This window comes from Mixophyes fleayi, chromosome 2, assembly GCF_038048845.1.
Source record: "Mixophyes fleayi isolate aMixFle1 chromosome 2, aMixFle1.hap1, whole genome shotgun sequence".
NCBI classification, from domain to species: domain Eukaryota; kingdom Metazoa; phylum Chordata; class Amphibia; order Anura; family Limnodynastidae; genus Mixophyes; species Mixophyes fleayi.
In genome coordinates, this window is record NC_134403.1 from 309,453,305 (window position 1) to 309,741,662 (window position 288,358).

The 288,358-nt window shown below is 40.1% G+C and overlaps 2 protein-coding genes across 8 annotated transcripts; both read right to left on the bottom strand.

The window, feature by feature from the left end:
* Positions 1 to 353: 353 nt before the first annotated feature.
* PHKA2 (phosphorylase kinase regulatory subunit alpha 2) lies at positions 354 to 62,504 on the bottom strand. Of its 3 annotated transcripts, XM_075196528.1 has the most exons (34): positions 62,257 to 62,504; positions 61,680 to 61,969; positions 46,993 to 47,151; positions 43,710 to 43,757; positions 42,541 to 42,709; positions 41,929 to 42,011; positions 40,833 to 40,913; positions 39,999 to 40,097; positions 38,810 to 38,956; positions 38,376 to 38,429; positions 38,014 to 38,136; positions 37,007 to 37,102; positions 36,712 to 36,819; positions 34,653 to 34,731; positions 33,923 to 34,057; positions 32,369 to 32,478; positions 27,284 to 27,428; positions 25,442 to 25,520; positions 23,676 to 23,851; positions 22,648 to 22,824; positions 21,368 to 21,456; positions 20,549 to 20,682; positions 17,726 to 17,882; positions 17,563 to 17,642; positions 16,709 to 16,787; positions 15,573 to 15,702; positions 15,249 to 15,350; positions 14,343 to 14,461; positions 12,062 to 12,091; positions 10,785 to 10,835; positions 6,576 to 6,749; positions 6,010 to 6,063; positions 5,438 to 5,638; positions 354 to 4,168 (listed from the first exon to the last, which is right to left on the bottom strand). In XM_075196528.1, exons 2-34 carry the CDS (start codon positions 61,755 to 61,757, stop codon positions 3,995 to 3,997), a joined length of 3,720 nt encoding a protein of 1,239 aa, XP_075052629.1. In that variant the 5' UTR covers positions 61,758 to 61,969; positions 62,257 to 62,504; the 3' UTR covers positions 354 to 3,994. The 3 variants fall into 3 exon arrangements, with proteins under 3 accessions (XP_075052629.1, XP_075052630.1, XP_075052631.1); XM_075196529.1 differs by lacking the exon at positions 10,785 to 10,835; XM_075196530.1 differs by lacking the exons at positions 10,785 to 10,835; positions 12,062 to 12,091.
* A 13,001-nt stretch (positions 62,505 to 75,505) lies between these two features.
* Positions 75,506 to 230,296, bottom strand: ADGRG2 (adhesion G protein-coupled receptor G2). 5 transcript variants are annotated; one of them, XM_075196531.1, is made up of 34 exons: positions 229,831 to 230,296; positions 210,020 to 210,138; positions 203,674 to 204,273; positions 175,293 to 175,322; positions 160,332 to 160,382; positions 141,641 to 141,718; positions 140,517 to 140,579; positions 136,321 to 136,377; positions 135,957 to 136,013; positions 130,355 to 130,387; positions 128,456 to 128,494; positions 127,504 to 127,542; positions 125,696 to 125,734; positions 123,888 to 123,926; positions 119,662 to 119,700; positions 117,690 to 117,712; positions 116,166 to 116,206; positions 114,963 to 114,998; positions 113,738 to 113,859; positions 113,087 to 113,120; positions 111,329 to 111,837; positions 107,967 to 108,156; positions 106,682 to 106,838; positions 105,209 to 105,352; positions 101,719 to 101,847; positions 100,767 to 100,809; positions 100,037 to 100,146; positions 97,910 to 98,034; positions 97,180 to 97,451; positions 95,344 to 95,443; positions 94,510 to 94,790; positions 84,928 to 85,029; positions 80,914 to 81,066; positions 75,506 to 76,999 (listed from the first exon to the last, which is right to left on the bottom strand). In XM_075196531.1, exons 2-34 carry the CDS (start codon positions 210,135 to 210,137, stop codon positions 76,833 to 76,835), a joined length of 4,020 nt encoding a protein of 1,339 aa, XP_075052632.1. In that variant the 5' UTR covers position 210,138; positions 229,831 to 230,296; the 3' UTR covers positions 75,506 to 76,832. The 5 variants fall into 5 exon arrangements, with proteins under 5 accessions (XP_075052632.1, XP_075052637.1, XP_075052635.1 ...); XM_075196536.1 differs by lacking the exon at positions 210,020 to 210,138; XM_075196534.1 differs by lacking the exon at positions 160,332 to 160,382.
* Positions 230,297 to 288,358: the final 58,062 nt, after the last annotated feature.

Sequence of the window (288,358 nt, forward strand, 5' to 3'; positions counted from 1 at the left end):
ATGAAACGCCGGTATGTGACCAAGTTTGTTCTAATACGTTTGGATCATACAAGTGCAGCTGCTGGCCAGGGTACAGCCTTGCAGAAGACTCACTGAGATGTATTTTCTATAGGTAACTTTGTTAATCGTTATAAAATATCAAAATCATTGTGATTTAATATAATGTGTTGTATATATGCATATTAATATACATGTTCTTGTTTGGAGTGCATGACGTTAGGTCTCAGGAAGAACCTCCACACCACCAAACATCTCAATGATGACAATATTTTACTTCTTTAAATGTTACTGTGCATCATTTTTTATCAGCGACAAACAAATTAAGAGACATGATTTATAGAAACACAGACACCTAATGTAATATAGCTTTTATTAAATGGTAAGAAAAAAAGAAATACGTCCAAAAAAACAAACATACATAATCTGTTGCTGTTAAATGAAAAACAAGATTTATATGCCGGCCATATGAAATGTGCAGAATACATCTGTTTGTTTCTACATGTGTTCATACATTCAATACAGTACATGTAGCTCTTTCAACTAATGTTTTACATTCAGTCCTGACTGCAGGACGTACACTGAGTTCTCATCAGTAAATACAGAAGCTTATACATCGCTGACAGTATTTTAAGAACAATATGCCAGTGTAGATATAATTTATTTTTCTAGTGGGGGGGGGGGGGGGGGGGTCTATAAATAAAGTACATTAAGATGGACTTCAAATGCAAACTCTACTAGGTAGATACCCCAAGCAAAGCTCTATTGTGAGCTCCTGATAAGTTAGACAACACTCTCATTAAGGTTAGGGACAAGGCTTCACCTAGGGTTTGAAAATAGGTTCTGCGTTTAGTTATAGGCTCTTTGATCCAGTTACTGTTACTGATTACTCTGTGGGTTTTGGTGGGGATTGGTTGAAGCTAGCTTTGCCATTTCCAATAAGCAAGCTCTTATCTCTAACCGTAGTGATGGGATTTTCCTTAAAGCAGAACCCATGGAAAGCTGAAATGCTAAGTTAAGGGAGACAATGCACACTGCTGTAGCCTCTTTTTTGTAACCTGTAAATAAGTATATAACTAGTTAATGCCACACTTCCATCTTCCAGCTAATTTTACTACTGAATCCTATTGGTCAGAGGATCCCAGCTTAGACCCCAAACTCCATTTTTATATAAAAGAAACAACATAAAAGTATTAAACAAGTACATGCTAAACAAATATTGACATTATAATAAACATAAATCTACTGTTGTAATATAATTTATTCTGGTAATTGAAATGATTAAATATAATATTTACATTGCTGTCAAATAAATAATACAATCAAACATGGTAAATAGAAGTTATCAGCATGCAGACAGGACTTCAAGGATACTGTCCATTTGTATATAGTGTAACATGTTAGGCACGGAGTACATATTTACCATGAAATTTCCATAGAGATCTAGCAAAGGAAAAATATTGCTTGAATAAAGCATTTCTTCTGAAAAATCACATTCATGATGCTTCAGTATATAAGATGGCTTTTCTAACAAGATCCAAAAATGCCACTTCCCAGACATGTATTTATCTGCATTAATTATTTTTATCCATTATGAGACATTATAGTTCAGACCTAATGTCATTTGTGCATTCACTTGTAAGTGCACTAATGTCTGGCATTGGAAAAGCAGATGTATAAAAAATGCACGAAACATTTGTACACTTAAAATACGTATGGCTTAAGCTCTATTCAATAACACCCCGTTCCTTGTAAAACGCTGCCATTAAGACACTGTGCTATATTCATAGTGATTTCAGTATTATATACTGTGATGTCCGTATGAAACTAAAGTGATACATTCAATTTGTTATATTTGCTATAAATATAAAATTGAAAAGGCATCATAAAAAAATTTAATTTAAAGGGATATTATACTTATACATTATATTTAAAAATAATATTGTGTAGAGATCTTCTTGATGAATAAAACAAGGATACACACAAAACTAATAAATGTTTCAATCAAAAGTTATTACTTGGTAAAGGTAAACAAGTAGTATACCATTTACCGGGAAAAACCAGTCACTTGGGAACATTGTACTGATGAAATCTATGAGTAGTGTTTCATCACAGCAAAGGAAGCCATACGGTAGCTCCCACTCATACACATATGCCTAGAAAACATACTAGCCCACTCTCCTGGAATGTCCGAGACTTCCGAATTTGGGGAGTCCTCCTGTACATCAGGTCATCCTCTTGTATCTTTCCCACTTCCTAGTGACATGGGCAGGACGGGGGCCTCGATTACACGTTTTGCTTTATTTTAGCATCGCGGCGCGATGAAACAATTGTGGGAATGGGCCGCAGGGCCAAAATGATGCGATTCACAACGACATGTCTCCCCACCACCGCGCTGGGCTCTTGTCTTGGGGTTTGCTAAGGCTGGAAAGTATGATAGAAAATGTAAGTCTATCTTATAACAGACCCATTAACAAGTTAAGAGTGCCATTAAGCAGGCAGTAAGTGGCATCCAAGTTCAGATATTTTTCATTAACCTACATCTTCTCACTACTTACACTTAAGCTGATGTGTTACCATTGACATTACAAGAAAACAATTCTACAGGCTCATTATCAGTAATAGGACTGCAGTATTGTACTCAGCATGACACAACAAGCCCTACTGCAAAAGCAAAGTGATTTAGAAGGAATAGTTTGCTACTGGGAAAATGCCATCTGTGCACAAACAAAGGTGTTCTTTCTGGGGTGACATTGCTGGTTAGTAAGGTAGTTAGATTAATAGGCTTATCATGTCAGCTGCAAGCTCTATTGGAGATCTTTCATAGCACAGGCTAAGAAAATTGTAATCTCTTTTAAGTTACTAGTCCTATGTTGTTCAAAGCTGCATGTGTTAACAATGTGTTGATGTGACTGAAGAAAATAGAGGAAAATGATCTTATAGCACTTGGAAATAACTATTAATATACGTTGGAATAACTGAGCTTTAATATCAGTAGCCTGACAGGCCTAAAGAACCAAGGTTGTCTCACTGGAGATTGCACCCTTAATTTAACAATATATTATACTTCTATAATATAATTTATAAAGAGAATGTACATGGCTAAAAATGGTCCAACTTCATCATTATGTTGAGTCTGTTAAATATATAACCCGCCCCTTTTATTGTATGCATAAATGATATTTGCCATTAAAGTGTAAATTGAACAGAAAAACATTTAAGCAATTAATTAAAATGTAATGATCAGATTCTGCAATGTGCTACCTCTATTCAATTTTACTTGGCTGAGCCTCTGCTCCACTATTTGAGGAGCATTTGTTTTGTGATTGGAAGGGTCTTGTAATTTATGGAAGTCAAACTAGTATAATAATAATAAAATATGCTAATAAAATATAGCTTATAATAAATAAGGAGAGCAAATAATAAAAAAGAGTAACTTTTGCACCTGGGCAAAACCATGTTGCTTTGGAGCGAGAGGTAAATTTAAAATGTGGGGAGAAATTTATAGCTGGGATAGGGCATGTTCTAGATCAACTTTAAGTTTCAGTGTAAAAATAAAGCTATCAAGTATTTATGTGCTACATGAAAAAACAGCCAGCATTTAACTTATGTGCAAAATAATAAACTCATTTGTACCCATTGCATTGTAACATGGTTTGTCCCAGAGAACATTTACTCCTTGTTTTTGCCTTACTTTCCTTAAATGACTCAGGCCCTATGTCTATATTTATTTGCAAAATTCCCACAACCCAACAGAAGGCTGAAATTTTACAAGAATGCTTCCAAGGTTAACCTATAATTAGAAGATTCCAGCCATAATAACAAACAGCAGGTAATTGAGTTGAATGCTTTTGAGTCTGCAGTAACAGCTGAACACTGAATACCACAATACTTTATGGTCGTTGGGGAAGATGAACAGTGTGACACCTGTAATGGGTGATGCCAATAAATAAGAGCGAATCATCTGATACGATACTTTGCATTGCACTCTGACATTTCATTGCATCAAACAACTTGTACTGGGTAAAAAGTCCTGCAGGTAAGTGGCCACAGCTTTGGTCAGGTAAGTCATTGTGCCAAAGGCCCCACTTGGAGCACTATCATAGAAAAAGCTGCAGATCCCAGTTGCTGGATCCTGCTCGAGGTAAAAATCTCCTGCTCCAAGGGCTTTCTGTGAAACAAAACACATATATAGGTTTGCATTCCAGATACAGTTAAAATATGTTTACTAAGTGAGACAATTATGTTTCTCAGAAATATCCTAAATATTTCCTGGAGGTTAGAGCTGCACTATCACCTATTGAAAAGTGTTATGAACCCTACAATCAGCAACTAATAACCTCTATACAGAACCTATGGTGCAGGATGTTTTTCACCATTAGCAACCACAATGTTCACTGGTGCCCGGATGCCCCCTGGACTTGATGCAGGTTCTAGCCAATCAGCTGCTGGGTAGAAATCATGTGAGCAGCAAGTGTTACTGATCAACTACTGGGTAGAAATCATGTGAGCAGCAAGTGGGACTGACCAACTACTGGGTAGAAATCATGTGAGCAGCAAGTGGGAATGATCATCTGCTGGGTAGAAATCATGTGAGCAGCAAGTGGGAATGATCATCTGCTGGGTAGAAAGCATGTGAGCAGCAAGTGGGAATGATCATCTGCTGGGTAGAAAGCATGTGAGCAGAGAATAATGAATGCTCATCTGTTAAGTGATGAGTCTAGCAAGAGCTGGTAATCATCTGCAATGTGGAATCCTTCTTAGCAGCTCAGGAAGCAAGGTGAGTACGGTTGCTCAGCAACTGACACAAAACAACTCTAAAATTCAGCAAAATGTTAAATGGATCTCTAAGACAGAGCAGAAAACAAAACACAGAGCAGCAAAAACATAACAAAAAGATTTTACAGACATGCCCCCGGCTAGCCACAGCCCCGATGGCTGTTACATGCAGCTGCTTTTCCCAATGCTCTGCTGTGTTTGGAATACAGAACGGGCAAATCAATTTATCCCACCACTTTTAAATGCCATTGAAGGTTGTTGTGTGCGTGCAGGAGGACTGAAGCCACAGCCTTTTTATCAGATAAATGGCTGCCTGTAGGGCCCCGGCTAGAGGGATGAAGCACATCCTAGGTGATACTGCAGCTTTAAACATACAGTTTTAATAATTAATGAATGTTTTTCAGTATCTGAAACGGTCATGTGTGGTTAACAGACACACATGTCAAACATTTATAAAGCCGTCACAATAAATCAGCTCACTGTACTTTCTGTAAACACCACACTGCACTAACATTTGCACAACACACAACAGGCAATAATATATTGAATTTAGGACACTTCCTGGAAAGAAAAACTGTTTTAAAAAAAAAAGAGAACTGGTGAATTTATGTGAAAAAGTGAATGGCTCCAATGGGGAGTTAGAAGATGTAGGATTCCATACCTGGTCCTGAAGAAATAGGTCACTGGCCATATGCACAATACGATCCACATGGATAATGCCACCAATACTATCCACTTCCATATCTGACACAAGTGTGAGCACATGTATTGCCTCCACTAGCAGCTGCCTGTACTCGGGTTGAGGAACGTGGTTGAGGACAGACTCAACGTGGACGGCAAACTTGATCTCACAAGCAGTCATCTGGTAACAGTCAAACACATTCTTGTCATATCAATCATTTTAAAAGATTGTGAAATGTCGTTTTGGAGCAAACTTAAACAAATGCAAGCATGGAGCAAAACAAAAACCATTTTTTTGTAAACTGTGGTATCCAATCACATTGTATTTGACACCTGACAAAACTGGTGTAAACAAATATGTTATTAGATACTATCTAGTTTAAGGCACACAGTAGAAGTAGCAAGCTTAAAAACAGAGTTATGTGACTTGCCTCATCCGCTCTAGCTTTGCACCATGGTAGTATATCATAATTTTTGGAGTAATAATTATAATAAGTTCCACATATATGTATGTATAATATATATATATGCACGTTAAATATTTGATGTTACCTCTCTTGTGCTTGAGGAGGGAAGAACATACCCATCAATAGACAAACCATGGCACTGTAGAAATAAATATAAATTATTCCAGAAATTAAAATCATATTTGTAAAACCCCGTATAAAGTAGGTAATTGTTAAAAAACAACGACTGGGCATACAATGCAACTTGACATAAAATACAATTCAATAAAAAAGTCTTGTAATATCCAGAAATCGTTGTGTAAAAGTTCTTCTATTGCAAGATTAGACTAGGGGAGATGGGAGACAGATGGGACATTCATTTGGTTGACATACAAAATCCTGCATGATATATTGGTGGGATGTGACATTGACAATCCTCATTCTTTCAATTACAAATGCAGACTGCACTGTGCATGCACATGATCAGAGGCGTCGAACGTTAGCATCACAAGACATCATAAAAACCTGTACTGTTTTACATGATGTCTTGCAATGTAAGCACCCATCCAAGGAGTACTTCAATGAGCCTCGTTAGATTCGAAACATAATGTGCAAAAAAAAAGAACACCCAAAAATGCTAATAAAGATGCATAGTCCATTTTAATGACTCACTTTCTGGAGAAGAGTCCACACTTTCTGGTAGAACCCCATGGGCACCCGGTTGATAGCTCCATCAAGTCTTCTTCTCCTAAGCCACTGGCCTTGGTGATCATCCCAAACAAGTTGAGGTCCACTGACAGCTACTGGAGACAATGTCCCTGTTGGAGATGATGGGCTACTGCATCTCTGTAAGAAGACATGAAAACCCCCTAAGCAAATGCAGGTAGATTTATTTTCCATAATTAGGGATTAGCATAGCGGTCCAGGATTAGTTTCCCAGTAAATAGCGGTATGAGTAATTATTTTCAGGAAGCCAAAAAGAGAAAACAAATAGGAAGAATAAGAAGATTAAAACCTAATTTCTCTGCAGCTGATTATGTAATATTGTACTAATGAACTATGCAAACTGTGACTTTCAAGATGCCGAGGAACTACATGCCCTGTCAAATTTATTTTTAAATAAACCAAATCATCAAAATTCAGTATATATCAGTATATTTCTGAACACCTCTCCACCCACAGATATTTAATAGCGCTGATTGATAATACACATATTAGGTCAGATTTTATTCACAATGTTATGATGAATTAAACTTTATGCAATTAATGTTTTTTTTTATTAACATGGAAGCATTACTGTCCACAGTCAGCCTGTAAAAAAATAAACACTAATGGCCTGAGTCATTAAGGAGAGCAAAACATAAAAAAGGAGTAACTTTTTACCTGGGCAAAACCAAGTTGCATTGGAGGGGCAGGTAAATTTAAAATCATCATCTATTTATATAGCGCCACCAATTCTGCAGCGCTGTACAGAGAACTCACTCACATCAGTCCCTGCCCCATTGGAGCTTGCAGTCTAAATTCCCTAACATACACACACTGAGAGGGACTAAGGTCAATTTAATAGCAGTCAATTAACTTACCAGTATGTTTTTGGAGTGTGGAAAATGTGAGGACAGATTTATAGTTGTAGCAAGGCATGACCTAGATCAACTTTAAATTTCAGTGTAAAAATAAAGCTATCAAGTATTTGTGTGCTAGATGAAACAACAGCCAGTATTTAACTTATGTGCATAATAATAAACTAATTTGCACCCCTTGCATTGTAACATGGTTTGTCCCGGAGAACATTTAATCCTTTTTTTTGCCTTACTTACTCCTTAATGACTCGGGCCCTTAGCTTTTTAGTTTTTAATAGGTATTGATATTTTAAAATACTTTGACATACTGGCGCTGCCCATAAAGCAAATGTACATGATAGTAAATTGAGGTACTGAAAACATACAATAAAAGAGCCTCCAAGTATATATTTAGAGGAACATGAAAGGAAAACTAAACCTCAAAGCTGCATCTGGGTGTTTGATGTTTGTGTATTGCTGACAAAAATCTCCATTTTCATTCTCTTTCTTCCTGTTTAGCCTAGTGCAAACTGTTTGATTACAATTCCAGACTTTTTCTACTTGGCTAAGTCAAGGATAGTAGTATTTTTCTAAGCCAATCAAGGGACAGTAATATTTTTCTAAGCAAATCAAGGGACGGTAATATTTTATAAAAACAAAATGTGTTCAATTTCAAATAACAATCTTGCAAATGAGACGATCATGTTGGCTATGCAGATCATTAGCACACACCCAGAGGAAGGAAGAGGTTTGTAAGGTTTTACAAAAATGTTCATTAGGCCATTAAATATCAAATAAAAAAACTAGTACCTTCTATTTAAGAAATTAACCTTTCATGCACCATGATTTAAAAGGAATTTTTCTTGTATGCAAGTGAAAGATACTGGAACACTGCAGTTGTAGCAATCATTTAGCACTTGACTACAAAAAATGTAAGTGCTCTCATTTTATTAAATTGTGTGTTGTTTTACTACAGAGTCTTGACATTTCACACTGTGACTTATTTCAGCAATAAATTATGAAAGTTTAGAGCTCAGATTTCTATCATTAATAGTATAACCCAGGGTTTCCCAAACCCAGTCCTCAGGGCTCCCTAACAGTGCAGGTTTTTTGGATCACATGTGACATAATTAGGACCACCTGTGGATCTGTTACAATGTGTCAGTCAGTAATGACTACACCTGTGCTCCAGCAAGGAGATATGGAAAACCTGCACTGTTGGGGAGCCCTGAGGACTGGGTTTGGGAAACCCTGGTATAGACACTGAAAAACATGAAATGCTTTTCTACTGTAGCTTTCGATTTTTTACAAAGAATTTTTATCAGTACAAATACGATATTCACATAAGCTTAAGATAATGATATTTTATTTTAAAAAATGCCAGCCTCCCTATATGGTATGCAAGCTTATAAATATATCTTTATACATAACGACTTTCATCCTAATACAGTGTTTCCCAAACCCAGTCCTCAGGACCCCTAACAGTGCAGGTTTTCCAGGTCACAAGTGAAATAATTAGTACAACCTGTGGTTCTTTCAAAATGTGTCAGTCAGTAATGAATACACCTGTGCTCCAGAAAGGAGATACGGAAAACCTGCACTGTTAGGGGATCCTGAGGACTGGGTTTGGGAAACACTGTCCTAATACATGTATTTCCCTAGAAACCATGGAGACTTTAGGCTTTTATGTAGATGACATGATGATTCTTTTTCTAAGAGACCTCTCTAAGTATGCTACACGCAAATCCTTTATAACAAATGGTCTAAGATAGATGTTAATAAATAATAATAATAATAATAATAATAATAAATAGAATTTGGCCCATATTCTGGGTTATTCATGGCAGGAATCTGGCAAAAAAATTTATATTCCTACAGATCTTTACTACCTATTGGGATATCACAGGGGGACATTCAAATCCCCCCAGAATACTGCAGCAGAAAGCCTATTACCGTTAATACAGTAATTTTAACCCTGCTTTCTGCTCACGGCTCAAGGAGCTGCGAGCAAAAAGCCGGCACTGAAGTTACCGTATTAACAGTAATTATGCGCACTATTACCGAAATATTGTTAATTATGCGCACTATTACCGTAATATTGTTAATTGTGCGCACTATTACCGTAATATTGGTAATTATGCGCACTATTAACGTAATATCAGTAATAGTGCGCAGGCCACGTTACTTTTTACATTAACGCGGCCAATTAAATTCCCCCCATAGAGTTTAAGTATCTGGGCATACTTACTAATAAATTGTTCTCCAAATTCCAGTCAGTCAACATTTTTTTTTCTTTACAATAATTCAGGCTAAATTCCAGAGCTGGAAAAACTCTGATAGACAGAGTTAACATAGTAGAAAATATACCACTTACCATAATATTATATGTCCTTCAGTATATTATGGTCAATGTCAGAATCTAGTTTTTATATAGGCCATATAAAGGAACCTTATAGCCTTCTTTATGTGGGACACAAACATGGCCAAGTCTAAGCTTTCTACATTACAGAGACCTAGTTTCCAGATAGAAATTCCCCCTACGTAAGTTCCTACACTTGAGGCTCCTTCATTCAAGGCCTCCTTTTTATCAATACCTAAACCAACTAACCAATTACTTGTATTCTTAAGGCACAGAGGGCACAGGGACTGGCAATCAGTTTGTATAAAAATATCTTCCCAGCACCTCACTGTTGTTAACAGTTGGCCAGCCGTCCTTCCATCTGGACTGAAGGCAGAACAATGGGTTGATATATTTGAGTCACCTCTTCTGTTTCCTCCCCTGCAGCAGGCTTATACAACTAAACATAATAACCTAAACCTAAGTTCAGTAAGGTTGCACAAGGCCAAATTGTTCTCTACCATAAAGTGTAACAAACATTGATCTCTACCATAAAGTATCACAAACATGGTGTCAGACTTTTAGCCCTTGAATGAGTTTGCCCAAAAGTCTCACCCTTTTTTGCAGAGGTGATGACTATTTAAAAAAAAAATATTAAATTTTTCCAAACACATTAACACCATTTATGCCTATTTGATATCTTAGATGAGATGTGGCAGCATCATATACATTATATATTATATTATATTACAACAATATACATTACTTACCAGCTCAGAAGAAAACAGTTTGGCCTAACAATATATGATAAATGTGCATATAGGGCATTTTGGGTGAATTATTTACAGATTTTGATATTTAAGTAAAAGAACAACACTTTGCTTATCAGGCAAATTGTCTTACAACAACACTCGGGAATACAGAACATGGGATGTATATGAGGAGTTGTGACAGAAAGTACATTGAGACAAATGATGGATTTACCGTAGACCTTGATGAATGGATACTGCTGCTTACAGAATGCCCATACAAACACTACAGGAGAACACAGAAGACAAAGCTTGTAAATAATATTCCTACTAAGCATGCAATGGATCCAAACACATGAAAGAAGATGGGTGAAGGGAGCTGAGGCAGTTAGTAAGCATTTGTATATTAGCAACAATATTCCATCTCTTGTTCTATTGAAAGTCACAAATCATTATATATAATTGATCCTTCAGAGAGCAGTCAGCTGTGTTATACTTGATAATATACCATTATCGGGGCAAACATTATACTTCATACCAGCTGACACAGCGTATGTGTAAAACTAATGCCAGTAATCCAACACTGTCCATGGAAGATTGGATAATTCTTAATACCATGAATCTAAAGTATATTCTGATTATCATTTTCACCTCTAGCTAAAGAGATATAGCTAAAGTACATCTGTAGCTAAAGTACAGAGTAAAAAGCATTGAGTCGGAGCCAGTTTGGGCCAGGACTGCAGTAATTGAACGTGTTTGCTATCCCACAAAGTTTAATGTATTAGACCTCATCCAAGAATGCCTGAATAATCAATGATAAATTGGATAACTATAACTTTAATAAGGTGTCTGAGCCCCTCTCTTCATTTGGGTGATGTTAGCAGGAGGTGAAGAAGATGAAACACTGAAATTCCTGAGAGATTTAAATAACTTTCCGGAAGTTACAATCGCAGTTTGTGTCCTGTGAAAAACACTTGGGTAAGTGACAGTAGTGCAAGATGAGATCACGGCAAGGGGCAGCTTAATATAGATATAAAGAGGAAAATAAACTGATTTTCTTTTGTGTGGCTGATAAACAAAGGCCACAAAACAAGCAAACCAACAATCTGTTGCTCCATTCCTCCATTTAGAAGCAATGCTCTGAACTACTGCAACAAACAGACACAGTTCTAGAAAAAGAGACAGGTATATGGAGAGAAATATTATATAGTAGCTAGGAGACCTGGAAGTAAAAGGTTAGCCAAGCTGGATGAAAGCAGATAATCCCAGATATGGAGTAATGTGTTACTGCATATTCAGCATTTTAGACAACTGTATTTTAATAGTATGCAGATTGTGATTTATAGTTGGTAAGTTTATGATTTTTCTGTATGTGTTGTAAATGATAGCTACCTTAACAGACAGCTGTATAGGGATTATTTATGGAAAGGTATAATTAAAAATCTGCAATTCAGCACTATAAAGCGTTAAATAGTTAAGCAGACTATAGATGAGATCCCAATCATTGTTCACCTGATCGTCTGCACTAAATCTCCTATCCATCTGAAACCAGAAATAAATGATATCGTGATTGCAAAAAAGCAAAATAAAGCAAATAAACAGACATGACTTATAACAATCCCAGCAATGACGAAAATAACAGATGTGAAATTTCCAGAGGATGTATAGATTGAAATAATAAACTTGCTACATATTTTACATTAGATTGTCAAGAGACGGATTTAATTTCTGCAACTTATTTACTGATGCATTTCTATAGGTACATTTATTTACACTAGATTTGAGCCTAGTGCACTATGTCAGTGTAAAAAACAGGAGAGCACATAAATAATGTGTACTCTATATACACATACAGGGATTAGTGTGAGAGGTGTCCGGCATATTATTCTGTAATCACTTCAGGAAAACTGTCTTTATTCAGCTGTGATATAAGAAGGCAACTGCCCGGGAAAAAGTATAGAGCAATTTGCAGAATTAATATTACTTGGAGATTCCTGTAGGGTGCTCCCTTTCTTTATGTTTGTTTCCAAGACACACGCACAAAAAAACAATAGCTTAAAAATGACTAGTCCTCTTTAATAACCAGCTGTGAAAATGGTTATTTACAGCAATAGTAGTGGACTATGGAATGAATGAATGAATGAAGTAAACTATGTAATGCATTCCCATAAGAAACTATTAAAAATACATCTATCGAAAAGAAAAATACAGATCTGCTGTCATTAATACTCACATGTATGATGTGCTGCACCAGGGAGTAGTCTATGTATGTTGTATCTGATAAATATATGTATTGTTTCCACCTAAATAGCTAAATAACAGTGTAATTAAATCTCTCTGCTATTATACAGTACATATGTTGTCTGTATGATAATAGCAAAGTTGTGCATAATGTGATAATATATATATAGAATTAAGATATATCTAATGTAATGAAGTCATATAGACAAGAGAGAATAATGTCATGACGGTGTTATTAAACAATGGGAAGGCACAATTAAAAATGAAATTATGTTTACCTAGATTTGACCATTCAAATATCTGAGTTCACTAATACCCTGTTCGTAATATGTTATGTAGATAAGGGAAATACTCTAGAATTAGACACGGGTCGAACGTTTTTCGATGGCTATCCGATCACCCGGTATAAATGTACACTGATACAAGCGATAAGGTTAGTTAGTTTGGATGTTCTTTATTTGTTTTACTTTGTGTTGTATAAAAAACTCAATAAAAAGACTTTATTTAAAAAAACAAAACAATATGTGAAATCAAATTAAACTCAAACATCTGTTTTTTTCGCCTTTAAAAATACTTTCCTATTGAATTCCAAATTGATATATAAAGTAATGTGAATTGACAAACGGGACTTCGACAGGGCTAGTGCTAGTGCGGGTCGTCATCATCATCATCATCATCAGTGTGTCTCGTTGCACCAGCCCTAACCAGCACCTGCAAGAGATACTCCTCCTCATAGGAGCATATGCCTATATGTATGGGAATAGGATGCGCTCATGCATAAAAGGTTATATTGGTCAGGGAGAGCAGCTTTGTTTCTATTCTGCATATGCCTATATGTCCTAATCAACCTCAGTTGCAATTACACAAAAACACCCTGATGGCAGACAGCCTATGTTCGCCCCTCCGCCCCTTTCTATCGTTTCTCCTCTTCAGTTGTAAGGAGTTGCAGGTGTAAGATGTGACTAAATCTGCACACAGATGTATGAGTCCAAATCTATATGAGGCCCGTTTTCCATAAATGTAACAATTGCCACAATTCACAACTGGATCAGGAGACTCTAAGGGGCATATTCAATTGTCGTCGGAAACGCAGATAATCTCGCGCTCATCGCACTATTACCGTTACTACGGTAATAGTGCGCGTAAAAACAGTTAATACGGTAATTTTCTAGCTGGATTTCAGCTCGCAGCTCCCTGAGCCGCGAGCTGAAATCCAGCTACATATTACCGTATTAACGGTACTAGTTTTTCCGCGGCGCGGAAAACTAACAATTGAATATGCCCCTAAGAGCCTGTAGGTAAGCTATGTCAATCAAAAGCATATAATGGAAGGGGGGGCATTTACTTGTGACAGAGGACCCTGGACACCTAGCAAACACAGGTACTGATTTTTACCCCTTTTGCAACACTACAGAAACTATAATGAAAACGAACAACAACGGTTCTATATGGGGAGGGAACTTGATAGAATAAAAAAAAATTGGTGGGTTAAGATACCAGTTAACTTCTCTTATTAATGTTTGACACTTATCAAGGAGTAACAGGAACTTACATGCTTCATTTCACTACGTAGCTTATTAATACCAGTCCTTTCAGTCTTGGTGGCTCCTGTGTGCCCCATCTCGTGAATAGAAATCGCTGGACTGGTGGCACATGACTCAATTGGACGCACTTAAGAAACAACAAAGAAAATGAAGAATAATACATTTGCTATACACTTGTTCTCTATTGTAGGACACTGTTGATACTAGAATATTGTTTCAATCGAGTGACTTCCCCTCCCCCCTGCGTGGTGGCTTCCCATATGTCTTCCCTTGAATGACCCTCCCTTTCCCCCTTTTTTTTTCTCTGTACCCCATATACCCCTGAAAATTTCAATAAAAATTATTGACGATAAAAAAAAGAAACAACAAAGTATGTCAGTACTATTACATGTCCTTTTACTTGAATGTACATTTAACAAAATAATAAAAAAGCCAGAAAGTTATATTTTATAGCAAAGCAATCAGTCATCACCTTGTCACAATTCTTCCCTAATATAAGAGCATTTATGGATTTTCAGAAAGGCCACACCCAGTCCTAGGCTGACCAACCTGCCACTACAAGGGGCTACTCCTTGTTTCAACATTTTGCTATTTTAAAGAAAAAAATCCTCAACTACCATTCTAATCCCTCATAGTAGACATTCAGCATGCAGTTTCCAAGGCTAATGGAAAGGCGCATACCAGTTCATTTTAACGTTCACTGGGAGTGCTCCTTTTTAACCCCATAGACGGTGTGATAAATACACTCCGGGACAAATGTCTCTTACTTCTCACCCCTGCTTTAGGCTCAGAGAGAACAGTTCCTCTAGTGAACAACATATTATAACAATAAAAGAACACGTGTGACTTTTAAGAACATTAAAACTACATATAATGATTTATGCTCTGATTATAAAACATTCAGATTCACTTACAACTACGTTCCACTCCAAACTCTTTCCCACTCAGAATATGGTGAAGTAGATTCTTCATGTCAAAAGGACTAAGACTCATCAAACTTTCAGAGGCTTCTTCACCTAAATATACAAGTTTTGGTGCAGGTTCAAATAACATGTAAAAATTAGATTATGTCTTATTAATGTCAATTTTGTGAGTCAAATTTAGGTGAAATATTTTAGATTTAAAAATGCAGTTATACTTTGTTATCTGATGAAATGTACAACATGCGAAGCCGGCAAACATTATTCTATAATAGTAGCGGATTCTGGTACGTTGCAGGATGGAGGTCTACAACTAACCTGAGCAGTTTAAGCTCCTGGCGAGCTCAGTGGCCATCACCTGTATGATGAGACCAATGCGGAGCCTGAGCATCTCTCCAAAGAGACTGGGCTGAGACCGGACATACATTGCTAGATACAGCATTATCTCCTAGAACAGGAACACATACAGGCATTTATAAATATGGAAACTAATGGAGGAAAACAAAATCTTGGATGACCATATACAATTTTGCATTTATTCTGTGCTTTTTTTCACTTCGGATCTAAGAATTGTTGTCATAGGCATGTAGCCCTTTTAAATAGGATAACCCATACTTAACAACTTTTAAATAGTGAAGTCTGGGATATCATGGATAGGGGGCGTGGCTGACGGGCAGGAGGGGGTGTGGTGTAGTCAATCACGTCATTTTGGCCCTGCCCCCGCGACTGGAGCGTCATTTTGTAGCAGGGGGCGGGGACAAAATGACGCGATTCACCACAAATCGCATAATTTTGGCAAGCAAATTGCAGGATGCGGGAGAACTTGCCTGCTCTCCTGGGAGTCCGAGATCTACCCGGATTTCGGGAGTCTCCCGGACATTCCAGGAGAGTTGGCAAGTATGGGATAACAACCGCATTATTTTCAGAACTTATAGTGAAAGAAACCATATATACATTTTTGTTATCATTTTGCTTTTTAGTTAATGTGCCTTTTTATCTGTCCCTCCATCCTTGCTAATTCCATTAAGTGAATGGCATCCCATGTGAGATAGAATAATTAGTGGAGACAGATTCACTGTATAAGTTTAAAAAAAAAATGGCTGCCACCGTAGCTGTGGGAATATATAGGTTATTTTAAGACTTTCAGTAAAGAATGTATTGAATATAGTTTGCAGTGTACTGCCAATTTTCAAATAAAAGTACACTTGGCCTAATTTAAGAAAGTGTAATTGATGTGCACTGCAAAACTAAATTGGTTTTGCTCATAATAAGCTGCAGTTATATATACAGGTCCAATTTACACTTAAAGCAATGTTTTAGATATGGTTGAGTGTATGGCTGCGTACTCCTTTAGACATTCATACAATTACAGAATTGTATTAACATTTATGATAACTAATCCAGGTTTGTTTTTTCACTAGTGTCATGCAAGCAATTCTCCCATCAAGTCTTACCTGTGTGAGCACAGCAATACTAATATCTTGTCCACTTGCTTCATAGATTAGATCAGCCAATTCCTCTGGAGGCAAAGGCCTATGGGATGAAAAGGCAATATTACATACATGTATTTACCACAGTCACCCTCTTTCTTTAGTGAAAACAGTGATTTAATTTAAGCAAATCTATTCCTAAATTAAACAGCAAATCCAGAGGTGCATATGACCTTTGTAAAGCCAACCCTCATCCATTTACAACAAAATTAATTCATAATACTGCACTTATATGCATCACAAGACCAGATATATGTAGAAGACATGTCACCATTTTCTCAACTGTGCTATTGTTGTTTTGAAAGTGTAATTAGCCACAAATATATTATACAATAATATACAATAAAAATTCCACCTGGCCCCTTGTGACATATCTGAAAAGAACAAAATTTTGTCATGTAAAGGACTTTATTCTAATTATACAGCATTGTACATTAAAACATGAAAGATCCTCACAATGACTTCCTCTCAGTATATTGGAGAGAGAGTCACCTGAATAGTTGTACTTATTTTAACCAGGTCTCTCAGATACCTCAAACAATAATACATTAAGGGGGGAATTCAATTGTCAGCGATGTGGCGGGCAGACATGGCGGCATGCACATTGACGGCAATTACAGTAGAAATCTCCCGCTCATTTTGCGAGTAAAAATGAGTAGATATTTCTGGCAAATCTTCGCCGTGAAGTGTCTCACGGATGTTCCGCAGATACTTTGTGGCTAATTGAATCCCCCCCCCCCCTAATTCTTGTTTTTGCTTTACTTTTCTGCGTTAGTTTAGAGAACATGGTGATATTATTAGTAATGACTAGCACTTACGCTGTAATGGTTTGTTCCCGAGGTTCGGGGGGCAGACCGACCGTCAGCTGCTTCTGGTGTGACAGGATATCAGTGCATGCCTAGAGGAAAGGAATAGTGGTGCCGCGATTTATCATCTTTACGGTCACAAGAAATCATTTGTCAGCGAGTATATATATTGTACCTCGGCAAGCACTTCCACCCTCTTCTTCAGTAGCCCAGAGATGTATCGGATTAGCCCCCACTCTCGGTTGAGGCCAGCTTTGCCGTACAGCTCATTGAGCAGACAGTGCACTGTGACTCCACACTGCTCATTGACATTAGTGTCCCACTCAAGTCCCCTATGCACATAAGGATTAAAACCTGTTATAACATCAACTATTTTCATCAGATACTTCATAAAGTAAATTATTTATGCTTGCAAAAACAGTCATTGTAACACAACGTTGTTCACCAATATATGTATTTATATTTTACTTAAGAAATACCCCATTTAATGTACTATTTATTCAGGGTTTCTAAGGATCTACTCTACAATTCACATAATGGGCAAAAGGGATGTGGCCTTTACAGAGCGGATATTACATCTCCTTTGTCCCACAATGGATACATTTGGTTGTTCAGGGGTATTTTAGTCAGTCAACTACACTAGTATTCAACCACATTATCTTTAGTCCAAATTAAAAAACTGTAGGAGATTTTGAATGGGCAGAACAATCGCTGGAGGTCAACTGTTGTTCATACATGTGGTGATGTCAGGCAGATTCGGATAAATATGCATATTAACGTGTATGATCAGCGATAATAAGGTAAACTAAGCACTGAATACAGCAATAAAACCTCAAATCATTTGCATTTATATGGCTCATCCAGACAACTGCTTCTGCAGGAAGTTCTTCTGTCATCATCATCACCATTTATTTATATAGCGCCACTGATTCCGCAGCGCTGTACAGAGAACTTATTCACATCAGTCCCTGCCCCATTGGAGCTTACAGTCGGTTTCAAAACTTCCTGATAAACTGCTTGTCTAAACAAACGGTCGATGTTAAACAGTACTTAACACAACACACATCTATATCAATGTATTATGGTTTTTTTTTAATACAGGCTCTACAAAAAAAAATTATAAAAAAGTTATTATTTATTAAATATCAACTGAGTTCTATAACATGAATACTGCTATGACTAATATTCATACATTATGGTGGGTGGATAATTTTTAGTTTCTATTAATCATAAAATCCCAACAATGTAGAGATAACAATCTATGCTGCAGAGACCCAATCAAGTAGACTAATATCACAGATTATCAGCACAGAAAGGGAATACAATCTCCCAGGTAACTTGCTGACCACATAGTCCTCCCACAAACAAGGAATTTCCACTGTGTGGCTTTACAAAAACAATACATGTCAATACCTTAAAGTGGACATGTCACCAGGCCTTCTGCCATTATGGGCCTGGTTCGTTAAAGAACGTAAACGCCAATACATGCCCTATTTTGAGTAAAATCGCACTGCACATGCCCAGAAATGGACTAAGTGTATCCAATTAATCTTCGACACTTCAGACAACCTACGATTTCATGGGCGGCTTGAGGAGGTGAAGAAGCGTATGTACGTAGTCAATTTACAGTAAGGGCGTAACAAGCTTAGGGCATTTCTCAGGTACATGTTTTTCAGTCATATTACTTGCACCAGCTACATATCCGGTATAAGTTCTGAGTGATAGTGATTACAGTCACGTATACATGCTAGAACATGTGTTTGCAATCAAGAGCAACTGTAAAATGAATTTTATGTACAGTAGACATTAATAACATCATGATAAATGTGTTTCATGGGGGGAAATTTAAAAAAACTTTTTTCTTTTTAAAAAAAAATAAAAATCTTTCATTAATGGCTATGGGCCTGATTCATTAAGGAAAGTTAAGTAAAAATATTGAGTAAGTAGTCTCCTGGACAAAACCATGTTATAATGCAAGGGGTGCAAATTAGTTTTCTATTTTGCACACAAGTTAAATACTGTCTGTTTTTTCATGTAGCACACAAATATCAACATTACATCAGTGTACAAATAAACTTTCAAGTATTTGTGTGCTACATCAAAAAATAGACAGTTTTTAACTTATGTGCAAAATAGAAAACTAATTTGCACCCCTTGTATTGTAACATGGTTTTGTCCAGGAGACTACTTACTCAATTTTGTTACTTAACTTTCCTTAATGAATCAGGCCCATATTAACAGGTGACAATGATTGAATACTTTATTTTCCTGTGCGTTCTGCTGGGACTTTATATTCCACATAAGTATTGTAGGTGTCTGTTGTGCCTGTCTCAATACGGCAAGTGCCATATAGGGGTTTCTTCAGATCCGCCGATAGTTGTACTTATGTGTGTTTTTTTAAAAAACGCACAATACGCTTATTTTGAGATCTTTACTGAATCAGGCCTTATATGTTTGTTTTACTGCATCATGCGCTATATAGTATAAAAGAACAGGGGAAAAGGCACTATGTAACAAAGCATTAATAGTGCTCTGCTTTAAGGTGCTCAGTTAAAGTTAGATGTATATCTGTTTGTATCCCGTAAGATTCACATTTCCATACTGCTCAAGCACAGCAAATATGTCTACACATACATCCATATGTAGTTTTTTGCATATTGGTGAATTGCACTTCTTTACACTTAGAAAAATGGAACGAGGCAAGCATTGGCGGGTAAGAGTTTGATTCCTGACCATGGTTTTATCTGTCTGGAGTTTGCGTGGGTTTCCTCCGGGTGCTCCAGTTTCCTCCCACACTCCAAACACATACTGGTAGGTGAATTGGCTGCTATCAAATTGACCCGTGTGTGTGTGTGTGTGTGTGTTAGGGAATTTAGACTGTAAGCTCCAATGTGGCAGGGACTGATGTGAGTGAGTTCTCTGTACAGCGCTGCGGAATCAGTGGCGCTATATAACTGCTTCCATAATATAAATATAAAAGTAGACTGCTGTCACTCACTTTATAACATACAATATGTACAGTATATCAGCCTGGTCCTGAAGTGTAGGGCATTCCTTAAGCTGCTCCACTAATCTTTCACAGTCGACGTTACCGTGTGAGTCCTTGGGCAAATTTAACTCAGTTTCTTTATTCTGTGGGGCATAATATAAGAATTACATCTGTCCAGCATGCAGCCAAAGTCACTGCCATATTAACAGAATAAGTTATTGGATGTTACATTAAACAGTATATGCCACATAATGATTATTGCTTTGATTGTACAAGATAAAAATAAGTATTGGTCATTTTAAAATAAAAAGATTAAAATATAAAATTAGCTACATGTACTTATCAAGTATAGAAGTTGTTCTGGGAAATTAAGTTTCGGATTATATTAATGTAATATTACAATCATCATCACCATCAGCTATTTATACAATCCCACACAATTAACAGAAATACCATCCCCAATGTTTTTTTAGTCAGCAACGGCCGATATATTATATTGTATCTGCTGTCTACACATTTTGGAGGCAGCTATTTTGATCAAGAGAATTAACTGAGAACCAGTGACATTACAGAGAATGTTGTTGCATCCACAAAATGGCTTCCTCACTTTGTAGGTGAACTGTGCACTTTAAGCAAGTGAGGAATCAATGCATCATTTTGCTTACACATATTCCCATTATTAGACATCTTCCAACAACTCACACTCACTTCATAGATATTTTGATAATGAACCACTAGTAAACTCATCCCTAAATGTTCACCACCAGTATTTGTAAACTGGGGTACATAATTAATAAAATTCAATGTATGTCAGGAAAGTACTTTTACCTTAGACTTGTGAAGTTGAGGAACGTCTAAGAGATTTAAAGACCTCCGGTGACCACTTAAGTTTTTAGTGGGTAAAAACAGTGAAGAATCTGAAATGCAATACAATTGGGAAGATTGTTAATGATACAAAATACAGCTATACATTTATTGCATATGCACAATCAGAACAGTGTCTCCTATAAATACTATTTTGAGGACCCCATGATTCTGGAAAATAGGGCATACAAAAAACCTTTAAAGGCAAGTTGTACTCATGAGTTGGGCCTATGCCACCCTTAATAGGAAAGACATTGGGGGGTATTCAATTGTCAGCGACTTTTTTTTTTTGACAGCGTTAAGTTATTTTAATGCAGTTTTTTTATCATTTTCGAGCTGATTAATTTTACCCGCAATTCAATTCCATTTTTAACGCTACGTTTTTTTTCCTCAAACGGTCCTCTCGCGCTCCAGTAGAAGGTCTATTGAAAGTATAGGGTGTGCAAGAGGCAGCCGCGTTAAAAGCTATTCAATTGTTTTTTAACGCAGCGGGTAAAACAGGCTAATATGCAGTTTTATCTCGCACCTCCTTGGGGTGTGTTAAAAATAAAAACCTCTGAAAAGTATTTGAAATCATGTAAAAATGTGGAAAAAAAGTTAAATTTACGTTTATCACTAATGCTTAACTTGTGTAAGTTAATTTTCTTGTGAAAAAATAATTAAATAAAAAAATAATTATAAAAATAAATAAATAAAATCACTAATTTATATTTATGTATGTTTTTGGTACAAATATGAACGTAGTAATGTGTTTTGACATGGTATAGATGATTGTATGGTAAAAAAAAGTTCAATTAAAATATATGCTAAAGAAAGTACTGTAATGTAGATATTATCAATGTGTAATGCAATCTAATGTATGGAAATGTATGCAAAACCTTTTTTTTGTGTTATAGATGACCGCGTTAAAACTACCCTTCACTCCCCTAAAATCTCGCAAACACAATTTTTAACGTGCGGGAGCAGCGTTCCCTCTTCTTTAATTGAATTGCACGAGTTTTCCCGTTGCGCTAACTCAAAACGGTCGTTATTGCCGTCAAAAACCCACGGGAGATTTTTTTTTTTTCACACTGCGGGGGGAAAAAAAAACTCGCTAACAATTGAATACCCCCCCAATGAGTGAAAGACTGGCAGCTGTTTTTGTACATGTATGCAAGAATGTCATTGCCTAAATATTAGTTTTATCACCAGCAAACGTATAAACAGAAAGCTATTTTCCTCATTACTCCTACACATTTACTTACTAGGTACTTCCAGTCCTTTTGATTTGGCCATCAAGGAGAGTATATCGCGGGTGGAATGAAGGGAACTAAAAGCATGGTACTGTGATGAGCTGGCGCATGTAGGGGGCAAGTGTGTGGTAGAAGCCACGCTTTGCTGTAGTTGGTTTATGTACTGATCGAGTTCATCTTGTACTTCATCTGAAGAGAAGCATAAAACATATAGATTAACCATGGTGCTGTCTAGAAGCACATTTACCTCTGAGAAACACAAATGATTGATGATTACAGGACTGTAAGTTTTAACATTTCTATTTATTTATGGTGAGTTAGAAATTCTACATTAAACTCATTTGTATACATTGACAGCAATATCATATACATTATAATACAAACAAAGTAATTTATCTAATGATTTTAGGGTTGTATTTAATTCAAACATGTAATTATAAATGGGGGAAAGATGAAGGGCCTGATTCATTAAGGAACTTAAATTAAGAAGTTTCTTATTTAAGTCTCCTGGACAAAACAATGTTACAATGCAAGGGGTGCAAATTAGTTTTCTGTTTTGCACATAAGTTAAATACTGACTGTTTTTTCATGTAGCACACAAATATCAACTTTAAATTTCAGTATACAAATAAGCTATCAAGTATTTGTGTGCTACATGAAAAAACAGTCAGTATTTAACTTGTGTGCAAAACAGAAAACTAATTTGCACCCCTTGCATTGTAGCAAGTTTCTTAAGTTAAGATCCTTAATGAATCAGGCCCGAAATGTATAAAGCTGAATTTATTTTGTCGCTTTTGAAGCTGCCACACATTGCCAACAATTTTCACTGGACAACACATTGGAGGTTAAGAGGGTCCAAACTAATTGCCAATTGGTGATGTGTGTCGATTTCAAAATACCTAAACAGCCGGCGGTTTAGTCAAAATTGACAGAAAGTATGACGTAGACCTGCTTCTGATAGGCTACATAGCTCAAACAGAATCATTTTACATGTAGCATTGGCCAAAAGTAACATCATTTCTTAAATTCCTTTTTCCTACCATTTTCATTATGATCCACTTGAAATCCTCCTAATTCATATTCATAGTCAGTGTCTGGGCTATAGTAGCCCTCATTATTTTCATCGAAAAGCTTTTCATCACAGTCGGCATCCAGAAAACTTAGGTGAGTAAAGAATGATGTAGTAAGGAAATCAGACAGCTTTCCCATTTTCACTCTAAAAAAGAAGCACATTGGTTGATTACAAGATTGGAATATTGCAGATATTTAATCCCACAGCCCTGGTTATATGCTTCTTATGATAAGATCACCCATATAAAATAACATGGTAAACTGCAGTTGATTAGGACTGAAGATGGGGAACAATATTTAGAAAGTATTACTTATAACTCAGTAAAAATAAATCTTCAAAATATTTAAATGAATGCAACAATGTGAAAAGTAGGACCAAGATTTTATGAGGCCCGAGGCAAGGAGCCACTTTCCACAGAAACCAACCACTGCAACATCCCAATACCAGCCACTTTACACACACCCTACTATCATATTGTACAGATCCTATTGTCAGCCAAAAGTCTGCATATCGCATAGACTACATAATATAACTCTGCATTATACACATCTCATAAACTGCACTAATGAACCCGGCATTACAATTATCTGCTCTGAGGGGATAGTAGACTGTGCCCCAGTGGTGCAACGTTGGCCTATACCATGGATTGTCATTTGCGGGGTGCGGAAGGCTCATGTGTCATACTTGCCATGTGTGTCTCTACATTAAGTACCAAACAGAGACAGACTTCTGCCTGCAACCTCACAAATAGCACATCCAGCATTAGTATTACTCACAACACCTCACAGCTGGGTCCATGGGGCCTCTGTGCACTCTCCACGGTACCACTAGATTTAGGCCCCTGCAGCTCTATTATGACTTGACAACTGTGCCTACACCTTCCTTGCTACTGGTTTGGGCGCTGCATCTTGGGTCCTAGAAAGCACCTATGGTGCCTTGCCGATAATCTGCACTGTTATTATGTATACATTTGCCCTAAAATTCAGAATATTGGATTATTAGATATGTTATTTAAACCTCTGCAAGCTCTTCTTGTGCACCTGCCATGCATTCTAGGTGAAAAGTCATGTCAAATCACAAGTACCACTGCATTAGAGAATTGCAAAGAACTATAGTGTAGCTGTTTACATCATTTTGTTCATTAACTCATGGAAGTAAGAATAGAAAGATGTTGTTTCTATTGAATACTTTATGTTGGAAAATGAAAAGGTTTTAATTATACTGTTTCCCAGTTTGTCTAAATATGAACCAAGACTACCTACACATATAGGGACTGTCTCTGTGTTTGTCTAATCAATAACCTTTTTTACTTATTTAAATATCAGGGTTATAACGCAATCATTTTGTCTTTTAGGTTGAACAGGTGCAACAAATGCACCTATTTCGGATATGGCTAAGGATTGCCCAGAATCCTTTGCGTGTTATAACATCTTGGTGTATGTTTACTAAACTGCGGGTTTGAAAAAGTGGAGATGTTGCCTATAGCAACCAAACAGACTCAGTTGTCATTTTGTAGAATGTACTAAATAAATAACAGCTAGAACCTGATTGGTTGCTATAGGCAACATCTCCACTTTTTCAAACCCGCAGTTTAGTAAACATACACCCATGTCTCCAATGCTAATGTTATTCTGTCTAACAAATAAACTGAATTATACACGTTATAATAACATAAAAAATAGCATGTTTTGAAATACCTTTGTGCAATTTAATACATGATTATAAGATAAGTACCTTGCGCCTCCTAAATATCCGTCATCAAGTTTTCTAATTGTAGAAAGAATAGCTGGATCTATGTCAGAGCCTTCCTCATCTACAATACAAATTCATTAATATCACTTGACTTAATAATGTACAGGAAAACATGGTTGAAATGATCACAAACTACAAGGATTTACACAAAATTTAATTTATATTGCGCTGAAAAATAGTAAATAAAATAGTTTGTCAGAATCAGCTCTTCAAATTGTACTTATCACTTTACCTTTAAAGCAGTTAACATTTTTTTGTGCTAATGGCAATACAGGCATATATTACTAAAGGCTACTCATAAAGCTTACACTGCACCAGTCCAGGTTTACCAGCAGTCAGTAAATGTACTTACAGTCAGTAAAAAAAAGGTCACATTTCGTCTGTCAGTATATTTTGCTCAAAATGGAGGCAGCCATTTTGTAAACAAATATCTGTGAGAAAGAAGCCTATCAACTTATTAGGACTAGAGAACCTCACTGACCCCTGTGAACTGGTTTTGGATCTAGATTAGCTTCGTGATTTGGTTTTGAATTTTTTAGAAAAAATCCTAAAATATGCTAAAAGCACATAATTTTGCTCTTTTTTTCCCCTACATTATTATTAACCTCAATAATACTAATTTCAAGTCAGTTGCAGTCAATTTTGACCACCTCACAGGTCACAATATTATTTTCATACACTTTCGGGCAAATACTGCAGCGACCTGGCTGGATGCTAAGCGACAGAGCAATGACACAAACACACTGCAGTTCCTAGCACATTTAGGACACATTGGCACACAGCAGGGGCAGAAAAGACAAATGGGGGTCCGCTCTCCCTCCCACCCCTCGCTATGTTGGATCTAAAAAAAGGAATTCAAAACTCGTGAGGTCTGAGACGTGACAACGTCACAATGACGTTTTGCCTCGTTTAGATTCCAAGGGCGCGCGACAGTACTGAGCCAAAATTCAGGTGTGTTCGTTTCTCCAGGAACTGAGCCTGAGCATCTCTAATGAGGACACATACAAATTAGTCAAGTCATGGAGTTACAGTGATGTCACTGTTTCCTAGTACACTGACAGGTCACAATCTCAGGAATGCGGGTAAGACCAAAAATAGTGCTAAAATAATATATACGGACAATAAAACTGATATTTGCAATGTAAAAAAATACACTTTAATGTGTTTTTATGTTAAAATCATGGGTGTCCTGCACCATATCATGCTACCTCCACCCTATTCCTCCATTGTTTCGGTCACATGCACTATGTAATAACTCATTGTAGGTAGAGATGTAATTGCTGTCTTAGCAGAATTAGGGGAGTAGCTGCAGGAGAGGAGGTCATTAAGACAGTGGTTATAGAAGGAAGAACAGAAGACTAGTGTTACCCTGTACTGCTTCCTGCAATCAATTTACTGCAAGTTAGGAGCTAAGAGGTGTGGTGAGAAACTAGTCTCTCCCACCCCATTTTAGATGAGGTTCTCTCATGGGAGGAATGGACTTTATTATAATGGACCAAGTCATCTACAGCATTGTGTTGCCAACAGATATATTTTGTCTAAGTCTAGAAGACTGTCAAAAGTTAATTAATCAATTTGTTATGTTTAATAATCAGCCATTTTTACACATAACAAATTGATGATAACTGATTGCAACTCGGATCAGGTTACAACCACGATCACCAAGAGATTGTAATAGAGATACTTCTGGCTTGACATACACCGAGCTGATGCAAGGAGCATCGAAAATGAGTCTCTATGTCAATCTAATATTTATATCATGGCAGCAGTGGACACAGTGCAGGATAATCCTAGTGTCAATATACAATACAAAGAGCAACATACTGAGCATGAAGTGAGTGATGGGGAACGTGAGGGTTGGTCTGCCAGTCATTCTCCAACAAGAACTCAGGTAGGACAACTCAGTCCTGAGCATCTCCACAATCATCCTGCTGTCCAGAGCGAGGTAGAAGTGGTGCTGGTCTGTGAACTAGGGGAGGAAGCATAGGATTGTGGAAACAATGGTCATATTTTATGAAATTACTATATTACACGTCATTTTATAAACAAACAAACAGAGAAAGCTGAGAGGACACAGAAACCTTCCTTAGAAGATCAATTCATTGAAAACGAAAGTTATTTTCTAGAAAAAGAAGCCATTGGAAAAATAAAAAAAATGTTTATGAAAAAAGCATCTGTAATAGAAACAAGGATATAACCATATTTGAATAAACTGTGAAGGTGGGGGAAACATTTTTATATGCACAAAACACTTGGGGCCTGAATCATTAAGGAACGTAATGTCAATATGTTGCATATTTTGCGTAAAAATGCTCAGCAGCGTCCAATTCATCTAAAAACGCAAAGGACACTTACGACAGCTAGCGATTTCAGGGGCGGAACCAGGTGCGGAAAAAGGCTGATGCATGTAGTTAATGTACAGTAAAGGTGTTCCTCAGCAGATACATGCGAGTCAAGCTCGAGTGCACACAGAAGTACAGTTTTTCAGACGTAGGGTTTGCTCCTGCTCAAGGTCAAGTGTACCTCACAGATGATAGTGGTGACCAGACACAGCATACTACAATTAATTGAAAATTGACTATTCACCTGCCCTATGCACACACTCATCTCGTTGTACAACACTATATAAGACCAACAGAGGGAGAATACTATGGTGTCTTTTCATCAGTGAGAATTATAGGATTGTGATATACCAAAGGGTATACCATAAAGTATAAATATATATATACAAGCACTGCATACTTGTGCGAATGCTGAAATTGTCTCTGCTATTCAAATTATTTTCATATATTTTTAACATAGTGCAAACATTACCAGTGCTTGTCTGTTTTAAAATGTTATGTGTGTGTTGTTTAGTTCCTACACGCTTGTATACATTTGCATTGTGGTTGTGTACTTCAAAAGTTAATCTTGCCTATGTCGTCTACTACATATGCCTAAGTAGAAGGATACATTTGAAATTTTGTTTTATAATTTAAATTGTTTCATAAATTTCATGTCATGCTTACTTTTACATATTTTCGGACTATATTACAGAAACTTTGAGATGAACATGAATAGTTCCATGCTAGTTGTACGTGTGTCTACAATGTATAATGTACAGGGAGACTACAAAATCTGCAAGCCATTAGAATTATTTTTGTTTTTTTATCAATCTTTCTCACATATAGCCAGGTATGGGCTTGGTGGAAGACCAGGATCTGAAGGACCACAGTTATCGTCCCCTCCGAAAACCAAAAGTCTGGCTCTTTGGGATGTCTAATGCTGAAGTGGTCTGTTGCTATCAGCTACCACCTCATTTCATTATAGACACTCTGCGCATTGTGACCTAGATCCTGTGCGCAAAATCTTGGCCGTTTATTGTCCTAAATACATTGGTATACTATATCCTTTATGATACTTCAGAATCAGTATGTGAAGATACTTCCCCTTGTAGCGGCGCCATTACCAGAACGCACTGTCTTTTCTTATAGTACTGCTGACCTGAACCAGTGCAGCCAGACTGAATTTGTCGGATTCTGGTGGTCGCACACCACCTTGTCGGGGACAGATCCCCATGGCTATTAGGTATTACCATTAAGCCTTCTTCTTAGGGCTAATTGTCACCCCACTTGTGGTTGCCATAAGCTCGGACGCCCATCAGTTTTGACTCCCATCTTGGATGTGCTGTATAACGATCTAACTGAGTTCCTTTTCTACTATATGGACCTGTATGATGAACCTCTTGGGATCAGCTTTAGCTATTCCTGCATTGCTCAGTGACTTACTACTATTGTGAGGACTCCAGGTGACAAAATCTAATTACATTGCACTGGGAGAGTCTCCGCAAAGGAAGCTGATATAAGCTGTAATATAAACAGTCTGTATTATATGTATTTGGAGGTGCTTGTACAACGATATTTACTGGGGACACCTGGTACGCAGTTCTATCTGTCATTTATTGTTTTACCTCACTCAATCAAAACCTTTCTCACTTACTTTTCTCCTTATATATCCTGCGATTTTACTGACACCCAGTGGTGTTCCAGGACACTACAGCTTTATTTTTGATCTTCCTCCTCTGTATTGCAAAGCTCCCAGTTTGACATAAATTGCTGTCTATAAGATCTTACTGTTTTACCTATTGTTCCTTTTCAACTACCGCCCCCCTATTACATTTCTAATCAATGTTGTTTAATGGCTCATCAATGGTATGAACATTGTAACCTACTTTCCTGACTTGTTTGGTCATATCTGCTAAGATGAACAACTAACATATCTAAGAAATCACTGAGACTCAGTTACATTTAGTGTCTTTAACGGTATTTATTCTCATCTGCTGGCTGCAGTACTTATCTGCTGGAATGGAGACATATATAAAACCACCACCGACTGGCAAGCAGCAGCATGTAAAGGAGGAGAGCTCTAATAAGGGCTCGTCTGTTACTGCGGTGGAGAAGACTCTTCTGGACAAGCAAACTGATAATATCCAACCGTCTGTCTCTTCAGCACCAGCATCCTATCTGGACGTTGTCAAAGCCATAAGGGAGACAATGGAACCTATGTTCTAGGAACAAGCCAGTTGATTCACAACTGCGGACCAAGAATTGAAAAGTCAAATCCTACAAACTTCCCAACGAGTCCGAATTAATGAACAGAGAATTAGTGAGACTTTTCTAGTTGTTGTGCGACTTAAGCTACAATCGTTGGTAGTTAGCAAGGTGCATAAAAATAACTGTGGAATAGAGTTGATGATCTCGAAAATAGATTGAAGAGGAGCAATCTTCGCTTTGTTGGCCTTCCAGGATCAGCAAAGGGCTCGTCTCTTACTCAGTTCTTATCAACGACCTTACCAAAAAATGGACGGCACCGGATTTCAGATACTTTATTACATTTTCTGAAAACTAAAATTCAGAATCTGATTCCTATATAAGGATTTATTACATACAAACAATAATCGGCTTTGGAAACTTACACTCCAAAATTGGCGCACAGATATACCTTCTATTGCCAGCTTGGGTACCTTGTTAAGTACTGAATATTGAAATGCTTGACCTCAGCTAAATTTCAGGAAGAACATCTGAAAACGCTTCATAGAACGTACATATCACAGTCACAAAGGAGGCATTTCATAGCTGACGAACAGGGTATTTGTCCAAAATGTTGAAAAGAATCTGCCAATTTTTACAATAAATTCTGGGAATGCGGGAAAATATCCCAATTCTGGATTAAGTACCTGGCTTACACTATGTAAGGACCCCATCCCACTACTCCTAGGTAACTTTGAAATCTGGAAAGGTTGTCAGCCTCCTAATAATATAAAACCAATTCTGACAGTTATATTAATGGATGCTAAAAAAGTGATACTACAGTACTGGATATCTATCTTTCTCTCATCCCTTTTTAAATGAAATCAAAATTGTTAGAAATAATTTCCTTTGATATAAAAGCAGCACTTCCAGATATCGAAAAAAGGGGTACTTAAATTCTATTCCAAGTGGGCACCATATATAAATGATGATGATGATGAAGTGGGCACCATATATAGAATTGTTGGCCAGTGATAAGCAGATAATATCCTTCAAGTGTTTGAATGGACTAATTGGTTTCTTTACAGGCAACTGGGTACAGACACCTCAGTTCCCAACAGTATTTTATAACTATGTTCTCTTATTTTGGTTTTCCACAAATACTGCATGAACCAATTGTGTTGGTGTCGGACTCTGCATTATTTTGTGGTTCTCAATGCTCCTCTCTTGCGTTGTCTGATTGTCTTGATAGAACATGCTCTTATGTACATATATATTATTGCCTATATATGCTTGAATACGTATTGGACAAAAGACATTTATTCAGATACGCTTGTAGTATTAGGACATATGTATGATCGATGTACGTGTGTTATGTTCCCTTTGCTCTTCATTGATGAATGAAGCCCTTGATGTCTAAAAACCTACTGAAGCACAGCCTCAAATTTTTTCTACTAAACATGTAGAAATAATAATGTTTATTACAGTATTATTCTAAGAATGTGTTTCCTGATGCATCATAGATCAGTTTCAAAGCACAAAACAGCCACTCTGCAGCGCAAATTAAGCTTAAAGACCCAGCATGCACCTTGATTTATGTAAGTGCGCTTAGATTATACTTGGGACACAAGAAGGGCACATTTGCAAGCTGCAGTTTGCACAGGCAGTGGGTGAGTACGGAGTTGGTGAACCGATTTGCAACACAGAGGCAAGATTTCTGTTTATGGAGCAATATTTATTAAATGAAGTAAAGAGCTGGAAACGGTGCGTTTTCAGGTGGAGATCGTATCTCAGCCAATACTTTTAATTAAACACAATTTGAATTTGAGTAAATAACGAACAAAGGTTTTGTGGAGTCTGGAGTCTTTTATTAAAGTTTATACAAAATTATGTGTGTGTGATTTTGTTTGTTTTATTTATGTGGCATAACGGAGAACTTATCTCTGATCCTTTTGATATGCCTATAGGGAAGGCTTTTTAAATTAATAGAAGCATCTATACTGACATTGAAAATAAGTTTTTTTTTAAGCTGCAAATAAAGAAAAAAAAATCCCTGTAGTAAGGCAAGTACAGGGCACCATGTCTTAGAACAATACTTGTCGTGGGTGGAGAAAGTTGTCAACTAGCGGTTTTCAGTGTAAAATATAATAACTATTAGGACTTCACCAGAATGAACAACAAATAAATCATATAAAACCTATTGTCTAGTAAGGACTACTACCAAAAAATGCATTATCAAAAAAAAGAATGATACATTCCCTTTCCAAGTGCAGGGCCAGTCTACACTTCTTTGTATCAAAATTATAATAGCTCTGACTAACAGCGGGGTTCTTTACAAAAAGACACATGACAGTGGATATAAACAGAGTATGACATTAGTGATGTGATTGTTTCCACCCACCTGGGGAGTAAAAGTAAAGATCTGATCCCTAATTGTGTACAGCTTAGATGTTCCCAGTACTCCGATGTGACGATACGGGCGCCCACTCAGCTTCATGGCTTTATTAATTCCTGGAAACATGCAAATATTTTTAATTTTTTTTGAGCATTATTATTGTAGATTAGAGACATGAACACAGTAGTTCCCCAGCTGTTGTGGAACTACAAGTACAAGCATGTCTTGTCACCCTATGCCGATAGGGCACGTTGGGGTCTGTAGCTCAATAACTGGGGAAGGAATTACCGGACATGCAGAGGAGTGGAAAAATGAATTGCTTTGGGGAAACAGTGAACTGCATGATTGGGAGAGAGTATGGCGGGAAATTAATTGCATAGGAAGCATAAAAAAGTAGAGAAATTAACTGCAAAGTGGGAAATTAATTACAGGGTGGGTCAAATTTTGTGACTCAGTCATGATGTTTCGCACAATCAGGACTTTGCACCAACTGTGGGGCGGTATGTCCTCCCACATTGTGTTGGAAAGATAGAGAGATAGATAGATAAATAGATAGACAGACAGACAGACAGAGAGAGAGAGATAGGTGTTGGAAAGATAGATAGACAGATAGATAGATAGATAGATAGATAGATAGATAGATAGATAGATAGATAGACAGATAGAGAGATAGGATAGACAGACAGACAGACAGACAGACAGACAGATAGAGAGATAGGATAGACAGACAGACAGACAGACAGATAGAGAGATAGATAGATAGATAGATAGATAGATAGATAGATAGATAGATAGATAGATAGATAGACAGACAGATCGAGAGATAGGTGTTGGAAAGATAGATAGATAAACAGATAGATAGACAGATAGAAAGATAGATAGATAGATAGATAGATAGATAGATAGATAGATAGATAGATAGATAGATAGATAGATAGATAGATAAACAGAAAGATAGATAGATAGATAGATAGATAGATAGATAGATAGATAGATAGATAGATAGATAGATAGACAGATAGAGAGATAGATAGATAGATAGATAGATAGATAGATAGATAGATAGATAGATAGATAGATAGACAGATAGAGAGATAGGATAGACAGACAGACAGACAGACAGACAGATAGATATATAGATAGATAGATAAACCAGGATGGTGTCATACCGCCCAGCCACTCTATGTAGTTGGGACAAAGTCCAGGTAGACTATATATGTGTCACAGTAAATCTATATCTTCAGTTCAAAGAAAAGTTCAGTTAATGTGCTCTCACGTGGATTTCCGGGTATAACTGTACATAAAATGATCAGTATGTTTTATGTACTCTAACATTGCATCACTTGAGTGTCCGACGGGACTTTGCCAGTAATTGAATCGGCCCCACAATGTCAAACATATTCTATCATGATAAAAGAAGTCTTACGTATACATTTATGAATGATTCCAGATACGCTGTAATGTACTTTAAGATTAGTAACCCTTTAGCAGGTTGAACTGACAGACTGAACTGTGCACAGCTAGTTATTGTAAGGCATTGCTTTGGATCGCTGCCCTTACCGAGTTTTGCATAGAGGTGACTCAAAATTCTAGCAGGCTGCACACGGAACGGCCTGATATCATTGAAGCTCTGAACATCTATTTCATGTTTCTTTAACATTTTCTTAATTTCTTTAGATTCTGCCAGAACTGAAACTGAAAAAATAAAGAGAACATAAAAGGCATTAACAACATTGAATATTGATCACTGAAATGTTTTATTGCTGACAGCAAGTAACAAGTGTACTTTCTGTGTAACAGAATGGGGAGTCAAATCAGGAAGCTGATGTATGCCTATCCAGTATGCCAAATATTATGTGGTTACCATTGTGTAGCATGAAAGCAATGATCTATTTTCTGAATTTCAACAAAAACTAAATTGTTTACTTTAAAAGTAATAAAACAGCTGAAAAACATGTTAAAAACAGTTGGTGCTTGAAAAATGTTAGATGTGTGTCTGAAGTTAAGCAATCAAAAGCAACTGCAATTTGAAATTGTCCAAATACATTAAAAAAACAACCTAACATTCTAAAAAGGAAAAGTGGAGGTGTTGCCCATAGCAACCAAGCAGGTTCTGTTATTTTTTAGACTGTACAAGATAAATAATAGCAAGATTCTGATTGGATGGGCAACATCTCCACTGTTCTTTTTTGGAAGGTTTAATAAATATACCCCTACGAGCACATCAAAGAACCATATAAAAAGGTGCACATTAAAAACTGCAAGCACTCCAAATGTACTGACTACATACCTTGTACTACAATATCAGGCTTAAAACCAGTTGAAAATCTTCTATTTAAGGGATCAATTTCTCCAGCTGCTAAAAATCCCTGTAAAGCAAAAAAAACAACAAATAAAACAGAAAATTGTCCCAAAGTGATTGCAAATAATCTGTTAAATAAAACATAATATATCCGGGTATTGTACCTTTTGATTTTATAACAATCTTTTAAAAGATGGACGCATATGCCCTCCGAATGTACGTATGGAAAAGAAGCAAGTAAAACGCGCACCAGTTGAAAAACAGTAGCTTTTGCGCCAGGTGTACAGCAAGCATACAAGTGTGTATACTTACACCCCACAACAGCATAGAGAAAGTTTAGAGCTGTAGCTTAACAGTGCCAATAGTAAATGCTAAAGTCACATTACCCTATTTGTACACAATATAGTAATATAATAAAGTGTTATACACATAAGAGAGAATGTTGTCTTGACAGTGTTATTAATAAATGCTAAATTTGTTATTAAGTATAGCCACAATACAAAATACAAGTAAACACAAACATTTGTTGCTTTTCCCTTTCAAAAACAAATGAGAACCTTCTTTCTTGCAATAGTACAGATAGAAACATCAATTGATGTGAGTGAGTTCTCTGTACGGCGCTGCGAATTAGTGGCGCTATATAAATAAATGATGATGATGATGAAGTAATGCGAATAGACGGCAGTGACATCACATAATATAGCCGCAACTCTAGTGAATTCATTGCTATCAACTGAGGAGGAGGGAGGCGGGGTCAATACACAACCAGCCAATCAAAGTCACTAAGCTAGTACTGCTAATAGTCATCACCACCAATGCGTATTATTGCACCAGCCTTCCAGAAACTGCAAGAGTTATGGCTCCTAGAAGGTGAATCTGTGGATGAGTCCACATCTGTGTCCCAAACACGTGAACACACATTGTCCTCCCCCATTTCGCCTCTCCAGGCGTAAGGAAATGCAAGTTTACAATAAGCAAACGTCTACATATGGAGGTAATGTGTACCTTACACCCAATGATCTATGTATACTTGCATAATGATATGACAGATGCCAAATATGTACAGTAGAAGAATTATGCCTCACACCCACCGGCTCAAATTTTGTGCATTATATTTACTGCAGGTGGATGCATTGTGGGAGCCTAAGGAACCTCCTGTGACTTTTAGCAACCGCATGTCAAGGCACAGGTATATGAGAAAGCTGTGATACAAAGTTAATAAGGAAGATGGGAGCTGGTTGATTGTTGTGTTTAAATCACGCTAGAAATATATTTTAAGAAGGCTGTAAGGTCTGACATTTGTTATTATTATTATTAATTTTTATCTATAGGGCGCCACTAGGTAGCGCCGTACAGGGACAGACAGAAACACGGTACAGGGTGAGACAGCACGGAACAGTTGACAAAAAAGCACAGTAACTCGGAAGCTCAAAGTACAGCTAGATGAGAGAGCCCCATCGGGGTAGAGAGAGGGGTAGAAGTGCAGGAGGACCTCACGGAAGAGACAAGGAGCTGGAGAGCAGAGTTAAGGTGGCGGAGAACAGGAGGAAAGTACTTTGATTTTCTCTTTTTTAAATATGTATTCAGTAATTAAACCCTAGATGATGGAGCCTGTAAATAAACACCTAAGCAATTAAGCAATATGCATTGTTAGCAATTATCCTACTCGTCCTTCAATGTGACCTCATGGACTTTCATTTATGTAAATGCTTCAGGCAAAATGATTATAGTGTTACTAGGTAATCAGTTAACCACCACTCAGTACTAACAATTTATACAGATATGCAGAGAAGCATGTCTAAAATAAATATATAAAAATGACTAAATAAATCAATAGATTATTTAGAATAATTTGACTATTAAATTAGTAGTCATTGCCCATCAGTAATTACATTTTGTTGTTTAATATCATTAAAGACACTATTTATTATATAATATTGTTGTTAATACAAGCCGATCACACTGGATAGAAAACAAGGACTTTATCAAATGAAAGTGGTCATTCAATTTGCTTAAATACTTTCTCCTCTCAAAATATATTTCATACCTCAGCGAGCAGAGCTCCGAGGACATACAGTGATTGTCCCCACAAATGCGGCATCTTTCCCAAAGCAATACGGTCAACAGTATGCGGGTTATGATACTCTTCTTCAATCTAAGGGCATAGCAAGAAGGACATAACAAATGTGTTATGTGGTGATGCGTAATTGAGACATATTATATGTTTATAGTGTATAAATTATATTGTAGTGCATATTATTATATAAATAACAGCATGTATATATATATATACTGTTGTGTGCATAATATGAAAGGGGATAATCCCACCACAATGTAGTTACCTTGTCATGTGGGACAGCATACAACTCTGGCACAAGGTGAATCCCATTTTTTCCTCTGATTATTACTCCTTCCAGGGCCTCTCTGTACTCTTGTACCTGAAAATACAACAGAGAATAAAGCATGAATGAGATGAATTGTCAACTCTTAGGACATATAATGTTTATAACTATACACTCAGTGGCAACTCCATTAGTTCTAGTGCCTCCAGAACAGCCAGAATACTTTGTGGCATGAATTGGGCAGCACGGTAACAGTACGGTGACAGCACGGTGGCTCAGTGGTTAGCACTTCTGCCTTACAGCACTGGGGTCATGAGTTCAATTCCCAACCATGTCCTTATCTGTGAGTAGTTTGTATGTTCTCCCCGTGTTTGTGTGGGTTTCCTCCGGGTGCTCCGGTTTCCTCCCACACTCCAGAAACATACTAGTAGGTTAATTGGCTGCTATCAAAATTGACCCTAGTCTCTCTCTCTGTCTGTCTGTCTGTCTGTGTGTGTGTGTGTTACGGAATTTAGCCTGTAAGCTCCAATGGGGAAGGGACTGATGTGAGTGAGTTCTCTGTACAGCGCTGCGGAATCAGGGGCGCTATATAAATAAATGGTGATGATGATGATGATGGATTCAACAAGGCGCTGGAAACATTCCTTAGACTCTGGTCCATGTTGCTATGACAGCATCACACAGTTGCTGCAGATTTGCTGGCTCCACATTCATGCTGCAAATCTCCCGTTCCAACACATCCCAAAGGTGCTCTATTGGATTAAGATCTGGTGACTGTGGAGACCATTGGAGTACACAGAACTCATCGTCATGTTCCTGGAACCAGCTGGAGATGATATGTGCTTTGTAACATGGTGTTTTATCCTGCAGAATCCAAGCCAAAAAGCCCATGATCCTATATAGGTGAGTCAGGTTCATATAACAGGATAACTAAGGTTGTGTGTTAAGAGTTTTGAAGCAGCAATGTGCGGTCTGTATAGAGAGGCTGAGGAATGATTTACATTTACCTGAACTTGTTCCCCATTAAAAATTCCATCAATGACTAGGTACGTCCAGAAGACGGGCCACTCGCATTCAATGTTCTCAAACAACTTCAGCTCCGTTGAGTCGTAGTGTAACCTATTTGGGTCCTGGGAAATGGAACATTAAAGGAACTCTTATCAAAACTGCTAACTGTTTATATAGTTTAATTATCTTTAAAGCTGTTATTTGATTTATTTTGCACAAAAGTATCAATGGCTACTGATGTATTGCACAGTGCAAATTTGTGCAATTCACGCAAACTGGCACAAGTTCAACTCAGCATCAGGACACATGTCTGTAAATACATAACACATTACTAATACTAATAATAATTGCATTATTTTACCTCTCTGGGGGTTCTATAACCATCTCTGAGAAATCTACAGCAGCCATACCGTCCCTTAAAGAAAAATAAAGCATCGTTGATAAGCATGTAAATACAATAAGTATGATATATTTAATTATTTGACAGGTTGATTGATGTGACTTCCCGGGAGAGAGGAAAGCAGGAATTTATAAGGCAGTGAAATGTATATTAGGCAGAATTATGTAAATCCAATAGTGGAAGCAATGTCTCAGTAGCATATCCACCACTGTCTGCACAATGTTATAGTAACAGTAATATAATAAACAAGTGAAGTTACTATATTGCACAATTACTGCACATGATATCCATATAAACGGAGAGTGGTGATGTCAGCATTCACTCCAGCATTTTAGTTATAACGTACAGAGTAATGTTCAGTTCATTACAGATTGAATATAGAACATAAATCATACTTGTAGCTTTGTGATGATTTCATTTTTGGTAACATTAACCAGGTTTAAATCTTCCACAGCAAATGCCGGATATGAAATGATAGAGAGGAGACCGGCGTCAATCTCTTTGGAGGTGGACGCTCGTGGTAACATGGAGTAAAGGATTGACTGTAACGATAAGAACACACAAGTCTACGCCGGTATTCCAGGTACTGTATATATTCATTCATATTACATTATTGCTAACATATATAGGACAAAATACAATAAAAACACTAAAGCTGGTTAGTTAGAGCTACATGAATAGTAATCATTTTTACTAGGAGGCCACATAAGGTTATTGTTATCCACTCACGTCTGACTGCAATTTCATAAAGTGACAGATGTTGCTTAGCAACACCTAACATAATGTCCGACAGCTGGTGGAAGAGATCGGACCTTGCTGCCAAGTACATTACTGGTGTGTTTTGCATGTACCATTCATTTGAGCGGCATATTAACTAGAGCTAGCAAGTGTGAAATCAAATGTTAGGTTTCTCAGTTTAATGCCACCTTCTTCAGCAGGAAAGTAACAGACTACAAGCAACATACTTGTGAATAGATAAGTTGCACATTCAGCTACATTTTTATTGTTTAAATAAGTGTGTTCATATTAAAAGCCCAGGCCCAGGTGTAGTATTAAACGTATTAGGCCAGTGCATCAGAGCGACAGAGACTGAATGCAGCTTGTTTCTGGCAAAAATGTATGGCCAGGTTTTTCCAGCAGCAAAATTAACGGAGGTGGAGACATTTTGGACAAACCTGGTGCTGGAGGCTATACTAGAGGAACACGAGATGATTTGTGCAGGATAGTGTCAGTATATTCTGCTATAGGATAGAATCTGTAAGGCTACAGAACGTTATAAGAAAGAGGGAGCAGGATCTGGCTGCCTAAAATCACTAGTGACTACACACAGCCCTACCTTGACCTGGCATTTAACAAATCCTTTTTACTTCCCTGATAGATGAATATATTACTTGTCATTAATTACCTGATGGCACTGTGACCTCTCTGCAGGCCTTAAGACTTGAAATTGTATAAGCATTGTAATACATAAAATACAACCTGTGTTTTTTATTTGCTCATACGAGGCAAAAATGGGCATAGAAGGTAATAAATACACTATAATTCATATGATTCCTAGACAAGCACAAATTCTGTGATCCTCACCTGACAATGCTCTACGTCATCAGGCAGGACATGAATCACTGATTTAGGACCACCATGAGCGCCAAACAGGTCAAGTTCATCAATAGCTTCCAGAGCAGCCTTTAAACAAACAGAAACTCGTCATCATCATCATCACCATTTCTTTACATAGCGCCACCAATTCCACAGCGCTGTACAGAGAATATTTGTCACTCACATCACTTCCTGCCCCATTGGAGCTTACAGTCTAAATTCCCTAATACACACATGTTCATTTTGTTAGAAGCCAATTAACCTATCAGTATGTTTTTGGGAGAGAGCATACAGCCGCCACACAGATAAGGCCATGGTCGGGAATCGAACTCATGAACCCAATGTTGTGAGGCAGAAGTGCTAACCTGAGCCATTGTGCTGCCCAAACTCCTTGTTTTATCAATGAACTATGCTTATATGTTCACTAGATTGTTCCTTCTAAAGTGCATGGTTATTACATTTTTACATTGCAGGTGAGTGCAATGTAGGTAGTGCTCAATCATATGATCCAACAATAATGGCTCAGCACCACGTGTGGGTCTAATAAGATCTTTCTGACATTGGCATGTTGTCCAACCACACAACTATGATCCTTCTGTTATCCAGGTTGTATGAACCAACAGCCAAATGGACACTCATGTGTAATTTGGCCCACCATGTGTGGCCACAGAGGACTGTATGTCCAGTTTCAGGACGGGTGGTACATAAGAGTAAGTCTATATTGGACGGGTGAAACATAAGTCAACAATAGTTATTTGTGATGCATGTATACAGTGCCAGTGTACTGAGTGGTAATGTCACACTATACAATACTCATCTTACTTTGGCCATTCCCACAGAGCTGGCGTTGAGCTCAGGAATTCCTTGATTCGTTTTGTCTCCTCGCTCCCACATTCCATAATCCTGAGCGTGAAACACAACAACTAAGAAAATGGGCTATATAATTTAGAACTCACGACTTTGATTCTATTTTATAAATGAATTTACAAAGAATGCAAAATTAATATTTTACCAATATTTATGATCTTTTATTTACATAGCACTTACATATTATATATATATACATATATATATATATATATATATATATATATATATATATATACATATATATATATATATATATATATATATATATATATATATATATATCTATCTATCACATAGCACTTTACAGAAAATGTTTGATCATTTACTGGTCCATTGGAGCCTACAGTCTAAATTCTATTCCACGTAAACACACACACACACTAACATTAAACTACCAGTGTCTTTTTGGATGCGTGGAGGACACCAAGGATCAGACAAAGCGCTATGATGATTTAGGCCCCGCCCCTTTCTAACATCTTAGGCTGCTGACGGCTGCACACTATGTGCAGGACCGTCCAGCCGTGACAGGCAGGGACAGTGTGCTGCCCGGCTGCTCTGATTGTGTTTTAAACACAGTCAGAGCAGCCGGGCAGCACACTGTCCCTGCCTGTCACGGCTGGACGGACCTGCACATACTGTGCAGCCGTCGGCAGCAAGTGTCTGCTAGGGGGGGCGATCGCCCCGATCGCCCCCCCCCCTGGATCCGCCACTGTCCGGGAGTCCGGGAATACTCTCCGAAATTCGGGAGCCTCCCGGGAATTCTGGGAGAGCAGGCAAGTATGATGTAAAGGAAGTTACACTGTAAGGATTTATATTTACATCTGTTATATAACTGAGCGCATGTTATTGTTCTCTATTAATCAGTCATTTCTACATCTTTCAGAAGATGATCTCATACACAGGTTATCTTCTGAATGCATTTATTTACCAACATATCCGATAATATTCCCAAACAATTTTGATGGCATTACTATCAGTCATGTTTCACGTTATTCAAATAATACAGTAGATAAATATATATTGTAAAGCTTTGAAATGATTTACTTACAGCAACTTTATAAGCAGCTTCTATATAAAACACAACATTCTGTATGAAGGCCACTTCATCCAGTGTAAACACGATGCGGAGTCCTATAGGGTGCAATATATGTACAAGTTAATGGTTAGACATCGATCTGGTGATATATAAAGATTCCTAGGGTTCCCCCATGTGCCTTCTATTATTTACCATTAGCATTAGGTCATTTTAGGAATGTTACTTTACAGAAAAAAAACACAACACAAAGACTTACCTAAAATTAGCTTAGTGAACAGTTAATACCTTAACGTGGTATTTCACATTTTAGAATACACAGTCTATCATCAAGTTTTAAAAATCGTTTCATTTTAAGCATTAAGAGGGAGCTTAGTTCAACTTTCTATGTAGAAATGGAGTATGACATTTTTCAAGTAATTTAAAACAATTGTGTCTGTGTCCTTAACTACTTGATAACTGAAGGGTTTCTGTCCCGTTAGAATTCATTTCCTGGGAATCTGTCAGTTTCTATGAGCAGAACTGTTTAACATTTCAGTTCTGATGTCAGGTAAAAAAATCAGCCAGAACAAGAGACAGACACAATATGAATAACAAACTTTTTCAATTAAGTTTTATTCATGCTACCTGCAGCCGTCATTTGTGCCAGGCAAAGCAGGAAGAGCGAGGTAGCATCAACTTGTAAATGTCCCCATTGGTCGTCGCCAACGACGGTGCCGCAGGTAGCGGTGTTGTACTTTGCATGAAGACAATCTTTTGGACTCTGAGTGTGTTTGAATTTTTCAACTTTATCAACCTATAAACACAAACAGCAATACTCCATAAATATGGCAAAATTTTCTGCTGCATTAGAAGGGTAATATAACATGTGATAACAGATACTATTCTCCCTAACCTTTCAATGCACTCAGTCGATGACTGTTTATTTAAAGGAGCACCATCATTAAAATACATTAGATGCTAAGAAATATTAAAGCTGCACTACCGCTTAGTAAAAGGCAGCCTCCCTGTTCACCCACCTGGAACCTGGCGAGATATCCCTGGAGCTCACTCACTTCTCTTACAGCCCTGACCGAAGACTGTCAGAGGGATGTGAGCAGGCAAATGAGGTGGGCAGCACGGTGGCAAAGTGGTTAGCACTTCTGCCTCACAGCGCTGGGGTCATGAGTTCAATTCCCAACCATGGCATTATCTGTGTGGAGTTTGTATGTTCTCCCCGTGTTTGCGTGGGTTTCCTCCAGGCGCTCCTGTTTCCTCCCACACTCCAAGTAGGTTAATTGGCTGCTATCAAAAATTTACCTTAGTCTCTGTGTCTATCTGTGTGTGTGTGTGTGTGTGTGTGTATATGTTAGGGAACTTAGACTGTAAGCTCCAATGGGGCATGAACTGATGTGAGTGAGTTCTCTGTACAGCGCTACGGATTCAGTGGCGCTATATAAATAAATGGTGATGATGATGATGATGATAGTGCAGCCTTAAATGCTTTGTTATTATATTATGAAATGTATTTCATTTGAAAATGAAAATGTGGAAAGTACCATCAGGTAGAACAACAAGTAATAAGCTTCCCACCACGGGGGACAATTGTCCCAAGGTCTCCTCACACTGAGCTCTCACAGGTTTTGGCCCAGTAAGTGACCCTGCTCTGAATACAGACATAAGGACAATAAAGGAAACAGAATATTCTTCCTACAATGAAGAAGAGCATAGACACGATGCTATTTTCATATAATACATTTTGCCAAAGTTATCTAAAATAATTTGATCTTAAACTGAAGAAAATAGAAGCACATTACCTGTCTCATCATGCAGTGTAAGACTCCCCGCATCAGCTTCACAACACTCTGGAAGTGGGAAAAAGGATGGTACAATATAACACATAATACTCCTATTACATGATAATTATTGCACACATGCAAATACCTAAACATTCAGCTTATCCGAAAATCACTGTCAACAGATCAGATAACACATTTAATCTTTCTACAGTACAGTAAACTGTCATCTAACAAACTAAAGTACTGAGTAATCCCGATGCACCCCACGAGTAAATTTATCAAGCTGCAAGTTTCCGGCGGGTTTGAAAAGTGGAGATGTTGCCTATAGCAACCAATCCTACCCCCTGTCACATGACTTGGGGGAGAAGTTTTGAAAGTTGGCATGTATGAGTATAAATGATTGGTTACTGCAGATGTCAATAATGAACACAGCTTTAGGAAGCAGTCTATCAATTCACTAAGAACCAGGGGCCTGTCTGTTTTTTCATGTAGCACACAAATACTTGATAGCTTATTTGTACACTGAAATTTAAAGTTGATATTTGTGTGCTACATGAAAATACAGTCAGTATTTAACTTATGTGCAAAACAGAAGGCTAAATTGCACCCCTTGCATTGTAACATGGTTTTGTCCAGGAGACTGAAATAAGAAGTTTCTGAAGTTAAGATCCTTAATGAATCAGGCCCCAGATCATCACTGAGGCAGGTTTTTATTTTCTTGAGCCCACACAATGAATGAATCTTCGTTGTGAAGGCAACACAAGGGGCTTAAGGGAATTATTTCTACCATACCAGCGGATTGATGGAGGTAAATGATTTTTGCAGCACCATAAAAATGACAGCCTTATCAATAAAAGCATAAAATAAGAATTCTAAAGGTCTCACCTGCCTGATATTTAGAAATACATTAAGCCTATGTAATTAAAATAATTTTGTTTCCTCATTTGCAACAAATATTTTCAAAGCTGCCCTCATTTCATTGATAAGTAAGCAACAGAGTAAAACAAACAACAATGATACTTTGTCAATTACCTATAAATACAATAAAAATAGAAAAAGTGAAAAAAATGTACATAGAAATGTACAAAGAAGAATGGAATAACAAAATATAATGCAAATTACTATTCAGCACAATAAAACAATATACTGAGATAAGGTACAAATTATAAGAACACTACATGGTCATTTCTTCTTACAAAAAATAATTTTTATATAACTGGTCTTTGTGTCCAAGGCTCCCAAATCCCAAAACATTTTACATGGGAAACTCTATGACAATTAAAGTCACATTACCCTATTCGCACACAATATAATGTAATGAAGTGTTGTACACACGAGAGGGAATAGTGTCAGTGATATTAATAAATGCAAAAACTGCATTTTCAATAAAATGAATGTAATTAAATACAAACAACCCGTATCTGTTTTTTACTGCTATATAAATCTTAAGGGAATCATCTTTCCTGCAGTAGACCAAATGGAAATGAGAAATAAGAAATCCGAAAAGACATCTGCAACATGACATAATATAGCCGCAGCTATAATAAGTACCCAGAGGGAGGGGTCAATATGCAAACAGCCAATCAGCTAGATAGTGCTGCCAGGGTCATCACCATCACCACGTATCTTTACACCAGGCCACCTGTACCTGCCAAAGACACGCTGGTAATGGTATTTACTATACTGTAAACACAACAGTGTTTACAGCTACATAATTATTACAAAACTGAACACATCGACATGGAAAAAATACCTACTTTCCTGTAAACAGACACAGCCCAGATCCGATATCAGGAGAGGGCGACACTTCCAAATGACGTCACTTTCAACCGTGACTTGGACATTTTGGGTTTTAAAGCTGCAACGCACGGACCTATGTAAGTACTACCTTTTTGTTAGTGCTTAGGGTTAGGGAGCGGGTTAGGGTTAGGTTTAGGCTGCGGGTTAGGGATAGGAATACAATTAACATTACCATGAAATGACTCAGTGCGTTTCCGCTTTAAAAAAAAAAAATCCAAGTCGCGGTTGCAAGTGACATCATTTGGAAGTGTCGCCCTCTCCTCACATCGGATCTGATCTGTGAGGAGATTGGCAAAGTGAGAGCATTCCTTGCTTGATATGGAGTAGGTGCTGCTAGGTTTGCAGAGCAGTGCAAAAATGAAATTTTATTATTGAAATAAGATAAAGGAGTGGAGAAGGTGCATTGCTCTGGGGGCTCCTCACTGTGCAGATGGGACCCCTCTAAAAATGCACAAACTAAAAGTATACCAAAGTGTGTTGAATGGCGGTAACATCTTCCATAAAGTAAATGTCCAACCTCCTATCACTTTAGAGACACCTCTTTCATTAACTAACATAATCCCATTTTATTACTGAAATAGTACTCAGTGCAGCCTCTTGGAGTGCAGGATCCCAACATCCACCAGCTCAGAACTAGTGCAAAACTCAAGTCCTTCTGCTCCCCACCACAACACGAGGAACACCTCTATCTCATTAAATCTCGATTGGACACTTGGTTAGATTTTGATTCTAGGCAAACAAGATTTTCTTCCCGATTTTCCAATATGAGAATGCACTGCTGGAATTACTGGTGAGAGATTCTAGCTATGAGAAAAACTATCTACAAAACGCAGATAGAGCAAACACTCTACACACCTCAGAGTAAGATGCAAAGTGCTTCCATGAAGCTAAAAAACTCATATTATAAAATCAGTTTTCATTTTTGAACAGGAACACCAGCCAACACATATTTGAAAATATGACAAACACCCTCACAATGCATATTTCAGCCCTCAGCAAAAATGTTCTAAACAACATTCTTGCTGCAGTACACTCACACCCTAAAAGGCTAACACAGTTATCAATATAGTCTGCCAATATCAACAGAGGGACCTCACACACAAAGTGACACAGGGGTCATGTTATTGAGGGACAAGCACAGTGATAACATAGAAAGCAGAAACGGACAGGTTTTGGCTGTAGTCATTTCTTTCCAGAGAAAGTGAAAGAGTCAACCAAATATTTAGAACTTTACAGTCTTTTGCTCAAGTTCTATTGACAAATTATACACATGTATTAAACTCACTCACTTGTTTTACACTATGTAGACGACCTTTATGGAAAATAGGATTATCAATGGGTCAGTGAAGTATTACATTTTAATTATCATAGGAGAATTAAATGGTCGTATTCCTTTAATATCCTAAAAACACATTTTTAATGAGCTACTTAAGACATTCTGATGGATCTATTTCTTCCTGTATAATGAAGCTTTTCTTGTAAGTAAACATGTATATTGTACCTGTTCTAATTCATAGGCCTTAGCTTTGTCCTCATCCCGATCAGCATTTTTCCTGTACGCCATCCCCAAGCCCCAAACCGCCAGGACGCTGTACACGTTGTCTCGAACCCAGGCATCTTTCTGTTCCTTACTGGCAGGGAGCAGTCCAGTGACCGGGTTCTAAAGAGAGAAAAGCGGTTATTATTAAACAAGTAATTACTAAATAGTGATACAAATAAACACACCTAACTATGTCTACTTGAGCAAATCTGTCAACATTATAACAAACACCCTGTAACAAAACCAAATGCTTATAATGTAAACCGTAGTTAATAATATATAGCATGTGTGTACAACTGGTGGCCCGCTGGCCAGATGCGGCTCTCAAAAGTGTCCTTGTGGCCACCATCTTCTCTGTAAGCTCATTAGATTCTGATGGATGACACAATTTTTATTTTATTATTAATTTGCCCATGGACATGTAGATTAAACAGAAATGTCTTCTTCATACTAGTACGTGGACAGCACCGATACAGACAGAAGCTGCAATATTTTTGTTCAATATCCACATCTTGTATCATCCAAAATTCCTATATTGTATACTGAAAGTTTTATGTTTTTTCTTTTCTGCAGAGATGAATACAATGAGCAAGTTCTAATTCCTGTTCCAATGACTTCCCCCAACAAAGTAGAATTCCCAGGCTTCTATAATAACCTTACTGACCTTAAAAGATTAAATCAATACATTGCAAGCTTGCGAGCAGGGCCCTCTTACCTCTCTGTCTGTATGTATTACTCAGTATTGTTTTATTAGTGTTTGTTCCCAATTGTAAAGCGCTACGAAATTTGCTGGCGCTATATAAATAAATGTTGATGATGATGATGAATATACACTCATTTCCTTCTGCTCAGAGATGACAATCTAGTTTATGAACTACAGACCTGTTAATAATGTACTACATTTTGTCAGGCACATTTTCCATGATTACAATTTTGGTGACTGTTTTTTCAATTTGAAAAAAAGAATTGTTACTTCCTAACAAGTGCCTCTGTGTCATTCCTTTGTAAACGATGTTGTAATGACCAATGGGCCAATCCTTCACTTATGCAATAAAAGCTGAAAAAAACTTGCACAAGGGACGGATAAATGTACATAAGAAACAGTAGTCAACAGAGTGTGTTGTACCATAAAGAGCCCCATATCTCAAAATACTGAGATCGTATCAGATCATTATTGGGCATAAACCCAGTTGTCAGATGTCCTCAATCAGTTTGTGTGTGCGGTTACCTTTTGATCAAACTGATAGGCCCCAATGTCTTCTGTACAGGCAACTCGCCATGCTCTGGCCCTCCTCAACATCAGTCTCATTCATCTTTGTACAAATTAGACCGATCATTTGTCAGAGAGAAAACAAACATCAGCACTGAAGTCCGGAGTGTGTTACTATAAAAGCCGCCTGCAGTGTGTCTGATGCTAGGTGCAGGGCCTGCCCTTGGAACAAAGCTACTTAAATGCTGGTGGTACTGGAGGAGCTGGGAAGGGATCTGAGGACGGAAAAGGTAATGTGGATGGAGGTCCTGGAAGAGGCCCAGTATATCATCCATGGGATTCTGCACTCTGCTTTGAGGTGCAGGTAAAAACAACTGGGATTTGTCATTGTTTGCCATAGGTGCTTATGTATGGGCCTAGGTCTGCAAGGATTGAGAGTGTTACTGCACATCACGCTGCATAGAGATTTACTGGTATGTAAGTGTATAGGTGTGAAAAATGTGTTTAACTGCACTCGTGTATGTCCTGTCATTTCAAACTGTACATTATATGCTGGTGTCAGCGTATTTGGCCTGTATATACATATTTATGTATATAGATATATATATATATATATATATATATATATATATATATATATATATATATACATATATATATATATATATATATATATATATATATATATATACACATTACAATGCTATACTCCTCTTCTCTTTGGACAGAACGATCCCTTAAATGTTAGGAGTAATTTTAATACACAGAGAAATATGTAGTGTGACTACAGCATCAAGAAGTGATCCAGCTGGCCAACTCGAGTGATGAGTGTCTGGACCACGTCTAGATTGGCCACCAATATGACCGTGAGTGTAGCAGGCACACGTTAGCAAAGCAATCAATGACCATCATGCATGCTGCTTGTCTTCATATTTCATGTAGAATGCACTGGAGGAAAACTAGGCCAAAATGCTGGTCAAGATCTTAGTCTGTCAAATAAGCTTATTGTATTTAACCCTCGCAAATTGGTAGATCCCTGTCTTCTGTGCTCATTTCACCTCTAACTCAAATCTGTAATCTCTCACTCTCTACTGGCATCTTTCCATCACTATACAAGCATGCAGTGATTACTCCTATTCTAAAAAAAAAAAACTCCGACCCAAACTCTCTCTCAAATTACCGTCCCATCTCTCAGCTCCCTTGCCCCTCCAAGCTTCTAGAGAGACTTGCCTACACTCGCCTCACACGCTTTCTTTCCGCAAACAACCTGTTGGATCCTCTTCAGTCTGGCTTTCGTTCTCAACACTCCACAGAGACTGCGCTGACCAAGGTTGTTAATGATCTGATCACTGCTAAGACTGAACGCCATTACTCTCTCCTAATTCTCCTTGATCTCTCGGCTGCATTTGACACCGTTGACCACTCTCTTCTCATACAAACGCTGCAATCCCTAGGTCTTCAAGACACAGTTCTATCCTGGTTCTCATCTTACCTCTCTAATCGCTCTTTCACTGTTAATTTCTCTGGAGCCACCTCTGCTCCGCTTCCCCTATCAGTTGGAGTACCACAAGGCTCGGTGCTAGGTCCTCTGCTGTTCTCTATCTATACCGCTTCTCTTGGAAATCTAATAAGTTCCTTTGGCTTTCAGTATCATCTCTATGCGGATGATACCCAAATCTATCTATCCTCTCCTGATATCTCGACATCTGTGTTGTCCCGTGTAACTGACTGTCTTTCTGCCATTTCATCTTGGATGGCCTCTCGTCAACTCAAACTTAATCTTTCTAAAACAGAGTTAATAATATTCCCACCCGCCAACAAGAGCATACCTGACATTTCTATCTCTGTTGATAACATGACCATAAATCCCACCCCACAAGCTCGCTGCCTAGGTGTAATCCTTGATTCACACCTATCCTTTGTTCCCCACATTGACTCTATATCTAAATCATGTTACATACATCTAAAGAACATTTCCAGAATCCGCACATATCTCACACAAGACACTGCTAAAACCTTAATTCATGCACTAATCATCTCCCGCATTGACTATTGCAATTCCCTCCTTACTGGTCTTCCCAAAAACAGACTCAAACCCCTAAAATCTATTTTGCATGCTTCGGCAAGACTGATTTTCCTTGCAAATAGCTATTCCTCTGTTGAATCACTCTGTATGTCTCTACACTGGCTGCCTGTCTTCTACCGAATCCAATATAAAATACTTTTACTAACCTACAAGGCCATCAACAAAGCTGCACCAACATACATCTCCTCTCTTGTCTCAAAATATCTCCCAACTCGGCAACTCCGTTCTGCAAAAGATCTGCGTCTCTCATCCACCCTCATTACATCCTCCCATTCCCGGTTACAGGACTTTTTTCGGGCTGCACCCACTCTATGGAACTCTCTCCCTCGCACAATAAGACTCTCCTCTGTTCTACAAACTTTCAAGCGTTCTCTGAAAACCTACCTATTCAGACAAGCTTATAATATTCCTCAACCACCATCTTAACCTCACTACCTTTAGCCTGTTACACAATTTCACACAAGACAACTACCCCCGGAATAACATTGTTGTGTGACAGGATCATTTAGCTTATGAGTCACCCTACCTTTGCAGTCTGGCTGGGCCAAGATGCAAAATGTATACTTAACCTCATGTGTCAATCTCCCATTGTCCCATAGATTGTAAGCTTGCGAGCAGGGCCTTCTCACCTCTTTGTCTGTTTTACCCAGTTTGTTTATTAGTTTATTACGTTTGTCCCCAATTGTAAAGCGCTACGGAATATGTTGGCGCTATATAAATAAATGATGATGATGATGATGATGATGATCATCCAAATGCATTTTGCTATTTTCACAAAAAAGTTATTGCACTATAAACAGATTATATAACTTTAGGGTATTTTAGATTTCCCTTTTCCACAGAAAACAAACAAATCCAGCTATGAGTCTCAACAACTAAAGCTGGGTTCACACCGCACAATGCAATTAATGTGCAGATCACATGATTCACGACCATTTGGTCAGATATTGCAAGAGTGTGTACACTCTTACGATCATGTTTTATCAGACCAAAACACATCGCATCTATTCATTTGGTTTTACAAACGAATACTTGCCAATCTTTGAAAAGTTAATTCCTGGAGATCCCGGGCAGGGGGCGTGGTTAGAGGGCGGGGCACGGTCAATCTGGTCATTTTGACCCCGCCCTGCGACAGAAACGATGTTTTGTCACAGGGCCAAAATGACGCGATTCGACGCTATCACATCATTTTGACGAGTAAGTGGCAGTATGCGGGATACTTGCCTGCTCTCCCGCGGGAAACCTACCCGAATTTCGGGAGTCTCCCGGACATTCCGGGAGAGTTGGCAAGTATGTATAAACATCCTAAAAATCACGATCAACAATGGAACGATATATTTTCAGCAGATGGTTCACAGATCGATGAAGATCACAGATCTAAAGGTAAATTGTGTAAGTGTGTACACATGAATTGGCATGCTCATCTGGACTTTCAATTGTTGGTGAAATCATTAGAAATTGCATTGAAGTATGATTACATAGGTGTATACCCAGCTTTATTCTGACAACAAATAAGCAAATTCTGCTAGATGCAGGGGCAAACGCAGGACTTGTAGAGGGGGGTTTCCACACCACGCCGGCAGTGGGCGTGAGCAGCATGCATGGGGGCGTGGCTATAATTTTAGACAGTGCTTGGCTGCTCTCCAGCTCTTCCTATCCCCATAATATACATGGGTAATGCTGCCTGCACTACTGTTAGGTGCACGCAGCTCTCCCTTTTCAAGCAGAGCTGTGTGAAGCGGGGGCAGGGTCCAGCCACCTCAATTATACAGTGCTCCGGGCTTGGAGGGGGGTTTACAGGCACTAGTAAACCCCCCCTCGGTTTGCCTATGAGATGGTCTAAGCCAGGGGTGGGCAAACCTGTCCTCAAGGGCCATATCCAGTTCATGTTTTTAGGATTTCTTTAATCATGTACAGCTGAGTTAATCTATTTGGCTGGGCCAGTAATTATCCCACCTGTTTCTACATACAGAAATCCTAAAAACATGAACTGGATATGGCCCTTGAGGACAGGTTTGCCCACCCCTGGTCTAAGCACATGTCCAACCATCAATGTCCACTTTAGCCATACACATACCCTGCCAGCACAGGGCCCAAACAGCCAAGGTCACTTTGTGTTACACTGGTCCTTTTAGCATAATTCAGCATAATTCAAAACGGCAGTGCGTTTAAGGCAAAACTTGCCTTAAACCCATTGCCGTTTTAATCTAGACTGGCAAAGCCACAGAATGCCGATGATTTGCTAGTATCGCTAGTTAATACATTTACCCTCAGATAACAGAAAAACAGACCAATCAGAATCCATGTTTTGTTTATGTATAGCAAATCTGTTACCATAATAAAGATCATCATTTTAATTACTGAATTCTACACAGAGTTCAACAATGATACAGAAAGTAGAGTGGATAGTATATTGGGAAATGGTTCAAGATACCCACCCCCAGCTGCCTAAAAGCTGTCTAAAATACCCCTGGGCTTAGTCAACACCTCCTGAAAAATGATATCTACTGCTTGCACTTTACAGAACTATGATAGGATCAAAGAAAACACAAGCTATTTTTAGCAGTGTCCTCACATGTAATAAGTGGAGCAGTTATTATCATTGTAAATATCTATTTATATATGGTTAACTGTTATTTACAGCTACACATTATAATTTATTCTGTACACTAAGTCTAGAAAGAGGCAGTGAGTATTGGAATTAGGCTGGCTGCCCACATGCAGATCCATTTATTTCACACCTAAAATTGTCAATCCAGACAAATTGCACAGATTAGACCAGTGGTTCCCAAACATTTGCAGTTCGCGGCACCCTTAGAGTCTCCATAATTTTTTCAAGGCACCCCTCCAAAATAATTACAGAGCAGTCCCGTTTTATAAGTAGTCAAAAAACGTAATAAGTATTTAGGTCAGGACAGAAATACTTATTTAGTTGTATGCAAAAATAATACACATAAATCCAAGGGAAAATAATATTTGTACCTATTTTTTTCAATTATATTTCTGTCAAAGAATAATTTACAGCTAACTCACACTGTAACCCTTCATCCACACGCACTGTGAACTCCTTCATTTCCACACACTCTGTGCCCTCCTTCATCTCCACATTCTGTGCCCTCTGCATCCACACACACTGTGCCCTCCTTCATCTCTACACACTCTGTGCCCCCTTCATCCACACACTCTTTGCCCTGCTTCATCTCCATAACAATCTGTGCCCTCCTTCATCCACACACTATGTGCCCTCTGCATCCACACACTCTGTGCCCCCTTCATCCACACACTGTGCTCTACTGCATCCACACACTCTGTGCCCTCCTTCATCCACACACTCTGTGCCCCCTGCATTCACACACTCTGTGCTCCCTGCATCCACACACTCGTGCCCCCTTCATCCACACACTCGTGCCCCCTTCATCCACACACTCTGTGCCCTCTGCATCCACACACTCTGTGCCCTCCTTCATCCACACACTGTGCCCTGCTGCACCCACACAGTCTGTGCCCTGCTGCATCCACACAATCTGTGCCCCCTGCATCCACACACTCGTGCCCCCTTCATCCACACACTTTGTGCCCTCTGCATCCACACACTCTGTGCCCCCTTCATCCACACACTCTGTGCCCCCTGCATCCACACACTCTGTGCCCTCTGCATCCACACACTCTGTGCCCTCTGCATCCACACACTCTGCCCCCTCTGCATCCACACACTCTGCCCCCTCTGCATCCACACACTCTGTCCCCTCTGCATCCACACACTCTGTGCCCTCTGCATCCACATACTCTGTGCCCCCTGCATCCACACACTCTGTGTCCTCTGCATCAACACACTCTGCCCCCTCTGCATCCACACACTCTGCCCCCTCTGCATCCACACACTCTGCCCCCTCTGCATCCACACACTCTGCCCCCTCTGAATCCACACACTCTGCGCCCTCTGCATCCCCTCACTCTGCCCCCTCTGCATCCTCCCTCTGCATCTGCCCACTCTGCATCCTCGCTCTGCACCCTCTGCATCCTCGCTCTGCCCCCTTCTTCATTCTTTTGCCCCTCCATTGCTGTTTCCTAGCAGCATTCCCCTCCGTTTCTTTACTTATCATACTTGACCTTCTTCTATTTCTTCTGTCTCTTCTTCAGTTTTCTTACCAATTCGGCGGTGCCCGGGACCCAGCATCCTCTCTCCTGCCGCTTGTCACTGAATGTCGGGTGTGATGACGTCACTCCCGAAATTCAGTGAGAAGCGAGGAGGGAGGAGGATGCTGGGTCCCAGGCGCCGCCGGATTGGTAAGTTTTTTTTGTTTTGTTTGTTTTTTCTCTTCCTGGCCACGGCACCCCTGTGGAAGCGCCGTGGCACCCCTGGGAGCCGCGGCACACACTTTGGGAACTGTAGAATTAGGCTACAGCAGAGCACCTTCATCAGTAATCTATGGCCAACATTAGAGAGAGAAACCTCTTTCAACCAAATTTATTTGAGAGTAGGCAGACTTGAGCTACTAAGTATTTTATTTTTCTTGGTATTTGGGACTCCAATATGAAACACATATCCCCAGTAAGACACTGAATGACTGCGGCTAACATTATTGTTAATCATGTTCTAAATTACACAGGATAGAAAACAAGGTTTAACAATGAGAAATTCACTATTATTCTGTTATGTTGCTCGCCACACAGCATTCAACCACAAACACAATGTCGATCATTCATCACCATAAATCACTTATCACTTTTGAATTGGCCTTTGGGAGATCCCAGATGGGTGGTGCAGTGTGAGGACAAGGGGACGTCATTTCGCTGCGCGGGGAGGGTGGGGGTGTGTTCGTAATGGAGACTCCCACCCTGCCCACTTTAAGTAGGCCGGATGTAGCAGTATAGCCTGCCGAGAATTTGGGAGTCCCTCGGATATTCCGGGAGAGTGGGAGAGTATAGATCACTGACAGTCAACTTGATATACTTCAGGGGCCGCAAGGGCAGACCTCTAACCTTCAAAAGAGCTACATATTATCCTTAATCTCAATAATAAATGAAACCAATAAATGTTATCAAACAAATCAACACCTATCTGTAATAACATACATGCATTTAAATAAGTGTTACAAGTTATAACAAACAAATCTGACAACAAAGAAGGAAGAAGATGGTGGCCGCATGCAACCCTAGAGCTGTCTACTGCTCATTACTGCCATAGATGCAAAAGTTCAATTACCCATAACAACAATTATCAATGAACTTTGAGTTACCTTCTGAGAGATCAAAAGATAATGGCTGCCAGCACAGGGGAGGGGCCCTGTGATCCAGTCATTCAGCTCTGTAAGTGATCGATCTGCGCATATCAGCTCATCATGTCTGTCTGTCTGTGACCAGCTTTACACTACTTTCCCTATGTACCACACTGTGTTTTATAAATAGAAAATCACTAAAAACACACAAAAGTAATTTAATTATTGTGATAATTGAGCACTTCATGCTTTGTTTACAAAACCTCATTAACTGCCTAATTAATCAAGGAACACAAAACGAACATATTGCGCTTTTTTTTTTTCAAATGCACATATATCAGTCATATACACATCTGTATTCAACGAGGAGCGGATCTGAAGATACGTCTATGATGAATATGGGTCTAAGTCTGTTGAGCCCTAACAGATAAGACACTGCAGGATATGTCCAATACAGATGTGGAATATGAAGTCACAAAAGAATGCACAATAATATAGTCATTAATGACTGTAGTGAACATAGAGGAATTACAGTTATAGGGATTAACCCATAACATAATTGTTGGGAATAAGGCCTAATCATAACTGCAGTGTAAATATGGTATATCAAATTAATCCATTGATACATTGAGCTACTAAGATGTAAAATGCCAAGTCAGAGGGTCTTGGTGGTTCTGCCCACCACTATGTTAACATAACAGCATCACGTTCAGGGGAAGCTGAGGAGCTTCAAAGGCCCCTGGGGTGAGCTACATCCTGACATAGGAGAGTTTTTGCTGCCTAATGAGACTTTGATCAGCCGGGAGGGAGCCGTTGACAGTTTGTGGTCTTACACAAGGAGACTATTGATGAATGGCTATATTTTGTATAGGCAAATATATTTCAGTTTCCAAAATACCACTTAAAATCAATAAAAGTAGTGATCAACCACATATTCATCAATAGCATGATGAAGGGGAGCCCATACGTCAAATAAAGCATGCTGTCACACAGAGAAGTGGAGCGTATAAGCTCAACTAATACACTGGAGCTAGGCCTGTTTGGTATCAATAAATTGGTAAATTCATAGCGTATCTATTTATTTATTATTTTATAATAAAATTGGCCTATTATTGGACCTGATTCATTAAGGATCTTAACTGAAGAATCTTCTTATTTCAGTCTCCTGGACAAAACCATGTTACAATGCAAGGGGTGCAAATTAGCATTCTGTTTTGCACATAAGTTAAATACTGACTGATTTTTCATGTAGCACACAAATACTTGATTGCTTATTTGTACACTGAAATTTAAAGTTGATATTTCTGAATGAATAAAGAAATGAGTCTTGAAGGCACGGTTGAAACCTTTGAGAGTAGGTGATAACCTGATGGAACGTGGAAGATCGTTCCACAGCTGGGGAGCAGCCCGGGTAAAGTTCTGGAGACGGGAGTGAGAAGAGGTGATCAGTGAAGTAGTGAGGCTGCGGTCACAGGCAGAGCGAAGGGGGGGGCGGTAAGGAGTGTAGGTAGAGATGAGATTGGAGATGTAAGGAGGGGAGGATTGATTAAGAGCTTTAAAGGTGAGGGTGAGGAGTTTAAATTTAATTCTGTATGCCATGGGGAGCCAATGTAGTGACTGTTGGAGGGAGACAGCAGAGATAGAGCGGCGGGAGAGAAAAATGAGGCGGCAGCAGCATTGAGGATAGACTTGAGTGGGTCAAGGTGAGAGTCAGGTAGGCCAGAGAGAAGGAGGTTACAGTAGTCAAGGCGAGAGATTACAAGCGAGTGAACAAGCGTAGGCCTAGTTGTTAGCACTTCTGCCTCACACACTGGGGTTATGAGTTTGATTCCCGACCATGGTCTTATCTGTGTGGAGTTTGTATGTTCTCCCTGTGTATGCGTGGGTTTCCTTCGGGTGCTCCAGTTTCCTCCCACACTCCAAAAACATACTAGTAGGCTAATTGGCTGCTATCAAAAGTTGACCCTAGTCTCTCTCTCTCTCTCTCTCTCTCTGTCTGTCTTTCTGTGTCTATGTTAGGGAATTTAGACTGTAAGCTCCAATGGGGCAGGGACTGATGTGAATGAGTTCTCTGTACAGCGCTGCAGAATTAGTGGCGCTATATAAATAACTGATGATGATGATAATAAAAATGGGTCTGTGTGATGCTCCACAGGAAAGTTAGGTCACATAGTAGAATTAGGTACTAAATCAGGCAACAAGCAAATTGTGACCACCCTATTAGCAAAAGCAGCTTGGCGTGGTGGGTGGCTTCAACATACATTTGCAAATGTGTGCAACTGAGACTTTTGCATTTTTATCTACAGTAGAAATAGCAGATCTGTTGCTGGCTATAGCAGTGTGCTGGGGGTATTTGTCTCTGCTTTTTCCTTTTAGTATAACCCCACCCTTTCATGCACCTGTTATAGCCTATAAATTGATTTGAGCAACTACCAGTTTTTTATTTGTCTGAGAGGCATGTTGGTGTCAGTAGCTGAGGGGGAGTACTGAAATTGGATTGCTATTTGGAGGTCTCTGGGGTACCTCTTTGGTAAGTTAGCTCTCAATTTAAAAACACATATGTATGGCCCAAATATATGGGACTCTCATTGTTTAGAGTAGGACCACCCTATTAGCAAAAGCACCTTGGCATGGTGGGTGGCTTCAACATACATTTGCAAATGTGTGCAACTAAGACTTTTGCATTTTTATCTACAGTAGAAATAGCAGATCTGTTGCTGGCTATAGCAGTGTGCTGGGGGTATTTGTCTCTGTTTTGTCCTTTTAGGATAACCCCACCCTTTCATGCACCTGTTATAGCCTATAAATTGATTTGAGTAACTACCAGTTTTTTATTTTTAAATTGTGATTGTAAACAGTTTCACAGACCACAAACCCTGGGGTTGGGTTGAAAGTGTGCAAGTGTCTTTTAAAAAGCTGAAACCAGTTACAGGAATTTGTCAGTCTTTTAGGAAATCAATCATCATTGATAAGCTGTCCATCTACAAGCCAATTTCCCTTGGCGCAGAATATACAACTTGCCTGTAAGTTATACTCTGAATTGAATCTCTTTATTTTAAATCTGTTTTGCTTATGTATGTCATGTAAATTGGTTCTTCATCATTTTTATATAACCTGTAAGCATTGTACTTTTTTATATTAAATCTAAAATTTAATTAGTGATGTCCTTACTGCTCTAAACGAATTCACTGCCTGTTTAGAAGAGATAGATAGCTTGGTTGGGTTATCCCTTTAGATACCAGTGTGTAAAGTGTTAACTGTGTAGCTACCAGAACACAGAGTGTGCGCAATTGGTTAATTCATAGGTTTGCTGCAGGCCTTATACGTAGCTGGTGGCAGTTTGCGGAGAGGTGTGGAAGCGGGTGTTTGTGTTGGGAAAGGGACCAGCTAAATCTAGTCTGAAACAGAGGTGAGTGTGAGGTTTAGGCTGGAATCCTGTGTGTTCCCTTGCAGTAAGCTTCCAAGTCACGAGTGCACAGACTGCGGTATGTGACTGGTAAAGCTAGTCAAGAGAGGTTTCCTGACAAAATAGAGGTGACATATTGTTTAACTGTATGAAGATAGGATAAGATATTAAATCAGGGAGTGGCAAGAGATGTCTATTCCTGACAATGACAAAACATAATTTTTTTAACAAAAAAAAAAGTGTGTGGGTGGGGTTTATCTTTTTTCCCATAAAAAAACCATTTATGATGGTGTTATTAATGCCTACTGTACATAAAAAACATTTTTACAGTTGGTCATAATTACAAACACATGCTCTAGCCTGCATACACAGCCGTCATCATTAGTAATCCGCACTTACACCAGACCTGTAGCTGGTGCAAGCGATACCACTGAAACACATGTACATTTGTGATGCCCATAGCTTGAACTGGGCGCTGCTGCATGCGCTCGAGCTTGGCACACTCATACTGTACATTGACTGCATGCATACACCCAGTCCCTCCTAGTTCCACCCCTGAATTCGTAGGCTGTAGTAAGGGTTCATTGTAGTAGAAGATTAATTATACGTTGCTGCGTTCTCTGGAGTGTGTTTTTTTTGGGGGAATGCGCAAAGCAATTTTACACAAAATATGGCACATATCGGCATTTACATACATTAATGAATCAGGCCCTAAGGGATTAGACTTGGAAGCTCCGGAGGGATGAGTGATTCTGCATGGAGCAATCACAAAACAAAGGAAAGGTTGTTTTTTTAACCAACCACTTGTACGGTTTCCAAATGTTTTATTCCATGCTTACTAAAGCTCTCCAAACAAGCTGCAATATCGTAGCCAACATTACAGAGTTTGAGGTCCAAAATGACCCAGTTGCCTTATAATAATGCAATGAAAATGGAGTAAGTGTGGTCAGATGGGAAAGGGATTTTTTTTTAGCATTTGTAACAATATAATAAACACATTCAAATGTGATGCATGTAGTACAGACAATCCCGATGTCTCCTTGCTCTCACTGTCATTTGATGATTTGAATGAGGATAAGTGATATCACTTTACACTACTTTCATTAAGCTAAGAGTTTCCACCAGGACATACACTCCTGTAAACAGCAGTTATAACTCCTGCAGAGGCTTTCAATTGTCACAACTGGTATGTGTGCCCCCACTTAAACAGCCCAAGGCGGATAGGCCATTGGCACAAAATGAAACGCATTGTGGTGGCACATTTTTTACACTTTACAATAAGGTATTATTCAGCATATTTACCCTTCAAAAAATAAAAGGGGTTAGCTAATAACCTAGTGCTATGTGAACAAATTTTATGTAGCCCACAGCAATCTAAACAATTATTTAATCTAAACTGCTCTATATGCTGTATATGAACATTAGATTCTGACCCATGGTTACAGCACAAATATGCTATAAGTAGCAAGTTTCTATTAAAAATATATGAGCCACTAGCTTACTATTTAATCTTCCAGTAAAGCTACAAATACAGCATTCATCATGTCCTCGAGTAACCTTACAGGTTCTTGGCTCTTAAAGTACCAAGCTAAATCATAACAAATTATACTGAATGCAATATGCACAGTCCTAATCTGACTACATATCACACATCTAAACAACATAAAAAGGCTTTGTGGGCAATACACAATTTGCAGACCCAGATTTAACATTTTGCCACCCAAGGCCACTTTTACTGCCCAACCTCCTCCTGTCCCATCACCACAGAACTGCATAGCACCATTTTATACCATGTATTCTACCACTAATTAAAGGGATTACTTTTTTTCATTATGTTGGTAGTCTTATAAGGAAAAAAACATCCACCCTGCAATTCTGTCACCTGTGTCCTTCCCACAAATATGGGCCAGGCAATGCACATATGTGGTAACAATGGGGAAGGAGGCAAGGACAAAGTCTCAAACTATGGATGGGCCAGTTACTGGTGATGTACCTATACTGTAGTAATAAAAAACATTACAGTAAAGCGATATGGCCTTTTTTTTATTACCACAGTATAACTGGCCTCTTTTGAGGTTTTTTTTAGGTTTTTAATCGTTGCAGTAATTCCATGATGTAACGTCAGTGTCAAGCCGTCTGTGCCAATGTTTCAGCCAGTTAGTGAAATTCTTCAGGTCAGGAAGCGCAGGTCACTAGCTGGCCACAACAATGGTACACACTGCTTGACACTGTTGGGGAGTAAACCTCCTTTTGATTGTATTTTTTGATTATATTTTTTCTACAAACTGGATAGTTATTGTGATATATGTCATTAGCACACTACATTTCTCAATATTGTTATCATGTGAAAATTGTTGTTGTTGGCCAAGGCAACCTCCAACTTCCCAAATAAGTGTAGTGTCACATGGAGGCTTTCTGCACCCAGCATATAACTGCCTTGGGCATTTATCACATTAAATGTTCCATATGACACTTGTGTCTTATGCAGGTGCATGATAATAAATGAAGATAAATAAAATAAAAAAAATAAGTAAATGAGCTACTCAGCTGCAAAAGCAAATAATGGGTACACACACACACATACATTTATTTATTTATTAATGCACATATATATATATAACTAAACCTGCTTTCCCATATCATCCAACATACATGTTTATTATATATGGTACTGAAGCTCAGGCTGAGCTGCGGAATATATCTGCTTTTCATCTGCTGGTAACATACCTGGTGGCACAGTATGGTTTGCTGAATAAGCCTGGCATATCCATCCAGTCGAACCCCTGAATTACTCCTGCTTCTCATGTTGTCTGGCACCCAGTGCTGTCAGCCAGATCTGCCAGGGGTCAGCTGCAGAGATAGGCCTGGTCTCCTCCGCCTCTCAGACCTGTTCCCATTCATTCAAGTATCAATGACAGTGGGAGGCAGCTGGCGACCTTCTCCAAAATACACAGATCTGTCAGAGGCCCGGATTAGTAGAGGGGCTGTACGTGCAGCCCGGTAATCGCTACGTCCGCCTGTAACATATGGGATATTCTTAGAAAGTAAACTACTGGTACGTGTGCAACATGTATTTAGTTGACTGCAGTTATAAATAATGATTTGCATTTATAAATAATACGATTTGCAGTTATAAATAATTGTCATGTCACCATACAAGTCATTCATGCACCGGACCATGCAAATAATATATTTACAAATATATTATCAATTATTGACATTGAAATGCATCACTGTATAAATAAGATTAATATTTCGATAAGTAGCTTTTTGCATATGTCGATTCTAGAGATGAACGTCTTACCTGTCACCGGTCTCTGTGAATTGTACAATAGATTGTCACCCACAAGACTCAGCTGTCATTTCTCTCCTTAGTGCAGCACAAATGTATACATGCATCAGTACGACCCAAAGGGATTTTACATCGCTGTGTCGTCATCGAGAAAATATAGATTAACCCCCTTTCCCAGTTAAGAAGCGATCGGTGTCTTCCTTGTTATTGAATAACACTATGGCCGCTGTACTCAGTTATGTATTAGCTCAGATGCAGAACAGCGGTTGGTAATCAGTGCAATCCCTCCGATCCCCAGATGGGGGCAGTCGTCCAACCAAAACACCTCTGACAATGTATATTGCCAGGTCCTGAAAGGACGGTAAAGTGTTGTATAATAGAACGTCGGTGTTACTGTATCATGATATAACGTTCTGTGCACGTTACACGGTCACTGTATCCATGGGGCCAGTTATCTGGGGGTGTTTCAGTAATACAGATACACGACGTTCCTAGCACGGTGTATACTGTGATAAGGAGTGTGTCATTAGTCACCAGATTCCAAACTTGAGAGACCGTGAAATCTATTTGTTATCACTATAAATACAGACAGCGCACGTCTTGAAATGAAAACCCCTAAATATTTATATTGTAGTGAAGGGTGAACAGTGCTATTTAATGTATCCCAAAATATCACATTGTCTCAGGCAATGAATCCATCATAAGCTGCTAACTGCCTACTGCCACATTTCCGTAACTAAACTACTCTAGTTGATGGGTTTTTTTCTTTATAGAGAGAGGTGGGGCAGAGTATCTCCACTATCATAGCTGCCAACATTAAAATACAAAAAGTTTCCAGGGGAGGGGAAGTGCTGTCTAATAGAAAACAATGAATGAACCACTGCTGCTGCCTCTGGGGAGAACCCCTTCACTGTTATGGTAGAATAAATTATGATATGGAGAAGCCAATGCATAGGGAATACTGCTTTACCATAGATTACAAGCCTGTGAGCAGGGCCTTCTTCTCTGTCTGTACTACCCAATATTGTTTTATTATTGTAAAGCACTATGGAATTTTCAGGCACTATATAAATAAATGATGATGATTATCCTAACCCAGGCGCTGGCTGGGAGGCAGGGGGGCAGCCCCAGGCCAGTACCATATTGGGTCAGGTCAGTCAGTTTCCAACATTTTTTCTCTTAAACTGTTCTCAATAAGCTGCTGAGCAGAGTATTGCCCCCAAACTAAAATGTGCCAGTTAGCCCCTGTCCCATCTACAATGAAATGGCCCACCTAATCTAATGTTTGTATTTATGACAGATTAAATGTCATTAGGGTAGCAGTATTCCCGGTGTGTTCGTAGCATTCTCTTTTGATTATCTGCAAATGTTTTTTGGTATTGGTGTGCGTTCTTTATAATATGTCTTGTTTTATGGCTCTGTGGGGGGTATTCAATTGTTAGCGTTAACGCAAAAAAACGATCGCTCAAAAAATATTACCGTTTATACGGTAATATTGCGCGTGAAAAGCGTTAATACGGTAGTTTACTCACGGAATTTCAGCTCGCCGCTCAGGGAGCGGCGAGCTGAAATTCCGCGAGTAATTACCGCATTAACGCTAAGATTTTTTGAGAGCTCGTTTGAGAGCGTTAACGCTAACATTTGAATACCCCCCTGTAAGTGCTAAGTTTTCTTTTTACTATTAGAAATAAATTTGACACACCTGGGGGTATATTTACTAAACGGCGGGTTTGAAAAAGTGGAGATGTTGCCTATAGCAACCAATCCTATTCAAGCTATCATTTATTTAGTGCATTCTACAAAACGAAAGCTATAATCTGATTGGTTGCTATAGGCAACATCTCCACTTTTTCAAACCTGCAGTTTAGTAAATCTAGCCCTTGATCTATTGGAACATTTATTGTTTTTTTTCCAATGCTCTGCCTTCTCTATATCAGCATTTTAAAATAGGTTCTAGGGGCACTTGGCTGCAAAGATTCTGTAATAGATGGTACAAACTGAATTCCACATTTAGAAAAACATGCATTTTATTGTGCAGTAATGACCTATCCAGGGGGATAAAATCCAGAGACAAATTCTTTAAATCCCGGGATTGTCACTGGACATTAGTGACAGTACAGTGTCAGTACTGCCCACTGTAAGCAGCCATATTGCTGTGAAGGAAATAAAAAAACACACTACAATATTATATATCTTTTGGTTTTCCCTTGCTTATAAATGGCTAGTTGGAGCAGAGCACGTCTGAGGCAGGTCCCTGCATGTAATGGGTAGTGACCCTATGGTATTGTACAACTTACTGTATATGTTAGTTAATTTCCTTTTTCTATCTGTTGTGGTTTTTATATGGTCACATACCCTGATTGCTTATCATAAATGTCAAGTATTCTGATCCAGTGAATTCTCTCTGGGTATAGACAACTTTCCATTTTCTCAGGAAAAATATGTTTTATTTATTATAAAGTGAAATGAAAATGGGGGTCATTTACTACATCTTCTGTACTGCTAATATCTTTCACTGTATGCACTGTCACAAGTAAAAAGCTACTTTAAAACTGCACTTCCACCTAGGAAAAAATATCCTGAGATTCCCCCTCCCTAGTGACAACACTATCGCCATTGTAAAGGGTGTGGTGGCTATGGGGCAACGAGGTCGGGGGCCAGCAATGCCGGCCCATTTTCAGCTTAAGTCAAGGTTGAGGTTAGTATGTTTTTAAACACATTTGTTCTTTATAATATCATCTGGGTCAAATTCTTTGAAAGGGTGGACTCCTCCCTTTGAAGCAGTGAGTCTTTTGCTCCCAAAGACACCTTAGGGTCTTTAATATTCAGGCTACATTACCATAATTGTCAAGTGTCCCACAGTCAGCACATTCGTATGTCTCTGCTCACAGGAGACAAGTGCCACTGAAGCATGGGGCAATTTATGGATGTTGGAAGAGACATTGGGGTGACCTAGGAATTCACAAGTGCTAGGCATGACCCCTGAAGGGTGTGGTCACGTCCTAATGGGACACGATCATTCCCTCTTTTAGGAGGAGACCTTATTCTGATTTGGACTTTTCCAATGTTGGGAGATACGCATTACTAGAAAGTTTAAAGATGGACTCCCTGTCATAGTACTTAAGACTCATTTCTTTATTCAAGTCTATCAGTCCTCCTAACTGCCTTGTCCTGGCTCTCTCCCTTAGTTAGTACCACCCTTTATGTGTCTCCCCCTCCCTTTAGGTTGTTAGCTCTCATGAGCAGGGCCCTCTTTCCTTGTGTGCTCCTTCTACTGTTCCTTCACCCTCTGTACCTCTTGGCCTGCTTCCCTAGCCCTCTTTTACCTGTTTTATTAAGCTTCGGTCTTCTTCCTGCTGATTTCTACCATGCCTTTCACTATCTGTCAGATATAATCTGATTTGCTTTACCCTGTCACCTGTGTTTGTATATATTTGTGTATCATGTTGTGTCTTTGTTCTGTTCTCTGTATATGTAATGTACGGCGCTGCGGACCCTTTATGGCGCCTTATAAGTCAAAGATAATAATAATAATAATAGTACGCCAAGGGGAAATTGCCTTTTTGCTTTCTTATTAAAATGGCCCTGGTGATACATTTATTGTTGTAGATTTACTCTTCTTTTTCCTTCTCATTCAACCAGTGCAGTTTTTTTTGTTTTCTGCTGTTAAAGGTTTGTGGCTTTTCAGGGCACATGGTGGTGACATACTGATCAAAAATTGAGTGTAGCTATTGGAATATTTTTGTGGCTCAAAAAAAAAGATATTGAAGTATTACCACAAATAACCAAGCATAGAACAGGAATAAGCGGCTCTCCCGGAGGAGGAAATGTGACACAAAATTTTCACAAAGATTCCACTTATGTGTCACTAATACCACTTTCATACTGCCGCCCCGGCAATATCCCGGGTTGTTAACCCGGGATATTGCCGGGCACAGGGCAGTATAGATAAGAAGAATCCCGGGTCGGGCGGGTTCATACTGCACCTGCCCGACCCGGGTTTTAGAAAAAAAAAAGTGAAAAAAAAGATTTTAATTACTGAAAAATACATAACAAATGTTTACTTAACTTATTTTCAGCCAGCGGTGTCTCCGGTGCGTTGCCGGCTGTCAGGGGGACCTCTGGGTACTAAAATGACGGCATTTCTAGTCCATTAGAAATGACGTCATTTTAGTACCCAGAGGTCCCCCTGACAGCCGGCAACACACCGGAGACACCGCTGGCTGAAAATAAGTTAAGTAAACATTTCTTATGTATTTTTTATTAATTAAAATCTTTTTTTTATATTTTTTTTTTTACAGTATGATTGGTTAGACCCGGGAATTACACGGGTTGCACCATTCATACTGCAGGTTAGTGGGGTCCAACCCGGGAATTACCCCTCGCAAAATCCCGGGTCTAAGTCCCGGGATTTTAGACCCGGGATTTTGTGGTTGGACTATTCATACTGCACCAAGACCCGGGTTTTTCAGCGTGCCTCTGCAAAAAGCCGGGTTTTTGGTGCAGTATAAATGGGGTATTAGTGAAGAGAACCTCTTTCCATACAAAAGTCTGTCTGCCATATTTTTGCTGTAAGTTCAGATTTAAGAGATGATACCCAATGATTATATTATATGCAGGGCTGGATTAATAATTGTCCTGATGGGACTTCAGCCCCAGTGCTCCTTATTGAAACAGGTACAGGACATCAGTGACTACTTCTTTTTATTTAGCCACTGATCTGTGCAATGATTACATCGCATCCGGGCAGGCCTCTTGGACGGACCCTTTAGTTATATAGCTTATGTGCCTCCAGTTCCATCAATGGCTTCTCCTGGTTTTCCCACCAACTCAAGGGACAACGAGGAGGTGAGCTCCAGTGAGTGCATTAAACACAGCAGCCTTGAGGTTGGTGCTTGGGAGCGGTGGCAGCTATCTACTCGGCCCAGCCTCCACACTGTGGTTAATGGTGCTGTCCACATCTGATGAGCATGTATTCAGCACCTGAACCACAGACCACAGGCTCTTCAGTCTACTAAACCTCACCTTCCTGTTGTCACCCCAATACCTTCTCCAGAGCTATAACATTGGACCAAGTCTGCACTTGCATGATGTATCAAATCCCTCACAGCCATACAGTAGCCATTATCATGGAATGCACTACAGCCCACCCCACGGCCTACCTTGCAACCAGACCGCCAATACATAAACAATCACTGTGACACTTATGTGGTGGATGCACCTAACTGCCCTAGATGAACTGCAACTCTCGATCACCCGACATTCACTCTTTAGTGAGGTCTACTAAATGCCAGGGCCTTCTAGGTTCCATACCTGCCAGGCTTTTTGCTCAGCCTGGGTTATATTTGATCTACCCACTACTAGGTGCACAATTTAGGTTTATCTACCATCTGACTATATATGCATATAATTACACAGGTCTGAAATGAAAAAGCTTTTTTAACAAATTTTAAGTGATACTTATAGATTTTTCTGAACACGAAAATGACTCCCAATTTTGCATATCACATCATGTTTTTCTGCAAAATGTGTATTTATGAATAAGTCATTTTTTTCATATTCTTTAAATTAAATGTATTCTGCCTACATTTATTATAAAACATTGTCTTAAATGAATTCAGTAGGCAGGGCCATCTTAACAACATTGTGGGCCCCCGGGCAAAGTAGTGCACCAGGGCCCCTACACACACACACACACACACACACACACACACACATATATATATATATATATATATATAGATAGATAGAGAGCGAGAGAGAGATATAGATGTATAGAGATATAGATATATAGAGATAGAGATAGATGTACTTGCTCAGTGACCCTTGAAGGTTTTTTTTTCAGGTTTTTTTTTTTCAGGATTATTTATTCTAATTAAGAGCCCTGCCTATGGGGCCCCCTTGTCCGTGGGCCCCCCGGGCACCTGCCTATCGTGCCCAATGGAAAAGATGGCCCTGTCAGTAGGTAGTATAGAACATTGCAATTCAGTTCTCATCATAAAACTTCCCCCTGTCCAGTGCCAGATTAAGGTCCACATGGGCCTGGAGCTGAAATTTACAAAGGACCTAAACCCCATACTGTCTAAAGGAACATTGCACACCCACAACAACTACAACTACAAGGTGAGCTGGCGAAGGTGGAACCAAATACAACAGATGCAACACAGTTTTGCCCTGTGCCGGCTCATCTTAAACCCTGCCTACCACCACATACACACACACAGTACACACTACACACACACAGTACATTCATAGATTCTTCAAAAATAAGTTTAAAAGCTATTTTATTGCATAATGGCAACACATACGTGTCAATACCATTAGCACATTCAGTCTATCTTAAAGAAACATGAAAATTTGAAAACTGTTTTGGAACTGATTGGGTATGCAGGACACAACTGGTTAATATGTGGAGATCTTTAAATTGTATGCATGGTACTTGGCCAGCACCAAGGTTTTACCAAATTCCCATGTTTTCTCTGTGAATGGGATAGCAGAGTTAAAAATTTACATTGGCAAAAAGAACAATTGGCCAGTTCGAAAAAGTTTAGAAATTGGAAAAAATAATGTCATCAAATCCAGTTTAGTAGATCCAAATAAAGTTTTACTTCCACCTCTACATATAAAATTAGGACTGATGAAACAGTTGTAAAAGCACTGCCTAAAGATGAACTTTTATATATCTTTGCACCAAATTCCCTAACATATCTGATGCTAAACTGAAGGAAGGCATTTTTACAGGCCCTGACATTAGAAAGTTAATAAAAGATGAACATTTCTGGTGTGTAATGAATATTGTGGAACTTTCGGTCTGGACTTCGTTCAAGCAAGTGATTTCAAAATTTTTAGGCAATGTCAAGGATCCAAACTACAAAGAAACTGTCAGGGAAATGCTTAATACAGTGGTTCCCAAACTTTTGCAGTTCGCGGCACCCTTAGAGCCTCCAAATTTTTTCACGGCACCCCTCCAAAATAATTACCGAGCAGTCCTGTTTTAGAAGTAGTTGGGTCAAAAAATTGTAATAAGTATTTACGTCAGGACAGAAATACTTATTTAGTTGTATGCAAAAATGCCCCCTCTGCATCCAGACACTCTGCCCTCAGGCACTCTGTCCCCTCTACATCCAGACACACTGCCCCCTCTGCATCCAGACACACTGCCCTCTCTCACACTGCCCCCTATCACGCTGTCCCCCCTCCTCTGATCTCTGTCACGCTGTCCCCCTCCTCTGCCCTCTCACACGCTGTCCTCCTCCTCTGCCCTCTCTCACGCTGTCCCCCCTCCTCTGCCCTCTCTCACGATGTCCCCCCTCCTCTGCACTCTGTCCCCCTCCTCTGCCCTCTCAAACGCTGTCCTCCTCCTCTGCCCTCTCTCACGCTGTGTCCCCCTCCACTGCCCCTTTCACGCTGTGTCCCCCTCCGCTGCCTCTGCCCCTCTCCACTGCCCCTATCACGCTGTGTACCTCCTCTGCCCCGCTGTCACCCTCCTCTGCCCCGCTGTCACCCTCCTCAGCACTGCTGTGCCCCTCCTCTGGCCCGCTGTCACCCTCCTCTGGCCCGCTGTCACCCTCCTCTGGCCCGCTGTCACACTCCCTCTGCCCACTGCCACACTCCCCTCCCTCTGCAGCGCTGTCACACTCTCCTCTGCAGCGCTGTCACGATCCCTCTCACTCCTCTCCCGCGCGCCAGATATATAAAAAAAAAAAAAAGAACACATAAACTTACCAATCCGCCGGGCGCCGGGACCCAGCAGCCTCCTCTCTCACTGACGTCGATATTCAGTGACAGCTGTGGGAGAGAGGAGTCTGCTGGGTCCCGGCGCCCGGCGGATTGGTAAGTTTATGTGTTTTTTTTTTTTATATATCTGGCGCGCGGCACCCCAGTGACAGCGCCGCGGCACCCCTGCGAGCCGCGGCGCACACTTTGGGAACCGCCGGCTTAATAGTTACAGAAACCTTGGCTGCAATAAAGGTACATTTTTTGAATTCCCATATTGAGCATTTCCCGAATAATCTCGGAGACTGCAGTGAAGAACAGGGTGAACATTAAAGATATAGAAAGAAGATACCAGGGTCGTTGGGACGTCCGCATGATGGCTGCCTACTGCTGGATGATACACAGAGACGACATTTATAACTTAAAACTTATAAGCAAAAAGTGACAAAACGAAGTTTGAAGACAAAAAAAAAATCAAGATATTAACGATTTTTTTCAATGATTATGGTTTTGTTTCTATTATTGTTTGATTTTATTGTTATTTTATTATGTAATTAAGGCAAAAACACAGTGATGTCATCTACACTTTTTCGTATTTCACAATAAATATGTCAAAAACAATTAAACTTCTTGTTTTTTCTTAAAAATGTATGTAACACCCTTATAGGTAAAGGTGATGTGGTAATTTTCTTTGAATACTATTTCTTGATGTACGCAGGAGTATAATTAAGAATATAAAAGTATTATTAAAAAAACTTTCAATACCTTAAATTTCACAGACCTGTGTTATTACTGATCTCTGATGAATGCGTGCTATACTATTATTTGAAGTGTTCATTAATATTCATTTGTGTTGTTTATATCATGCATACTTGCAGCATGGCACATTTTTATATGGAGTGACATGCATTTTACAATCAGTTTCCATAAGATTCACCTCTCTCCACCTCTCTGCCTTGACTCCCTCTGAACTGCCTGCCAGCACACCATCACCATGCTAGCTGCCAGGTACTGGCATTAGCAGGTAGCTGCTAGGAAACTTGGGTCATCATCATCACCATTTATTTATGTAGCGCCACTAACTCCGCAGTGCTGTACAGAGAGCTCATTCACGTCAGTCCCTGCCCCATTGGAGCCCACAGTCTAAATTTCCAAACACTCACACACACATACAGACACTAGGGTCAGTTTTTTGATAGCAGCCAATTAACCTACTAGTATGTTTTTTTTGGAGTGTGGAAGGAAACCGGAGCACCCGGAGAAAACCCACGCAAACACGGGGAGAACATGCAAACTCCACACAGATAAGACCATGGTCGGGACTTGAACTCATGACCACAGTGCTGTGAGGCAGAAGTGCTAACCACTACGCCACTGTGCTGCCCATGGTCATCTAACATCACAATACTACAACGCTGCAGTGATCTACTATCCACTCATCACTCAATCCAGCAGAGCACCCTGTCTGCTGCCCTCATTTCATGTTGAGGCCTACTTACCACCACACCATCATGGCCATTTCCTTGGTACCTTAACTACCTGCACCACGACTAAGTAGCTCTATCTTGGTCACAACTCTCCATGTCTCTCCGCACTGATTTATACTTTAAACCTTACCAGTACCCATGTCGAAAAAAAGAAGAGCGCTGATTACAGATAAATACTAATTTATTAAATTAACAAATGCAACAATATATAACACTGTATGGAATGTCAGAAATTATTTGCCTCATTAACCATAGTATATAAAAGCTAATAATACACGACAAATAGGCTATGAAACAACGGCAAGTATTGTACTTGTATAATAATCTCTCTAATTGTAGCTCAATAGAGAAGAAAGTTCACAGCCCTCTCATTGGAAAGAAATCAGTGTAATGTCACCAAAATATGGGTATATAGGTTTCCTCTCTTCTTTATAACTCCAAGAAGCTGTGCAGGGAATCCTTGCTTATATGGGAAGAGATCACAGCACATTCAACAATACTGCAGTGACTACAGGAATAGTACTTTTAATAACAGCTTGCAATGTCCATGGAGGTATTAACATCAAAGAGCTGGCCCTCCTTATTTTCCACTTAAGGTATCTGAAGAAGTATTAAGGAAAAATTCCAAATAAACCATGCAATGAATATTATGAGCTTTGCTGATCCCAATGATGGATAACAAATCCTGTGGAGTTAAATATGCAAAAACTGCAATACTCTGCCGACAGTGCAGACTTACACGTTTCTCCGTCCACCAAGGCGGTTTCATTAGAGGCAATAAGGACCCATGAGTTACCTATAATTGTCAACTCTATCCCTCCAGGAGATCCCAGAGGGGAGATAAGAAGGTGGGTGGGTGGAAGGGGGAGGGGCATGGTGAATCGCATTGTTTTGGTTCTGCCTGCCACAGAAGGATAATTTTGTTGCAGGCGAGGGGGGCAAAATAACATGATTCACCGCAAATTGCATCATGGGGACCCCCATTCTTCCCAGGATGCGGGACAATGACCTGACATTCTGGGAGAGTGGGCGAGTATGCCTTTACCATCTTTTCACCCAGTCCATAACACATACCTAACTATCTCTTCACCCGGCCCATACCCAGATTTAACTGTCCCAGTTGATCTTACTGTCTCTTTACTCCAACCCCCTTACAATGCAAGTATTACGCATTTCACCAGTTTAGTTCCATTCTGATCCTTATGTACATTGGTTTCCCTTGGTTACTGCTATCTGTTGTACAGCCTGGAGTTCCTCTATCCTCGGACGCAATCTTGCTAAGTATTCTGCACATGCGCAATCCTGGGAACCTTTAAAACTTTTGCTTCGCGGTGATTGGATGATCACCAGCCAATTCCCTTTATAAGGGTCCTCCTCCTGGTTATGGATGTCAAATCATCAGGTCTCCCTACCTGATGGGAAGCATTACCTCTGACTGCTGTTCCTGACCTAGTGGGTTAGGTCGTTCATTCATTGGTTGCTGCGTCACTCGTTATCGGTCCTGTTCCACCTGTGTGGATCTCAGTGCTTCGGTTCTCTGCAGTTCAACGGTTGACAGCATTACCGGTTCAGCTTATTCCACAGTCAAAACCCGTGGCCTCACTGCAGAGCATCGCTCATCATCGGTCCTGTTCCAGAGTTATAACACCTGTGTGGATCTCAGTGCTTAGGCTCTCTGCACTTCATCGCTTCACAGTATTACCTGTTCAGCTTATTCCACAGTCAAGACCTGTGGCCTCACCACCTCACAGTTACGCCAGTTCAGCCTAACCTGCTGTTAAGACCTGTGACTATTGAGCTTCGCTCAGCATTCATCCTGTTCCTGAATTACTACACTAGCGTATACCTCAGTTCTTCTGAGTCCGGCAGCTCATCGCTTCACAGTAATACCAGCTCAGCCTAGTCCACTGTGGAGACCCGTGGCTATACTGCTGATCATCGCACCACATCCGTCCAGTTCCTGAATTTCCATATATCTGAGGCTACATTCCATTCTGCCTTACAGCTACTTCGTGGTTCTCCAAATTATCTACTCTGCATCCCCTAAAGGACCGGGACCTGTGGATGAGAGCACCTAAGACCATATTTCCTCTCGGGAATCCCTGGTGAATGCCTCTCAACCCGTTAGACTCCGCACCTCTCTGGGGGTAAACTGTCCCTCAAGCAGAGATCAAAACCATTCCCACTATCTGGCTTTCGTGACAGTAAGCTCTCACGGGCAGAAGACTCTGTACCTTATGTCTCATGTTTGTCCGCCATCCATATACTTCATTCTTCCTCTTTTGCTGTCTGATGCAGAATCTTTCTGTATACCTAGTTTGTTCTGATAATTACATCAATGATTCTATTATTCTGCTAATTGTACCCATGTATGCCTACTGTTTTTATGTCTGTTATTTATGTTAATTATATTAGGCGCCAGAGAATCTGTGGCTCTATACAAATAAATTATGATGATGGTGGCTGGCTGGCTGGCTTCGGAGGAGGGCCCCTTTGTGGTGGAATCACAGGCACCTTGCCACCACTTACTGGGTATCAAAGCGTGAGAAGAGAAGGAAGGAGGACCAGTGTCACACAGTGCACCGCGGCTGCAGGACTCTCTGATAGCCCAGTCATATTAGGACTTTTCCACCCAGCTTTAATTTTCTTCGCCAGTGTTTGTGCTTCTGTGTGAGTTGCTTATATTATACAAGTCCATTAGTGTTGTGTTATATTGTTCTGTTCTGCTATTTTTGGAAATTTGATCATATTATATCTGATTTTGTAAGTTGTATTTCCCTTTGGGTGTTGCGTTATTATACACCTAGCAAACTTGTTGTGTGAATACAAAACTATTTAACACACCTGAGGGAGAAATAAAGGAAGTGTGATTCGTAAATGTGTAGCATTGAAATATAAGGAATCACTGATATGTAATGTAGGTTCTAGTGGCTACTAAATTTTCCTTGTAATAGATTTGGAATAAAAGGTTAATAACTTAGAATTAGCACACAATATACCAATTAGATGAATCCCTTTTTCCAAACGTGCTGATGACCCCAACTCAAAACTGCTAGTGTTTAACAGTCAGTCTTTCTGGAGGACGTGTGGGCCTATTTTGGAGGGTCTGATTGGCATGTGGTAAAATTTTGGAGCAAGTGAGGGTCATGTGGGGGACATTTGTGATGACTGATGTGGATGTGCAGAGGTTTTCAGGTTATTTTTTCAAAATGAAGGTCAATGTGCGGTCTCTCTCTCTCTGTGTGACTTGCTAAACCTTTATATTATTATCCTTTATTTGTTAGGCGCCACAAGGTTTCCGCAGCGCCGTACACAGTACAAACAGTAGACTAAACAGGGTAAAACAGTACAAACCAATAAACAGAAATACCAATGCTTCAGAAACTCCAGGCTGGCTGATGTAGTAAACAAGGAGCAGAAGAACGGTAAGGAGACAGGAGGGAAGAGGGCCCTGCTCATGTGAGCTTACATCCTAAGACTATAGGGTACTTTGAACAAATTTACACACATACTTAGTATAAACAAACATACTTAAGGGGGTACTTGGAAAACATTTACCGTCACACAGAGCACATGATAAAAAGCCCTGCTTTAGAGCCTTTTAGAAATCCAGATATATTTCTGTTATCTATCAGGGGTTGTACACGGCATTACATTGCAAAGGCGAATAAAAGTATGTTACTCATTCTTCTGTTACATGTTCTGTTCTGAGTATAGATTTTAATTATATGAAAACATCCACACAGAGCCGGATTTAGACCTCATGGGCCCTAGGCAAAATACTGGTTTGGAGCCCCCTCCCTTAAAAAATCCATAGCACTACAGTTTTTTAGCATAACATATACATATATATATCAGGGGCTGGCTGGCAGACTTTAGCCCAGGGAGACAAGCATATAGCACTGGCCCATAAGTAGTGGCCCATTTTTAAAGGGTGGTCTCACCGCCGGCCCTGGGAGGGCTCTCTGGGGACCGCTGGGCCCTAGGCAATTGCCTACGTTGCCTAGTGGTAAATCCGGCCCTGCATTCACACATACAGATTTACTGACTTTAATCCAGACACTTAAAGGATTATTTATTCTGCAGCAATAGGAACCAAAACATTTTATTAAAAAATAAGAATTTAAATTGCTAGAGATATGTACATTGTGCTAAAATGACAAACTTGCTACGGTAAATTATACAAAAATTCAATCCAGCTATTTTTATCTATGCGATAGTGAACAATTGTAGTCCTTTAGATATTTTTTTCAGCCAACATAACATGCATATCCAACTGCAAGACCATGCCAAAATATATATTAAAGGGTTCTGGTGTAGAGTTTCTTATATCGAAAGTGTAATTGTCTTTTTTCCAGAAACACAAGACAAAACTGTAGACTGTAGATTACATTTGGACAGTCGAGTAAATGTGTGAGCAATTCCTGGTAATTAAACTAGTATTTCAAAACATAGTCACTTTAAAAATATCTAAAATATAAATAAAATAGGATACAACTTCAGAAAAGTTTTAGTTCAATTTCTATTTTCATTTACATAATTTTATCTGGTCTGTCACTGATTAACTGGGTTTGTCTTTGAATACAAGACCTTTTTTGCATCTGTGTAGTATACTGAAGGATTTGGTGCTATTGCTGTTGCTATCTTTGTAGCGCTTTTATGTACACCTGCAATATGAAAGGCCATAGATAGATGAAAATTTGCAAATATGGATTTGTATTATCTGCACACAAAATACTAAATAATAAATGCATACAGTAAACATTATTTTTAGTACCAATATCTTTTGGGCTGAACCCAAGATTTTGCACGACCTCTTAATGATAACAATGTAAAATTGTCTTCTAATCAGATTCTTAGGAAAACAGAAAATATATTCTAGCCTATGGCAGTGTTGTTTTTTTTGCAACATTCAATCACTGCAATGAAGAGCAAAAAAGAAAACCACCAATGGCCTACATTTCATCACTAAACAATATTACAAGTAAGCTTAAACTATTTAATACATCTCACAGACCTAGTTTTCAACATGAATTTACATTTATATTAAAATTGAAAATATATAAATTAAATATATAAAATACAGTAAAGAAGAGTATATATCATGAGTTGAACAATACATCAAACAAGTTGCTAAGACACAAAGACATGTCTTGTGTTATTTTTCACGCGTTCCATTGCACGTCTCCCGTTCCAACTTTGGCTAACTTCATTAAAGTATTATTAGAAAACGAACGACTCTCCTATCAGTTGTAAGCTAATTTCAGCCGTGCTTAACAGTCCAAGGAAGCTACGTTCAATCAGTGTTGAAATATGCAAGCCAAAACATTTCACACGTCTAGGGTGCAGGATTCCCATAGTTTGTCATAGAAGCGAAAGCTCAAACTATATCTGATCGATGAAATGCACGCTGCCTCTATTGGAAGTCCTTCTCAAGGAAGTCTGCTTTGCATTACCATTCCTAGTGGATGGTCTCCCAGGGAATTCTTGAAGCTGCATCTCACCATTCTGCAGCTGCCAGGAAACTCCATTTCTTTCTTTGAAAACATTACCTTAAAAAATAGAAATGTATATTATTAGATAACTAAGAACAAACCAGATCTTCTACAAAAATGTGACTCATATATATATATATATTTATATATCTATATATATCTAATATATATAAGCCTAGTGGCGTGTGTTAGTCTGTGTGTGAAAAAAAACAAAACAAGCTGCAGCGCCACCTGCTGGGCGGAGTTATACACTGACCTACTAAATTCTTAGTGTGTGTGTGGGGAAAAAAACTCAGAAAGGGCTGAAATTTGGTATACTAAGATGTTTTCAAATTGTTAATTTAATTTGTTAATTGTTAAAAGTGTTTATAAAGATTTAAAAAAAATATATATCTATTTCTTGAAGGAGAAGTGACAGTTGGGAGTGGTTGGTGGTTGCCGGGGGTGACAGTTGGGAGTGGTTGCCAGGGGTGACAGTTGGGAGTGGTTGGGGGTTGCCGGGGGTGACAGTTGGGAGTGGTTGGTGGTTGCCGGGGGTGACAGTTGGGAGTGGTTGGTGGTTGCCGGGGGTGACAGTTGGGAGTGGTTGGTGGTTGCCGGGGGTGACAGTGGGGAGTGGTTGGTGGTTGCCGGGGGTGACAGCGGTCCTGAGTATCACACTCCTCTCGCTCTGAGAGAGATCCCTGTGTCTGGATAGACATCTGGATAGATGTGGCGATACAAATGAAGGATGAGGTGATGGAGAAAAATTATGAGGTGGTGACATGTGGACAAAACCACGTTAAAAAAGGGCGCTTGCGTCGGGAAGTAACGCTCTTCCCCTGAGGAGGCCTGGGCTAGGCCCAAATGCATGACAAGAACCTTTTTAACACCTTAAGTAGCTTGATTTGACTAGAATGCATGAGTATCATGCACGGGTTAACTTGTATAAATATATATACATATATATATATATATATATATATATATATATATATATATATATATATATATATATATATATGTATATATAGAGAGAGAGAGAGAGAGCAGCTAGCTTAGCAAGGTAGCACATTATTTTGGATGATATCTCCTGTATGATTTAAAAAAACTAAATTGTGACACAGGGTGGTGCAGAACAGCATATTGTTTCACAACATTGTGGTTGAAAGGTAGAGCCTGGTCGCAAAACAAATCTTTGGAATAAGGTTAAATATGGAGCATACAGAGAGGAACATTTATAACAACTATTCTACAGGTAGTTGGGCAGGCACTTAGTGTCTCAAAGGTTTTGTGCTCACAGGCTCTAAGCATGGTTTTGCTACCTGGTCATAGAGGGTACAGCAGCTTTTTTCTAGCCAACTTTTGGAAACATGTCGTGGATTGGGGTGACTTCAGGCAGCTGTAAATTGTTTGGTATCTTTGCCTTATATGCTGAAATACCTTCTATCCGGAACTGTTCAAGATATGAGAAAGCAACGCATCTTTTTTTGCTACAGCGAAGATAGTAAATTATATGAGTCTCCAAAAGAGGAGGTGTGTGCAATAACATCCCTGCACCAATGACATGTGTGCAAATATTTAAATTAAACTAACAGTGTGAGTGATAGATGGTGACTGTTTCTTGCTAAATCATATTCAGTGTTTGTTTGGATCTCCCATATCCAGTGCTTGTAAAGATAAGGACAAGGAGAATGGGGGGTAGTCACACCAATTGTTAAGGAGTGGTTATACCCTCCTAGTAAAACAGTTTCATAGGTAGTTATATCCTTATTGTCTGATTTAAAGGGGTGCATCAAAACCTCTAGTAAAATAGAAGGGAAAAGGAAAGGAAAATAGATTGGTAAGATGCACTAAGTACTCCACTAATAGGTAATTATGGATAACTAGGGATTCGTCGATATAAAACTTAACCTTTATTGTATTTAATATTAAAATTAAAATTCTTCTAAAACAGCGAAATATATAACAGAATAAAAAAGATTAATGAAAATGTAAATAAAAGCTGGTCACATCTTATGAGTCTTAAATACATTAATCATATGGGGCAGTTAGATTAAGTACAGTCTTAATATATAATAACTGTTGTAATATTCCCTCTAGAAAATGTAAGAGCAGTCCACATATTTGACGTAATCTAATTATTGATATAAGCAGACCTGTTGAAAACCCTGTGATAGTGGGTTTCTTGTTCACTCAATATAACGCATATGACAATGCTATTGTAGTTTCAGTGTGGCAGGAATATAGTCTATGAGTTACTAAAAGCACAGTGGAATGAGTTAAATGTTCTTTTATAGAACTCTTGTAACACTGCTACTATAGTATCAATTGTAGCAGATTTGTATCTTATAAACTATTCAAATCACACGGAGAAATAATAATAAAGCAGACAAAATTTAAATAACATCTACAATCTGATAAGGCTAATACATCATTATATAATGCTTAATATTTTCAATAAGAAACGATCTTCCCAAATGTGCTGTAGTATATATTGTCTCTTATAACTATAAAGCATGATACTCCCCGCTATACCCGATTTTGGATTAATCTCAGGTGGATATCCTGGGCTTGATACTAGCTACACTCTATCACTAATGGATATTTATTTCATTCAGATATATCTAGAACACCAGTATTGGGATACATCAATCTCAGATTGTAGATGTTATTTAAACTTTGTCTGCTTTATTATTATTTCTCCGTGTGATTTGAATAGTTTATAAGATACAATTCTGCTACAATTGATACTACAGTAGCAGTGTTACAAGAGTTCTATAAAAAAACATTTAACTCATTCCACTGTGCTTTTAGTAACTCATAGACTATATTCCTGCCACACTGAAACTACAATAGCATTGTCATATGAGTTATATTGAGTGAACAATAAACCCACTATCACAGGGTTTTCAACAGGTCTGCTTATATCAATAATTAGATCACATCAAATATATGGACTGCTCTTACATTTTCTAGAGGGAATATTACAACTGTTATTATATATTAAGAATGTACTTAATCTAACTGCCCCATATGATTAATGTATTTGAGACTCATAAGATGTGACCAGCTTTTATTTACATTTTCATTAATCTTTTTTATTCTGTTATATATTTCGCTGTTTCAGAAGAATTTTAATTTTAATATTAAATACAATAAAGGTTAAGTTTTATACCGACCAATCCCTAGTTATCCATAATGACCTATTAGTGGAGTACTTAGTGCATCTTACCAACCTATTTTCCTTTCCTTTTCCCTTCTATACATCCAGTGCTGCCAAGTTTAATTAGTCTTATGACAAGTCATTATTCAACATACACTGAACGACAGTATGTGTTTGTCTATGCTGATAAATGTTCTATACAATTTTGTATTGCCACTGATAGTTACATCTGACTGCACACATTGGAAATATTCAGAGAGCAATGTCAGAGCATCTGCTAAAGATCACAGAATGAGTTTACAGCTTGCTAACTGACAGCACAAAATAAGACTGGGTACACACTAGAGGGGTTTCAGCCGATTATCGGGCCAATCACATGAGGAACGGCCATTCGGCCAGATATCGCATTAGTGTATACGTTCCAACTATGAACGATCATCATTTTAAAGCACATTGTATCGTTTCAATGGATTTTTAAACTAGACTAAAAATCTTATTCAATGATGGTACAATGTTGTTCCAATTCAATTCTGCAGTGTGTATGCACTCACAACCGGCAGTGTCCATAGATCTCTATGGAGTGTGCAGAGTCACAATCTTTTCAGTCGATGGCTATGACAGATGAAGAGCACAAATCTGAAGGTAAATCTTGTAAAACGTGTATAATGTGTACACATGCATCGGCAGGCTGATTGGGGCTTTTTTTTTTTTTCAGTCGTTGGTAAAATTGTTAATGATATCGCATCGGGAGAAATTTTCTGTAGTGTGTACCGAGCTTAAGCTAATAAGTTAATCGCACAATAGAAAGACAACATAAAAAGCTCACCATTCCCATTGGGGTGCAGCGAGTACTCATTGGACACTAGTAGTGTTGTAGAGTTTGAATTACTTGTTGATTGAATAGAGTTGCTGGAATTGCTGGATACTCCTTGTTTTGAAGTCTGTTTCTTTAGTTTATTGGTAGCTGTTTTACTCCAGTCTAAACATGAACAGTAATATGATTTATATAAACAATAGCAATGGGACCATAACGACATACAAGTGTTACTTTTAAAATGAAATTGTGGCATTTAATTGTATGATCTATGACTTAAATGCCACAGTGAAATATAGAAGATGCCATAATTCATCACTTATAAAAAGTGCACATTTTTCTTAAATGTTCTAAATTGTGCTTTTACATCTTTGCACTAATTTCTATTCTATTATTCATCATACTATTTTTTTCATGTTCAAACTAATTATTTTGATACTAAGCCTAAAACACAAATCTCAAAACAGTCACCTGTCCCATTCATAAATTAATATGCATGTAAAGTTCCCATGATGTACCATTTACATAAATATCTTTTATATGTACTCTTGTGATCTAGCCAAGTGCAGTTTACTGTGCTCTGTTGTGCATAGGGCTCTGGCTAGGCTAAGTAGATGTCATCATTGTAACAGACCTCTCTCTGGATGCACCCCTGAGCTGATCATGAGGGTGCACATGTTGGCGTATAACTGCATTCAGTCATTAAATGTTAGTTTTAGATATACTCCTGTTGTCCAGCAACTTATTATGCTCTGTATTTAACAACTTAGGGTCTGAGTCATTAAGGCAAAAAAGGAGTAAATGTTCACTGGGACAAACCATGTTACAATTCAAGGGGTGCAAATGAGTTTATTATTTTGCACATAAGTTAAATACTAGCAGTTTTTTCATCTAGCACACAAATACTTGATAGCTTTATAATTACACTGAAATTTAAAGTTGATCTAGGACATGTCCTACCCCAACTATAAATATGTCCCCACATTTTAAATTTACCTCCCCCTCCAATGCAACATGGTTTTGCCCAGGTGCAAATGTTACTCCTTTTTTATGCTATGCTCTCCTTAATGACTCAGGCCCTTAGTCTCTAACTGACCCTGGTAATTATATGTATATCTACTAGGGGAGGGCAGTTAAGGCTTAGGATGACAAATCATTCCCGTTTTAATAGTGGTGTCCTCAAATCGTGACTGGGACATGTCTGAAGAAGGAGATACAGGGCCTGATTCATATTAGAACACAAAAACCACAAGTAACTTGTACACACATACATCCATATTCAAATACAAGCAGATCTCAATAAACATTTCCATTTCAATCTGGGTATAAGTACGCCCTGGCTATACGGTACTTGCCGTATGTAGACAGACAGCACAGTGCAGGATAGGCACAGGCATATTCGCAATATAAAGTCCCATCAGAACATATTCAAAAATAAATACATTATAAACTACATTACAACTCTTAATACTATAATCATTAATAAAAATAGATGGGGTTTTAACACACACACATTATATATATATATATATATATATATATATATATATATATATATATATATATATATCTTACACGAAATACATAAATCAAGATGTTCTTATTGCGTACTGCCACTTTCACCTGCTCTGTAGCTGATGCAAATTAAAAGGCTATAAAACACGTACTTAAGAGATTCCCTGAACTTGAATCTGCCACATCTGTGTAGGAACGCCCTCAACACGCCCTTACTGTACATTGCCTACATGTGTCCATCCCTTCCCACCCCCTGTTCCGCCCTTCACGTCATTGGCGGTAGTAAGTACCAGCTGCATTTGGATATGAATTGCATATAGTTGCATTTATTGTTTTAAGTCCCATTTGGTACATACGCAATGATTTTTCACACAAGATACAGCACACAAATGGACTGTAGATGAAGATGAACCATTCATTTTAATGAGCAAATTCCTGGGCATTACTGTTACTGATGAGCAAACTGAGCATCACTGGCTGTTGATGGAGAAATTACTATCCAATGAGCAAATTGGGCTACTACTGTTATGTATATAACCTGCTATTATTACTAATGGGTATCTTAGCAGGTACTACTGCTTTTTATAAACATCTTAATGGACATAAGTACTATTGCTGTGCATGTACCTGGCCAGTAATTCCTATTGGGTATATCCATTCAATAGTACTATTGGACAACTTACTGGGCATTACTGTTACAGATGGCCATCTTAATGGTCAATGCTACTCATATTGAGCATATACTGAGCATTATTAATACTGGGGAAATTACTGGGCATTACCGCTTACTTATAAATGGACATTACTACTACTGATGGGCATTTTACAAGGATTATCACTAGCATATTATATCTTGCTATACATTATAAGTGGTACATTGAATCTTTCTTGACAGTATCACTGGCAAATTAGATTTCGGAGCATTCTCACTGGCATATTAGATTACGTTGGCATTAACAATTACATATAAGGTATTGATGGCATATGAGCTCTAGCTGGGCATTTGTAATAGCATATTCATTCTGATGCCCATTATTACTTCGATCTGGATAGCCATTTTTACTGGTATAGTATATAATGCTGGGTATTACCAAAGACCTGCTATATCTTTAGAAGCATTATCACTGTTATATTACAGTTTGCTTATGGCATATAAGGTTATGTTTTTAGATTTTCTTGTTCTACACCACAGCCTCAATGGAAACCCTCTCTGGGCATTAGTAACTGGCCAAAAGAGAACTGCCATAAGACAACTGAGACATGTACAGTTGTGACTTTATTTACTTGGCATATGTGTTTTGTATGTCATTGTGGTTTTTTTTTATTTAGTTTATATGAATCTTAAATTCAATAAATTCTAGTTTGTTTAGAACCTATATTACTGTTATAGTAATAATAAAAGTGCCATAGATTGTGGTGGACATAAAAAGGGGGTGGTATGTAGAGTGAGTTACAGGTTGAGATAAAAGAAGGGTATTGGGCTCATACACTATAATGTCATTATCTATAGAACCCTACCTATGCAGTGTCCTTCAACAGACCTACAGCTGGAAAAATGTGTTGCCCTTTGATTGGAGCTTGTTTAAACCAGTTTCCATTTGAATGTTACTAATAACTCTTTTATAAAAATCAACTTCCATTTTCACTCCAGCTATAAAAGTAACTGGTGCTCCATTTGTTATATCAGGTCCTATTTACAACATTGCTCTATGTGGAGTTCTTGAATCAGACATTCCTGGCAGATCTGGCATATGTTTTTAATATTTTATGAAACAAAAGCCACCTGGTTACTACTCATTAATCTTTTGTACTAAAAAAGTTGCTTAATGTCATGTGACATTGGTGTGCAGACAAGGATTTCACCTGAAAGTATCCATCCATCTAATGTCATGCACAAACTTACCTGTGCCAAAGGATGTCCCAAATGTGCCATATAGGAGTGTTACTGACCAACCACTTGCTGATATGTTCCATTGGACTTATCGCCAAAGAAATGGTTCTGTGTTCTATATGGCTACACACGTAACAGGCTAAATAGATCAGTTGGTTCAGCAACTAGGTTGACCGGATCATGCCAATATAATGTAGCATGTGTGTATGGATACCACCATGACAAAAATGGTCTTATTGATCCTGAATTAATTTTATTTGAATTTTTTCGGTGCACTTGGAGCAAGATTGGGCAATTTGGTTTGTAAACTGATTGTAAACTGATTTGATTGTCCAACATCTATGTGCTATGTTGGGCTAAAATATCACAATTAAGGAAGATAAGGGAATGCTAGAACCATAGATATATAAACATATTTTCATTTAATTTAAACAAGTATCACAATGAGATCACACTTATGTGGGCATAATGGGGTTAATTGAATCTATTTTGTAATGTCACATGGATTTATCCTCTATCATATAAATGTTAATAAATAGGTAAAACCCCTAAAAATGAACTTTCTTTGGAAACTAAGTGCTATAATCTTGGATGCTAATTTAGTTATTTAAGAACATTACCAGAGTTTTCAGCCAGTCTGAATCTTCCACAGCACAGATAGCGCCTCCACTGCTTGCGGACATTTTCCTTCGCTACACAGTAGAATAAAAATATGAAGAAACCTGGGGGGAAAAAAATATATATGCTCTTTAGAGTCTGATGACAAATATCAACTGCAATGTTATACATTCTGTCCAACATTATACTTCAGTGTACAATGATCGCAGGAGAGGGGACTACAACTGGGTAACAATGTAGCTTACTTATGGGCAGCACGGTGGCTTAGTGTTCGCACTTCTGCCTCACATTACTGGGGTCTTTAAATTGACTTTAGTCTCTCTTGGTCTGTGTGTATGTTAGGGAAATTAGACTGTAAGTTCCAATGGGGCAGGGACTGAAGAGTTCTCTGTACAGTGCTGCGGAATTAGTGGTGCTATATAAATAGCTGATGATGATGATGCCTGACATGAGACACATATATAAGACAAAGCTATTGTATGACATTATGCCAGATCCCTTAACAATGACAACTTAATCACCAAATATTTTCACCTTAAACTAACATTTAATTCTATTTAGAATTATGCTCGCACTTCATATTTTTCTACTCAATAACCTATACTGTGTAACACAAGATATCTGCACCTGCAGTATAAGTGCAGACTTGCACAGTTGGAAACAATGCTGGACTTACAAGCACACAGAGAACATGTCCATATATTATTCAGTAGTCCACTAGGGTGCTACTACCCCAAGTCATTACAAGTATATATGGTTCAAAACCAGCAAACCATAGACGCTGGTGTCCTAAACACAATTTCTGGTCTCAGCAAGTGTGACTTGTGAGCACATGATCATTATTTGGTAATTGGTAGGATTTTCAGCAACTGCTATAACACAGTTCACTTAATATGCACTTGAGCCATTTCAAAATATGAACAAGATAGATTATTTTTGTATAGATGCTGCTTTAGGGATAAAACATAGTTAATCCCTCTGAATGTACTTGTTACATTGCGATTGTGTGATTAGACAAGAAAAACTAGTTTAACTAAAGTAATTTCTCCATACTCATTCTCCTGGACCTCTCTGCTGCTTTTGATACTGTTGAACACCCTCTTCTCCCTCACACGTTTCACTCCATTGGCCTTCGTGACACAGTTCTTTCCTGGTTCACTTCCTACCTATCGAACTGCTCCTTTAGTGTTTCTACCTCTGACATATCCTCCCATCCACTCCCACTATCTGTCAGGGTCCCCCAAGGCTCTGTTCTTGGTTCTTTACTTTTTTCATTGTACACCTCTTCTCTTGGGGCACTAATTTGCTCATTCATCCTCCAATATCACCTCTACGCTGATGACACCCAAATCTATATCTCTTCTCCTGACCTCTCTCCTTCTGTACTATCTTGTGTAACCAACTGTCTTTCTGCTATCTCCACATGGATGTCCCAACGCTACCTAAAGCTCATCATGTCCAAAACAGAGCTTATTAGCTTCCCTCCTGCCGTCAAATCTCCCTCACTGTCAATAACACCACAATTTCCTCAGTCTCCCAAGCCTTAGTGTCACACTTGACTCTGCTCTCTGCTTTATTCCTCACATCCAGACTCTCTCCCAGTCCTGTCGACTCCACATTAAAAACATCAGAATAGGGGGGCGTGGCTTGGCGGCCATTCGAGCTGGACGTGTTAGGAGTGAGCTCCTGCTCCAACATACAACATACCCCTCAATACTTCAAGTTGGGGGTGCGCTCACCAACTATATTCGGGCAGAACTGCACCAGGGAACACCTAAGCTGCATTTTGAGCCCTCAAACACACGTGAACCTGTCATATAGCCGAGTGTCGGGAGCGCGGCCTAGATCTCCACGTGGCTATCAAGGAGCCTCCACCACATCCCCACCCCCATCCCAAGGTTGAACATCACCAGCGGGCCCATACATATCCAGATCTGGGGCTTACCTATTTGGCGGGCATCCAATCGTCCCCGCTTGTCAGGATCCCTCTTGGCGGGGCAGCTTAGCAGGCGCGGCAGCCTGTCAGCCACAAGCGGACGGAGAGCTCCTTCTGCACACAGGATTGTGTCTGGAGGTACGGAGGAGAGATTGTGGGTGGTTGCGGCGGCGCCGCTGGGAATCCCCAACGTCAATCAGTGGTCTGGATTAAACGGGGCAGCCCCGGCCCCCCCCCTGCATACTAGCACTCAAACGCCCGTTGCAGCACAAAACAGATCCCTCAGCTGCTGATACTTTGGCCTCGCTGACGCCGCGAGACACCAAAATAAGGTACAAGCTGTTTGTATGTCTGGGATGCCTGGAGGAGAGAAGTTGGCTTCCTACAGATAGCAGGGCTGTAATATAGAACCCTTACAGAAAGGAATAATCACCTGCTAAATACCAGGCCACATCCAGTGGAAATATTTCTGCTCAGATTTAACGTGTAACAGACCTGGATTGAGTCTTTCTGATGTAGCAACACTGACATCCGGTGGCAGACTCTCGCTACTACACTACATTATTCAACCTAAGTTTACAAAGTCAACTAGTATATAAATTCTCCAAGTCTGCCCTTGGGAAGCTGGCTCTTTGGCCAGAATAAGGCCGCACTGGACACATGGTAATATTCCTTTAAACAGACCACGGATCGCGTCCTGCGAGATGGCCGCCTAGACCAATCATGAGGAGTGGTGGATAGCGGCAGTCTTACCTCAACATTATGTACTACCTGCAATGAGTATTATACCTTGAACAAATTGCTGAACACACATAGAATCGTCTTGATGGGCAAAGACCGTAAAAACTCAGCTAAGAAAAATCAAGGAAAATCCCAAGAGACCCCTCAACGTTCTGACCTTCGCTCATATTTAAAAACCCCTGTGGCCACGGAAGAACCAGAAATGGCATCTCCTTCCGTTGCTTCTGGATCAACATCACCTGACCCACGACAGGACGAAACACGTCGCCAGAAGGGGACTGGGATAACAGAGCAACCCGATTTGTCACAAGTTTTAAGGATGCTTAAGTCCCTCCCAACTAAGCAAGAGCTACCCTCTAAAAAAGATTTTGAAGCGTTAGAAGCAAAATTACAAGAGATTGTACACCAAGAAGTGGCCACACTGCAAGCAGATATCGCCCACCGTGGCCATCGATTGGTTGCACTTGAGGAACACAAAGAAAAAGGTGATGAACGTGTTACAGCTCTAGAAAAGACGGTGGCGGAACAGGCAAAGGCCTTGCAGGGATTCCAGCAAAAGATGGACGATCTAGACAATCGAGGTCGCCGTATTAATCTGCGGATACGGGGTTTGCCGGAAGACGTCCCCCCACAGGGCCTTATTGATGCTTTGACAAAGATGTTTAATGAGGTCCTAGAATTACCATCCGACAATATAATCGTATTTGACAGGGCGCATAGAGCATTACGCCCAAGGGGGGCCCCAACGGAAAGGCCTAGAGATATTATATGCCGTCTCCACTATTACACACAGAAGGATGAAATCGTCCGCAAGCTAAGGGGTCTCCAAGGAGTGGAGTTCAACGGTCAGGAAATCCACATATTCCAAGATCTATCTTGGCAAACCCTACAATTTCGGAGGTTACTTAAACCCCTTACGGAGGAGCTCCGGAAAAAATCGATTAAATACAGATGGGGCATCCCGCTCCAACTGCAAGTTACACATGAAGGGAAACTGGTGGTTCTCAGGATTCCACCAGACTTGCCAGACTTCTGTACCACTTTGAACATTCCTTTAATCACTCTAGCTGAATGGCAGGAGTCCCATCAACGTTTGTATCCGGTAATGGAGGCCCAACACGATGATAGGTTCCAATTTCCAAGTAGATCCAAGCGGTCACCCCAAAAGCGTCTGAATCAGCAGGCACAAGGGAACACTTGAATATGCACAAATGAGTGCGAGACTTCACCCTTTGGAGGAGAACCTCTCATAAGACCCAACTAAAGACCTGCTACCGTGAATAGCTTCCCTTGGGCGAGAATATTCCTATCCTACCTTTGCCTACTTTATCCCCTTCATCTCTGATATGCTATTTACAACTGCTAGTGTCCAATATGGATCTGCTTAGCTCATCAATATTTTTCTAAAAGTTTTTCTATAGATTTCTAAGGTTATAGTGTTATAATGTTTTCCAATATTATAATGTTCAAGTATTTTCGATTAGCTGTGTGTTCATGCATAGTTGTTTGTTGTTCTCTTTACAAAAATTGAATATGTTAGTACATATAAGTAACAGAGGTCCTACGCCTCCCTGGAAGATAGGGACCTGGGCTGAGAATACCCGGGACCCTGCTGAGGACGAGATGTGGACCATCTATCTATGTTTGTTTGATTGTCGCTGTTTACTGCCCTCCTCAGGGCTCCAAGACCGAGTGCTATATTCCGGACCATGTTTGGATCACGATCCTATATGGTGTGTCGGAACGGTCTTACAAAATTGCCAATGATTAGTAGCTCTTTGCTGATACTGATACTTCAGTCTAAGCACTTATGGTTTCCTGACCCTCTTCCCTCCCCCCTCATTCCTACTTTCTTCAATTCCCCCCCACTACAATTCACCTATGGGTTCATACACACTTTCCCCTTGTGGTGGTACACAGGTAAATACCTAGAACTGCTTGGTAATGGTGGGTAGACTTAAATGCGTTACCCTTAACGTTAAGGGTCTAAATGTCCCGGAAAAGCGGTCCCGTTTATTGCGCGACCTTATGGCCAAAAAAATTGACGTAGCCTTTTTACAGGAAACTCATTTCAAGCAAGGTTCTGCTCCTAGGTTGAGCAGCCGCCAATTCCCACATGTCTTTACGAGCAATAATGCGGAAAATAAGTCCCTGGGAGTGGCAATTCTCATGTCCAGTCGTTTGCCTGTTCAGGACATAGACACACATACATTACAGGAAGGCAGAGGTTTGGCAGTGACATGTATGATATCCACCCAAATGTATACCTTTGTTAATATTTATGGTCCGAACTCTAATCAACCTGTATTTCTAGAAAAGCTTCTGGACAAAGTGTAATCGATAAAGAAGGGCATCACTGTAATGGGCGGAGATTTCAACTGGGTTCTACATCCTCCGACGGACTCATCTTCGGGATCCGCTAGACTGGCCGGTAAGCTATATCGAAGGGTGAGACGTACTATGCACGAACACCAGCTGGTTGACGCGTGGCGTCTTAAACATCCCACAGACCGTGACTATACTTTCTTCTCGCACCCACATAACACGTATTCGAGACTGGACTATTTCTTCCTTACTCATAACCATTTGCCTCTGATTTCAGAGGTAGCTATAGGCCAGATCACATGGTCAGACCACGCGCCGGTGTACCTGACGCTCTCTATTTCTAAGACAGTTAAGAGACCTTTCACCTGGAGGCTAAACGAACTCCTAATTCAAGAAGCGCAAAACAAGACCGTGATAGAAGAGGCCATCACGGACTATGTCCAAACCAACGACACACCCGACATTTCGAAGATTTCCTTATGGGAAGCTCATAAATGCGTTATACGGGGTAAACTTATTGAAATGGGTGCGGTTAGAAAGCAAGAAAAAATTGCCCATAGGGACTCGCTCCTAGAAAAAATAAAGACACTTGAAATGCGACACAAATCAGACCTGGATCCCTCTGTTATGACAGAACTGACAGAAACCAGGAAGGCCTTAAATCAACTAATGTCAGATAAAATTAAATATGACCTCCGTAGATGTCAGAACCAATTTTATCAGTGGGGAGATAAGCCAGGAAAGCTTCTGGCCCGTGCTCTGCGCAAACAGAGAGCTCAACTATATGTTCCCCAGATCAAGACAGACGCAGGGTCCACACTAGTTCACACTTCTGATATCGCTGGGGCGTTCCGGGACTATTACACCAAGCTTTATAATCTGTTTGACACATCTAACACATCTTGCCTCCCGACCAAACAGACCCGCATAGCAGAATACCTTGAACGCATAGATTTTCCCACGCTAGATGAGGATTCTGTACAACTGTTAGAAGAACCCTTTACGACTGAGGAACTAGAGGAGGCGATCAAGACGACGCCATCAGGGAAGAGCCCGGGGCCGGACGGTTTTACCACTCTTTACTACAAAACTTTCAAAACACAATTAGTACCTCTTTTGCTGCAGGCCTTTAACTCTGTCTCTGCCCAGAAACACTTTTCCCCTCAAACACTAGCTGCCCAGATTACTGTATTGCCAAAAGAAGGGAAAGATCCAGCTTCATGTGCTAGTTATAGACCCATCTCTCTACTTAATGGGGACATTAAACTTTACGCTAAACTGATTGCAAATAGACTAAAACCATATCTGACCCAAATCATTCATTCTGATCAGGTGGGGTTTGTTCCGGGAAGGGAGGCAAGGGACAATACCACTAAGATAATTAATTTGGTACAATACGCACACACCGCCAACATCCCTACGGTTTTACTATCCACAGATGCCGAAAAGGCGTTTGATAGAGTGGACTGGGAATTTATGAGGGGGGTCCTTAGTCATCTGGGTTTAGGCCCTTTGAGTATGGCCCGAATAGATGCTTTATATATGAAACCAACGGCAAGAGTCCGGGTTAACGGGGAACTATCAGAACCCATTGTAATATCCAACGGTACCAGACAGGGATGCCCCTTGTCTCCGTTGATCTTTATCTTGTGTATAGAAGCATTGGCTCGATCCATCCGGGCAAACCCTGATATCTCTGGTCTACGGTTAGAAGACAAAAGCTTTAAATTGGCACTTTTCGCGGATGACCTCCTGGCAATCCTCACTAATCCTGTGGTTTCAATTCCTAATTTAGTGTCAGAATTTCAGCAGTTTGGCGAGCTGTCTGGCTTTAAAATAAACTATTCAAAATCGGTAGCACTCAACATCTCTGCGACCGAGGCAGTGGTTGAAGGCCTGAAGCCAGCATTCTCATTCACGTGGCATTCCTCACGACTTAAATATCTGGGGGTGTTTATCAATAAGGACAACAAAAAGATTTTTGAGGACAATTTTATCCCCATCACCAATACAATTAGTAGAGACCTGAAAAACTGGTGTCCAAAAGGCTTTTCTCTGATAGGCAGAGTCAACGTGGTCAAGATGAATGTATTACCACGGATTCTCTACTTGCTCCAAACTCTCCCCATACACCTTCCCACCTCCTGGTTCAAGACGCTACATAAAGCAGTTAGGGATTTTGTATGGAACGTTTTAAACATGACATTTTATATATGCGGAAACGCGCTGGGGGGCTACAATTACCCAACTACGCATTATACTACGATGCGGTCATACTAAATAGAGTGGTGGACTGGACAAGGCAGAGACTGGACAAGCAGTGGGTCTGGATAGAGAGTTACGTCGCAGGCAAGGCCCTTAAGTTCTCATCATGGCTACACTCACTCCCTAAAATCATCCACCCGACTGTTTCGCCAACTCTAGCTAGATGGGCCAAATTACGCGCGGCTCCTCATATTTCCTCACGACACTCGCCTTTGACCCCGATATTTGACAATCCAGAGTTTCCTCCAGGACTTACTAGACAGACATTCAGATGTTGAATTGGGGCAGGACTCCGCAGGGCGGGCCAGCTGGTGGACGCGTCTGGGGTCTTATCCTTCACCATTCTCCAAGCTAAATGGGAACTACCAAATGCGGAGATCTGGCGATATATACAGCTCCGCCATTTTCTGGGGTCTTCGGAGGTTCGAGAGTCGGTGGGGAGGTCGCTTACCCAGTTTGAATCTATATGTACCACTGCATTATATCCTAACCATACTTTGTCTCTCATTTACAGTATTCTCATTGAACATGCTTATAACAAACAACCTAACTTCATTAGAGAATGGGAAAGGGAGCTGGCTTGCACGATACCTGAGCAAGATTGGAAAAATATCCTCTTACGCACTCAGTCAAGCTCGGTCAGTGTACGGGTGGTGGAGACACAATATAAAATTTTGACTAGGTGGTATAGATGCCCTAACCTGCTGGCTAAGATGGTGCCTGGGATGTCAAACATGTGTTGGCGATGTAGGTCAGCGCCATGTACTCCGTTGCATATATGGTGGGAGTGCATAGCTCTTAGATCTTTTTGGGACGCAGTTCTTTTGATTTCAAAAGAAATAATGGGCGTTAAACCACCTAATTGCCCCAAATACTGGTTATTGAATCTTAATAAATTGACCATCTCAAAATATAAAAAATCAACAATTAAAAACCTTAGCACCGCGGCAAAGGCCGTGATCCCGGTGCATTGGAGATCACAGAATATTCCTACCATCAAAGAGTGGTTTGCCTGTCTAGAATCCTACAGAATAATGGATGACATGCTCTATTCATCAAGAGACAAATATAGGGAGTATTACTATATATGGTTCAAGTGGCTTGAATTTAAGGATTTGCCACTATATTCTCAGTGGAATAGGTGAACCCCCCCTCCCCTTTCCCCTCTCTCTCATCTCTGATCTATCCCTCCTTCCCTGTCTGTATTCCTCTTGACCTTTCCCCCATCCCTACATGATGTATTATAGTATACTAAATGGTACTTTGTTTTTTATACTGGTGCACTGACACACCTCATTCGTGTAACTGTATCTTTATATGCAATGTTTATTAATGACTTTAATGCATCGTTCTATGCAAAACAGATATATTTGTAAAAGCTGTTTAATTTTCTTTTCAATAAAAAAAAGAATTTAAAAAAACAAAAAAAAATCATCAGAATACACCCTTTTCTTACTCAACATGCTACCAAAACTCTTATCCATTCTCTCATCATCTCTCGTCTTGAGTATTGCAAACTCCTGCTATCTGACATTCCTAACACCCATATATCAACACTTCAATCCATCCTAAGTGCTTCCGCAGGACTGATCTTCCTCTCTCACCACTCCACATCTGCTGCACCACTTTGCAAATCCCTACACTGGCTCCCTGTGTCCTCTAGAATCAAATTCAAATTATTCACCCTTACCTACAAAGCCATCAACAACACCCCTGTATACATCTCAAATCTCATATCAAAATACTTTCCTTCCCGCACTCCCGTGCTGCTCCCCACTTATGGAATTCCCTACCACACTTTTTTAGAGGTGACCTTATCCTCGATAACATTATTCACACTAATGCACTCTCACAACTGTCCCAATCTCCACTCTGAGACGCACTCGCTCCTCTTGTTTCAGCTGTGCCCTCTTCCACTTAGAATGTAAGCACTCTAATGAGCAGGGTCCTTCATACCCGTAGTTTTCATGTCTGCATTTATTTTGTCTGCCTTGTATGTCCCTGTTTTATGTATGTATTGTATTCCCTACTCTATGGCGCTGCGGAGCACTCTACAGTAATAATAATAAAACTATCTTACATTCAGTTCTGCTGTTATATAGCTTATCCTGTCAGCAAGTGCTAAAGGCAAATAGTTACAAATTAATTTATTGCCCATATTGGGAGACCCACCAAAACCTCGGGAAGTCTGGACTCAGTAGTTTTCAGTTTTAGTTTATTACTTATTAAACTCTTTACTTATGAACGTTAGTTGTGGATAGAGCTATAATTCGTAACAGATATGTCTCCTTATTCTATAAAGTATACTGGGACTAACCTTGCAATGTGTTGAATATAGTGAACAGGTACATTATGGCCACTTTTCCTGGCCCAAAGGAAAAGAAGCCCAGGCCCCATGTTATACCCAGCAGGAAAGTAATGCCAGCCACACTACGCAGGTCTTGGAGAGTGGTTTTCCTCTGGTAACCCAGCTGTTTCTGTTTCTTGATGCGACACAGCTGTATGAGAACCACTACAAACATGCTGACATTCAGCAGGAATATTAAGCCAAAGTACCCGACCACTGTGATCCAGAATATCATGTCGTCCATCCAGCAGCTGAAGTGAGAGAAGAGGATGAATGTGAGTTGTCATAGTATACAAAAACTATGAACAGATGAGACTACTTAGCAACATGTATTTCTAATGCTACACAAATGTTAAATGTTTGCAATAACACTGTTTTCAGGTCCTTCTCTTGCACCCCTTGTAAAGAGTGCTGTTATACGTGATAAAGGGTTCGTATGTGTGCAATACAGGTGGTTTTAGAGGCTATTATATATCGTATATTGTTTTGTCACTTATCAGTAATTTATCGTATTGTATCACAATGCCAGGACACTGCAGCCAGGTTGCATAGGCAATTGGAGTACATACAAGTGGTGTGATGGGTTTTCTATGGGTGAAGTGTAATAATGAGTAGTAATCTAGGTGCCAAAAGAGGGGAAAAAATTATGAAAAAAATAAAAGCAGATTTTTTCACTATCCAGGCAGTGAATTTACTGTGTCTCTCCCATAAGATTTCAACATTCAAATAGTTTTTCTATTAAATGCAACATATTTACATCAACAGTAATTTTCCTAAAAGTAAAACTTGATTGTCTCCACTTACAAATAATCTGCTGATCCATTTGGATATGTTCCGCTTAATCTGAGTTTATACAAGTCTTTATTAACAGCAAGTATAATTGCCACTACCACAGCAGGAGCTCCTGGCGTGAAACAAAAAATAGGAATTGTAAGATGTATGCCAAATATGCAACATATGAAATTAAATTGAGTTATTGTAAAACATTGCGATCTCCTAAAATATTTTTGAATAATGTGTCTTTAGGATTATAGTAAATAACGATGTAAAGCCACTGTAGGTGGTATTAGAGCTCTAACAGTGGATGGATACCGGCTGAATCACAGTATTTATTGCAAGGCTCAGCAACAGCAATGCGTACCTGGCTAAACTTCTGTCACATGACTGAATGTGAGCATCATGTGATCAGATTACATCAAGTAATAAGGCGCCGTCTTTGAGACAAGTACGCATTGCTGCTGCTGAGCTTCCCAGATGGGCACAATAAATATTTATATGCAACTGGTGGTATCCATTCCCCTTTAAAAAGGGCATGTTAGTTTTAAGGAGACATTATTATTCAAATAATTACTTTTTTGCTTTTTGTATTATGCATTGCATATTTTTTGACATATAGGATTTTGCCCTGTTACCAATATCACAATAATAAGATGTCAAGTTAAGTCAATTTCGAACAACCCCTGCTACTAAGGGACACTCCCTGATGTACTGCTTCATTGGGGATGTCCCCTGTGAAAATCCATTGGTGCCAGAATGCAGCCAAATATTAACAGTAGTAAGGTATTTGAGCTGCCAGCACTAGTAGAAACAGCCGGCCATAGCTGTTCCAGAAGTTATGACAGAGAGAGTGAAGTAACCAAGGCTCCTGATAACATTGCCATAGCAGCAGTCCAATCAGAAACTGTATACAATTCGAGAGGGAGTTTACATTAAATTTTTCTGTCAATCATGACAGCTCTCTCCTCCCCTGGCTCTCAGTGCTGATACTGAAGGGCAAGATTGAAGAAGTGTCCCCTAAATAGCAGGTGTACAACCCACTTAATATACTTGTGTTTTTACAAAAGCAGCTATGTCTACCAGTCATGCAAAAAGGCTATCCATTAATTAGTGACAATACTAAGCACCTATTGTTTGCAACATTTTAAAAAGTGACAACTCATCGAAACTATGGGCCTCATTTATACTTAGGAGCAAATCCAAGGATGCATAGTTGCACCTGGACAAACCATGCTGGAATGCAAGGGGTGCAAATGCCATTTGGTTTTCCATGAAGGGAAAATACTGTTTGTTTTTGCATGTAGTACATTAATACTGAGCAGCTTTATTTTTATAATGAGATTTAGAGTTTGGCTAGGATACCCCCATCCCAACTTGCCACCCCCCTGCAGAGGAACATGGTTTACCAAGGTGCAAAATTGTACCTTGTAGCTGACTATACTCCATATTTGCTCCATCCTCCCACAATGTACAGGAGACTCCCGAATTACAGGCAGGTCTCCCGGGAGAACAGGCCATTCTCCCGCATCCTGTCCATATCCTAGTTCACACTGAATCATGTCATTTTGGCCCTTCCCCCAAGGTAAAATGAAGAAATAGTAGCAAAAAAGCTTCTACTACAACAGAAATAGACTTTGTGCCACATTGTATACATAAAATATAACAATATCCAAAGTATAACATTATCTAACAGTCATGTTTAAATCTAAATTTTAATTATAATATAATCTTGTTTCTTATTAAAGTTTATACTAAGGAGATACCAACTCACATCACAGATAGTCTTTACTCTTCTCATTGTGAAAAATATTAGCTTACACCTACTTTTAGTGCAATTAAAAATACAGATCAAAGAATACATACCCCAAGCAACAATGCAGAACTTTAAAATGTATTTCCGTACATAAGTATTAAATACTTTCACAAGAGAGAGATACATGTGGAAAGCTTCAAGACCCATCCAAGTAATGGAAACCAAGACAAAGTAATGTAGAAATGCAGCAACAGAGATGCAGAGTCCAGGGATGTTGTTGTACAGAGCAATCCAGGGGTTCAGAAGGAACGTGAGGTTTAGGCAAACCAATGCCGCACACAGCTGGATAAGGATCTTAGATGGGTAGTCCCTCCGTATTTTTCTTGAAAGTAAACACAAACAATATTCTATATTTATATACATATTGACCCCTTATAAGGACATAAGAAGTCAGCAAGAAATTACATGACCACTTAGACAAAGGTGCATCTATCAGGGTGAAAAGACTTCAATATTTATATCATAGGGTACAATATTCCCAATAGTTCCAATTTTCCTGTTGCAGATAATTACCATTTTCAATACTGTATTTAAAAAAATTACATATGTGCCAATCGAACACAAACACAAATAAAATGCAGATAAATAGCTCTAAACAGTCAATTTGACAAACCCTTACTTTTTTTTTAAACACACCAGTGTTGTTTTAAGTGGTAATCACAAGCCCAGCTTACTAAATATTAAAATGATTAATATTTACAGGACACAATCATAACATAAATATTACTCATAAGTATATAATCATTTTAAATTCTTGGCTAGATAGATTTGTGGACATACTCGAAAGCTATGTAGGTTATGAGAGTCACAGAGAGGAATATCGAAGAAAGACCACATCCAATATATGTGATAAAAGTCAGAATCAAAGTGTCTTCTGGATTAACTGGATCATTAGGAGTTACATCCTAAAAAGACAAAAAAAAGCAATAAATAAAATAAGCAATACCTTTAACAAATAACCTTTATGTCAATTTCTATTCCACGACAGTGGTGAAAATGGAAATTTAGAAGTGCTGGTATGTAACTGTCACTTTGAAAAGAAAGGCTGTGGGCCACCTAGAGCCCCAGAAGGTTTAGGAGTTTTGATAGAGTGAAATTAATTTTAGATCATCATCATCTATTTATATAGCGCCACTAATTCCGCAGCGCTGTACAAAGAACTCTCATCAGTCCCTGCCCCATTGGGGCTTACAGTCTAAATTCCCTAAGACACATACACACACAGGCACAGACACAGACACAGACAGACTAGGGTCAATTTTGTTAGCAGCCAATTAATTTACCAATATGTTTTTTTGGAGTGTGGGGGGAAACCGAAGCACCCGGAGGAAACCCACGCAAACACGGGGGAGAACATACAAACTCCCCACAGATAAGGCCATGGTCGGGAATTGAACTCATGACGCCAGTGCTGTAAGGCAGAAGTGCTAACCACTGAGCCACTGTGCTGCCCATCAAAATGCATCATAGATGCATTTTAACACTATTTAGATATTAACATATTATATGATACAAGGCTATCCACCCTGTGTCCCCCCACCCCTCCTGTATCCAATTACATTTCCTCCGTTTCCCTCCACCTCCCGCTCATGTCTCCTTTGTGTACTTACATTTTCCCTCATGTCTCCATAATATTCAAATAAAACTTTCAAAATAGCTCAGCTTTATATCTTTCATGTTACCCTGTATCTTTCCCTTATCTGTTTCCTTTCTCTGTTCCTATGTGTCCCTATCTTTTTTGCGGTTATCCTCCCCTCTCTTCCTCCCTACCTACTCTCCCCTGTGCCTAACATCCTGCTTCTCTTGCTCCTCCCTTACTCCTTGAGTCTCTCAAGAAATCCCTGTTCCTGCTCCTATTATTCCCTATCACTAGTGAATTCACACTTTTACCCCTCCTTCATCACACTGTGCCCCCTTCTTCATCATACTGCAGCCTCCTTCATCATCATACTGCAGCCTCCATCACACTGCAGCCTCCTTCATCACACTGCAGCCGCCTTCATCACAATGCAGCCGCCTTCATCACAATGCAGCCGCCTTCATCACAATGCAGCCGCCTTCATCACAATGCAGCCGCCTTCATCACAATGCAGCCTCCTTCATCACACTGTGCACCCTCCTTCGTCACACTGTGCCACCTCCTTCGTCACCCTGTGCCCTCTCCATAACGCTTTTGCCATTTCATCACATTGTGCCTCCTTCATTACACTTCTGCCCCCTTCATCACTCTGACCCTTAATCACTGTACAACCTTCATCACTGTGTTCCCTTCATTAAACTGCTGCCCCCTCCTTTCTTTACTTACCTTTTTATGACCTTTTCTTCTGATTTCTTCCCTTCCGCTTCTTCCTTTCTTCGATCTTCTGGCTCCTCACTGCGCCACTCCTCACTGACAGTGTTGGGATGTGATGATGACTTCACACCCAACACAGTCAGTGAGAAGGAAGCCGCCGCCAGCACCAAGTAATTATTTTACAGGGCCGGTGAACAAGTAAGGAAGGTAAGGTGCCCCCGACCTTGCTAGCCTGTGTTCCGCCGGCCCTGGCTGCCTGTAAGGAAGTGGGGCAAAGAAGTGCTGGTATATCATTCTAGCACAGCACATACCGCCCCACTTAGAGCACTGCTTACGACATATTTTTGAAATATTTCACCATATTTTCACTTTGAAGCATAGAAAATGTTAAGAAACATATTTACCTATGGTAGAATACCTTAGTGGTTAATCAATTAGGGCTTAATTAAGGGTTATTCAGGGACAGAGCAAGAAGTGTATTTCCCTTTAAGCTTCATGCATTAACTAACATTTGTAGTCATTTGTTAATAAAAAAAAGTTCAGATTATAATAGGACAATCACAGAGATAATGTCCCCCGCCCCCGTGTTTGTCAGTAGTATATATTTTTCTTACCATCAATATGGCAAAGCTGGTAAGATGATTGCATGTACAGACTGTTTCATTTGTATCTTGTATTATATTGGCTACCATACAGCCATATGATGACCAGCCACCGTTTTCATCTGTTGAGGAAAGATTCAATAATCTAAATGACTATAAAGATCTAATTCCTGAACCTGGTGTTTAGAAATACATTGACCATGTAATTCCTTAAGTTCCTTTAAAGCAGTCAGTAATTCTAAGGCAAGGAAACCCATACATTACACAAGATGTTATATTTCTTAATACATTGTATCATACTCACAAGCAAAAGCCGTAACAAATCCACATAGCACAAGTGGACACTCACCAGACATAGAATAGGTAACAGACGCTTAAATAATACGAATCACAATAAAGCCTTCTCCATGTCCCAAGTTCAACTAACAACTATCTGAATATGGAAAATTTGTCCCAAACTGAATTAGATTGTGCCAAACATTGTGTACACTCTGGCATAACTTATAACTTATTTTATTAAAACTACTTACAAAGCCTAAAAAAATAGACCAAGGGGTAAATGTATCATACCCCTTTTTTTCATCTCGCTGGAGATCGGCGTATTCGCAGCTAAAATTTAAAGGAGCGGTGGCTTGTAAAGGCAAACTTGCCAATTTTCCATGTCATGGCATGGAAAATTCAAAAGACCCCCTTTGGGCAAACAGTTGTTTCAATTCCAAATCACTTGAAGTGAAATACTTACTATTTTTAGTGAAGTCCCAAAATACACACTTCAATACAAAATTCTGAAACACAAATGAAAATATAAACTTTTTCAGCTTAATAAAGATATATTTCTATATCTTATTTATGGCAGTCTAATATATTTAATTGTATTTATTAAAGCATATACTACAAAGATTAATAATATTTAGTATAAATGATTGTCAATACAATTTTTATATTATTATCGTGGCTGTGATAAGCCTCTGGTTTTGTCCTGTCAATTGAAGAACAGTGGTAAATGGCATAAAAAATGCTTTTGTGTTGGCCACCATGTGTAGGACTACCACTGTAGGGATCCTAAGAAAAGAGACTTAACTTAATGTTGGGTCACTTTGGCCCACAATGTAACAGCTCATCTTAGTGCCCTTTTTAAGACTTTATGCTGCCTTACTATTGCAACCCTATACATTACAAATTTGGGGTTCCCACTATCTACAAACAATCACTTCTGCTTTTAGTCGACTCCTAGTTGACTCCTTCTCAGCGGTTTGCTAACTCATATGCTTCATACATATCACAGCAGTGTCAAAAACTATGGGAGCCCTATAGGTGAGTGAGCGTGGGCCTACAGGCAGTTACACAGAGCAGCAGATACATTGGTGCACAGGAGCTGAAAACTGGCACTATAGGCAGAAGTTTACAGACCCTCAGGCCAGGCGCAAATTTTAGCCCGGTGGGTGAGACTCGGCTCAGCAGCCTATTAGGAACATTTAAAAGGTAAACAAAATGCAGGTAGCCCAGTGACCCAGCCCAATGTAGCCCACTATGGGAGCAGCCCGGGGGGCACGAGCCCCCATGTCCCCCAACCCAGCCAGCCCCTTCATCAAGTATGCCAGTACTTCACAAGTATGCTAATATGAAAAAACAAGTAACATTTTAAGGGACTCATATTAGCTTTAGTACACAAAAGAAAAAAAAAACATACTTACTGAGTCATTCTGGGGGAAAGTCTTCAGTGTCACAGTGACATTTTCCTTTAAATTAGCGATTGTGATGTTTGCAAAACTTGATGATATGACTTTGCTCACCAAGGACTGATTTATTGTGAGGGATGAGTCCTAATATATATGTAAAACAGAAATACATGCAAAATATTAAACAGAAATCTCATAACAGTAATCTATTTAAACAAAATGTGCGGTGCACGCATTATTAATGTTACTACGGTAATCTTAACGCAGATTTTTGCTCACATCTCATGCAGCTATTACCGTAGTAATAGTAATAGTGCGCGTGAGGAATTGAATCTGCCCCAATGTGTGATGGTAAAAATGATTTTATCTTAAATTTCATCTGCTTTTGGCATAATGACACCAAGATTTAAGGCACTATAGGCTCATGCAAATACACTGTTTTCTACTATAGTGCAGGACATAATAAAGTAGTGGTGTTGTAATTTGTCAGATTCCTGTGGACAGTGCTGGGTTACCTTGACTAAGCCAGCTTCCCAGGGGGTAGACCACACTAAGTTTAAGCTTGGTTTGTTGCCCTGTTCCATCTAAATGTAGCTTGGACTGTATTATCTAAGTCATCTTCAGTTTAAGTTTAGCAGGAAGAGCCAGCTAAGCAACATCCCCCTGCTATACTAGGTAGCCGGCAGGAACTTCAACAGATGCAGACTTAGGCTAGGTACACACTGGAGCTTTTTCGTCCAATAATCTTACTAATCAACTGATATGCGATCATGTGTATGAATTTACGACCAATTCCACGACCAACTGCCAATGGTTCCTCAAACTCCGACTCCTTTCGGGGACATGTGTATGTAAATTTCTGATGTCTGTAGCTGTGTCACATGGTGCGTTGTCCGCACGTCAGTCAATTGTCAATTAGGTGCTTGTAACGGAAAAGCAATAGAAGCTGTCTATTGCATTTATGTGTATAGCATATGTTTGCTTGCCTAATTATACATTGTTTGCACAGATTACAAGAAAAGGACATATCTAAGGCTGGGTACACACTACACTGTTTTCAGCAGATTATCGGGCCAATCAGACAATAAACTACTGATTGGCCAGATATCTTGTGAGTGTGTATACTTACACGATGATCGAAAGTCGTCCCAAAGTGCCGATCATCGTCTCATTTGGTTGGTCGTACTGTTTTGATTTTTGCCGTTCCGATCAGCTTCCGATCCAGCAGTGTGTATGCATCCTCACGACTGTCGTCCAGAAAGGTGAGGAGAGGACCCTTCATTCTGGGCTGTGACAGCGGATGTAATAGATAATCCACTGGACAGCTCAGAGTGTGTTGCAGTGATTTATAACAAAGACTGTGCACAAAGGAGGGGTGCTGCTGGCTGGAGATGTACCTGCTGCTGTTTCTGATCACTGGGTAGTGGCTGCCCACAGCTCAAAGTGCTGCTGCCAAAGACCTGGCCTGCCAAGAGATCACTGTACCTCTGTGTAACGGCATCGGCTACAACTACATGCCCGCCTGATCTGAAATTCTACCTGTGCAGGATGTACCCTCCGATCTGCCTGGAGAACTACAAAAAGCCGCTGTCATCCTTCTGAAGTATGTGTGAAATGGTCTATGCAGGCTGCACTCTACTTATGCGCCAGTTCGGCTTTTGGAAAATACGATGGCCCCTTTCCTGAGCGGCACCCGCATCTAGCACGGACCCCGCATTGTACCTGTCATGCTACAAACGGCTATCCCCTGATCACACTAGTTCCCAACACAGTTCCAAGCTGCTGTGTTAAACAGAAGTTTTAAACCATTTCTGCTGCTGCGGAGCCTGGCTGCCCTGTGGGCTGTTACAGGAATGGAGCATGAGACGCATCTGGAGCATAGACCTGGCTAACAGGAGGATGTTATTAAGAGTGGAGGATTACGATGTAATGTACATGATAGGTTCGGGGTCCTATGGGAAGTGCCAGATGATTCATAGGAGAGGGGACGGGAAGCTGTTGGTAGGGAAAGAGCTGGACTATGGTACCATGAGTGAGGCAGAGAAACAGATGCTGGTCTCTGAAGTGAGCCTGTAGCGGGACCTGAAGCATCCAAACATTCTCCGCTACTATGACCGTATCATTGATTGAACAAATACTACTCTTTACAAATACTATTCGTTTTGCTAAAACATTTGTTGGCACTCCATACTACATGTCTCCTGAGCAAATAAATAGGATGTCCAAGAATGAGAACTCGGATATATGGTCTCTGAGTTGCCTTCTGTATGAACTTTGTACACTTTCACAAACAGCACTTATATGTCCCCAAGCGCACTTGTATACACACATATAGCAAGCATCAGAACGAATCATGCACAGTGTGTGTTTCATGCATATTATGGAATGTAAGGTGTACATAAAAATATAGACTCTTTCATGGGACCAACGAAAGTCTGAGGGAGTTGGGCGCTTAATGGCAGAACTGTCATTTAGATCAGTTAGCGTTTCAAGGGAAAGAATGTGATTGTTCCGGTGGTGTCTCACCTCCGAGAATGCTCTGCTGCCAACACTGTGCAAAAGGCTGTTTGATGTGTTTAGCTGGTTCCCAGGAGAGGACACTATGCTGCTACTTTTCAGTCAATGGTTATGACAGACGACAGCACAGATCTGGAGGTAATCGGGTGTAGTGTGTGGAATGCCTTATAGGGACTTTTTTTTTTTTGTCGTTAGTTAAATTGGTAAAGGTATTGTATTGTTAGTATTTTGTTGTAGTGTGCATCTAGATGTGTGTTAGATCTGTTTGCTTGCATAATTATACACCTGTGTACATCTAGTGATGAACAAAAGCTGATAAGAATGTAATTAGTAGATTAGTAAGTCTGTACTTGCAGTCTTCTGGCCATAGCAAGTAGCAAAAGAGCAGTAACTTACTGTTCTTCAGCAGTATCCATAGTATTAAAATAAATTGCTTCTGTGCAGTTGCAAACGAACGTACACTGTACACAATGAAGTGTTATAGAATAAATATAGAAGATGTGTTTCCTTTTCCTCTTAAGAGTTTTATGGAGGTTCTTAACGTAGATGTTCTGCTCTTTATTTAAATTTCTTGGCACTATTGCTGCAGGGACGTCATATGTCTTTTTAGCATGTATGAAATCAAAATCTTTCAACACGACAATATGGCTGTGAAAAGTCACTGCCCGGACGGTCAGTCTTTTTTGTTAATCGTTTTAAACGTGTTTAGTGTGTATGCGTGACTTGCCCGAGCGATCGGACCTTCAGTCGTAGGTACAATCGTTGTAGATAAAAACATCAGTCAGAAAAAATTCTCTAGTGTGTACCTAGACTTATTTGGCTTCAATATACTGTACTTCATATCTAAATGACCAATAATGACAATATTAAATACATTAATATGCTATAAATGTAGATGTGTAACATTTTACGTATCAAATGATGTTACCATTGTTTCGCTATATACTACCAACTTTGTACTGCATTAAGACAAATGTCACAGTCTTACCATGAATAATGAAGTTTTATCAAAGTAGTTGAACTGTGTTCTGGTAGCAACATTTTTGTCATCAGTTGGCAATTGATTCAGTAACGACGCAGGAAGATGAATGGATCCGTCACTGTTTATTGTTGCTTGAGAACCCAAAGAAACCTTTTAAACAAACAAACGGTAATATGGATATTGATAGGGAGGTATCATTTTAAAATCATATGTGCTGTAGAACTTTAGCTAAAAATGAAAAATAAGAAATTCCAATAGCTGGAAGATGTTTGGATGAACCTGTGTTCAAATGTTATGCAAAAATCTAAAACACATTAGACTGTTCATGACTGGAGGTATTTCGTTCTTTTGTGGACAACCCTCTGTGTTGGTTAAACCAAGGATATTTTTGAACTGCTTTGTGTATCCTAATAAATTCCTTATTGTATTTCTTGCTGGGGGAAGGGAGAGATGGTATTTTTTGAAAATACATTGAAATAAATAACTTTTTGGATTGAGTGCTTTATAAAGTGAAAAACAGGCACAATTATAATAAACTAAAAACACAACTTGCTGTGATGCTACCCATAGTTACTTTAACACAATTAGTGCAACTCCACATCAGTTGTAACTGCATTTTAATGGTGTTTAAAGCATATAGGTCAGTTTAGGACTTGCTTATAATGAGGTGCCTTTGACGTCGGGATTCAGGCTTAAATGTTTTGATCAAATATAAACCAATACCTCATGTTTTCATTTTGCTAGATACTCACAGATATGCAGTGTTAAGGATAAGCGCTGACAATAAATATTTACCTGACAATGCAATTAATTGCATAACAGGAGTTTCCTAGCTGCTTTTGACTGACTAACAATAAAACACTGCTTCTCTCTGCTTAATAACAATGCTATACTACTTGTGCATTCACTCAATGAACTCTCAGGGACATCATGTAGGCACATCAGCAGCTATGGTGGCTGCCCAGAAGCTTCTTCTCCGCTTTAGCACTAACAACCTCATCGGATGACCAGAAGTTCTGGAGCACAGCCAGATGCAGGTCATAGAGTCTGCAAGGAGAACATTTAAATTAACTGCGCAACAAATCTAGTCACCTGTAAGCATTTTCTATTTGCTTTGGTGACAAGCATTAGTCCAAACCTGATTTAATGAGAGCAATTGGAGGAGTGGCACTCAGACAAACGCAAACATCCACCATGGGTATTAGCAACACTCATCCCACTACAGGTCTCGTGCAGGGTTGAGAATGTCTACAAATGCCCATAAGAATATTAAAAATCAGGTTTTATAGCAGGTAAATTATGAAATTACATGGTACCCTTCATGTGAGAAAGTAGTTGAATGAAATAAAAATTACAAAAAATTGACACTGCCCAGTTAGAGCCACTAAAACTTTTTGTCAAGTTTAGTTATTGATATGCTCAAGGATGAGATTCCATGTGATGTGTCATTTATAATGGACTTGGAAAAAAGAAACCTACCTGCAGACCAGATGAAGATGTAACACCAAATGATGTTCCATTGAAAGAGCTGGCATTGACTTTGCTCACTGCCAGTGCAAAGGCTTGAGATGTGAAATGTATGGACTGTTCTGAAAAGGTCAGCTTTAAACCAATTTTATTCACTATCAGAAGTAACCTGTGAAAAATTAAAAAAAATAAAAAAATTGAGACACTATAACAGGTGACAGGAATATTAGGACACTATACTCAAAGAAAGATTATTTAGAAACAACACATTTGCTATAGATATTATCTGTTTATTTCTGGATAAAACAAGAATTCTATCATCTTTGTTCGGAAGTGATAACTCCTAACACTATAAATATCCTAAGGCCTTTTGTTAAGCTTACCTCTTATTTAATATTTTAACAGTTCTTTGGGAGATATAGATGTATATAGTAGACATTCTGAAAGTGTAATTAAAAACAGTATATACCTGCCCATCTCACTATGTCTCATTGCACAAACTTACTGGCTTTACTTTGAACCAAAAATTTTTAATACAGGTTACAGAAACTGCATTCTTTAAGTTTCAGGAGTTGTCCACAACTGTGGCATGAAAGGATGCTCTGACAGTAAACTTTCTATTTACTTTTCATAGACTTGCCTTTCACCATATATACTTATATTGTGAAAGATAAAATGTATATTTTATAATGTTCTTTATTTTGCCAGTGACATGTAATGCAATGGCAGAGACAATAGGTAGTCAGCAGGAATTCTAAAAAAAAAAAGATAGACACTAGCTAAGAGATTATAAATCAAAACAAGTAATTATTGTTTACACAACGTACCTATACAACTTTGTTTTTGCTTTTAACACACAGTCAGTAAAACCTTTTTTTCTATTTAAAAAATGAAAACAAAAATCTATTCCCTTTAACTGTTCTAGTATTTTGCTCATACATGTCTCTATACCCCAAATTATTTGTTAGATGTGTTTCTTTTGTTCATGGCTGTGGATGAACACTTAGCACTACAGCATAGATCCACTACTGCAGATGGACCATGAGTATTATATGCCCTGTTAATGTCAAGTTAACACATGTGTTTAAAATCAGTCAATTAAAGGATGACATTGGGCAGGGACTGATGTAAGTTTTCTGTACAGCGCTGTGGAATTAGTGGTGCGATATAAATAAATGATGATGATGATGCTAATATGTATGATGTAGGTTTTTTGGAGACTCAAAAGACATGACTATTAAGTTAACCCCCATTAAAACAGACTTAACTTACACAACTAGGCAGATGGCTCAAATACCTTTTGGAGACAGGTGCAAGAAGATTCTGAGAAACATTTAAAAAAGAGTTCAAGATTCCAATCAATATACGAGCAGTATCAATAGTCACTTCTCCAGTCAACAGGTCTTCTAGACGTGAAACTATTTTATTCACAGTGGTTGAATTAAGATTACTAGAACTCAGGAGCTTTATAAATCCATTCAAGTCATCTATGTGAAGAAATGTATATACACAATTAATTCAAATTTAATCCTCATACAATAAAATACCTTTATGATGTTAATGGGATATATAACAAAATTAGAATGTATTAAACTCCATGGGTGATATTTCAAAGTATTTAATGCTCAAAGCCTGTTAAATGCACTTTGACATTGATAGCCCCAAAATAATGTAAGTGAATGGACCAATACACACACACTTTCTGCAAGTTATTACTTCGATTAGTTTCATATCAATTTTGATGTTGCCTGCAGCATTGAAGAGCATTAACGCGCTATAAAAATACAATCATGTTTTATGTTCTATTAAGAGCACAGCACAGTATGCTGCAGGAAAGCTTTGAGAACATGCACTGAACGCTCTATTAAAACTAAGGAAAAATTGAATGTTTGGCTATGCTTTTGTCTATGCATTAACTAGTGTTTTTCTATGTCCATTTGTATCCTTTATTTATAAAGCACTGATATATGACGCAGCACTATGCATTACGGGACCAAGACAAAACAAATTACATACAATTACAGGAAATAGAAGGGAAACATGAACTAATGCATAGCAGGGGGACCCCATACCTCCCAACATTTGGATAGGTGACATTGGGACGGGGGCGTTACCAAGCCACAATGGGGGTGTGGTAACAGTTTTTTGGGGAGTACATGGTTTTTTTTTTGGGGGGGGGGGGGTTTATATTTGTTAGAGCCCTTTAAACCGAATGTTTTCTCTAAATATTTAGCAAATTTGGCATATTTTCACCCCAAAATCCTGCTCTGTCATGTTAAATAAAAATAACCCTAAAGCTGTTCTTCTTTAGCAATAAAAAAAAAAAACAATAATTGCTGACATAAGTGTTCACCCCTTTATGGCAAGGATAAACATAAATAATCTGATGCAATCAGTTGTCTTAAGAGGTCATATAATGAATTAATTGGGGTTCACAATGTATATATAAAATATTTATTGTTGGTGATAATTAATGACATATTTATTATTTCCAGGGAAAGGCAGACACCATGCAAGGAAATAAGTATTTAATGGAGAATTCCATAGATTTTTCATTTTATTTTTGCAACTACTAGAACCACCTGTTTCCCATGCTAGGACTTCTGCAGTTTGGGAGAAACTCGACCGGGACTTTGAAAGTAAAATCCCTGCAGTTGAATGCATGTCTGCGTGCCGGAGCCCTGCTAGATCTCAGGGGGGTGGTTTATTCAAAAACAAGATACAAATATTCCATGCAGTTCTTTAAATATTTTGCTTTTCACTCAGTCAAGCATTTTCAATCTAAAATCTAAAATCTATGTATGATTCAGTACTTCCACACAATCGCCACATAACGGGATCTGAATGCAATTTGGCCATAACATGACAAAGGCAACTTGCCACATATATGGCCATCTGGTGGGCAGGTCAAACAACAGGATCAGGGGTGCAATCTTTCTGCGATGACCTCAAACATTCACCATGGTGGTCATTAGCTGATGGCACTTTGGGCTTTGTTACTCTGTTCTGGTCATATAATGTGGGCCAACAAATGCAGTAAAATCAGTCTTAGGAAAATATCTTGACCAGTGACTGATTTACATTTTAATTGTCCTAAGGCAGGAACTAAGAAACCTAAATTGAACAGGTTAACAGTAAACATCTGAAAGGTTACAGATTCAATATGTAAGCCTATTTTCAAACAATCATTTTGGGAAGGGTGAAGAGGCTAAATTTCTGTTGTAACCCCCACCCCCCTTTTATCTTTTTATTTCTGTGTCTGTACCATGTGTGGTCCAGTGCCTGAACATGCAACAATGTGACACTAACTGCTGGAGTTCCTTCAGCAGCTGCAGCCAGTGTAACATAGTGTGAACTGTGTATTGGTGGCAAAGATATAAAGTATTATCTATTTGTGCTCTGAGCCAGGGCATCCACACATACCATCTAAGCACGTTGAAATCCACAATCATGAAAAGTTTAGTGAATTTAATTGTAGCATTTTTTTTATATTTTAAATACTCCTCCTCAGTATTAATTCCAGAAAATAAGAATTAATGGTAACTGCATTTAACACTACAAAAGATGAACATTATTAAGAGTTGGTGATTACTGAAAAACAGGAATGTTTTCAGAGACAAATCTTTAAAACCTGGGACAGTCCGTAGAAATTAGGTAGAGTTGGCAACTACAAGCTAAACATCTTGTAAATATTGTCTATTAATGGGGAAAAGTGTATTGTAAGGTGATTGAATTATATACAATAATTGGGAATTGTGTATTATATAATATACACGATAGAGGGCTCTATATTGTATGATGGATATCACTTGGACGGTCATACATTATACAATGTACATCAAGAGGACCTGTGCAATTACAATGCAAATCAACAGGTGGCTCTAGTTATTGTGTATTGGACAATAGATAGCTTGGCATGGTATAATAATTAGATGGGAATACAATGAATTATAATAGACAACAGGGCAAACAATGTTCCCAGGATGATGTCTCTGCAGTATATATGACTGATCATTGAACTCTGCTTTGGGCCCCATTTACTCTAACCTGGGCCATGGTTACTAATGTTATGAATGACACTTTGGTAAGAACAATAAGGGAATGCGGGCATGGTTTAGAAACTGATGGAGCAAGACATCTAGCCGCTGAACTCCCACTAGCTCCTACTTCTGAGTGTTAAATTTGTACCTTGCAACCCCTACTGGTAAGGGGACAAACCGTTTTGCCAAAAGAAAAATACAGCAGCACAACTGGAAGTCAGCTCCTTTTTTGTAAAAAAAAAAGGCCGTAACAAGGCCACAATTTGGTGGTAAATATGGAAGCCCACCAGATGCTGAACAAGGCATTGAGAACGTGCCCGCATCTAAGATAGATATGGAGCACCTGGAGGAACTATTATAAGAAATTAAGCAAATTTTTGGTAACAATGCAATATTTCTTATAGTTCTCTTGTACCCACATTTAGTTTTAATCTACTTCTTACATTGTTAGTGTTTTATTATATATTCAAATTATTTTTCAAAACCAATTGTGACCAATATAAAAGCCTACTATGACTACTAATATTGTTATCATTCAGTGGGGACAATATCCGATGTATGCATGCAGTCATAAAAATAAGCATTTATTCATATAAATAAACAAATATTTAATGCCTACCTGTAATATTCGATGATTTTGTTATGGAAGGTGACTTGCTGGATTCACTGTTATTAGTAACATTTGTAATGCTAAAAGTTGTTGTATATCCACTGTTACGTGTTGAATAAGACCCAGTTTTAGCAGTAGCATCAGAACCATTATTAGTTGTAGCAGTTCCACTGTTGTTTGTAGTTGAAATAAGTGCATCGGTAACAGTTGTATTAGAGCCTTTATTAGTTGTAGCAGTTCCACTTTTGTTTGTAGTTGAAATAAGTGCATCGGTAACAGTTGTTTTAGATGGGTGGTTTACAGGTAAAGTAAATCCACTATTACCTGATGTATTAGATTCACTATAAGCTACTGAAGTAAATCCACTATTAACATCTGTATTCGATTTATTGTTAGAAGTAGTACCATATCCATTACTAAAACTGGTGACGATACTGTTGTTGGTTGTGATTTGAGATCCTCCAGAATTTCCACTTCCACCTCCCCCAATTCCACACATTGATGTATTGTTTCTTATGCTGCAAGAAGCAAGAAAATGACTTCTATTGGAAAATATATGACTAGCAATAGAGAAGTTTATATATATATCACCTGCTATTCAGTATATGGGTATGTGAGTGTATATGTTACATTTTTACCTATATATTATAATCTATCTCCTGTAGCTATTTGTTGCAAAACACAGTTTCATTTTATGGAAATAAAAGGAATGAGACAGATTCAACAGGCTTTCTAGAAGTAAAAAGGATGTGTCCTTTTGTCACTGTGCTGGTGAAAAGGATAAAAATTACAATTTTATGACCGTTTTGTTTTATAAATCTTTTCAAATGAAAATGTAATCTTCGGTGCGAGCAGACCTCAGGCATGTTTTGCATAGGGAAGCTCCTAATTTCCTATAATGTTTTGATACCGTCATACTGCTACATTTAAAGTTAAGAGTAAATCCAGCTAGTAGGAGCAATTCTGCAGGGGAGCACATTTAAACTGATCTAAAGATGGGAGAGAGTGTGTGTCCTAGCTCAACTCTAAAACACAATGTTAAAATATAGATGCCCATAATTTGTGTGCTCCAGACAAATACCAGTAGGACAAAAAAAATTAATTTGCACCCCTTGCACCTCAAAATGGTTTGTCCATGTGCTAATTGGCACGCTATTTGCTCCTAAATTTAAATGAGACCCATAGGGGCATATTCAATTGGCTTGGCGATCCTTTGCACCCCATAGGTTTGCGAAGGGAAATCCACAGTCTTGCGGTACCGTATTACTTTGAGTAAAGTGCAGAGGCCGCATAATCGCAGACCATCAAGCTAACTGAATAGGCCCCATAGGGGGGGTATTCAATTGTCGGCGGAAACGCCGAAAATCCCTCGGTCCGCCCACTATTACCATTATTACGGCAATAGTGTGCAGAAAAAACGTTACTACGGTAATTTTCTCGCTGGATTTCAGCTCGCAGCTCCCTGAGCCGCGAGCTGAAATCCAGCTAACTACTAGTAGTTTTTACACGGCGGGATTTCATAACAATTGAATACCCCCCCATAGTGTTTATAGGACATCTGCATCAGCACATGAAGTTAAATGCATGTGTGTATATAAATATTGTTTCCAGCTGTATATATCTGTAGAATACTAATAATATACTGCCCAGTTTTCTCTAGGATTTAATCTCTGACTGACTTTTTGTCTTGAATAGAAACATTTTTCTTATGACACTCTTTTTTTTATAGTAAATGATGAAGTAATTGAATGAGTTGTTAGTACTCACCAGTACAGCGGACACCCAGAACAGCAGCAGTAATCTAAAAGTTGAATACCAGAAATTATTGGCAATTAATATTTCTGCTTACTCCAAATCTTTAGGGACTTTTAGGCACATGAAAATATATTCAGACGACAAAAGGAGCATGGGTGTAGCACAGGCAGACTGATGTATGATTTTGACAGATTTGAGGTATATTCTTTCGATTTAGATTTATGCTCTCCCTGGGCAGACTACAAGTAAACTTGATATGTCTGCCACTTATTTGCCTGCTTTCTGTGATGTTTTCAGTCCTTTATATGTCTAACCACAGCTTTGTGATGTCATACCCTGCCCCAATGAAGTCACATATATCCCTTGACACAAGACCACAACCCTTAAATATTGCATTGTATTCTCGAAAGAATATACTACTGGCTTTCACATCATCATCAAACCAAACAAGGTTTTACAGCTAGACATATAAAATACATTCTGCCAAATGTATGCAAGTTTTACTAAAATTGATAACTATTTTTATGAAGCCATTATAACAAATGTGTAAAATATATTGCTATACCTTTATTCAAGCTAATATCTGAAGTCCACAAAATATATAAAGGTGGTAAATACATTATTTTATAGACTTGACCAAATATGTGAAAAGGGCCTACTTACCAACTTTATTCACTTCTGCTATATTCAAAGCTATGTTCTTTGGAAGGTTCTTTTTCAAGAAATTACAAATGTAAGTGACAGAACCATTGAATCTGTATACCAGGGCTGTGCAATTTGTTTGGCTAAAAAAGGGGAAAAAAAAGAATCATATATATATATATATATAAATATATTATTTTCATTGTGCTCTGTAGTTTATTTTCACGTACATTTAGTTTATTCATACCACCACACCATTAAAACTCTATATGGTATGTCACTGTGAAATCCATAATGTCATCCAGCAAATTCCAAGAGTCAATTTAATTACTATCTGGGGCAGGTTCAATTGGCCACGAGTTGCAGCCTCGATGTCCGGCGGGCACACATTGCCAACCGATACGGTAACAAATCTCTGCTCATTTTCTCCTTGCATCTCTATGGGACATGAGGGAAAATGAGCGGAGATATGAGTAAAAACATTGAGGCGTCATATCACAATCAACCTTTACTCGGATTCTGACCGGTTCTGCACGTGTGACCGGTCTTCCAGTCTAAACCGCCACCACAACCAAGATATGACTCTACTCACGTGAAATACTCCTTTCGCTTCTTTTTGCATCCCTGCCTGACCTTCTCTTACCCCCACAATGCTATATTGCCTCTCTCTCTCCCCTTTATAGAACTTCCTTGCAGTTCACATCCAGCACACGGCACGCTTCATAATGTAAGGGCGCCATTGGGGTATGATCATTGATGACTTCATGAATCGCACCTCAAACTGCAATATGTCCCATACCTCTCTGCATATTATTGTTGCTGGATATTTGGCAAATTTCTATGTTCATTTTTTTAATGAGGTTGATAAAAAACAGTATTTAAAAAAACAAACAAAAAAACCCATTGAGGCAATGTATTTCCAGGGACTGTTCCGGAGACACATCACGGCACTTCACATCGAACTGAACCTGCCCCTCTGGCTGGACACAGGCAGGCTATATTATTAAGGTTCTTTTTGCATTGAAAGTGTAAAGTAAGCTGTGCAGATTAGTGATAAAAATCCTACTTCCCACATTCTGAATTTACTCTATAAATCACGAAGGAGAAAAAGGGCGAGAAGACCACCTCTCTACTGTTGCCTATTTTATTGGATAAATGTATACTTTAGGTTCCATGGTTCTTTACAGCAGGCTGGGAAGGTAAAACAACTGCAGAAGACAGTAATACACAGTAGAAGTATACATACTTGTATTCAGTATAATTGTCGATTGACTGCAGGTAACTAAAAAAAAAAAAAAAAAAAGAAATTAAGGAATTAGTGATACTATCTTTAGTGCTATTAAAAAACCATTTGTCAAACCTTAGTTACATATTAATAATGCACATTGCAGGTAAAAACAATAATTAATATATAATAATCTGGCCACAATTTCCAATTTTACATAAAAATAGCCATGGACATTATTCTGTATTACAGTATTTAACCTTCCCTCATAACTGACTCAAAACAAAAGTTTTTGTTGCAATTATATTTCCTCTTTAAAACACACTTATAATCACCATAAACTAATTTAGCATATACAAAGACATTAAAACTCTGTTTTTAATGTATTTAATACTTTATCATTAACTGTGCCACTAGTTTGTTAAAATTTTGTAAAAGTGACTTAGTCATGCACATAGAGGTCCAGATTTAGAGTTTCACGAAAAACAGACAAAGTGCTAGATTTACAAAACTGCGGGTTTGAAAAAGTGGAGGTGTTGCCTATAGCAACCAATCAGATTCTAGCTTTCATTTATTTAGTGCATTCTACAAAATGACAGCTAGAATCTGATTGGTTGCTATAAGAAACACCTCCACTTTTTCAAATCCGCAGTTTAGTAAATATTCCCCAAAGTGTTTAATGGTGGAAGGAGCAGGGTTCTCCAAAAGCACAGCACATTGTATATAAATCTTGTTCGGGAACAATGAACATGAAACAAAGATCACATATCCAACTCGGTTTACAAACCGAGGTTAAGTCGACCTATATTTCAGTAGCCGTCAGTGCATTTATTGATGGTTTGTGTGTAACCATGGTCAAGGGGGAAGGTGCTTCATATAATTATATATATATATATATATATATATATATATATATATATATATATATATATATATATATATATATATATATATATATATATATATATACATACACACATATACACACACACACACACTAATTAATTAAAATATTACTGGCTTTTATACTCTAAATCTGTCTCCACCTTTTACATGTACCCCCTCTGCAGTGCTACAAAATTGCACCTTCCAGGTGGAGTTATTCCTAACTTAAAATTATGCCCATAGTATTTACTTTGTTTTCTGATCCCACTGTGGTAATGGGGACAAACCTGTTGTACAGAATAAAATAAAAACCCCCACAGACTGAACAATGATACTTACTTCAACAACAGTTGTCCGGTTTCTGAACAATTCTGTACATTCTGTAAATACAGTTACAAACAGTACACTAATAAGTATATTCAGTGTAAGTTTATATAAGAATTAGTTATTCATACATAACTGAGAGACTAATGAAAGCATTTAAAGAGACACTGTCAATAAAATATGTTTTCTAGGTCTAATGCTTTTATACATTTTAAATGTTTTTTTTCAATGTTACTACTCTGGAATGACTGCATGTTGAAACCCAGTAAGGCTATTTACAAAGAGCAAACATGCAGAGCAAATGTAGTTTTATGATAGTGGCAGAAATGTCACTTATGTTATGAGGAGCTTGGTGGATTGGGGGTGTTCCTTACTAAATGTGTGGACTAGGCAATTCCTAGTTCTGCAAAGGTTTACACAGTTTCCTCTGACCCACGGCAAAAGGACTTTATTTTTCCACGTCCTTTGAGGTGGTGGAGATCAGATCTTGGTCTAGACTTGAGTCTTTCAATGGCATTTTCATTTACATTTTTACGGGAAAGGGAATTTCCAGATGCATTTAACACATTAATACGTGCATGAAAACTGCATAAGAGTCAGTGAGGTTAAAACTGTGTTGAACATGTTAAAAGATGACCTTACCTATTTTCCATGAGTTAATATGCACAACCAGTACAATAAATAGCAATGAACAGAAAGTTAAAATCAAAGTGTATTTTTAAAGTGGTAGTAGATTGGACTTTAAAGAGATATTTAACGGTTTCCACCAAGCACATTATTCAAGTGGATCTGCAAACCTGCATAAGTAGACACATCTTCCTTATATTTATAACAATCTGAAACCCTTCAAGCACTGGTCAATGTCTTTACACATATCATAAAATAATAAATTATACTTATATTGTTTGTGATGACACTCTCTGAGTTAAAGGCCCGATATTATCATATATGATATATATAGAAAAAAAAATCACAATAGTATAGTATTGTTTGACATATATGAATATATCACAAATTCCCATATAAAGTTCTTATAATTCAAAATCCACAATTTCTTCTTAGCCTTTGTAGGAAAATGACACATCAATCAATGATTTTTCTTTATATTCTTCCTCCAAAAATATCCAGATACATCATGAGGCTCTAACCATCATTACATAAACTAAAGAGAAAATAAAGTGCATCTAGTGTGATATTGCTTTGTTAAGAATATTATCATTTTATTCACACAAACTGATACACTCACATTTTCTCTAATAAAACAATCATAAAATCCAAATAAAAAAATGGTCATACATTCCTACTGAAAAAATTAGGATATCTTTGCAGATAGTAAATCTTTCCACAAAGATCCCGGGACATCACATAAAGTGGAACACCAAAGAAGTCCCTGTTCAGCGGAAGAGGTGCAGACTGTACTGTATACAGCAATGTAAGATCACAATCCGCTTCATGTTGTAACTGTCCACTATTACGTTCTAATGTTAATTTAGTACACAAAACTTGCAATGACAAAAAGGAATGGAAAAACACACTTACATCCTTAAAAGTGATCTCGTAAGCTGTTGAGAAAGAATAACACAGGAGTTAAAGTTAGTATACTAAAAAAATGCTTTACTTTAAAAAACAAAATATGATTTGTTTGTTTATTTTTCTGGAAAAATAAAACAAGGGGAATCCAGCTATTGTTGTAAAACTTACAGTCACAATGAAACCTCCCTTTAGTTAGTTAGTGCTTCATATTAAAACAGCAATTAAAGATAATAAAAATGTCTATTTTTTAAGGAACCACTCTTTTTTTAAAGAATTTAATAAAGGAAAGAATGCATTTTTATATAATAAAGAATTTATAAAATATCATGTAAAAACATGTAAAATTAATATGGTATAAAATAGTTGCTCCTATAGAGAATATATTCATATTCGTCCACGGTCATAGAATATTCCACAGCATAACACTCAATATTTTTTTTTATAGGTTCCTTATAGAATAGGCTCCTACATATATCTGATAAGAACTATAGAAGCACCAACCTTTTTAGAAGTTACAGGAGGCTTTTAAATTATTTTAAAAGTACTGTACTATGACTTTACCACATATCACTTCCACAACCAATCAGACATGGTGTATTTTTCAATTTGCTTATCTTGATTCATATGATTTACCTTTTATTATTTATTATTATCTTTAATTTATAAGGCGCCACAAAGGGTCCGCAGCGCCGTACGTGACATATACAGAAAACAGTGACCCAAATTATTTCTAGGACAATGAGTGAAAGTGATGGTAGAAATCAGTGAGAAGTAGGCCGAAGCTTAAGAAAACAGGGCTAGGGAAGCAAGCCAAGAGGTACAGAGGGTGAAGGAACAGCAGAAGGAGCACACAAGGAAAGAGGGCTCTGCTCCTGAGAGCTTACATCCTAAAGGAGAGGGAGAGACACAAATAGGGTGGTACTAACTGGGGGAGAAGGCCAGGACAAGGGAGTTAGGAGGAGGTCTGATAGTCTTGAATAAAGAAGTGAGTCTTAAGAGCACGCTTGAAGCCTCTGAGAGGGAACGTGGAATAACATTTCTCAAATTTAGTAGGAAGCCTAATAGTTAAAGAGTGAAAATGTTGAGGTAAATAGATGTCTTACTTGTAAGACTGAAAAACAATCATTGGGGCATATTCAATTGTCCGTGTTACTCGCAACACAGCGTTAAAAGTATTACCGTTATTATGGTAATTCTAAGCCGGATTTCAGCTCGCAGCTTCCTGAACTGTGAGCTGAAAGCCGGCATTAAAGGTACCGTAATAACAATAATTACGTGCACTATTACCGTAATAACGGTAATAGTGCGCAAGCCGCGTTACTTTTGCGAGTAACGCGGACAATTGAATATGCCCCATTGTTTGGGGCATATTAACTAACTATAACTAACAGTGGTCATTTCAATGCAGGGTCATGATAGCAGATATGACATTTTTTAGGGTCATTTTCATAAAATTTATGGTTGAATGCCTTTTCAGCGTCTAGGGCCAGTAATAACGCTAGAACCTTGGCAATATAGGTGTGTAAAAAATGTGTCTAGTATTATGTGTTGTCTGGGGGTTGGCTTCTGGATGTAAAGCCTGATTGGTCTGAATTTAGTTTGGGGAGAAGAGCAATAAACCTTAAGAAGGGATAAGCAGACAGTGTTAAATATCTGTAATGTTTACAAAATGTATCTGTGTATTTTTGCCAACATGACACTTAGTTAACAAACAGCAACATTTCATTAATTTATAGTATCTGTATGGCTATTCACCGGAATGTTTTTTAATTGAATTATAAATATCCATAGTATCTGCACAGTCTATTTTCAAATTTGTTTGTATTCTGCTTTCCATCCATTCAAATGAGCAAATGAATAGGAACAATGAAATGTTTTGGTTTGCATATTAAGAATAAATGTAAAAAAGAGTTGAAATACATCAACATATCAAATACTCTGTTAGATATGAAACTAAATAAAGTATTCAAAAACGTACCCGAACCGTTACAGGATGAATTGCAGGCATCAGTTAGCCCTGTGAATGGAAATTGCACATATTGATTAGAATTTCAAAATCTTACAGAAGTTAACTTTTTAACAGCTGTCCTATAGAAAATATAATCAGCAGCATTTTTGCTGCAATCCTCATTAAACCTGTCCATGCAGCCGAATGGACAAACTATGGTTGTGATTTGTTGATAATTGTTTAGGTCATTGGGGCTCATGTAGAGTTGGAGATACATTTGTTTTGCGTAAAAATATGCATTTCTATACAGCGCATGTGCACAAACATTTTGTAAGCTTGCATAAATAAACTATGATGATGAGGTCCATATGCAAAATGGGGACTCAGCTGCAAGTGTAGGTCAAGTACATTAAGGGCATGTTCACATAACTGCGGCCCATTCAGAGAAGGAGGCAGCCACAGATACGCCTGTCTGTGGCGGGTACTCAGCCCCTAGCTCAAGATCCATGCCAATAATTATCCATTGTCGTGTGTAAAAAAAGAAAATAAATAATTTAAGAAACTTTAGACACCTCCCCTCCCACACACACAAAAAAAGTGCTCCAAGCACCAGTGCTCATAGCCTAATCCTGGTTTGCGGCTTTTATGGAAGGACCCTATGCTATTCATCTCCCCTCAAAATCTGCAAGTGTTGTGAAACTACAAATCCCAGCACACCTTTCCAGCTATTGGCTGGCTATCAACTAGCAAAGCATGCAGGGTCTTGTAATTTCACAACACCTGGAGAGCCACAGGTTAGCTAAGAAAGCCGTAGGAGAATCGGACCTACAAAAAATATACGGATCAGAAAAAGAACAGCTTTATGCAGTAAGAACTAGGGCTCTTCTCACACCTTTACCCAGTGGGTGCTGGGGTAAAAATAGTTAAAATGAAGAAATCAGCATTTTGTTTCTGTTGCACAACTGTTCCTAGCAAGCCCTGGCAGCCATAACTGCTTGAGTATCTTAAAGTTTTGTTATACATAAGGAAAAAAAACAAAACCCTATAGACAGTCAATGAAAATGAAATAATCAACTTCACATTTGAGCATAATCGTTCTCTCTCTCTCATCTCTTCGTTACGTATACTTGCTCCATGACATCTACTTATGTTCAAATTTGTTCATTAGAGATTATAATACATAAATGTATATGTGAACAATGTTTGACATGGAATACACACAAAAAAAACCCAAGAGATTATTAAACTAATAAAATCCTACTATCCTACTATCCTTTTCAATTATTCAGCTTTGGCAAAGTTACATAAACAGTAAAATCAATGAGCTTGAGGTGGAAAATTTGAATGTGCTGATTAAGAAAAGCAAGGGGGGCAACCATATTTAAAAAGTATCAATCTCTCGGATATGATTATACAATCCATTTATTCAAGTTAAAGTTACATTTGGGTAATTTGTTAGACAATGCTTTGCTTTGTCCATCTCATTGACTTAATCCAAATTTGGAAAAAAGTGGGAAAGAGAGATTACCCCGTGATTGAGTGATGGCCTGCCTTGCAGTATTAAAAACCTGGTTGAGTTAGTAAAGGTCTTGAAAGATAATAAGGTATTTTAAGCTAAAAATTGCAAACATGGGCAGGATATCATAGGGCAGTTGAGAACCCAATAGTGAGCTTAATTGGATGTTTGAGAATTTGTTAATAAGATAGAAGACACATTGGCATCAATTTAGAGCAATAATATAAAATATGTTAAGGAACCTATATAATTGAATTTTCTGCAACATAAGTTTGAGAGGCATTGCATATTACAAAGTTGGTAATTAGTACCATTTATATATACTAAATAATAATCCTGCTCTGCAGTTGTCTAAGATCAAATTTATAAGTGTGTCAAATATCCTTTTAAAAAAGAAAAGTCAAAATATTACAAGACTCACTTCCAGACTTGATTCAGGGAGAATCTCTTTTATATCCCAAAGTTATTATACATCATCAAGCAATGGTTTTCGTCATTATTTTCAGAGAATTAATGCAGCCGAATAGAGAAATTTCATATGACACCCATTAGTTTAATGTTTGATGATTTGTTTTCATTATGGAAATGTAATTCATCATCATCATTTATATATATATATATATATATATATATATATATATATATATATATATATATATATATATATTTACGAGGTGCCACAGATTCCGCAGCGCTGGACAGTCAGCTTTACACAAACAGAACACAATACAAATAAATTTTAAAGCAAGAGAACAAACAATAGTAGAAGAGACAACTTAGATCATAAAAAAACCTTTACAAGAGGACAGGAGATGGATGTAGAAAGGGCCCTGCTCATGAGAGCTAACATTCTAGATAGGTGAGGAAACAAAAGGAGGCAATGGGGTTTTGGGATAGTAGTGGAATGGGCAGGTGACTACTGAGTTGTTTTAGAATGTGGCGGGTTAGGCATGGGGCTAGGAGTGGCAAAAGTGGGAAGTCCTGCAGGCGTGAGTGTGTGCTATTAATAGGAGAGGAGCAGAGTGGAGTGGGGGCGTGTAGGGGAGTATTTCCTGACAAATTCAGAGATGTAGGAGGGGTAGACATTAAAGAGGGCTTTATAGTTGCGGGTAAGCAACTTGAATTTTATTCAGGATTGAATGGTCAATGGAGGGCTTTGCAGAGAGACACAGTGGAAAAGGAATGTCAGTAGAGGAAGATTAGATGTGACGCCGCTTTCAGGACAGACTGCTGAGGGTACAGATGCCGCTCAAGCAGGTCAGAGATGAGGAGATGGGAGATGACAAGAGTGTGGACAGTGGTCTCGGTGACATGCAAGGAGAGTAAAAGACAGACCTTGGCAATGTTGCGAAGGTGAAGGCAACAGGATTTTGCGAGGGACAGTATGTGGGGAGTGAAGTTGAGGAGTCAACTATGCTCCCTAGGCAGTGTGCAAGGGTAACAGGGGCGAGGGTCACATGACCAATTCTGAGAGAAATGTAAGGAGGGGATCTGACATTGAGAGATGAAAAATGACAAGCTCAGTTTTGGATATGTTGAGATTGAAGTAGCATTTAGCTATCCAAGTGGAGATGGCAGAGAGGCAGTTGGATACATGGTAGTGGAGAGATGGAGAGATGTCAGATGAGGAAAGGTGTCATTGGCATAGAGTTGACCAAGTCAGTAGATGCAAAGGGAGAGAAGCTATGGGCCAAGGACAAAGCCTTGGGGGACCCCAACAGATAGAGGAAGAGGGGGGGGGAGCAAGTGTATAAGGAAGAGAAGCTGAAGGAATAATCATAGAGATAGTAGGTAAGTCAGGAAAGAACAGTGAAGGGAGTGAAGGGGGTCAAGGAGGAGAAGGTGATCAACTGTGTCAAAAGCAGCAAACAGCAACGGCAGAGAGAAGTAGGCCTTCGATTTAGCGAAGAGCAGATTTGTCAGTCTCGATGCACTGGAGAAGCCCATGTGTAAAGGGTCAAGGATAGAGTGAACAGTGAGAAAGTGTGTTAAACAGCTGTAGACTAGTTGTTTGAGAAGTTTAGATAGGAATGGGAGTAGGGATATGGGGTGGCAGCTGGAAAGAGAGACAGGTGGGGTTGGTTTCTTGGTTTCTTGACAATGGGAGTGATGAGAACATGTTTGAAGGTGGAAGAGAAGATGTCAGTAGAGAGGGACAGATTGAAGTGGTGGACTGGTAATTAAGAGATATTACAATATTTGGATATATAGGCAAATGAATCCCAACATATTTGATAAATGAAACCTGAATAAGTCACAGTTGGTGTGTAAATGTAGTGTCATGATAGCAAATATAAAAAAGTGTGAAAGGCCAATTTGTTTTAGGCTAAGTCTCATAAATAACCAATTTATAGTTGAAAGCTTTTTTTCATCATCTAGGACAAGTAATAATACTGGAACCTTGGCAATATAGGTGTGTGATATGTAAAAAATGTGTCTAATATTATCTGGGGGTTGGCTTCTGGATGTATTTTTACCAGCATAACAATTAGCTAAAAATACATTTATTGGAATTATTTTTAAATTAATTATAAACATCTATAATATTTGTACAGTCTGTTATCAAATATGTTATTATTATCCTGTATTCCATCCATTAATAGGAACAAATTAATAGGAACAAAGAAATGTTTTGGTCCAGGTATCATATTAAGAAGAAAACTTAAAAAAAACTATGAATAAATCAATGTATTATAAGCTCTGTAAGATATTAAACCAAAGGCAGAGTTCAAAAAGTTACCTGAAGCGTTACAGGATGAATTACAGGCATCCGTTAGCCCTGTAAATGCAAATTGCACATATTGATTAGACTTATTACTGAAATTCAAAATCCCACAGACAGCTTAAATATTAACAGCTGTCCTATAGAAAATATAGTCAGCAGCTTTGTTGCTGCAATCCTCATTAATCATGTCCATGCAGCCGGTTGGACAAGCTATGGTTGTGGTTTGTTGAAAACTGTTCAGGTCATTGGAGCTCATGTAGAGTTGCACATACGTTATTTTTGCGCAATATATGCATTTCTATACTGCGCATGTGCACGAACAATGTGCAAGCTTGTATAAATAGACTATAATGAGGATTATGTCTAATGTAGACTCAGCCGCAAGCATAGGACAATTACAGTAAGGGCAAGTTCACGTGATTTGCGGGACATGATTAGTTAGTATAATGTGGGATTTAGCCGCAATGAACTACATTGATACATCTTTTTTTATTCTACATTAACCCACCAGTCATTATCATCATGAAATTGATGATGATGCATGGCATCTCTGCCACATCATGACACGATTAATGTAACATATAATACGCTTAAAGCCCGAGGCTTAGAATGCTGAGCTGTTAGAGAATTTATGGGAGGGGCCTTTTTTTATAAAGTGGTACTTTATTGTAATACAAGCGAGAGAGGTCAGGTGAGGAAAGGTGTCATTGGCATAGAGTTGACTAAGAGAGTAGGTGCAGAGGGAGAAAAGCTATTGGCCAAGAACAAAGCCTTGGGGGACCCCAACAGATAGAAGAAGAGGAGGAGAGCAAGTGCCTGAGGAAGAGAAGCTTAAAGAATGATTATAGAGGTAGGATGTAAGCCAGGAAAGGAGAGTGATGTCATGGTGAAGGGAGTGAAGGGAATCAAGGAGGAGAGGGTGATCAAGTGTGTCAAACGTAGCAAACAGCAAGAGTAGAGAGAAATAGGCCTTCCTTTTTAGAAAGTAATAGATCTGTCAGTCCCAATGCACTGGAGAAGGCAGAAGCCCATGTGTAAAGGGTAAAGGACAAAGTGAACAGTGAGAAAGTGTGTTAAACAGCTGTAGATTAGCCGTTTGAGAAGTTTAGAAAGGAACAGGAGTAGGGATATGGCGTGGTAGCTGGAGAGAGGGAAGTGGGGTTGGGTGATGGTTTCTTGACAATGGGAGTGATGAGAACATGCTTCAAGGTGGAAGGGAAGATGGCATTAGAGAGGGACAGATTGAAGTAGTGGACTGGTGATACATAAATATTACAATATTTGGATATATAGGCAAATGGATCCCAACATACTTGAGAGATGAAACCTGAATAATTAACAGTTGGTGTGTAAATGTAGTGTCATGATAGCAAATATAAAAAAGTGTGAAAGGCCAATTTGTTTTAGGCTAAGTCTCATAAATAACCAATTTATAGTTGAAAGCTTTTTTTCCATCATCTAGGACAAGTAATAATACTGGAACCTTGGCAATATAGGTGTGTGATATGTAAAAAATGTGTCTAATATTATCTGGGGGTTGGCTTCTGGATGTATTTTTACCAGCATAACAATTAGCTAAAAATACATTTATTGGAATTATTTTTAAATTAATTATAAACATCTATAATATTTGTACAGTCTGTTATCAAATATGTTATTATTATCCTGTATTCCATCCATTAATAGGAACAAATTAATAGGAACAAAGAAATGTTTTGGTCCAGGTATCATATTAAGAAGAAAACGTAAAAAAAACTATGAATAAATCAATGTATTATAAGCTCTGTAAGATATTAAACCAAAGGCAGAGTTCAAAAAGTTACCTGAAGCGTTACAGGATGAATTACAGGCATCCGTTAGCCCTGTAAATGCAAATTGCACATATTGATTAGACTTATTACTGAAATTCAAAATCCCACAGACAGCTTAAATATTAACAGCTGTCCTATAGAAAATATAGTCAGCAGCTTTGTTGCTGCAATCCTCATTAATCATGTCCATGCAGCCGGTTGGACAAGCTATGGTTGTGGTTTGTTGAAAACTGTTCAGGTCATTGGAGCTCATGTAGAGTTGCACATACGTTATTTTTGCGCAATATATGCATTTCTATACTGCGCATGTGCACGAACAATGTGCAAGCTTGTATAAATAGACTATAATGAGGATTATGTCTAATGTAGACTCAGCCGCAAGCATAGGACAATTACAGTAAGGGCAAGTTCACGTGATTTGCGGGACATGATTAGTTAGTATAATGTGGGATTTAGCCGCAATGAACTACATTGATACATCTTTTTTTATTCTACATTAACCCACCAGTCATTATCATCATGAAATTGATGATGATGAATGGCATCTCTGCCACATCATGACACGATTAATGTAACATATAATACGCTTAAAGCCCGAGGCTTAGAATGCTGAGCTGTTAGAGAATTTATGGGAGGGGCCTTTTTTTATAAAGTGGTACTTTATTGTAATACAAGCGAGAGAGGTCAGGTGAGGAAAGGTGTCATTGGCATAGAGTTGACTAAGAGAGTAGGTGCAGAGGGAGAAAAGCTATTGGCCAAGAACAAAGCCTTGGGGGACCCCAACAGATAGAAGAAGAGGAGGAGAGCAAGTGCCTGAGGAAGAGAAGCTTAAAGAATGATTATAGAGGTAGGATGTAAGCCAGGAAAGGAGAGTTATGTCATGGTGAAGGGAGTGAAGGGAATCAAGGAGGAGAGGGTGATCAAGTGTGTCAAACGTAGCAAACAGCAAGAGTAGAGAGAAATAGGCCTTCCTTTTTAGAAAGTAATAGATCTGTCAGTCCCAATGCACTGGAGAAGGCAGAAGCCCATGTGTAAAGGGTAAAGGACAAAGTGAACAGTGAGAAAGTGTGTTAAACAGCTGTAGATTAGCCGTTTGAGAAGTTTAGAAAGGAACAGGAGTAGGGATATGGCGTGGTAGCTGGAGAGAGGGAAGTGGGGTTGGGTGATGGTTTCTTGACAATGGGAGTGATGAGAACATGCTTCAAGGTGGAAGGGAAGATGGCATTAGAGAGGGACAGATTGAAGTAGTGGACTGGTGATACATAAATATTACAATATTTGGATATATAGGCAAATGGATCCCAACATACTTGAGAGATGAAACCTGAATAATTAACAGTTGGTGTGTAAATGTAGTGCCCTGATAACAAATATAAAAAAGTGTGAAAGGCCAATTTGTTTTAGGCTGAGTCTCATAAATAACCAATTTATAGTTGAAAGCTTTTTTTCATCATCTAGGACAAGTAATAATACTGGAACCTTGGCAATATAGGTGTGTGATATGTAAAAAATGTGTCTAATATTATCTGGGGTTTGGCTTCTGGATGTATTTTTACCAGCATAAAAAATAGTTAAAAAATACTTTACTGGAATTATTTTTAAATTAATTATAAACATCTATAATATCTGCACAGTCTGTTCTCAAATATGTTATTATTATCCTGTATTCCATCCATTAATAGGAACAAATTAATATGTACAAAGAAATGTTTTGGTCCAGGTATCATATTAAGAAGAAAATTTAAAAAAAACCTATGAATAAATCAATGTATTATAAGCTCTGTAAGATATGAAACCAAAGGCAGAGTTCAAAAAGTTACCTGAAGCGTTACAGGATGAATTGCAGGCATCCGTTAGCCCTGTAAATGGAAATTGCACATATTGATTAGACGTATTACTAAGGGCAAGTTCACGTGATTTGCGGGACATGATTAGTTAGTATAATGTGGGATTTAGCCGCAATGAACTACATTGATACATTTTTTTTATTCTACATTAACCCACCAGTCATTATCATCATGAAATTGATGATGATGAATGGCATCTCTGCCACATCATGACACGATTAATGTAACGTATAATACGCTTAAAGCCCGAGGCTTAGAATGCTGAGCTGTTAGAGAATTTATGGGAGGGGCCTTTTTTTATAAAGTGGTACTTTATTGTAATACAAGCGAGAGAGGTCAGGTGAGGAAAGGTGTCATTGGCATAGAGTTGACCAAGAGAGTAGGTGCAGAGGGAGAAAATAATTACAATATTTGGATATATAGGCAAATGGATCCCAACATACTTGAGAGATGAAACCTGAATAATTAACAGTTGGTGTGTAAATGTAGTGTCATGATAGCAAATATAAAAAAGTGTGAAAGGCCAATTTGTTTTAGGCTAAGTCTCATAAATAACCAATTTATAGTTGAAAGCTTTTTTTCATCATCTAGGACAAGTAATAATACTGGAACCTTGGCAATATAGGTGTGTGATATGTAAAAAATGTGTCTAATATTATCTGGGGGTTGGCTTTTGGATGTATTTTTACCAGCATAACAATTAGCTAAAAATACATTTATTGGAATTATTTTTAAATTAATTATAAACATCTATAATATCTGCACAGTCTGTTCTCAAATATGTTATTATCCTGTTTTCTATCCATTAGTAGGGAAAAATTAATAGGTATCATATTAAGAAGAAAACTTAAAAAAAACTACGAATAAATCAATGTATTATAAGCTCTGTAAGATATAAAACCAAAGGCAGAGTTCAAAAAGTTACCTGAAGCGTTACAGGATGAATTACAGGCATCCGTTAGCCCTGTAAATGCAAATTGCACACATTGATTAGACTTATTACTGAAATTCAAAATCCCACAGACAGCTTAAATATTAACAGCTGTCCTATAGAAAATATAAACAGCAGCTTTGTTGCTGCAATCCTCATTAATCCTGTCCATGCAGCCGGTTGGACAAGCTATGGTTCTGGTTTGTTGAAAACTGTTCAGGTCATTGGAGCTCATGTAGAGGTGAACATACATTATTTTCGCGTAATATATGCATTTCTATACTGCGCATGTGCACGAACAATGCACAAGCTTGTATAAATAGACTATAATGAGAATTATGTATATATGTAGGGTAGGTCAAGTACAGTCAGGGCATGTTCACATATTTCGCGGCAAACAAATGGTTAGTACAATGTGGGATTTAAATCACAATGAACTACATTGATACATCTTTTTTAATTCTACATTGAAACACCAGTCATCAGACGCGGGCTGGCTGAGTTCAGCCTGGGGGGCGGCCACATCACATGACACGCGATGCAGCCGCGTCCAATGACGCGGCCGCATCTCGTGTCATGTGATGCGGCCACCTGTGTGCTGACGCGGCCACATCCCGTGTCATGGGATGCGGCCGCCGTTAAAAAGCAGCCAAAATTGCCTCCGGGGGGTGGCCGTAACAGCAGTGAGAATTAACGAGCCACCCCGCCCCTGCCAGTCATCAAACTGATGATGATGACTGGCGTCTGCAGCTTCATGACACGATTAATGCTTATAATATGTTTAAAGCCTGATGCTGAGAAGGCTGAGCTGTTAGAGAATTTATGGGAGGGGCCTTTTCTTTTTTTTAACTGTACTTGAATGTAATAAAGTGAGCCTGGCAAGAGGGTTCCTGTCAGGCTGGGCACAGTAAACCTTGCCAGGGCTCCAATTATGCAGATCGTAAAGTAAAACCAGATGTAAAAAATGATGTTTACAATGCGGTTTTAGCCAAAACCATCTATGGTTTATAAGTTTGCAAACCACCACACATGAGATGCGATCTGAGTTTTCATCATCCAAACCATAGGTTGTCAATTCCTGTGGTTTGCATACTAAACCGCCCTTAGTAAATTTAACACTTCTCTGTTTTTATTATACAGTGTATCATGCAGTAGTTATAACAGAAGTAAAATGTATTAGGTTAGTGCAAAGGATCACTTTATTTCTACTGTCACAACCTTAACAGCACGGTGGGCCTCTCTTGTGGTATCTCAAAGGACCACGGCACAGCTGAAACCAGTCTTTGGAGGTGCTGTGCACCTTTATTTCCTCACGTCTAGGTGGATGAAAGCATTTTCCTCTAAGTATCGAGTGCACTTCTTGAATAACCTTCTATGTGTTCCTCAAAGTATAATTTGGTGTATGTCACAGAACCATATGTGCAGGGATTTAGCAACACAGGTGGCAACCACAATGGTGCCCCAGAACCACAACCTCAATTTGCTACCCAGGCTCAGTGCTGCTTGCTTCTTTCTCCCTCTTTTAAACAAGGAACCACCAGTATGGCCAGTTCAAAAGATGTAGGAGGTTTTCTACATCGTGAGCAGGGGTGTACCTATAATAAGGCAATTTGAGTCAGCTGTCTCTGGCAGTAAGATGAAGGACAAGAATTTTAAAAATGTATTTATGCAAATGTCTAAATTTATGGTATTTACCCGTTGGCAGATATTATAATGACTATAAAAATAATATGTGTCTTTTAAAGTGCACAGAACTTACACACACTCACATTAGACAGCATCTATTAAACGGGGTATGACAATGTTTTTGCATGTCAGTGAGGCCCTGATTTAGATTTTGTACCAGGATGAAGGGGTGTTTAGTTATGCCACTGCATGTGTCCAAATACTTACAAGTCTGAATCCAGCTGCTGCAATTCATACTTTCTGCAAAAAAAGTTAATTACAATGAGGAAATATTGAAATCCTATTTATGCTAGTCTCATAAGTTGCCCACATCTTATTCGCCTATGGCATTAAAGTCTTTAATGGATTTTCCAGCCAAGATAATACTTTTTCCTCTCCACTCATTTATGATTCCCCAAAAATGATTATTATTTTCTTATCTGGTAATTCTAACCTATCTGGAGATAGAGTGGCATATAAAACAGTGTACATTGGGCAGTTGCCTGGATGGACGCAATCTTATTGGTCTGAATAACCACATTCCATATTACTGTAATGTACTTATATTTCATATCACACTATATAGTGCTAGGATTTACTGCATGGACACAAGAGTCATGAGATCCGTGCAGGCTTGGAGCAGAAACATAAATTGGGGCAGCACGGTGGCTTAGTGGTTAACACTTCTGCCTATGAGTTCGATTCCTAACCACTGCCTAATCTGTGTGGAGTTTGTATGTTCTCTCCGTGTTTGCGTGGGTTTGCTCCAGGTTCCCTGTCAGAGTGTTAGATCGGGATGGTTGCCGTTTAATCAGAATGCCCTTTCTTTACCTTGCCCATTTCCGAGCCAACCTTTTGGTTTTTCTCCTTGCCATCCCCCTCTCTCTGCCTATGGCCCATATTTTGCTGTTCACACATGTCAAAGCAATTTGTTATATAACACAAGTGCTCCTTCTTCAACAGCTATATCCTCTTTAGTGTTAACGGAGTCAGATGTATCGCAGGCAGCTGCTTTCACCCCATCAGTATCATGGGCCAATAGTAATGTGCAGTTGGCTGCTGGCTGTGCAGGTCATGGGCTGGGTTGTGCATCCACCCTGGTGGCTCCACTGGTTACTTCCTGCATGGTTGCTTCAAATTTACCTAGTACGGATCAGCAACCAGCTCAGCCGGGTCGAACTTGTTAGAGTCCAATCCGTTATTGACTACCTCAACACGGTCAGTTGTCTCTAGGAGTGCTGCGCTTGGTCCTGCGAGCTCTGTTTTTGTTTACTCCTCAGCAGGTTCGACTGGGCATATGGCATCAAGACGCGGGAACAGGTGCGCTTCTAATGCGGAGGCCGTATCCACATTTGCTCAAGGATCATCGTTGCAATTGGTTGGTGATAGTAGAGGGTCTGTTGCAGCCTTTAAGCATAGCAGCAATGTTTCTGGTGGTAACTCGGAGTCAGGCTCTTCTTCCTCTGAGAGTGAGGTTCCCAGAAGATCCAGAAGTAAGGGCAAAAAGTTAGTAAGGCTGCTGGAGAGAAAGTTGGGCGATGCCTGCCGCCGTGCTGGGGATGCAAGTTAAAGCTCCCAAGGCAGAATAGCGAGTGATGATGTGGTGCGCTCTTCCTATACAGCCATCCTTAGGGACATTAGAAGTAAGGTGCTTTGTAAGATCTGCACAGGGAGTTTTGTGGATAAGTTTACCATCCCAAATAAGGCAAAGGACGCTTTAGCTGCAGCAAAGTCACGCTCTGGTATCGGTGAGGAAGCCTATCAAAGTTTTTCAAACTGGTTAGAGGGCATCTTTGTCTTTGCTGGGTGTTATCTAGAAAGCAGGCCGGAGGAACATATGAATGTCTTAAAATACATTTACTTGATTCAAGGAATGTACACTCACTCTAGAGGTAATATGTGGAGGTGTTATGACGAGGCATTCCACAGAAAGCAGGATGCGTTGCTTGCTATGGATCTTGGATGTAAGGAAGTGGAAGTGTGGCTTGAAGTAACGCAACCTAGAACAGGAGTGTATAATGTGGGTGTGACGAGACAGAACAAAATCCAAATAGATATGGGCCGTTCTATCGGGGTAGATGTTTTGCCTATAGCGGAGGTCAATGTGACAGAAGGGCAGCCTGTAGATATAAGCATGCCTGTTCCGCGTCTGGGGGGGGGGGGGGGACATCCTAGGGGAGAGTACAATAAGAAGCCTTTTCACCTATAAATTTGTGTTAATTGCGTAAATGGTTGGGCTGGTATCCCAATAGGACGGCCTCAACATTTGTACCGGATGGCTTTGTTAATTGGTTTAAGTTGTCAGTTAGTGGGAAAGTGCACGTTGGCTCACCTAGAAATTTGAAATCAGGTATTGATATGCCGTTAATTGTGCAGGAGAAAGTGAATAAGGAGGTGTCATTGGGTAGAATGTGCAGCCCTTTTCCTTCCCCTCCTTTACAAGGTCTGATTCTTTCACCAGTGGACGTGGTTACAGGAAAGGAATTCGGCAAATTCAGGCTAATCCAACATTTGTCACATCCGCCTGGTATGTCTGTGAATGACGCAATTGCAAAATCTGAATGCTCGGTTGTGTATCCATCTTTTGAGGAGGCTTTGTTGATAGTGCAGCGGTGTAGGTCAGGCGCGTTGCTGGCAAAACTTGATATTGAATCAGCATTTAGACTTCTGCCATTACATCCATCTTCATTTAGACATATAGGGTTTCGTTTACCAGGCGGTTATTATGTGGACAAATATTTGCCTATGAGATGTTCGGTGTCATGTTCATTTTTTGAGTGTTTTAGTAGTTTTCTTCATTGGTGTATTATTGCCGGTTCTGGGCGTCAGGGTGTGGTCCATTATTTGGATGATTTTCTATTTATTGGTCCAAGTGGTTTTACAGTCTGTCAGGAATTGTTGTTTTCTGCCCGATCATTGTTTAGGGTCATGGGGGGCCTCACAGTAAAATTATCGCATTCAGGTATTGAGATTGACACTCAGGCTGGGTGTTGTAGCTACCAAATGAAAAACTGGGTAAGTTGCAGAGTATTCTGAATTTGTTTCATGGAGTCCATAGGGTGAAGCTAAAGCAAGTTCAATCACTGCTTGGCCTTTTTAATTTTGCCTGTCGTGTTATTCCAATGGGAAAGGCATTTTGTCGTAAGGTGATGTGGCGCCTTTTTCTGACTAATTTAAATGGGGTTTGTTTGTGGACTTCTCCTCCAAATAATGTTGAGCTTCAACTTTTTAATGATGGTGCAGGCTCTTCTGGGTTTGGGGCTTATTTGGATGGTGAGTGGTGCGCTGCCGCTTGGCCCCTTTCTCGGGAGCAGGAGAATCTCACAAAGAATCTTTTGTTGTTAGAATTGTTTCCAATTATTGTTGGGGTGCAATTGTGGGGTCATCGCCTTAGGGATAGGAACATAAATTTCTGGTGTGATAATTTGTGGGCTGTACATGCTATCAATAATCAAAGAGCCACCTCCCCTCCTATTTTGTGGTTACCGAGACATTTGATTTATAAATGTTGAACATTTAACATTGTTTTAAAGGCAAGACATGTGCCTGGGTCTTCTAATGGGATTGCAAATTGTGGATGCCTTGTCAAGATTTGATTGGCGGAAGTTTCATTATCTAGCCCCTGATGCTAACGATGTTGGTGGTCCATGCCCTGATTTTGTCTGGCAGATTATAAGTCTGGTATAGAAGACCTTACAAAAAATGCGGTAGCCCTGGGTACTTTGAAGAAATATAAGAAGGCCTGGTCAGCTTGGGTAGGGTTTTGTTCGTCAAAGAAGGCCGCAGGTAAGACTGATGAACAGCGCATTTGGTCCTTTGTATGGCATTGTTTTACTGTTGGAAAATGTAAAGCATACATGGTGATGGCCCTGTCAGGCATCTCCTTTTTCTTGCAGCTTAAAGGTTTTAGTGATGTCACTAAGATTGTTCTAGTTCGCAAGGTGTTGGGCTAGATTTTCTACAATGGTAGAAGATAGAAGGAAGCCTATTGATAGGGGGAATGTTAGTTCATTTGTTGGATGTCGTGTCAGAATTCGCTACTGATATGTTTGAAGCATCCTTATTTCATGTAGCTGTCTCAATGCCCTTTTTCGGAGCTTTTGGAATAAGTGAGTTAATCGCTTCTTCTAAATTGGCTATTGGTTTGGAGTTACTTCATAAAAATGTTATCGTCAAGAGTGATAGCATAGTTTTAAGATTCATAGATCTAAGACTGACCCGCTAGGTAAAGGACGGTGGATCAATTTCCAATGCAGTCAGGATCTTGTATCGGAATATGGGTTCGGCCTCTGGTAGTAACTGGCTCAGGCACCATGATGGCTATTCTCTAACGAAGTTTCACTTTGCTGCTGTTTTTAAGAATTGTATATCTAAACTTGATCTGAGTAGTGCAGATTATGGGACACATTCTTTTAGAATAGGTGCAGCTACAGTAGAGGCTGAGAAGCTAGTTTCCGAGAAAAATATTATGGCTTTGGGTAGATGGAAGTCGAAGTGTTTCAAAAGGTATATTAGGCCGTCTATAGCTCTCTAAACTTACTTTTAATGCTAATTGTGAGGCTGACCCATGGCATGCGTCGCTTGTCTTGTTAAAAGGAGGCACAGAGGGATTTTCCATTATTTTTTAAAGGGGGCCTCATTGGCTGGTGGCACCCCGATGTTTTCGGTTTTACCTTTGTATGGGTCATCCTGCATTGCGTACGTCTGGCGCTGTGTTAGCTATCTGTTTATATGTTTTTAGTATTTGTTGTTGTTTTATGCCTACTCTCACTCCATGTTACAGGTCCTCAGCGGGATGTCAAGATGGTTTGATTGGTTGGCCATTCATTTGTATTTTGGGCCAGTAAAAGTGGCCCCGCTCGTTACTCGAGCATTTTTCCCTGTGCTAATTTAGTTAGATGGTTAGGCTTTAGAGGGCTATGCTGAGCGTCATGTTTACAGATTATTTTTTATAGCGAGGCTAAGTTTGGCCGCCCAGACATTCTGATACTTCATTTGGGGGGGGGGGGGCTATTTGGATAAGTTGAAAGGTTTGGACCTCATTGCCCATATTAAAGCAGATGTGGAGGTCATTAAATCACATTGGCCAGCAGTACACTTAATTTGGTCAGATATCATCCATATAATTATTTGGAGAGGAGCTGATAAACCAGCCCGTATTGAAAAGGCTTGCTCAAAAGTTAATAGAGCAGTGAGGAAAATATTCATGGATTTTGGTGGCAAAGTAATCAGTTATCCTGAAATCAAGGCCCGTTTCACGCAGTTCTCTAGGGCAGATGGTGTGCACTTGTCGGATGTGTTGAGTATCATATTTTGTTGAGCAGATTTTTCATTCGGCTGTGAGAGGTCAGTTGGTGGTGGGCTTAAGTTCCTGGGGAGTGGGAACCTAGCTGTGCCGGAAAGCAGTCCAATCAGCGGCCATTAGGACACATTTGAATGGTGTGTTAGGCACTCTCCCCTAAAAGTGAGAAACCTCCATTGGGGTTATGGGGCTCCGCTTGGGCGGGCGGGCCTCAGCTAATGAGCCAAATGGAGTATATTTGGCCTCTAATGCTTGTGGGTGTGGTCTAAGGCTGATTGGTCTGTTATATTTGCCATCATTTAGATACATTTAATCTTTCAATAAATTTTTGACCTTTCATTTCGCCAAACAAGTGTCTTATGTTGTTATTTATAGTGGTAAAATAACTTTTGTTAGATGTAAGATTTTTAGGAAAGAAACACATCAACTTCTAAGTGGATTATGGAATCTCCAAGTTATTTGAGCAGACAGCCCTAGGTTATTTATGTAGCAGTAAATTGAGGTTCTAAGATATCACAATTTACATACCTATGGTCACACTTGTTGTTGTTGCACTTGGAGTGATAGATGTCCAATTACTGGATACTGTGTAGATACAAATGATAGAAATGTATTCAATGTTCCAAGCATAAAGCAAAACATATAATGAATTTAAACTGCACACATAATTATCAATGAACTCCGTGAAATAACACCAATATATAGAGTATATGCCATGAAAAAAGTTGTGGAAATACAGATTTATGTGGCAATCTATAGAACATACACCTACACCCAATAGAAGAAATCCCATCATTATATATAAGTGTTTTGCAACAGAAGCTAATGGAATCACTGAGTTATTTCAGCACATGACCCTTGGTTATTTATGTAGCAGTAGCAATTTACATACCTATGGTCACATTTGTTGCTGTTGCACTTGGAGTAATAGATGTTTCATTACTGAATACTGTGTAGATACAAATAGTAGAAGAGTATCATCATTACCATTTATTTATACAGCTTCTCCAATTCCACACCGCTGTACAGAGAATATTTGTCATTCACATCAGTCCCTGCTCCAGAGATAATGCTCTCAAACTCATGACCCCAGCGCTGTGTATGCAATGTTCCACCCATACAAAACAACATTTAATGAAATTAAGCTGCACATATAAATAGCAAGAATCTCTGTGAAATTAAACCAATATATAGAGAGATTTATGTTATGAAAATAGTGGTAAAAATACAGATTTATTTGGTAATCTCCATGTATATAGAACATTCACCTACACCAAGAAGAAATCCCATCATTATATATAGGCAGTGCTTTTTTTGTCATAGAACTCACCGGAACTGAGTTCCGGCACCATTTTTCACTGGATTTTCCAAGTTTTAAAAGTAACTTTTGAACATTTGATGTTTGGTCGTAGACTTGATTCGCCCTGTCGAGTGTAGCAGGTCGGAGGCAAAATCATTAAAACGGTGCATGCAGGCTGCTTGTGTGTGGAGTCCGATGCATGCGTACTTCGTCCGCGCTGGTTGTGTTGGCACTGCTTGGCTTGTGGCGCTACTCGCTTCTTACTGGGGGCGGCGACCGTTGTGTTTCGTTACAAAACTGACGTGTGTGGGTGTATGTACAGTGATTGACAGCATGATGTGAGTTCTGGCACCCTTTTTCTTACAAAAAAAGCACTGTATATAGGTGTCTCAGAAGCTAATGAAATCTCTAAGTTATTGAGCAGACAGCCCCAGCTTCTTTATGTCACAGTAAATTAATGTTCTAATATAATACAAAGGCAAAAATGAGGAAAAGATAACATTGAAGTATAGCTAATATAATTGTATAGCCTACCTAATATATATGCCACTAGCATTCACATTTCTTAAAATATGCTTTTGTCTGATTTGTCAAATAGTTTAACCTGTATCCTGGAAGTGTTGTGAATATAGTATTTCAAAGCTGTAACATCTAAGAGGAGGGAGTAAAATACAGGTCTTTTGTCAAATTGAAAGACAAAGCATTGTCTATTCCTGTGAAAAAGAAGTGTTATTTGGACCTTTTGCAAGCGTGAATGATACATGTTGCTTTACAATTTTGGCTCCTATTGAGGAGGAGCATTGAAGGATCACTGAGTCCCGGAACATCAGTTCCCTGCTCAAAAATAGTTATATTAGTGTTCCAGAATTGTTGAATAACAGAACTCTCCCACCAAATATCAAGAAATGTGCCAACACCGCCCCATTAGTCAAAAGGGGTAAATGCGGTGGATTTTTTCTGACACAAACCATGTTGTATATATTTTATCAGAATTCTCATGAATTCCAAGTTTGGCGGAGGCTTTAGCAGTACGTTTTTTAATGATAGAAATTTCCTCATTGTCCAGTGACACCCCAAAGTCCCTTTCCCATTCTACCTCATGAGATTCCCATAAAGGTGGTACAGGTGCAAAGATTGAATGATAAATAATACAAATTTTACCCTTTCTAGCAAGATAATAAAGAGAAAAGGGGGGTTTTACAGAGGGTCTTTGAATGAGACTGAGATTGAAAAAAGCCACAAGTATTGAAATATAAGGGAAAGAGTGATATATCAGCATAGGCAGATGGCACAAATTCTCTCAAAATATGGATACATCTATCAATGTTTCTGTCTTGCAGGGTGCAATTATTCTGTTGGTATTCCCTGGTGGGAATAATGGGTGTTTCCAAATTGGATTTAATGGTGAGGGATATGGTGCTAAAAAAAGTGCTAAAAAAAGTTGTTTGCCTTAACTCAGGATGAAAGAGAGAATTGAATAGTTGGGTTATCATAGTCCAAGACTGGTCTTTTCCCGTGCAGCCCCATATTTTGTGGGTTATACAAATGATCAAGTTTATTGTAGAATCCTTTAAAATGCAGTACTTTCATAGCTGACAGTGCTAATTGTTCATCTCTATTACAACCTATAGACCACAGGAATCTGGAGTGTGAGAGACTGTGGCCAACATATTACTCATATTACTTACTGTACATTGACGGGATCGTGATATAAACAAACATAGAATGACAGATAATAGAAGGCAAAGATGACCTTCTGAAGATAATCTGAGTTGTGGTTGAACTGTGTTCCCTGGCAGGATTTCTCAGTGGAGATCAACAATTCTGTGACAGGGCACCACAAGTACTAATTAGCATAAGTAATAAAGCTGGCAGTATGGCACAGTGCCAAAAGTATTTACAAAATAGCAGTGCTAACTTTCAACAACAAAGTAAGTGCAATTGTTTAACAAGACCTATCTGCTATTATTATTATTAATATTATTATAGTAGATTTGTAAGGCACCAGAGTGCTCCACAACACCATAAAGTAGGGAAAATGGGACATACAATGTAGATGAAAAAGTAGACATGAAAACAAAGGGTAGAGCCCTGCTCATAGAAAGATTACATTCTAATTGGAAGAGGGCAGAGCTGAAACAAGAGTGAGTGTGGCTTAGAGTGGAGATTGGGATAGTTGTGAGGTGCACTAGTGTGAACTTTATCGGCGGGAGTAGGGTAAGCTGTAATAAAGAAATGGGTTTTTCAGAGACAGTGTAAAGATTTGAAGGCTGTGGGAAAGTGTGTTTGGCCATGGTAGGAAATTCTATAAGTGAAAAAGTTGGTTTGCAGGGAGAGGTGGTTGCCAGAGACGAGACGAGACACAGGTCAGAGGTAGATCAAAGAGGGTGAGAGGGAAAGTATTTTGAAATGAGATTTGATGTATGAAGGTGTTGAGTGCTTTGTAGGTAAGAGTGAGTAAATTGAAATAGATTCTATAGGACTCTGTGTAGGGATTTTCCAAAGTGAGAAGGCGCATATAAACGGTGAGAGAGAAAGATCAGTTTTGCTGCATCACTTAAGATGGATTGAGGAGGGGATAGATTGGTGAGTGGAATTCCAGAAAGCAAGAGGTTGCAGTCATTAAGGCCAGAGATGATGAGTGAAAGGATAAGAGTTTTGGTATTATCTTGGGTAAGAAAAGGACATATTCTGACAATAATTCTGAGGTATAGGCAACAGGACTGGGAGAGAGATTGGATGTGAGGAATAAAGCAGAGAGTGGAATCAAGTGCGACACTATGGCAGCAGGCTTGGGAGACTGAGGAAACTGTGATGTAATTGATGGTGAGGGAGATTTTAGGGGAGATGGTGACTCTAAGAGGAGGAGCAAAGATGGTAAGTTCTGTTTTAGACATGTTGAGCTTTGGGTAGCATTGCGACATCCATGTGGAGATAACAGAGAGACAGTTGGGTACACAAAGTGGACAGGTCAGGGAAGGAGAGGTAGATTTGGGGGTCATCAGTGTAGAGGTGACACTGGAGGCTGAATGAGCAAATTAATTTCCCAAGTAAAGAGATGTACAGAGAGTAAAGTAGAGGGCCAAGAACAGATCCTTGTGGGACCCCAACAGATAGTGGTAATGAAGACGAATTAGTGCAAGAGGTCGAGACACTAAAGGAGAGATTTGATAGGCAGGAAGTGAACCAGGAAAAAATTGTGTCACCAAGATCAATGGAGTATAAAGCATGTAGGAGAAGAGGGTGATTAACAGTGTCAAAAGCAGCAGAGGTCCAGAAGGATAATTATGGAGAAATGATCCTTAGGCTTTCTTCTAGGTACATTATTTATCACTTTTGTGAGTGCAATTTCAGTGGAATGTTGGAGTGAGAGGAAAGAAGTGAGATAGGTGGTTGAACAAAAAATGCTCACGTAGTTTTGAGAAATAGGGTGGTAGTTCGAGAGAGAGGCTGGGTAAAAAAATGGTTTCTTTAGAATTGGTGTGATGAGCGCATGTTTAATAGAGGATGTAAATGTGCCAGTGTAGAGAGAATGGTTGAATAAGTGCGCTAGATGTGGGCATGCAGTACGGGAGTTACTAGAGAATTTGAATAGGGTGGAGGGGACAGGATGGAGGGTGACATGTCGCGATGAGTGCAAAGACATTGTCTTCAGTTACTGGAGAGAATGAACTGAGGTTTGGTTGGGGAGTATAGGAGAAGGTAGAATTTAGCTAAATGACAACTATTAACATCATCATATTACTAACTACTAAGTAAAATAAATTAATAAAGTCCTTTTTACTCACCATTTGTTGTATTTTTTGAAAATGATGTTGTCAAAGATGTAGTACTTGAATAATTATTCGTTTCTGCAGTAAATAAAAACATCAAAGATTTAAAGAGATTGCACAAAATGTTAACACTACACACGTTTTGTAATTTCTAATAAATCTAATCTGCAATGAAAATAATCTACACAGTGCATCATTTTCTTTTTACAGGTGATTAATATTGCAGCTACAGCAAGTTGTCGCAGAACAGAAGCTTACACATATGGAAAAACATATGGGGACAGTGTGATAATGAAAGGTGGGGAAACAATGTGATAATGAAGGGTGGGGAAACAATGTGATAATGAAGGCTGGGGAAACAATGTGATAATGAAGGGTGGGGAAACAATGTGATAATGAAGGCTGGGGAAACAATGTGATAATGAATAGGAGGAGCGAACAGTGTCATAATGAAGGGGGAGGGGGAACAGAAGGTGGGGGCAGTGTGATGATGATGGGGGAAAACAGTGGGATAATGTTCGAGGGCACAGTATAATGAAGAAAAATGATGAAGGGACAAAAGTGTGGTGAAGGAGGGAGACACAGGGGTAAATGTATCAAGCTGAGAGTTTTCCGGCGGGTTTGAAAAGTGGAGATGTTGCCTATAGCAACCAATCAGATTCTAGCTATCATTTTGTATGAAAGAGGGGACACAGTGTGATGATGAACCAGCTCACCAAATTAATTTGCCAAAAATGTAAAATTTTATTACAAAGAATACATATTCTTCATTACTATTCTACTATTCATTACTTTATTACTATTCATATAACAATAAATGTTACCTGTTAAATGTATTTATTTGTATTACTCTATTTATTTATTTATTTATAAGTTTTTATATGATTTGTATTAAAAGAAAAAAGCATTATTGAATGAACAAATAATTTATAAAAGAGGAGGGCACAAATATTTGTTTGCAGGGGGGCGCCAGACATGCTAGCACCGGCCCTGTACATGATTATAGGGTAGTTAATTTCAGCAATATAATCTCATTTAAAGTAATCTCTGTACTATGTTCCAGTGATGCACTCTGTCAAAACATTGCTGTAATACATCTCTATATTGTCAGCACAAAACAGTAAGAGAAACATGCTTACCACTGTTAAAGTTTGTGGTTGTTAATGATGTCCAGAATGTATCGCTAATGGATGTGCTAACATTAGATTGAGAAGTCACTGTAATAATAGGAGAAAATTAAACATATAATTTTTCAGAACAGAATGAATATCAATTAACTATAATATTAAAAACACACTTGATAATCTGAGATGAGTAAAAAAAATGTGGTAATGTGAGATTTCAATTCGTTAAGTCAATATGCAGAAATTGTGATCATGTGCACCAGGATCCATGTGCCCTTTTGCATATGGCAAATTATGTACACACCTTGACACATATATATTCGTACCAGTATATCTATTTAAAGTCTAGGCCTGAATTCTCTCACACCCATGTTATTGGTAGCTCTTCTCAATTAGCATCATCTGCATTAAACCTTTCCCTTATTTTATCTTGACAATATATTTTTTTGATGATATGGTACCTCTTTCCTTTGTCCTGGTATCTGATCTACTGGCTTGGACCTTGCTTCATGTTGTTACCACTATTCAAAGCAGTATCTTCAGACCTTATAAGTAGGGATGAGCGCGCTCGGATTTCTGAAATCCGAGCCCACCCGAACGTTGCGGATCCGAGTCGGATCCGAGACAGATCCGGGTATTGGCGCCAAATTCAAAAGTGAAACTGAGGCTCTGACTCATAATCCCGTTGTCGGATCTCGCGATACTCGGATCCTATAAATTCCCCGCTAGTCGCCGCCATCTTCACTCGGGCATTGATCAGGGTAGAGGGAGGGTGTGTTAGGTGGTCCTCTGTGCTGTTTAGTTCTGTGCTGTTTAGTTCTGTGCTGTTTAGTGCTGTGCTGTTTAGTGCTGTGCTGTGCTGTGCTGTGCTGTGTTCTGCAGTATCAGTCCAGTGGTGCTGTGTGCTGTGCTCTGTCCTTCTGAGGTCAGTGGTGCTGCTGGGTCCTGTGCTGTGTCCTGTTCAGTCCAGTGGTGCTGTGTCCTGTGCTCTGTGCTTCTAAGGGCATAGTTATTTCCCCAATATTCCCCTGTGTTTAAAAAAATAAAAAAAAGTTTTTTTTATAAAATACCAAAAACTACTTTAATATTTTTTAATTACCACAAAATTTTCACAACCAATCCTGCAGTATAAGCCCATTGGTACTGCAATATTACCAAGTTCACACATTCAGCAGTAAAAGTCCAGTGGTACTGCAATATTACAAAGTTTACACATTCTGCAGTATCAGTCCAGTGGTGCTGTGTCCTGTGCTCTGTCCTGCTGAGTTCCGTAGTGCTGCTGGGTCCTGTGCCGTGTCCTGTTCAGTCCAGTGGTGCTGTGTCCTGTGCTCTGTGCTTCTAAGGGCATAGTTATTTCCCCATTATTCCCAAGTTTGTAAAAAATAAAAAAAAAGTAAAAAAAAATAAAAAAATTAAAAAAAAAAAAAAATATATAATAATTATAACCAAATTTGCAAAACCAATCCAGCATTATAAGTCCATTGGTACTGCAATATTACCAAGTTCACACATTCAGCAGTAAAAGTCCAGTGGTACTGCAATATTACAAAGTTTACACATTCTGCAGTATCAGTCCAGTGGTGCTGTGTCCTGTGCTCTGTCCTGCTGAGTTCCGTAGTGCTGCTGGGTCCTGTGCCGTGTCCTGTTCAGTCCAGTGGTGCTGTGTCCTGTGCTCTGTGCTTCTAAGGGCATAGTTATTTCCCCATTATTCCCAAGTTTGTAAAAAATAAAAAAAAAGTAAAAAAAAATAAAAAATTAAAAAAAAAAAAAATATATATAATAATTATAACCAAATTTGCAAAACCAATCCAGCATTATAAGTCCATTGGTACTGCAATATTACCAAGTTCACACATTCAGCAGTAAAAGTCCAGTGGTACTGCAATATTACAAAGTTTACACATTCTGCAGTATCAGTCCAGTGGTGCTGTGTCCTGTGCTCTGTCCTGCTGAGTTCCGTAGTGCTGCTGGGTCCTGTGCCGTGTCCTGTTCAGTCCAGTGGTGCTGTGTCCTGTGCTCTGTGCTTCTAAGGGCATAGTTATTTCCCCATTATTCCCAAGTTTGTAAAAAATAAAAAAAAAGTAAAAAAAAATAAAAAATTTAAAAAAAAAAAAATATATATAATAATTATAACCAAATTTGCAAAACCAATCCAGCATTATAAGTCCATTGGTACTGCAATATTACCAAGTTCACACATTCTGCAGTATCTTGTGCTACATATAATGGAGACCAAAAATTTGGAGGATAAAGTAGGGAAAGATCAAGACCCACTTCCTCCTAATGCTGAAGCTGCTGCCACTAGTCATGACATAGACGATGAAATGCCATCAACGTCGTCTTCCAAGCCCGATGCCCAATCTCGTAGTACCGGGCATGTAAAATCCAAAAAGCCCAAGTTAAGAAAAAGTAGCAAAAAGAGAAACTTAAAATCATCTGAGGAGAAACGTAAAGTTGCCAATATGCCATTTACGACACGGAGTGGCAAGGAACGGCTTAGGCCCTGGCCCGTGTTCATGACTAGTGGTTCAGCTTCACCCACGGATCTTAGCCCTCCTCCTCCTCCCCCCCCCTACAAAAAATTGAAGAGAGTTATGCTGTCAGCAACAAAACAGCAAACAACTCTGCCTTCTAAAGAGAAATTATCACAAATCCCCAAGGCGAGTCCAAGCGTGTTGGTGGTTGTCAAGCCTGACCTTCCCATCACTGTACGGGAAGAGGTGGCTCGGGAGGAGGCTATTGATGATGTAGCTGGCGCTGTGGAGGAACTTGATGATGAGGATGGTGATGTGGTTATTGTAAATGAGGCACCAGGGGGGGAAACAGCTGATGTCCATGGGATGAAAAAGCCCATCGTCATGCCTGGTCAGAAGACCAAAAAATGCACCTCTTCGGTCTGGAGTTATTTTTATCCAAATCCAGACAACCAATGTATGGCAATATGTAGCTTATGTAAAGCTCAAATAAGCAGGGGTAAGGATCTTGCCCACCTAGGAACATCCTCCCTTATACGTCACCTGAATAACCTTCATAGTTCAGTGGTTAGTTCAGGAACTGGGGCTAGGACCCTCATCGGTACAGGGACACCTAAATCCCGTGGTCCAGTTGGATACACACCAGCAACACCCTCCTCGTCAACTTCCTCCACAATCTCCATCAGATTCAGTCCTGCAGCCCAAGTCACCAGCCAGACTGAGTCCTCCTCAATACGGGATTCATCCGAGGAATCCTGCAGCGGTACGCCTACTACTGCCACTGCTGCTGTTGCTGCTGTTAGTCGGTCATCTTCCCAGAGGGGAAGTCGTAAGACCGCTAAGTCTTTCACCAAACAATTGACCGTCCAACAGTCGTTTGCCATGACCACCAAATACGATAGTAGTCACCCTATTGCAAAGCGTATAACTGCGGCTGTAACTGCAATGTTGGTGTTAGACGTGCGCCCGGTGTCCGCCATCAGTGGAGTGGGATTTAGAGGGTTGATGGAGGTATTGTGTCCCCGGTATCAAATTGGGTACCGGGGCCACCCCACTATGCAGTCCAGATACTTGTTTGGTGGAATTCCGACACGTGGAGGGTTTTTTAATTATATTGTGGCCTCGGTACCAAATTGTGTACCGGGGCCACCACACTACGCAGTCAAGATACTTGTTTGGTGGAATTCAGACCAGTTGAGGGTTTTATTATTATATTGTGTGGACCACTCTATCTATACCACACTACAACTCTATACCACTCTATTTCCTACTTTAATTCTATTTAATTCTATTTCCTACTTTAATTCTATTACTAATTAATTAACATAAAGAGGAACCAAAAAAACCAATTTTACCAAAAGTATAATATGACTTAGACTTACAAACACTACACTTGAAAGATCGTGCCTTTAAATGAAAAAGTAAGTCTTCATTGCACGACTATGTGCAACAGGGACAGTTTTTTTCTTTACAAAGTCAACTAATAACACTTGGACCCTGTCTGTCTTTAACATACTTAATGGGATCTCAATGACGAATTGTCTGTAGCATGTTTGGAGGAGGTATTGTGGCCCCGGTATCAAGTTGGGTACCGGGGCCACCCCACTACGCAGTCCAGATACTTGTTTGGTGGAATTCTGACACGTGGAGGGTGTATTTATTTTATTGTGGCCCCGGTATCAAGTTGGGTACCGGGGCCACCCCACTACGCAGTCCAGATACTTGTTTGGTGGAATTCTGACACGTGGAGGGTGTATTTATTTTATTGTGGCCCCGGTATCAAGTTGGGTACCGGGGCCACCCCACTACGCAGTCCAGATACTTGTTTGGTGGAATTCTGACACGTGGAGGGTGTATTTATTTTATTGTGGCCCCGGTATCAAGTTGGGTACCGGGGCCACCCCACTACGCAGTCCAGATACTTGTTTGGTGGAATTCTGACACGTGGAGGGTGTATTTATTTTATTGTGGCCCCGGTATCAAGTTGGGTACCGGGGCCACCCCACTACGCAGTCCAGATACTTGTTTGGTGGAATTCTGACACGTGGAGGGTGTATTTATTTTATTGTGGCCCCGGTATCAAGTTGGGTACCGGGGCCACCCCACTACGCAGTCCAGATACTTGTTTGGTGGAATTCTGACACGTGGAGGGTGTATTTATTTTATTGTGGCCCCGGTATCAAGTTGGGTACCGGGGCCACCCCACTACGCAGTCCAGATACTTGTTTGGTGGAATTCTGACACGTGGAGGGTGTATTTATTTTATTGTGGCCCCGGTATCAAGTTGGGTACCGGGGCCACCCCACTACGCAGTCCAGATACTTGTTTGGTGGAATTCTGACACGTGGAGGGTGTATTTATTTTATTGTGGCCCCGGTATCAAGTTGGGTACCGGGGCCACCCCACTACGCAGTCCAGATACTTGTTTGGTGGAATTCTGACACGTGGAGGGTGTATTTATTTTATTGTGGCCCCGGTACCAAATTGTGTACCGGGGCCACCACACTACGCAGTCAAGATAGATAGATGCGTATCATAGATAAAGTACATTCAGTGGTGTGGGGCAAATTGAAAAATATTCAAAATGCACTGACATTATCAAAAACAAGAGGTTGTCACATGCTAAAACTCCAACATGTATATGATGGAGAGGATGGAGGAGCAGCCGTATGTGTAGTGTAATGCAGACCTGTTGAAGGTTTTTTATATATTTTATTGTGGTGCCCAGTGCCCACTCCTCTACGCAGTCCAGGTACATTTATTGGTGCGAATCAAACAAGTTGATGGTTTTCTTATTATATATATTGTGGTGACCCACTCCTCTACGCAGTCCAGGTACATTTATTGGTGCGAATCAAACAAGTTGATGGTTTTCTTATTATATATATTGTGGTGACCCACTCCTCTACGCAGTCCAGGTACATTTATTGGTGCGATTCATAAAAGTTCAGGGTTTTTAAGATATTGTGGTGACCCACTCCTCTACGCAGTCCAGGTACATTTATTGGTGCGATTCATAAAAGTTCAGGGTTTTTAATATATTGTGGTGACCCACTCCTCTACGCAGTCCAGGTACATTTATTGGTGCGAATCAAACAAGTTGATGGTTTTCTTATTATATATATTGTGGTGACCCACTCCTCTACGCAGTCCAGGTACATTTATTGGTGCGATTCATAAAAGTTCAGGGTTTTTAAGATATTGTGGTGACCCACTCCTCTACGCAGTCCAGGTACATTTATTGGTGCGAATCAAACAAGTTGATGGTTTTCTTATTATATATATTGTGGTGACCCACTCCTCTACGCAGTCCAGGTACATTTATTGGTGCGATTCATAAAAGTTCAGGGTTTTTAATATATTGTGGTGACCCACTCCTCTACGCAGTCCAGGTACATTTATTGGTGCGAATCAAACCAGTTGATGGTTTTCTTATTATATATATTGTGGTGACCCACTCCTCTACGCAGTCCAGGTACATTTATTGGTGCGATTCATAAAAGTTCAGGGTTTTTAATATATTGTGGTGACCCACTCCTCTACGCAGTCCAGGTACATTTATTGGTGCGAATCAAACAAGTTGATGGTTTTCTTATTATATATATTGTGGTGACCCACTCCTCTACGCAGTCCAGGTACATTTATTGGTGCGATTCATAAAAGTTCAGGGTTTTTAAGATATTGTGGTGACCCACTCCTCTACGCAGTCCAGGTACATTTATTGGTGCGAATCAAACAAGTTGATGGTTTTCTTATTATATATATTGTGGTGACCCACTCCTCTACGCAGTCCAGGTACATTTATTGGTGCGATTCATAAAAGTTCAGGGTTTTTAATATATTGTGGTGACCCACTCCTCTACGCAGTCCAGGTACATTTATTGGTGCGAATCAAACCAGTTGATGGTTTTCTTATTATATATATTGTGGTGACCCACTCCTCTACGCAGTCCAGGTACATTTATTGGTGCGATTCATAAAAGTTCAGGGTTTTTAATATATTGTGGTGACCCACTCCTCTACGCAGTCCAGGTACAATTATTGGTGCGAATCATAAAAGTTCAGGGTTTTTAATATATATTGTGGTGACCCACTCCTCTACGCAGTCCAGAAAGATACCTTGTTGCAACGTTTTGGACTAATAACTATATTGTGAGGTGTTCAGAATACACTGTAAATTAGTGGAAATGCTTGTTATTGAATGTTATTGAGGTTAATAATAGCCTAGGAGTGAAAATAAGCCCAAAAACTTGATTTTTAAACTTTTTATGTTTTTTTCAAAAAAAATCCGAATCCAATACCTTAAATCCGAACCGAGACCTTTCGTCAAGTGTTTTGCGAGACAAATCCGAACCTCAAAAATAACGAAAATCCGGATCCAAAACACAAAACACGAGACCTCAAAAGTCGCCGGTGCACATCCCTACTTATAAGTCATTTCTAGGTTGCCTCAAATTTATATTATTCTCAGTGTGAGAGGTCGGAGCTGTGAGAGTGGGACAAGTGTTGCCAGACTGCAGCACCAGCTGGTGGGCGATGCCTTGGTGACATCATCAGGCAACACACCAGTCACACAATGCCCAGCCATAGCTCTGCCCCCTGTATCTGGGTGGGCTTTTCAAAGAGAAAAAGGAATGAGAACAAGGATCAGTATTAGTTTATTGTGGGACACAGAGAGAGACACAAGCGCAGCTCAGAAGCAGGAGCTGTAGCACACAGAGGAGACCCCAGAAGAGAAGTGTTTTCCTACAGACAAAGGGAAAACAGGCAGCAAAGGAGTGCCCTACTAGCAACAGCCCCAAGGGAAGGAAGAAGACTGTACAGTCGGTCTACAGGAGGACTTTCAGCAATCTGCCTGTGTGTGTGCCACAGTGTAGTCCCAGGCCTCCACCCCTAGCCCCCATCCGTAGCCTCCTAACTCTTAGGCTGGCCGTCCCTAGTCTCCTCTCCCTTAAGCTTGGTCCTAGGCCTCATCTACCCACAGGCAACAGCTAGGCCTCTCCCAGCTCCAGGCAACAGCTAGGCCTCTCCCAGCTCCAGGCAACAGCTAGGCCTCTCCCAGCTCCAGGCAACAGCTAGGCCTCTCCCAGCTCCAGGCAACAGCTAGGCCTCTCCCAGCTCCAGGCAACAGCTAGGCCTCTCCCAGCTCCAGGCAACAGCTAGGCCTCTCCCAGCTCCAGGCAACAGCTAGGCCTCTCCCAGCTCCAGGCAACAGCTAGGCCTCTCCCAGCTCCACGCAACAGCTAGGCCTCTCCCAGCTCCACGCAACAGCTAGGCCTCTCCCAGCTCCAGACAACAGCTAGGCCTCTCCCAGCTCCAGACAACAGCTAGGCCTCTCCCAGCTCCACGCAACAGCTAGGCCTCTCCCAGCTCCACGCAACAGCTAGGCCTCTCCCAGCTCCAGACAACAGCTAGGCCTCTCCCAGCCCCAGACAACAGCTAGGCCTCTCCCAGCCCCAGACAACAGCTAGGCCTCTCCCAGCCCCAGACAACAGCTAGGCCTCTCCCAGCCCCAGACAACAGCTAGGCCTCTCCCAGCCCCAAGCAACATCTAGGCCTCCCCCAGCCCCAGATAACAGCTTGGCCTCTCCCAGTCCCAGACACCAGTTAGGCTTTACCCAGCCCTAAGCAACAGCTAGGCCTCTCCTAGTCCCAAGCAACAGCAAGGCCTCACCCACCTCCAGGCAGCAACTAGGCCTCACCCAGCCCCAGGCAGCAACTAGGCCTCACCCAGCCCCAGGCAGCCCCGAGATTAACAGGTACCAAGGGAGTCGCCGTAGAGGTCCAGCTTCCGTGAGTATAGTCCAGCGAGGGCTGTTCCCCGTGGTACACTCACTTTGCGGAACTGTCCTCCCCGTATTTCACCCCAAAATGAATGAGTGCCCGACATCTGAAACAAGGTGCTCTCTCTACTGTTGCATTCGGGTACTCGGACACCCCCCCCCCTCCACGCAGACACCATCGAAGAGAGGGGAGACTCTTCCGAAGACGACCAGAGACCATCCCAGGCACCATCCATAACCCCACCTTACAGAGCTATGGCAGTACTTGATAGCTGGCTAATAAAAATAAAGACAAATGCCTGAGCAGGATCCTAAATGTTTGAAAAGTTTTGGTGTCAGACATTACATTATATACAATAGCATAAGACAGCCCAATATCAATTTCCTTCTACCCGGAGATTGCAATCGCTACTGTCCCTTGCAAATCATTCATAATATTACTGTAACTTATCCACACATCTTACCATTCATTTTATCTCTTCTCTATCACTACCTACAAAGATTTCTCATAACTTTGTTAATAAAACTGTGTTATATTCTGACAGAGCCAACCCTTCTAGCTTCCACATCACAACAAGTTACCATTATACATATACAAGAAATGCTAACTTCTTCACCTGCTGAAGGCTGCAAAGATATTAAAACCAGTCAGTTTCAAAAAAGTCTAGAATCCCTACAATCAAGGAATACGTGTGTAGGGTAAAAATGTTAACATGGAAAACCACAACATGATTTCCACTGCTAATAATTGTGCTAAAATGCATACCTCCGAATATAGTTTTTGCCTATTGCATCACCTTACATTTGGAGAGGCAGAATGGGCAGGCAGGGACAAGTAAGCATAGGCTGAGTACATTAAGGATGTGGTCACATCGTTGCAATACACAGATACACCTTAAAGGAGGATGAGCGCCTATATATAGCAAAGTGATTGCAGATACATTATTGAGAGAATTCACCCTGGGATCTAAGTGATGTGGAAAGCGCAGTCTCAACAATCCAAGAAGCATATAGATCTAAAATCAGCTAATCACCCATAAATACATTTCTGTCTGTGGTTTTAACAAAAATTAATTCAAAAGTCTTTGTACTTTCTTGAATAGATGTGGTTAGCAAGTAACAGTCATAAGACATAAGAAAAACACAGAAAGCGGTTCGCTAAGCATATTGTATATTGCATACACTTGTAACAAGCTGAGCTGTGATTTTCCATCCACATTGTTTCTGAGACCCCAGGACTGACTCTATACTCTACACCAGATGGTAGTATGATTTGTACATTTTTTTTACTTTTTCCACATCATGATTTACTAAGTGAAAACATTAATTGACCTTTGTATTTTTGTTCCTTTCACTAAGCGAGAAAATCTTTAAAAATAAATTACTGTACATCATACTTGCCAAGTCTCCCAGAATGTCCGGGAGACTCCCGCATTTTGCGAGAGTCTCCCGGGCGAGTGTGGCAATCTCCCGAATTCTGCCCACTTCACTAGGAAGTACCCACTTCCTAGTGAAGTGGGCAGAATTAGGTCCCAAACGCCACGATTCCCGGTGAATCACAGCGTTTGGCCACCCACTGTCAAATGACGCGTTCACGTCATTACGTCACAGGGGGCGGGGCCAAAATGACGCGATTTTTAGTGACCTGTCCCCTTACGACTACCTCCACTGGCAGGCTCCCGGAAGAGAGCTGAACAAAGTTGGTAAGTATGCTGTACTTTTTCTCTTTGAAATGATTAACCTCTGAAGAAAGTGCAATTTGATTTGAACTGCATTTTTTTTTTATTTGCATTTTCAAACATGAAATACATACGGTAGTTGATATTCAGCATATGGTTCTCAAATAGCAACATACATCATAAACAAGGGACATATGCATCAGATAATCATGTAGCAATATGAAAAGAGAGAAATAAGAAATACAAATTGAAGGAATATCTACTCAGACAAAACAGACAAACATAAATTTACATAACCAGAACCAAAATCAAAGCATCAGGCATCCATCGCTCATCTCTCTATATTACTTAAATTGTGCTTTGTATTTAGTAATTTGTATTTTGTGTCATTTATTACGTATTGGCGGAGGGGGTGAAAATGGAGGAGGGGGAGGGGGAAAGTAACATCACGTATGCTGAGTTACCAAAGATAAGGCATTACATCAAACTATGTATGGGGAACTAAAGAAATTAGTCAGCAGGAGCCATTATTAGTCTGAGAACAGGCGCCTATACAAGGACCACTTTGAGGATATCAACTTGTTGGGACTTTGGTAAAAACACCACATAGGGAACCCATTTAGAAGAAAATTTAAAGTTCCTATGCTCGTGAGGCCCCCGGGCAACTGACCAGCGTGCCCATGTGTTAAGACGGCTCTGAGTGTGTACTGGCACCACTATCATGGCATGTACCAGATGTGGACTGACTAAGATAGCAGCTCACTGGCTAACCTGGGGTGCAGAGATTAATGGGACACTATTTACCAGAAACCCCTGAAAGCTGTTAATGGACTTTGCTGCAGGGATTCCATAAGTCACGGACCCCAGGCTGGCCTAGCCAGAAAGCTGATGACAGACCAGAGAATGATATACATCTAGTTATAAGATCCAAGGTCAAAAATAGAGAGGGGCTGTCTAGGGATCCAGGTGCACACGCAGGGGTGGTTTCCTAGTCTCTGGAAATCCCTGTCCTGCCTGGTGTGCCTGACTTTTTTTTTTCTCCCCACCCACCGGGTGCGGGAAGGAGGGGGGGGGGGTGTGCGGGGGTTCCGCAAGCTGGGGAGGGGGGGTGTGGAGGTGCCGCAAGCGGGGGGGGGGGGGGAGGGGCGAGTATGAAATCATTGGTGGTCAGTGGCAGCAACAGGCAGCCAATCGTGAGGCTGCCTGTTGCTGATTGGCCTCAGACAGGAAGTGCTCACTTCACTTCCTGTCTGAACAGTGAGGGGCAATGCAGCAGAGGTGCACTTAAAGGTAAGTGAGAGGTGTGTGTGTGTGTGTGTTGACAAGGGGGCTTGTGGAAATATAGTGTGTGTGATGGCATGGGGCTTATGGAAATGTAATGTGTGTGATGGCACAGGGGGCTTGTGGCAATGTAGTGTGTGTGCGTGTGATGGCACAGGAGGCTTGTGGGAATGTAGTGTGTGTGTGTGATGGCACGGGGCTTGTAGCAATGTAGTGTGTGTGTGATGGCACAGGAGGCTTGTGGCAATGTAGTGTGTGTGTAGTGGCACAGGGGGCTTGTGGCAATGTAGTGTGTGTGTAGTGGCACAGGGGGCTTGTGGCAATGTAGTGTGTGTGTAGTGGCACAGGGGGCTTGTGGCAATGTAGTGTGTGTGTAGTGGCACAGGGGGCTTGTGGCAATGTAGTGTGTGTGTAGTGGCACAGGGGGCTTGTGGCAATGTAGTGTGTGTGTGATGGCACAAGGGGCTTGTGGCAATGTAGTGTGTGTGTGATGGCATGGGGCTTGTGGCAATGTAGTGTGTGTGTGAAGGCACGGGGCTTGTGGCAATGTAGTGTGTGTGTGATGGCACGGGGCTTGTGGCAATGTAGTGTGTGTGTGATGGCACAAGGGGCTTGTGGCAATGTAGTGTGTGTGATGGCACAGGAGGGTGGTAGGCAATGTAGTATGTGTGATGGCACAAGGAGCTTGTGGCAATGTAGTGTCTGTGTGATGACACAGGAGGGTTGTAGGTAATGTAGTGTGTGTGATGGCACAAGGAGCTTGTGGCAATGTAGTGTCTGTGTGATGGCACAGGAGGGTGGTAGGCAATGTAGTATGTGTGATGGCACAAGGAGCTTGTGGCAATGTAGTGTCTGTGTGATGGCACAGGAGGGTTGTAGGTAATGTAGTGTGTGTGATGGCACAAGGAGCTTGTGGCAATGTAGTGTGTGTTTGATGGCACAAGGGGCTTGTGGCAATGTAGTGTCTGTGTGATGGCACAGGAGGGTGGTAGGCAATGTAGTGTGTGTGTGATGCACAGGGGGCTTGCGGAAATGTAATGTGTGAGGTAGGTGGTGTCTAATTAATGGGTGTTATTTTGTTTGTGGGGTTAAGGTGGGGCAATTTAATTTAATAGTGGTGTTGGTGCAGACATATTAATGTAGGGTGGGATGATTCATTTAATGTTGGGGTGGTTTGGGCGCTAGTAATTAAATGTGTAGCAGAGTTTTGGAAAAAGGATTTCTATTTCTTAAAAGTGAATGCAAGTTATTTAATGTATGGTAGGAAATTTAATAAATGTAATAAATGTGATTACAATTAATGTTGGGGTTGTTTGGGGGAAATAGGTCTTTTTATTAAAGGTGAATAAAATTATTTTACAGTCGGGCTGGTTACAAGAAAGATGCACTAATAATAAAACATGAGTTGTTTTGATTTAATGTCAGACTGCATAGAGGCAGGGAGGCATACTGTGTTAACTCATTGCTGGTATTTCTATATCTCATGTACCTATTCTATTTCCAAACAGGGACCCAACATAACAGAATCCAGACAAGCACAACTGAGCTTAGAACACGAGCAGCAGCAACAAGTATTGAAAGCAGGAAGAACAGGTAGGAGAGAGCAGGACAGTCTGCCAACTGTCCTGATTCTGGTGGGGCAGTCCTGAGTTTGGGGACTGACCCACTCAGTCAGGACTTTGTCCCGACTACAGGGACAGTTGGGAGGTATGTCCTACTTCACACTGCTCTGCTCATGAAGGGGAACTGCATGCACCTAACAGGTAGTGCACGCAGCATAGTTCGTGTATTTAAAGGGGGAACTTAAATTGGAAGAGTTGGAGAGCTACCTAGCACTGTCTAAAATTATAGACACGCCATTGTTGGACACACCCAGTGGTGGTGTGCCGTGGAAACCCCCCTCCTCAAATCCTGCGTTTGCCCCTGGGATCATAGAAATAAAGGCAGAAAATACTGTAACCAACTTTATTTTAACTAATTATTTTATTATTTTCTTTTTTTCTCACTAAATTCTTTTTGGTATTTTAAAATATGTTGCCCCCTTAAAAGGTGAACATACTCACCTTGTAATTTTAAGGTATAACTAATAAAGACAGATGTCTTCATCAGTTTTTTGTGGGTTCCTAAGTGCACCACTATTCGATAACACCTTTCTCCTTTTTGTCCAAAGTATGTTATACTTTAGTTATGTTATAGTGACAGCCAGGGTCGGACTGGCCTGCCGGGCAGCCGGGATAACCCTAGGTAGGCCCCGACTCCTGATAACTCTGCCCCCTTCGTTGGTGGGGGGAGCAGGTACTTTTAAAGAAAAAAAATAAAAAATAAATAAATAAATATATAAATATATATATATATATATATATATATATTTACCTCGTCGCTGCGCTGGCATCCCTCTTCCCTGCTCCGTTCGCATTGAATGTCGGGCGTGATGTCACGCCCGACATTCAGTGAGGAGTAGCGCTGAGAGGACCCAGCACGCAAGAAGAAAGAAGACAGAAGACAAGAAGAGATGAAAAGGGATGAAAGAAGTCAATATGAAGGTAAGTAAAGGAACAGAGACAAGTTGATGGAGGCAGAAAGGGACAGAGTGATTAAGAAGGAGGGGGAGGGGGCAGAAATGCACAGAGTAATGAAGACGGGAGGAAAGAAGCATGGCACATACTGATGAAGGGGGGGGCACATAGTGATGAAGAAGAGGGGGGGGAAGCACAGAGTGATGAAGTGGGGAGGGCAGAAAGACACAGAGTGGTGAAGAAGAGGGGGGGAATGCACAGAGTGATGAAGTGGGGGGGAACAGAAAGGCACAGAGTGATGAAGAGCGGGCAGAGCAGAAAGGCACAGAATGATGAAGGGGGGCACAGGGTGATGAAGAAGAAGGGGGCACAGTGATGAAGAAGAAGGTGGGAGGCACAGTGATGAAGAGGGAGGAAGCAGTGCACAGTGTGATGAAGGGGGGCCTGGTGAAGGGGAAAAGAAGCTTGGAGGGTGCAGTGTGTTCATAAGGGGACACAGCGTGGTGATCATACGGTGGCACAGTGTAATCATAAGGAGGCATAGCATGGTGATGATGAAGAGGCACAGTAATGTGTGTGATGGCACAGGGGGCTTGTGGCAATGTAATGTGTGTGATGGCACAGGGGGCTTGTGGCAATGTAATGTGTGTGTAGTAGGTGGCGGCTAATTAATGGGTGCTATTTTGTTTCTGGGGTGATGGTGGGGAAATTTAATAGTGGGGACTATTAATTTAAGATGGGGTGGTTTGGGGGCTATTAATTAAATGTGGAGCTGAGTTTGAGGAGCATGAGGTCTGATTATTAAATGTGAATATGAATTATTTAATGGCAGTGACGGTTGCGTTAAATTGGTATATTGTTCGTAAATGCTATTCATTTATTGCTGGGGCTGTTTGGAGGAAGGGAAATAGGTTTATTTATTAAATGGGAATACTATTACTTTAATGTTGGGGCTGGAGGAAGGCCTATGTATTAATTGTGGGTCCTATTGATTTAATGCGGGGACTGGTTGGAATTTTCTAAATGTACCCATTTTTTTCCAAATAGGGCCCCCAACATTCTAGGATCCAGACAAGCCGCAACTAAAGAAACCAGCAGCCACAGGTGATCAAAGTGACAAGAACAGGTAGGTGAGAGCAGGACAGTCTGTCAAATGTTCTGATTCTAGTGGGACAATCCCAATTTTTAGTGACTGTTCTGCCCAATATAAGGGACAGGTCATGACTGTGTACTCTTTATATACACACTGCATTCTTTATATACTACACTATGGTGCTAGCTGTCCTTCATGGGCTGACCACTCCCCCTCTAGTGTCTGGTCTCACCTCTATGATGGCTGGTCACACCCCCTCTGGTGGGCCCCTAGTGTTGTAGTCCCCCAATGGGCCCTTCATGCCCCAGTCTGATACTGGTGACAGCCTATGATGTTTGAAGCAAGGTTAAGAGGACACTAATAAAACCCATAGGAGAAGAAACCCCATTTTATAAATTTAATTTAATAGTAAGGAAAGTGACAAAGCTAAGACATAGTAATCAAAAGGGCAAAATGGTTTGAATAGAAGCCTGGTCAATGTCATTGACAAGCATAAAGCTCACATTTCCTGGCACTGGGGTTTTGTTTTGTATGTGTTACAAGCAGTATGGTGGGACTTCTTAGATCCCTAAGGCCATGTTTAGAGATGGTAAGTAGTCATGGATTTTCCGTGTCTCAACACTAACTACATGTCACAGGCAAAGTAGAATGGTTGTTTAAAAAACAATTAAATGTAGAATGTAAAATGTTTATATAAGATACATAAAAGTAATTACATTGTTAATGTTTCCCAATTTTCAACTACAGCAGTCATATAAATGTAAACTGCTACACACGTGGCCTCCAAATCCGCAAAAGAGCCATTCTTTTAAAAATGTAGTGATGCCCAGTAATATGCAGTGCAGTATTATTTATGCCCAGTAATATGTCAGCACTAGTATCTTAAGATACATGCGACTCGGAATAACATGCAAAATGCTTACATTTTCATTAGATACTTTTTAAGCGTTTCCTACGCATCAGCCCCTATGGGGCAATTAAATAAATATTTGAATAATAAAATAAAAAATGGGGACCCCACAAAAACATAATCAGGGCTAGTGCTGCCAGTCAAGGCTGATTCTGGCAGAATAGAGGACACCCACAAATTTACCAGTACTAGCACTAAGCTATGTGAGCCTGGGCTGATGGCAGTATAGCAGGAAATCCTGCAGTATGGGATCCCACTGCCATAAGGCCAAGCTAGCCCTAGGCTGGTCAGGGAGCTTAATTCCCTATGGGGATCGGGTCTGCAAAAGTTTAACCAGTACTGTGCTGAATAGGGTGGACGGAGTGGGTTAATTTGTTAACAAATAGAATTTAAAAAAATTTCTGTGGTGGACCACAGGTCCCTTCTTGCCCTGACCACCATTAAGTGTCAGCATGTCCTGGCACCCAGCTCTGCTAGGAGCTGTAGTGAACCGGGGAAAAATGTCAATAATACATGCACCGGTTTTAAAAAAAAAACATTTATTTGAAATAAAAACACCCGTACAATGCTCTAATTCACCCTCTTTATTTCTCACTCAGATCCATGCTGGCACCCCTGGCATCCTCTTCTGGAAGACTACATCCAGGTCAGGGCAAAATAACAAACTATATTTAAAGTAGCAGTACCAGGTCCTTTAAGACCCCACACTTTTTGTCCCCAGAATTTTGCCAGTACCAACCTATGCTGATTAGGATTTTTTTTGGGGGGGGGGGAGGGGATTTGGAGAGTTTGTTGGCCCATGAGGTCATCTAGAGAGTTTGTTGACAGTATAAAAAGAGTTGTGCCTGAAGTGTACAAAACATTCTATGCAGCTGTATGCAGCATTAATACAACAGTATAAAAATACATATACACATACTGGACTTGAGCAAAGCATGTCAATTTTTTGGCCAAGTTACTTCTCCCCTCTAAAATAATGGAGTCAGGTTTCTACAACAATCTAGCATTGCTCCTGCTTGTCATGAAATAAGGAGAAGCCACCAAACAAAATGCAGATGCTAATGTCATTAATGTTACTACCGCTCTCTTGGTCCAGGCATAAACGTGGTCTGGCAAATGTTGTAAGTGTTTAAGCAGTGTGCGGTTAAAGATATTCGTTTAGGGATAATACATACAAAAGCGTCAATAGCCTATATACTGAATTTATCCAATTGCATGAATCCAGGTGAAAGGCCAGCAAACAACCTCTCACTGTTACATTCCTAGAAAGATCTGGCAACCTTAGTGTTAAAAGATATTACTTTTTTACATTCCTTGAAATTGTGCAACACTTCAAAGTTCTTTATGTATATTTTACCCTACCTCACTCGTTTTTTTTTGGTGGACCCCACTCCCTAGAGAATCCAGCCCAGCGCTGAACAGCCTGGGGTTGGTTTGTCATTATGGCAGGGGGACCCCTGCCGAGTGTCCCCCTGCTATAGTGCCACTCACCCGGCTGGTTTGCCTAGTGCTGGTCATTTGAAAATCGGGGGGCCCCCACGCAATTTTTTTCCCCGATTTTCAAGTAATCAGCAGTAAGCTGGCAGCACTAGGGTTAATAGTGGCCAGGCAGGGGGACCCCACGCTTTTTTTTTAATAAAAACTTTTATTTATTTTTACACATTTGACAGCTGCCGGACCTCCGGCTGTACAGGCAGGGGCAGTGTAACAGTGATGTGTTTACAAATCACACAGGAAACACAGGAGAGTTAGCTAAAGACAGAAGTGTTTGACATCGCAGCAAATTGCCAGAGATTGTTGCTGTTATAAGATACATTAATTGAATAATTTCCTACATTGCACCTTTTAATAACTTAGCTATTTGTGTTTTGGATAAAACAAAGGTATTTGGTAATGCCAAGCATGTGTTTAGTCATTGTTCAAATCGTTTGTTCCAATGATGTCTTTGGAGAATATTTTCTTTTAGCTGATCAAAGGACATGATGTTGATAAATGCAAGTACAGTACAGAGAATAATATATGTTCTACTGAATATCTGTAGAAAAAGAAATATAAACCCTTCCTATTAAATGGGATTTAGACCTTCAATGTTGTCTTTGGTACTCAGCTTCTCACAATACATCCGCAGTCACTGCTGTATGTCATAAACTATGCTCGGCTAGGACGTATTGTAGGAGTACATGTTGTACATTGACAACTTCATAGGTTCTGAGTATGTCATAACAATGAGGCTGTACATGCCTTATGCCCATACATGCCAACTTAAGATTTCTCCCCCGGGAGATCCGGGGGAGAAGTCATGTGACATGGGGTAGGAGGAGGGCGAGGGTAACATTGTCGCATCACCATAGCCCTGCCCCCACTATAAAAAGCCGAAATTCACAGCATTGAATGGAGGGGACGGAGCTTAATTAATCGATTAAGCCCCGCCCCCTCTGTTCACTTATGTGAATTTCGGCAAATGCGGGAGCTTTGCCTACTCTTCCGGGAGTCCGTGAGGACTCCCCGAAATTCGGGAGCCTCCCGGGAATTCTGGGAGAGTAGGCAAGTATGCTTATGCCCCTTAACAACTGGTGTAAGAATCATGCTTTTTCTAGTGCTTTTTCAACGCTTGTAAAAACATGTAAATGGATAAGGGAAAGAAACTTTTTGACCATTACCCACTTGCACTTGCTGCCAGGAGCGTTTGCTATACAGCAGCGTATTTTGGATGCTGCCTACTCTATTTACTTGCATTCACTACAAGTAAACACACTGGGGTCAATAGAATGTCCTCTATTGATTCCACTGTGCTCCCGACTGCAAATGCAAGCACTGGCTACCACTAGCATGCAATGCAACTGGCATTTTCTTAATGCCAGTGGGTAACCAGTTTTAAGTGTGTTCTTTGTGACACTAATATGAGTAAGAAGCAGATAGATATAAAATTCACTGTAATTAATATAGAAATAAGTAGCATAGATTTATTACCGTCTGTAGCAGATCTTTTGTAAAACATGTGAATGTTATTGTTGTTCTGACCTGTTTCATTAAGGAATAAAAAAAGGAAAATATTAGATTTTGATTGGATAGCTAGGTTTCTGCAGATTGTTTTTTTTCTTTTGCATAATCAGATTAATTATCAAGGCTGATCACTTGAGAAAAAATAGACATTAGTAGGTTTTTGTTGATTAGGTGAACACTGCTGCAACAAGATCTTAATGCAAAAACGAACATGCCTTAATATGAAAGTTTAGGGCGTTTATGTATAAGCATATGCAGCCTAGGGGTGGCGCATGCAGCTTATTATATAAATATTATTTTTTATTTATAAAGCGCCAACATATTACGCAGAGTTGATCATTGGGGCAGTGGTAGAACTACCGCAGATGCAAGGGGTTGGGCCACTATGGGGCTCGGAGGTGAGGAAGACCGGAGTTAGGCCTGTCCACACCCTAAGACCCCCCTGGATTAGTCTTCTTTGCATGCGTAGGGGCAGGCACATGCGTAGTGAAGTCACTGCTCATACACCAGTCACTGCTGAGCTCCACTCTTGATTTAGGAGATCATGATAAAACAAATTACATACAATGACCTTGCCCAAATAAGCTTACAATCTAAGTAGAATATCAATTGTAGTTACTGTGTGTGGCTACTGTAAACCAGAATCATTATTAGTCACTAATATAGTAGCCATTTGCGACTGCCATTTTTTTATGCAGCTACTGGTTGCATGGTATGGTTTGAATGAGTAAACATGAAATATAGGGGTGTGCACCGGCCACTTTTAGTGTTTTGGGTTTTGGGTTCTGATTAGCTTGAGGTTTTGGGTTCTGATTTGTTTTGCCAAAACACCTGACGAAAGGTTTTGGTTCTGATTTAGGGTTTTGGGTTCTGATTTATTTTTAAAAAAGCATAAAAAGTCCATAAAATCCAGTTTTTTTGTTTTTTTTCACTCCTACGCTATTATTACCCTCAATAACATTCAATAATAATCATTTCCACTAATTTCCAGTCTATTCAGAACACCTCACACCTCACAATATTGTTTTTAGTCCAAAACGTTGCACCGAGGTAGCTGGATGTCTAAGCTAAGCGACACAAGTGGGAGGCACAAACACGTGGCCCATCGTAGGTCGCTGTGTAGGCTTGAATGGCCTTTTTCTGCTCCTCCATCCTCCTCCAACTGGTCTGAATTCCACTGCACAGATGGCTGCTCCTACATCCTCTGCAGCATATAGAGGGTGTAGTTCTAGCACGTCACTACCTCTTGTTTTCGATGATGACAGGGCATTTTCATTATTTTTGGATTTGGCAGCAACAGTGAACATAGTTTAATATCTGATACGCAGCTATCTGGACTGCGTAGTAGAGTGGCCCCGGTACCCAATTTGGTACCGGGGCCACAATACCTCCTTCAACTAGTCTAAATTCCACTGCACAGATGGCGGACACCGGACGCACGTCTAACACCAACATAGCTGTGCCGGTGACATGGCCTGCAGGAATATCTCTGATGGAGATAGAACTAGGCCCCAAAGAGCACATAATGCCAAAAAAAGAGTTGCAAGATGGAATTGTCCTTGGGCCCTCCCACCCACCCTGATGTTGTTGAAATAGGACATGCGCACTTTAACAAACCAATCATTTCAGCGGCAGGGCCTACCAAACTACTGTGGCTGAAATGATTGGTTTGTTTGGGCCCCCACACAAAAAAAGCTATTCATCTCTCCCTGTACAAACTAAACTGGCTCTACTGAGGCAAGATGTCGTCCTCATCCTCAGATTCCTGGCCCGCTTCAGTGTGTACTTCCTCATCCTCACACATTATCAATTCGTCCCCGCTGGACTCCACAACCACAGGTCAGTGCTGTACTTGATTGAGGTATTGATAATTCATTTTTATGAACATCATTTTTTCTACGTTTTGCGGAAGCAACCTCCTTCGCCGCTCACTGACCAGGTTCCCCGCTGCACTAAAAACTCTTTCGGAATACACACTGGAGTGTGGACAACTCAGGTAAAATAGTTTGTACAGGGGCTTCCAAACTGGCTTTTTTTCCTGCCAGTAAGAATATGGACTGTCTGACATGTCTACTTGGATGGTGTCAGCAAAGTAATCCTCCACCATTTTTTCAATTGTGACAGCATCCAATGCAGCTGCAGTAGACATGTCTGCAATGGTTAACAGGTCCTTCAGTCCGGACCAGATGTTCTCAGCATCTGTGCCAGCGGGTCTTTTAGGAAAACTGAGCTTTTTCCTCGCAGCCACAGGTGTTGAAGAAAATGAAGGAGGAGCTGTTGGCATGTCACGGTCCTCTTCAGAGGACAATCTCCTGACCAGCAGGTCTTTGCACCGTTGTAGACTTGTGTCCGCGGGAAACAGAGACACACCATACGCTTTAAACCGAGGATTGAGCGCGGTGGCTAGAATGTATACCTCTGACTTTAAAAGAGTGACCACCCTTGGATCCTGGCAAAGCGTACGAAGGGCTTCATCCACAAGAGCTACATGCTTTGTTGTATCGCAATGGTTTACCAGCTCCTCCCTCACTTTCTCCAGCTGCTTCTGCAACAGCCTGATCAGAGGAATCACCTGACTCAAGCTGGCAGTGTCGGAACTGACTTCTCGTGTGGCAAGTTCAAACGGCTGCAGAACCTTGCACAACACGGAAATCAGTCTCCAGTGCGCTTGACTCAGGCGCATCCCCACTCCTTTTCCTATGTCGTAGGTGGCTGTGTAGGCTTGAATGGCCTTTTGCTGCTCCTCCATCCTCTGCAGCATATAGAGGGTGAAGTTCCAGCGCGTCACAACCTCTTGTTTGAGGTGATGGCAGGGCAGGTTCAGACTTTTTTGATGTTGCTCGAGTCTGCGGTAGGCACTGGCTGAATGCCGAAAGTGTCCAGCAATTTTGCGGGCCACCGCAAGCATCTCCTGCACACCCCTGTCACTCTTCAGGTAATGCTGCACCACCAAATTAATGGTGTGGGCAAAACATGGGACGTGCTGGAAATTGCCCATATATAATGCCCGCACAATGTTACTGGCGTTGTCTGACACCACAAATCCCCAGGACAGTCTAAGTGGGGTAAGCCACTGTGAGATTATTTCCCTCAGTTTCTCTAAGAGGTTGTCAGCGTTGTGCCTCTTATTAAAACCTGTGATACACAATGTTGCCTGCCTTGGCACGAGCAGCCGTTGTGGAGATGCTGCTACTGATGCAGCTGCTGCGGAAGGCGATGCATCTACCCAGTGGGCTGTCACAGTCATATAGTCCTTCGTTTGCCCTGAACCACTTGTCCACATGTCCGTGGTTAAGTGGACAGTGGGTACAACCACATTTTTCAGAGCACTGAGGACACTTGTTCGTACTTCTCTGTACATCTTTGGTATCGCCTGCCTAGTGAAGTGGAATCTCGACGGGATTTGGTACCGGGGACACAATACCTCCATCAACCGTCTAAATCCCACTCCACTGATGGCGGACACCGGACGCACGTCTAACACCAACATAGCAGTTACTGCCGCAGTTATCCGCTTTGCAATAGGGTGACTACTGTCGTACTTTGTGCTCATGGCAAACGACTGTTGGACGGTCAACTGTTTGGTGAAAGACGTAGCGTTTTTATGACCTCCCCTCTGGGAAGATGGCCGACTACCAGCAGCAACAGCAGCAGCGGCAGTAGTAGGCGTACCGCTGCAGGATTCCTCGGATGAATCCCGGATTGAAGAGGACTCAGTCTGGCTGGTGACATGGCCTGCAGGACTAAATCTGATGGAGATCGTGGAGGAAGTTGACGAGGAGGGTGTTGGTGGTGTGTATCCAACAGGACCAAGGGATTTAGGTGTCCCTGGACTGATGACGGTCCTAGCCCCAGTTCCTGAACTAATCACTGAACTATGAAGGTTATTCAGGTGACGTATAAGGGAGGATGTCCCTAGGTGGCCAAGATCCTTACCCCTGCTTATTTGAGCTTTACATAAGCTACATATGGCCATACATTTGTTATCCGGATTGGGATAAAAATAACTCCAGACCGAAGAGGTGCATTTCTTGGTCTTCTGACCAGGCATGACAATGGGCTTTTTCATCCCATGGACATCAACTTTTTCCCCCCCTGGTGCCTCATTTAAAATAACCACATCAGCATCCTCCTCGTCAAGTTCCTCCTCAGCGCCAGCTACATCAATAGCCTCCTCCCGGTGTACAACATTGACACCTTGATTATCCAAATCTGGATCTACACTGTGGGTGATCCTTCCAGCATATGCAGAAGGTGTGCTGCAAATGGTGGATGGAGTCACCTCTTCCCATACAGTGATGGGAAGGTCAGGCTTCGCAACCACCAACACCCTTGGACTCGCCTTGGGGATTTGTGATGTCATCTGTTTAGAAGGCAGAGTTGTTTGCTGTGTTGTTGCTGACAGCATAACTCTTAAAATTTTTTGAGGGGGAGGGAGGAGGAGGGCTTAGATCCTTGGGTGAAGCTGAACCTCTAGTCCTGAACATGGGCCAGGGCCTAAGCCGTTCCTTGCCACTCCGTGTCGTAAATGGCATATTGGCAAGTTTACGTTTCTCCTCAGATGTTTTCAATTTTCTTTTTTTGCTAATTTTAGTGAACTTTGGGTTTTTGGATTTTACATGCCCTCTACTAGGAGATTGGGCATCGCCCTTGCCAGACGACGTTGATGGCATTTCATCGTCTATGTCATGACTAGTGGCAGCAGCTTCAGCATTAGGAGGAAGTGGGTCTTGATCTTTCCCTACTTTATCCTCCAAATTTTTGTACTCCATTATATGCAGCACAAGAGAGCGTACCCCTAAACCACACACACTTTGGGACTGCTGAAACATTGAACGTAGTAATATTGATTGCAGTTCCTATTTTTTGGACTGCAGAAACAGTGAACGTAGTAATATAGATTGCAGTTCCTATTTTTTGGGACTGCTTAAACAGTGAACGTAGTAATATAGATTGCAGTTCCTATTTTTTGGACTGCTTAAACAGTGAACGTAGTAATATAGATTGCAGTTCCTATTTTTTGGACTGCTTAAACAGTGAACGTGGTAATATAGATTGCAGTTCCTATTTTTTGGGACTGCAGAAACAGTGAACGTAGTAATATTGATTGCAGTTCCTATTTTTTGGGATTGCTTAAACAGTGAACGTACGAATATAGATTGCAGTTCCTATTTTTTGGGACTGCTTAAACAGTGAACGTACTAATATAGATTGCAGTTCCTATTTTTTGGGACTGCAGAAACAGTGAACGTAGTAATATTGATTGCAGTTCCTATTTTTTGGGATTGCTTAAACAGTGAACGTACGAATATAGATTGCAGTTCCTATTTTTTGGGACTGCTTAAACAGTGAACGTAGTAATATAGATTACAGTTCCTATTTTTTGGGACTGCAGAAACAGTGAACGTAGTAATATAGATTGCAGTTCCTATTTTTTGGGACTGCAGAAACAGTGAACATAGTAATCTAGTTTGCAGTACCTATTTTTTGGGACTGCAATAATATATTGCTCTATAATATTTTTTATTTTTTTTTATTTTTTTGGGGGTATTTATTTATTTTTAATTTGTTTAAGATTTTTAGATAATTATCAAATTACTATGGACTTAGCAGAAAAAAATACAGGACAAAGGCACCACTGGACTCAGCAGGACAGACACTGGCCAAAGCACCACTGGAATCAGCAGGACAGAGCACTGGACAAAGTACTACTGGACTCAGCAGGACAGAGCACCACTTGACTAAAATAATCAGCAGGACAGAGCACTGGACAAAGTACTACTGGACTCAGCAGGACAAAGCACCACTTGACTAATAAACTAATCAGCAGGACAGAGCACAGGATCAGAAACAACCTCCCTCTTCCACTAACCACAGGGAGAATGAAGATGGCGGCCGCGAGCGGGGCATTTATGACATCCGAGTCTCGCGAGATCCGACGCCAGACTTGAATGTCATAGACTCGTTTTCGAGTCCTTGGGCAGCCGGAAGTACCCGAACAGTGCTCGGATCCCGTCGGATCCTCACTGTTTGGGTGGGCTCGGATTAGCAAAATCCAAGCCCGCTCATCTCTAATGAAATATAAACTAGTCTTTGCATAAATCTTGAGACAGTCAGCTACTGAACCTTCATCTGGAGAAGGTTCTCTCTTTTGTGCTACTTGGGCATGTTTGTGGTCATTCACCAGCTTGGAGTAGCAAAGTACCCAGTATATTTCTTTGGCATCATGCTCACTGCTTGACACACACAGCCAAGACACTTGTTCCCCATTATTGCTGGAGTTGTGGCAACAGCTGCTATCATTGAGGAGGCCTCGGACATCACCACAGGAGAAAGAAATATGGCAACAAAAATGACAGTTAAAATCACTGGGTCCAGCAGCTGAACTTCGATGGCGTTTCAGCAGATCTTCAACAAACATGTCCTTGTTGTGATGACACTCATCTGTGATACTCTATAATTTCCCACTGCCTACACAAATTTGTAACGGCTTTATATGTGTGAATTGTGAAAGAGGTAGGACACAGATGATATAAAGTGCAGCCATCGCTAACTGCCATTCACATTCCACTAGGTGGGGCCACAAGAAATGGCTGCATAGGGGCCCAAGATTCCTCTATACAGCCCTGCTCATACCACCTGCAGAAACAGTAAACTATCGACACATTGGGAGGGAATATAATATAATAAAAATAACTAATAGGATGACAGTTATAGATGATGTCTTTCTATTATGATTATTTCACCTACAACTGTTATCCTATTAAGGATGATTTCATATAGAACTGTTAGCCTATTAAGAATTTTATTTATGTTATTTCCACTCTATCTGCACTGTTACTTTGCAGGGTCTTTGCTAGTGCAGCTGCTTGGGGTGCAGCTTTTTCTCTGCATTGCTTGCAAAATCAGTATTTTGTCTGCATCTGATGGCTATGATGAGGTCAGTAGAGATGAGCACTTTGGCAGCAATTCAAATCACAAAGAGATTTGACTAATTTCAATACTAATACAGTTGGCAAAATTGCTGACATCTAGTGAGTATAGCATACTTGCTGATTCTCCCGGAATGTCTGGGAGACTCCTGAATTCCGTAATTTTTGACAGGCCCCCCACGGTAAAATGATGCGTTTGCGCCATTGCACGGCGCCCCAGAATAGCCTAAATTGTTCTGCAGTCAGCAGGGATATAGTATGAGCCCACAGGATAAGTTATTCATTTGGATCGCCACCAGGGTCGGTTTATAAAGCCACCAGAGATTTGGGGTCTGCATAGTAAACTTTGGAGTGGGCAACAGAGGTTTGAACATAAGCTGCAAGGCAATGTATCTCTCTACTACAGCGGCCAATTCCTCTAATGTCTGGAGGTCTGCCTGCAGTGCTCACCTTTATAGCCAACGGTCCATACCTCAGATAAGATGATCGATAGCCTGAATTTCGATTATTCTAACGGCAGTGTTCTTTTCTGGCTGCAACCACTTTTTAACTGTTTTACAAAGTTCAGCAAGCTGAGCACGAACCAGCAAATCTTTGGACAGTCTCCACTCATGATACCGTTGGGCTTCGCCCACTCTGGTGACTCCAATCCACGCCAGGATAGTGGTTTTCAGCTGCTGATGGTTCCCAGCCTGGTCCTTGTCCAGGTTTCTATAGGTACGCTGAACTTCCCCCGAAAGATAGGAAGCTAGATGTAGCCCAACTCTCAGGTGGCGTCACGTTCAAACGCTACAAGATAGCATTCCCACAGGGAAATATCAAAACTCCTCTGTACAGGGTTTTTTTTTGGACCACATCCAACTCACAACTTAGTGTATCAGCAGTTGTTGCACTACAATAAACAGCAGTTTTTAAAACTTTTGCTCTTGAAAGCCAAACAGGTGCTTTTGCAACCCACACAGGAAAATAGCAAAACCTTTTTTTCTTTTTTTTATTGCACAAGGTTTTTCTTGGACCACACCCAACACACAGCTAAATGGATTAACACTGTGTGCCTACAATAACTAGTATTTATTGAAACTTTTTTTTTGCAAAACAGACGGCTGCTTCCCAAATCACCAGTTTATTGCTTTTTCTCTGCCTCTCCACAGACAATAATGTTTTGCTTTCTCTGCAAAACAGCAATTTTTCCCCACTGCAACTTACAACTGTATAACAGTTTGTTACTTGATAGCATACTTGCCAACTCTCCCGGAATGTCCGGGAGACTCCCGCATTTTGTGAGAGTCTCCCGGACTCCCAGGCGAGTGTGGCAATCTCCCGAATTCTGCCCACTTCACTAGGAAGTGCCCACTTCCTAGTGAAGTGGGCAGAATTAGATCCCAAAGGCCGCGATTCCCGGTGAATCGCGGTGTTTGGCCCCGCCCCCTGCTGTCAAATGACGCTTGCATCATGACATCATAGGGGGGGACCAAAATGACGCGATTTTGGACTTCCCACCCCTCTCACGCCCCCCTCCACTGCCTGGCTCCCGGAAGGGAGCTGAAGAAAGTAGGCAAGTATGCTTGATAGTGGTATTGAACATATTTCACTCACCACCATTGCATCTGGTTGGTTGGATGGACAGCAGGATCTAGCTGTCCTCTGTAATCACACAATAACACCACTGTGAAATTGACATCCGGCAGATGACAGACACAAACAACTTCTTGCTTGTAAAAACTGTGCTTTTTATAGTTCACATCACAAGCAACACCACAGACAGGGTGACAAGAGGAGACCCTCGTGCTAGCTAGACATAGTTCATCTACCTAGTCACTGGCCAACTAGTTGGCATTGGTTACCCAAGCACTACAAACCAATCAAAGAAAACAACAAACCAATTACACCCATGTGGTACACCTGTGTGTTTGTTTGCTGCATGAGAAACAAAGGAGGGAATTTAACCTTGTCGCAGCCTGTTCCTGCAGACTCCTTGGGGTTTTACCTATCCCTATACAAGAGAGGTATGGCAAATAAGCCTCTTTGTCATAAAAGCTTCAAACACACAAAAGAGATGCATGCAATAAAGATAGTTCCAATTTCCTTTTACTCTTATGGTTAACTTAAAACATAAAAGAAGCTAAATCAAATACTAATTAGGTGAAAATGGAAATGTAAAATTCAATAAAGGGTGCAGTCCTAAAGTGGAAGTAGGGTGCTCTTTGATGTGACTTCTTTACTGTTTCCACCCTGTGCATTTTCTGAAGCCATGGACTGGGTATGCACCTTGAACTTTGCTTGGTGGACAGTTAGCCACATATACAATGCACAAAAGCACCATGAATACACAGTTTATGCAGTTTGTAACAAATGACCTTTAGTAATCCTCATCTTCTCACTTCCTTCAAATCACATTTCTTTTACTGTTTGGCTATAGTACAGCAAGATGAAAAAGCTGAAAGACTAGCAGGGCAAACAGCATTAAAAAACTAGTAAATAAATGAAAAAATCTGTTCATTTCCATTGATAAATCATACTGCTTATAATCAAAAATAGCCACAATTAACTGTGGATTATCCTGGCAATATGATGCCATCTCTAATGCTTACAGTTTTCCCAGTCACAAACAGGGGCTGCGGATAATCAGTGCCTCCTAATGATTATATTCCTAAACTCTAAACCCATGATGCAGCAGGATAAACAGAAGTAATGTGAATAGCCACATAAACAGTTTTATTACACTTAGGACTCAAGAGGTACCGGAGACAATGCCCCCTTAGTACCATAAGCTATTGGATATATTAATGATGATATCAAGCCAAATTTTTAAAGCGAGTAAGGCAAGTCTAAACAAATTAAGGGGGTGGTAGAAATGTAAAAGTAGGCAGTGCTATGGGGAGACTTTCACTTCTGCAGTCATGGAGCAACATCTATAAAGTAGTTTACAGTCTGCACAAACAGTCTATGAGAATGCACAATGGGGACTTATATATATGCACTTTGAAATAGAGATGGGCGAATCTGCCTGAACTTTAGGTATCCGAGTACCGAGCTCTCCCGCCTATTCGGAATTCAAAACGTCATTGTGATGTCGTTGGATCTCGGAGCTCGGTTCTCGTGATGTTTCAAATGCATAAATATCTGCCTCCACAGCAATCCAGTGCCATTTGACAGAGGGAGAGAGAAGGGTTAGGTCGCAGCATTAGAGCCGGGAGAGAACAGTTATTACAGCACTTATTACAGCACTTATTACAGTAGGAAGAGAGCAGTTATTAGATCAGGAAGAGAGGATGATAGAGGAGGCATTTTTGCAAACATTACAAACTGTTTGGGGTGTCATATTCCCTCCTAAAGAAACTATTTTCTGCCTGCAGAAATAGTAATATACCAGCAGTATATATTTCTGAATTTGCACTACAAGTGCTTGGGGTGTCAGATATTCCCCAGTCCTAAAAAAGCAATTTTCTAGTGTTGAAATTACTATATACCAGCAGTATATATTTCTGAATTTGCACTACAAGTGCTTGGGGTGTCAGATATTCCCCTCTTTGAAAAAAAACTAATTTTCTGGTGCTGAAATTATTATATACCAGCACTATATATTTCTGAATTTGCACTACAAGTGCTTTGGGTCTCATTAAAATGGATTCACAGCAGTCCACATATGAGCAGGATCAGCAAGCAGCTGCTGGCACCAGTCCTGATGGTAGTCTTCCCTGTACATCATCTGGTAAAGCCTCTGTAAAAGTACATATTCTTTTTAAGTCAGGGAAAAAAACACACCAAAAAAAACCTTTTACCGTGTTGAAGAGAAAAAGAGCTGTAACTGATGAAAAGTTAACTGCCGAGAAAAAAGAAATTGCCAACATGCCATTCTACACACGCATTGGCAAAGAAAGAATGAGGCCTTCGCCTTTCTCTATTAGTGTGAGATCTAAAAATGTTACAAAGCCTTCTTCTTGTAAGGTCACTCGTGACCAAGCAAGACCAAGTAATTTGGAGTCCAAAAGTGGTGCATAACTACTGTTACATGTGAAAACCGAGCTGCAAGAAAGCAGTAAGGCATTAGAGGAAAATGTATGCTCAGAGTCAGAAATGACACCAATCCCTGAGGAGAGTCCATCCACGAGTGGTATGTGTAATCCTGACCATTCTGATAGTGTAGCCATAAAGAAGGGCCCTTTCAGCATTTCTGCTGATGTGTGCCTGCACAGCCCGAGTGTAGCTGGTGATACACTAATTGAGGATGCCACTTTTGAATTCGAAGAGGATGAGGTGGAGATTTGTGTAGGCGACGAGGGCACTAATGAGGATTTTGATGAGGATGAGGTTGTTTGTGTAAGTCCTGCACCAGTGGCAGCAGTTCTGGCATGTGACAAGAAAAAGGCCATTGTCATACCTGGGCATAAAACAAAAAAATCCACTTCTTATGTGTGGAATTACTTCTACCCAAATCCTGACAACAGTTGTATAGCCATTTGTAGCGTAGGCCAAGCCACAGTCAGTCAAGGGAGGGACCTTAACCATCTTGGTAACTCATCCATGTTACGCCATTTGACGAGAGTTCATGGCAAGGTTTTGGGAAAAGCTGAAATTTATGGCAAAAAAATAACAAGCACTCCATCATCAGCTAGGACCCTTCTGTCACCTAAATCCCGACGGCTGCAATCTACACCCACAACACCGTCCTCATCAATATCCTCAGTAGTGATGGGAGTTAGCCCTGCATCCCACTTGGTAAGGCTCGATCACTCCTGCACTATAATTGATTCCTCTGAAGAATGTTTAAGCGTTAGTCCCACTGCTGCTGCTGTTACTGCTGCTGGGGGTGAATCTTCCTCCCATAAGAAGGCCAAGAAAAAGAGCACTACTACTTTACAACAATTAACCATGAAACAATCTTTTGTTAGAGGAGGCAAATATGACAGCAGTCACCCAGTCGCCAAGCAGATCACAGACACCATGGCTACTATGCTAGTGTTAGATATGCGTCCAATATCCACAATAAATGCAGCTGGTTTTTCACAGTTAATTGATGTTATGTGTCCCCGTTACAAAATGCTATCACAACACCATTTTTCCTGTAAAGCTATTCCGCAACTATACCAAAAAGTTTGTAAAAATGTAGTAATTGTGCTCAAAAATGCCATTCTGCCCACTGTACACTTAACCACAGATATGTGGACAAGTGGAAGTGGGCAAACCAAATACTATATGACTGTGACAGCCCACTGGGTTGGTCATTCGCCTATACCAGCAGGAACAGCAGCAGCATGTACACCACTACTTAACATTGTCACAGGCAGGCTACTTTTTGTATCATCGGCTTCACTAACAGGCATAGAGCTGATAATTTGTTACGAAAACTAAGGGATGTCATTAATACATGGCTTCTACTACTTGGACTCTCTCCAGGATATGTCACTTCTGATAACGCCAACAACATAGTGCGAGCATTACAGCTGGGTGAATTCCATCACATTCCCTGTTTTGCTCACACAATAAACTTGGTGGTGCAAAGCTTCCTGAGAAATAACCGTGAGGTGCAGGAGATGCTTTCGGTGGCCCGTAAAATTTCGGGACATTTCCGGCATTCTGCCACAGCATGTAGGCGATTGCAGCAGCTCGAAGAACAATTTAACTTGCACTGCCACCAACTTAAGCAAGAGGTGTTGACAAGGTGGAATTCCACCCTGTACATGCTTCAGAGGATGGAGGAACAGCGCAAAGCCATCCAAGCGTATTGCACACGTCATGACATTGGGAAAGGAGGGGGAATCTATTTCACTCTTGCACAGTGGGGAATCCTTTCTGTGCTGTGCAAGGTGCTGAAACCATTTGAAGTTGTGACGTGTGAAGTGAGTTCAGACTCTGCTAGCTTGAGCCAAGTCATTCCCTTAATTCGACTATTGGAAAAGCAGCTTGACAAACTGAAGGAGGAGATGAAAGAAAGCAATTCCGCAAAGTATGTTGACCTTGTAGATCACAAGTACTTAATTTGCTTCGCAATGATCCAAGAGTCATTAAAATCTTGAACTCGGATCACTACGTTTTGGCGACTGTGCTTGATCCTAGGTTTAAGACCTACATTGATTCTTTGCTTCAAAATGACCGAGATGTGAACCTTTGCAAGGAGCTATTGGTCAGCAAGTTGTCCGCTGAACTGGGCCTTGGCTTGACGACGTCTCCTACTTCAGTTTCTCAAGCAGCTGCTGCTCGGAAAAAATTTAACTTATCAAAGCGAAGCAGGGATGACGCAGGGGGCAGACCACAACAGTTTGACATCTGCGCTGGTTTGAAAGATTTTACCAAAAAATGTGTGACCTTGCCCATAACTCCATCCAATCCTACTATTAACATGCAAAGGATGGTGGATTATTTTCAAGAGGTAATTGATATGGAAATGTCAGACAGTCCCTTTCCTTACTGGGAAGAAAAACAAGCCATTTGGAAACCCATGTACAAACTTGCTTTGCAATACCTAAGCTGCCCAGCCTCCAGTGTGTACTCTGAAAGAGTATTCAGCACAGCCGGGAACCTTGTCAGTGATCGACGTAGGAGGTTACTTCCAAAAAATGTGGAAAAGATGATGTTCATCATAATGAACTACATCTTCCAGGAGGAAGGCCTTTACCATCAAAGACATCCAAGTACTGACAGTTCTCTAATGGCGGATTCCAGCGGAGATGAATTAATAGTCTGTGATGATGATGTACACACTGATGAGGGTGAGGATGATGCCGAAGATGATGACAACAACATCTTTTAAAACTTTCACTCTAAAGGTAGGGTGTAATCTACCCCCAAACAGGAAAAGGACTTGGGGCATTTCTATTTAACGTACAGTCTTTAAAGGCTGCTGTTTTGTCAATTTCACTACAAGTGTAGGGTGTCATACACAGACAGACACCAAACTGCCTTTGTCCATTTCTATTTTATTGTACAGTCTATGCAGGCTGGGTTTTTTTCTATTTAACTACAAGTGGAGGGTGTGAGATACAGACAGACACCAAACTGCCTGTGTCCATTTCTATTTTATTGTACAGTCTATGCAGGCTGTTTTTTTTTATATTTAACTACAAGTGGAGGGTGTGAGATACAGACAGACACTAAACTGCCTTTGTCCATTTCTATTTTATTGTGCAGTCTATGCAGGCTGTTTTTTTTTCTATTTAACTATAAGTGTAGGGTGTAATATACACCCAAAGACGATGGCTACATTGCCAATAGTCAAACATGGAGAGGAAGACAAGCAGGCTTGTCTGTTAAATTTGCAGGCAAGTGTTAGAATTAATGACGGCTTACCAGGGATTAAACTGTATTTTTCCTAATTTGCACTAATAAGGTTTGGGTGTACACTAGAGCCAAACAGAAAAGATGCTTTGGGCATTTCTATTGATCGTACCGTGTTTGCAGGCTGCTTTTTTTCTATTTAACTATAACTGTAGTGTGTAATATACAGATAGACACCAAACTGCCTTTTTTGCTCTGAATTTCGATCGCTCTTTTTAATGTGTTGTCGGCAGCGCTCATTGACATTTATTAGCTGTAGAATTACCTCACTTATCCAAGAAACAGATGGAGCACTAAATTATGTTATTTTAGCCAAAAAAATACGTAATTTTTTAACAAATTGCAAAACAAAACCAAACGAAACCAAAACCAAAACACGCAAGGGCGGTTTTGCCAAAACCAAAACCAAAACACGAAGGTAATCCAGATCCAAAACCAAAACCAAAACACGGGGCTCAGTGACCATCTCTACTATGAAATAACATAGGTCTATTTGTGGCTAAAATGTGTACTGAGCACCAATAATTTTCCCAGTTTGTATATGACCTCTACTGCATCGTAGGCAGTCTTTTCATGTATGGAGATTAATAAAATTCTGGTAGCTGTTAAAAGTGGCTAGGCAATAATGGTTGTTAATTTTATGTTAGCAATCTATAGTTTGCTGATATGGGATAGATTTATAACATTTTTGAAACATGATTTGTGGTTAGAGAAAACTTACCAGAAGATAGGATTCCTGGTGTCTTTTTTGCTGTAGAGAAATGAAAAAACATGTTTTAGCTGCATATCATACAAAGTACACCTTCCACAATGATGCCAACATCAGAACAAGGTTACCACAAGAGGGCACCATTTGCTTTCTTATATTGTAATCTCCACCTTTATACTAGAGCACATTAAACCCTAATATTTGTTAGAATTCAAACTGGACTGGTTTATTTAGCTAGCCAGTAAAGAACTAGCCATAAGGGGCCTGAGTCATTAAGGAGAGCAAACCATAAAAAAAGAGTAACTTTACACCTGGGCAAAAACCATGTTGCATTGGAGGGAGAGGTAAATTTAAAATGTGGGGACAGATTTATACTTGGGATAGGGCATGTCCTAGATCAACTTTAAATTTCAGTGTAAAAATAAAGCTATCAAGTATTTATGTGCTACATGAAAAAACAGCCAGCATTTAACTTATGTGCAAAATATTAAACTTATTTGCACCCATTGCATTGTAACATGGCTTCTCCCGGAGAACATTTACTAATTTTTTTGCCTTACTTTCTTTTAATGACTCAGGCCCAAGATGTTTAGGACAACAGAGAAACATCTGGGGAAATATGGTACTAGTATTTAAGGTAGAATGCCACTCTGCAGCAATTTCCTATATACTTACTATTGGAAATGGTTACTTAAGTGTTGTGGACACATAAAATATGTCATATGGTTACTTAAGTGTTACGGGTTTCAAAATAAGAAATGTGCTAATATATTTTTCTGTAGTGAGGGTTTTCCTTCTGTTACACTGGTACAGTTATGATTTTTTAAATTGTAACTGGGTAAGCAGAGAATAAGTGCTGGCTGAAAAAAACTACAGCTTCCACGATCCCTCATTAAGCTGACATGATACTGCAGTCCCTTATTTCTATTACTTCAAATGAGTCACCTCAGTGTAGCTGGTCTGCTGAGCAGGATTTTGCCAAGCATGAGGGCAGTGTTTCTCTCCACGGTGGCTTAGTGGTTAGCACTTCTGCCTAACAGCACTGGGGTCATGAGTTCAATTGGCCTTATCTGTGTGGAGTTTGTATGTTCTCCCCGTGTTTGCGTGAGTTTCCTCCGGTGGCTCCGGTGTCCTCCTACACTTCAAAAACATACTCATAGGTTAATTGGCTGCTAGCAAATTGACCCTAGTCTGTGTGTCTGTCTGTGTCTGTGTGTGTGTTAGGGAATTTAGACTGTAAACCCCAATGGGGCAGGGACTGATGTGAGTGAGTTCTCTATACAGCGCTGTGCAATTAGTGGCGCTATATAAATAAATGGTGAGGATGATGATAATCCTCAAATGTGACCAGCAGCTAAGACAACAAATGGGAATTATATAACTCGCCCCTGTACCAATTTAGGCAGGACAGTCATGATTCTTGAGGACTGTCTGGCTGTATGACAGTCAGAATATTGGTGGAGTGTCCCGAGTCAGGGGTGTAACAGTTCATCACTGGGACCTAGAGCAAAATTTGGAGGTGGTCCAGAGATGCTGGTCCATCACCCCAAGGCCACCACTCTGCTCTTCTTAGCATGCAATGGATCCTGCAGGAGAGCAAAGCATAAAAACTAATAACTTTGCAAAACTGGGCAAAACCATATTGCATTGGAGGGGGAGGTAAATGGTAAATATGGAGACAGATTTATAGTTGGGATAGAGCATGTCCTAGATCAACTTTAAATTTTAGTATAAAAATAAAGCTATGAAGTATTTGTGTGCTAGATGAAAAAACTGCCAGTATTTAACTTATGTGAAAAATAATAAACTAATTTGCACCCCTTGCAATGTAACATGGTTTGTCCCAGAGAACATTTATTCCTTTTTTCTTTGCCTTACTTTCCCTAATGACTCAAGCTCGCTAACTGATCCAAGTCACAAAAGGTAAATGTTGGGATGTTCCTTCTTCTGGAACCCTGGACCATTCATTACATGCTATCATCATGTCAACTTCAAGAAAAAAAAAGTAGAAAAATAGTATACTTGCTTCTACATTAAACACACAGAAAATCAAATTGCCATGTGTTCCACAACAACTCAACAGAGATCAGATATTGTTATAATATAAAAGTTTGTGATGTGTACTGTTAGCAAGTGGGATGATGATAAGAATGTGTTTGGTATTGTTTTCCTTAATAAACTAAGACCATAAAAACACAGACAAAACATTCAATAATATAAAGCATGAAGTATAACCAACTGCTGAGAAATAAGCAACTCAGTTTTCTTAGGCTTCACCATTTTCCAAGTGAGTCATTCAACCCCGTTCTGAAAAACATGAGTTTCCAGTTCTCTGTGTGGTGTTGCCTGTCTAGTTCTGACTTTCCTGTCTATATATATATATAATATGGTACTAGGAAGGTCCCAGAGGATGCAGACTAGACCAATATTATGTAGAGCAGTAAAGCAGCGTTTAAACACCTTTATTTTTTTTTGTTAATAGTGGTAGAAAAATTCCTTTCAGGAAATTGAAACTCACACATTCTTGTGATAATTTTATAGTTTTATCCTTTAACTGGACTTTATAATGTAAATAAAATTAGAGGGAAACCACGCAAGCCATAAAGTTAAGTGAAAGAGCCTCTATTTGACAGTAATAATACATTTTCGGACTAGGAAAACACGTTTATAATCTATCCTTGATGATATTGACTACAGCAGGAATTTTGGTCAATATATCTATCATATCGCCTGCATTAGGCTTTTGTTACATAGCTATGTAACTTAAAAAAATGCAAAAACCATGCAGAAAAAGCTGTCTCTGAATAGTTTATGGCTTAATAGACCCCTAAATCTAATTATCCAATCTCATATGAGCATTCATACAAGTTTTTACTTTATTATTTAATTTAACAAAAAGTAAGTCAACATGAAGAAGCACTGTGTGATAAAGTAAGTAACCAAGAGGTGGAATTTAATAGAGGCACATGGGGTGAATGCCTGGAGCCAGGATGCTCTGTATTGTGTGGTGGCCACAAGGATTCTATGTATTGTGTGGTAGTCACAAGATTGCTCTGTATTGTGTGGCGCTCTATATTATATGACAGTCACAAGATTGCTGTGTATTGTGTGGCAGTCACAAGGGTGCTCTCTATTATATGACAGTCACAAGGATGCTGTGTATGGTCTGTCAGTCACAAGGGAGCAGTGCAGTGGTGGAACTACCATTAGTGCAGCAGGTGCGGTGCACCGGGGCCCATGGATAAAATGGTGCCTGCTGCATGGCAGATGCAGAGGGTCGGGGGCCCTGGTTCGCTCCTCTCCGCCTCCCTGCTTCGGTGCCCACTGCTCGCCAGTTCCGCCTCTGGTGCTGTGCAGTGTGTGGCGTTCACAAGGGTGAGATGTATTGTGTGACAGATACAAGAGTGCTGTGTGGTCTTCTGTTGCTGTAGCACATCCACTTCAAGGTTGGATGTGCTGTGCATTCAGAGATGTTCGTCTGCATACCACCCATGGTTAATTGAGTTAATGTCGGCTTCTTGTCAGTTGGAACCAGACTGGCCAGTCTCTTCTGACGTCTCTCATTAACAAAGTGTTTCCCCCCACAGAATTGCTGCTCACTGGATGTTTTTTTGTTTTGAGCACCGTTCTCTGTAAACTCTAGAGACTGTTTTGTTTAAAAATCCCCAGTTGATCAGTAGTTTCTGAGGTACTCAAACAACCCGTTTGGCACCAACAATCATTCAACAGTAAAAATCACTTTTCTTCTCCATTCTGGTGTTTCGGCTGAATAACAATTGTAATTTTTGACCATGACTGCATGCATTGGGTTTCTGACACTTGATTAGATATTTGCATTAATTAGCAGATATACAGGTATACCTAATAAAGTGGACAGTGAATGTTTAATTATGTTAGGATCAATATAGATACATATTAATCCTTGAGTTGATCCTGTGGCGCTGCTGACCTCTATCTGGGTGGAAGTTTGTATAGCACAGTCATGAGTCATTCACAGTCTTGTGAAAGGCTCCGCAGCCCACACTGAGCAACAGGCAGCCTTGCAACTCGTTGCCTGTTGCTTTCCAATGATGGGACCGCCCCCTGGCAACCAAGGAAGTCTGCAGCAGCACTCATCGTTATAATATACCCCAGGCTCTCAGCCTGTAGTACACATTCTTCAAGGGGAACCTCAGAAAGATTTAAGGGGATGTGTCAATCTTTTAATATGACTCACCATGTAATAACTAATCAAAAGGAATATTTTTAAAACATTTCAATACTTAAGTAGTATCTTCGTTAAATTGTACACAGAGTTGGAGGTAGAACAAAAGGTTAAGAAACCCTATAGACTACCACCGGACATGAAACAGTTACATTTGATGTTAGAAATGTAAAGCTAGTGTTTAGAGGGCATACCCAAGAGACTTGAGTTATATAAGTCAAATTAAAACCTCATTCTTCATCATCATCATCATCATCATCATCATCATCATCATTCTGTAACTTGACCAGTTTAGATTGTGTCACACAGATATCTTGTAAGTCCCCAGACAAAAATCTGTTTGTATCTTTCAAAATACTGCAGCCCAACCGAGGAAACACTTATGTAAAATAAAATACAGCAAGTTCTTCAAGAGTTTCATAAACTCAATATTGAATTAAGAAAAATGGTTACACCCATACTACCTTACCATACGGGAATTATTCTACAAATCCGCTACCACAGGAAAAAACAAACTGAGTAATTCTACAATTTTAGCTTTTATTGTGACACTGATTGTAGTTCTTTACATGGAACCAACATTTTACAGCATGATACAAAAATAAAAACATAACTGGTTATGCACCAACAAAGAAAATATTAAGTTCAATCAATATATTGGTTTGTGCATAGAAGGCAGTAAAATAGTGTCTGTCAAGGATAGGAATATAGTCATCTCCCCCTGGACTATTTACTAAAGAGAGGTTTAAGCTGTCACACATTGCCTCCAAACCACATTTACTATAGCATGGTGTGAGGCTGAAAAGTCCAACCGTCAGCCATGTGTCTCTCCATGACAAGTCGGTCAGGCAACAGCCAGGGTATGGAAGGAACACACAGTCCGTGCAACCAATGACAGGACCCCCACCACCTCACCCCCAGATCTTGAATATGAAATGATCCCTAAAAACTAAACAAAAAACAATAAAAATACAACTTGAAGCTGATTCAGCTCAGGTCCGGGGACCTAGGACCTAGGAACTTTGTAGCCCTGCTCCTTCCCTCTCTCTCAGTGCCATTTCCTACCTACTGAATATCCAGCTATGATCCACTTCTATTCACAGATCGAGACTAACTTACTAAAAAAAGCACAATTATGCCACTGGGTTATATTAGTATCACTAGTCATTTCTCTCTTTTATCTGCACTCTGTCTTTGCACCAGGGCCTGATTAAAGGTTCAGGCCGACCTAGGCTAATACGCTCATAGCGCTGCCTCACCTTCTACACCAGAGTAATACGTGGTAGGGAAAAACAAACTCATCCTTAATTTAAAATCTGACTTCCTTCACCCCCCCCCCCTTCCCCACACCCCAAACCAGGCGCGGGCTGGGAGAGGGAAGCCCGGGTGGCACAGAGTCAACCGCATCACATTACACGTGATGCGGCCATGTCATTGATGACGCGGCCCCATCGCCTGTCATGTGATGCGGCCGCCTGTGCACTGACAGAATATATTGCATCCGGGGGGCGGCCAGCCGGCCTACCCCACGGCCCTAATAGCGGTAAGACTGGGCTGTCTTCCTGCCCCCCGGGCCAGCCCGCCCCTGCCCCAAACCAATGTTTATGTTCCTGTGTTTTTGAAACTCAGCTCCACTTAGCTTTTTAAAACGGTCATGGCAATCTTTGTAACTCATTTCATTTTCATTAAAATCAGAACTGTACAGCAGAACGGTGGCATGAACAAGAGCTACTTGAACATGTAAAGGTGGAGGGGAAGGGGCTGTTGCGCCTGTGGCCATCCTTGCCTCTCCTTCTCACTTATCCTCAAGCGCACTCATTGCCTCAGCCTTTAATATGGGAATACGTCAAGATTAAAACCTTACTACATTTTTCTTTCATATTTTCCTTTTACTTTGGATAACAACTATTCTCTTATATTTTACATTGCAATTCAGTTTATATTAGAGATGGGCAGGTCCGGTTCACCGAGAACCGAACCCACCCGAACTTTGGCTATCCGAGTACCGAGCTGAGGAGCTCGGTACTCTCCCGCCGGGTCCGAATCGAAATCGAGGCTGAACGTCATCATGACGTCATCGGATCTCGGGGCTCGGTTCTCGTGATACTTAAAGATTATAAATACACGCCTCCACAGCAATCCATCGCCATTTGACAGAGGGAGAGAGCAGGGTGTAGTCACAGGCTAATTAGAGGAGGGACAGAGAATACAATATTCTTCTTCCAATTGCTCTAACAAAAATTGCTATAGAAGAGAGGAGGATAGAGGTTTATAATTTTGTTTTAATATTTGGCACTCCCCAGTGCTTTTGGGATGTCCCCCATAATTGTGCATAAATATTTCTGGCTGTCAAAAGTCATATCTGTCAGCAGTATCTACCAAATAATTTTTAGCACTCCTCAGTGCTTTTGGGGTGTCCCCCATAATTGTGCATAAATATTTCTGGCTGTCAAAAGTCATATCTGTCAGCAGTATCTACCAACTAATTTTTAAAACTACAAGTGCTTTGTGCTCAAAATGGATTCAAAGCAGTCCACATATGATCAGAATGAGCAACCAGGTTCTGTCACCAGTCCTGATATTAGTGTTCCCAGTACGTCATCTGGCCAAGGCGATGTCAAACAACAGAGTGTTTCCAAATCAGTGCAAAAAAACAAAAACCCCAAAAAATTTTACTGTATTGAAGCGAAAAAGAAGTGTTACTGAGCAAAAGTTAAGTGCCGATAAAAAAAAAATTGCAAACATGCCATTCTACACACTCAGTGGTAAAGAGAGAATGAGGCCTTCACCTTTGCCTATTAGTGGCAGATCCCAAAAAGTCACCCAGCCTACAATTGGTGCACAACTACTGTTACGCATCAAAGCAGAGCTGCAAGATAACAGTAAGGCATTAGAGGAGAATGTTTGCTCTGATTCACAAATGACAACAATCCCTGTGGAGAGTCCATCCAACAGTGGGATGTCTAATCGTGAGCATTCTGCTGATGTGTGCCTTAATAGCCCGAGTGTAGGAGTGTAGCCGGTGATACCCAAATTGAGGATGCCACTTTGGAATTAGAAGAAGATGAGGTGGAGATTTGTGTAGGCAACGAGAGCGCTAATGAGGATGTTGATGAGGATGAGGTTGTTTGTGTAAGTCCTGCACCAGTGGCAGCATTTCTGGCACGTGACAAGAAAAAGGCCATTGTCATGCCTGGCCATAAAACAAAAAAATCCACTTCTTATGTGTGGAATTATTTCTACCCAAATCCAGACAACAATTGTATAGCCATTTGTAGTGTATGTCAAGCCACAGTCAGTCGAGTGAGGGACCTTAAACATCTTGGAACCTTGTCTATGTTACGCCATTTAACGAGAGTTCATGGCAAAGTGTTGGGAAAAGCTGAAAGTTCTTCCCAAAAAATTACAAGCACTCCAGCATCAGCTAAGACCCTCCGCTCACCGACATCCCGACAGCTACAAAATACACTCACCACACCATCCTCATTAATATCCTCAGTAGCACTCGGAGTTAGCCCGGCATCCAACTTAAGGCTGGATGACTCCTGCACTATTATTGATTCCTCTGAAGAAAGCGTTAATCCCACTGCTGCTGCTGTTGCTGCTGCTGGGGGTGAATCGTCATCCCAGAGGCAGGTCAAGAAAATGAGCAGTCCTACATTTCAGCAATTAACTGTGAAACAATCATTTGCGAGGGGAAGCAAATATGACAGCAGTCACCCAGTCACCAAGCGAATCACAGACGCCATGGCTGCAATGTTAGTGTTAGATCTGCGTCCAATCTCCACAATAAAGCCAAGTCATTCCTTTAATTAGACTATTGGAAAAGCAGCTTGAGAAAATGAAGGAGGAGCCGAAAGCAAGCAATTCAGCAAAGTATGTTGGCCTTGTCGATCAAGTACTTAATTCGCTTCACAATGATCCTCGAGTTACTAAGATCTTGAACTCGGATCAGTACGTTTTGGCCACTGTGCTTGATCCAAGGTTTAAAACCTACATTGAGTCTTTACTTGTAAATAAGCGAGATGTTAACTTTTGCAAGGAGCTATTGCTCAGCAAGTTGTCTGCTGAACTGGGCCTCGGCTTGACAACGTGTCCTCCTTCACTTTCTCAAGCTGCTGCTGCTCGTAAAAAATGAAATTTCCAAAAAAGAAGCAGGGAAGACGCAGGGGGCAGACCAGAACAATTTAACATCTGGGCTGGTTTGAATGATTTTTCAAAAAAATTTGTCACTTTGCCCATAACTCCATCCAATACGAGTATAAACATGCAAAGGATGGTGGAGGATTACTTTCAAGAGGTAGTTGATATGGAAATGTCAGACAGTCCCTTTCCTTACTGGGAAGAAAAGCAGGCCATTTGGAAACCCATGTACAAACTTGCTTTGCAATACCTAAGCTGCCCACCCTCCAGTATGTACTCTGAACAAGTGTTCAGCACAGCAGGGAACTTAGTCAGTGATCGCTGTAGAAGGTTACTTCCCAAAAATGTGGAGAAAATGATGTTTATAAAAATGAACTACATCTTCCACGAGGAAGGCGTTCACCATCCAAGACATCCAAGCACTGACTGTTCTCTAATGGCGGATTCAAGCGGCGATGAACTGATAGTCTGTGATGATGACGTACACACTGATGAGGGTGAGGATGAAGCTGAAGATGATGACGATAACATCTTTTTAAAACTTTCTATGTAAGTGTAGGGTGCAATCTACCCCCAAAGAGGAAAGGGACTTGTGGCATTTCCATATCACGTACCGTCTTGAAAGGCTGCTGTTTGGGCAATTTCTCCTTAAGGGTAGGGTGTCATAGACAGAGTGACCCCAAACTGCCTTTGTTCATTTCTCTTAATATTGTACAGTCTATAACGGCTGAATTTTTTGGTATTTTATACAAGTGGAGGGGAGCCTAGAAAGACAGAAACCAAACTGGCTTTCTCCATGTCAATTAATATTGTACAGTCTATAACGGCTGAATTTTTTTGTATTTTATACAAGTAGAGGGGGGCCTATAGAGACAGAAAGCAAACTGCCTTTTTCCATTTCTTTACATATTTAACTATAAGTGTAGGGTGTAATATACATCCAAAGATGATGGCTGCATTGCCAATATGCATAGATGGAGAGGAAGACAATCTGTTTTGTGTGTAGAATAAATGAAGGCCTACCAATGAAGAATTAAACTGTTTTTTGGATGATTTATTACCTCTACAATTAGATTACTTATCTCTAAAACAGTTGGAGGACTAAATTGGGTTATTTTAGGCCCAAAAACATTGATTTTCCAATAAAATAGCAAAACAAAACCAAACAAAACCAAAACCAAAACACGCAATGGCGGTTTTGCAAAACCAAAACCAAAACCAAAACACGACGGTAATCCAGATCCAAAACCGAATCCAAAACCAGAACACGAGGGTCAGTGACCATCTCTAGTTTATATCTCTCTGTCACAATTTTGCATCCCGAAAAATGTTGCGCACAAAGTTTTGTGCACTAGGCTGCAGCCTAGTCTGCCAATTAGATAACCGGGCCCTGCTTTGCACGTTGTATTCATCTACCGGACTTTCATCAACATGTTCCTATCAGCAAGTATATATGTATCTATAATATAAATGTCTAGTGGCGTGTGTTAGTCTGTGTGTGTGTGGAAAAAATAAAACCAAGCTGCAGCGCCACCTGCTGGGCGGAGTTATACACTGACCTACTAAATTCTTAGTGTGTGGAAAAAAAAATTCAGAAAGGGCTGAAATTTGGTATACTAAGATGTTTTTAATTTGTTAATTTAATTTGTTAATTGTTAAAAGTGTTTATAAAGATTTTTTAAAAAAAAGTATATATTTCTTGAAGGAGAAGTGACAGTTGGGAGTGGTTGGTGGTTGCCGGGGGTGACAGTGGGGAGTGGTTGGTGGGTGAGGCCTGGGCTATGGCCCAAATGCATGACAAGAACCTTTTTAACACCTTAAGTAGCTTGATTTGACTAGAATGAGTATCATGCACGGGTTAACTTGTGTGTGTGTGTGTGTATATATATATATATATATATATATATATATATATATATATATATATATATATATATATATATAGAGAGAGAGAGAGAGAGAGAGAGAGAGAGAGAGAGAGAGAGAGAGAAAGCTACAGTTTAAATGCTTTGTGCCAAGGTTTTTTTTAGAATGCTGCCCTTCAGACGAAGATGATGGGTGTTATTTACAAACCTATAGTGCAATTTCAAAGAATTGCAAATTCCAGAAGCCAGCGAGAGGATAACAAAGTTCCAAGAGAGAAGAGCAAGAACAGGTAAGAGACAATGGCACAATCTGTCTAAATTTGAATGCTGGAGAATACACCTGAACATTCATATTCAGGAGTGTTCCTATACACCTATATATATATTCGGAGGAGGGGGGGGGGCGCTGCGGCCATATTAGCCTAGGGCGGCCAGAACCCTTAATCGGGCCCTGCGCACACATCTGTTTTACGCAGCTCTGGGGGTTTACACATCTGGTTTTGAGCCTGCCCTGATATGAATAATGGCATCTTTTGCTCACCGCTATTTTAATCCGCAGATATGGGAGGAATGGGACATGCCACAAAAATACAGTGACGTGTGCAACTTATGCACTAGATTACATGCCAGAATAGTAAAGAGATATTTTGTGGATGGTATTATACCATTAGTTGCAAAAGGTGAATGTAAATAGTTTATTGTGTTTCTATAGCTTCTATTTATCAATATACAGACATAAAAATTATTTTCTATTAACGCATATAGCAGTACAATTTACCAAAATAACACAGCCGGGGTAGCTGAGTGATACTCGGCTGGTTGGCAATACTAAGGCTTACATTACCACTTCACCAGGTAGTGTTGTGGCATATGTGCATGCGTTCGTTTTTTATTGGATTTCGATAGGGGAAGTCTGGGAAATTTTAGTTTGAGGGGGAAGCCTTGACTCAGCAGCCTATTTTAAAGAAAAAAACTACAGGTGGCCCAGTAACCCAGCCTAAGGTAGCCCACTATGGTACCATCCCGGAGGGCAAATGCCCCCCTGCCTCCCAGCCCAGCCTGCCCCTGATGGCTGCTCACGTTCACGTCATCAGTGGAGATTGCTCTATTGACTGTCACTGTGTCTGCCTCTTCCAGGCTAAACGGACAGCTGCTGTGTGTCGGCAATTCTATCACTCTGGAAATGTATGAAAACTCCTTAGAGAAGGAGCCATGCTGGCTGACTCTGGTAAATATACACACATTCCGCATAGGAGTTAACGCACAGGAGAAACTGATAGCACTTGATCCATCTATCCAAAGGAGATCAATTGTGCTACCTTTATTGCATATTGCACACACTTCTGCCACAACATACACTATATGGACAAAAATATTCCGACGCTTGACCATTACACCAATAGGAACTGTAATGACATTGTATTAAAATTCATATACTTTAAAATGGAGTTGTCCCCCTTTTGCAGCGATCACAGCTTTCACTCTTCTTGGAAGGCTTTCCACAAGATGTTGGATTGTTTCTGTGGGAGTTTGTGCCGATTTATTCTGTAGAGCATTTATGAGGTCAGGCACTGATGTTGGACGAGAAGGCCTGGCTCACAGTCTTCATTCCAGTTCATCCCAAAGGTGTTCGATGAGGCTGAGGTCAGGGCTCTGTGCGGACTAGTCAAGTTCTTCCACATCGAACTCATCAAACCATGTCTTTGTAGTCCTTGCTTTGTGCACTGGGGCAGAGTCATATTGAAATAGAAAAAATGCCTTTCCCAAACTTCTGCCACAAAGTTGGAAGCATAGCATTGTCCAACATGACTTGGTATGTTGAAGCATTAAGATTACCCTTCATTGGGGCCTAGCCCAAGCCCTGAAAAACAGCCCCATACCATTATCCCTCCTCCACCAAACATCACAGTTGGCATTAATGCAGTCAGTCAGGTAACGTTCTCCTGGCATCCGCCAAACCCAGATTCACCCATCTGACTGGCAAACAGAGAAGCGTGATTCGTCACTCCACAGAACACATTTCCACTTCTCCATAGTCCAGTGTTTGTGTGATTTACTGTTGGCATTGGTCTTGGTGACGTGAGCTCCCGCTGCACAGTTTTTGTGCTTACATTAATGTCAGTGGAAGTTCGGAACTCTTCAGCTATGGAGTCAGCAAAGTGTTGGCGACGTTTACGCACCATGCACCTTAGCAGTCGTTCACTATGCTCTGTGGCTTTAGGTGGTCTTCTGCTTCGTGGGTGAGTTGCTGATGTTCCTAAACACTTCCACTTTCTACTAATATCACTTACAGTTGACCGTGGAATATCCAGCAGGAATGAAATTTCACCAACCATTTTATTGCAAAGGTGGCATCCTATCACAATACCACGCTTGAAAGCACTGAGCTCTACAGAATGACCCATTTTATATCACAAATGTTTGCAAATGGAGACTGCATACACCTCTGGCAACATCTCAATTCAAATAAACAGGTGTTGCCAGAACATAAAAACTGCACCCAATACTGTCAGAACAAACATACTGCACCCAATACTGCCAGAACATAGATACAGCACCCAATACCACCAGAACATACATACTACATCCAATACTGCCAGAACATAAATACTGCACCCAATACTGCCAGAACATGCATACTGCACCCAATACTGCCAGAACATGCATACTGCTCACTCTACTGGATTACTTTCTTGTGTTTTCCCCCTCCACGAGGCCAACACTTGTCAGCCCTCCCTTCTCTGACATCCAGCAACTACAGATCTTCATTGTGCGCCTATACATACTGGACCTCATTTAGAGTCGGACGCAAAGTCCGTTTAAGAAGTGTAGGAGTGGGAGTGTGCCGCAGCTTGGTAGGGTATTATGAGTGGCAAGCGACCCCAGTTGCGTCCCACTCTTAATACCCTATCGAGCTGCTAGCAGTTCCTGCAGCTAGCTAACCGTTTGCGCCACCTAATTCCTGCCGCACAACTTTAGCCGTTTTGCCGTGTGTTGCGTCTGCGCCTTACTGCGACTAGGATTTATTTACATGGCAACGCCTTCACAATTCCGCGTTCCCCCCATTCTCTCGTAGTGAGTTGCAAGCTGTCGTAAGTGTTAATTGCGTCCAAGATGCAGGCGGATTTGGTGCTTTCTGCACATGCGTGATAGTGTTTTTTTTGTTGGATGCGCCTAAAACGGACTTTGCGTCCGAGTCTAAATGAGGTCTACTGTGTGCAATAAGGACAAGTGAGGCCTCATGGGACGAACGCACTTAAAGGGCGACAGGGTTTGTAATAAACCAAGCACTAACCTGAAGGATTTAAATTTGGGTGGGGTCCGACCAATGGTTGATCCAGGGGGAGGAACCTTGAAGTATATAGTTGACTGCACTTCCTGGAATGTCCATTCTACAACACGAGATGCAGAGAGAGGCCCTGGAGCGAAGAATCGGATAAGTACCCCTTTTGTGTTCTGTTTCAAGCCTTGCCTCTGTTGTCTTTGCTGGTATTTCTTCTTGTGTCTGCATCTTATTCTCTTGTTTTTTCCTCCTTCTCCCCCCGTCTTTCCCCTGCCTGTTCCTGTCCCTCTCTCTCCCTCATTTACCCCCCCTCCTCCTCCTCCACGGCCTTTTTCCCTTGTTTTCCCCTCCGCTGTTTGTCTTTCCTTATATCCCCTCTCCTTATACCTTTTCCGCCATGCCCCGTCCTAAGCGTATCACCTCCCGCCCTGCCCGCCTCAGATCTCTCTCCCCCGCTGGTTCCGCCCGCCATATTGCCCCCGTTCAGTCCTCCCTGGTTCCCCTTAACCTTAGCTCTCGTCCCGCGGCCCTTCTGGATGATCCATCCACCTCCTCTGCCCGCCCGTCATCAGAACGCCGTCCCAGGTCCTCTGCAGGCCTCAGGGGACGTGCAGCTGCCTCCCGTTTGGCGGCCGGGTCGCGCATGCGCAGAACCAGGGCACCATCGCGCCCGGCCGCGGCAGCATCAGCCAGCTCAGCGGGAGGGGGGAGGGGGGAAGCTGCGGTCAGCCACTATCCCCACGAGCCTGCTGACATCCCTATGCGACAGGCTGATAGACTGCACGAGCTGAGTGCAGAGTCCCGGGTGGTTAGTTCACCGTCCCCCTACATATCTTCTCACAGGGACACAGCCTTCATACAGTGTCCCATTACTCCCCCTGTGTCAGCCCGGGGCATGCCCTCTCTCAGCCACAACCCTCCGGCCCTCCACCAGTTGCACTTCCCACCAAGCCCCTTTTTGCCCCACAGCGGGCGGGGCTCTGCATGGGGGTCTCAGGACATTTCAGATCCACGGTCAACTAGGGGTGGGTACAGCCAGCCCCTGACTCCTGGCGGGCCCGCTAAACGAGTCAGTCGGGAACGGGGTTTCACTGGGGCGCCCCCCTTGGACAGGGTTACCACCCACACTTTCCCTGACAGGGTTTTGCCCGTACGGCACTCCATGACCCGTTTTAGCCTATCTCCACCGGGGAGGGGTTTATGGCCGGCACATAGGGAATTTGTTCGGGATACTTCCCCTAGTGGCCCGGTGGGGGTACGTAGCCCTAGCGGGGACGGGGTTATTTTTGATTATCATCATGTCAGCTCATCTCAATTTCCCCTCAGGCACCCCCCTCACCATGACACCGCTCGCTCGGGTAGCCACCGGGTGGGTTTCCCGCGGTACTCCAGCCCTTCCACGTCACGGCGGGAGGATGTTGGGGGGTTTCCCAGTTCGGCCCCCTATTCGGCCCCAACACATGAATACAGCGGCGAGAGTCTCGGCTCAGCGCGGCGGCGCTTAGACTATTTACCCAGACCACAACTCACTGTTCCTATTTCTATTTCAGAACCGGCTCATAGGGGATCAACGGTCGATCCTGGTGGATGTGCCGGGTTGGAGTCGCGTGAGCAGAGGGCGTCCAGAGATGCCGATGAGTTTGCATCAGGGACTTCAGGGGGCCTGGTCGTGCCTGCAGGGGAGGCTGTATCGTCTGCCGGAGCCGGGAATCCTGCCATCAGCGGTGAGTCTATTTCTGCTACTACACATAAAACACAGTTGCGGGGATCCCCGGTTCTATCCACTAGCAGCGGGTCATCTGACTCCGGGGATAGGCCTAGAAAATTGATTAAATTGTTAGAGACTCAGTTGCTAGGAGATCGCAGTAAGCAGACTAATCGGGTAGCTGACATCGAACAAACAGTAGCTCGCAGTGAGCTAGGGCAGGTGGAAACGTTGGAAATTATGCATGGGATCAGGCCTAGCGTGAGAGATAGGATTAGGCGAGGGAAGTACGTGGACATGTACGCACTGACGGGGGAGGATAAGAAGGCATTAGCGGCGGCTTGTGATAAGTCAGGTATGGGGGAGGAGAAGTACCGATCTTTCTCCAGATGGGTGAATGCCTTCTCCATTTTTGCAACAATTTATCTTGAAAGTAGGCCCAGCGATCAAGCAGAAGTATGGCGTTACATGCACCTGATTAGCGGGATGTATGTGAAAGACGGACCACGAATCTGGAGGGCATACGATGAGCTTTTTAGGAAGCGTATGAGCGGACGTGAGAAATTACCTTTAGGGTCGAAGGACATAGACACCTGGCTGGAATTGATGAGGCCGGGTAACCAGACGGTGGAGGGCAGCTCAGGTAGGCGGTTTCAAGGGCCGGGGAGGGCGCAAACATCCCTCCCCACCAAAGGACGGTGCTATGATTTTAATGCGGGCACCTGCCAGCGAGGGTTATCTTGCAGATTCAAGCACAACTGCTCATCATGTGGCGGACAACATCCAGCCTCCGATTGTGCAAAGGCCCGAGGAAGTGGGGGTAGGGGAAGAGGCACAAGTTCAGCTTTGCAGAGTCAAGGGTCCATCGCCAATTAATTTGGCTGAATTGGACAAATGGCTCGTGTGGTATGAGGATAGAGATACCGCTGCCCTCCTTCACGACGGTTTTCACCTCGGCTTTAGACTCCCAGTGCAGGGCAACATTTCTAAGGCGGCTCCGGTTAATTTGAAGTCAGCACTCGCTCTACCTGAGGTGCTTGATGAAAAAATAGGGAAGGAAGTTGTTTTGGGTCGCATGATTGGCCCATTTCATCTTCCTCCTATCCCCAACTTGATTTTGTCCCCGATAGGGGTTGTTCCCAAGAAGGCGGCGGGGAAATTCAGACTAATACAACACTTGTCGTACCCCGCCGGCCAATCCGTTAATGACGCTATAGACGCCACGCTGAGCTCAGTTAGTTACCAGTCGTTTGAGGCAGCGCTAGCTTTGGTGCAGGAATGCGGTAGGGGTGCCCTGTTAGCTAAAATTGATATTGAGTCGGCTTTCCGGTTGCTGCCCCTTCATCCGGAGTCGTTTCAGTACATGGGTTTTCGGCATCGTGGTGGATACTATATCGATCGCTGTCTTCCCACGGGCTGCTCGATATCCTGTGCGCTATTTGAGAAGTTTAGCGGCTTTCTGCACTGGTGCATACAGGCGGGAACGGGCTGTCGGTGGATAGCACACTATCTTGACGACTTCTTGGTTATCGGGCCAGCTGATTCCACATGTTGTCGGGAGGTGCTGTTCTCCACTGAGGCCCTTTTCAAGGTGTTAGGCGTTCCTATTGCGGCGGACAAAACGGAAGGCCCAGTCACGTGTCTCTCATTCCTCGGAATTGAGATCGACACAGCGGAGGGAATTTGTAGGCTCCCGGCTGATAAGGTTTCCAGGATGTGCGAGGCTATTGGGGAGGTCTTAGGATCCAGCTCCAGTTCACTTAGGCAGGTCCAGTCTCTGTTAGGGAGGTTTAATTTTGCCTGTCGGGTGATCCCCATGGGTAGGGTATTCTGCAGAAAGCTACAGAGAGCCACAGCGGGTAGGTGTAGGCCGCATGCGGCCGTGCGTCTATCCCAGGTGATTAGGGAGGATTTGCAGATTTGGCTCACCTTTCTGAAGGAGTTCAACGGCAGTCGAATTTGGCCGTCACCACCCGTAACAAATTTTAATATCAATCTGTTTACGGAGGCCTCCGGAGCATGCGGCTTTGGGGCTTACCTGGATGGGCACTGGTGTGCCGACAGCTGGCCGGATGAGTGGCATAGGCTGGGGATTACCAAGAACTTGTTGGTCTTGGAACTGTTCCCCATTGTGGTAGCAATTGAACTGTGGGCGCCTGCTTTGCAGGGGAAACACATCGTTTTTTGGTGCGACAATTTGGGGGTGGTCCAGTCGATCAACAAGCAGAGTGCTTCGGCGCGCCACGCCATATCCCTCCTGCGTCACCTAGTATTGCGCTGTCTTCAGCATGACATCTCATTTAGGGCTAGACATGTTCCGGGGGTTCAGAATGGGTTGGCCGATGCGTTGTCTCGCTTCCAATGGAGCAGGTTCCGCAGTTTGGCTCCCCAGGCGGACAGTGTTGGTATTCCATGTCCCTCTTGTGTTTGGCAGATCATCAAGCCGGCATAATTGGGCTCGTGGAGCAAGCGGTAGCTCCCTCCACCCTGAAGACATACCAGTCGGCATGGAGACGGTGGTCACTGTACAGCGGGCAAAAAGATCAGTCTGAGGCAGGTCAGCGTGACGCTATTTTAGCCTACATGTGGGATAGGTACTCCAGTGGGGAATCTAGGGCCGCTATGGCATCTACCTTGGCCGGGATATCATTTATGGCTAAGATGCAAGGTCTCCCTGATGTCACCAAGGGATTTATGATCAGTAAGGCCTTAAAGGGGTGGGGTAGGACAAGACCTGCACACGTCGATGCACGCCTACCAATCACCACTGACATTCTGGACAAGTTGATAGGGAACCTGATTTTAGTCGCAGTTGACGATTACGAGAGGCTTTTATTTAGCACGGCCTTCTCCGTGGCCTTTTTTGGAGCTTTTCGTGTTTCCGAGCTGGTGGCTAGGTCCAGAGGACATCAGGAGTCCGGTTTGAGGGCAGATTCCGTTATTCTTTGCGAGGGTGCTGTGTCATGTAAATTACTTAGATCCAAGACCGATCAGTGTGGCAGGGGATCGTGGGTGCAGTTACACAAGCAGACAAATCGCAATATATGTCCGGTCACTTTAGTGTCACAGTTGATGAATAGGAGGCCTCGGGCCTGCTCGTTTTTATGTCATTACGATGGCATGCCTCTGACAAAATATCAATTCGGGGCCATTTTGAAGCGAACCCTGCAATCCCTAAATATGGACAGCGCAATGTACGGAACCCATTCGTTTAGGATTGGTGCGGCTACATCTGCTGCCATGGCCGGATCCTCTACTGAGGCCATAAAAGCCATAGGCCGTTGGAAATCTGCAGCTTATAAATCCTATGTTAGGATTGACAGTGTTGATGTTTGATGTTTGTGTTTTACTAACTATAATGTTGCCTCCACAATTTTTCCTTTTCTCCTTTTTCATCCTGTCCTGTGTTATCCCACCCACCCCATTTTCCTACCCCATCCCGTCTTATCCCTCCATTTTGGTGGGCTACCCTGGGCTTTTCCGCTCGTCGCCTTGGAGCGGGGGCGCGAAGGGATTTTCACCCGGGTTTCCCTGGGCGTAAGTCCTGATTAGTGGTGTGCTGCTGGGGTTTTTCCGGGTGTTGTTTACCTTCGCCTGGGTGGCCTGCTCCCCGTACGTGTCATTTACCCTTCTCCTCCCCTGTGGACGGTATTTCAGCATTCTATCCTTCTGGTGCTTTTTGCTAAGCCTGACCTGTCTTCCTAATAAGGTGGTATGTTTTTTCTAACACTGTTTTTCTGCTTTCAGGTGAGAGTGCTCCAACTAGGAAAGTGTGGATCATCGGCCATTCCTTTGTTTTCTGGGCCGCTGGCCATCCCAGGTCTAGGGTTATCCCGGAACACGAGAGCATAGTGATGAGATGGTGGGGCAAACGAGGTTTACGGTGGGCCGAGCTTATACCTTGGTTAGAGAAGCTTATTGAACAACAGGGCCCGCCGAATGTTCTGGTGGTACATGCGGGTGGTAATGACTTGGGAAGAGGAAAGTCACTTGATCTTATCATTGAGATGCGGGAAGACCTTAGGCGTATTCATGAGGTGTGGCCAGACATCATTATTGGTTGGTCAGCATTAATTCCCCGGCTGGCATGGAGAACGAATATACCCTTACAAAAGATGACAGTTATGGTCAGGAAACTTAATAGCGCCATTCGGAAGGTCATACGGTCCTTGGGGGGTTTGATTATTGAGCATCCGGGCTTGGGGGTAGAGTCACCCCAATTTTTTAGGCGGGACGGCGTGCACCTAACGGAGGAAGGTATGGGGTTTTTTGTAGAGCGGATTTGCGGAGGAGTGGCGGCGTGTTTTGTTTAGTTGGTGGCGGGCTGCGGCGTCTGTGGGGCGCAGCGGGGTAGGAAGGCACTGCGTTCAGCGGCTGATTTGTGGGCGCACAGGTAGTTGGGCATAGGTCACTGTTCCCTAGGAGGCACCAGTAACTCCTTTTTGGTCCTTCGGTGAGGAGGGTCCCTGTCCGGCTCGGTGAGGGAGGGCAGAGTGAATTTTAAAGGGGCAGTCACCCTGACGCCAACTCAGCGCCAGTTTTTTGATGGGATTTGTTCCCCTGTGTGTGGACGTACGGCGGTTTGCGCCAGTCCACTTGTGATTTAGTGTTACCAGCTTGAGAGCTGTTTCGCAGTGCCCTTTCTCCGCCACCATAAGTTTAGTTAATTTAGAAAAATTCTAATAAAGTTCTGGCAATTTTTTAATAACTTATTCAAGTCTCCGTGTCATTATTTGCATGCAAATGTTTAGAATTTTAAGGGTTATGTGAGGTTTATGGGTACATACACAGTGAGCCTTTTAATGTATATTATATTATCAATTAATGTATGTAGTAAATACTGAGTGACCAGTGTTATGTACTGTATTCACATATTGCTCGGCTTTCCATATTTAATGTACCTATTTTCCAAACAAGCCGAACATTCTAGGACCCAGGCAAGAGACCAGTAGCAGGTTGTGAAAGCTGCAATAACAGGTAGGAGAGGGAACACAGTCCACCAGCAGCTTCCTTGTTTAGTCCTCTTTATTTTGTGTCATAACCTCTTATATCTCTCATATCTCTCACCTTCTTCAATTTCCTGTCCATCCCCCTGCTGTGTTTATACATTCCAATGACAATGGTGCATGTGGCAAGACAAGGTTTTATTTGCTGGGGGCTGCCTAGTGCTTTATAGAATGGTGTGAGCAAGCCCCCTTTAAATATGTGTCCTGAGCATCTATGAAGGGGTGGCCCTAATATATAAAAACATATACAGAATAACTGTTGATAAATATATAATAATCATCATCATTATCTAATGATATAGTGCCACTAATTTTGTATCACTGCACATAGAACTCACTCACATCAGTCCCTGCCCCATTGGAGCTTACAGTCTAAATTCCCTAACATACACTCACACACACAGAGACTAGGGTCAATTTAATAGCAGGCAATTAACCTACTAGCTGAGGTTGATCAGGCCTTGGTCTGGAATCGAACTCATGACCCTAGTGCTGTGAGGCAGAAGTGCTAACCATTAAGCCACTGTGCTGTTCATAGGTGATTCTTCATAGGGGTCCTACAGGGTTGACAACTTGGATACAATTTGTAAAACTAAATATTCCTGGCATTGCAAATTTTGACCTAATACCTCAACTCTGGAATCCTAAATTTTGATGACTGTTGGAGGAGGCATATTAATACATAAGAAATTATACACTACCTGAATACTTTGTTTGATCATGCTGTCATATCTTGAATCTATCACTTCAATGCCACCAGTAACATATTATTTGCATTAGAATTTTATGTTCCTGTATTATCAACTATTGGTTACTGCATTAGTGCTCTTTTTCTTTCTACTTATGTTGATAAAAAAAACTATACAAAAATATCACCCCGGAATAAAACCTGCATGGAATTATTTTGGGCCAAAAGAAAGTAAAAGCAATAACCCAGAAGGCAGAGGTCCAATGTCCGAGATGTTGTCAGGCATCCAAACAAATGAAAAATCTGGAAAGCATGATAAATTGTCAACATTGAAACTCTAAAGTATGAAGACGCACATTAAGTATTTATAGGGAGATGGGTAGCTAGAATCCATTCTGTAGAATAGATTTTGGAGTCATGACTCCTATTTAATTCAGCAGGTCTTTAATACAGAGATAAGAAAACGATATAATGTTTAGCCCCAGACCAATCTAGGCATTATTCTGCACTAATCAGAGAAACACCTTATTATGTTAGTCAACAAGTTTCTAAGTCAAACATTTTATGCTGACTCGTTGAAATAACATGCTAAACTCACTCCCTAAGGTTATATAAGAATATATTTGCCAGCACTGGCGGATACTAAACAGACTTGTCCCAAAATCTAGCTGGAGTTTGCTTTTGAATTGAATCCCTTGGCTTTGAGAAGACAGACAATGCCTATTGGCTCTGAGAGGTTATTGACTTTAACACATTTAACCATCTAGCTGTTTAACTTTTACGACCATTTTTTAGAAACCATCTTTTAGAAGTATGCAAAGTGAAAAATAAAAGTATTTGCCCAATTCTCGAGAAGCCACGTATAAGAAAAAATATGAGTATTATTGGTAAATAGTATTAACAGTATTTCTGACAATTTGATTTGTTTATATAGCACATACGTTTTGATGGTGCATCACTTATAACACCATACTAAATGTGCTGTATATTGGGGTTGTCCTAAATGACCTCCTTTCTGTGCCTGTGACAAGTTTAAACGTCCCATTCTAAACCTCTCCTGTACCCTTCCCTGCAGCCCTGGTCATGAGATGTTCAATATGGCAGCTGTAAAGCAGTGAAAGAAAAGCATATTCGGCTTAAACCACTGTTTTCAGATCTTCATCTGCCTGGTGGATGTAATGATTTATTCACTGGCTTGAGCTAGGTAGCGGGAGATTTGAAAGCAATGGTTCAAGTGGAAGAAGTGAAACGGTGCATGTGGTAAGTATGACTATATAATGAAGTACCTTTCTGTTTTATAAATCAGTGAAAATAATACTACTGCATTAAACATGCTTTATTAAGAATAAAGTATTTTAATGCTTCTCCTCTAGTGAGTAAGCTTTTGACTCTTTAGTTACCAGATTTCCCAGGTTAGTTCCACTTTGCTTGTAGTGTAGGCATTGGTGTGTACAGATGTCCTTTTTTCTCAGCAATATCTCTCGTCTTAGGTAAGTAGAATTTTCTATGTGGCCATATCTAAATATACTGAATCATAATCTACCAAAGTTTGTTTTTCCTGGGCACTGTCTGGATCATAAAATCTGGGTAAACTACATCAAACATAATACATGCTTAAATGTGCATGAAAAAATAAAATCTGGGTTTGTTTATAGTTTGTTCAATAACATCTTTAAGACTTGCTTTTCTCCAGTCTAATAGTTGGCAATATGATTTTCAAAACCTAACATCATCATCCAAGTTGGGTGATTTAGGTTTGTGGAACTGTGGAAATTAGCTTAGACAGAAAATGTATTGTTTTTCTTTGCATTGCAAGTCAAGTATAAACCATTAAAATCCCATACTTAAAGTTTGTAAATCGACTAGTATTAAATGTTGGATCCAACTTCGCGACAGAGGGGCTTGCCCACGTCACAATTAGGCATGACCATGTCATGATGGGGGCGTGGCCACTCCCCTAGACGGCTGGCTAGCACTGTAAAGCGGAGCAGAGCAGCCCCTTAGAAACCTCCCTACCCCTATAAGCATTGTAGCATGCATCAGAGCAAAGCAGCTGTGAATGGACGATACCTCCCAACGTTCCCACCTACAGGACAAACATGAACTGTGGGACAGAGCCTTAAAACCGGGTCTGTCCTGCTGAAATCGAGACTTTTACCTTAATTCTCAGGTGGTGTAATAAAGAAAATGAATCTATATCATACTTTAAGAATCTACCATCGGTGAGATCCTGGAGGGGAGGTCAAGTGCTGTGAAAGGCCGTAATCGCACTATTGTGCCATGATGGCAGGTACCTCAATGATGCTATTCACGAGAGTCTCCCAGACATTCCAGGAGAGTAGACAAGTATGGTGTATATAAAAACACTACACTTCCCTCATTTTGTTGCCACTGGTTTACTACTGTATGCACTACATGGATTACTACTTGATTTTATTTTTGTCCATTTGTTTTTTACCAGCTGAAATATTTGCAAATGATATTTAGTAGTCTATGGCAAATAGCAGCGATACATAATGCAGTACTGCTGTAATTTATTATACCTGGGCTCCTTAGGGAAGATTTCCCTCCTGTGTGAACAGTTTTTACTGTTCATGCTAAAGGTGTAATATGCATACGCAACTAAATTTTGCATAGGATTTGTCCCAGTGAAGTCCCACTGGCTTCAGTGGACCCCACAGATACAGGTAAGCTAACTCCATCCTGAGATGGCAAAAGTTTGCAGTGAAAAGAAATGCTTTTGCTGCTTAATAAGTTGCTAACACCGCAGCCCCCACAGAGTTGCAGTAACTCATGAAAGGTAGTAGGTTAATGCAGGAGAAATCTCTGATTTCTTCTTCGTTAACCCCTTCATAAACTGTGTGATGGCCATTATTTTTTTTTTAGAGAAAACAACTATTTTCTCAGGCTTAATGGCTGATTGCCCTGTTATAAATAGACCCTCTAGTGCTTTACATCACATTTTTTGTTACATTAGCTAAACAGCCTGGGGTGGTTGTCATTATGGCAGGGGAACCCCACGCTGCGGGTTCCCTTGCTATAGTGCCACCTGCCCTGGCTGGTATGCCTAGTGCTGGTTTTTGGAAAATCGGAAGGGGAGGGGGTCACATTCTGCGACTACCAGAACTAGGCTGGCAGAACAAGGGTTAATATTGTTAGGAAGGGGGGACTCCACACATTTTTTTTAAAAAATTCTAATTTTTAACACTGTATAGAGCCTGGGGGTCTGGTGACTATAATGTTGCCGGACCCGCCAGCTGAACATAGACTATGAACCCAGAGCTGGTGCAAGAGATATGGCAGAAAGACAGTGTACTTTGATGGGGGTAGGGCTTGATTCAGGCGTGGCTGTTTGCACTTGAGTTTGGCACGCCCCTGCTGTAAATTCACTACGACAAAACACCCCTTCCTCGCTCAAGTCACTCCCCGAATTCGGACAGTGTAGTAAGTGTCCTTTGAATGCGTTGGCGTACGGAAGAGGCCTGCATTCACGGACGTATCTGCCGGTTCTGGACATTCACAAAGTGAATTTGTGGATGATATGCTTACACAGTGATGGGGCGTCACATCAACTAAAAAGCCTAACAAATCCTCATTGAGATCTATAGATGTGGGAGGATCTTCAGCTGTCCATAGTGGAGTGGAGAGCTAATGCTTTACTTTTTAGCAGAGCTACAGTGAAATGTTAGGCTAAAGTTTAATAACGTGCTTTACCTTCAAGGTTCATATCTGAAAATATTAAGTTTGGGTAACGACATATTGGACCAGATCCCCTTTACACATGGCCAAAATGATGCGATTCATGGCGCCCACCCGCCCTTGCCCCTTGACCTCCTCTCTGGAATCTCCCGGTGGGGAGCGCCAGAATATTGACAAGTATGATTTTTTTATGTTTTCAATTCACTGAAATTGTTTTACATTTGATTCATTAGTGAAGGAGGTTTGATTTTAATTAGCAATGTTGGACAACGATATCATTATTGTGGATTTAGAATATAGTTTTCTAACCTGAAACTAGAACAAACCTTTTGTGAGCTGTTATACTGCAGTAACTCATTAGCAATGTATGGCCTAACAGTTTACACATTACATCTAAAGAAAACGTGATTTTTTTTTTGGAAAATAAAATGTAACTACCCATGTTCCCATGTCCAATGTTTGTTACTTGAATTTACAATGTTTAAGTCTATCTTTAATCTACTTCAATCCGTAACAGTTGTATTGTATATCCACTAAATCTATTAGTAGCCAGAGCAGTGGTCAGCAATCCGCTTAGTGCTTGTGCACAGACATCTGTTTGCTCCATGTTATTTTTTTTCTCCACCTCTGATGTGGATTAATTGTAAAGTGTGTGGAAGGGGGGGGGGGGGTGTTTCGTGGAGAATTTGTCATCATAATCCTTTTCAGTTGTTCCCACAATCCTACAAAAACTTTAATTTCACAGCTTTGTAACATACAGTGACTAGTGATGCCTATCAAAGGAAATGATGTTATGGCCTCTATCTGCGGAAAGTAAGAGATTCAATTTCCCAACAAAATAGGACTGAATTGAAAACTGGTGCAATTGTTTAACTTGTAACAACCAGAAAACAAATAACTACATAACCAAGTAAATAGAAAAGGTAAATATACTAATTATGATGATGCAGAAACAAAGATTCATTTTGGTTCTACTGGAATGTAAGACTGTGGTACTGGATATAATGATTTATACAGTTCACTAGTACTGTTCTACAACATTTTTGTCTGTTTGCGTACATGCATTGGTGTTTGCATATTCTCAATTGTTGAAATAAAATGAACAGACCAGCACCAGCAAGTCAGAGTACAAAAATACTATATAATTTTAATAGAGCAATAGAAAAATACAAAAAAGTCCCAAAAAAATCAAAGAAAAAGATATATTACAAAACACTTCCTGCCCAACGATCGTTTCAGTTTCCGTGATGAAAGTATTTCTATTTTTCTATTAAAATTATATATTTTTTGTACTGTAGCTTGCTGGTGTTGGTATAAATATATATATATATATATATATATATATATATATATATATATATATGTATATATCGAGAGCGCTCAGATCAAAATTGTAAGTCACTTATCAAACAAGTCAATATCCACTGTAACAATTTCCTCCATGCGTGGAAGCAGCCTTCCTTCAAAATTACGGATGGTACCCCGAATGTATACAATCTGGAAAATAGCAACAGCGCATTAGGAGCCGCGCATTGCGCATGCGCAAAATGGTGGCCGCCAATGCTATTTAAGATCACCCTTTGGGACATAACTTTTACCCTCCTGATGAAGTCTATATGACGAAACACATTGAGGATATGTACCTAAGGTTTTTATCTCCACTGTGCTCTCCATATCAGCGTTTGGTGTACCTGTGTTTTTCTCCACAGACTACCATTGGAGTTCAGCATTTAGAGATACAGATAAGTCTATTATTATTTATATGACATGTGAGTGTGCAATTTATATGTTTAATAAACTGCTGTTTTATAAAATATTACACTATTTTGGAATTCTCCCCTTTTTCCTTGGTTCCGGAATGAGCATTGGAGTCACCAGAATGAATAGATGCTGAGTGTACAAAGGATTTAATACAGATTAGTTGCTTTTTGTTTTCTCTCTGGTACGCTGCTACACAGTGTTTTATACAGAATAATCACTGGTGTCATAACTATACTACACTATTCCTTGGTTTCTTCCTTCTGACTTTATGTTCACATATGGTTGGAATGACGGAAGATATGTGGCAGTGACACATCCAACATTATGTAATGAGCCTTATATTACTACTTATATCTGGCATATAACACACCATTGGGCTTTTGGGGATACTTCCCAGAAGATACTACACTATCAGGCGCCCTTTTGTTCCTTCTACTACTTGCTATTTTCTATATATATATATATATATATATATATATATATATATATATATATATATATATATATATATATATATATATATATATATATATATATATATATATATATATATATATACACACACACACACACAAGTTAACCCGTGCATGATACTCATGCATTTTAGTCAAATCAAGCTACTTAAGGTCTTAAAAAGGTTCTTGTCATGCATTTGGGCCTAGCCCAGGCCTCCTCAGGGAAAGAGCGTTACTTCCCGACGCAAGCGCCCTTTTTAATGTGTGTTTATGAGGTAAAATTACCTCACGAAAATGAGTTTGACCCCTCAACTCGTAAATTTAGCCTTTACTACCCCTCCCACGGGGGGAAGGGGGGATGATGGAAGTTAACTGACTTCACTATTCTCATTTTTATGTCAAATAATGTCAGTATACCAAATTTCAGGTCAATTGGATGAGTCCTTTCTGAGAAAATAGTTTTTTCCACACACACACGCGGCTAGGCTTTTACTTTTATATATTAGATAATGCTAAGAATTTAGTAGGTCAGTGTAGTATATAACTCCGCCCAGCAGGTGGCGCTGCAGCTTGAGCACTCTGTCACCCGGTAGTTTTTTCCACACACACAGACTAACACACGCCGCTAGGCTTTTATATTATAGATATATATATATATATATATATATATATATATATATATATATATATATAGTGCTTTGTTTCTCATACAACTCACCGGAACGTGTTTTCCAAGTTTTAAAAGTAACTTATCAACATTTGATGTTTGGTTCGGTGACCGTTATGTTTCGTTACACAACTGACGTGTGTGGGTGTGTGTACAGTGATTGACTACGTGATGTGAGTTCCGGCACCTTTTTTCTTACAGAAAAAGCACTATATATATATATATATATATATATATATATATATATATATATATATATATATATATATATATATATATATATATATAATTTTTGTTTTTAAAAATCACTCAGAATGTGTCATCTTTCCTGATATGTCAGCATGATGCAAGACTCAAATTATTTTCGGTTGTGAATAAATGATTATAAACAACTGTGAAAAGATACACTACTTAAACCATACTGAGTAAAATCAATATACAGGGTGAGTCAAAAGTCGCAGTACACCCTTTTATTTCAAAAATGTATATAGGAATTGGGAAACCTGTATACTCCCGTAAGGTATGGGTGACATGGTCTATCTTTTACGGTATGTACCAAACATGGGCGCCATCTTGAAATCGGCCAATCGGCCCAATTCCTGTAGAGTTTTTGAAATAAAAGGGTGTACTGCGACTTTTGACTCACCCTGTACTTTAGTCACAAATTTACGGTTTACTGGCCAGATGGTAGTCAAGCCTGCTAGTGCCTACAGTATTTGCAATTAAAAACAGTGGCACAGTGAATTTTCTCTTACCCAAATAACTTGCAAAAAGATATGAGAGGTTTTCCTCAGAACCTACTGTTGTATATAATTTGCCTATTTTCCAGTGAACAAATCTAATTAACTAAATATCTCACTAGAACTTACAATCTTATGAAAAACAAAGCAAATGGATGATATTTATGAGGGGCTTACCACAATTCAAAGATGAATCTTGCTGCACTAATACTGGGCTGTAGATCCAGTAATCCATCTTCCACTTTATAACATTCCCATCAATGCAGCTTTGCAGCCATGAACCTGCTACTGTGTTCCACATCCTGAACATGTACAGCTCCCCAACCAATCCCAAGGATGCAGAGGCATTCATATCTTTCCAATTTGGACAGCCAAGGATCAAATTGCCGCCTCCTTTCAGGGTGGTGTTGTTCTCCAGTTTGCGCTCTGCTTTCAGTGTACCGTCAAGATAAAATTCCATTGATTCAGTTTTGCCATCCCATTTAATGCATACATCATACCAAGTATTCAGGTTTAGTGTTTCCAACACGTTGATCTCAGTACCAAACATCCATATTGTCATACTACTGCTGTCACCGAAAACACCAATTTCATACACATTGACTGCGGAAGAGGTCAGTTTGTAGATGAACGCTGTCCAAGGATCCAAGGATGCCAGTTTCAGGTAGGTGCACAGAGTGAACTTCGTTAGATCAGGGACGGGTGAACTCAGGGTCATGATATCTTCACATGGTGTACTGAAGACAGCTTTGTACTCTCCATAATCAACAGCATGAGCTACAAAATATAAGTAGTTTATATTAAATTAAGGACATCTAATACTTGTAATAGTAGTAAATATGGTAAAATGTTTCATGCACTTGACTTTGTTGTTTGCCCTGTATTAAAGAGCTATTGTTAATAGCATAATAATAAATCGATTTAAGTTACAATACAATGTGAAAGTGTTTCAGGATTAAACCAGAAATTAGATATTTGAGAAAGGGGGTAGATATATTTTCCTATGCACACCAGACTTCCCATTAGTAAACATATCAAAAGAAACAGCAGCGAAACATTAAAGTAGCTAATAACAGAGGACAGTAGTTTACAATGAGGTAGATAACAAGGTTGCATAGAATGGCAAATACAATATAAAGGGAATTTCACCTTGTACTGTATTTCTTATTTAAAGCTTTTCAAAATATTCCAGAAATTAAGATAGATGAAGTTGCTTAAGGCTGGCAGTAGCCTTTGAGAAATAGGAAGAAGCCCTATCTCCGGGGAAAAAACATAGGAAACCCAAGGGGTGAACATACAAACTCCACACAGATAGAGCACTGGTTGGAATCAAATTCATGACACCCCTGTGCCACTGTGCTGCCCCGCTTTGCTTATATATATTTATTTTGATTCCTTGGTGTAAATTAGTACTTAAAGAAACAACATATTTTACTGTCCAATGTATTAATGAATACCAAGAATTTAGAACATAGTTAACCAAGTCCAACATCAACCTAGTAAAGTTAATGCTCATTTACGTAAAGTGATATAACATACAGCATACATTCTGTATGAGTTTGCTGAAAGAACTTGGTGGATTCTCTTTTTTACAGAGCTCTACAGAAATGTCTTCAAAAACTGAAACTCAAAGAATCATTCATTCATAAGAAATAGTCCCAAATCCTGGAATGGAAATTGTAGACCAGTACATTTATTTTAATTTGCCACAGCTTGATCCAAAAGCCACACTGTGATTGAATGCTATAATTTTAATGTTTCCTTAAATAGTGTGGTGTTTGGAGCTCATTCAAGTAATGACAAAATCTAATTGAACATAAAAATTATTGTTTTTTTTTGTTTTTTTTTTTTAAGTATAGTCTGAAAAATACGCTGCAATTACGTAACAGACTTTTTATTCAAAAGTTCATCCAACATAAAAGGCAATAAGCATACATCTAATATTTGGTAAAAGTTATACCCATCATGTATTCCATTATTTTAGCAAGAGAAAAGTTTGTACAGTACCTACAAATGGGTTCCCCACATTTCTAGATGAAATGAATAACTAATAAAGGATTAAATCCACCTTTGTTTACTTTTAGGGATGAAGGGCCTGATGCGACTTAAAGCGCAACTTGCACGTAAGTTGCGTTTGAGAAAAGAGTACAGAACTTGTGTGTAGTTCTGACCCTATTCAAATCCAAGCATATCTCAAGATACGTTTTCATTTGAATCTGTGTAGAAGTACGTTCTGTCTACACGGTATTTGCAGTAGATAGACAGACAGAACAGAATGCCGTATACAGCAAGCACAAGCGTGTGTACAATAAAAAGGCAATTCCGAACGCATAAAAAAGTTTTGATCATGAAATTAAATAACAACTGTTCACCATCATAAACATTTATAGAAATATTACACTTCAAATATAACTTCTAAATCTCTCTGTATAACAAGACTTCACCCGAGCCTCCAAAGTTTCAAGTGTTCCCTGAAAAATCAACTCTTTGGGCAAGCTTATCAAATTGCAGAACCGCGTTCTTAACCTTCCTGGGCTACTGTATCATGCTGCCACCACTCTACACTGCTTTTTTTGGAACTAGTGAGTAGAAACATCAGCCTAAAATATGTAGTATTACTAATCTATAAGGTAATATAAGCCAATATGCCTGGTTGCCCAAGGCCATTTCCAAAATTATAAACGTTTTTCATTTTTGACTCCTGACGCACCTAGATTTAAGTACCAAATTTCTAACCTTTGTGTTTATTACATAGCCGCCTAGATTCTTTCATGTAATATCTTCATTACATGGTTGTGTACATAGCTGCCTAGCTTCATGGAACATATCAAAATGAGTCATGTAACACAATAATACTGTCTCCTTCAAGTTCAGTTCTGTGATCTAGAAATTATATAGATAAATATGGAGTTTATTAAGAAAAAACAACTTTTAATTCCAGACTCTGTGGCTTAGAGTGGGCGTTATATATGTAAAAGTGATCTAAACTAGGTACGTTGGTACAAATAGATACCTACTGTATCCCTTTCATGTATTATTTATTAGACTATCAAGAATGTGTGCCTCCTCTCCACTGTTATACGATCATTGACAGCACATAAAATAGGTAATTGTGAAATAAATACTAGATGAAACTGTGGAGACGCCGGCTCCACACACGGGCCGCGGGCCAATCACGGCGCCCGCCCACGGACCAATCACGGCTCCCGGCCGTGATGAGGTCATAGGGAAGCGCCTGGCCCGGGAATTTCGTCGGCGGCCACGTGGGAAGCGGCCTGTTCGGCGGGAAGTGAAGCTGGAGGAAGGACGTCCGGACAGAGCAGCACCCTTAGCAGCAGCACCCTCAGCAGCAGCACCCACGGTAGCAGCAGCAGCAGCAGCACCCACGGTAGCAGCAGCAGCAGCAGCACCCACAGCAGCAGCAGCAGCACCCACAGTAGCAGCAGCAGCACCCACAGCAGCAGCAGCACCCACGGTAGCAGCAGCAGCACCCACGGTAGCAGCAGCAGCAGCAGCACCCACGGTAGCAGCAGCAGCAGCAGCACCCACAGTAGCAGCAGCAGCACCCACGGTAGCAGCAGCAGCAGCAGCACCCACAGTAGCAGCAGCAGCACCCACAGCAGCAGCAGCACCCACAGCAGCAGCAGCACCCTCAGCAGCAGCAGCACCCACAGCAGCAGCAGCACCCACAGTAGCAGCAGCAGCAGGACCGAAAAGGAGTTACGCTGACGTCGCGAGCGGAGGACCTAGACCAGGTAAGACCCCAGTGGGGACCACCCCTCCCGGGCCCACGCCCGCATCCTATCGGACACTCTTTACCCGGGCCCAGGGCCTTCTGCCGGCGTCCATTAAGTCTGCCTTTCCATTTGGTAGCTCCCGTTAGACCCAATAGGGCACCAGGCCCTGAGTAGATTCCCTAGGGCGCGAGGCCCTCAGGTCACCCCTGGGCTTTAGGCCCTGCCTCGGAAGTCTGTCTTTGTTCCCTCTCTCCCTTTTCCTAACCGTATCACCCTTGGGGCAGAGTAGGACATGAACACACACACTCTGCTTTGATATTACACTTTTCCGTGTTAATAGTGTCCTGGGTATTGTACTGTGCAATTGAGTATTGTATTGTGAGTATTGTATTGTGCAATTGAGTATTGTATTGTGAGTATTGTACTGTCAATTGAGTATTGTATTGTGAGTATTGTACTGTCAATTGAGTATTGTATTGGGGGGGTATTGTACGGTGTAGTGGGCGGTTGGGGCGTGTTGTGTCTCCCTGCAGGGGTCGGAAAGTGGTGTGTTGGGACTGATCGCCGGGTGGACTCAACTCGTTCCCGAGCCGGTAAGTATTGTCTATCCCCTTTCCCTTCCCCCTTCCGTGTAGGCCCTGGTGGGGCAGATCCTTGGGCGGCGGTGTGGCACGACTTCTTCGCGGGCTGGGAGAGATCCAGGTCTCCCTCGGTGCCTTGGAAGTAGTGTAGCACAGCCCTTCTGAGTTCCGAGGGCGGTTCGGGCGTTCCGCGGTTCCACTGGGGCAGTACAGCCCTGCCCTGGTGAGTTCCGGGGTTGGTCACAGCCGTCCACGGTTCCATTGGGGTGTCTGGCCTGAGTTCCGGCAAGGTTGCCTGACGGTTCCAGGGCAGACGGTGCCTCGTGGGGTAAAACGGAGTCCGCCCGCACGCCGGCAGGAGACTGACGGTTCTGGGTGGGGACTGTGATACCTCGCGGCGCACCGCCGGCGGAGTGAGTCTTGTCCCCACACTTGTGGCCCTCCCCAGAGGGGAGTAGGGAGTTCGGGCGAGAACGTTCTCTACCCCGAACTCTTGGAGCCGCGTGGCTTGGCCAGAATAAAACGGAGAGTCGCCAAGCGGGGCTGAGTAACCCTCTAGTCCTGGGCGGCATTCCGGACACCCCCTTTCACCTCCCCCATTGTTTTCGTGCCTCTGTTCCTCTCGCACGCAGGAGGGACCGTGACTGCAGCAGAAGCCTCCTGCACTTGACGGGTTCCGCCCATAGCGACCCTCGGGATCAGGTGAGAACCTTTCCCCATTACAGGGGATCCTTTGAGACGTTCTGCGGGAGTACCGCTCTCACAAAACTATCAACAAAAGTTCATACAACACATATGTGACTTTGGATCTTCCAGGTGCAGTTACTGTGAGACTATATTGGCTCTATATATTGTATTGTGTGTATTGTCCCACCCTGTAATAACTTCGGGCTTTACAGTAAATACAGCTACATTCCTGTTTTAGTCAAGCATTTTCAAATATACTTGCGACACTAAATCACGTCAGCATATCTTACATATTTCCAGTATTGCATTAACCTGTGCTTCTACTAAGCAAACAGTAACCACAATTGTGCACAAGCACAAATATGCGTGTGTATATATATATATATATATATATATATATATATATATATATATATATATAGAGGTAAATGACAGGTTACAACTAAAGACACATTACAAAGCCCAGATTTCCTCCTGCTTACATTAATGAAATGAACAGTAAGTCCTGCCTGAGTTTGTTCTGAAGTTGTCCGGAGTAAAGCTTTGTTCTGCTGGTTAAAAGACTAACTGAGAAACTGGCCAAAGTTCAAGAATATGCTGGTAAAGTGTAGCACCGCACCTAAACACTTCTAAACTCCCCTTCAAAACCCAGCATATTGCATTCTTTAATTGGGTGTATACAGAAAAATTGACTTTTGTATTTTAAAGACACTGAACTTTTATTTATGTGAGAAAATATTATGCCCCAAAATAACAAACAACCAACATGATGCATGACTAACACAGAAATGGAAGGGGAAATACCTACCTCAAAGCAAGAAATATCCCACAATTAAGCTAATTTATAATTCTCTGATCTGCATTGTAGTCATTCATTCCATAAAACAAGACATTATACACTTTCATACGCTTCTTTGCTGGCTCTAACACATGGGGGTAAATTTATCAAGCTGCGAGTTTCTGGTGGTTTTGAAAAGTGGAGATGATGCCTATAGCAACCAATCAGATTATACATTAATATATACGATATCTGGTACACTGAACATAACTTTGTACTAGTTAACTGCCTCACAAACTTCCTCCAATTACATCACTTTCATGTAATCAGGGTCTACATTTTCTATTGAAATGACCGTGGCTATAAAAAGTATTCACCTATTCATTTTATTAATTAAATAAAAAGCTTTTTTATATTATTTTATTTGATGTTAATAAAATATTGGTAGATATAATTGATGTTGGTAGAGTATTGTGTTTGAACAATGGTACGAATTCCCAAATAATACTATTTTATTTGCATAATCTAATAAAATAAATCTGAGAAATACAGGTGGTTGAAACTTTTTGTAGCCACTGTATGGATGTTGATAATATTCATTATATGCAAACCAGGCCCCCAACTGTCTGGGAATAATTGTATTACATTTACATTACTCTTCAGGCCAATGCAGAGGGAGATGTGGGTTGTTAAATGACATAAACATTATTTCTTTAACAGATGAGCTTTGCATTTCTTACCTATTTCTGGGATAACCAAAATACACATTAATATACATATTGGCTTAGTTGTCTTTAATTTCACAGGGCGATGCTTTGTATTAGCAATTATTGCACGCAGAAAGCCATGGAGCAACATCCTGAAAAATACAAAATAGACGTTGTACATTAGTTTTCATTTATTTCACCCCTGGAGAAACAATTCACAGGGGCCAATCAAAATCACTAGTAAAAAAGGCAAATTGACATCCAAGTTATGGTTTGGTTTCTCACATTAATACTTATTTTAGACATTCAACAACGTACAATGAAGGTCAGATTTATAACAAACGTATAAAGACAATAGGCTACAAACCCCTATTATATCATTGCAGGGTGATTCACACGTAAACACTTTCTAAATGTGCTGTAAACCCTATAACAAACAGAAGCTCTTGTTCATGTATTTACCGTCATGTTTAACACGCACATGCTAGGAATACCTTCTGTGCATGTTCATATGTATCTCAATCTCCTTTACTGACCTATTATATCTTATGTCTCCTGTAAAACTTGTGTATTCAGCACACAGTAATAACATCTACAGAAGTGAAAACTAAAGTAAAAGAGATAAGCTTAATCAGAGCAGCCAGAAAAATGCTTTTGGAAGGTTCCCATGAGCAGGGTCATCACTAGCTACTGTTCCTTTAGTATCAATACACACATTGTAGACTCAGAACAATGGGCTTTAATATCAGGTGCTTGACAAAAGAATATTTCTTTACAGAGATAATCTCTCCAGTTCAGGTTCACATAATGTATTGAGTGCTAACAGGAAATACTGCATTGGATCCAAATCTGAGATTGCCTCTGGCATGCACTGGTTTACTTGATAAAAGAAAGTAATGAACAAGTACGTTATACTACTTTTCTCAGAAACATTTAATTACTAATATTAAACATAATGATAGTAGACAGAGTAAACCTTATTATTAAACCACTCCATACAAATGGCAGCAAAGACAACATCTGTCATCAAACAATACCGTTTATTATTTTAAAAGAGTTACTTTCACTTTGAGGAAATGTTATAATTGGAAATAAATACTATAAGCCAAATTTACTTAGTTATATGAGAAATCTCAAAAAATAGGTTGTACAGATTAGCAAAATTCAATTTAGAAACCTAAGACTTGCATCAATAAGGCACACACTCAAATAATACACCATCCATGAAAGGATGTACCTTCACATGGGAAATACGATAGTGGGGGTGTATGCACTTTTTCTGAATTACAGTGTCACTAAATGTTGTGCAATAAAATGCCCATAAAGTGCCCAGGTTACTTGAATGGCTTTGGAGGCCTGTTAGCTCATTAGACAAACTAATAGTTTTGTGACTGGAAGGGTAACATCACCCACCCCTTCAATAAAATAATAATTTATAAAACTATTGCAAATGTTTCTATTACAAAATGTATTTATTAGACTACTAGCTTAATCAAAGTATAGTTTAAGCGTAAGCAAAGTACAATAAAAGTGTGTTCAAGTAAATGCCATGGAAATACATTGAGATTGACACCTTACTTCATTTACTTTCATGTTTTCTTTTTACTTTGCCGGAGAACTATTCTCTTATATTTTAAACTAAATTTCAGTTCATGCCTATCCCTGTCACAAATGTGCGCTCCCAAAAACCTTGTGCCCTTGGCTGCAGCCTAGTCAGCCTGTTGGATAATTACGCCTTGCTCAGCATACTATGTAGAATGTGTCTTTTTTTTCAAAAAAGCAGACATACTGTTCTTTGTAATTAAACCAATGTTTTTAAAATTACAAAATCTATACATACAAATCTATGTAGAACACTTGAATTAAATGATGCACTGATGAACGTTTATTTCCTGAGTACAATAATAGCTGAATAAGGGTGGAACAAGCAAGCCATACACTTAAAGAATATAAGGCATGTTTCATGTAATTTGGGGGGTGTCTAACAGGAGAGTAGGCAGTGCCTGGCTGGACTGTTTTTACCGTCACATTCAAGACATAGGGGTAGCAAATTAAACAAGCACAATGAGTGAGCAAAAAAGTCTGATCAGAGAGAGAGGAGACATGCTGAAATGTCTACTCTGTTCAGACATGTACCTAAATATGCACAGAGCAGAAAATCCGGATGACCGTGGTGCTTAACAAGGTGGGTAATATTGCATCATAAATACCCCCAATGTTTTAAAAACATTGTTAAGGAAATACTGAATAATAATACAAAAAACATATAGGTGCCCTAACTATATGTGACAATGTATGGTCTATGCACAATGAATCCTGCATGTTTCACTTACCATCATGCAGAACAGCATAAAAAGTGCCCATAAAGCACTATTGCAACCAAAAACTCACAGTTCAGAAACGTTTGTAAATACGTGTAACAAAATAAAAAACAACTGTAAACATATGTCGTTCTGGCTGACATTTCCAAAACATGGCACAAGGAAGCAGATAGCTTTCTATACTTGGGCCATAGCTCGCACAAGTTGGAGCACATTTTTGAAAGCTCCCAAGAAGTAAACATACTCAGAAGTGGCTGGTTGAAACCCAGATAAAACCCATTGTAATGTATTCTACATATTACAATATACAACAGTTTATGCAGAAAGCAGTAAATTTTCTAATAGAAAAAAAACCAAAATCTATATTGAAAAAAGTATTTCATTCTTCACCCCCTCAACAAATATGCCATTCATGGGAGATGTCATGAGATGGATGGTAACATTAGGTCTGGGGTACAAGCAGAAGTGACCCCATTACTATATAACCAACTACATGTTTTATTACATGTTGTTCTGTAAAGGAATGCAGGGGTAGGTAGCCTATGTCTTCTCCTGAAGCCTTGTAGCGAACTCTGCTATAGGACTATTTAGATGAGCCAATAACATCTACTAAATAGTCAAATATTTCAGTGTCAGCCCTCAGCCTAGAAGACAAGAATGAGCCCGTTGTCATCCCTTTCTTGACTATCATATGGGAAACAATAAAAAGAAAGTATCATTATTTTGACATTTGATTTCCAGCCTCTCTTTACTTTTTATTTCCAACCTCTCTTCCTAACTACCAGAACGATACTGTAAATCAGACTAGTATGTATCCAGAAGTTTTTATCACAGTTTCGAATCCATGGCTCTAGGTTGGTTCACACTGGTGCACAGGTAATGCCAATTAAAGCCTCCGACTGGCTGATACTAGCACACACCTAACATGTTGAATATATGTTAGATATTCTGAGTTGGGTTATCCTTCCTATTGTGTCTCCATGTTGTATAAATGTTAAAATAACACAATTATTATAATGCCCTCAATCTAGTGTTTATTTTATACTGTCCTGCAGGATATGTTGGGGCTTTGCAAAGCAATATTAATTTAAGAATAAAAATCTTGCAAGATGATCACCAACTATATCATAATTCTTTAGTTGTCTACTTGGAAGACTAGATTTGAGGATCCTCACCAATAGTTAAAGGTGAGGAAGTAAATCAAATAAATGTGATAGTTCCTCTTTAAATACAGGATATTAAAGCTCTCCAAATAAAGCAGTAGTAAGAGTGGAAAAGAACCATAATGTGCTTCCCTATTACTTTGGTTTAAGCATAAACATGGCAAATATTGAAAGTTATGGCAACACATGGATTGTTAAAGCTATATGTTAAATGTAAACTACTATATTTTAGACATGTTCTGTAACTGCATCTGGTTTCCCATTTCTCATTGGTGATGAGACTCCTACACATACCAGACCCTGACTTATAACAATATTTTCTTCTGTTATGACCTTGCCCATAGAATAGCTCTCATCCAAGATGACCAGGACCTGTTTCACGAAGATTCCATCTTGGATCTCTGTTTTGAAATTGCCTTTAGAATATCCCTTATCCAAGATGGGCCTATAAAAGACACTTCCTGTTTGAAGCCTTTGTTTGCGCATTGTGATGGAATCTGAAGTAGATGCTTTCACAGAACTTTGCTCCTCCTGTGATTTCGATTGCAATCTTTTGCACCTGACATTTCTCTGCCTTGGGATTATTGACTTTGCTTGTTAAGATACTTTAGATTTGTATATTAAAATAAATCCTGTTTACCTCAGAACTACCTGGCTATGGGACTTCCATCTGTGATACCAGAAATGTGACATCTATATTGTTGGAGCCTCTTAGTGAGATCCCTGCCTTTTCGAAACATACGGTTCAGTGCGGTTTCCTCCCTGAAACATACACTGAAGACAACTCCAGGAAACCAATCAAATTTCTGTACCCACCGAACACTCAGTCTTCCCCAGTACTGAGAAGGGCTTTGGTAGGTTACAATGATACTTTATATTTATAAATGCTTTGGATTTGAAAATCCTGTTCTAAATTTTAATCTGTATTTTTTAGACTTACCCCTTCAGTCTAATTTTGAAAAACCTACTAAGCGTACTAGGCTGCAGTATTCCCTCTTCACATGACTTTTTATACTAAGCATTGAGCATTTCCAACACATTTTCAAAGCAACCCCAAGATACGGTGATTTCTATGAAGTATAACTAAATATTATAATTGCAAAACATAATTGGATGGTCATTCCCTTTTCCATAATAGTTGTAGCAGAAATTGCCTATTTTTCTCACATAAGTTTTTACCTCTGCCACTTTCTGTAACCTTTCCAGTGGCGCACGCAGGGGGGGTTTCTGAGTCTCTAGGAACCCCCCCCCCTGCGCTAAGTGGCCACTGTCCTATACAGCAGCCGCGGCGCTGTCAGAGAAGCGTCCGCGGCGGTGCTGTATTGTTTACAGCACCACCGCAGACGCTTCTTAGACAGCGCCGCGGCTGCTGTATAGGACAGCGCTGGCGAAACGGAGCTGCTGCGCATGCGCAGCAGCTCTCTCTCTGTTTTTTTTTTTTTTTTTGGGGGGGGCGGCGGGGGGAACCCCCCCCACCCCGACAATCCTCCGTGCGCCGCTGCTTTCTTAAGCAAGCGTGCCCTTTTAACTTAGTCAGACATATGGTAATAATGTCAGAAAGTACAATCCTTCAGTCAGCTTTCTCCCCTCTTACACCATTTCTCTGACATCCAACATTCCACAGTAGCCTCAGGGGAGACCTTGGTAAAGTGTGGAGGTCAAAATACTTTTTTTTTTTTTCATGTATTTTCTGAACTAACAACATTTTTTAAATATATATTTTTAAATGACCCCACCCAAATGAGAATACTTTTTAGTCTCTAAAGTTTACTGCTCTCTGAAATGTCCCAAAACACAACACTAATGTGTGGTTAACTGCATGTTACAATTAGCCAACTTGCAGGATAACTATCAGATCAGTCTTGAGGGTATGTTCTGCCTTAATAGCCAGACATTAAATTTCTGTATGTAACTCGCAAAGTGTCTTTGAAGAAAAAAAAAAGAAATGGAGAAGAATAGGAATACTGGTGATAACATTGGTACTTGTTTCTGTAAGAGAGATTGTAGTTGCTAAAGGTATTATAGTTAATTTGATACATGGTTCTATATGTAGAAGATGATTCAAAAATAGAGAATACAATGATACAACTACTTCAAAAGGCATTGTAGACTTGTACTTATAGGGCCTGAGTCATTAAGAAAAGTAAGGCAAAAAAAGGGGTAAATGTTCTCCGGGACAAATCATGTTACAATGCAAGGTATGCCCCGCTTCCAAGCCTTGTGTTCCACCCTGGACTCCAGTTCTGTTCTTCAAAAAACAGAGCAGAGTCTGAGACTGAGTAGCAGATATGTCCACACATGTGCTGGACTGCACATGCCCAGAAGAGGACCCTGCTCTGCAGGAGAGTCTGAGAATGGCTTGCTAGGCCCCCACACACAAATATACAGTATTTACAGTATACAGGCTGTCAAACACACCTATGACACACTTGTTTTTTCCTACTAGAAAATTGAACTGAGAGAATGAGAAAAATCAATTGCGTTTATCTGGGGAGGAGATATACTCACTACTTAGGTACATTTTTAAAAGTGGAGTAAATGTATTTATGTAGGAATTTTTTTCTTTTGCACTATAGTCACCAACCCTCTTAGTTAATATTTAACTCCTGACCCACCATCTGGAAGAACGTTTGAAATGCCGATGCCATATGTGTGCAAGATCATAACTGAGACATTTGCTCTGCACACATAAATGTCACAGTTTTAAAACAAAAAAACAACTATTCTGGTCATGGCAGTTGGAGCCTGTCATGGAAGAGATGCTTCAAGTCCTTGAAGCTGGTTGTGAGTGTGCCTGCACTTCATTCAAGACATGTCTTATGATTTTCTGTTACTACGTCTCAATTTGAGACAATTTCAAATTACATTTAATTGTGTTCTATTTTTTTTTAAACAAGGATGTTATAAATGTATTGGACTGTGTTCTGTACTGTGACAGGTAGGGGATGCTAGAGATTCTTCTCTGTGAAAGCGGTATGGCTGGTGGATGGGGTGGGGCTTAGGGCGCCAGAGGTTGGGTGCCTATAGGCTTCAATACAAATTCAGACCTGCATTCACTGCCTATAAAATGCTTTGGGAACAAACATACTCTTTACAGCATCATTCAGATATTGTTACCATCTACTTAAAGTTACATTAACAAAACGTATACAGTGATGATTCTGGGAAACCCAGTTCAAATTGCATGCGCATTGTGGAAAACAAGACCAGATATTGCTAGTCAATGCTGGTACAAGTTAGAGATATACCCTCATCAGCTGACTTCTAGACATCACCTAATTTACACATCAGTGAAGTGTGAGGGTCCACAGCCTTGGACTGGCCTGCCGGGCTATACACTGGTAGGCCCGGCCGCAATTAAGCCCCGCCCCCTCCGGTGTTGGGGCGGAGCTTGTAGGGAGCACCTAATTGACAGGACTGTCGTGGACTGACCACTCCCCCTGTGTTTTGACCATCTCCTGTGTTTTGCTTTTTCTCACAATAATCATCCAACGTGTCATACTAATACTGCTGCCGCTGCAAAATACTGATCGCTTAACAATGCAGGGACACTATAACACTGTCAGCTGATAGAAGAGATCTCTGTCTCATTATAATATAGCAATTAAAACGAGTGGCTGTTTATTCTTACACACGTGAGGCAGAGTTTGCTATTTAAGGCACATTCTTATACCATATGCAGCTTGACACTAGTAATGATTACTAGTAATGATTACTTACAAGCAGAGTAAGGCTATGGCTACAATGAAACACTTTCCGTGCACTTTCAGTGAATGATAGCAGTGGCGCACGCAGGGGGGGTTTCTGAGTGTCCAGGAAACCCCCCCCTGCGCTAAGTGGCCGCTATAGCTGCACTGTCCTATACAGCAGCCGCGGCGATGTCAAAGAAGCGTCCGCAGCGGTGCTGTAGTGTATACAGCACCGCCGCGGACGCTTCTTAGACAGCGCCGCGGCTGCTGTATAGGACAGCGCTGAAGAAACGGAGCTGCAGCTCTCGCGGGGGGTGGTTTTTTTTTGGGGTCGGTGGGGAAACCCCCCCCGACAATCCTCCGTTCGCCCCTGGACAGAGATAGTCTGGTATTTTGTAAACAGTCTGACTAATCCAATTAACACTACTGCAGACAAGGGAGATTTCTGTCTCATTATAATTCAGCAATTGAAATGCACTATGTTTGCTAACACTTGCGTATGCTAAGTGAGGTCTTTACTAAGATAAATACTTTGATCTCATACAGCAAGACATACACAGTGAAATATGACCCCCTTTTTTTAGCTCATTAACTACAGTGCTACAACAAAGCACCTTACGAATTGCTAGTTTGTGAACAATTGTGCACTTATCATTTGTATGATAGAATTAGGGTCTTGTTTTATCGCCTAACAGGGCAGTATTTAGCATAATAACAGAAAGCCCTAAGGATATTCCAAAAGTTACATACTTTGTACAGAGTTTTCTGTGTTGAATCTCAACCAACAAAGGGATTACACACCACTACTGGAATAATATATATTTTTTCTCCCCTAAGGGAGTAGATTTCCCACTGATAGGACAGAGACAGATTATTTGAGGAGTTAAAATAATGGTAATTTTTCACCCTCCACTATTCTCATAATAACAGCAACACAGTTTAGCAGATAAACTGCTTTTTAACTGTCACTTACTGTTTTTTTCATCCTTTTGCATTTTCTAACTATTTTGCTAATGATGTGGAGTCCTAATAAAGATTGTATTTATACACATTTTTATGTGTTTTAATAAGTACTAATAAAGTTACAAACCTATTCTATATACACAGAGAAATTTACTATAATATTAACCCTTTTGAGTGTCCCACTATGCATATTTGTCTCTCCTCTAATTGCTGTTATATTGTTCCTTATGCAAGGGTGCACCTTCTACAGTGAAATACTATATATTCATCGTAAAAATCAGTCACTCTAGACTGTACAATACTTTCACTGTCTAATGTGGGTTTCACCCAGTGCGGTACGCAACCTTTTAGTTCACTCCCCCTCTAGTGTCTGGTCCCGCCTCTATGATGACTGACCACACCCCCTCTGGTGGGCCCCTAGTGTTGCAGTCCCCCGGTGGGCCCTTCATGCCCCAGTCCGACACTGGGGGTCCAGCAAAGTGCCCTCTCATATTATACTAGAAAACTAAAGGTAACAGTTGTTCTACATTCCACCATTAAATCCACAAATGTAAAAAGGGCACGTATCAAACCATACATTCTAGATATCCACAAATGTAATGAGCAGAAACATCACACAACTTGATAAAGACTATTAGAAGCTCTTTGTGTCAGTACTGTATCTGTTCCTCAAGATCTGGACACTGTATTGCTGGGCCGCTGAGACAATTATTCTTTAAAGTGCCGTTCTTGAAAGATCATTTCCAATGATTTTTAGTTACTAATGGAGCATTGGAGCTTAACATGTCCCAGTCGCCAGTCAGAAAGAAACACTGTGCTATTTAAACACAGCAGCGTCCTGTTTCCCTTGCCTGATTAATGTGGTTTGTACCTGCGATCTTGCCTCCAAACTGGCTTGTACTTGACTAGGTTACTACTTGATTATTCGTACACTGAATGACTGGCTTATTTAACTACATTCCATGTCTATACCTGCACTGGCCTTGGCTTGCTTCTGATTCCTTCCACTATGGCATCTGAACTCCTTCTCTGAGACTAGATCCTTGATATTTGGTAAATACTGTAAATTTTTAGATTTTTATTTTTATGGTATATCTATGGTCTGCTCTTCCCTGTTCACATCTATGTGGACATTATTGCATGGGTGACAGCCTTACAAAGTATTAGAGTATGTGTATATCACAACCTTTTTCAAATAATAAAAATGTGTGCAAGGCTTTTCACATCAATACAAGTAAAATAAAATAATGTAATTTTGCCATTAGTACGTTGCTCTCTTTTACTGACCCATCCTCAGTAGGAGCAAACCTGAAACATAGAGAAGAAGGTAGAAAATGGGGCACATAATAGTGTAGTCATTTTTAATATGCAAATCTTAATGAAAGATTATTAACACATACATGAAGACATTAAAAAACAGCATATTATCATTCTACAATGGCTTATATATTCCAGGATGTTACCGGTAACCTTGTGACGTCTCCCGGTTGTAGCACACTTCCTGGATATCACCAAGCTTCTCTCTCAGCTTGGGCCACGGCACACAGGGCCGGATTAACCATAGGGCTAACTGGGCTACAGCCCAGGGGCCTATGGTATCCAGGGGGCCCTTGAAAGTGCTCAGCAGCAGTATTGATCGGTCGGGGCGGGGGCGCCCCGGCACGATCAGTGCTGCTGAGCACTATCATTGCGGTCCTTCCCCGGCGCGCTGTAGTCTCCTTACTGAGGAGATAAGGAGGTAAGTGCCGGGGGGGGGGGGGGGCGGGCAGCTTGGATCACGGGGGGGGGGGGGGGGCCCTCACGGGGGAATGGGGGTCCCCTTAGCACAGGGGCCTCCATTTTCTTAATCCGGCACTGACGGCACATGTGCTGTTCTGGCCATAACCTACACATTTCGGCATCCAATTACTTCAGGGGTGCACAGCTGGTCTGGGTGGCATCTTATAGAGGCCCATGCCAGTATAAACTATACATAAATAAACCCCATACGTAATTGTAAATAATTCACATATATATATATCTGTTTTTAAATTTTTTACTAAGATTTGCATACTAAAAATTGCTAAACTATTCTGCTCTCCTGTTCACATATAACTACACATAGTATATTCTGTGATGGCAAAATGGATAAAAACACATGAGAACAGTTTTTTATGCATTTTTTTACCTATGCTGTTCAATACAATCTATTGTACTGGTAGCACATGGTAATGCATGAGTAAGAAGTCGTGCTGCGGCAGAGCAGGATTTAGACCTCATGGGGCCCTAGGCAAGATACTGGTTTGGGGCCCCCTCCCTGAAAAAATTCATAGCACTATAGTTTTTTAGCATAACATATAGGGGCTGGCTGGCAGACTTTAGCCCGGGAGGGGCAAGCATATAGCACTGGCCCATAAGTAGCGGCCCATTTTTAAAGGGTGGTCTCACCGCCGGCCCTGGGAGGGCCCGCTGGGCCCTAGGCAATTGCCTAGGTTGCCTAGTGGTAAATCCGCAGCAGCTGCGGTCTTAAAATATTGAACGTGGGGTTACAATTTTAGAATACAATGGCCGGAATGGCAACAGTGACTAATTTGACCTGTTTTCATGCAGATATAAATGTGTGTGAGAAGTGCAAGAAAAGCAGAAAGGTGTAAATGAGCGTTTAAGATTGTGGAAAGATAGCCTTGTAACAATTCAGGGCTTAAAATAAATCTAAACTGTGTTCCTCTATAATATTGTTTCAGACATGAACTCTGATATATATATATACATGCAATGGTGGAAGTGGGTATGTACACGGTGGTTTGGCATATTGCCACTTCTCTTACTGTCTTCATTGTAAAACTATAAAATTCCATTCACTTTCTTTCCATTTACATTGTTCATACCACCACTACAATAATTTCCATACTGCCACTTGTAAATTTTCACTTCGACCACTGTAGATAAATATACATTTTTGTGGGTATTTTTGTAATATGCCCTGTCCTTATCAACATCACTTATGTCACTTACAGAAATGAAGTTGCTAGCTTACATATATAATTCTCATGTACAAAGTATCACTCTTTCTATTTACAAAATTAAACAAGTGTGTATGTTTGTGAAGAATGAAAACGATAAATGATAAGCAACAAATCATGAGGGGACAATAGTAATGTATAACAGAGGAAATATTTATTAATTCATACTGTCTACACCATTTCACCAAACTGCTGTATAGTAGAATGTGATTTGGAGGTAAAAACAGCAGTCAATGTGCGGTGGATTGAAAATCAGCCGAAAAAATTGCTCATTAGTAAATTGTCCACTATGGGTTCTGCATGATTTAGATTAACTCTCCCAAAGCCCCCCTAGTGTTAGAGCATGTGTTAGCATAGGATGTCACTGATGTCCGAAAGGCCAGGGGCTGGCTGGGCTGGAGGGGCAGGGCTCTTTTGCCCTCCAGGCCGGTCCCCTTGTAAGCTACGAGCCAGCCCCTGACTGCTAACAAATAGTCTACCCTTGCTCTGGTGGTGTCTCTAGATGCTAAAAAAGACTTTCATAGGGTTGTCAAAAAAATGGCCAAGCCAAGGAGATGGTGGTCTAGTGGGTGTTGATGGAATAGGGGTACATCAAGACTAGTGAGCTCCTATGATGAAGAACAGGGGTTGGCTGGGCTGGAGAGCAGGAGGACATATGCCTCCCAGCCAGGGCCGGATTAACCTGAGGTCTAACTGGGCTATAGCCCAGGGGCCTCGGGCATCCAGGGGGCCCTTCAAACTCCTCAGCAGCATTATTGATCGGTCGGGGGCGGGGGCGCCCCCGGCCCGATCAATGCTGCCGAGTACTGTCAGTGCAGTCCTCCGTCCCGGCGTGCTGTAGTCTGCTTACTGAGGATATCTCGCGAGAGTTCATGAACTCTCGCGAGATCTCCTCAGTAAGGCGCTTACAGCGCTTGGGGGAGTCCTCGCGGGGGGCGGCGGACGGCTCACATTGGGGGCCTCGCGGGGAATGGAGGGCCCCTTATCCCAGGGGCCTCCATTCCCTTAATCCCTTGCTCCCAGCCCAGGGGCCTGATTCATTAAGGATCTTAACTTGAGAAACTTCTTATTTCAGTCTCCTGGACAAAACCATGGTACAATGCAAGGGGTGCAAATTAGGATTTTGTTTTGCACATAAGTTAAATACTGACTGTTTTTTCATGTAGCACACAAATACTTGATAGCTTATATGTACACTGAAATTTAAAGTTGATATTTGTGTGCTACATGAAAAAACAGTCAGTATTTAATTTATGTGCAAAACAAAATCCTAATTTGCACCCCTTGCATTGTAACATGGTTTTGTCCAGGAGACTGAAATAAGAAGTTTCTCAAGTTAAGATCCTTAATTAATCAGGCCCCAGAATTGAGTCTCGCCCCCGGGCTAAAATTTGCAAGCCAGCCCCTCCCAATGACTGCTTCATACCATGTTAAATTCTTCTTCTTCCAAATGCTGCTTATGGCCTAAATTAATCGAAAAAATGTGGTAATTTTGTATGTGTGAAGCTTTTTTTCATACTGCTTGGAGTGTGTCAACAAATCTAGGCCCATCAGTGTGTCTTCTCCATAGTTTGCAAAGAACCCCAGAACTCCTTGCTTCAGCCTGAGCAAACTTATATTCCTTTGCAAATGCCACCATCTTGAACCAAGACATTACGCCCCTCGGTAGAAAACACAGTGCATGGTGGGTCCAAAGTTGGTTTTACACAATGGGGCACAATGTGTGCGCTTTGTGAATGACCGCCACTAGGGGCATTTAAGAAAAGTCGTACACTGGTTACTTACACAACACAACTGTAACAGATTATATCCTCTTTCTTGTATATTTTAGAAAATGAAAGCCAGCCTCTTGGACAAAGACTCAAAACCAGACTACAAGAGGAAAGTAGTGACAGTTGGCAACAATTATAAGAAAAAATAATACACTAACTTTAGAGGAGATTTGCCGGCATGAATTAAAGCGTATCTTCAGTGAATCGCACTGAAGACCTATTAACTTTTCATTTCCATGGAAACAACACAGTTCTGTTTCAAACAGAAAAAAAGAGACAGGTTTCTGGTTTCCTTTAAAAGACTACAAATGAATGAATTACAAAACCATGCATCATGTAGACATATGAGAATAGTATGTTGGGTGGTGACCACATAAGCCTTGTGTGACTCATGGCGATGAAGAAAGATTTGTGACCAAAGAACAAGGAAATGCTTCAAATTAATACATGTGTGTAAAATACACTTTTTTGGGGGGGATTCTGAAATAGTGGAGGAATCTGAAACTGGTTTTAGAAATAACTTTCTATGGATCTACTAAACAAAAAGAAACAGTCTTTGTTTAGGATGTAAATACTGGTTTTACATCCTTTTACAAAAACACATAAAATGTTTTCATATGTACCTGTGATTACAGTTTAGTAATTCTATATTTGAATGCCTAGCTAGATTAATTTTATGTCAACAGTTGTTAAATTGATATTATATGAATGTTATTTTAAAGTCCCCCCGAATATCAGGGAGCCTTCCCGTACTCTTGGAAGAGTAGGCCACCCTCTCAGATCCTCTGCAATCTTCTGCGGGGTAAGTGCACCATCATGCCCCTCCTCCGCTGCATAATGGCATAAATAGCTGCCCCCCTCCCTGCACTTGTTCATTGGTGTACCGCTACTTCTCATACTGCCTTCATTGTAACATAATACAATTCCATTCATTTGTTTACATTCCCATTACATTTTTCATACGGCCACTTCTAAATTTTCCCTTTGACCACTGAGCTTAATATTCATCGCATGGAGTATAGGACCAGTATCATTCAAAATTCTACTAGATCCATTGACAAAATATGGGGTCCATGGTCATTATTCTTCTAATGATAAAGGAGGGCACAGTGTGATGAGAGGGACAGTAATGAGGGGCCACAGTATGATGCAGTGTAATGATAAAGGAGGGCACAGTGTGATGAGAGGGACAGTAATGAGGGGCCGCAGTGTGATGCAGTGTAATGATAAAGGACAGCACAGTAATGAAAGGGACCGTATTGAGGGGCCACAGTGTGATGCAGTGTAATGATAAAGGAGAGCACAGTGTGATGAGAGGGACAGTAATGAAAGGCCACAGTGTGATGCAGTGTAATGATAAAGGAGAGCACAGTGTGATGAGAGGGACAGTAATGAAAGGCCACAGTGTGATGCAGTGTAATGATAAAGGAGAGCACAGTGTGATGAGAGGGATAGTAATGAGGGGCCACAGTGTGATGCAGTGTAATGATAAAGGAGGGCGCAGTGTGATTAGAGGGACAGTAATGAGGGGCCGCAGTGTGATGCATTGTAATGATAAAGGAGGGTACAGTGTGATGAGAGGGACAGTAATGAGGGACCACAGTGCGATGCAGTGTAATGATAAAGGAGAGCACAGTGTGATGAGAGGGACAGTAATGAGGGACCACAGTGTGATGCAGTGTAATGATAAAGGAGGACACAGTGTGATGCAGTGTAATGATAAAGGAGGGCACAGTGTGATGAGAGGGACAGTAATGAGGGGCCGCAGTGTGATGCAGTGTAATGATAAAGGAGAGCACAGTGTGATGAGAGGGACAGTAATGAGGGACCACAGTGTGCTGCAGTGTAATGATAAAGGAGGACACAGTGTGATGCAGTGTAATGATAAAGGAGGGTACAGTGTGATGAGAGGGACAGTAATGAGGGACCACAGTGTGATGCAGTGTAATGATAAAGGAGGACACAGTGTGATGAGAGGGACAGTAATCAGGGGCCGCAGTGTGTTGCAGTGTAATGATAAAGGAGGGTACAGTGTGATGAGAGGGACAGTAATGAGGGACCACAGTGTGATGCAGTGTAATGATAAAGGAGAGCACAGTGTGATGAGAGGGACAGTAATGAGGGACCACAGTGTGATGCAGTGTAATGATAAAGGAGGGCACAGTGTGATGAGAGGGATAGTAATGAGGGGCCGCAGTGTGATGCAGTGTAATGATAAAGGAGGGCACAGTGTGATGAGAGGGACAGTAATGAGGGACCACAGTGTGATGCAGTGTAATGATAAAGGAGAGCACAGTGTGATGAAAGGGACAGTAATGAGGGGCCGCAGTGTGATGCAGTATAATGATAAAGGAGAGCACAGTGTGATGAGAGGGACAGTAATGAGGGACCACAGTAAGATGCAGTGTAATGATAAAGGAGAGCACAGTGTGATGAGAGGGACAGTAATGAGGGACCACAGTGTGATGCAGTGTAATGATAAAGAAGGACACAGTGTGATGAGAGGGACAGTAATGAGGGACCACAATGTGCTGCAGTGTAATGATAAAGGAGGACACAGTGTGATGCAGTGTAATGATAAAGGAGGGTACAGTGTGATGAGAGGGACAGTAATGAGGGACCACAGTGTAATGATAAAGGAGGACACAGTGTGATGAGAGGGACAGTAATCAGGGGCCGCAGTGTGTTGCAGTGTAATGAGAAAGGAGGACACAGTGTGATGAGAGGGACAGTAATGAGGGGCTGCAGTGTAATGCAGTGTAATGATAAAGGAGAGCACAGTGTGATGAGAGGGACAGTAATGAGGGACCACAGTGTGATGCAGTGTAATGATAAAGGAGGACACAGTGTGATGAGAGGGACAGTAATGAGGGGCTGCAGTGTAATGCAGTGTAATGATAAAGGAGAGCACAGTGTGATGCAGTGTAATGATAAAGGAGGGTACAGTGTGATGAGAGGGACAGTAATGAGGGACCACAGTGTGATGCAGTGTAATGATAAAGGAGGACACAGTGTGATGAGAGGGACAGTAATGAGGGGCTGCAGTGTAATGCAGTGTAATGATAAAGGAGAGCACAGTGTGATGAGAGTGACAGTGATGAGGGGACACATGGTGATGAAGGAGGAGCAGCGTGATGTGCGGCGGCACATAGCTCACCCTTCTACTTAACTATATATGCTATGCTAAAAAAATATAGAGTGCTAGGAATTGTTTTGGGGGGGGGGGGGAACCAATATCTTGCCTAGGGCTCCATGAGGTCTAAATCCGGCTCTGCCAGAGAATGAGCCATCAAAGCGATAAGTTAACTCTTACTACTCTGGGCCAGTATCATCCAGCTGCCTTGGTGAGGTATTATTTATAAATTGCTGCGATAAGCGCTGTTAAAAAGATAATCATTATTGGTGCTTCTTAAAGAATAGTATCTGCAGTACAGTGCTACATTCAAAAGAGACACTTATCCAAAGAAAATGTCAACACCAACTTTCAAATCTGCAATAGCTATGCCAAATTAAAGATCTTGGTCTGTACATTTGCAAAAAATGTTGGCGATGTCATTGGATGCATCGTTTCGGAGTTATTTCACAAAACGCCCGCCCACCATTTACAACAATGCATTACCATTGTTCTCTAGAAAATGTGACAGTTAGCAATACACCTGAGCACATGTCGGTTGCTCTGGAAACTGACAGTCAGTGAGCTCTCCCTGTGCACCTGCTGGGTGACCTGGAACATGTAACTTGATGGGTGGTCTGGAAACTGTGATAGATATTTGCCCAGCAATGTAACTTTTATGGAAGAAGTTAGACATATATTACAGTGTATAAATAGATTCTTTAGTTCCTTTAATATAGTGATTGATAATATAGGTATTTATTGATTATACTCCCTTGATAAATGTCTACCGGTAATGAAATGTATAAAAAAGTTATTGCATTCTGGTAATAAAGTAATTTCATCATTACATTTCAGTTTAATTTAAGGCAATTACTGTCAGGTTTCTCTAATTATATATATATATATATATATATATATATATATATATATATATATATATCGATCAGCCACAGTGTTAAACCCACTGACAAGTGAAGGCAATAACATTGATTATATTGTTACAGTGGCACATGACAAGGGGTGGGATATATTAGGCATCAAGTGAACAGTCAGTTTTTCAAGTTGATCTGTTAGAACCCGGAAAAATGAGCAAGTGTAAGGGTTTGAGTGACTTTGACGAGGACCAAATTGTGATGGCTAGATGACTGGGTCAGACCATATCCATAACAGCAGATCTTGTATGGTGTTCCCAGTATGCAGGGGTTAGTACCTACCAAAAGTGGTACAAGGAAGGACGACCTGTGATTAGTGAGGCACATGGGAAGAGAAGTCTAGCCCGTCTGGTCCAATTTCACAGAAGAGCTACTGTAGCACAAATTGCTGAAAAAGTTTATGCTGGCTATGACAGAAAGGTGTGAGAACACACAGTGCATCACTGCTTGCTTTTTATGGGGCTGCGTAGCCACAGGACAGTCAGAGTGCCCATGCTGACCCATGTCCACTGACAAATGCACCTACAATGGGCACGTGAGGACCAGAACTGGACCATGGAGCAATGGAAGAAGGTGTCCGGTCTGATGAATCACGTTTTCTTTTGCATCATGTGGACAGCCAGATGCACATGCGTCGTTTACCTGGGATAGAGTTGGCATCAGGATCCACTGGGCAATGTTCTGCTGGGAAACCTTGGGACTTGGCATTCATGTGGGTTTTAATTTAACACATACCACCTACCTAAACATTGCTGCAGACTAAGTACACCCCTTCATGGCAACCATATTCCCTTATGGCAGTGGCCTCTTTCAGCAGGATAATGCAAGCTACCACACTGCAAAAAGTGATCAGGAACGGTTTGAGGAATATGACAAACAGTTCAAGGTGTTCACTTGGCCTCTAAATTCCTCAGATCTCAAGCCGATCAAGCATCGGTGTGATGTTCTGCAAAAACAAGTCTGAGCCATGAAGGCCCCATCTCGCAAATTACAGGACTAAAAGGATCTGTTGTTAACATCTTGGAGCTTGAACATTTCAAGACATTTCAGTTCTCTTTCTCAAGTGATATCCTAGAATCTGTTTCTTGGGGTTTCATGATTATTAGATGTACAATACATTCTATTGGGTGCCAACTCTTGGGGTCCCAGAATGTTGTCACACTGATACTTGAGTCCCAGCTACAAAAAAAAGTTTCAGCACCACTGTTCTAGTAATAGACATGCATTTAAATTCACAAATCTATAAATAACCAGTGACATCACAAAAGTAATAACTGCCATGCTATGGTTTGCAATTTCAACTTTTTTCTTCCTATATAAGCCGCTTTTTAGCTGCCTATGGACTTTGGTGAGGCCATGGTAAGAACCAATAGCGTATTTGCATATATTTAAGCTTCATAAGAGGAAATATTAATTTAGCTGTTTATTTGTCCTCTAACTGCATCACAAGAACAGACATAAAAAAGAAAGTTTGCATATCTGCATGAAAGTTCTGAAACAAATTTTAAATAAATGTAACATCTACTTTTGTGGTGAAAGCGATAACGATAATTGATGATCTACTTAAAATTCTAGGGTATGTGTAATTAATGCAAATGTTGATTACACAATTCTTTTAGCAGTTTGCATTTCCGTTAGGCTACTTATACTTTATATCTAAGGTAACTTTCTCCTTCTGTATTTGTTAGACATGTATTAATAACATTAGCCAGTGCTGTTTCTCTTTGCTCTAGGAAAGATACAACTTTACTCTGCTGTTCACATCGGAAACTGTTACATCCAGAGAGCAGCTTTGTGTTGCTGCCAAGTCTGTTTACTCATATAAAGTCCTAGTTGAAAAGCATAGAAAGAAGGTAGAACAATACAGCAATGCATCTGGTTTAAGTTGTAGGAGTGCATAAGGAAGGGACATATTAAAAGATACTAAAAGGTGGAACTCCCAAATAATTGCAAATAATGCAATTCCACAAAGGGGAAGAAGATTAGTAAATTTACCTATTGTATCAAAACACCCTGCCCTGTCACTGTGAACAATCACATGTTTATTCTGGAAATGTCGCTTTTAAATAGCGACACTGGTTGGTTGATTTCATGGGTAATTACAACCTGCCACTTCATCTCTAATTGCCATAACAGTCACAACTAAGTTTTAATAGTAAATAAGTTGTTATATCACCGGGCAATTTAATGCTACCTGTCCACTCCTGAAGGGTACCACAAATTGCAGTAACCACAAATGTGAGTAGAATAAAATTATACTAACACATCCATTCAAAACTATGTGCAGTGGAATGAAAACAGAAATAATGACTCATACAAATTACACCTTACAATGCACTGTTATTAGATCCACATGTTGTAACAATTCTTAATAGCATTTAATGTGAACTGATTTGTTTAACTTGGAGCAATAAAAGTAAAACAGTCTAATCACAAATAATAACCGGTCATGGTAACACTATACTTATACTTGACCTTGAATCAAAACAAATACAAAATCTTATTGACAAGTACCACATATTAGTATTATGTTGAAAAGGTCTATTGTTTTTAAACAAAAAGAAGCTAGCCTAGATACAGACTGCAGTCTTTCCATGAACAATGTCATAATAAATAAGATTTACCCTAATCTCCGCTCCACCTGCAGCTCAAAAGCATAACTCAAAAATCATCTGGCAAGAAGGGCAAACTGGATTTTGGAGCGATGTGTCACTGTTTCCTTATATATTAATATTAGTTCAGCTTCACTGAGGAATGTCTAATATGGTATCTGTAAAACTATATATAAAAGGCACACTCAGAAAATAATGCTCTAGAGCATATGGAAGAGAAGCAATTCTTTTAAAACAGCTGAGAACACAGCTAAGACCATCAATGAACAACTAACCTGGCTGGATTGACGTCCCCCGTTGTTGTAGGTCAAACCATGCCTTGTATGTTATGTCCTGTCAAACAACTGTCTATGTCTAAGAGATGTATATGTCCTTATGCTTGCAATCTAAGAATGGCTGTGTGAAAGCGTATCTAATTTGTGTTTTTGTGTTACTAGTGTATGGCTGTGTGAATATCAGTGTTGTTGTAGGGTGACATTGCAAGTGTGTAATCTGTGTCCTGTAAAGGCTGCAGATGAATTTCTGCTGATTATATGTGAAGCTTCCCCTGACAACTTTTTCCTAACTTTGGAGATTGTCCCTGTGTGGCTCTGTCTGAGTGCAGCTGCGTGTGTGAGCTTAGCTGTTGTGTTTTGGTGTGTCCCTCTCTGCAGATTACGTGCCTGCACAGAGTTCCCGTCTGAGGAAGGTCCACACTTCAGCAGCTGGAGCAGCAATGAGAGGAGGGTAGGGTGTGTCTATGACTGCTGCCACAACCACCACACTCTGCTCCACTTCAGTGATTAACACCAGCATGGGCTGACAGGACACAGTTAGTGCAGCAGAGGGCAGCCCCGCTCCCCTCAGTCACCTGTGACAATCCCAAAGGCTGAGATCTCAGACAATAATAATACATTCTTGAAGTCACACTGGTTCGCAAGGGATTGTCTACTTGTTTCTTTTTGTATACAATGCTCACAGTTCTAATCGGTACAAATGTCTCTCAGCTTCTGAAACAAAATTATGTACTTTTGTCCTACAACCACTTCATAGATTGGTAAAATAAAAGGACGCCCACTATACATATGATCCCCCCCTTCACCCCTTCATTATCATCATCATGAGAATACCACTAGGTATACTTACTATACGAAAGTGCATTCAAATATATTCATTCCATCAGTCACCCTATTTCTAACCCCACCCTCCCCTAACACCTGTGCTGTAAGCTTGCATCATAAAAAGAGAGCACTGATTTATACATACTTTATGTGTGTATGGAAGGGTTAAAACCGTGAAAGTCCATTGCATAGTGATACAAATGGAAAAAAATGGTTGTTTGTGAAAGGTTACTATGTGCTGGATTTATGACACAATAAAATTCAGTTACCTTCCTGTTTTGAGGCTAAATTTTGTGGTCTGCAGATTAGTATACTTTTGTCTAGTCAGCAAAATAGACTGTCCTAATAATGCAAAGGGAATAGTGAGTGCAATTGTCATTAGGGAACTTGAACATTTATGGCCATATTCAATTCTTGGCGTTATAGCCAAAAATCTTGCGGTGCGCCCACTATTACCGTTATTATGGTAATAGTGCACGTAAATACCGTTATTACGGTAGTTTTCTTGATGGATTTCAGCTCGCAGCTCCCTGAGCCGCGAGCTGAAGTCCAGCTCACTATTACCGTAATAACGGTAATAGTTTTAACGCCACAGGGATTCTAAAGAATTGAATATGCCCCTTAGAGCTTGTCCTTATGAGTATTTTGTCAGTATGTGCTCATATCATGTTGCAGACAGAAAACAACATGAACAAACCGTTCTGAAAATCATCCAATAATCTGAATACGTATTGGGGATAGTCGCTAGGTGGCCCGAACAGATGGCATGAAGTAAGGGGGACAGACAGTGAAGTCCGTCCTACCTTTTACACCTGAGCAGTGCAAGTAGCAACTCAGGGAAAGGAGGGGGCGAGACATGAGGCAGGACAAGGTGAGGTGTGCCATGTTTCAGCAATTGGAGGGTGATTTACTCCAAGGGGCTGGTCTCCAGAGGATGGTATTGCAGTGCCCATATGGTAGCCAGAATACGCCCTATTTTATAGATAGAACTGGAAAAAATTGGTAAATTTTATTAGCTTTGCATGATGCTTGTCTGCCGAATACAAATGGGAAAGTGTTTAATAAAGCTGTGATCAATATATTTTTGCCAAATACTTGTCTCAGAGTCTTTCTTTATTAGCAGTCTGTGTGGGATGCCGGGTGGTCGGCAGGGCCTGATCAACCACTAGGCTGACCAGGCTGCAGCCTGGGGCGCTGGGTCCCGGGGGGCGCGGCACTGTGGGTATTTTTTTTTTTTAAAAAAAAAATTATTTATTTTTTTTTAATTTTTTTTTTTTTCTTCATTCATTTTTTTTTCGGGGTGGGGGAGGGGGGGGGTCGCCGCGGGGGGGTGGAGGGCTCGACGATCAAAAGCATTGGTGGTCAGTGGTTAGCAACACACAGCCAATCGCCAGGCTGCCTGTTGCTGTGCAGCAGACAGGAAGCAGGACGTCTTCACTTCCTATCTGCTGATCTGAGGAGAGGAGCGACGCTGGCACAACTACAGGTAAGTGAAGGGGGGAACTGCCCTGCATATCTATAGGGAGGGGGGGGAACTGCCCTGCATATCTATAGGGAGGGGGGGGGGAACTGCCCTGCATATCTATAGGGAGGGGGGGGGGAACTGCCCTGCATATCTATAGGGAGGGGGGGAACTGCCCTGCATATCTATAGGGAGGGGGGGGGAACTGCCCTGCATATCTATAGGGAGGGGGGGGAACTGCCCTGCATATCTATAGGGAGGGGGGGGAACTGCCCTGCATATCTATAGGGAGGGGGGGGGGGAACTGCCCTTCATATCTATAGGGAGGGGGGGGGAAACTGCCCTTCATATCTATAGGGAGGGGGGGGGGACTGCCCTTCATATCTATAGGGAGGGGGGGGGGAACTGCCCTGCATATCTATAAGGAGGGGGGGGGGAACTGCCCTGCATATCTATAGGGAGGGGGGGAACTGCCCTGCATATCTATAAGGAGGGGGGGAACTGCCCTGCATATCTATAGGGAGGGGGAGAACTGCCCTGCATATCTATAGGGAGGGGGAACTGCCCTGCATATCTATAGGAAGGGGGGGGGAAACTACCTTGCATATCTATAGGGAGGGGGAACTGCCCTGCATATCTATAGGAAGGGGGGGGAAACTACCCTGCATATCTATAGGGAGGGGGGGAACTACCCTGCATATCTATAGGGAGGGGGGGAACTACACTGCATATCTATAGAGAGGGGGGGTAACTACCCTGCATATCTATAGGGAGGGGGGACTACCCTGCATATCTATAGGGAGGGAGAGGGGGGACTGTCATGCATATGTATAGGGAGGGAGAGGGGGACTGTCATACAAATCTATAGGGTGGGAGGGGGGGGCTGCCATGAAAATCTATAGGGAGGTAGAGAGGTTGATATGTATGAAGGAGGGCAGAGGAGGGGGGCTGATATATGTGACTGGGGGAGTTTTGATGTGACGGGGGGGGGATAGCTAGCTAGCAGAGTGGAGGTAAGGAAAATAGCTGCAAGGGGGATGGATGCAGGGTGGGAGGTAAAGAAAATGGCTGCAGCAGCAGTTAAGGAAAATGGCTGTGGGGGGGGGGGGTTGTGGTTAAGGAAAATGGCTGCAGGGGGTATTTTAAAAAATAGAGCAGCTTTGGGGGGCAGAATCTCATGATTGTGTGGTGGTCACATGGGTGGTCTCAGCAATCACTAGAATACTAAATATTAGTGAGATGGGGCTGGTAGAGGTTTGTATTTGATTGACAACAAATATTCAGATATTGCTTATATATGCCTGTCCAATGGGGTACTTTTAGCTGGCCATAATGGAGTGTTTTGTTTTAACTAAAGGGCCTAATCATTCAGGGTTTGCATTATAATACATTTTTGCATTTTCAAAACAGGACGCCAACTTTCCAGAAGCCAGCGAGAGGATAACAAAGTTGCAAGAGAGAAGAGCAAGGACAGGTAAGAGACAATGGCACAATCTGTCTAAATTTGAATGCTGGAGAATACACCTGAACATTCATATTCAGGAGTGTTCCTATACACCTATATATTCGGAGGAGGGAGGGGGGGGGAGCGCTGCGGCCGTATTAGCCTAGGGCGGCCAGAACCCTTAATCAGGCCCTGGTGGTCGGCCTATACAATCTTAATGTCTCCATGATTTTCAGAGCAGAGTTTGCCACTGTTGTGGTCCATCTGGAATAAAGATTGAGCTATGTCCACATGGATGCTTTTTTGGGGGGCGTGCAGAGAGCTTAAAATATAAGGCAAATATAACAATCCTGAAAATGTACATTCACATGGGTGGTAAATGTGTGCTACCTTTCTGCCTGATGTGTGTACCTTGCATCATTTATGGAGAATTACAAAATGCATCTGAACTTATTATGTGCTTTTGATACATTCTAGGAAATAAATGTATCAAGCTGCGATTTTTCTGGCGATTTGGAATTGCTGCGAAATGCCTTAATTGGCCTCCAAATCGCATCTCCAAACTGCCGGATGTTTTATCCTGTGGTTTGAAGGTTTCAAATTCATGTGTGATGGTATAAAAACATTTATCGCCCGGCGGTTTAGTCAAACTTGCCGGAAAATCGTTAAAAATTCAGCAGAAAAATCACAGATTTTTAAAACCTGCTTCTGATAGGCTAGATAGTTTCAACAGCATGCGTTTTGAGCTATCTTTTCATTCATAACATAAGAGAAGGCAACATTAACTTATTAATTATAGAGCAACCATTATTTATTGATTAAAGGGACAAAATTAATTTATAATTAACTTATGGGACAAAATTAACTTATAAATAAATTAAGACAGAAATATTACCTTATAATTAAATTAAAGGGACAATATTACTTCATTACAAACAGAGCAGTAATCATTTTTCTTTTAATAGCACAAAATGCATTATTTCCCGATGTGCATACTTGTGCTCTGGTGCCCATCTGCATGCTGCTGCTTGTAGTGCCACAAGTGTGTATTTTAATTGGTGTTCCCATCAGGAAATAATAAGTGTTGCCACGGCAGAGAAAAATTATTATTGCCCATTGGTAATCAATAGTATGCCCCCCCGATTGCCTCTTAAATATAATTATACATGAAATTTGGGCCACTAATATATTAATAAATTCATTTTGCCCCATAAGGTTATTAATTATTTTTGTCCCTCTAATTAAGAAAAAAATGATTTCCCTAATAATTAATCAGGCTTATACCTCTGTGGGCAAGGGGCTGCAAAGAACAGTGACTCCCCTCCCAAAATCTACTAGCTCTGCTGTGTTAGGAACGGCCAAACAAAGGCGATGTGAGCTATCATGTCATTCAGAACCACCTCTTTTTTTTCTGATGATTTTTTGGGGGCGATTTAATGTCGATTTGCAGGAGCGCTGCTTTATAAACTTCATGATTTGTATTGTTATCATAGCTAAAAGTTGGGGCTGCGATTTGTAATGTGGTGCTTTTGAAAATGGTGGTTTTTCTCTGGTTTTCTGTCAATTCTCCCTTTCATACATCAGAGATTTGTAAATTCGCCAAAATTTTTGGGGAAAAAATGTGATTTGGGCAAATCGCAGCTCAGTACATTTTGCCTAGACCTTACATAGAGCATTTATGAACACATGTAAATTGCTTGTTGCATGTTTTAGATGTGCAGAGCTAGAATCTTTTCATTGAATTGATGCATATGCAATTTTAGGGCTAGATTTTTTTAAAGGTCAGCTAACACCTCCTGTTATAGGTGGATTTTCTAGAAGTTTTAAAAAAAGCTGAATTAACTAAAGGACAAACTGCTAGAAAACCACCTGAAAACCCCAGATTAGCAAAGCGCCAAATTACACATTGTTATCTTGATTGTTAACATTATAAGAATGCAAACCTTCAAATTTATTAAGCTGATTGTGAGAGATGAGATTGATTAAGCTGCATACTGTTTGATCTGTCTTGCCATTTAAAACATTCGAGGAGGGACCATAGATTTATAAATCATGGGGACAATCATTATTAGGAGACAAAAGTAATTTATAATTAACTTATGGGGCAAATTAAATTTTTCATTATATTATAATTTTGCCCCTTAATATAATGAAAATGTAAATTTGCCCCATGAGTTAATTATAATTCAATTTTGCCCCCTTGATCAGTAAATAATGATTGCCTAATAATTCAAAAGCCATGGTGTCTTTTCTTATGTTCTGAATGACAAGGTAGCTCAGCCTGTACTGGCTATCCAGCCAATCAGAAGCAAGTCTAAATAAACTGTCATTTCTCTGTCTGACAGTTGAGGTGTTTAGAATCTGCACACCATAGTTGCCAATTCGGCTTATAACAAGCGGAATTGGGCTTCTTTTTTTGTGAAGTTGCGTTTTTTTCTCTCACTGCTGTGAGTAGCTTGTTTTTGGGCTTGAACACGTTCTCCAAGTCCTCAGGCTGCATAATCGTTTTTTTTTGTTTTTTTTATCCGTCTGTTACCATATTGTGATTGGTGCATTCAGTTTTTTATTTTGTGGGCGGGTTGTGCAGCGAATTCCTCCAATAAAGTGGCGCTTTGTGGGTGGGCGGAGTCAGAGGAGGACGTGGAATAAATCACAGGAAGACGGATCTGCAACAACCTACTGAAATAAGTGCTGTGACAGACACACGATCGCTGCACTTATAGCAGGTAACACTGCTATATAACACACCCCCTCCCATTCAGTAAGCTGCTCATGTCAGAAGACTGCTTATACTATTATATCATGGGGCTGTGTGGTATAGACATACCAGTGTCATAAATTACAGCATTTGCCCTATCAGTGTATAAATGTGTCCTCTTGGGTTTAAAAAGGTTTTCTAAATGGAGATTCAGTGTAGAAATTCGTGTTATAGAAAAGGACTGTCCCCTGTAAGTTGGGCTTTTTAGGATTGGTTTGGGCTTGTTTTTCACTAAGCGGTTGCTTGTTTTTCATTTCAGAGTTGGCAACCCTGCTGCACACCCAGCAGTTAGACATGTCAACCTCAAGCTGCCCTACAGTAAGGGCGGCAGTATGGAGCACTAAACCGACAGGGATGCGTGGCCCATTTAAAGAGGGATTTTTTAGAAGTTGTTATGTATGTAAATCACTATATTTTAGAGATGTACATGGCAGTTTTCAAATCTGTTAAATACAAATCACTGTAGAAACCACCACTTTCAAATCTCCAAAAAGTATCACCAAATACTGCAAAATAATAGGAATGATTGATTTCTGAATTGCAAGGTGTAGAAAAGGGGAAATCAAGCAATTTAGTAAATCACCATCGAAATCATCAAAAATCAACTGATTTGAGACAGCCGAAATGTCTTCAAAACCAGTGAGATTAGTGCTATTGAAACCCCCCAAACCTTTACTTGTGTATGAAGCTTTTCCCATTTCCCATTCCCATTTCCTATTTATTTCAATGGCTCATTCATTTCAATGCAGTTTCTAGCATGTGAAACACATGCTAGAAACTGCATTGAAATGAATGAGCCATTAACATTTTACCCTTTATCTCTATTAAGAAATATTTCCTATAGTAGTTATATTAAAATAGTAAGTACTTAATCTATTAAACATTTAGCACCTATCATCACTGTCCTAGTTGTAACTATTTGGTAGCCACAGCTACCAAATAGTTACTGTGGTTCCCTGGATTTTATCACTGTCTGCGGCATTACAAAGTGATGGACGGTCTCAGTACTAATACTGGGACTCAATTTGATTTTCTCTAAATCAAAAACATTCATGTAGTACCCAGATAGTGTAATTGCACCTAGTGGCATTGTCTATGCTTGCAAAGTGGCATCTATGTGTAAAGATGTTTTGAAAAATAGAATTATTAATGGATGAAATAAGAAAGGTGGGGTTTATGTGATGTAACAAAATTTGTAGGTGCTCTGCACCCATGCCAGAAAAAACATATATGCTCCAGTATAACAGTTAGTTGCAAGTATTACTTGAATTTGAAAAAAGGGATGTAACAGGGAATAAACGGAAGGTATCCTGCATTCACATTTCTTTACTGTGTATGTTCCTAATGTGGATACACCCCACCTAATTGGTCTGATTTAGCCCGGATAGTCCAGATTCCAGGGGGCTGTCCTACCGTTAGCCACCTATGTTCTGACTGTTGGGAAGTTGGGAGAAGTGTCCCCATTCACCATGGTGAGTGGGCGTCATGCGCACCTGCCACCAGTGAGTGTGGTAACTCTAGGGTGTTTTCAGAGGATGGGAGGGAGGATGGGAGTTTGAAGCCCTAAGTATGTCCCTGGGGTGGGGTATGTGATACAGAAGGGTTATACCACTTCACTGCTCATGTGCAAATTACCAGCGGTGGTGGGGGGACTGTAAATACCAATGCCAGCCCTGACTACACCCTTTCATGCTGCTGCTCAATGATGTGAGCAGTTTGTGCAGAGTGACAGTAACATCAGTTGCAGTGTTGAAAACTGCTGTGAAGACTAGAGCCCTCGTCCAGCGGACATTACAGCTGGTAGAAACCTCTGAGGCAGGGGTCTTGGGACAGATGAGACAAAGGGAGAATGGTGAGGGAGCATATGTGACAAGGGAAATGTATTCCCACCATTCTATCCATATGGTACATGAAAGAGGGGACACATGCGCTACTCTTGCACACAGGCCCCCATAAAATGCCCCTAAAGTATGTGGAGATAAACATTTTTTTTTGTGGGTAAGCTGCTACTTTCATTGTAATGACTGTGTGCACAGGAGAAATCCCATTAATACCATTAATCACTTGTTACATTATGCACACACAAATATGTTCCACAACTGCAGCATATGTGCAACATAAATAACACAGTTGTACTGTTTTGTGCATTTACTTGCTCTTTTTCTAACCACTGTAGTAACCAGGGGCCTGATTCATTAAGGTTCTTAAATGAAGAGGATTCTCATTTCAGTCTCCTGGACAAAACCATGTTACATTGCAAGGGGTGCAAATGTGTGTTCTGTTTTGCAAATAAGTAAAATACTGACTGTTTTTTCATGTAGCACACAAATATCAACTTTAAATTTCAGTGTACAAATAAGCTATCAAGTATTTGTGTGTTACATGAAAAAACAGTCAGTATTTTACTTATTTGCAAAACAGAACACACATTTGCACCCCTTGCATTGTAACATGGTTTTGTCCAGGAGACTGAAATGAGAATCCTCTTCATTTAAGAACCTTAATGAATCAGGCACCAGATCTTTTCCTATTTAATCATGTTACCAGGCCAGGCAAGTTAAGCCTGTTTTACAACTATGAATTTAATGGATGATTGTTTTCATTTTTTATTCTTTTGAAGCAGTAGGCTTTTCTTTGGCAAGAAATATTATCAGTGTTTGATCAAGCAGCTTGCGTGGGCACACAAACCCTAGCTAAACCCAAATATATTTTCAACTGTTTGATCAATGAAGGTGTTTTTTCCCAGTAAAACAAACCAATGGCAGAAGCCATGAACTATACTGGCAAAAAGATACTGTTTGATGCTCTTGCAGTTCCCTTAGACACAGCTAAATTATTTCCAGACACTTTATGAAAAACTGATATAATATAGTGCGGCCTAAGCTTAAACAGAAATCTTGTCCTACAAAGTAAGGTTTTTTTAGTTTGGATCCCTAACTCAAGACATTTGAATGCCGTCTTTTTGTCTGTGCATACCATGATTGGATTGGATACCTAGGATATATAGTCTGTAATATAGGTTAAAACAATGAAGATAGGGAGAGGTTAAATTCACTCCAATTCCGGAGAAGATACTTCTGAGAAGTGACATTTATTTGACAGCACTTTAAGGTTTTAAAGCATGACATGGACTCGTGTTGATACAGATTTGCCACCACAGCTTTGCTCCACAAGCATATGAATGCAAGTACACAAACACACACACACACACACAAACACACACACACCATACCTGCCAACCTTTTGGAACTTCTTTCCTGGGAGATCCCAGGCAGTGGGGCGGGGTTGGAGGGCGGGGTTGGAGGACGGGAGGGGCGTGATGTGGCGAATCACTGCATTTTGGCCCCGCCCCCTGCGACAAATGCCGTTTTTGTCGCGGGCGGGTGGGGCCAAAATGACGCAATTCACCGCAAATCCCGTCATTTTGACAGGAAGATCCCGTTTGCGGGATATTTGCCTGATCTCCCAGGAGTCTCCCGAACATTCCGGGAGACTTGGCAAGTATGACACACACACAAACACACGCCCACACACACTCACACACCTTGGCTTGACTAGATTTTAGGTGGCACTGATGGAAAAAGGTTCAACCCCTAATCTGCAATTCAGCAATGCGTGGGGAAAACCCCTTCCGACCTAGAAGAGAGAGAGAGCCTCTAATGTGATTATACTGACTATATTATATGCAGTCAAATATTTAATGCTTACAACACACATAAAAAGGTGGATAAATGAATCACATGTACCTTTATGTTGCACATATTCATGTGTGTATCCTGCATCCTGTATTTTAACAGTGGTAATTGTAACCAAACATTGGCCACTACTACATCAGAACCCCAGTAAAATAAAAAATATAACATTTGTTTATTCTTGAATAATCATACAAGTATATTATACAGGACCCCATCTACATATCGAAAAATGATTATATATAACAAAACTATATTTTATCTAATCTTTTTACAAAGCAAATGTAGACAATCTAAGAAAGTGCAAGAATGAGCAACTGCTAGCTCTTACCATAGCTAAAGATAGACTGCCTGCTTATAAGATAGGTGTTGAGAGGTAGATATGAGGTAAAATAAGAATATCTTTCTAGATTTTTAGAATGGTTTCACAATGGAGACAAGAACAACAATGGTCATTAGTTAAAATACAGCTATTTTCTTCAGGTTTCTCAAGATGATTGTAACAAAGAATTTTTCTGTCCACAAATAATTGGACTTTTTGTTTTTATTGTTTTTAATGTTCATGATATATGTTTTTTAAGAATATGATTTTTTAAGAATAAAGTTTTTCTTATTAACCAGATCCATTTGTGATGGTATGATTTGCTTGGTGTGCGTTTTTCTTTATTTGCCTTTTTTTTGCTTTTTAGATGGCTTGTGATTTCCACTGCTGTTTGATTTCAAGTGCTGTTTATTTAAAGTGTGGAGTTAGATCCAGTAAGGAGTTCAATCCAGGAAGGGGTTTAATCTGGTAAGTGGCTAGCAAAGGTTAGTACTTTTGAGTTCACTGTGGGATATAAGAAGTTAGGTTAGCCATAATAAGATGAGTGGTAGCAGGCTTGATGATCTCACTCAATGCATATCTTGTCATATGTATGCACACTTGGAGTAACTGTTCCAAGGTTTATACCTTTGTGAGAAATGTGAGCAATTGGTCTCTTTGGAAGCCCAGGTAACTGATCTAAAGCAGACCATTGCAACATTGAAAGAGATTGCCAACCAGGAGCAGAGTTTACAGCTCAGCGTTGATGCGTTAGCTGAGCAGGGGGGAGCAGAGACAGAGGAGGATGCACAGGTAGGCAGCTGGGTAACAGTTACTAGGGGTAGCAGGGGGAGGAAGAGGCAGGCCAGTTCTGAGCTAAGCAATCCCAGCAGATTTACCAGATTGGATGAAGATACTGTGGAAGGCAGTTCAGAATTGGTGGAGTTGGGTGAGACTGCTTCCTCTAGCAAACAGGGGAACGGTCTCTCCAGCAAAGAGGGGACCAAAGTTACTCAGGGACCCAGGCAGATTGTGGTGGTAGGGGATTCAATTATTTGGAAGGTAGATAGGGCAGTCTGTTACCGGGACCGTGCATGCCGAACAGTGTGTTGTCTCCCGGGTGCTCGGGCTCGGCATATTGCGGATCGGGTGGACAGATTGTTGGGAGGGGCTGTGAATGACCTGGCAGTTTTGGTGCATGTTGGCACCAATGACCAAGTTAGAGGAAGAAGGGGTGTCCTAAAGAATGATTTCAGGGACATAGGTCGCAAAATTAAGGCAAGGACATGCAAGGTAGCATTTTCCGAAATACTACCTGTGCCACGTGCTAGTCCAGGGAGGCAGCGGGACATTAGGGAGGTTAATGCGTGGCTAAAAGATTGGTGTAGGAAGGAGGGTTTTAGATTCTTAGAGCACTGGGCTGATTTCTCGGTCAGTTGCCATCTTTATTGTCAAGATGGATTGCACCTGAATGAGGAGGGGGCTGCTGTGCTAGGGGAGAGGATGGTTAGGAGGTTGGAGGAGATTTTAAACTAGGCTTTGGGGGGGAGGGGCAAGCAAGTATTTATGGGGTAGACATTGAGAGTAGTACGGAGGAATTTAACAAGAGTCAAGGGGGTGGAGAGGGGGAAAGGGAAGCATAGCCGATAAAGAGAGGCCCTTTTTAAAGCAAAAAGAAATACAAAAGGGAGGCAATAGATTTAGGTGTATACTTGCAAATGCAAGAAGCCTGACAGGTAAAATGGGGGAGTTAGAACTAGTAGCAATGAATGAGCAGTATGATATTATAGGTATTACGGAGACCTGGTGGGATGATACACATGACTGGGCAGTCAACTTGGAAGGCTATACTCTCTTCAGGAGGGATAGGGTAAATAAAAGGGGAGGAGGAGTGTGTCTTTATATTAAGCCAGAGCTAAAACCAAGTATTCAGGAAGTTATTTACGAGAATATTGATGATAATATAGGGGCATTGTGGGTGGAAATATCCAGCGGAGGAAAAAGTTCAGAGAAGTTTGCGATTGGGATATGCTATAAACCGCCAGATATTAGTATGATTGAGAAAGTCCAACTCCTACTGCAAATTGAAAAGGCTACACAACTAGGTAAAATTTTATTTATGGGGGATTTTAATTGTGCGGACATTGATTGGAGTACTGAGACCTGCGGTACAGCTAGGGGAAATAGGTTTCTGAGCACGCTAAAAGACCATTACATGTCCCAATTAGTAGAGGAACCAACTAGAAACCAGACAATACTGGACCTAATAATAACAAATATTGTAGACGTAATATCAAATATTCAAGTAAGGGAACACTTGGGAAACAGTGATCATAATATGGTCTCATTTGAAATTAGTTTCCAGAAGCAACGGTATAAGGGATCAACTAGGACTTTAAACTTTAGATAAGCAAATTTTAATATGCTAAAGGAGTCTATAAAGTGCATAGACTGGGACAAAGTTTTTGAAGGAAATAATACGGATGAAAAGTGGGCTGTCTTTAAAATGTTGTTAGAAACGTACATGTATATGGTCATTCCTATTGGAAATAAATGTAAAAGAATTAAGTCTAAACCAATGTGGCTAAATAAAAAGGCAAGGGATGAAATGCAAAGGAAGAAGCGTGCATTTAAATTGTTTAAGTCTGAAGGGTCTGAGGAGTCCTTCCGTAGGTACAAGGAATGTAATAAAACATGCAAAAAGGGGTAAATTAGGGGGTAAAAGTCCGTTTTTTTCAACTTGCCGGAAATCGGCGAGTTGACAGATGAAATTTAAAGCGGTGCTGCCTTGTAAAGGCAAGTTTCCCTTTAAAAGGCAGCGCCGCTTTAAATTTTAGCTGTCAACTCGACGATTTCCGGCGAGTTGAAAAAAACAGACTTTAATACATTTATCCCTAGATTGGCTAACTTAGAAAATGAAAAGCAAGTTGCAAAAGAAAGTAAGACAAACCCCAAAAAGTTTTTTAAGTATATAAATGGCAAAAGGATTAAAAAAGATAATATAGGACCCCTAAGAAGTGAGATGGGTGAATTGATAAATGATACTAAGGAAAAAGAAGAGGTATTAAATACTTTCTTTTCTTTAGTATTTACTAGAGAGGAACAAATGGTAGAAATAATTCATAAAAATGGAAATGAAACCGTACCATTAATTAATACTTGGTTGACAGAGGAAGAAGTCCAAAGGCGACTGATGAATATTAAGATAAATAAAGCTCCAGGCCCAGATTGCATACACCCAAGGGTTCTTATGGAGCTAAACTCAGAAATAGCTAGACCGCTATTCTTAGTTTTTATAGATTCAATCTTATTAGGCTCAGTACCAAGGGATTGGCGAATAGCAGATGTGGTGCCATTGTTTAAAAAGGGGACAAGATCACAACCAGGGAATTATAGACCTGTAAGCCTGACATCAATAGTGGGGAAACTACTGGAAGGTATATTAAGGGATAGTATTCAGGATTACTTGGTGCGCAATAAGATTATTAGTGGGCATCAGCATGGATTTGTGAGGGATAGGTCATGTCAAACTAATCTATCAGTTTCTATGAGGAAGTTAGTGGGCAGCACAGTGGATGTGGTCTACTTAGATTTTGCAAAAAACTTTTATACAGTGCCACACAAGAGGTTGGTTCTTAAAATAAGGGAACTGGGTATAGGAAACAACATTTGTACTTGGATCAAAAACTGGTTAGAGAATAGGGAACAGAGAGTTGTGATAAATGGAACATTTTCTAATTGGTCAAAAGTTTTAAGTGGGGTACCTCAAGGTTCCGTGCTGGGGCCACTCCTTTTTAATATATTTATTAATGACCTTGGTGATGGTTTAGAGTGTAAAGTTTCTATTTTTGCAGATGACACTAAACTCTGTAAGGTAATAAAATCAGAGCAAGATGTAGCTTCTCTACAGTGGGACTTAAATAAACTGGAGGATTGGGCGGCCAAATGGAATATGAGGTTTAACAAAGATAAATGTAAGGTTATGCATTTAGGGATCAAAAACAAGAACGCAATCTATATATTAAATGGAATTAATTTAGGAGATTCTATAATGGAAAAGGATTTGGGAGTGCTCGTAGACAGTAGACTTAGCAATAGTGCTCAATGTCAAGCAGCAGCTGCAAGGGCAAATAAAGTATTGGCATGCATAAAAAGGGGCATAGATGCAAGGGAAGACAGTGTTATTTTGCCACTGTATAAATCGTTGGTAAGACCTCATCTTGAATATGCAGTACAGTTCTGGGCACCGCTCTCTAAAAAAGATAATTTGGAACTTGAAAGGGTTCAGAGAAGGGCGACTAAATTGATAAAGGGTATGGAGTCATTAAGTTATGAGGAAAGGTTAGCCAGTTTAGGCATGTTTACTTTAGAAAAGAGGCGTCTAAGAGGAGATATGATTACTATGTACAAATACATTAAGGGTCAATACAGAAAACTTTCATGGGAACTTTTTATCCCAAGGACTATACACAGGACACGCGGTCACCCCCTAAGGTTAGAGGAGAGGACATTTTACAACCAGCAGAGGAAGGGGTTCTTTACAGTAAGGGCAGTCAAGATATGGAATTCACTGCCAGGGAAGGTTGTGATGGCAGATTCAATAAATATGTTTAAGAAAGGGTTAGACACATTTTTAGCGGAAAAGTGTATCCAGGGATACGACCGTTAATCAAATTAAGGATAGTAGTGGATATAGGGTAAAAATAGGACTGCAATATTGGGTCTGGGGGGATTGAAACAGTTTGGTGGTTGGATGAATTTCAAATATAAGTGAGGGACTGCAGGAGACCCAAATAGGTTGAACTTGATGCACTGGTGTCTTTTTTCAACCTCATCAACTATGTTAATATGTTACTATGTAGATGTATGCATTGACACACAATAATCCTTAAAGAAAAGCTGCAACTGATTAGTATCAAGTGTAATTTATGGTGGCATTGTAATAAAGTGTTTAGAATAATTAATTTTTATATCTAAGTTTACACAGAAGCGCCCATTTTCTTTCTCTTTTGGGATTTTGTATTTTTGTGTATTTTTTGGGCTGCATACTGTGAGATTCTAATATGGAAACTGCTAAATGGTTTATGGAAAGGAAATCAAGCTGAGAAAACTTTGTTAGTGAAGGTAACCTCTCTAAGGTTGAACGCAAGGAAATTAACAAGGATATGTATGAGCTTTTTAATAAACTAGATACTCTACTTAAAATGGAAGCAAAACACTGGTGGGATAGGGTAACCCTACAAAAATATTTAAATGATAATTTAATACCAAGGGGACTAAGGATATTTAAATCCTGTTCCTTTAAAGAGGATGACGAATTTGCAGCCGAGTGGAATAATACCCTTGATCACTGTTCATTTAATTTGAATAAACTTTTGGTTAATATCAGGGAAAAAATAGATCTCTTGGAGAAGGAGATCTTAAAAACTCTGAAAGTGACCCAGGGTTCTATGAGAGAGGCAATCAGGTAAATAATGATCTTATAGATTATATAAAATCCCTAATATAAAGTAAAAACAAGAAATTAAACAGAGACCATAATGATTTTAATCATGGTAAATTTAGAACTTTTAATAGAATGAGAAGAGTTGATAGGAGCTATTTCCAAGATAACAATCAAAGAGAGAAGAAGGATTATTATGGATTGGAAAAAAATCATTATCCTAGGAATTACAAATCACAATATGTGGAATATAATTGCAAGGATAGAACCAAAGAAGGAGACTTTGATAAAAGTAAAAATTCAGGAGAGAAGAACAAAATTAGAGATGCTCAGGCTCAGTTCCCCGAGAACCGAACACACCCGAACTTAGCAGATCCGAGTCGGCTCAGAACTTTCGCGCGCCCTTGGAATTGAAAATGAGGCAAAACGTCATTGTTAAGTCGTCGGATCTCACGAGTTTTGGAGTCTATAAGTACCGCCCTCCACGGTGATCCAGCGCCATTTCACAGAGAGACACAGAAGGGGTAGCACGGTTCTTGGCGGTCTCTAGTGCATTTGGGCAGTGTCATAGCTAGAAAAGATAGAGGAGGGGTAGCAGTGTTCTTCAAAGTCTCCAGTGACATTCAGGAGAGCTCCATTGCTCTATTGCTAATTGTCATTGCTGAAATACAAATAATAGGGCTTGCAGTCTTGGTCTAAATCTACAGTCACATTGTACTGTGTTATCTAACTAACACTCCAACAGGACAGCTCCATTGCTCCATTGCTAATTGTCATTGCTGAAATAGAAATAATAGGGCTGGCAGTTTTGGTCTAAATCTGCAATCACATTGTACTGTGTTATCTAGCTAACACACCAACAGGACAGCTCCATTGCTAATTGTCATTGCTGAAATAGAAATAATAGGGTTGGCAGTGTTCTTCAAAATCTGCAGTTACATTATACTGTGCCATAGCTTACCCAGAAATAGGAGAGGTGGCAGTGTTTAATGCTGAAACAGAAATTCAAATAATAGGACTGGCAGTGTTATTAAAAGTCTCCAGTCCCATTTAACGGTGCCATAGCTCATACAGAAACAGGAGGTGTGATAGTGTCCTTGTCACTCTCCAATCTTCAGTCACATTGTTCTTGTCACTTTCCAGTCTCAGTAATGATGATACTAATCCCTCTACCTCATGTGATAAAGCATATGTTCAAGTGCATAGTGGTTTTAGCAGTCAGGGAAACAAAGATGTAAATAAAAAGCTTGTACCTTTTTAAAGAAAAAAACACCTCTCTAATAAAGGTGAAAGGTTACTGTAGAAAAACATAAAATTTCCAACATGCCATTCTACCCAAAATATTTCCAAGCATACCAGCATCAGCTAGCTCCCTTCTCTCAGCTAGATCTTAGCACCTGCAATTTACACTGTCATCATATTCACCCTCATCAGTGTGTACATCATTCTCAAACAATACTAATTCATCCCCGCTGGAATCCACCATCAGAGAAGTCTGTGTGCTTTGATGTAATTGCTGGTAATGGCCTTCCTCATGAAATTTGTAGTTCATTTTACGGAAGAGCTGTCACGCTTTTTGTGCAATTATTTTAGACCAGACCAAATGTCAAAATGTTGTGCAGACTCATCTGCATCACCACCGGGTGTCTTGGGAAAGCTAAGTTTTTTCCTAGCAGCAATTTCCAGAGAAACTGAAGGAGGAGACGTCATTGTGTCATGTACCACTTGAGCTGTCAGCTTGCTGACCAGGAGCTCATTGCATCTCCTGAGATCTGGGTCAGTTGGAAAGAAAGAGAAGACACAGCTCTTAAACCTAGGATCAAGCACAGTTGCCAAAATGTAATGATCCAATTTTAATATGTTGATAACTCTTGGATCCTGGCCAAGCTAATAAAGTACTTGATCTACAAGACCAACATAATTAGCGGAATTGCTTTTGTTTCATTTCCTCCTTTACTTTTTCTTGCTGCTTTTCAAAAAGTCTAATTAGGGGTATCACTTGACTCAAGCTAACAGTGTCTGCACTCTATTCACAGGTGACTATTTTGAGTGTTTTCAGCACCGTGCACAACACGGAAAGTATTCTCCACTGCGCTGGACTAAAGTACATGCCCCTAAATTACCTTCTTCTTCCAGCTGCTGCATTCTTCTACATGCTGTTGCAGAATCCCAAAAATGACCCTAAATATTTCGGGACACAGACAGCATCTCCTGCATGTCATTGTCATTTTTTAAAAATTTCTGTACCACTAAGTTGTTTATGTGAGGAAAACAGGGAATGCGATGGAATTCCCCCTGCTGTAATGCTCTAACAATATTGGTGGTGTTATCAGAAATCACATATCCTCAGGAGAGTCCAAGCAGGATAAGCCATGTTGCAATGACATCCCTTAGTTTTTCAAACAGGTTGTCAGTGGTATTACCTCTGACCTGCGCCTTGTCTCGTCTCTGATAACCAACTCTAACTCCAGCCTTCAAGACTTCTCCCATGCTGCTCCCCACTTCTGGAATTCCCTACCAGGCTCAATCAGACTTTCCCACAGCCTTCAAATCTTTAGATGCTCTTTGAAAACCCATCTCTTTTTTAGAGGTGACCTTATCCTCGATAACACTATTCACACTAATGCACCCTCACGACTATCCCAATCTCCACTCTGAGCCACACTTGCTCCTCTTGTTTCAGCTGGGCCCTCTTCCCTTTAGAATGTAAGCTCTCTAATGAGCAGGGTCCTTCATACCCTTTGTTTTTATGTCTCCATTAATTTTGTCTGCCTTGTCTGTTCTTGTTTTACGTTTGTCCTTTTTAATGTATGTCCTTGTCTTCCCTATTAAAAAAAAAACCATTTATAACCATAAATGACTATATTATTGACAGGTAGCATTAATTGCTTAATATTTTTTTATGTGCATACTTTTGAGATTTTATATTTCACATAGCTATTGTATGTATTCTGCAGTGTGCTTTCAGGAGCTAGCTTAAGCCAAAGACTACCATCTGCTATGTTGGATACAGATAAGCTCTTTTAATTTAATGCATTGTACTTGTTTTGTATAAATATGTAGATTTTATAAATATTTAAGATATAGCATTTTTAGTGGTGTTTTTCTTTGTTTTTTCCTCACAAATACACAATTGCCTGAGGTGGATTCAACATAAAAGCCCGCTTTAGACACTTTTCTATATGTGGATTACATTTGATCGTATTAGGATACACCATTTAATACTGCACTCTCAGGGTACCTCTATGTCTCCTTTTGTATTAAAGAGATATGTAGGAGTCAAGATTCACTGACACTGGAAAAACGTTTCTCCTTTCATAGGAAAAATGAGTGTGAAGCTGCACGTTCCTTTCACGGTGGCTTAGTGGCTAGCACATCTCTCTCACAGCACTGGGGTTATGAGTTTGATTCCTGACCATGGCATTATCTGTGTGGAATTTATATGTGCTTTCCGTGTTTGTGTGGTTTTCCTGCAGGTGCTCTGATTTCCTCCCACATTCCAAAAACATACTAGTAGGTTAATCTCTCCTCCTGTTTCCACCACTTCTAACTCTGCTCTCCAGCTACTTAGCCCTCCTCCTCGAGGGTCCTCCACCCCACGTCCACTCTCGCTCCCTCCTCCCCCCTGGGGGTCTCCCTGTCTTCCGCGCCCTCCTTCTTGGGCCCCATCGTTTGCGGATCCTCCCTCCCCCTTCCCCGCCCTCTCTAGCTGTGCATTGTGCGTACTGAGTTGCTGTGTTTTCTGTACTGTGCTGTCTCCCATTGTATTGTGATTTTGTTTGTCTCTGTACGGCGCTGCGGATGCCTTGTGGCACCTTATAAATAAATATTAATAATAATAATAATAGTAGGTTAATTGGCTGCTATCAAATTGACCCTAGTCTCTCTGTGTATGTTAGGGAATTTAGACTGTAAGCTCCAATAGGGCAGGTACTGATGTGAGTGCTGCAGAATTAATAAATTAGTCTCAGGCACTTATGAACCTCTTCTGATTGGCTGCACCTCAAACGCTGATTGGTGCTTTCTTTATTGTTCGGGCATATATTATGCATTTGTATGTGTGTTTAAGCAAAATATTTTTTATTTCTATACAAACCCTACAAAACAGGTTTCTGCTGTATTAGAGAAACAATAGCTTTACTGGTGCCTTATTGCGCATGCATTTGTTGCACATAAAACAAATGTAGAAAAACATGGGTGCAAGTGGGATATAAATTATGCTCAATTTATGACCAACTCTGCATCAGGCTCAGTATGTTTCTATTATATAAACGTCTTATGTAATATAAATATAATATATTATTTCTTAATATATCCTATTTATTTAATCAAACGTTTTTCTAAAAAAAAAAAAGCATAGCCTTTTATAATATAAACATGATATTATGTATGAAGGGGTAATCATATATATCCAGGGAGAGGCCCATAGCAAAATATGCATAGGGGCCATCTCGAGGCTCACCTCTCTGCTCTGACCAAATGAACAATGTTTGCATGTTGGATGCAACTCTTGCCATCTCTTCTTGCTGTCTAGGCTTTATAAGTAAATGTTTGTTAAAAAAGTATATGCAAATACAGTACACTACAACATAATGGAGATTGTAGTCCTAAATCTGCAGTAACACTGTAATTTGTAATCTACCTGGGTGTACCTGCTCAACAGCAAAATATCACAGCACTTCTACCGTGCAGCACTAGGGTCATTCTATTCCTAACCAGGCTCTTGTCTGTGTGGAGTTTGTATATTCTCCCCGTGTTTGCATGGGTTTTCTCCACGTGCTCTGGTTTCCTCTAGAGATGCTCACTGACCCCCATGAACTGGTTTTGGTTTTGGCAAAACTGCCCTCGTGTGTTGGTTTTGGATCTGTATTTTTTAGAAAAATTGCTAAAATATGCTAAAATCACATAATTTTGCTCTTTTTTTGATCCTACATTATTATTAACCTCGATAACACTAATTTCAAGTCATTTGCAGTCAATTTTGACCACCTCACAGGTCACAATATTATTTTCATACACTTTCGGACAAATACTGTAGCGACCTGGCTGGATGCTAAGCGACAGAGCAATGACTTAAACACACGGCAGTTCCTACCACATCTAGGACATATTAGCACACAGCAGTGACAGAAAAGAAAAGTTGTGCAAGATGGAATTGTCCTTGGGCCCTCTCATCCACCCTTATGTTGAATCTTAAAAAGGACATGCACACTTTAGCAAACCAAGCACTTCAGCCAAAAAAGTGCCACTCATTGTGGCTGAAGTGCTTGGTTTGTTTGGGCCCCCACAAAACAAGGTAACAATGGCCTTAAGGCACCTAAGGTAACAGTGCTGTTAATGAACTCTACTGTGCCAAGATGTTGTTGTCATCATCGTCAGCCTCATCCTCACCTTCATCAGTGTGTACGTCATCCTTACACATTATTAATTCATCACCGCTGGAATCCACCATTACAAAAGTCCAATTCCAAAGGTGCATCCTCATTTGGTGTATCACCGGCTACACTTGGGCTGTTCATGCACACATCTGCAGAAATGCTGAAAGGGGCCTTCTTTATGGGTAAACTATCAGAATGGTCAGGATTACACATAGCACTTATGGATAGACTCTACTCAGGGATTTGAGTCATTACTGAATCTGAACATACATTTTGCTCTAATGCCTTATTGTTTTCTTCCAGCTCGGCTTTTACACGTAAAAGTATTTGGGCACCACTTTTGGAGTCCGAATGACAAGGTCTTGCTTGGTCGCGACTGACCTTACAAGTAGATGCCTCAGTGACAGATGCCGATCTCGCACTCATAGAGAAAGGCGAAGGCCTCATTCTTTCTTTGCCACTGCGTGTGTAGAATGGCATGTTGGCAATTTTATTTTTTTCTACAGATAACGTTGCCTGGATTACAGGTCTTTTTTTCTTGACCAAGGTAAAAGGTGATTTTTTACATTTTTGTTTCCCGGACTTAAATACACTATGCACTTTTATATAGGCTTTACCAGATGACGTAGAGGGTTACTATCATCATGACTAGAGCACCTTCTCTTCTGTGTACTGCTGTGAATCAATTTTGATAACACCGTGCACTTTGACTGCAAAGTCAGAAGAAAAACTTGCAAGGCCTAGTATTTGTATTTCACTAATGCCAATTAGCAATGGAGCAATGAAGCTCTTCTCTGTGTGTGTTACCTATATAACACAGTAGAATTTGACTGCAGAATTACATCAGCCTTGACAGCACTAGTATTTGTATTTTACTGCAATGAGAATTAACAATGGAACTCTCCTCTTTGTGTGTTACCTATATAACACAGTAGAATTTGACTGCAGAATTACACCAACCCTGACAGCACTAGTATTTATGCAATGAAAATTAGCAATGGAGCTCTCCTGAATATCACTGTAGACTTTATTGAACACTGCTACCCCCTCCTCTTTCAATTCTATTTGGCTGCCCAACTGCTCTACACAGTGTGCTACCCCTTCTGTGTCCTTCTTTCAAATGGCGCTAGATCGAAGTGGAGGGAGATCCGAGATCCAATGACATAACGATGACGTTTTGCCTTGTTTTCAATTCTAAAAAGCACGAAAGTACCGAGTCGGCTCGGCTAAATACTTGGATCCCCTAAGTTCGGGTGTGTTTGGTTCTTGAGGAACCAAGCCTGAGCATCTCTAGTTTCCTCCAAAAACATACTGGTCGGTTAAAAGGCTGCTAACAAGATGTACATGTGTGTTAGGGAATTTACACTATAAGTTCCAATGGGGCAGGGACTGATGTGAGTAACAAATATTTTCTGTACAAGTGCAGAATTAGTGGCACTATATAAATATATGATGATGATGTTGGTAACCATGTTAATAGCATGTGCCAGTGTCCCTTTCATGGCTTGGTTTTAGTGCTGCAGGTCATTTAACCAACAGTAAATAATTTTTCATGACATTCCAGTAAATGTCATGAGTTTCACTTTTTCTATTTCCATTTCTTTTTTATCTAATAATTAAGCACTGGGTTCAAAGATCCCAAAACACCACTGGGCCTCATTTAGAGCTAAATACATTTGCCTGTCATACATTTTACTAAAATATTTAGCTTTGTGCATGTGCCCAACTTGTGTCTGTGTTTAAGGGTACACATATCACACTGGCAGCCTTTTGTGCATATGTAGAGGCAGACCAGGCACATTCACATGTAATGGCTGTACAGCAAGGGTGTGTGCATACAAGTCAACATGCCCCTTAGAGTTGTGTTATATTTAGAGTTCTAAGTACCTTTAGATGTGTCTTTTTCTGAAATGTATCTCATACTTGCCCACTTTTAAAACCTCCCATGTGCATGAGGGGGTGTCATTGTGTCACTATGACCACGCCCTGCTATGAATAGCCAAAGTTCACAGCATTGCATAGCGGGGGGCAAGCTTGATAACGCAAATCGCCCCTTTAAGCCTCGCCTCCATCACAACCCTGGAGGATGCCTCATCTTCTGTGAGTCCAGAAGCCTGGTGCAAGTTTACATGCTCAAAATGATGACTTGTATTTTTGCTGCAGAAACATCTCTAATTCCAATATAGTCAGGACTTTGAAAATGTTAAGATTATTACCATGATTAACTATGCGCTTATACAGCACAGGTGCAAGTAATGTGCCTGTGTCATGAGGTTACACACAACTCTGCATCAGTCTATAAATACCTACCTCTTCAGGGGCGCACAGAGGATTGTCGGGGGGGTGGGGGGGGGGTTCTCCCCGCCGACCCAAAAAACCCCAAAAAAACCCATTTCGCCAGCGCTGTCCTATACAGCAGCCGCGGCGCTGTCTAAGAAGCGTCTGCAGCGGTGCTGTATAGGACAGTGGCCACTTAGTTAGCGCAGGGGGGGTGTTTCTAGAGACTCAGAAACCCCCCCTGCGTGCGCCACTGTTCTTAGCACATATGTCTGTGCTGCAATATACCATTAGTGTTCTGAGAGAAGATCAGCATTACTGCTATTCTGACAAAAGATGATAATTGCTGATGCCGCTGTGCTGCAGGTATGATATATATTTGCTGTGTCTGTTAAGCTGTTCATGATTGGATAGTTGTTGATGTGTTTAAAGTAAAAAGCTATATTATTTTTTACATTAATCAACACTTCAGGAGCAAAGCAGCAAAGGCCCTGCATCACAGGCACACGCCGCGGTGGCAGTGCATAGGCCATGTCTAAGCCTCTTTTGGATGCCTAACAAAGAGGTGATATGTCGTATCAGGCTGCCACCTCAAATGATCATGGAACATCGCTGTATAAAATTGTTGGAGGTGTTACATTGCTGTGCCTCTGGTTTATTACAGATACTGTAAGCTATGGCGGCAATGATATCACAGACATATTTTAGTCAACTACTGAAACAGGTCATATGGGCATTTCTGTCGCACATCAAATAAATTTTACTATGGATGAGGAAACGCGTATACTGATAAAAGAGCAATTTTACACCTTTGTCCATGATTCTGCATGGGATGCAACACATATAGCGCTGATTCACTTCTGTCTTACAGCACTGGGGTCATGAGTTCAATTCCCGACCATGGCCTTATCTGTGAGGAGTTTGTATGTTCTCCCCGTGTTTGCGTGGGTTTCCTCCGGGTGCTCTGGTTTCCTCCCACACTCCAAAAACATACTGGTAGGTTAATTGGCTGCTAATAATTTGATCCTAGTCTGTGTGTGTGTGTGTATGTGTGTCTGTCTGTGTTAGGGAATTTAGACTGTAAATCCCAATCGGGCAGGGACTGATGTGAGTTCTCTGTACAGCGCTGCGGAATTAGTAGCGCTATATAGATAAATGGTGATGATAATCATGATGATGATTGCACAATCTTAGGCAGGAGGTTAAATAGAAAAAATTACTACTCCATCAACACCCAGGCTATATGTGATGCCTCCATCCTTAACTGTAACCCAGTAGCAAAATTTCCAGGAAGCACTTATGACTTATTTTACTAAGGCATTCTGAGGTATAGCAGAACGTGCGCAGGAATGGCTATAAGGGAATAACACTATGTATTGTTCATATAATTTGTTTCTAGTAATCATGACCTGTATATAGTAATGTATGAATGGACCTATTGGTGTAACATTACTCCATGTATGAGATCAAAGCTTTTCCTTCTGGCAATGGTTCTGCATTAGGAGAGATGGTGAAGTGGCACAAAAAATATTACAAATCCCTATATCTTCAGTAGCACACGGAAGCACATATAAGGGGAACTTGTTAGTCACATAATGAAAATGACCCAGTATATACAATGTTTACCTCTCCCTTTCATAAACCCCCTTATCTGCCACATCTCCACCCTTCCCCCACCTCTTACTCCCATGATGTCTGCTGACAAGTCCTCTCTTATTTTTGCTTCTTGTTCAATTCCAACCCTCTTTCCATGCCATGCCCCTCGCTCCATATCATACTCACCCTTGCAGTCGAGCAAACCCAACAAACTCATCCACATCTCTCCTGTTCCCTCTCTTCCTCTATCCCGTGGTCTCAGGTTAGCATCTACTGTCAAAGGCTTCAAGCGTGCCCTTAAGACTCATTTATTTATTTAAGTCTATCAGTCCTCCTCCTAACTGCCTTGTCTCGGCTCTCTCCCCCAGTTAGTACCACCCTATTTGTGTCTTCCCCTTTCTTTTAGGATGTAAACTCTCAGGAGCAGGGCCCTCTTTCCTTGTGTGCTCTTTCTACTATTCCATCACTCTCTGTACCTCTTGGCCTGCTTCCCTAGCCCTGTTTTCTTAAGCTTCAGGCTACTTCTCACTGATTTCTACTTTCACTTTCAAACATTGTCCCAGATGTAATTTGTTTTGCATTGCCATGCTACCTGTGTGTATGTGTTTTTGTTTGTGTTTTTGCATTTTTGTTCTTCATTTTTTGTTCTTTCTGTATCATGTTGTGTCATGGGCCACTGTTTTCTGTATATGTCATGTACGGTGCTGCGGACCCTTTGTGGCGCCTTATAAATTAAAGATAAAAATAATAATAATATGTTTTATTTGGCATTTTAATGATCCTCATTGTGACCGTATTCCCTACTCCACGTGAAAATGGGAAGAAAACCTTACTGTATAAATGTAACTGGTTAGAGAATAGGGAAATTAGGAAATCAGAGCAAGATGTAGCTTCTCTACAGAGGGACTTAAATAAACTGGAGGATTGGGCGGCCAAATGGAATATGAGGTTTAACACAGATAAATGTAAGGTTATGCATTGAGGGATCAAAAACAAGAACGCAATCTATAAATGAAATGGAATTAATTTAGAAGAATCTATAATGGAAAAGATTTGGGAGTGCTCGTAGACAGTAGACTTAGCAATAGTGCTCAATGTCAAGCAGCAGCTGCAAGGGCAAACAAAGTATTGGCATGCATAAAAAGGGGCATAGATGCAACAGTGTAATTTTGCCACTGTATAAATCGTTGGTAAGACCTCATCTTGAATATGCAGTACAGTTCTGGGCACCACTCTATAAAATAGTTCATTTGGAACTAGAAAGGGTTCAGAGAAGGGCGACAAAATTGATAAAGGGTATGGAGTCAGTAAGTTATAAGGAAAGGTTAGCCAGTTAAGGCATGTTTACTTTAGAAAAGAGGCGTCTAAGGGGAGATATGATTACTATGTACAAATACATTAGGGGTCAATACAGAGAACTTTCATGGGAACTTTTTACCGCAAGGACTATACAAAGGACACGTGGTCACCCTCTAAGGTTAGAGGAGAGGAAATTCCACAACTAGCAAAGAAAGGGGTTCTTTACAGTAAGGGCAGTCAAGATATGGAATTCATTGCCAGGGAAGGTTGTGATGGCAGATTCAATAGATATGTTTAAGAAAGGGTTAGACAAATTTTTAGCGAAAAAGGTGTATCCAGGGATACGGCCGTTAATTAAAATGTAGGATAGAAGTGGATATATGGTAAAAATAGGACTGCAATATTGAGTCTGGGGGGATTTTCACAATTGAAACAGATTGGCGGTTGCTTACTCTGGATCAATTTCAAATATAAGTGCAGGATCACAGGAGATCCAAAATAGGTTGAACTTGATGGACTGGTGTCTTTTTTCAACCTCATCAACTATGTATTTCTACTGATGATGCAGTGCATCCCATGTATATTATTGCACATGCAGAAAATATATTAATGTACTGACTATCACGAATGCCCAGCCTGTCCCAGATACAGCAATCTGAACAGATGGCCGTGACTGGCATCACTTTAGTCACTTAGCAATGAATACACCTGTTCTGCCACAGCAAAGGATTTATTATGGTGTCCTTACGTTCACCAAAACTGCTTATTAATGTTTCACACTGAAATCACATACACATGTAGTATGATCCTCCCTGGGCTTCGTAAGTTCACAAAGAATCACAGGGAACTCACTAGATTCAATTTATTTAATCTGAAAAATGTTTCCAAGGCTTAGTTACAAAAAAGTTTATGACAAGACATACATTAATTTGTACAAGTAAGTTTCAGAAAATAAAATAGGAAATAAAACCAGAGTCACTACCTACTAGTTAAGACTTGGCGTGGGAACACAATTGAGAAATATGGGACATTGCAGTCTTGATAGACATCCTCATGAAAAAGCACACATTATTGTCTAAGTCAGAAGATTTGAAACCTTTTTCCACATAGCTCTCACCCCCACCCCACCTCTGGAGTTTAGCTGACAATAAGGACAGATTGATCTCCTAAATGTTACAGCACTATCAAAGTGAGCTAGGGATGTCCTGAGATCAGGAATGTTCACAGGACCTGAGTTCTCACCTCTGCTCATTCAGCTTGGCTGGTCAGGTCCACATCCTCTGCATACCAAAAAAAAAACTCCTCAGAGGTGCTTATCTATCTATTTCTGGCTAATTTTAAAAGATTATTGACATTATTGGCACAGGTTCAGACTCATGTCATCTAGCAAAGCACACTTTGAGATTACATTACAAGGTTACATACAATATACATTGTCATATCTGATTATTAAGAGAAAATAACAATAATACATAATCGTCTCACTGACGTTTCTGATGGAGGATACTCACAACATGTTTGGGCAATTCTGGAACAGAATATGGCATATTAATTGAGTATCTGATCTGTTAAAGATAAATTAAAATATTGGTCAAATAAATCAATCTGAATTGCTTATAAATTGTTTTCCTTGTCTGCGATGCAATTGCAATTGGACAAGGCTATCGATTGCTAATGTGGTTGCATGTATTTTCTTCACAGCAGCGAGATGTAACCACATCTCTTGTTGTATTAATATCACTGTTCCATCATATTCCCATAGATGCTCATTTTTGCAATAGGATATGCATAGGAATTGCTAATGACAAGACCTCCATTCATCAAAGAGGTCTTAAGACAATGAGAATTGCTCTCCCATTGAATCTGGTATTTCCTTAAAACAATCAATAACAAGGCTATACTAAATTAGACATTTGATATACTTAAGCTGTATCAATATAAATTTACTGAGTCTTTGCCCAGATTCAACATTACCTTGGGATGTTAAAAATTCTCTATTCTACTACATTCAACATTGCATTTGGCTACCACACTATTCTCATTGTCTGTATCTGTGCTAAATTCACCAGTTCTTGTCCTAAAATCAACATTGTAACAATGACCATTGCCCTTGTATGTGATGTGTACCTGAAATTGATGTTGGCAATAATATAATTTATGACCCTATCCCAGTGAATAAATTGTACTACTCTGATTATTGGAAGGCAGAGTATCCTAGTGAAACTCTTGTGCTAGACTAGCCGGGCAGGCTAGTCATGGTAATATTTTTGTTCTGTTAATTCTTCCATTTTTCCTGTACTTGATTATTGTTATTATTATTATTATTATTATTATTATTATTATTATTTTTATATATTATTGTAAAATATGTTTGTTTTAAGCATGTGATCCCCTCTCATCTTACTAAATAGTTTTTGTGCTTTGGAACCACAGCGATCGAATAGGACGATCATTTTTTTATATCTATAATACCACTTTCAGATTGCCACCCCAGCAATATTGTGGGAATATGAATCCAAGATATTGCCGGGGAACAGATCCTCCGACCCTGACAAATAGCTGGTAGACCTTGTTCATACTGAACACAGGTCTGCCCGGGTCTCCCTGGCAACATCACAAGAGGAGCTCTGATTGGCTCCTCATGTGATGTTTTTGTTTTTTTTTAACTTTTCAATGGTTTTCGGTGAGACCCGGGTTGAAAAGCCCGGGTCTCACCGTTCACACTGGTGGCTACCCGGGAATAACCCTCCAAAAGACCCGGGTCTTTTAGGCAGTGTGAATGGGGTATAATAGATCTCAGGTAAAGCAGGGGATGGTGGTACTTTGACTCCCACACTTTTTTATTTAGTGCACAGTGGGAGGTCTTCCTGTGTAAGGGAAAGCTAGGATGAAAAGTATGCCAAAGTTAAACAATACATGATTAGACATGCAGTTATTAAGGAATAAGTACATAACGTAAGCTATATTGTAATACCATTTGTAAAAACTTCAATGTTTCCTGTGCCCAGAGATACACCAGGAAACCAACCATTAGTGTTAAATCACTGTGTTTAAAGCTGTTTCTGCCCGCCCAAGGAGAATTCTGTCCTCATGATGAGAGACCAAGGGAGAAATGAACAGAAAGCTCTTGTTCATTGGCCAATCTAGTCCTTATTGGATGGATCAGCCTGAGTTGGACGCTGCTGCGTGTGCTCGAAGGTGAAGGGGATATTATTGCGTTCTCTGGAGTATGGTTTGTTTCTGGGCATGAGCAGAGTGATTCTGCGCAAAATAGAGCACTTATCAGCATTTACATGCCTAAATGAATCGAGCCTTCTGTCTGCTAGCCAGCAGTACTAAATCTGTAAATCTTCTATATAATATTAGTAATGCTGCACAATCTATATATGTATATATGTGATGTTTCAAATAGTATCTGTCATTGTAAATTTTCTCCACCTAAAGCACAGAATTATTTATTTACGTTGAAATATTAATCGCAGTTGCTGCATTTGCATTATACTTAAATACTTTCAAAAAATTTGAAATTTGCTCCTAACCACTAAGGTGAGCATATCTCATAGAGATATGCTCTAATTGCGCTGGTTGCTGTTGAGTAGTATTTTGTGCTTTTCACTTTAGAGTTGTTGGTTTAACTATTATAGTTATTTATCACTTTATTTCTTGTTCACTTTATTTCTTGTTTCTAGTTTACTACAAAATGTGATTGTATTAGTTTACATATATTACATTTATTTTTTAACCTGATTACTTTACAATGTTGTCTGGTGTATAGGACAAATATGTCATATGATTTACATAATACTGTAATAGACTGTCAGATATGTAAGGAAAAGACATTGAACACCTAAAATAAGGCTGTACTACACTATAAGGCAGGTAGGGAAATGTGTCATGTGTGTAACTTAACAAAATACTGTAGCACATTATTAGATCGTTATGGAAAATGTATCGTACACATAGCATAATTCTGTGCCACACTGTATGCAGTAAAGATGCATCATATGCATAACATAATATTGTATAACACTGTCAGATAGGCAGGAAAAATGCGTCATAAGCATCTATGCGAGGAACACAAATATCAACTTTAAATTTCAGTGTACAAATAAGCTATCAAGTATTTATGTGCTACATGAAAAAACTGTCAGTATTTAACTTATGTGGAAAACAGAAAACTCATTTGCACCTCTTGCATTGTAACATGGTTTTGTCCAGGAGACTTAAATAAGAAACTTCTTAATTTAAGATCCTTAATGAATCAGGCCCTAAGTAAGGCCCATTGCATTTTGCAAGGTCGCTTGTAAGATTGCATTGCTCTGAGCCCTGATTAACAGAATTTTAAGAGCTTTACACTAACTAAATACACCTTTATGTCTGAATAGGTTTCTATGTCATTGTAAATTCTTCCACACCTTTAAAGGCGAGGCTGGACCTAAAGAACATTGTATTTCATAATTACCAGTCTTAGGACATCAATGTGACAGCCTATGTCCATACATAACAGAGCAGTTTCAGGAGATGAATCACCAATCTGATTTGTACAATATGACTCACATTCTCACTATAAGGGTTTGACATTTTCCACAGCTCAATGACACTTTAAGGAACAGTGTCACAGACAGGAAGAAAATATTTTAAGCTACTTAATTGTGGTTTGTATTTGCCTTAATACAAATTTTAAAAAAATATTAATGTCTCTGTGTTTTTGTCAATTAACGTCAAGCATTATATTTGAAAAAAAAAAGGCCAAAAGTTTACTTTACACTTTACATGTAAAGTGTGATTAACTGACATTTTTTTATAGCTGGAATAGTATTGGGAATCCTATAAAGAGTAACAAGAAAGAAAAATAAATGGTACTACAATAGTAGATGACATGACAAATTGTTAAAAATCTTTTAAAGCACGCAACCACAATGAACATGTATGTAAGCATGTAGTAACACACATACCATTTAAAAACAGACAAACATTGTCCAGACTCATGTGGTCAAAATTTAAAAAATGTATGAAAAAACCCCCAAAAACATTTGCACAAAAATGCAGTGTTTGTAAAATAAAGAAATAGAAACGTACCTTTTTTGTATATAACTGTTAGGTCCTGTTGCTCAGCAATAGGACACTTCCTTCCCCGCTGGCCTTCTGGTGCTACCTGCGTTGCCTGGCAACGGGACGCGATTCTGAGCTCCGGCGATCTATGACACCACCAACCACCTGGGACAGCTAATTAGCCTCCCTCACCATTAGGGTGCCAGAGTATTAGATCTATCCTGCTCCAGCGTTCTCCCCTGTTTCTAAATCCAGCCTGGCTTCTAGTTCCCAGCATCAGATTATTTCCTTCACTTCTGACTTGGCTTGGCTTGGCTACTCTATTGGATCCCGATTTTGTCCTGTAACTTTGTACTCGGAATGTCTAACCACTCTCTGTTCACCTTCTACTTCGCTGTTAACTGACTTGGAGAACTGTGACCTGCGCATCCCTTGCAGCGAAGCCCATACCTCCTTGTGTGAGTCCCTGGTGAACACCAGGGGTGAGTTAGACTCCGCAGCTCCTAGCTCTGTAGTGTTAATACTGGCAAGTAGTTATCATCTTTTGCTTACTTTTGTGACTATAACAGTCCTATAATCCTCAACAAACACTGGCAAAAAATAATCATTTTAACTTAATGGCACCATAGTGATCTCCTGACTGTTTACAGGTATATGCAGGTTATTACTTCAATCTGCCATTAAATGGTGAGGTTGTCAGTGCTGTGTATGATCATCACTATGATTTCCTCCGGGTGCTCCGGTTTCCTCCCGCACTCCAAAAACATAATGGTAAGTTAGTTGGCTGCTGAAAAAAAAAGTAACATACTGATAGGTTAATTGGTTGCTATTAAAAAAAAAAATTGACCCTAGCCTCTCTCTATCTGTGTGTGTGTGTGTGTGTGTGTGTGTGTTAGGGAATTTAGACTGTAAGCCCCAATGGGGCAGGGACTAATGTGAATGAGTTCTCTGTACAGCGCTGCGGAATCAGTGACGCTCTATAAATAAATGGTGATAATGATGATGACTAGTTCCCGAACATTCACAGGCTTTCCGTCTGAAAAACAGCGTATTTCTGCATGTGCCGGAGTTTGAATCTGACATACCTGCATTGAAAAAAAAAGGGTTCTTTAATATACGTGCACTGTGAACTCCACATTCAATATATGCTGTGGATCAAAGGAGCATAAAATTAAAACTTAACTTTTATTCTTATATATAAAATTAGTGAAATATAAAGTAAACAATGAGTGAGAGTGTCCAAAAATAGTAAGATAAAATTGCTGTCTGCACCCCTTATTTTCCTTATAGTATATGGAAATCGATTGCTTAACAATATTCAATATTGTAAGCCCCTGCTGTGTCAGACTCCAAGAATCACATTCTATAGATAAATAGCAATATATATTTCCTCTGTCTCTATATCAGCTTATGTATAGTATTCTTCTCAGCTTTAAAGTGCATATATAGAGATAAAGTATAATTCCCCAGGCTGTCAGTTGCTTACAATACTGAATATTATTAAGCAATAGCACTCCATATACTATAAGGAAAATAAGGGGTGCAGACAGCAATTTTATCTCACTATTTTTGGACACTTTCACTCATTGTTCACTTTATATTTTTATAATATATATCACAATAAAAGTAAATTTAATTTTTTTTCCTCTTTTGATCCACAGCATATATTGAATGTGGAGTTGACACCTATATTAAAGAACGTCTTTTTTTCTCCTATTTGTATCGACTAAGTTCAAGGTAGCACCCCCTGATACAAAATATTAGGACCAGATATATATATATATATATATATATATATATATATATATATATATATATATATATATATATATATATAATTCAAATTATAATCAAGGGCTTCCAACTCTCAGCAATTGGAGCGACAGTCTCTCTTCTCTTTTAAATCCATACCTGCAGGGGAACAGCTTTACTGTACATTGCCTACGTATATTCTCCCCTTCCCAGCTCTGTTCTCTCCCTAAAGTCATAGGCTGTGGTAACTGTCCTTTGCGCTCACAGATGAATTGAACGTGGCTGTGCTCTGTGGCTTATGAGCTGGTTCTGGATCTATGCAGAGTGTTATTGCGGAATATATGCACAACATTGCTGTTTAAGTTCCTTGATGAATCAGGCCCGCTTTGTCTAATGTAGATGTGGTTCTATATAGCCATTGAAATATAAAAAGTTTTATGTCAAAGAGCTATAATCAAATACAGCACAGCAGCATCTGATTAGTAATCAGTGAAAACTATTTTCGTGATCTCTATACAATGCAGACAGCTTTCTAGTGACCAATATATAGTACATTACAGAGAGCCTATTAATGATCAATATACAATACAGAGAACATTCTAATGACCACTATACAATACAGAGAATAGTCTAGTAACATCTATACAATACAGAAAACATTCTAGTGACCTCTATTCTAGTAATCTCTATGCAAAACATAGAGCATCCTAGTGACCATTATACAACAAAGATAGCATTTTAAACAATGTACAGTAGAGAGAACATGATTGTAACCTCTATACAACACAGATAGCATTACAGGGGCGCACGCACGCACCCGAAAAAAAATATAGAGAGCTGCTGCACATGCGGGCTCCATTTCGGCGGCACTGTATTATACAGCAGCCGCGGCGCTGTCAAAGAAGCGTCCGTGGCGGTGGTGTATTACAATACAGCACCGACGCGGACGCTTGTTTGACAGCGCCGCAGCTGCTGTACAGTAAAGTGCCGCTATGTAGGGGCACTGTTAAGCCCCCGTTCTTCGCGGAGGGGAGGGATTTCTGGAGAACCAGAAACCCCCCCTGCGTGCGCCCCTGCCTTATTGTGAGTTGCCAACATCATGCACCATTCAGCATGCTTGGTAATTGCAGACATACAGTTCATGGCCAATTTAGAATACAATTGCAATGGGTGGAGAGCATTCTCTGCCTACCTCAGCTGACCATATTGGCCATGAACTGTGTGGCCAAGCCCAAAATCTTAAAATGTCCCCTGTCCCACTGCCCAGTTCACCACAGCCTTCAACCAACTGGGCACATGTTCTTGAAGCTTGGTCCACCAAAGGTGCCATCAGATTTGTGGCTTCGGAAGTTTGCCTACTGTCAGCACCCTGTCCAAGATGGTGACAAAGATGTTCCCTGGATAATGGCATCTCTGACATGCATGCTTGTTTGGAATTGATTGTCTCCACATGAGCAATCTGACAGACAGTTATTAAGGAGTCCTATACCATACTGAATGCCATATATTAGAGGCGGACGATAAATGTAATCATCTGCCAAATCAACTCTCTGAACTCAGATAGTAACCAAGTGAACTTTGGAAGAATTAGAATACCTTGAAATATGGGCCAGAAGGAGTGATGTTCACTTGGTTGGAAATAATTGAGGATGCCAAGGTATTGAACCTTAAAAGATCTTTGAGGGCTAGTTGAAGTCAAATTTTTGGGGTGAATAAATTGTAAGTAGGAAGGTATGTCAAGGGTGCCACGGATATGGCAGATATGTGGCAAGGGGTAAACAAAATTAAGGAGTCAGCTGGCAGATGAGACACATAAGGGGTAAGGGGCAAGGTAGACAATAGGGAGACAAGAAGTAAGATGGTAGTTCTGTTACTATAACATGCAGGTTTAATGACAGTATAGTGCATGTGTTATATCATACAGTAATTTATTGCATAGAAATAACTCTTTATTTACATGACTACGGGGGAGCCTATTTATCAAGTGCCACCTCCATTCTTGTTCTGCTAAAACCATCTCAGAATAGGCAACTAATTGACAAGCTGAAATAAATAAATTCAGCCTCAAACATTTTAAAATGAGTGGTGTTATTGCCTAGCCTTCTGAGAATAAATATTATTTCCTTGGGGTGAAAAAGAGTAGACACAATCTAGCTTTTTGTATATATACAGTACATGTGTATATTATTATATTATTTATGTATCTATCTATCCACCTATCAATCTATCCATCATAAATAATTAAGTAAATAGATTACCGTATATACTCGAGTATAAGTCGACCCGAATATAAGCCGAGGCACCTAATTTTGCCACAAAAAACTGGGAAAACTTATTGACTCGAGTATAAGCCTAGGGTGGGAAATGCAGCAGCTACTGGTAAATTCTGACAGTCCTCAAATAGAAAACTTGTATAGTATAAACTGATTAATAATAAGACAGTCCTAGCACGGAACCCTGAGTTTCCAATTCCCTGAGTAATGAGTAGTAAATGCTACTTGTATGTTTGATGACTCGAGTCCTCCTCGTTTAACCGATTGAGTCCTTATCACCCACGAGCTAAGTTATTGTGATCTGTGTATATTTCAGTATCAGAGGTTATAACCAAACTCTGTATTAACAAAAGGTTACAATACAGTTACATCAATAAGTAAATACCGTAGGTTCCCTCCGTGAATAGTGGGCAAATATTGTTACTCCGCATAGACTGCCCGGTAATAGAATCTGTGCCGCCATTACAGTTCAATTGTCAGATAGCGCTGCGAGTCACTCTCCACAATTTCCTTCCATAAACTGGTCAGATGTTGAAAGACATTGATATCCTCCACAATGATCCCTGAGGAAGTCGCCAGGGTAAAACTCGTTGGATTGTATTCATTACCCAAACTCACAGACTGTGGACTTTTAGCTTCACAACCGCTTGATCAGCGGCACCACGTCACACGCTTGCGCATGCGCACTTCCACCACTGGAGAATCAGGACGTCCACCCGGCATCAGGAAGCTTGAGCGTCCCCAAGGTAACAAGCCGTACACATCGCTGTGGCTCGGTGTGAGTCGTCCTGCAATAGTCTAGTTCGCCGTTGCTTCTCAGTTCTCAAGTGAGACTGCAAGTCACTCTCCACAGATTCCTTCCGTACGCTGGTCTGGTCTTTCATTGTGGTCCTGGAGCATGACTCGAGTATAAGCCGAGGGGGGCTTTTCCAGCACAAAAAATGTGGTGAAAAACTCGGCTTATACTCGAGTATATACGGTATATATATATATATATATATATATATATATATATATATATATATATATATATATATAAATATATATATATATATATATATATATAATTAAACAGATATATACATATATATATATCTGTTTAACGATAAAAACCCTTTTTCCCCCTCATGCTAACAGTGGAGCTGAACGCTCAAACTGAGCTTCCATGGAATTGAGTAGAGCTGCATAAGTAACTCTTATCGGTCTGGATAATTTTGCTGTAGCAGCTGAGAATGATTTTACTGCCCCAGCAATACAATTAAGGTAAATCGCCATGATAAGTAATTTTTTATCACTGTAAACAATTACACTTTTTGTTGAAATAACCATTTTTATGAAAAATATTGCCCAATCATCTGTAATGTATTCAATTAGTCATTATACTAAATCCAAAAATATTGTAATTTTCATGTATAAATTAGTTATTTTTAATCAAAAATCTGATGTGTTGAGTTACATTTTTGTTAATGCAGACCTCAAATATTATAATTATCTTAATAAATTTGCTGACATTTTCATTTCTATGGGCATTCGCGGACTGCCATCCCAGTAATGTTTCACAAAATAAGAGACTTTACACGCGATATGTGCGGAGCGAAGCATTTAATCTGATAAACAATTGTGCGATGACAGTGGGACATTGGTGTAATAAACTATTGCTCTTTGTGACTAATTGAATCGCCCTAAGTTTGCTCACACTACAAAGTTCTAGGAAACTGAAGTGAATGTCACTTTGTAATGAGGAAGTAAAAGTCATGTGTTATTTGAGATTGCAGTGTGGTACAGCAAATGTGTTGCCTACAGGAAATAAGATATGTGATATTTGTACTTGTCAGTAGTTTAAACCTTAACTCCTTCCTCCAGTTCAGTGCCAGTTGGTGGTAAATGGGGCTAGTGATGAACAAACTTTCAACTATTCTATTTATGTATGTTAAAAATAATCCAGCAGACTTAAAAAATGCAAATCATTTTTATTGTGTGTAGAACCCCCTTCTTTGTCTTGTAGTAGTATTTTTGTTGATGCTGTTCAATTTACTGCTAATAGATTAAACACTAATAGCTATAATTGCAATTAACACCTACTGGCTTCAAATAAGTATATTTTAAGATCAACCTTTATGTGTGTTTTGAATATTAATATGATTTATTTTTATTTTTCAAGTTAATTGCTATAAAATGTTTTAAATTGATTAGCCTTATATGGTCTTGATGAACTTTGACATAATTTTATCCACCAATTGTGGACTTTATAAATTATGTTCTGACATTTCCCATTTATACCACTTGTCCTAAACAAGCAGGGAAGTAAGCTGGGTATACACTACACATTTTTCACCTATTTATCCTGACAATCACACAATAAATGACTATTAGGTATGATATTGCATTATTGTGTACGCTCCCATGATCATGTCTTATCGTACCAAAGCACATCTTATTTTTCATTTGAATTTATAACCAGACTAAAGACTCTCTATAAATGATGGAATGATATTGGGCAAATGTGGAAGTGTGTGTGCACTTATGACCAGCAGTGTAGGCAGATCTCCATAGAGTTGACAGAGTCACAATCTTTTGACAGATGAAGAGCACAGATCTGAAGGTAAATCTTGTAAAATTGTGTACGCATGAATCGGCAATCAACATTCTGATCTGGACATCCAGTCGTTGGTAAAATCGTTAAAGATATAACATCGGGAGGAATTTTCTTTAGTGTGTACCCAGCTTTACCCTAACAAAACAGTAGGAGTGGTATTCCAACAGTGAGACTTTCTGCGCTACATTATCTGCTAGAAGATCACCATAGATAAAATGTGTTTACTACACACCATCTTGGCTTTGTATGAGTGCACTACTGTCTAATACTGACTATCTAAGAAGGTGTTTCACTATGATTTTGTCAATTATTTTAGAATAATGTGCGCTTGATTTAATTCATTTTGATGCGGTGCTTAATAAAGATACACATTTGATGAGATTTTTTCACTTTGAGGTGACTGCTTGTGAAAAGATTTACATATATTTTTACACTGCCAGTCTACACTATGGATTTTCTTCCTTTTGAACACTAAATAATTCACTTCATGAGAAGTCGTATGATCACTTGGATGATGTCCTTTCGCGCTATCGGTCTAAGTGATTTCAAAGCAATTTTTCCCCTCTATTTGGTGAGCGAAAGTAACGAGCCGGCTCGTGAGCCTACTCAGATCCCCTAAGTTCGTGTGGGCTCGATTTTCAGAAAACCGAGCCTGAGCATCTCTAGTGGAAATGATTCAAACAAGCAGCTCTGACTGAAGCATAGCCAATTGAATCTCGTAACAGGGGATCTTTCAGAGGCTTTCATTAGCGGGTCTCAAAGCTGTGCTGCAGCATAGTGTATAAAGTGCTTTTACAGGCAATAAATAAGAGCTCTCATAGAACTCCGTTATATTTTACTAAGTGGTAATGATTGTAAATGATGTAACGCAATGCAAATTCCTGCCACAAATCATGTGTGTGCCAGTCCGTTCTCATGTATTATGTTTTGGAGCCCCAGCAACAAAGTGTGTTTTACTAAATTTTATTGATACACGTTAAAAATGCTTTGGGCCAAGATGTCACATAATAATGCTTCTATGTAAATAATAATAATTATTTATTCTAAAGACATTTATTTATAGACTGCCCTTGACTTCAAGTCTATGTAAAGAACATAAAACACAGTGTGGCTAAATACCAGCCTGGGAGCCAAAAACTGTCCAGATTTTAAGGAAATTAAAATTATTTGCAGAAAGTAAAAATGATTGACCAGCATTAATTTAATGAGTGTACATTTTTTCCTTTAAAAAATATAACTGGTTAATAGGACTTGACAAGAAAGCAAACAATGAACAGATTTTAAAGATTACTTTTAAATGGTCATTTTATATAACATAAACATTTAATTTATTTATAAGGATAGCAGACATGTCTGCAGCAGTATAAGTATATAAAGAAAATTGCTATGGGCACTAATATTTGTTTCAATTGTATATTTTCCATGACACCTTTAGATGGAATTGTGTAAAGATAGAATAATATTATGAAGCTTATATATAAAGCAAATGTGGAAATTTTATTAGACAGTGTGGAAAATGATGAGTTTTTTTTGTGGAGTTTCTTAATACATGACTGATAATTAATAGAACTAATGTTTACAGTAACTATTCTACTATTCATTTTCTTCAATATGTAACAAATGTTAATAACGTATGCAAACACTGGAAAAAATTTCAAATATTACCAGAGATATTTGAAAATGTTTTTTTCAGTGTTTGCTTAAGTTATTAACATTTTAGTGCAGCATATACACAAACTCTCTCATATAATGCAAGTGATTCAGGGTTCAGTAGGAAAACTTGCATATTATAAAAAGTAATGTATCCACTACTATAAGATATTACAGATATAAGAAGTCACCTCTGATTTCTTTGACCTGTGCAGAAACACCCAGCCAAAAGGCTTCTATATAGTTTCTATTATGCATAATATCATTATTGTCTAGTTTTCATACCTCACTTCTGGGATATACAAAGGGGAGATATGAAAGGAAGAGGTGACCATGACTTGATGATGTCATTTGCATCATTAGGTGGGTGGGGCAAAGTGCATGATGATGCTAATGATGTCATTCTACTCTTACCCATTCAGTCTTCACTAAGGGTGTGGGCAGGTAATGAATTTCTGATAGTCTGGGAACTCTCACTCTAATTTAGTCTAACAGATATTCAGAGAGATTAGGCAGCTATGATTTATAGTAGGGAGCGCATTTTTCCTTATATTGCACAGGTTAATGGAGAATCTTTATTGAGATATCTGTAAATAATATTTTATAAATTCATGCCTCTCAACTATCTCAATAAAAAGGACTTCCCCACCATACTGACCCTCATGATTTTTTTCCCGACTGCAAGGACTGTTGGGAGGTGCCATGAGTACCTGCTACTGGTGTATGCGGTAGTGTAGGGCTGTTTGTACAGGAGGAATTGGAGGGGCCTAGCAATTCAGAAGCCGCAATGTGACACAGCCACACCCCCAGCATAGTGTGTCCATACTTTTCTTCAGGGGCACACATTGTCCAGAATAACAAAGTTCTACCATTAGAAGATATGTTTTCACATCAGTAAGTGCCGATTATACACTAAAGATGCTTTGCTTAGCTTTTCCCAACATGATGAATCATGATCATCAACATTTATTTATATGGTACGAGCAAATTTCATAGTGCTTTAGAATTGGGAGCAAACACACAAATATTACAATACTGGGTAATACAGACAGACAGAATGGAACAATGCGACTTTGATACATATGGTTAAGTGCTACATATTGTACAGTATATTGGTCCAGTCAAAAGGTAAATAGTGCTTAGTTGACTATATGATCCATTCACACAGCAATATTGGTTAAAGGGTTATTGTCTTGTGTGAACTGTTAAAATTGGGGTACTAAAGTAACCTAGGGAGGCTAAGGGGGTGGTTGAGGAATTTTATAAGCTTGCCTGTAGAGGTGGGTTTTCAGAGAACGCTTGAAAGTTTAAAGACTAGAGGAAAGTTTTATTGTGCAAGGAAATTCCACAAATGGGTGCAGTCTGAAGTATTGTAACCAGGAATGGGAGCAGTCAAAGAGAGACGCAGATCTTGATCAAAACAGAGGTGTTGAGTTGGGAGAAGGTTTGGGCAAGTGAAAAGATGTATATTTGTGCAGATTTATTGATGTCCTTGAATGTTAATAGAATCTAGCTGCTGTGTGCAAAATAGATTGTAGGAGTGAGAGTCTAAATCGGGGAAAACCAATAATGATGTAATTGCAATTGTGAATGTGGGAGATGAGGAGTGCATGAATTAAAGTTTTTGCAGTGTTTTGTGTGAGATATATTTATAATCTGGAAATGTTTTTTAGATGTATGTAGCATGATTTAGATATAAAGTCCCTTGAGGAACAAAGGATAGTTCTGAGATCACCCCTAGGCAGCCAGCTTCTGGGGTGGAATTTATTCTCATGTTAACAGAAATAGAAATGTCACGTATGCTTTGTTGGTGGGTGAGATTAGTATTAACTCTGTCTGTGAAAGATTGAGTTTGAGTTGGCGAGAGGACATCCAAGATGAAATGGCAGAAAGACAGTCAGTAAAATGGGCCAACACAGATGGTGAAAGATCAGGAGAGGATAGATAAATTTGGGTATCATTCGCATAGAGATGATGCCTAAATCCAAAGGAGCCGAGTCTGGTGGTACTCCAAGGAAGTGAAGCCGAGGTGGAACCAGAGAAACTAACACTGAAAGAGCTATTAATTAGGTAGGATGAGAACCAGGAAAGGATAATGTTTTGAAAAAGGATTGTAGAGTTTGTATGAGAAGAGAGTGAGCAACAGTGTCAAATGCAGCAGAGAGATCCAGGAGAATTAGAATCAAGTAATGACCTTAAGATATTGCAATGATCAAATCATTGACAACCTTAGTGTCTGTGGAGTGTTGAGAATGAAAGCCTGCTGAAGAAGATCCAATAAGTTGTGCGATGAAAGAAATTGTGTGAGGCGAATTTAGGCAATTCTCTCAAACCTTGGAGGGCAATGGGAGCTGAGAGACAGTAATTTGAGGGGGAGTTTGGGTCAGAATAGGAGTAATCACTGCGTACTTGAATAATGACAGAAAGATACCAGTAGAGAGAGAGATATTTAAGATTTTACTTAGAGTTGGGATAAGAACAGAAGATAGGAAGACAGGAATGTACAGATTTGTGAGGGTTTAGGTTCAAGAGGACAGTTTGTAAAGTAGGAAGATTTGAAGAGCGTAGATACTTCATTTTCATTTGCGGGATCAAATGATGAGAGGGTGTCAGAGGATGCTTGGAAGGAATTGAGCTGGTTGTTTGTAGATCATACCATTTCAAGTTGGATCTTATCAATCTTGTCCCTGAAGTAGGAAGCAAGATCTTTGGCACTGATAGTTGTCAGAGGGTAGAGAAGAAATTTAAATGTGGTAAAAATGCATTTGGGGTTAGATGTCTGAGCAGAGATTAGAGATTAGAAGTATGCTTGTTTAGCAGTATCCAGAGCATTTAAATATGAGTGGCAAATAGCAGTATATGTGAGGAAACCATCAGAGATACGAGATTCAGACCAGTCATGTTCTGTTTTGCAAGAAAGTTTTTGAAGATTTCGTGTTACTTTATTGCCATAGTTGACATCGACAAGTGAAGTCGACACGGAATATGAAGTGTTGCTGGAACCTCTTGATCAAGGGCTGTTGCTTGGGTTTGATGAAATAAGGTACTACTATATCAATGGAGAAGAATGTACAAATTGGTGAGAAAAGCTGTTGGAGAGAGGCAGAAAACTGGGAGAGAGATGTAGCTGATAAGGTAATGATCTGGGAGGGTAAAGAAGTGTTATGGAAATCAGAAACTGATCATAGTCTAGAGAAAACAAGTGGCCATCTTGATGAGTAGAGGACAGGTCCACTGGGAGAGGCCGAGGGAGGGGAGGTTAGAGAGAGTAGTTTTGAAGCTCAAGTGGAATGTGGATTGTCAGTGGGGATGAGGAAATCACACATGTTGAAGGTGGAGATGTTGGAAGATAAGAAATAAGGGAGCAATGCAGAGAAATGTTAAACATCCGAATAACATGTAAATAAAAATATGTGAACATGAGTGATGGGATATTTGCTAGAACTGTTAATGTTCATTGTGAAGAAAGTAGTAGTCCAGACCCATGGAATGGGCTGCAGTGGAGGCAGTGTCTGATTGTGTAAACCAGACATGTCAAAATCAAAACCCCAAATGAGCCAAATGATCAAAGTCTAAGATTGTGTAGACCACAAGAAAAAAAAAAAGTTTTGTATGCAATTTTGTAAGGTTTATTATTAAGAAAAAACAAAAATAAAGTGCAATGTTTTCTTCACGATGCTTGACACTGTGCCCTCCATGCTGCTTTTGCTCCCATTCATCTGTCTCTCTTGTTTCACATTGTGCCCTCCATGCTGCTTTTGCTTCCATTTATCTGTCTCCCCTGGTTCACACTGTTCCCTCCATGCTGCTTTTGCTCCCCTGCACATGTCTCCCCTTATTCACACTGTGCCCTCCATTATGCTGCTTTTGCTCCCCTTCATCTGTCTCCCCTGTTTCACACTGTGCCCTCCATGCTGCTTTTTCTCCCCTACACTTTCCTTTCTATTGCCTTCTTTCTTCTCTTCTGTTTTTTCTCTTCTTGTGGATTCTCTCTAGGTGATCCACACTGCAAATGTCGGGCATGATGACGTCACACCCAACATTCAGTGCGAGGGGAGGAGGGTGCAGGCTTTATAAGCGGGGCATGGCCTTGCTTACCCCGCTGAGCGCGTTCTGTGGGCCGCAAAAATTATGCCTTGGGTGCCGCATGCGGCCCAGGGGTTTGACACCCTTGGTGTAAGTTTATGTTATTGCCAGAAAGTTGAGGTTGTTTGAGAGGAAGAGGTTGTGTTAAGTTTGTTACAAAGAGAGCATGCATTCCATAGGGCACATTTAGAGGACTAGTGATAAATGTGAGGGTTGCTGGGTTTTGGTAGTGTTCTTATATGTGTATGGGGAATGTGTGTTTGGGTGGCATCTGGATTTGGTGATATATCACCAATTAATTGAAGCAGAGAGAGAGGGAGATAGGAAAGATAATTGTAAGATGTGTGACCTTTTATTTTCTGGTGACTGGGTGAAGTTGGTACAGTATGTGAATATACATAGGACAAAGGTGTGTGTTGCAGGGTGAAGGATGATAGAGTTCTAAAGATAATTCCATGAAAAAATAATAAGAAAAGCAATTTGTCAAACATTAGGATTTAAAAATAAAGAAAGAAACTAAGGCAAATAAAAACAAAAGAAAATACATAGATGCAATGTGCAGTGCAGTTAGAGAAGTAGTACAGAGTCAGGTGGTAGTAGACGTAGCTTATTTCTGGATGTCTTCAGATGTTGTTCAATGCTTGTTCCCCTGTGGTGTTTAACTATGTTTGTTCCCAACACTTTGTGATAAAAACCCACTTAATATAAGAAACCCCAAACACATTTCCACTTGAACTGCATGCTAAAATATAGTTGGGATAATTACAAACTGGCTACATCTGTGCTTAATGATCAGCTGATCAGAGGGGAAAAAAACAACTATTGGTCTTGTTATGTTAGATTAGACCAGTGTCATAAATTATGCTTCACTGCTCAGCAGCCAAACACAGGTTAAATCAATAGATTTCTGTTACATACTTTTAAAAAACACAGTTTCACAGATGAGTAGTACAAATTAATGAGATCAGGTTTAGATTAACAGAGGATGAGAGGAAGATTGACTTGAAATCCTTCCCCTGCACTGAGTTTATGGCTGCACCTGCCCTGAGTCCAAGGATAAAATCTGTAGTAAGCAGCAAGAAAGGTAAGTGGTGGTGGTAGAAAGGACTTCTGTCATACTCCCAGTCAGTGTGAGTCTGTTGGACATATTTGTTAAACTAGAAATAGGTAGGATGAGAACCAGGAAAGGACAATGACTGCAAATTTTTATTGCCTGCATTTATCAAAAAACAAAAACTATTTTTGCATAAATCCAAATATACATTTTTGTACATTGATGACTGGTATCTCCTTTGTGTCTGGTGAGGTGGAACGGGGGTAAGCAGGGCATGTTCATGTAATTGTGAGGGACTCACCTGGGGGCCCGAAGCATGGTGAATCCTTCCAGTTCGCCATGGCTGGTCCTCTATTGGCTGGGCGGGTGAGCCAATCAGCGCTCACTGTCCGACCATTTGAATGTTTTGCTTTTAGTTCACTCTCCTGCATTTTCAATAAAAAAAAAACAGTTTTGCTCATTTTAAGTAGATTTTTTGCTGTGACAGGAACTATAGACAAACTAATGTTATTTTCTTAAAATTCAAAGTCTTCTGACAAAAACAAAGTCTAATTTGTGTGTGTGCCGAACAAACAGATTACTGCTATTGATGTTGAAATGTGACTAGCACCAAAAAGTGCCAATATAGGCTCAGTGGCAAAGGGGTTAAGGTAGTATAATTGGTCCTACCTCACTCGACTTACCAAGTTTGCCTCACCCTGTTGCTACTGTCCTGATTACGAAAGCCTGTGTGCAGTGGACAACAGGTGTCGGCAAAACCACCAGAATGTTCAAACAGTGAATCGCGGAGCATATCCAGAATATTAGAAATGGGAAAGAGACTCATTCACTTTCAGCTCATTTTAAAAAAGATCATAAATGTTCTGAAACAGATATTGTTACATTTTTGGGTATCGATACCATCAATAATAATTGGAGATATAGAAATATTGAAAACCAATTCTCCCAGATGGAGATGAGATGGATCTATAGAGTCTGGTACTGAATGGGTAAAATAAAGATTCTGAAATTAAATGCTTTTTAACATGATTTTAAGATATTTTCAATTGTGCATTTATGATGTATTTATAGCTTATATATTTTTTTCTTTCAGATCGTTTGATGAACTATATAAATTGTCACTTTTAATTATTTTATACTTGTTTAGATATCTTTGGGGATGTAAGCATTTTGGACTATTATTGTTAAGTATCATTATTGAATAATACTAATATCAAAAGTATGTAACATTTTTTTGCCTACTATTAATAATACATTGCTCTACATCCGTGCACTTTTAGGGTAGCATCCGCTTGAGTATTTAATTCTATAGAAATATATATTTTGTCAATACATAGTGGTTTCGTATTGATACACAAACCGGAAGTAATTGGAACGCAAATCGGAAGGAGTATAGTAGTCTCGTATAGATATGTAGACCGGAAGTGACGTCATTTACTTTTGGGACGCAAAGTTGCTCTCCTGATCGTGGAACACAAACCGGAAGTTGCATTACATCCGACTATCAAAGTTATTTTATTGTTTACCAAAAAATCATTGTCTGCTGCGATTTGTGTGTGTGGAAAAAAAATTCAGAAAGGGCTAAAATTTGGTATACTAAGATGTTTTTAATTTGTTAATTTAATTTGTTAATTGTTAAAAGTGTTTATAAAGATTTAAAAAATATATATATATATTTCTTGAAGGAGAAGTGACAGTTGGGAGTGGTTGGTGGTTGCCGGGGGTGACAGTGGGGAGTGGTTGGTGGTTGAGGCCTGGGCTATGGCCCAAATGCATGACAAGAACCTTTTTAACACCTTAAGTAGCTTGATTTAACTAGAATGCATGAGTATCATGCACGGGTTAACTTTTATATATATATATATATATATATATATATATATATATATACATATATATATACATATATATATATATATATATATATATATATATATATATACATATATATACATATATATACATATATCTATAATATAAATGTCTAGTGGCGTGTGTTAGTCTGTCTGTGTGTGTGTGGAAAAAATAAAACCAAGCTGCAGCGCCACCTGCTGGGCGGAGTTATACACTGACCTACTAAATTCTTAGTGTGTGTGAAAAAAAAAATTCAGAAAGGGCTGAAATTTGGTATACTAAGATGTTTTTAATTTGTTAATTTAATTTGTTAATTGTTAAAAGTGTTTATAAAGATTTAAAAAATATATATATATATATTTCTTGAAGGAGAAGTGACAGTTGGGAGTGGTTGGTGGTTGCCGGGGGTGACAGTGGGGAGTGGTTGGTGGTTGAGGCCTGGGCTATGGCCCAAATGCATGACAAGAACCTTTTTAACGCCTTAAGTAGCTTGATTTGACTAGAATGCATGAGTATCATGCACGGGTTAACTTGTTAAATAAATAAGTACAGAAAATACAAATGCCGCACCCTGCTGGATCCAGCTTACAGTCATTCAATCCTGAAGTCTGTGGTCAAAGAGACTGAATGCTGGTTCCAGAGAGCAATATATATATACATTTGGTATTACAATAAATGCAGATGACTTGGCATGTTTCCATAGGTTCAGTCTCCAGGACAGTCCAGTATAGTGTAGTTCATAGGTCAGTTCAAACGACGCCCTCCAAGGGTGGGGGTCAGCTCTCCAACAGCTGCATAATAATCTTCCCACCGAAAGCTAGTTCACACTGGTCTATTTACATTACACACACACAATACCATTCTGATCATTAAGGGCCTGATTCATTAAGGATCTTAACTTGAGAAACTTCTTATTTAAGACTCCTGGACAAAACCATGTTACAATGCAAGGGGTGCAAATTAGTATTCTGTTTTGCACATAAGTTAAATACTGGCTGTTTTTTCATGTAGCACACAAATACTCGATAGCTTATCTGTACACTGAAATTTAAAGTTGATATTTGTGTGCTACATGAAAAAACAGTCAGAACTTTCTCAAGTTAAGATCCTTAATGAATCAGGCCCTAAGTCCCTATATTCCATAACTAGCATACGCAAGGTGCGATCTCATAGCCGATGGAACCCGATCACTAAGGATAAATAGGGGATTAGAATGACACCAAACATAATATATTTCCTGTAACCTGAACCTTAGATCTCAATAAAGTGCTTCTAACATTATCATATTTAACTATAAATTCAATAACATTTGTTCAAAAACAACAGTGGTTTGGAACTATTATAAAAATGAACTAAGTACAAGTGAATGTGTAACTGTATGTGTGCATTGTTTATCGTGCGATTGCGCCATAACACATGGCGTACTGATCGCAATCGCACGGTAAAACAATATTAATCAATATAGTTTCTTTCATCCAATTATTTGACTTCGAAACGGCAATATGAAGACTATAGATTTTCTTAATGTTGATGTTTTTAGCATCTAATCCAGCAAGTGGATGCACCTGATTAATGCAAGATGTTTCTAACTATATAAATAACATATTTTTGTAAAAATGTATGTTAGTAATGGATTTGTGAAGTCATGGTGACTCAAAGCACTCCTATTGGATATGGGCACTATAGAAGGATTTCAAGGGTGTTAGTAGTCATCCACCTTGAGAAAGACACTAATGCCGAAACACGTTGAATGATTAGACTTTACTACCACTTTACTCTCACTAAGAACACCATTGGACCTGATTGATTACCACAGCAACCTTCCATCCTGGGATTACCTTTAATATCTATGACTGTTGAATCTCAGTTCCTCTGGTATGAGTACTTAGTACTATTATTGTTGGATTTGATCTTATTTTATTGTGAGTGTGTTTTTAATTACAATAAATAGATATGTGTTTTAAGCATATTGCACTAGATCTCTTTTGTTTTTTCTGTTATACCTCTGCTTAAGAGTGGATGTAAAGAAAACTACCGTTCACAACTTTGAAATTCAGAACCAACCACAACATACATTTTTGAAGGCCTTTACTATTCCTATTGTTGGTGAGTTTGATACCAAAGGGAATCCAGAAGAAAGATTACTATATGGGAATTTGAGAAAAATGTGACTGTATTACGCTATTGTGATTATTTTATTCCATTACATGTACAACTGGAACACCTGTGTGAATAAGAAGAAATTAATATACACAGAATCCCAATATAGGTATTTACTTGTTTTTCATTACTCTTGCTAAGGGTTCTGTCTGGTTTCCCTGAGAGATATCTGGAGCGCTGGATTCACTTCTATCCTCTTTTTTTATATAAATTAATCTTGCCCCTTAATCAATAAATAATGATAATAATAATAATAATAATAATACTTTTACTGGCAGTATGGACTTCAGTAAATTCAAAATAGCTGGTAAAGTACCAAAAACTGTTTGTTTAAGTCAACTGCTCTTTAGGAAATCTACTCCATTGGCTTGGCACTGATTCCCAACACACATCATGGGCAGGACAACAGTTATATTTCCATTGCAAACGGTGAAGATAGTGTTCCTAGAGGACACCGGAAGTTCATGACAGGTTTTTCGGGGCAGATGACCAGACTCCAATTCTTTCTCTTAACTTTGTACAGCTTTCAAATATCACCTCAACATTTCAAGCAGCATTGAAGAATGAACTGTAACTAGGAACTGGAATCCTAAATAACTTTAGCAGTACTAAGACTTAAGTATAACCACATACAGGGGGGCTGGGACCTTGGATATAACAAATGTTCATACCTTTCACAGGCTTCTGCTATGGATTTGCAATAGAAGGATTTAATTCTGTATGTGCTTGTTTCACTTTAAAAGATCTTAGCAGTACAGTGTATTCCCATAAATGTCTATAATTCCATATAGCGTGTCACCTTATCCTTCTTTCTCTTAAAATCAACAGAAACGTAGGTGGTCAGTTATACAAAAAAATACATTCATTCCTCTATCAATTTTGTTAAATAATTAATACTTGAACATATTGTGAATCATCCATTGTTTCATAGAAATGGCAGTGGAACCTAATGCTTACATAAATCATATCAGCATAATTGAGACAATATGAATGCAGTATGAAACTGGAACAAATTATGGTTGTGCTTATGAAAGTGTCCATTGTATTAATAGCTATAATTTCTCCATGATGTGAAACTTACGACTATGTATAACTGGCTAACAGTGACTTTGTCTATGCTGTGTAGTTTGTTTAGCCACTCTATGGCCAGAGAATTCTCCTCCCTTCATGGCCAAATCAGTTTTCATATTTTTTGTGATAGATGGGTTTTATTAAAGTGTTCATTTTCTTAGTTTACTAAAATAATGTGTATATTGTTTTTAATTTACAACAGAAAGGCCATTCATTCTTATAGTATTATATCAAATAATACATTCAATGCAATCAAGATTGTAACGTTAACGGAATTAGTACAACATCATTAATATGTAATCAACTTGTTATTGGGATATCAAATGTGTAATGCATCTTATATGTGAAAAAAGATAGGACTGTGAAGCATTAACATTTATTATTTTATTGATTTTTTAATTATTTTATATAACTAGGAGAGTCCCTGGTTATTTTGATGTATCTTCCCTTTTGCCTTATTTAGAGCAGGACATAAGTCCATTTGCAGCATGTAAAAATAATGGTCTAATTTTGAGTAGCACATAACAGAAGACACTATTCACATTATTGAAGCAGTCATTATTTATTGATTAAAGGGCAAAATTTATTTCTAATTAACTTATGTGGCAATTTTTCATTATATTAAGGGGACACTATTATTGCATTATATTATATTATGGGGGAGATATGAATATATAATTATATTAACTGGCCAATACTATTTGATTGGTAATGATGGATATAAATATTTATGATGCTCAATGCGGTGTTATATAGTGCCCATAATATAATAATACAATCATTTTGTCCCCTTAATATAATAAAAAAATAAAATTTGCCCCCATAAGTCAATTACAAATTCATTTTGCCCCAAGTCAATCAGAAGCAGGTATTAAAAAACCTGTCTATGTGATGGCTGTTTGGACTAAACCGCCGCCGATGTAGATGTTTTCAATCCGCCACCCATTGCCAGGCATTTTACATCGCAGCCTCAAACCATCCTATAGTAATGGGTCGGTTTGGAACACAAAACCGCCACCGATGTGTGGCGGTTTAATACCGCCACCCTTGGAATCCATAATGATGACAGCATCAGCTCATATCTCTGCTATAGACAGGGATGACGCTTGTAGTTTCCATATCATCAGCATTCCGAAGCGGTTAAAGGCTGCCAAGGCTTTCTGGGACTTGTTGTTCAGCAATAGAATGTAGTCTGTTTTTGACTTTTCACTAATACCCTGGTGACCATTGTAGCTTTATGTATGTTTTTTGAGTCGCAAAGGAAGAGCCCCCGTGGTTCTCTGCATAGGGTGTTGTCTGGGGGGTAAACCTGTGCATTTTTTGTGAGTCTGATTCCCCAAGGGGTTTCTGCCCCGCGCTGAAAGGGCTGGTTCACATTATTGCAAAGGAGTCTAGTGCTGCAGGTATCCCTGTTGCAGTGTGGCCAACAGCAAAGCCTGGTGCTGATTATTTCTTGTTCACGGGGATCCCATGCTCGTTATCCTCCTACTTTAGCAGTCCAAGCTATAGACTGGTGATAGTGCTGAGAGGATCATTTATTATTTCCGCCTTTTTTTACACTGTAAGGTTGAAGAAGAAGACTTATCATATCTTTACCAACATTGCATCTTTACACCAGAGTGTATCCTTGTTATAGTTGTATCTGTACACTGTATGTGCCACTCAAAAAACATAGAGAACCACAATTGTCTAGATGTAGTTTTAAATCTACATTCGGGACATATCTAATTCAAGCTCTTAGTGTTAGCTGGATCTAATATTGCTGCTTCTATTTCATTCAGTATAAATAGATCTGCTAGTGCTGGCAAACAGAAGAAGCCTGATGCAGTCCTGCAGTGTTCTGAGACTGATCTCTGCTATGGGAAGTCCTAAGAAAACTGAAATCACCTTTTTTTTTGCATTTGAAGCACGCAGATTTTAGGATGAACACTGGGGGGTAAATGTATGAAGCTCCGGGTTCTTCAACACCCGCGAGTTTGGCGTCTTCAGCGCTTAAATTTAAAGCGGCGCTGCCTTGTAAAGGGAAGTTTTGGGCATGTATGATAACTTGTAAAGTATTGGGCATGTATGATAACTAATTCACTTCAGCATACACTTTGCAACTTACATGGATTAATGGCATCAGTACTCATTACTTTCAATAATGTTATGAAATTTCACATATTTTAATATACAGATTTCATCAATTGGGAGTGGAACTACTGACAGTGCAGTTTTACTGGAGCCAGAGGTATGAAAGGAATCCGTTGTTTTCCAGCCTTATTGCCCACATATCCTCATAAGACATGCCACCCAAACCAAATCCCACTTACATATTGAGCAATAGTTATGCCAAATTGATGCAAAAAGCAATCCCAAATAGCATCTATGGAACAGTTTGTTAATCTGCATTTCCCTGAGTTTATATGATTAAAGATTGTTCATTATTTTTGGATAAACTGTCCTCTGTCTATATAAGGTGTTGGCTCGGTTCCAGCCATGGTTATGCCATTTGTTCATGCTCAAGGACATTGTTATAATGCAGACAGCTACATTCAAGAAATTATTCAAATTTACGGGTTACATTTAGCATTCATAAATTGTGTTATGGCCACTGTTGATAAAAAAGATAATATGTACCACAATAGCAATATTTGTGCTTCCATTATATTTGTGTGACTTTGAAATTGTGAAAATAGGCTCTAAGGGGGGTATTCAATTGTTAGTCAGAACCGCAAAAATCCCGCGCTCGAAAAATATTACCGTTAATACGGTAATATCTCGCTGGATTTCAGCTCGCAGCTCCCTGAGCTGCGAGCTGAAATCCAGTGAGTAAATTACAGTATTAACGGTATTTACGCGCAATATTACCGTATTAACGGTAATATTTTTTGAGCGCGGGATTTTAGCGGATCTCGCTAACAATTGAATACCCCCCTTAGTGTGTTTTTTGTTTTTATTCTTCAAAATAAAAAATATCAAACAGTTTCATTTACCCAACTTAAATGTCCTTGGGACAGCATAAATACATTTCACTTATCACACCGGACATCACACGACTCAGCCACCAGAAGAAGAACAACTTGGTATGTTAAAAAGATATTGCCACTTTCCTAAAAGGTATAGCAAAAGGTGACACACAAGTACTATAGTCAGTTCCAAGTAAGTAGACTTCACAAGCATGTGGCAGATTTACATGCTAACAGTTTTAGAAAAAAGTTGCAATAAATAGTAAAATAAAATACAAAGATCCTTGGCAGTAATTCAGTACAGTTCATTGTTGGGCATTCGGAGAGCTAATCCCTGGGGCAACAATCAAAATCAGCGACATTTTAGCATGCAGCTTAGTTTATCTCTCTTATTCATAGTTACTATCCCCAGGCAGAGATTTTAACTGACTTTCTTCCTTTGTAACCATTTGCAAATGCTTATACAGAGCTACAGGAACAAAAACCTGACTTGGTGCTGGGTGACTGGTTGCAAAGTACACAAACCTACGAGAAATACACATTATTCTAGCTTTCCAATTATGCAGGGTGCTTCATACATGTTTAGATAATAAATAATGGAAACGAAAGTGAATACATTAAATACTAATACAACTAGTCGGTTCCATCCAAACCCAGTACTGTGCATGTAGATAATAGTTCTAGAGCTCCTGCCCTTATTAACACAGATTTTATACATAGATAAATTCAAGGGTGATTAGCTCAACCAATATGGTACCATTGGCTCACTTGATTATTGTGACCCGGCCACGTGTCATACAATGAAACAGTACAATGAAAAGAAATGCACAGTCACTGGGACATAGCCTCCAAGATAAAACATGCAGTAAATTATATGCAAAGTTATACAGATGAAGGAGATTTAACTAATGATGAAGTCTCCACCTTGCTAGTAGTGGCTGGGGCAATGGCTACTTCAGGAGGGATAAATGTTGAGTACAGGAAGACCCCTAGTACAAACAGACAAGGCAGTCCATATTAGCAACTCAATGTTTAATACTAATTCATAATGTTACTCCCACTGTCCATGGAGTTCTTCCAGCTCTGATGTCCTGAAATGTCCCCAGAAGAAGCCAGTCTAGGCTCCAGTTTAGTTTCTCAGGACACAGTGGACTATGGACATCCTTTTTGTCGGGTGATTGCAGCTCTAGAGCTCCTTGGACACTGGACGTCTCATCTGTACTGGACCACTTCTGTATGCTGGCCATTCTCAGAACACAGGGCATTGACTTCTCAGGGATACAGGATCACTTCTGGACACTGGACACATCTGATTCTGGAGCCTTCACATGCTTCCCATGGAAGGAATACACAAGCCCTCCCCTGGATGCTCTCATAACACCTCGTCCTGCGCTTCTCTTTCTCCTCCTCTCTCCTCTCCCACTCTGCAGCACAGCGTGGGTCTAGTTCCTCTCCTTCTTCCTCTCCCCCCAGGGCCAGACATGCTGGAGGATGTAGTCTGTCTCTCTGCCGCTGCTCCATGGCTTTCTAATACAGTCTGTGTATTTTATGTAGGACCTGGAACTCATTATTCACTTCTAATATCCTTATATCTGCCCTATAAGTAGGGAATATTTATTTAGAGAAAATGTGTAAGGGCATGTCTATGGGTTTTAGGGAAAGGAGGTCCTACATATCACATACTGCCAACAGTATCAACCCAAACAGTGGGTATGGGCACGGTTCTGATGGATTGGGACATTGCATTATGTCACGCATCTCACCAGGTTAGCTCTGTTTTTTATTTATTATGTGCTTTGGTTTCCCTTGGTTACCACTATCTGCTGTTCAGTTTGGCGTTCCTCTATCATTGTATGCCATCTTGCCCAGTGGTCTGCGCATGCACTACCCCGGGAACCTTCAAAGCTTCTGCTCTGGAGTGATTGGATCATCTGCAGCCAGTTGCCTTTATAAGAGCCCTCTTTCATTTAATGGGTGTCAGATCATCAGGTCTCTTTACCTGATAGGAAGCATTCCCTCTGACTCCTGTTGTTCCTGACATCGTGGATGGTGCAGCTCATCGCTACTCAGCAATACCTGTGCTGCTCACTGCTTCCCAGCAATTACCTGTGCAGCTCATCGCTACTCAGTATTACCTGTGCTGCTCACTGCTTCCCAGCAATTACCTGTGCAGCTCATCGCTACTCAGTATTACCTGTGCTGCTCACTGCTTCCCAGCAATAACCTGTGCAGCTCATCGCTACTCAGCAATACCTGTGCTGCTCACTGTTTCCCAGCAATTACCTGTGCAGCTCATCGCTACTCAGTATTACCTGTGCAGCTCATCGCTAATCAGCAATTCCCTGTGCAGCTCATTGCTTCCCAGGATTATCGCTGCAGAGCATCGCTCATCATTGATCCTGTTTCAGCATTATAACACATGTGTGGAACTCAGTGCTTTTGCTCTCTGCAGCTCATCGCTTCACCACCTCATTGGCTCAGCTTATCTCACAGTCAAGACCTGTGGCTTCACTGCAGAGCATTGCTTATCATCGGTCCTGTTCCAGGGTTATACACCTGTGTGGACCTCAGCGCTCCAGCTCTTCTATTCTGCCTAACAACTACTTGGTGGTTCTGTGCATTTTCTGCTCTGTGCCCCCTAGAGGACCGCGACCTGCGCTTGAGAGCAGCTAAGACCATATTTCCTTGCGGGAATCCCTGGTGAATACCTCTCCTCCGTTAGACTCCGCACCTCTCTGGGGGGAAGCTGTCACTCCATTCCCATTATCTGGCTTTCGTGACACATTATTTGTTCTGATTTTCCAATAGGAAACATTGTCAGGTAAGCCTACCAGCCATTACTAAAAAGGAAGAGGGACTGACCTAGCATATCTTCACATTCTAATTAACAAAGGCTATGCTTGTGAGTTGTGACAATGGTTAGAACTTTTGTTCCACAGAAATGTCAAGCAGATAATTTGGTAATCACTCTGGGTATGTTTCTCTGGCTATACTCTCCCCCTTTCCCTTCTGTAAGCACTATTGATTCCTAACCTGCAACTGTTACACAGTCAACTTGTGCCCAACTGTGAACTAATATCTGGATATGATAGTGCCATTGTGCCAAGTAGTTTTTAAAAAAGATGTCTTTGTACATATGATAGATGTGGCTATAGGGGTTCCAAGTTAATTAAATTGTGTCATCTCTTATTTCATCAGTTCTGTTTAATAAGTCCAAGTTGATTTGGTCTTGCACTTTAGGTACTTAGCATGGGTCAATGCACACTTCAGGGTTTATTAGATCAGGATGTTTTATCTTGTACATCCCTTTTCAGACAAACACAAACACATAAGAGCAGTTCACAGCGGTATACATAATAAAGAATGAAATTCTATTGATTGATCGCAATTTTACAAGGGGGAATCAGGCAAAAGCATCAGATTTATTTCAGCCCTTAAATGAATAAAACTCTTCATTTTTACTCTATAGATTATAAATAAAGGTTTTTTAAGCTCTCTTTTAAGGCAAGAGCTGAAAATGCTATAATACGCTCTATGATCAATTTCCTCCTCTTAATTCATAGCAGTCCAATTTGTATGCATGTTCCAGATAGTATTTTATGGAAATCTTGGAACAAAATTTACAATTCATAGAGCAAAATAAACAAAAAACAGTAATAATCTGCCAAAAGGCAAAGTCTTGTTTGGTTTTCTCCCACCCAGAAGGTAACACATTGCTTGTAATACAATGAAAATCAACATGTAATGTTTCCAGTACGGTGAACACCCTGTCTGGGCGCCGCCAGAAAGCTAAACTGGATTACTGCAGAGTGATTTTGTTATATCTGGAAGTTCTTTATGTCAAGGTGATTCAAAACTTTTGTCGTCCAATGCACACAATCCGGAGCCAGTAGATGCAACATCAACACATCAATATCAAAGGAGACTGGCTTAATGTTTGAAGTAAGTACTTGGAATCTGTAGATTTAATAACTGAGTAATTCCCATATATTTCCACTCCTTTGTTACTACTTTCATCTGAATAACTTGATGGAATATTGTAGCAACTATGCAAATTTTTTGAACTATTAAAGGGCAGTTTTGTGAAACATTTGTATTCGCTGAGCTTCACCTGTGCATGGGGCAGTAGTATAATAGCATATACTCACAAGCGTTGGATGAATAGAGATAAACTGATTTTAGTTGTGTGTATTCATATGTTTTAGTTTGAGTAGGGAAATGAGTCAATCCTAAATTACAATTACTTTGTTTTGGTTTTGTTTGGTTTTGTTTTGCTATTTTGTTGGAAAATCAGTGTTTTTGGGCCTAAAATAACCAAATTTAGTGCTCCACCTGTTTCTTGGATAAGTAATGTAATTGTAAAGCTAATAAATTATCAAAAAAATAGTTTAATTCCTGGTAGATAGGCCTTCATTAATTCTACACACAAACCAGATTGTCTTCCTCTCCATCTATGCATATTGGCAATGCAGCCATTGTCTTTGGGTGTATATTACACCCTACACTTATACTTAAATATGTAAAGAAATGGACAAAGGCAGTTTGGTTTCTGTCTCTATAGGCCCCCCTCCAGTTGTAGAAAATACAAAAAAAATCAGCCATTATAGACTGTACAATATTATTTGAAATGGAGAAAGCCAGTTTGGGGTCAGTCTGTGTATGACACCCTACCCATAATGAGAAATTGCCAAAACAGCAACCTTTCAAGATGGTACGTGATATGGAAATGCCCCAAGTCCCTTTCCTCTTTGGGGGTAGATTGAACCCTAGACTTAAATAGAAAGTTTTAAAAAGATGTTATCGTCATCATCTGGATCTTCATCCTCACCCTCATCAGTGTGTACGTCATCATCACAGACTATCAATTCATCGCCGCTTGAATCCGCCATTAGAGAACAGTCAGTGCTTGGATGTCTTTGATGGTGAAGGCCTTCCTCGTGGAAGATGTAGTTCATTTTTATAAACATCATTTTCTCCACATTTTCTGGAAGTAACCTTCTACGGCGATCACTGACTAAGTTCCCGGCTGTACTGAATACTCGTTCAGAGTACACACTGGAGGGTGGGCAGCTTAGGTATTGCAAAGCAAGTTTGTACATGGGTTTCCAAATGGCCTGCTTTTCCTTCCAGTAAGGAAAGGGACTGTCTGACATTTCCATATCAATTACCACTTGAAAATAATCCTCCACCATCCTTTGCATGTTTATACTCGTATTGGATGGAGTTATGGGCAAGGTGACACTTTTTTTTTGAAAAATCCTTCAAACCAGCCCAGATGTTAAATTGTTCTGGTCTGCCCCCTGCATCTTCCCTGCTTCTTTTTGGGAAATTAATTTTTTTACGAGCAGCAGCAGCTTGAGAAAGTGAAGGAGGACACATAGTCAAGCTGAGGCCCAGTTCAGCGGCCAACTTGCTGAGTAATAGATCCTTGCAACAGTTCACATCTCGCTCCTTTACAAGTAAAGACTCAATGTAGGTCTTAAACCTTGGATCAAGCACAGTGGCCAAAACGTACTGATCCGAGTTTAAGATCTTAATAACTCGAGGATCATTGTGA

What these genes read in the sequence shown, in the direction of transcription:
- PHKA2 (XM_075196528.1), bottom strand. Translation starts at nt 61,757, where the DNA reads ATGAGAAGCAGGAGTAATTCAGGGGTTCGACTGGATGGATATGCCAGG. An exon ending in AAATCATCACAAAGCTACAA is followed by an intron (nt 38,430 to 38,809) that starts GTATGATTTATG and finishes TTTTTCTTTAAG; the next exon opens with GGACGGTATGGCTGCTGTAG. An exon ending in ACCTATTTCTTCAGGACCAG is followed by an intron (nt 4,169 to 5,437) that starts GTATGGAATCCT and finishes TTTGTTTCACAG; the next exon opens with AAAGCCCTTGGAGCAGGAGA.
- ADGRG2 (XM_075196531.1), bottom strand. Translation starts at nt 210,137, where the DNA reads ATGTTGCTCCATGGCTTTCTGCGTGCAATAATTGCTAATACAAAGCAT. An exon ending in TTCATCCTGTAACGCTTCAG is followed by an intron (nt 125,735 to 127,503) that starts GTAACTTTTTGA and finishes TTGCATTTACAG; the next exon opens with GGCTAACGGATGCCTGTAAT. An exon ending in TCTGGGTGTCCGCTGTACTG is followed by an intron (nt 111,838 to 113,086) that starts GTGAGTACTAAC and finishes TGCTTCTTGCAG; the next exon opens with CATAAGAAACAATACATCAA.